We start from the raw sequence: 288,358 nt of genomic DNA on the forward strand, positions 1-288,358 counted from the left end.
TACTCTTATTATTCAGGCATGTAATTTTTATCCATAGAGATCCTATGGTACAATTTGATTAATTTAAGATTATTATATTTGACTCTATGCTTTCTTTCACATATAGTGCCACTCCCCCACCATCTATTCTGTCATCCCTATATATTTTGTACCTTGGTATTACAGTGTCCCATTAATTATCATTATTCCACCAAGCTTCTGTGATGCCTATTATATCAATATCCTTATTTAATATCAAGCACTCAAGTTCACCCATCTTTAGTCTTTAGACTTCTGGGATGTGTATACAAAGCACATATAAAATGTGTCTGTTTTTATTTAAAAACATAAGAATGGCCAACTGGGTCAGACCAAAGGTCCAAACAGCCCAGCATCCTGTCTGCCAACAGTGGCCAATGCCAGGTGCCCCAGAGGGAGTGAACTTAACAGGTAATGATCAAGTGGTCTCTTTCCTGCCATCCATCTCCATCCTCTGACAAACAGAGGCTAGGAACACAATGCCTTACCCATCCTGGCTAATAGCCATTAATGGACTTAACCTCCATGAATTTATCCAGTTCTCTTTTAAACCCTGTTACAATCCTAGCCTTCACAACCTCCTCAGGCAAGGAGTTCCACAGGTATACTGTGCACTGAGTGAAGAAGAACTTCCTTTTATTTGTTTTAAATCTGCTACCCATTAATTTCATTTTATGGCCCCTAGTTCTTATACTATGGGAACAAGTAAATAACTTTCTCCACACCACTCATGATTTTATATACCTCTATCATATTCCCCCTTAGTCTCCTCTTTTCCAAGCTGAAAAGTCCTAGCTTCTTTAATCTCTTCTCATATGGGACCCGTTCAAAACCCCTAATAATTTTAGTTGCCCTTTTCTGAACCTTTTCTAATGCCAGTATATCTTTTTTGAGATGAGGGGATCACATCTGTATGCGGTATTCAAGATGTGGGAGTACCATGCATTTATATAAGGGCAATAAGATATTCTCTGTCTTACTCTCTATCCCATTTTTAATTATTCCTAACATCCCGTTTGCTTTTTTGACTCCCCCTGCACACTGCGTGGATGTCTTCAGAGAACTATCCACGATGACTTCAAGATCTTTCTCCTGATTTGTTGTAGCTAAATTAGCCTCTATCATATTGTATGTATAGTTGGGGTTATTTTTTCCAATGTGCATTACTTTACATTTATCCACATTAAATTCATTTGCCATTTTGTTGCCCAATCACTTAGTTTTGTGAGATCTTTTTGAAGTTCTTCACAGTCTGCTTTGGTCTTAACTATCTTGAGCAGTTTAGTAACGTCTGCAGACTTTGCCACCTCACTGTTTACCCCTTTCTCCAGATCATTTATGAATAAGTTGAATAGAATTGGTCCTAGGACTGACCCTTGGGGAACACCACTAGTTACCCCTCTCCATTTTGAAACTTTACCATTTATTCCTACCCTTTGCTCCCTGTCTTTTAACCAGTTCTCAATCCATGAAAAGATCTTCCCTCTTATCCCATGACAACTTAATTTACATAAGAGCCTTTGGTGAGGGACCTTGTCAAAGGCTTTCTGGAAATCTAAGTACAATCTAAGTACAAAGATGGACTACAAGCTGTCAGGCACAGTATCCCCGATAATGTCATGGCAAACCTGGTGGCTGAACTTTGTGACTTTGTCCTCACCCATAACTATTTCATATTTGGGGACAATGTATACCTTCAAATTAGCGGCACTGCTATGGGTACCCGCATGGCCCCACAGTATGCCAACATTTTTATGGCTGAATGAGAACAACGCTTCCTCAGCTCTCGTCCCCTAATGCCCCTACTCTACTTGCGCTACATTGATGACATCCTCATCATCTGGACCCATGGAAAAGAAGCCCTGGAGGAATTCCACCATGAATTCAACAATTTCCATCCCACCATCAACCTCAGCCTGGACCAGTCCACACAAGAGATCCACTTCCTGGACACTACAGTGCTAATAAGCGATGGTCACATAAACACCACCCTATACCAGAAACCTACTGACCGCTATACTTACCTACATGCCTCCAGCTTTCATCCAGACCACAGCACATGATCCATTGTCTACAGCCAAGCTCTACGATACAATCACATTTGCTCCAACCCCTCAGACAGAGACAAACACCTACAAGATCTCTATCAAACGTTCTTACAACTACAATACCCACATGCTGAAGTGAAGAAACAGATAGAGCCAGAAGAGTACCCAGAAGTTACCTACTACAGGACAGGCCCAACAAAGAAAATAACAGAATGCCACTAGCCATCACCTTCAGCCCCCAACTAAAACCTCTCCAGCGCATCATCAAGAATCCACAACCTATCCTGAAGGACGACCCATCACTCTCACAGATCTTGGGAGACAGGCCAGTCCTTGCTTACAGACAGCCCCCCCAACCTGAAGCAAATACTCACCGGCAACCACACAGCACACAACAAAAAACACTAACCTAGGAACCTATCCTTGCAACAAAGCCTGTTGCCAACTCTGTTCACATATCTATTCAGGGGACATCATCATAGGGCCTAATCACATCAGCCACAATATCAGAGGCTCGTTCACCTGCACATCCACCAATGTGATGTATGCCATCATGTGGCAGCAGTGCCCCTCTGCCATGTACATTGGTCAAACTGGACGGTCTCTATGTAAAAGAATAAATGGACACAAATCAGACATCAAGAATTATAACATTCAAAAACCAGTCGGAGAACACTTCAATCTCTTTGGTCACTCGATTACAGACCTAAAAGTGGCAATTCTTCAACAAAAAACTTCAAAAACAGACTCCAACTAGAGACTGCTGAATTGGAATTAATTTGCAAACTGGATACAATTAGCTTGAATAAAGATTGGGAGTGGATGTGTCATTACACAAAGTAAAACTATTTCCCCATGTTTATTCCCCTCTCCCCACCACATACACACTGTTCCTCACACGTTCTTGTCAACTGCTGGAAATGGCCCACCTTGATTATCACTACAAAAGGTTTTTCCCTCCCCCCACTCCCACCCCCTGCTCTCCTGCTGGTAATAGCTCACCTTACCTGATCACTCTTGTTACAGTGTGTATGGTAACACCCATTGTTTCATGTTCTCTGTGTATATAAATCTCCCCACTGTATTTTCCACTGCATGCATCCGATGAAGTGAGCTGTAGCTCACAAAAGCTTATACTCAAATAAATTGGTTAGTCTCTAAGGTGCCACAAGTACTCCTTTTCTTTTTTTTGATCTTATGTTTGTAAATCTTGTTCTGTTGCCCCTTAGCTGCTTTCTTTGCCATCATCTTCTGGCATCATGTTATCTCTATTTAGACTGTGAACTCCTCGGGAAATGGATCTGTGTGCATGTTTTGCAATGCACCTGGCATGGTTTTGGGTGCTGTCAAACAAACAAATAATAATAGATATGAAACTGACAGCCTGGCAGAATATTGATATCAGGAAGAAATAGGGGCAAATTACATTATTTCTGCCATTCTGTGTACATATTGCCACTCACCAACTTTGATAAATAAACCAAAATTTCATTAAAAGTTCTCATTGATTCACTGGATAAATATTGATAGAAACCAAAGATCCCCAAATAATTGACTCTAACTGGTATATTGTAAGGATTTTCGTTGTGTATCTTGAGTTAGACTTTAATGACTAAAATGGCTGAAATCTCACATGACACTTTGAATATTTGAAGTGAAGGATATCTATGAGGTTAGGAATGTTTTTCAAACATGTATTTCATAAAAAAAATGGGGAAATGTCTGCCTATTTACTGTGTAGTAACTAGGCTAGATCACACTTTAAAACACACACACTATTGGCATTTAGCAGTGCATATTTATCAAAAGGGCAACATCTCAATTTTCTTGAAGATGTGATCAGAAACTCCCAGTATCACTGAAGAGTGCTATCAAAAACCTTAGCCGACTGACTTGTCTCATCACTACATTATATCAGACAGTCTACGATCTTTTTAAACTGCTTACGTTGCCAAAAGAAACAAAAACCAAGAAAAGAAGCTGATTTTATTCTGCTTCTAGTGACAGGCCAGCCAAACATCTTTGAAACAATATAGCTCAAGAAGTGATGGATTCAGGCCAGGACTTAATAAAAAAAAAACAAAAAAAACATACATATGGTTAGCAATCCCCTAACTAAATTATTTGCAAATTCCTGAGAGAAAAGCAATTTATTACAGACTTTGAGACGAGCCAATGTAACACTAATACTAAAGAAAAATAAACCGGCAAAGGAATGTCCTCCACTTCCCCCTTCATCAGCCCAACCAATATGCTTAGGATTGTTTCCAAAGTATTGGTTGTCATTCTGGCTCACAGATTAGAAGATTATTTAACGGTGTGAATCAAAGGGAAGATCTTCATTCAAAAAAAGAAAAGAACATTATTAATATTCTATAACATGCTATACATCTCAATCACCAGATTGGACAAAAGAAAGCAGATGTTTCATTAGAAGTTCAGAAGAGAATTAATAGCCAAACATGTTTGAGGTTCAGCAACAGCCGTAGGAAGTGATCTGATGAAGAGAGAACTTTTATGTACCCAGGTGCCATAATTTCAATTAATTGTACATTAGAAGGCTGTAGCTAAGATAAATACCTCTTCTATTGTTTTGCACCGGCCCTTGAAATACTGGTAATATAGAAAATGAATTGGAGAAACGTGTGGCAAAGAAATCACAAACACAACATTGCCCCTGACAGTGAGAGCTTTCTCTTTAGTTTGAAGGCAAACGAGTTACTCCTTGAATTAGTAAAGATGACTGATATATGCATTTATTCATATATAAGGATAAATGAGGCACTCAGATAGCATAGTGGTGGCCACAGGTATCAGAACAAAATAGAAAAAGTCATACTACTTTCTTTGAAACAAATGGAAACCACAGTTTGGAAAATATCAAAGGAAATGTAAAGATGTACAAAAGAGATGAACTAGGGGAACAGCTGTATAGGATATTACTTTTCTCGTATATAACTCTATTCTTCAGCTGTTGTGGGGATATTTGCATTTGAATAAATTTGCCCTCCCTGAGAGTCCCGTTTCTCCTTCTGTTTGTTACTTCATTACCCTCCTGAATTTGTAACACCAAGGTCTATTTACTTGGAAATAGCTGATAACACATGCAGAGAATGATGACTTCACTGCAAGAGCAGAAATTTGTCTAAGAAAATAATTCTGATTATAAGCAAAATTGAGGGGTGGAGGGGCAGGAATTAAAACAAGTGAGAAAGTAGATGTATTTGTTCAGTCTGATACATGGAAAAGTTTCTTTCAGTGAGAAAGACCCTCTTTAATGAACCCATACTTACACAATTAAAACTGTCTTTTGTCTGGGTGCAGACATATCACCATGGGAGAGCTGTTACATCACACATGATCCCGTTAAAGTTACACTAACAGAGGGAAGTTTGGAAACTACATTTCTTGAGTCCGTGCTGTACTAGCAGAGTAACCAAAGGGGAAATAAGCTGCAAGTCCAAGTGATTCTGAAGAATTCTTCTAATTTATACACTCTATACAAAAACAGTCTTTTGCCAGTTCTGAGCATATCCCTGATGAACTGGACAAAGAAGATCAACTTCCTTTTTATTGGCAGGGAAATTTAATTAAGAAACTCCCTAAAAATTCAGAGTATCTTATATGCTTCTAAGGCACAGTTAAAAACTAAGTCATCTGCAAAACATGTTTAGGTTTAGCTTTTTGATTATGGCTGTATAAAAAAGTGTATCAAGGGAAAAATTAACCAGTGTTGAGCTGCTCTGGAAGTGACTGCTGAAGCTAAGTCTCCTGATTCTATGCATTCTGGAACAGCTTGAGGGAATTCTGAAAGTCCTTTGTAGTTGGATTTTCAGTGCTGAAGGCATTTTGAAAATCCTATCCTTAATGTCTAACAGGCATAAATATTCTATATGCATTTTGATTTTTTGTAATGATATGGTGGTGCTGTGTTCCCAAAATGGATTAAATAGATGTCATTTTTTCCAGCCTGGCTCAGTCCACCTCTCTGCATAGACACAAATGCTGGATCCCAAGTGCTTATAACCCCTTGAGCTTGGGAAGTGTGTGGTCATTGTTCTTACCTCTGGATCTCTCAGGCACACGCTCGGTGTCTGACGCTTTTCTTGGGCAGCTGGATCCTGAAGTCTGGCTGCCTTAACCTCATACAATCAGAATTGTCAGGGACTCAAGAGGTCATCTAATACAGTCCTGTGCACTCATGGCAGGACTAAGTATTATTTAGACCATCCCTGACAGGTGTTTGTCTAACCTGCTCTTAAAAATCTCCAATGACAGAGATTCCACAACCTCCCTGGGCAATTTATTTCAGTGCTTAACTACTCTGACAGTTAGAAAGTTTTTCCTAATGTCCAACCTAAACCTCCTTTGCTACAATTTAAGCCAATTACATCTTTTCCTATCCTTGGCAGTTTATAAGAACAATTTTTCTCCCTCCTCCTTGTAACAACCTTTTATGTACTTGTAAACTGTTATTATGTCCCCTCTCAGTCTTCTCTTTTCCAGACTAAACAAACCCAATTTTTTTAATCTTTCCTCCTAAGTCATGTTTTCTAGGCCTTTAATCATTTTTGTTGTTTTGCTCTGGACTTTCTCCAATTTGTCCACATCCTTATCCAGAACTGGACACAATACTCCAGTTGAGGCCTAATCATAGCAGAGTAGAGAAAAAAAATTCTTCTTGTGTCTTGCTTACAACACTCCTTCTAATACATCCCAGAATGGTGTTTGCTTTTTTTGCAACAGTGTTACACTCTTGACTTATATTTAGCTTGTGATCCACTATGACCCCAGATCCCTTTCCACAGTACTCCTTCCTAGGCAGTCATTTCCCATTTTGTATGTATGCAACTGATTATTCCTTTCTAAGTGGAGTACTTTGCATTTGTCCTTATTGAATGTCATTCAATTTACTTCAGACCATTTTTCCAGTTTGTCCAGATCATTTTGAATTTTAATCCTAACGTCCAAAGCACTTGCAAACTTTCCCAGCTTGATATCATCCACACACTTTATAAGTGTACTCTCTATGCCATTATCTAAATCACTGATGAAGATATTGAACAGAAACTGTCCCAGAACTGATCCTTGCAGGACCTCACTTGATATGTCCTTTGAGCTTGCCTGTGAACCACTGATGATTACTTTCTGGGAATGGTTTTCCAACTAGTTATGCACCCACCTTATAGTAGCTCCATCTAGGTTGTATTTCCCTAGTTTGTTTATGAGGTCATGTGAGACAGCATCAAAATCCTTACTAAAGTCAAGATATACTACATCTACCACTTCCCCCCTATCCACAGGGCTTGTTAGCCTCTCAAAGAAAGCTATCATGTTGGTCTGCATATTTTCCTTTTTATAGATTGGCACAATATTTGCCCTTTTCCAGTCCTCTGGAATCTTTCTCATCTTCCATGACTTTTTGAAGATCCAGTAATCACCCTAAATACACCAAGAAATCCGTTATCTTCAGTCAGGCACTCAAATACCACAGAAATATGTTCCAAGGATATACACCTCAACACATTTTAAATCACCTTCACAAACAGGGACTTTCCATCAGAGAAGAAGATCACTTCATGGACAGGTCATCCATATATCAAGAGAGAATATTTCACTACAGAAATAAAACCACCTCTGACCACAGACCCCTAATTGCCACCTACCACCCCACACTGGAATCCATGTGGGGTATCACGCAGAGACCACAGTCTGAAAGTAACCTTTACTGACCCCCCCCCTTCTGGCCTTCACACAACCCCCAACCTCCCCAAGCTTATCAGAACCTCTCCGCAGATCAGGACACACCAACTAAAAATGGCACCAGACCCTGTCAGAACACATGCAAAACCTGCTGATATATCTCCATTGCTATGATGATCACCACACCCCACAACACACCTTTCAAGATACATGGGTTTTACACATGCCTGTCACAACATGTGGTTTACCTCATTCAGTGCACTAATTGCCCCAATAGCAACTATGTGGGTGAAATGACACAATAATTATGCTTTCAGATGAACTCACACAGAAATATGATACAAGACAAAAACACCATATCATCTTTGGTGAACAATATAAAGTCATCACTCTATATATGATCTCTCAGTCCTCATCCTCAAAGGAAACCTGCATAACGTCTTCAAAAGACAAGATTTGGAGCTCAACTTCATAACTTTGCTAGACACTAAAAATCATGGACTGAATAGAGACGCTGGATTCATGCCTTATTACAACAATATGTAACCCATGAACCAATGCCCCCGCCAGTTTTTATTTTCCTTCTTTCCCCACTATGACTGGCGAAGTATTAGCAGACCACTTCACCTTGAATGGTTCCTAGAAATATGTGTTAACTACTTATGTTAAGCAATGTGTTCTACTTTGTATTTAGCTGTGATACTATGAGTACATTTCCAAAACCTGAAGAACTCTTGTAAGCTCAAAAGCATCTCTCTCTCACCAACAGAACTTGTTCCAATGAAATATATTACCTCACCCTCCTCAGCTCTCCTTTATCTGAAAAGGTTATTTTCCCCCAGTTAAGACAAATTTTATTTATTCTCCATTTGTTAATACTACATACATAGACCTCAAGGCCAGAAGGGACCATCATGATCATCTTGTCTGACCTCCTGCATTTCTCAGGTCACACAACCTTACCCACTGACTCCTGTAATAGACCCATAACCTCTGGCTGAGTTACTGAAGTCCTCAAATAATTATTTAAAGACTTCAAGTTTCAGAGAATCTACCATTTAGTCAGCAAGTGGCCTGTGTCCCACTCTGCAAAGGAAGGTGAAAAACCCAAAGGGTCTCTGCCAATCTGACTGGGAAGAAAATTCCTTCCAAACCCCAAATATGGAGATCAGTTGAACCCTGAGCATTTCAGCAAGACCCAACAGCCAGACACCGGGAAAGAATTCTCTGTGCTAACTCAGTGCCCTCCCCATTTACTGCCTCATTTCTGATCATAGTAGATTTTTGCTACTATTGGTTGCAAATGGACAACATAACATTGTAGGCAGTCTCATCATACCACCCCCCCCACCCCGAAAACGTATCAAGCTCACTCTTGCAGTCAATTAGCAATTTTTCCCTCACTGCTCCTCTGATTGTTAGAAATCTTCACCTAATTTTCCCTTTACTCCTCTGATTGTTAGAAATCTTCACCTAATTTTAAGCCTAAACTTGCTGATGACCAATTTATATCTTTCTGTTCTTGTGTCAACATTGGCATTTACTCTCCCTCCCTGGTATTTATCCCTCAGCCTTTGTTTGATTAGTCTAAACAAGTCAAGCTCCTCTTTTGAGGTAGGTTTTCTATTCCTCTATTTCTTCTCTGCATCTATTCCAGTTTGACTTCATCTTTCTTAAACAGAGACCAGAATTGCACACAGGATGAGGGCTCACCATTACCTTGTATAATGGTAATATCACTTCCCTATATCTACTGGAAATACCTCATTTGGTGCATCCTAGGATTGCATTAGCCTTTTTCACGGCCAGGTACTGAGTGCAATGGCTTACAGACAAATACACAAACCCTGAATTATTAAGTGGATATGGCCAAGCTAAATTACCATGTCATCTTATTTGTGCAACCTTGAAACTTATACCCTGTTTTTGTAGTTCCCCAATTTATCCTGATCTAGGCAGCAAAGTCAGTGGGGCCTGGCATGGACACAAAGGTTTATGTAGTAGGACTGCAGAGCAGTACTGGGGCCAGAAATGCTGGACTTTGTGGGGCAGGGTGCAATCTTTCTTATGTATGATCTTGTTATATGTGGGGTGGGGCCAGAGGCTCTGTTGTTGTACTCTGGTTCTCACACCTAGAACCCCAGGATTCAGCGACTGGGCAGAAGTAACCTTCATGGAATGGCTCCACACTTAGAAGGAGAGGGTTCCACTGACCTCAGCCCCTGCACATCTGCTCAGCATGGAGACCAGTGACATGGATTGGATGTAGGGCTGAGGATTTTGATTCACAAAAGGACAATGAATATTATCTTAAATTATTAAAAATAATTTAAAAATAAAACAAGTAATAAATCAGGGCGGGGGGGGGGGGAATAACCAAAAACAGGAGAAGAAAGAGGATTAATACTACCTAATAATAACTTTTCCTCAGGAAGAACATGCTGAGATGGTTTCATGCCAGTCAAGGAATGTTACACAGGTATACATAATGACACAGGACTTCTGCTTTCCTCATATCTGAAGTTAAACACTGTGAGTTTAGAACTTGAAAAATCAGCCTTAAGCACCATACACACTTTTGAATGTGGAAGAGAAAATATAAAATATCCATCTGCCTAGGATTTTCCATTTAAATTATTTCACAATATCTTTAAAAAATTATCCAGGTTGACATGATCCTATTCCAAAATATTGGTATTAAGAGCAGCATTGGATTCTCTGCTGACTTATTTTATAATGATTTGCTCCTACGTTTTCCATAGTTATTAGGCGACTTTGATATCCATAGAGTATGGGCCTTTCTATAGATATCTTCATGCTAAAAATATAATTTTAGTGCAAACTGATTTTTCTTCAGAAAATAATTCAGAAAGAGATAGAGAGAGAGAGAGGTAGTTTCCATACAGTTTTCATTAATCTATCTACATATTCTGAAATGCATAAGCAATAAGTTTGTGATACTAGTGCAGGCCTAGAGAAAAAGAAGGAGAGAGATTTTCCCCTTATTAAATTCAGCTACAAATGTGCTGATCTGCAATGTATAAAAACTGAAGAAAGTTAAATAAATAATCACCCCCACAATGTCTTGCTTTCTTCATTTCAGCCCTAACTGTAGTGAGATTGTTTTGATTGTGTTAAATAGTAACATTTTCAGATGGGGTGGTGGATTTGGGTATTATTTCTAAAGATGTCATATTATCTCATCTTATCAGAGCTCTTGTTCCTCTAAGAGTTCATTTACATTCATTGTGGTTTTAACCACTCAGTATTCAACCTGTTCTTGTCATTGTCTTCTCATGTTGCCAATCTGCTAACTATTTCTGTTCCTAGTTAGGGCCATGCGATCCTTCCCTCCCCAGACACACACAAACATAGTGTTTGCATGGAATGGATGATGGACAAATATAGGGGTCCCAGGAGTAAGATTCCTCTTGTCCAGAGTCTATGGACATCCCACTGAAGGAAGCAGTCAGGTCTGGTGTTTTGCAGAGTGGCAGGGAATGGTTCAAAACACCAAACTCTCAAAAATTTTAACGCCATAGTGAGCAGCAGTATTAACTTCCATTGGGGAATTTCTATTTTCCATTACCATGGTTCCTATTCCTAGCCCTAGACCACAGGTTCTGTTGGGTAATTAATGCCAGCACTGTCACTCTGGGTAAAAGGAGGACGAGACAGTGGTGCAAAGAGTTTGTTGCCCTCATTATGGAGCCCAACAAAAATTATTTCAAGACCTAGAGGGATCCCAGATTATTGATTCAGCAGGAGAATCATAGAATCCATGGAAGGGATCTCAAAGCAGGACTAATCCCCAACTAAATCATCCCAGCCAGGGCTTTGTCAAGCCTGACCTTAAAAATATCTAAGGAAGGAGATTCCACCACCTCCTCAGGTAACGCATTCCAGTGTTTTACACCCTCATAGTGAAAAAGTTTTTTCTAATATCCAACCTAAACCTCCCCCACTGCAACTTGAGACCATTACTCCTTGTTCTGTCATCAGCTGCCACTGAGAACAGTCTAGATCCATCCTCTTTGGAACCCCCTTTCAGGTAGTTGAAAGAAGCTATCAACTCCCCCCTCCTTCTTCTCTTCCGCAGACTAAACAATCCCAGTTCCCTCAGCCTCTCCTCATAAGTCATGTGTTCCAGTCCCCTAATCATTTTTGTTGCCCTCCACTGGACTCTTTCCAATTTTTCCACATCCTTCTTGTAGTGTGGGGCCCTACTCAGTTGGATGGCCATGCTCTTTGTCTTTTCCCTTGGAGGGGAACTCAAATTTAAACTCATAGGGCTAACATTCACTCCTCAGCGTGCAGAGTGGTGCAATTTTCATCTCCCTGCATCACCTCTATATGAGGACAGACACTGCAGCTCTTTCACATGCAACCTCAATGGGAGAGCAACTTTCATTTGCAACCATGGCACCAGTCGAATGCCATTGATGAAATCTAGCTGACAAATGAACAGAATCTCTGTGTCTTGTGGGCAACATCTCTCTAAGATAGTTCTATGGGTGCCATCAGCCTAGCATCTGAGTACCGCACAATCTTTAATGTATTTATTTTTATACCACTTCTGTAAGGTAGGGAAGTGATGCAATCCCCATTTCACAGACTGGAAACTTAGGCACAGAGAAGTTAAGTGATTTGCCCAAAACCAGCCAGACAATCAGTAGTAGAGCAAGGAATTGAACCCAGCTCTCTCAAGTTGTAAGCTTTAATGATTTAACCCCTGAAGCTGGGTCCCTGGTTGGCAGTAGTTACTTTCTTGTCGAACCAGGGGTTTGGTACCTTGAGCCAGTGAATCTTGTCTTCACATAGACTTACCTCAAAAGACGGCCTGTAGATAGTCCTGCAGTAAGCCAGGGGAAACCAGCATAATCCTAGGTTGAATAAACACTAGTTTCCTAAGTAACATATCTCCTTGCACAAAATGCTGCTCATTACAATATTCATGTTTCTTTCTTCCCCTCTGTTTACAGATCTCCTCTCTCCAGGCAAAATCTTGAAGACAATAGCAAAACTCCTGTTGAGTTCTATAGGAGCCATATTTTGCCCTGTGACTTAGGTTGGGTCTCTGGGACTGGGACCCTGCCTTTTAATGTATTAGGTAAAGTCAAATGTATATTTATAACTCTGAATATATTTGATTCAGAGCATTAGTGATTTCTTTAATGTGCTCTTCCCCCCTGCCCCCCACTTTAAGTATTTAATTATTTTATTGTTGACTAACCTGTAGCTCATGAAAGCTTATGCTCAAATAAATGGGCTAATCTTTAAGGTGCCACAAGTCCTCCTTTTCTTTTTGGGTATCTCTCTGGCGCACAACTAGACTAAAGCATCTGAGAGCTCTGACATTCTACTTTAATATCAGTGGCACAGGCAGGCCTTTGGCTATAACAGAGCTAACCACTGGATGTGTTTTCCCTTGTTAACCACATTATTGTAGATGACCCCTAAATTATTGCTTCTTATTCCTTACAAACGCTTACCTTTCTACAATCAGGTGCTCAGTTCAATTTAACATGGGCAGTTTGGTCCATAGATGACTATATTTGCCATTCTTGATTTAGCTTCTCAGGTTTTAGAAATTATGTTCCTTTGTCTTCATCCAATATACATTTGGCTGACTGGATTAGTCTGGCATGGCTATATCTCGTCTTATTCTATGACTGTGATTGACTCTTCCTTGACTTGGGGTTCTTTCCTGGTCTAATCAAGTCTAATCAAGAGTTCACTTTGCCCAATTTGCATACCATCAGTGCTGAAATCTGCCATCATTATACCAGTCAAAGAAAGACATTCTAGATTCCTCTGAGAGGAAATATCATCATACTTCACATTTTACTTTCATGCCTTTAATGTAAAAATTTCCTTTCATGTGTTTTTCAAGTCTGCTTCAATGGGCTGTGTACTACCAGTTGCTTTCCCATCTGTCTCAATTTAGTTTCTTTGACAAATTCCAATCTGGCCTTCAGAAAAATCATAGTATTAAAAACACTCCACTCAAGGTTATTAGCCATATTTTATTAACTATGAGACTTTAAAAATAAATTTTGATGTTTCTTGGCCTCCCTGCAAGCTTTTGAAACTTGACATTATAGAACTCCACACCATTAATAGTCACACATTCTAAACATCTTCACATTTCCCCCTGTTGTTGCACTCACTTTCTGGTTCCAGTCAAGTGCAGGACAAGGGTTTTGCTTTTTAATTTTTAATGCTTTTCATGATCTTACTGCACATAACCTACCAGGTCTCTTAATCTCATAAATTTCTAATAGTACCCATCACTCTTAAACTGTACACCATTTATCCGTCCTAAATGCCCAAACGCAGTTTCATGGGTATCACACATTCACTGTTGTGGCACTTAGGTTATGGAAGCCTGTACCTTAACACAGTGGCTCTCAATCTTTCCAGACTACTGTACCCCTTTCAGGAGTCTGATTTGTCTTGCATACCCCCAAGTTTCACCTCACTTAAAAACTACTTGCTTACAAAAATCAGACATAAAAATACAAAAGTGTCACAGCACACTACTACTGAAAAATTGCTAACTTTCTCATTTTTACCATACAATTATAAAATAAATCAATTGGAATATAAATATTGTACGTACATTTCAGTGTATGGTATATAGAGCAGTATAAACAAGTCATTGTCTGTATGGAATTTTAGTTTGTACTGACTTCACTACTGCTTTTTATGGACCCTATTTTAAAACTGGGCAAATATGTACCCCCCTGGTTGAGAATCGCTGCCTTAACATGTGTAAGCCACCCAACTTAACACATTTTAAATATATTCTTTAAAACAAAAGCAAAAACTATCTAGCTTGCTTACTGCTTCCATTCAGCTCTAGGATACAACGCATTTTTATTTCCGTCTTTTAATCTGGTATGTAATATCCTTCAGTAATTATACATGTTCTGCAAAGGACTATATAGAATGCAATACCAATAAGGACAGAAGAACCAAGTAATATTTTGGGTTTCATGACATTTATGGTCTCTTTTTTTGGTCATGTTTTTTGTACGTTCACCAACCTCTTATTTTTTTCCCCTTCAAACCACTGTTTTTCAAGGGAAATTTAATTTAAGTCTGTATATTCCTAAGTAGATGGAAGGCTGCACTGTTCAAGCAATAAATATTCTTGCTTGAAAGTAATTGTTGGCCAGACTTCTGATTCTTAGGGGAATAATGGGGAAAATATGCTGCTGCCCAGAATTTGAGTTTTACGGGAACTAAAATGATTCTAAAAGAGCTTGGCTTATTTAACTTACTAAAATGATAGCTGAGAAGGAATATGACTGCTCTCTATAAATACATCACAGAGGTAAACAGCAAGGAGGGACGCGAGCTATTTAAGATAAAGTACAATGTTGGCACAAGAACAGGTAAAATCTGGCCACAAATACATTTAGGTTGAAAATTAAAAGAAGGTTTCTAACTATCAGAGGAGTTAGATTTTGGAACAGTCTTCCAATAGCTGTGGGGGCAAAAAATCCAACTAGTTTTTGCCTGAAAAATGTATATACAAGATTTATGACCAGGTTGCCTGTGTTAGCAAGGGACTGGACTTGATGACCTAGGAGGTCCCTTCTGGTCCTATGTGCTACCTCAAAGCTCAGACATTTTGAGTTGTCTCCTAAATCCGGAATCTACCATCTTCAGGTAGCTACCAAATTTGATAAAAACAATTACTCTGTCACATTGTATCGGTTTTGTTTAACTCATCTGAGTACACACAATAACTTTCCTGGGCCAATCCCCTGAAACTGGAGTTTGGTATTACTGCAGCCTCAGCTCAGGTGTCAGAGTTATTGTAGGCAAGCATTTGTCTCACACATTTCTTATACCGGGATTTCTAACCTGGACCAGGGACCTGGTCTCTTCCCCTGCCTTCCATATATGCTCTATTTAAATAAATAATTTTGAAATAGAAAAACAACAGACATTTGTGAAAAGAGTTATATCATTTTTAACTTCAGAAATGGTATGGTTGGCTTTTAAAAAAAGGTAGGTTTTAACTTCTAACTTTTTGAGTATTCTTTTTTTTAAAAGTGAAGTGACAAAAGGACATACTCTTATTTTGGTTCAGTAACATCATACTCCGTGTTTACTGCCCATTATCTGATCCATTCTGTTTCTAAGAGGTAGAATGCCTGCTGAAACTCACCCTGGGCCAATGTACTTCTGCATCACTTCTAATTATGGGCTATGCATAAATGACACAAATCTACCCTAAATTAGTAATATAATTTGTTATACTGTAGTTATATTGCTATATATAAATCCTTTTGGAAGTTAAGGACAAATTCTGCTTATTTCAACTCTTACCTGACAAATATAAAGTAAAACTCATTCCCTACATTAAAGTAATAGTTTTTGTAACATTCCAAACACTGGGAAATTATTTTCTGTGAATTAGTAGTGGAGAAAAGCAAAATATAATTTAAAATAATTTCTTTAAACTAACTCAGTGGATGCCAAATGAATCCAGTTTAAACATATCAAAAACTAATTTTTAAATGGTGAATACAAACGGAGCTGAATTATTGAGATATTAAAAACAACATTCAAGTTTTAGATACATAAAAGCATTTTTTTCCTTCCTGGAGTTTTTTAACATGACCATGCCAGAGTTTCAGTTAAACATGATTTTATCCAAACAATAACTATCATATATGATCACATAGCCTCTTGAGTGAAGTTATATGTAAATGAACATTCCAATTTATTTTAGATGTTATAGAAGTGCAATTTACCAGTGGGACAGTTGGGTCTTTCACTGGAACATCAACACAATTAGAGCAATAAAGAATTAATATCCTACTTAACAATTGCAGGTAGATGATTCATTGCACATTGTTGGAAGCGACAAGTGTGTTTTAAGAAAATCTGGAAGATATTGGTGATGGAAGAGCTTATTTAGTTATAAAACGAAAATTTGGTTCATTCGGAAAAAATAACTTTCTAGCAGTCAAGCACACACAAGGAGAAATTCTAATCTGATTTACACCCTGTACAGCGCCAGTGACTTCAATTTAGTTGGATGGGGTACAAGGCTAGAATTTGATCCGCGTGATTTGTTTCATTTTCTAAATAATTGGAAACTTTTTTTTTTAATTTCCACATTTTCTTCCACTGCTCGCCAAATGCTTGAGTCTCAATAGAAGATTCCAACCTTTTCCTGCCATTGTTTTCCTTACCCTGTTCCATCTCTCTTCAAACATAGAGAATTGAAAGCAACATTATAATGTTGATGCTTTGCCAGCTAAAAATTGGATATGCATACATATACTCCTAATTGCAATAATGTTCTAGCCAGAAAGATAGACTGGGTATTTGAATATTGATTGTGCTTTGAAGGTCTGTCCTGCCTTTTTCAAAGGCATACGAATATGTAGCAACTTTAAGGCAGTCAAGAGAGATAGATGATCAATGTTTTATCATCTATTCAAAGCATCTGACTTGGCTATGACCGTAAAGGGGAAAGATAAAGTGGACATAATCATTATTATGAGCCTCATTTTAAAATTTCTTTGCCTAAAGTTAAGATTTCAAACCTGCATTGATAAGTCCATGATGCCTAGCAACTCCTAAAGGTGCAGAGTGGCCCTCAACCCTTATTAAAAAGGAATAGCATTGCATCTTGCATGATCGAGCCCCTGAACCCAAACGTTTTCAAAAGTGGGTGCTTGAAGTTCAACTCCTAAATCCATAGTTAGGTACTTAAGTAAGTGGCTTGATATGGAAAATAATTGATCACCCTACAGCTTCTAAACTATGAGGCCCCAATATAGCAAGGCATTTAATCACATGTTAAGTTAACCCTTATTCAGCAAAGCACTTAAATATCTGCTCAAGGTTAAGCATGTGCCCAAGTCCCATGAAGGGTCTACAAAGTGAACCACATGATATCTTGCTGAGTCAAGGACTGAATGCTGGAGAAGGCTCAACACTTTTGAAAGTCAGACCACTTAGAACTTCTTCTTTCATACGGCTTGGCTAGGTAGCAATGATTACAAATTTGTATCTAGATTTGATAGCCAGCACATTGCTGCAGCAGTGAGCTGGTGAATGTATTTCAGGCCCTTGGTGAAAGAACAAAGGGGACACTCAGATATGATGTGTTTCATCGTTTGTGCCTCTTGAACACAGTCGCATACAGGTGTTTGCCTCATTTTCCATTTAAAGAGGGTTTGTCCACAACTCCCATGAGATGTGTATATTTAGAACTGGGGCTTTCAAAATGGCCTAGTGGAGTTAGGCACCCAAATTCCATTGCAATATGATGGGATGTGGGCAGCTGAGTACATTAGGCCCCTTTGAAAAGTCCAGCCTAGGTTTCTTATTGTAGATTTAGTGTCAAGATTTTCAAAACTGGCTGCCTACAACACAACACAATTGCTAACTTAAGTGCTGGAAGGTTTAGGTGCATTAGACTGAAAATTTGGGGTTGTGGTGCATTTTGTCTTCTAATATTAATAATTTTCTAAAAAAAAATTAACAGTAAAAAAAGCCTGCTGACTTATGTGTATGCAAATAACTTCATTTCTTCTGAGTTGATAATCTAATGGTAAAGAAGAATCTTCGCCGTTCTTTCTTATAGCCAAACCAGGCCATAAAGTATGCTTCTCAACATGACTGCAAAGGGTTGTGAATTGTATAAACGATCATATATGGACACTGAAAAATAATCCTTGTGAACATTGTGTTATAGTTCCAAAAATATATTTACAGTCTATTACAAAGATTACAAATGGAAGTGTCTATGTAACGGGATTATGCTAATTAAAAGCTTTTTACAGATTTTCTTCAACGAAGGCAGAAGGAGAAGAAAATTGGCATAATCAAAGTGATTTTTCTAATCAAACAAATAAATAAAATGGAAAATGTAACACTGTACAGCGATAAAAAAAGGGGTGGGGTGGAGGAAGGAATGATCCATTTGAGTTTTCTGTAGCTGTCTTTGGTCCTAAATGTGGGAAAACACATTATGTAGCACTGAAAATACATGTTCTTTTGTGACGCTCTGCAAGTAAAATAGAAAAATATAGTGCATTTTCAATGTATTCAGAGCTCACTACACAGAAATGTGTGTACAAAACAAGACAGTATAAATTAAATTTACAAGTTTTACAAAGGAACATTTACAGTTTTTTTGTGGATGCCCACATTATCAAACAAGACCAATTCATGACTGATCCCTGGGATCTTTCTCTATCAAAATCAACGGAAGCAGCCCAATTCTCTTTGGAAGTTCAGCATTTCACTGAAGGGGTAGTTCACAATTTTCATAATTTCTGAAAGCATCTCTCTGATGTGTATACATTCCTGCAATATCTGTAGCCACGCTTTCTTATTGCTTATGGTAGTTTAACATTTTAGTTAAATAAGGTACATATATAAATAAAAATGGTGTAAAAGTTTTTAATTGAGCAAGTACTTTTGCACTCAAGTTCCCAAATGAATGTGTGTGTGTGTGTATGGTGTTGGTGTTGAGAGCAATGAAAGCTAGTAAACAATGTGACAATTCTGAACTGCCCCTTGCCTCATGCTCTACAGTTCTAATATCAAAGGTAAATTCTTATTCTCACAGCTGGACTGCACTCAACTGAAATGCATATAAAATATATGCCAGCCATTTCTCTCAGATTTGCTAATGCAGAGCATTGAAAAAAATGTGATGTGCTCAGATTAAAATAGGTAACACTGGAGAACTGCACCTGACTTCTGAGGCACTCCTATTATCATCCACTCCATAAAATACCTCAGTTGGTTTACAGTTATGGATCTACTCCTTAAAAAATCTCATCTTAAATCTAGTCCATTAAAATCATCTTGCAAACAATTTGTTAAAAGTGCCTTGGACTACTTAGGGGTCATTATTGCTTTTTTTTCTTTTTTTCTTTAAAAGATAATATATGTTTAACCTTAAAAAATTCTTTAAAAAATATCAGAGCTCTTAGCAACTTGCATTTTCTTGACTCCCTGCCAGTTAGCAAACCATGTCAATACAGTGTTGATTTAACAGAATAAAATGGCACAAAAAAGGATATCAATGTTTGGACAGATATATGTTGCTCAGTCATGCTTGTTACATTTCTAAAACTTCTAGTAACCTTTCAGAGGTACCCAGTGTAGTAATGTGTCATAGAATTAGCCCTAGAAAGGTCCAGAGATATAAACATCATACTAAAAGAAGGTCTTTATGAAGAATAAACACAAATGATTAAAAAAAGATTCTTAAATCAAGATTTAAGGAAAATATTTTGCTGAATTTAACAATAGTATCATGATTTTATCTGACAAATATATTCTTTTTTAAATTCTTTATGTACATTTTAAAAAGTCTATTAGATAAAAAGGAGGTTAGAGAGCTCAAGGTGTTTGTATGTGTTTCAGGTAGTACTTTGTTTATTGTCACTGCTGTTTTCCTTGCCATCAGTGGTGGATCCCAATTCCCTTTTAGTAACCTCTGGTGGCACTTAGGAGTTCAAGTCTGTAGGTGCTTCTTGTAGATCTTCTCTTCACTGCAGGAAGGACCCAGGAGATCAAGTGTCTTCCAGCAGCACTTCATGTATACTGAAGGCCAGTGCTGTTCTCTCAGTCCGTTACCTCCCTCATAAGGGAGAAATGTCTATCACACTTGGATGCCAGTGCCATGTAAATGTAGCATTTGTGCTCTCATAGTCTGAATGCTGCTCATAATTTTCTTTTGATGACCAACCAACGTGATCCCTAAACTCATCACATCACTGGGAAAGATAAATGTGTACAGTATTAATTATTCGATGTACAGTGCACTTATATGGGATAAAGGAGTCACTTAAAACTGAGTAGTACCCTGGGCACCCATGTTTGAATATACCAAAGCTATACTGGAGCCTCATATCAATATTGTGAATTGTGCCTAAAACCCTACTCGATCTTCTCATCAGAAATATACACATTTCCCTAGTTTTGGGAGTGAGATAACATTGTTTTGCATCACTTATCATGTGTAACTGTACCTACGAAGAAAACTCAGTGTAGGAAAACACTCCTACTGGGATGCTTTCAGGATAAAGTCACTGTATAAAAGGAAGATTACTGTGACCACATTGTGCCCTTTAGAGACATGCATGTAGGAAACCTCCGCTACCATATAGGTGGAAGGTAGGGTGGAGCTGTCTCTATAACGCCATCCCCACTACGTTCTGACCTGCAAAGCCTCTCTGGGAAGAGGGTGGAATGGGCAGGGCCTGCGGCTCTGCTTCATGAAAGCCAAGAAGACCTCTAAGAGACCACAGAGCCAATATAGAGGCACACTCGACCTCCAGCAAACCTTTGTGCTCATGCTAACCACCTGGTTCCTTTGCAAGGATGCAAATCCCTTTCTCCACAACACAGACAGCATGCAAAAAGGGTACCCACATGGCCCCTTAGTATGCCAACATTTTTACGGCTGACTTAGAACAATGCTTCCTCAGCTCTTATCCTCTTACACACCTACTCTACTTGCGCTACATTGATGACATCTTCTTCATCTGGACCTATGGGAAGGAGGCCCTTGACGAATTCCACCAAGATTTCAACGATTTCCACCCTACCATCAACCTCAGCCTGGACCAGTCCACACAAGAGGTCCACTTCCTAGACACTACAGTTCTAATAAGTGATGGTCACATAAACACCACCCTATACCGGAAACCTACTGACCGCTATACTTACCTACATGCCTCCAGCTTTCATCCAGACCACATCACATGATCCATTGTCTATAGCCAAGCTCTAAGATACAACTGCATTTGCTCCGATCCCTCAGACAGAGACAAACACCTACAAGATCTCTATCAAGCATTCTTAAAACTGCAATACCCACCTGGTTACGTGAAGAAAAAGACTGACAGAGCCAGAAGGGTACCAAGAAGTCACCTACTACAAGACAGGCCCAACAAAGAAAGTAACAGAATGCCACTAGCCATCACCTACAGCCCCCAACTAAAACCTCTCCAGCGCATCATCAAGGATCTACAACCTATCCTGAAGGACAATCCCTCACTTTCACAGACCTTGGGAGACAGGCCAGTCCTCGTTTATAGACAGCCCCCAAACCTGAAGCAAATACTCACCAGCAACTATATACCACACAACAAAAACACCAAACCCTGCTACAAACCCCGGTGCCAACTCTGTGCATGTATCTATTCAAGGGACACCATCATAGGACCTAACCACATCAGCCACACCATCAAGGGCTCATTCACCTGCACATCTACCAATGTGATATATGCCATTGTGCCAGCAATGCCCCTCTGCCATGTACATTGGTCAAACTGGATAGTCTCTACGCAAAAGAACAAATGGACACAAATCTGACATCAGGATCATAACAGTCAAAAACCAGTAGGAGAACACTTCAGTCTCTCTGGTCACTCAATAACAGACCTAAAAGATGCAATTCTTCAAGAAAAAACTTCAAAAACAGATTCCAATGTGAAGCTGCAGAACTGGAATTAATTTGAAAACTGGATATCATCAGGCCTGAATAGAGACTGGGAGTGGTTGCGTCATTACAAAAAGAAACTTAATTTCCCCAATACTAATTTCTACCTACTGTTACTCACACCTTCTTGTCAAATGTCTGTAATGGACAGCTCTCTTATCACTTCAGAAGTTATTTTTCCTCCCTTGGTATCCTGCTGTTAATTGATTTATCTTGTTAGACTGACCTCACACTTGCTAAAGCAACCCCCATCCTTTCATGTATTTATACCTGCTCCTGTATTTTCACTCGATGTACCTGATGAAGTGGGTTCTAGCCCACAAAAGCTTATGCCCAAATAAATTTGTTAGTCTCTAAGGTGCCACAAGGACTCCTTGTTATTTTTTCAAAATCTTCCAGTCCTTGAGATATGCTCGTTAGCAGGGAGTGATCTGGGGGTGGTGGTGGGGTGATTTTCATATACATTAAAAAATGGGCTACAATCTTTCTGAGAGTCTGGTACATATGTACTACCCAGGTGGCCCAAAAATTCAAACACTGGCCATATCTGGGCAGCTGAGAATTCCCCCTTTTAGTGGGAGCTCTCAGCTGCCACGGCCAGCTTCTAAGCCTCCTGCCTCCTCAGCCCGAGCATAAGGACATGCCAGGGAGGAGAAGGGGGTTGTTCCTGTTCCACTGATGTCCTCTGCCAATTTTATGTTGGCAGACAGTCCTAAAATGACTGTTACTAACTGGAATAGGTTAGAGATGCTGCTGGGCTGCTCTAAACTACACTAATTGTGTAGGGCAGAGAATCAAGAAGACAGGATCTGCTCCCTGGACTCACTCTCCTGTGCTGAGTAAACCTCAGTGAGGACAGAATCTGGCCTTACGAACTGAGTTTGTACTATTTGGGTCTAGTATTTTGCAACTTAATATTATTTGGCTTTTACCTAGAAGGTTGCTAAATGTAGGTCAAACATGCCCAGTGCCAACTTACTCAATAGTCATCCTGGCTACTGATTCAAGAGAGTTGTAGCCTGCTGCTGTGAAGTTATCCTTATATCTTTCCATCTTAATAGCTTGTAACCATTCTCCTACAGAGCAGAACGTGGTGAAATCGGGAGTGTTCTGGTCCAGAAGAGGGCTAATTGGTCTAGGCAGAAGAAAACAGTAACATAAATTGTTTCCTAAAATACTAAACCATAACAGAGTATTTGGCAGAGTCAGAGAAGGTGGAGGATAGAAATAGGAATAGAAAAATATAGGGTCAAATATGCAATTTCACCTGTTCTGTTAATTGTTTGCTATGGCTAGCAATCACGTATGTAAGAGTATTTTGCAGCTTTTGGTAACGTTCCCCTTAGCATATTGTAATGCATGACAAAAGTTCATTAAGAGTGAAGTCAACCTGATGGGCTACTGTTATCCACTGGAAATCAACATTCTTTTTTATTATCTGTAGGGCTGTCAAGTGATTAACAAAAATAATCGCAATTAACTACACTGTTAAACAATAGAATACCATTTATTTAAATATTTGTGGATGTTTTCTACATTTTAAAATATATTGATTTCAATTACAACACAGCAAACACAGATTACAGTGCTCACTTTATATTTGTTTTTGATTACAAGTATTTGGACTGTAAAAAAGAAGAAAATAAATAGTATTTTTCAATTCACTTAATACAAGTACTGTACTGAAATATCTTTATCAGGAAAGTTGAACTTCCAAAGGTAGAATTATGTACAAAAAAACCTGCATTTAAAAATAAAACAGTGTAAAACTTCAGAGCCTGCAAGTCCACTCAGTCCTACTTGTTCAGCCAATTGCTCAGACAAACAAGTGAGAATAGGTGTTCTCATGGCACTGTTGCAGTCAGCATTGTAAGATATTTACGTGCCAGATGTGCTAAAGATTCATATGTCCCTTCATGCTTCAATGCCATTCTAGGGGACATGCGTCCATGCTGACGACAGGTTCTGCTCGATGACCATCCAAAGAAGTGCAGACTGATGCATGTTCATTTTCATTACCTGAGTCAGATGCCATCAGCAGAAGGTTGATTTTCTTTTTTGGTGGTTCAGGTTCAGTAGGTTCTGCATCAGAATGTTACTCTTTTAAGACTTCTGAAAGCATGCTCCACACCTCATCCCTCTCAGATTTTGGAAGGCACTTCAGATTCTTAAACCTTGGGTTGAGTGCTGTAGTTATCTTTAGAAATCTCACATTAGTACCTTCTTTGCGTTTTGTCAATCTGAAGCAAAAGTGTTCTTAAAATTTTTACTTCTGGAGGAATTCTGCGTCACTGCGTGTGCGCAGAATTCATGACCCCAGCAGATTTCTTTGCTTTCCCCCCAGAAAAATGACTTCTGACAGGGAAGCAAAAGGAAGCCGCAAGAGTGGTCACACACCCTTTTCCGGAAGCGCAGGCAGGTTGGTTCAGGCACCGGAGCAGCCAATAGAGATGTAAATCACCGCAGTTGTGTGTGTGAGAGAGAGAGACACTTTGTCCCTCTCGCTCGCTTTTGCGGCATGCTTGGCATGGAGGGGCAGGGTTTCGGGGTGTTTCTGAGGAGGTAGGCATGGGACAAACACTGTCCTTTCAGGCGGAGCAGAACATAGCAGCCTGCCTGCTTAATGAATTGTTCCCATTCTCTTTGCGAATTCCCCCAGGAGTAAAATAGGTGTAAAAGTTTTAAAGCTCCTTTACATTGCCAGAGTGGTATAAAGGACAGTATGGCCTTATAAATGCTTATGGTGCTTTAGTGATCAGAATTGGTCTAAATTTTTGGACTAAATTTTGAGTTTGGTTCCTCAGCCTTCACTTGGTCTTCAATTGGCTATGATGCAACACTGAGCGTGTGGCTGCATATATCTGTTGACTAATAACTAAAAATAAAGATCAAACCTATGTACATTACTATTAGGCAAGGGGGTTTGGGAATTTTCTCTAATGCTCCCCACCTCAATTCTCTATCCATTTTATAATAGTTTAAATAAATTTACCAAAATAATTGAAACCAGAGTGATTATATTGCATTATTTTGACAAATAAAGAAAGCAAAATTTTATAATATCATGCACCAACTTTTTAAGTTTCTGCTGCAGAATTATTAGTTTTTTGGCGCAGAATTCCCCCATGAGTAGCTATAATATGAAATATATGGCAGAATGCGGGTAAAACAGAGCAGAACACATACAATTCTCCCCCACAGAGTTCAGTCACAAATTTAATTAACGCATTATTTTTTTAATGAGTGTCATCAGCATGGACGCATTATATCCTGTAAATATAAACAAACTTGTTTGTCTTAGCGATTGGCTGAACAAGAAGTAGGACTGAGTGGACTTGTAGGCTCTGAAGTTTTACATTGTTTCATTTTTGAGTGCAGTTATGTAACAAAAAAACCCTATATTTGTAAGTTGCACTTTCACGATAAAGAGAGTGCACTACAGTACTTGTATGAGGTGAATTGAAAAATACAATTTCTTTTGTTTATCATTTTTACAGTGCAAAAATTTGTAATGAAAATAATATGAAATATATGACAGAAAATATACACTTTAATTTCAGTTAACACCAAATACAATATATAGGAAAATGTAGAAAAATATCCAACATATTTAATAAATTTCAATTTGTATTCTATTAACAGTGCGATTAAAACTGCGATTATTTTTTTTAAAATCACGATTAATTTTTTTGAGTTAATCGTGTGAGTTAACCAATTAATCAACAATCCTAATTATTTGTATTATAGTAGCACCAAACAAGATCAGGGCCCCATTGCCCTGGACCCTGTACAAGAACATCATCAAAAACAGAATCCCCGCCCCAAATTGCTTGCGATTCAAATAGATAAAACAGACAAAGGATGGAGGGAAACAGAAAGAGAGAAAGATGCAGTGACTTTCCTCAGGTCACACATGAGGTCAGTCTCAGAGCTGGGATCTGAACATGGGACTCCTGACACAAGATAACTGTGACTGAGTAACTCATGGGAGCAGGCAAGTTATAAGAAGAAAACATTGAAGTCATACCAAAAAATTAAGTAAGATCAAATGGCTGAATGGAATTAAAAATAGAGTCATGAGGGTAAACAGGAGAGGTCACTCTGCAGCACAGTATAAAAAGGGTGGCTATATAGACACTGTATTTAAGCTTGGCAGAATTTGATTCTTTTTTATATTTTTGACAGAAAACAATGTTTATTTTTAAGAAAATTGTATTGATTACATTTTCACAGTTCTGGGAAATCTGGGGCGGGGGGGGGGGGGGGCTGGCTCAGACAATGGTAGGATCGGACAATAATTATTTAATGACAGCCGACATTGAGATTCAAAAAGTTAAAGCTTTTTAACCACTGAAACAAAAATTTTCAACATCACATGTCAAAATAAATATCTTTAAATCAAACCCTAATTAAGTTCTCAAGCAGCCTTTTTCTCACTTTGCATTTGTAAACGTTGATTATTATTGATGGAAATATTTTGTCATCGGTTTGCGGGTAAGCACAGTGAAATTGAAGTTTCCCAATAAAAATCAAATTCTTTCGAGCTTAACTGTATTACTACTATTATTTTTATTGCAGCAGTGCATAGAGGCCAGGACCCCATCATGCAATCACAGAGACAATGATGGTCCCTGCCCTGAGGAATTTATAGTCTCAATAGACAAGGCATACAAAGGGAGGGGTGTGGAAATGGGATAGAACATACAAGCAGAGTGAACAGAGTTCATGGTTTGCCAACAGGAGGAACGTTAGTGGCAAGATTTTTTTCTTCTTTTACTTGGTATTTTTGATTTAGGTAAGTCATTTTTGGGTGGATTTTATTGTTACTGAATGGCATCTAGGGAAGAAATGGGGAGAGAAGGAACAAAAAGGGAAGGAAGAAAGGAGAGTAGCGGGAAGAGCAGCTGGAGGGAGCTGGATCCAGCAGCTAATCAGAACACATTCAGAGTCAATATATGTTCAGAGAATTATAAACCCTCACTGGCAGTTTTCTTACCTGCTGCAGGTTCCAAGAGGGGTTTTCAAACTATTAGGGTTCCGAATCATTTTGTCCAAAATACCAACTATCTGCTCAAACTTTGGCCTTTCACCACGTTCCTTTTGCCAACAGTCCAGCATGAGCTGGTGAAGACCTGCTGGGCAATCCATGGGTGCTGGCAAACGATAGCCTTCTTCAATTGCTTTTATAACCTAATGGCCAGAACAAGAGGATTTCATCAAGGGAGAAATATTTAGAGAATGAATTTTAATAACTGGGAAAGAAATCAAGCAACTAAATTAAACAGTCAAAGCATCATGAAAGCAGAGTCTGTTGTTTTGACACTAGAATTCTTGTTTTCATACAATACCCTTGATTTTTATCTTCTCTGATTATTGAACATATTACTCTATGATGTGCAGAACATAGTTGTATTACCTAGTCAAATCAGCAGCAGGGAGCAACAATTAAATTCACCTAGGGTGCAACAGATAAATGGATAGATAGAGATATTCTAGAAAGCAATATTATTTGCCCAAAGGCCTTTAAGAGAGAGGATGCAGTTGAAGCACTGATTTGTAAATGGATACGAGTCTGTGCATTTACCCACAAAATCCCCAAAGCCCCCAGACTTTAAAAAAAATCAGGAAATATTTAGTGGACAGAAATTATTAGGAAGAAAAAATTGCATATTATACCAATCCATGTTATTAGAGGCAAACAAGCAATCTGAATACAGTGTGATACGGGAAAGTGAGGCCTGGCTGAGTGATATCTTAATGTAACAGTCTAAAGCAAGGTCAGACTTAATATGAGAAGGTGGCACATGCTGATATGAGGGAGGACATAATGTCTGAAGCAAGAATTACACCCACTGTTTGACTTCCTCAGTCAAGTCCATTTGGATTTAAGAGAAAGATAGAAATGATAAAGGAAAAATCACAGGAAACTGCTATGCACCTTGCAGGCAGGATAAGAAAGCATGTCAGGAAGCAATGCAGATAAGAAAGGCTTGTAAAAAAGGACGAAAAAAACTGTTTGTGGGAGATTTCAAGTGCAGTGACATTGACTGACATAATTGTATTAGAATTGCTAAGGAAGGGTGTCGATTCTTGATGGGGAGTACACAGGACTGTTTCCTCTCAGTTTGTATCAAAACCAAGACCAGGTCTAGGCTTAGCCCTATGAAATAAATCTGCCATGATAAATAAAAGTTGGTGAATATCCAAGGTTTAGTCAATACTATAACTTCATCTATAAAATACTCCATAGGATGTGTGAGAAAGTGCAAGAGCACTGGACTGCAAACTAAAGGCAACTGCAAAGAATGCAGAATGAACTTCAGAAAGTTGGTTGGAATCAATGGTTGTATCAGAATCTTTTACAGAGGGGAAGTGAAGCCCCAGGAAACATGGTCTAGTGCAGTGGTTCTCAAAGCCGGTCCGCCGCTTGTTCAGGAAAAGCCCCTGGCGCGCCGGGCCTGTTTGTTTACCTGCCGCGTCCGCAGGTTCGGCCGATGGCGGCTCCCACTGGCCGCGGTTCTCTGCTCCAGACCAATGGCAGCTGTGGGAAGCAGCGCAGGCCAAGAGACGTGCTGGCCGCCCTTCCGCAGCCCCCATTGGCCCGGAGCGGCGAACCGTGGCAGTGGGAGCCGCAATCGACAGAACCTGTGGGTGCGGCAGGTAAACAAACCGTTCCGGCGCGCAAGGTGCTTTCCCTGAACACACGGCAGACTGGCTTTGAGAACCAGTGGTCTAGTTGAAATGGCTCTCATCAGAGACGGGTTCAATACCCTGCTCTGCCACAGATTTCCTTTCTGACATTGGGCAAGTCACCCAGCCCCAGTGTGCCTGCGTACTCTATCTGTAAAATAAAGAGTAGCACTTCCCTACCACACAAGGGTGTTGTGAGAATAAATACATTAAAAACTGTGAAGTTCTCAGCCCCTTCAGTAATGGGGGCTATATAAATACCTAAGATAGACAGTGACGAAGAATACTCAGAGATAGTACAAGTGCCACTCAGATAACAGGAGGGTGAGGGTACAAATAATGGATACTGTATACACACAGGAAAAATATTTTGAAGAGTGAGAGATAAGATCCGTTAGCAAGATTTATGGGGAAAACCCTCACATTTAAAAGAAACAATGATTCAAAATGAAAAAAACAAGTGCTATTCTGATATGCTAAAGAATGAATACAGGAATTACAGACAGAAGAAAAACACACATCAAAATCGTTTTTTGTATCTCTCATTATAAAAATATCAGTTTTAGGTCAAACTTGTAGAGACAATCAGTGAATAATAAAAATGCATCCAGACAACACCACCACAGTCATTAAAAGGTTAAAGGGATTTAAAAATGACAAGATTCCTAGGAATGACAACATACATTCAAAAGCTTTAGAGGAAGTGGCAAATGAAATGAGAGGCACATTAGCAAGTATTTTTACATGCTCACTGTGTTCTGGAGAGATCCCAGAAGATAGATAGGAAGGGACTATGATAATGACATTATTTTTAGAAAGGCCTTAGGGATGCAGCAGAACCAGTGTCTTTGACATCTGGTGTGAGCAAACAAGTCTGAAGGATCAAATTGGGAAACAAAAAAGAACGGATTTGGCTATAGCCAGAATGGTGGGAGTAGGAAGAAGGTGATTTCCAAAAGATTAAAAATATAGTCTATGCATGTTCAAGATTCAAAGAACCAAACTGACAGTTAATAGCTAAAATTTTTGGTGGCTTTAAAATATTACTATTATGTAAAGGGAAAAAAACAGTTCTAAACTAGATAACAAGCAGTAAATAAAAATGAAGGGATTTTTTCTATAAACTATAATCATATAGTTTATAGGAACAAATATAGCTAATCGAATACAGCAAGGATTCATGCTAATAGCACAGATTCATATCATTTACATTTGCCTCAATTCTCTGTTCCTCAATTTCTGTGCTTGGCCCATTGTTTCTTTTAGACACCTTTGTGCTTCCAAAATTTCCAGGCTGCCTGAGGACCTGCCTAGTCCAGGCTTAAGATAAGGAGCTACCAGCTCTGGGGATAGAGCTGTGTTAATTGGGTACTGTGATGCTTTGTTTGTTGTAACAGGTCACTGCCAGGGACGCTCCTTTTTTAAAATGCCACAACAGAAAACAGTTGAGTAACTGAAGGAAAATCATCATTTGCATGGCTACATCCTGCCCTATGAGGAACACAAATATGGAGAAAAGGGAGTGTAGTGAACTCCTCCTTCCACGTAAGTATGGGGACCAGTAGCCCTGTACAGGGCACACACCAAAGCTCTAATGGGTACCAGAGTAGAGTTATGCACAGTAGTTGAGCTAGTTAGTGACTACTGTTCACTAGTTTTGGCAGCGAGGGTTAGGAACGCATAGGCACTGTGCCTGCAGAAAGGCAGTGAGCAGGGTTCTGTGCCACTCACCCTGAGCCATCCTGCTGTGCAATTGCAGGATTGCTCTTGGGTTGAATGCTCAGCTAGTACTTCTCAACGCTGTATGGATATATCCACTGAGTACAGGAATGTGCTTAGACGGTCATGATTGCGTTGCTACGCGCAAATCTATCCAAAGGCACCAAAACTGTTAATATAGGATAAAACAGTATAGTAGAGAATAAAAAAAAACAACCTTCAAACTCAGAAAACTCAATGAGGCATATTTTTAAAGGAACAACAGCATGGCCTGTAATTCTGCATCCACACTCAATTGTAGGCACAAATGATGCTTTTAAGTGAACAAACTGCTGACAGCGTCTGCAAATCTGGTAAAGACACATTTTAAGTGTTGTCATTTCTGTCTGTGGTTCGTTGTAACTGTAATTCATTGTGGGTAATTAGAGGCAGTTTTTAAAATGTTGCCACATGGGTGAGTCTCCAGGGTTAGTTGGTGTGCGTGTGCGCAGTGTGTGCATATTTTAGGGCACATCTGCATATCACAATACACATCAGTGTTTGAAATTATTTTACTAGGAATTTATAAATCCTTAATGTACATGCTAATTGGGATATAACTTGTCATTTCATTTCTTTTGTCATTGTAAGGATTTGAGATTAGTGTTTTTATGAACAAGGATAATTTACATGATTCCCTCAACTGTTTACAATACAAGGAAATAAATTAAAAAAAAATCAAAAATTCAGCAAGAAGATACTGGATTTTTTTTTCAGTTTTAAAGTTTTTCTTTACTCTTCCCTGAAAGATAGGTAAGCTTTGCCTTTGAGGCATCTTATATTCCTGTCAGACCCCTTTTATGTTTGACTCGAGTACAGAAGGAAGGTGTCAAAAGAAATGAAACTCTACTGGGCATCTAGGGAATGTAAATATTTCTTTTTCTTTGCCCCAAGGACTTGTTTGCCCAATATTTTGACAGTCCATGAAATCTTTGACACTGAGACCTGTCAAATATTAACAACTTTGCACTCTGCCAAACTGACTCATCATTTACACTTTCATATGCTTTTTTTTTTATAACTCTGATGTCGAGCATTCAATAAAAAAAAAAAAAAGAACAACTCGGAATGAGAATCATTCTGGCATATGTTTATGTATACAGTCGGTGTGAACAGATATCCTTGTAAGAAAGTCAAGATTAATACTATTCTGTGCTATTACTGATAACCTACTGCTTTAGGTCACATCTTATACAAACAAGAATATTGTTAAAATATAGTGAAATTGCTAGAGTATGTCATTAACTGTTGACTTGGACTTTGGACAACTTTTTCCACTCGACTAACCATAATTATGAGTTCAAGAAACTAAGAATTCGTGTTTGAATGAAAACATGTCATTCTTGCTAAGCTTAATGTAATAAAATAAGAAATACTTGTCTGTCTTATCATTTCTGGAGCCCCAATCCTGTTTCAGTCTCATGATATAAACCTAAAATCCATACTTGTGTCAAAGAAGATGATAATGTTGTTGGCTAGATAATCATATATTTATTTTTTCACTATATAAAAATCCTAGAATATTTTTACAAAAATTATTATGAGTTAAAACAAGTTGTGTGTGTAGAAAGAAAAAAATTGATATGAACATTTATTTATATGTACTCATGTATGCAATCATACAAATATAGCAAATGTATAGCTTACATCTTGATTTGACATGTCCCAGTAAGGCCGCTCTCCATAAGACATTACTTCCCACATAACTATTCCATAACTCCATACGTCACTTGCTGATGTAAATTTACGATATTGGATGGCTTCTGGAGCTGTCCACCGTACTGGAATTTTCCCACCCTATTTGAAAAAAAAAGATTTGCTTATAAATAAAATGTCCATAGTGTTTTTCTTAGTGGCATTTTTACAATTATTTCCATTAACCCTGGCACCAAAATTATGCCATTCTCAAACGTTGATCGATGTTGGAATTTTCAGAGGAGTTTCAAATGAGTCTGACTCTCAGGGAATTAGGCATTCAAATCCCATTGAAATTTCTTAAGGCTCCTTCAAAATCCATGTCTGATCATGTAGGGCCAGATTGTCATTAGTATTAATGTGGCATAAGTGTCAGCTCTAGCATCCTGCATGTTCTCTCTGGATTGCTGTTCCAGTGAGGCATCAGGGATCAGCTCCATGAGGCAGCTATTATCTACACCATAAGTGAGCAGGGTTGAAGGTAGGGAGGAATGGGAAGTGGAGCTAGCTAGACAAAAGAACAGAGGAGTAAGATGTGTCCTATGAACAGCTATGGCAAAGTGATCCCAACTAGGAATAAGGGAAGATCCAGGGGGGAATTGTTACACCTTACATGGGAGTAGCAGCAATGTTTCAGTCATGCCTTACATTAGTTAGCTTTCAGGTGAGATTAATTCTCACTTCTGAAAAAGTAGTACCCCTGGATTTCCATGTAAATACTTTTACTGAGCTCAAAGAGGAGATAAACAGTTTTATAAATCAAACTTCCATATCCATTCATTCAGAAAATTATAAAGATATGAATGAGACACTAAAACCAGTAAAACCTTCCAAGAATTCTCCTCACTAGAGGATTATGTTATTAGACATTTACTGAAAGTTATTTAAAGCCAGGTTTCTGAAGACGACTTGTAATTCCCTTGGACTACTTAGCACCTCTCTGGCCATTAATGTATTTCCCTCAACCATATCTTCAAGAGGCTATTGCTTGGTTTGTAATAAGATCTCCTGACCCCTAAGAAATATTGTCAAATGGCTGTGTTTCTTACTGTAGTGGTGTAGACAGCTTCTGGATCATCTTCTATAACTCTGGACAGGCCAAAGTCTGACACTTTACAAACAAGGTTGCTGTTGACAAGAATATTGCGTGCTGCTAGGTCCCTGTGTACATATCCCATATCAGCCAAATATCTCATTCCGGCAGCAATTCCTCTCAACATTCCCACTAGCTGAATGACTGTAAATTGCCCATCATGTTTCTGAAGGGAAGACAGGAGCAGCACACTTGTTAATGCACTTGAGGGGGAAAAAGAAAATCAGGTTTGCAAACATTCTTCACTCTAGTCACTTCTTACCCCAAAGGCAATGCATCTCGGGGCAAAGAAAATCCATTTTAAACAAAACTGTATGGTTTTAGCCACAAAGCAGGACACATGGTTGAGAAAGGCCTGAATAGCTAAACTCTTAAAAGTAATGGAACCTGTTGAAAGTTATAAAAGCCTAATTAACCTGTGACATGATAGGTTTTTTTTTTTAAACTACTTTATATAGCATTGTTTGTAACTCACTTCCATGTTCTTCACCTTTTACAATGATCAATATATATAAAAAATAAACTGTATTACACTTTGGGGATCAAAGCCTCTGTTTATCCTAAATACTGATGATTTATTTACAGCACAGAATTTATCAAGGAAACATCATTATCTTTCTGCTTTCTCTACCATTTTGCAAGTCGTTCTACATTTTATAGCTTGTACATGTGGAATGCTAAAATGGTGAAGACATTGCTTGGCAGTTCTGAGCACTCACTCAGCAAATGCTAAATTGTCACAAAGTAGTTTTTCTTTTCCCTTCATTCTTCTCTGAAGCACTACTGTACTTCCTTTAGGGATTCCTGTGCAGGGACTTCGACCATGCTAAAAATAATAAATTATTCCTCTAAACAAATGCGTTAATATTATGACAGGGCTTCAGGTATCGTGGTATTAACCTCAATCTACGATGGTAATCAAAACCATGATTTCTGTACCACATTGGATCACTTAAATGCCAAGAAATGTATCAGTTTGATCCTGCCTGGTCTTCTGATTTCTAATCTGATTTTGCTGGGACAATTTAAAGATCTATTGGTGTTTGCCATGTTCACATTTCAGACTGAGAAAATGTTTTATTATGCTAAATTGGTAACATACATAATATATTTTGAATTACTGTAGATATTTCCCTTAGGTACTCACCCTAAGAAATGCATCTAGGGCCCCATTCTCCATGTATTCTATTACAATCATGACTGGTTTCCCTAAAGGAAAAGAAGGGACATTTTGTTTGAAAAACCATAATCTGAACTGAGTGCCTTTTTCTGATAAAACACATGTTGCTCCTATAAAAGGGCTGAATAGTTGAGACCAACATTCTTGAAGCCTCCAGCACTGTTACTGAGCTCTAAGTCTTTAAATGTCTGCATGGAGCATGGTCATGATTCGCAAAATTAAACTGTACAAATCAAAATGTCAGCGTGTTCTCCTGACTCCTGCTGTGTGACGAGGACTCTGAGAAAATGACACTTCAGATAATATGAAAAGACATAAGAAACCTTATCTTCCGGCATGGTCTTTGAGGCTAATTGAAAGTAGAAAAATAGTGTATTTCAAAGTACTCCATCTTTTAATCATGTGTGCATCTTAATTTTTTCCTCAGGTTGTAGCATAAAGTGAGTATTGTTTTAGTTAGTTATGCCTCAGGAGAAAATCCATTAAGAGTATGCAGTTCATTTCTAATTTGAATCTCTGACCGTAGACATATTATAGCAATTACTGCCAGTTAGCTTATTATCTGACTGAAACATCCAGCCACTACTTACCTCTGGTAACCACCCCTTCTAAATGAACAACATTGGGATGGTCAAATTGTCCCATGATGCTTGCTTCACACAGGAAATCTCTCCTTTGTTTCTCTGTATAGCCAACTTTCAGGGTTTTGATGGCTACTGAAACATCTCGCTTGCCTGGAAGTTTCAGACGCCCACTGCACACTTCACCAAACTCTCCTAAAATAAAGCAGATTGACTACAAATGACATTTCATTTATATAATGTCCTCTCTGGGGCCCTCATTCAACATGGCACTTAAGTACATGTCTAACTTTAATCCCATGAATAGTCACATTGATTTTAACTGAACTAGTCAAGAGCTTAAAGTTAGGTACGTGCTTTGAGTTCTTTGAGGAATTGGGCCTAAACAGCAAACATTTTATGTCAGCCCCTCCCCCTGCCCTGATATTTATGTCTTTATAAAATATCAGTAATATTTTCTATAAATATGTAAAATAAAATAAAATAGTTTTGTAAAGGATGATGGATTTCCTTGCTTTTTTTAGCCCTGATTCTTAACTCACACCTATTTTCGAGTTACTTCTAATTTATACTGGTATGAGGTCAGAATCAGACTGTAAAGGACTGTCAAAAATAGAATAATCACACTGAAGTTTATGAAATGGAAGATATTAATTTAATTAATCAATGAAATGGGTAAATTTTCGTTCCCATGCCCCAACATCAAAACCTTTCTAATGAAAGTTTCATAAAAACCAGAATGTTCTGTTTGATTACATGATGAAAGTGCATATTTGTACCAAACAGCTCTACCAGTCAGCACAACAGGAACACACGCACATATAATAAAACAGCATGGGCTGGCAAAGTCCAAACGACTTCACAAACACTGCTTGTCCAACCATAATGACTGCTAAAGTTGGTCATCTGGCATAGGCATTCAAGGCCATGCCCATAGATGGCCCCAGAAGATATGTCACAGAGTGTGTAATACTCACAGCCAAGCATCCACTGGCTCAGCATGTCACCAGGGAACTGGGTAGAAACAAAAGGCTATAGTGTAGAACAAAGACTCACCACAGTGGCACCAACTCCTGCATATAACAGGTGGCATCAGCAGGATGGCAATGACAAAGTTAGCAAGAAAAATCCCATAACCCTTGTGAAAATCAACAAACACATGCTCACAGAGCACTCATCCAAGACAGGCTCAGTATTCTATCCTACCAAAATGATTGAGGCACTCTCAGAATTCTATGCTGCTTTTCTGAATATCCCTAGCAGACGTTCTATAGTCGTTTTTGCTGTGGAGTATAGCAGTTCCTTTGTGTCTCTGTCAGCCTGCTGTAAGAGGTATACCTTCCCTTTCAATCTTGCTAGCTAATCGCATCCACTCATTTGGACCATAGCTAAAAACAGCAAAAATGACACTTGCACCACAACGCTGCTTCTAATTTACATGCTCCCGAAAGCCCATTTTACACACTGAAAACAAACTCCTCTTGCTTATGTGTGTGCAAATCCAGAGTAACTCCAGGGATGCCAACAGTTATTCTGGATTTAACCTGTTGTAAGTGACAGCAGAACTGGATTTCTGTGTTAAATTCCACCTCGTTTACATGCGAGGTTTTTCAAGATTTCGCTCAAAGTGACTTGACAAATAGCATTTCAGCCTAATCAAAGGAGGAGCACAAGAGCCTTTTACTCTAAACTGTTGATGTGGTAGTCTCTCATCTCAAACAATGGATTAGCACACCAGCAAAGACCACGTTTACTGATTGTACTGTACCAATCTTGAATTTTAAAAGGGCAGCATGAAGAGTAATGCTGTATTGGAAGAAATACTGCTGTTCTAGTATCATGCTAAATGCCACTTACTTAGGGCTAGTCCACACTAGAAGTGCCACATCGGCGCAGATGCACATAAATCCACAAGGGACAGTAGCTATGTTGGCAGGAGAAGCCCTCCTGCTGACATAGTGCTGTCCACACTCGTGCTTAGGTCGGTGTAACTTACGTCACTTGGGGGGTGGCAGGGGAGGGCAGCTTATTCACAGCCCTGAGTGACATAAGTTACACTGAAGAAAGTGGTAGTGTAGACCCAGTCTAAGAACCTGACTTGGATGCCTTTACTCATTTTGAGTAGCAGCTTTCTGTGTAAGAAGTTCTATTAGTTTCAGTGGGGCTACACCTGAAGTAAGGTAACATTCATCATGTGTAAGGGTATCTAAGGAACATGATTCTGAAAGTGGAATATCAGCTAATTCTAAGTGCTGTCATTCCTTTTTATAGCCTAAAACTTAATATTTGTAGATTTTTTTTTACATAGCAATGCTACACATAATATACAGTGCTTGACAAACCATAGTAGGGTGATTTATAAAGTATTTTAACAATACATGATAAAAAGAACAGGAAGGCAATGGAATGTTTCTTCCAGGAATCCAAAGTATTTGATATTTTTCCTACCCATGGAAACTTAATTTCACTACATCGACTAGTGCAATAAAAATGTCACATATCTCATTAAAGCAAACAATGAAATTGCTTTCTTAGAGTATGAACACCACACTACTTAAGTAGGTGGTAGACAGTTCAAGAGGAAGAAAAACAATGTAATGCCAGTACAATTACAATCCAGCATGAGAGGTAAAACAAGAACTTTTTTGTACTAATAAAATATATTTATTTATTTTTTAAAAAGGTAGAATGGTTGCAACAAAAAGTTTTAAAAGAGGATTCTGTTCTATTAAAAAGACCTCATTAGACCATACATTACAGGCTGTATCCTGCCTTCTGAATGCATGGAAGTCAAGGGAACTACTTATGTGAGTAAAGCGAGCAGGATTTACACTAACATCCAACCTCTTTACTCCGACAATGAACAGGTAAAAAAATTACTTAAAAAAATGTTGTTTGCAATTGTTTTAAATGGCTCTGGAATTAGAAGCATACAAGCTTTTAATCCCACACAAGCCTCTTTATTTTTCTATAATTATTTTTTACATTTTATAAGCAAATGCAGCTTCATTGCTCTGTCCGCTCTGGTAAATGCAAAAAGTTCTATACTTGAGATAATTATTTGCCTGTCATTATGATGTATGAGCTTTGATCCCAGCTAAATGGAACAGTTGAATACAGAAGCCACAGCAGCCTTACCTGCACCAATCACACGCTCAATTTTAATACAGGAGGCATCTAGCTCCTTGGCGAATTGATGGACAGCTCTATTTGGGTCCTCGTAGGTTTCAGGGTCAATGTAGGTTTTGGTGCCTGGAAATTTAACTGTAATGATGTAAGAAAGCATGACTGTGATGAAGCAAAGCACTTATTGTGCAGTCAGCCCAGGAATTTCATTATGCAGAATGCTCCTTGGAACAGTGAACCTGCTTCCATGCCACCGGAATCAGAGCAGCTTTAAGAGACAACTTTAGTCTGAGGCATCATCTGTAAGCTTCCTCACACAAGGGCATGATCCTTTGTCATTAGCAACTATATCTGTGGCTGGAAGTGTGAAGTCTTTCATAAAAGTAATGAATATTAAATAGTTTTCAATGGGTAAAATGTAATCAGGAATTAAAGTAAGAGGGAACTGGGAGGAAGGAAGGGAAAGTTCCCCCCCAAAAAAGTAGAGGGGACCACCACCTCCTGTCCTGGCCTGGGTAAGCAGCACTCTCCCACAACTACCCCTTGTTGCTGGATTGGAGATGAGAGCTCCCGCTCCTTTTTCAATATACTTTAACAGAATTTAACAGTGTTTATAGGCTATGGTTACAGAAGCTAACCATCATTTCATAGGCCACATTAGAAGGCTGGCTACGCTCCTGAGCTGGTGTGCAAGGGGACAGAAGGAACGTCCTTACTCTCTGTGGGCTACCCACATCCATGGACGAAACACAGGATAGGAGAGCAGATTCTATGGGAAAAATACTTCCCTTCCCAAGCAAGGGAGGAAGTGGGTGGAACCTTGGCTCCTCCCCTCACCCCCTTATGCACCAACTATCTCAGCTGAGGAAGTAGGGGGCACCAGTTATATGGTGATGCAGTCTGCTTCCTTCCTGGAGCAGAGAGGTAACCAAGGGACAATCAGTTTCTGCTTTGCTCCTGGGGCAACACAACTACACGCTGCCCTTTGTTCAGGACTTGTGGTAAAGCCAAAATAAGTTTGAGGGTCCATACTAAAAGTCTGTTAACTAAATTATTGTTATAGAAGAAGTTTGGATCCCAACTATTACAATCATGGGCTGCAATCAAATCAGCATATTTAAAAAGATATAATAATTGTTCTCTATATGAAAATAAGAAAGAATGTTCTTATTTTAACAATACTGAATTGCTGAATTATTGAGATGTAGGAATTGGATCAGAAGTCAATACAAAACAGATAACTTAAGAGTGCCATGCAACCTCTTAGTTAGATGTGAATCTATTGCATATTTTGAAATGTAATTAATAATAGCTCAGTTAGTGGTATGCGTTAATAGGTTTCAAATAAAATAATTGGAAAAGAAATCATATAATGGAAAACAGGCAAAACCAGAGATAGGAAGTTTGAAGAGCCAAATGAATATACCAAATTCCTGTAGAAATAATTTAAGATTTCATCTAGAAGTTAATTTTTGCTATAATCTGTATTTTGACAGATTTATTTCTAATCTTAATTACATTCCAAGTTTCTGAGCAGATAAACATTTATTTGTCATTTAAATGAAACAAGAAGATCAGAGAAAGAAAGAAGAAAACAATAGGTTAACCTCCTATATTGTGCTTTCAGGCAGGCAGATGGAGAATGAGCCATCCTCTTGAGTCTGTGATAAGGGCCTGGATTGGAGGTAACCTTGTGAATCTCAAATGGGGCTCTGATGGTTCTTTATTCAAGCTGTCATAAAACATTTTGACAGGCCAAAGCTATCTTGGCATACCAACCTGAAATAGTGCTGCTGTGGATTCGAACACATTGTTAAAAGAAATGGTAGGAGGAAACAAAATGTAAATTGGAATTGCTTGACAAAACTCCTCCATTGTGCTTATATCTTTAAATGTAGCACTTGGGGCCATGGAAAGTTGAGGAGGACTGAAATAAAAGATTGGACATTCCATTAAATGCAGTGGTCTAAAACTAGTTAAATGGTTGCTTTCAAGTTACTGTGAAAATTGAATCTGTGTCTTAGAACATAAGAAAATTGTCTGGATACTAAAGGAACAAAAGGACAACAAATTGTAAATAGCTGGTGACCACAGTGTTGTGTTTCATCTTACTGGGGATTTAGTCATCAAATCAAATTAAATACCAAACTTTCCATCAAAAACATTAAAAAGTAGCTTGGTAAAAAAATTATTTTTTAATATTTCATGCTACAGTATTAATAAAGGCAGTGTATGTTAACTGTTCTGACATATTTTCTAGTTATTGAATATTAGATAACTAGATTTCTAGAAAGAAAGAAAGAAAGAAAGAAAGAAAGAAAGAAAGAAAGAAAGAAAGAAAGAAAGAAAGAAAGAAAGAAAGAAAGAAAGAAAGAAAGAAAGAAAGAAAGAAAGAAAGAATTTCCTGACCAGCTGCTGAATATTAAGCACTAGCTTCCTCATCAACCTATTCACATTTTCACTGAAACTTAGAATCTGAAAATGATTCTAATTTATTCATTCATAATTTAGATTGGGGAAAGGAATTCTTTAGCTGGTATATTCTTTTGCCTTTACAGGCAAATAAAAGAAAATGCAATTGATTTCTCTCCTCCCTGATAAAAAAGAAGTGGATCTTTTGGAGATGTATAAAGCCTATATTGTAAACGAAAAGAGGCAATTTTCAAATCTGTAACCATCTAGCTACAGTTAAATAGCATCAGATTTCTGATGCAGTTTTTTAAAATAAGCTAGAGTGCAGGCTATGTGATAATTAATCCTTCTCCCATTTCTATTTTCCACTTTTTATCTACAATACAATAGGTTGTCTGACTAAGGCGGTAATGATGTCACCATTTGATTTAATACACCCTGCACATAAATGAAGTGACTTAAGGCAGTGACACATCCAGAACTCAGGGAGTCCAGGCTGACCAAATATTGTCAGGCTAGAAAGGTCAGACAGAAATCTTGACACAACTTTGACCTCAGTCTTTGGTTAGCCTTACTAGAAGGTAAGGTTTGTGGTTAGTAACTGCCTCATCCACTATGAGATACCAGACCCTGATAAACTACTGACACCGTAACTTTAACACAAAGCAATACAAGATTAAAAAATGTATTTTTGTTGGCAGTCATTTGTAAAAATTAACCTATGGCTGCAGTGACAGTAAGTGATAAAGATAATTGGTGGCATGGTAAGAATCAACAGTGTATTCTATTGATATTTAAATTATAAGGTATGAGAGGATACTGGCATAGTCAGAACATTATTTTGTATCACAACTTAAAATTAGAGCTGGATAGGAAATGGTTTTTGCGTCCTGTGAAAAAATTTGAGATTTTTTTTTTTAAAAAAATCCTGTCCTAAATTGTAACAAAAGGACAATCTTAAAAAAAGAAATTGTGAAATGAAAATAATAATCATAAAAAATTCTGTTTGCATCAGTTGTAACATTTTCTTCCAATTCTGATCATTTTAAAAGTTTTTGAATTTATTTCTACTACAATTAGCTTATGTTTTTAAAATAAAAAGTCAATTCCAAAACTGGAATTTTTTGTTTAGAAAATGCTGAAACAAAACATTTGGACAATTTCAAAACTTCTTCAGATTTTTTGAGTTGAGACATTTGTTAGAACCATCTATGAAAAGTTTTGGTTTTGATAAACTGGCATTTTCCGATGGAAAAAAAATTGTCAAAAGATTCCTGGAGGCGCTACTGAAAAGCAATTATGCTGTATTTCATGATTTTATGTTACCTGTTTGAACTGATACAGATGGTCAAACTATTTTTGCACAGTTCTAATAAGTCTTATAATAATCTGCCTAATGACAAGTATGAGAAATGGGCAAAGAAACAAAATGTACTGAGTATCTATTACCCTTCTTGTTGTCTTGACAGCATTCCTTAATACTGGGTGAACAGGTATTAGGCCAATCTTTCACCACTGATTTCAGTTGGAGCAGTTTTTAGTGCTATTTTTGCAACTCAATGCAGAGATGGGAATTACAGAGATGAGCCTTTTCTCACATCATTTTATTTTATATTAATATTATGATCTACAAATGTTGGTGATGCAAAGTTCACAGTAGCAGAAAACAATTCTTGACCAGAACAGTTTCACTATTGGGGTGACACAGTGACCCTTACTTTCTTAATCTGAAGCTTGCCTGAGGGAAAGCTCACACAGACACTTGGCCAAGGACCTATCAATTTACAGCATCTCCAGGGGGATCATTAGGATGGTGTGAAACAATTATTCAAAAGAAAAATTCAGAATGGGAACAACAGTATGTCGCACAAATGTACAGAAATAAAATGCATGGCATGAACAATGTTGATAATCTGTCTCCTTTTTTGTGTAGGTCATATATTTTTATGGTTTTTAACTTCACACTTGCTGTTTACACAGCATTTCAGATTTATTATAGCCCTTTCTTTATAGGTATGTGGTTTTGGTATTGTCTATATTCCAATACTGCCAGTCCAAATGTCTTATAATTGGTTTGGGAATTCCTGAGGGGTGGGAGGGGAAGCAAAACACTTACAATGAAAGTAAAGTTCTTCATCCCCTTCTTGATCAGCTTTGCTATACCCACAGTGCCTGAAAAAAATAAAATAAAAACAAGTCAGTTTTACAGGAAAATAATGATTTACTGCCTTATATTTAAAGTTCTACTAGATTGGAATTTTTGGAAGTTAGCAGCCTAACTCCAGCAGGCATTTAAAAATATCCCAGCTGTAATTCTTTCAATAACAGGTTTTAAAACAAAACACGAACAGTTCCAATCAAAAGGCTTTTGTATCTAATAATTGCTGGGAAGAGTCCTAAAGGCTTAAACAACAAAATTGGAGTCCTCATTATAAACTTTCTGTGATGCTATGAGCAAAATAGCCTAAAGATTAAAGAGTCTGAAGGAGTGACAAGGCTGGTATTTTTGACATGATGCTGCTCTTAAATTTACTTCTCTGGCTCTTGTCCCCAAATGCAAGTGTTATTTGAATGGCTGAATAGGTAAAATGTCAAGCTTCTCCATGTGTGAACAATTCAACAGAAATAGCACACTTCAAGGAAAAAGATCAGAGAAGCTACAAATATTTAGAAGACACCTAATATAAGACACAAAGCATTTCTTAAGCTAACAGAGTCCTTCCAAATGTAAAGTAAGTGGGCTAATTTGTCATCCTATAATGACATTTAGATCTAAATTGTCCATATTAGATTATACATTACTTTTGTTTCCATTTACAGATTCTAAGATACAGGCTGGTATAATTCCAAGGAATCTACAACAGTGGGGCCAGAAATGCCAACAGCTACACAATGTACAGTACCTTCGTCCAATGATGAATCCGAACACCATGAAGACCAGAATGATGGTGCCTGCCACAGCAACCACAGCTATGATAATGACAGGATTCTGCTCACTGGAAACGGCTGTGGCTACAAACAGAGCAAAGAGCTAAAGATTAACTCAAAATATACTGTAGAAAGGAACTGCAAAGGTTAAATAAACCCTCATAAATCACAGACAGATAGTTTACCTCTTCTGTAATCTGAAACTTTGTACAGACATTAAATGTTACGATAATGTTGGTCTAAAAGAAAGGCATCTATCCTAAGTTCATCAGAAATGTTGGGTGAGTTAATGAGTATCCAAGGGGAACAGGACTTTAGAAGTGAGGTGTTTTAGTTGAAAACATACAATAACTATTTTCTAGGACTGGATCCAACCTAAAGGAGCCCTATGTGCATCAATTTCTGAATCATCACGTTTTTCTCCCATCTTGATCATTTTCATCTCTATAATTATTGTTACTATTATTTATCATTTGTTTCCAGATGCACCCACCGTGCTAGGTGCTTTCCAAATGCAAGAGAAAACACAATCCTTGCTTCAAAGGACTTACATTCCAAGAAATCTGCACATTATTCCACTATTTTTTTACGCAGTGACTCTACTATTGTTAATATATATGTCACATTAATGTAAACTGAGGATATAAGCACCCTACTTGAGGAACCTCTCTTTGAAATGTATGTAGCTTGCTTGCCATATATTGAGGGGGCCACGTGCTCAGAAAGGGTAAATCAACAGAGGTCTACTGAAGTCAATGGAGTTGTGCTGATTTACACCACTGAGGATCTGGCCCATGAACTTTAGACTCAAGTAACAGATGTCAGGCAACATTGTCGAAAAAAACATTCTGGAAGTGAGTCATTTGGAGGCAGTGGAGGGATAAGAGCAAGAAAGTGTGGCACTGGCTCATTAAATACATCTGAGGTGGTATTGTTATATGATTAAGACTTTGTATTGTTAACTAAAAAAGAATGGCTGGAGTCAGGGCCCTGTGAGTTCCACAGATCTGGGGCCACTGAAATAACCTCAAAATCAGGTTCCTGTTCCAGAATTCCCATGGAAACAAAACTCACATATTCTTTGCTCTGTTTGGCAGCAGGCGAGCCGATCAGCATGATTCCTCTGCTTCTTACAGTGGCCAGTACTAGTTGCTTCAAAAGAAGGTGCAAGAAACCACTCAGTAGGCAGTTATGGAATAAACTGCCAATAAGGGAACTTTCTTCCTAACCCTCTTAAGTTTGGAGAATGTTTATTCCCCAAACAATGAGGATACAACTATATTTTTCAAACTTCCTATCTCATATAACTGTGGAAGATCTCATTATTTATATACGTGTCCACTCTTTAATGGAATACTCACATGAAATATCTGTTGCACAGTGCATAACTTTTAAAGAGAGGAAATGACTCCTCATGTTGGGAGCACTGCTCTGGAACTGAGGAAACCTGGTTTCATAGAATATCAGGGTTGGAAGGGACCTCAGGAGGTCATCTAGTCCAACCCCCTGCTCAAAGCAGGACCAATCCCCAACTAAATCATCCCAGCCAGGGCTTTGTCAAGCCTGACCTTAAAAATATCTAAGGAAGGAGATTCCACCACCTCCCTAGGTAATGCATTCCAGTGTTTCACCACCCTCCTAGTGAAAAAGTTTTTTCCTAATATCCAACCTAAACCTCCCCCACTGCAACTTGAGACCATTACTCCTTGTTCTGTCATCAGCTACCACTGAGAACAGTCTAGATCCATCCTCTTTGGAACCCCCTTTCAGGTAGTTGAAAGCAGCTATCAAATCCCCCCTCATTCTTCTCTTCCGCAGACTAAACAATCCCAGTTCCCTCAGCTTCTCCTCATAAGTCATGTGTTCCAGTTCCCTAATCATTTTTGTTGCCCTCCGCTGGACTCTTTCCAATTTTTCCACATCCTTCTTGTAGTGTGGGGCCCAAAACTGGACACAGTACTCCAGATGAGGCCTCACCAATGTTGAATAGAGGGGAACGATCACGTCCCTCGATCTGCTGGCAATGCCCCTACTTATACAGCCCAAAATGCCATTGGCCTTCTTGGCAACAAGGGCACACTGTTGACTCATATCCAGCTTCTCGTCCACTGTAACCCCTAGGTCCTTTTCCGCAGAACTGCTGTCTAGCCATTCGGTCCCTAGTCTGTAGCGGTGCATGGGATTCTTCCGTCCTAAGGGCAGGATTCTGCACTTGTCCTTGTTTAACCTCATCAGATTTCTTTTGGCCCAATCCTCTAATTTCTCTAGGGCCCTCTGTATCCTATTCCCTACCCTCCAGCGTATCTACCTCTTCTCCCAGTTTAGTGTTCTATTCCTGGCTCTACCCCTGCCCTGTTGGGAGACCTTGAGCAAGTCATTTCAACTCTCTGGGTTTCCCTTTCCCCACCTGTAAAATGGGGATAATGATACTAACCTGCTTTGTAAAGCACTTTCAGATCTACTGATAAAAAGTGCTAAATAAGGATGAGATGTTATTAAAGGTAGTCATGGGTAACTATGATTTGGGTAAGCTTTGACAAGTCAAAGGGTTGAAAAGTTATGGAGATGCCTAATGGACTACCCCTGTAGTGGATAACAGGAATATATGGAGATAGACTTAAACTTCTAACTGCCAATTATGGAGTAGTTATTTGCATTAACCACTCCTTGATTGCCACAGTTATGGCAGATGATAGAGTTTCCTATCAAAGCCCATAATTTTGAAATGCTAATTCTAGACCAAATATATTCCACTTTGCATGCTTGTGAGATAGGTAACTCATTCCAAACTACATTTAGATCCCTGGAATATTAAATAATTGATTCTGATCCCAGTTCATCCCCCCCTTTCTCTCCACACACAGTGGAATCGTGTGTAAGAAGGGTTAAAACAGGCTCCTCACAAAATCTTTCTTTGATACTGAAGTCTTCAAGTGTGTATATCCCCATCTAAGAACAGACATCCCTGTCTAATGCTCTATCTGTGGTGAAAGATCCCTCAAACAGTGTGTGGTCTGATAAAAGCAGGACGGTTGTAGCTCTACTTCACAGATGTCTGCATACTTTCACAAATATTTTGTTTCTTTTTTTCCTATCTAAATTTTGATAAAAATACCAATATATCCAGTTTTTCAACCAGCTCACTACATACTTCTGTTTGAACTCAAGAGTACAATTCAGGAGCACAATAACCCCTTATTATATACTTATTGGAATAAATAGTGCACATGAACCTCTTTAGATCCGCTGGCTGTAATTGATTTAAACCATCTTTCAAATAAATCCAACAAATCAAAAGACAAAATGATAATTTGAGGGACATCGTGTAGATTTATAATACTCCCCTGGGGACTTGTATCTCTACAAACCAATGTATAATGATTCATACACTTTGATCTGTGACATGCAGAATACACATATCTTGCTTTACAGATAATCTTAAACTTTTTTTATACAAATATGTACAGCATAAAAATTTGTGTGTGTTTACTATACAAAGAGCCTCCTTCTCCCAGCACTGAAATGCTGCCATTCAGAAGGGAAGATAATATCTGTTTTAGTGAGTACAGCACCACTGCTCACACAACAGTTTGGGATAATAAGTGAAAACACATTTGAAACTTGATAGAAAATTTAGGTGGGCAAAATATATTTATCTGAATGTGGATGCTGAACACCAGGGTTATCATCATCACTATTTCAAAAATGTCATTCACGGGATCTGATCTCTTCAGCCAGATCCAAGAACCAGCTCCAGAAATCATGTGGAAGACGGCACCTACAGCATCAGAGTGGCTAGGGTGACCAGATAGGAAGTGTGAAAAATCAGGGACACTTTTTTTTCGGGAAGAGGGTATAATTGCCTATACAGGAAAAAGCCCCTAATATTGGGAAGTCCAGGCACCCTGACAGTGGTCCACCACCACTACTACAGAACACTGTGTGCTTCTCGCTTTGATGGGAGTCACATACAAAATTATCTACTCAGCTCCCTGAAGCATTGTGAGTTTTCTTGGAGGTCTCTCTTCTAAATGCTGCCAAAGCCTCAATTAGATTAAAGTATGAAATAGAGTCAGAGTTTAAAGCCAGAAGGGACCACAAGAATACGTCTGCCCTTCTGTACATCACAGGCCACCAACTTCACCCAGCACCCGCACACTAAACCCAACAACAGAAGCAAAACTGAAGTGCTACAACCCACAGGAGACTAGACTTTTCTGTCCATAGGCAGAGAACAGGAGGGACTGAGGGGCACGTTGCCCGAGGCCCCAGCAATGGCAGGGAAATGATAAAGTAAGATATACTCAGATAATCCTTGAAAGTGACCCATACGCACATGCTGCAGAGGAAGGCAACCCCTACTCACCAAGGTCACTGTCAATCTAACCTGGGGAAAATTCCTTCCAGAACCCACATATGGCAAACGGTCAGACCCTGATCATGTGAACAAGAACCTGCCAGCTAAGCACCTGATAGAAAGAATGCTCAATGCCACTTCAGAGCCCTACCCCACCCAATGTCCCATGTTCACACATGGCTATCCCTGATGTTTCAGAGAAAGGACATAAATAAACCCTAAATGCATCGGGGGAGAAAAAATCCCTCTCAAAGTGAAAACCAATTTTTTTTAAATTGAGGAATGAGGCAGCTTATGTGGTATGTCACAACAGAAAGCTACCTTGTGACATGTTTTTGCCCAGCCTAATTTCAAAGTTTTTCAGTGCTACTGGATTGTTAGTCTGTCTGAAATTTCTCATTATAAGAGTCAAAAATGGGATACATTAAGAAGCCTATGGAATATTTGCACTATTGTTTTTCCTGGTCTGTCAAATGTTGGTATACATCAGCGGTTCTCAACATGTGGCCCACTGGCTGCATGTGGCCCCATTATCACACAGCTGCAGCCCAGCTCAGCTACATGCTAAAGGCAGGCCCTGCATGGAGGGAGAAGTCCAGGGCAGCCAGCCAGCCAGTTGGCTGGCATTGCACAGCGGAAGGAGTCTGGGCTGCTGCTGCCCTGTCACCCGGCTCCTGCAACAAATGTGGCCCACAATGATAAATAGAGAACCACTGGCATACTTACTGGTACTTGTAGATCCTGTCAAAAATGTTGAATCCTAAAATAATCTATGCTTACTCTCAGTGACTATTCCGGTCTACAACATGGACTATAAACATGGAGAACCTCTTCTTGATTGGTCAACCAAAATGAAACAGATTACAGACACTAAATTAGAGACATTGATAATTAGAACTTAAATACCAAAGTGATGGGTGCCTAAAACAGAGAGAATCATAAATAAGGACTAAACATTTAATTTATTTGCCAAAAATATATTCAAAGCAGAGTCTATCAACAGACTGCCTAAAATGGAAAGAATATGATGTGTTATAATTTGCACTGAACTTCATTTTCACAGTCTTCCATTTTTTCAAACAAATAAAGGTCAGCAGCAAGACCTAACTATAAACTTCCTCTGTCTCATGGTTGTAATACCTAAATACAATTAAAGTCAGGCACTGAATGTGTATCTTGGTACAGAAATTCTGCAAAGCATAAAGAAATACCACATTTAACATACTAAATCCATGGCCTTTTCACCTTGCAAGCAATGGCAGGCTACATATTCTGGCTCCATGAGGCTGACCTGTTTGGTAGAAAGATCCACCTGAAACAGATGACCCAAAACAGGGAAACCTTTGCTTTAGAGGCAGCAGAATTGTGGAGCTGTCAGGTAGGTAGTTTGTGTAAGGGATCTCACTGTTTCTAGAGCTCAGTGACTAACATTCTCAGGCTCCTGACTCTTCTGCTTCTTTTCCCATCTGGTCCCACAAAAAGTGCAAGAATTGCTGTAGTCCCACAGTCCTCATTATATGTAGCTATGTGGTGGTGAGGGTTTAGGAGGAAAAGAAGGCTATGTACTTCTTAGAAAAAATTAAATGATCTGGCAAAGTGTGAGTAGAGACACACTCCCTATTATTGGAAAGTCCTGTGGGGTCCTCCATCTTTCCACCAATCTCCTTTTATGTGGGGAGAGCAAAGGGTAGTATTTGGGCCAAACATCCCTTCTCTCTATAGAATGGGGCCATCAGACAGGGATAGCCCAATAACTTACAATTCTTCCCTGGCTATCTATAGCACTATAATTACTTGTATTATGATAAAACACAATAGGCAGCTCATCACCCATACCAAAATACAATGGTAGTAATTCATGTCTTCCCAAAGTATAAGATTTCATCCACAGAAAAATGCTACATTAGCACAAACTCCATCCTTTCTAGTTCAGATAACACTATAGTATATCATTTTTTCCTACTAAAAATGTTAATTGCCTTCAAACGTGAATACATTTTACCTGTGGCTTCCTCTAATGTGGCAACATCTAGTCTGGGACTATAATTTCCATAACCAGCAGCAGTAAAAGCACGAATCTGGAAAACGTACACTGTTCCTGGTTTCAAATTATTAATGGAAGCTGAAGTGGACTTGGTTTTTACTGTTGAATAAGTCCTCTCTCTTTGATCCTAGAAACAATAAGACAAAGGATGAAGTTATATTTCCAGGTCAGATTTCATTATTGTTGCACACAAACAACTGACAACTGGTCCTGGCAGTTTATTTCAACTTGCTGTGGTTTTTTTCCCCCTTATAAAAAATGTAGCACACTCTGTGGAGCATTACAACACAGTGTCATTTCATTCAGGGGTTCTTAAAATGACATAAAATTTAAATGGGAAGCACATGCTGTTAGTCATAAAAATCCAGAGATAAAATGATTGCCTTTGTGCCTCATTGAGGAACAGTTTGATCATCAGTGAACTCCAAAGAAGTTCTCTGTTGGTTGAGGAACAACATTAAAATGGTATCTTCACAACTCAGCTCCTACATTTAATGAAAACAATTTCTCGAATTGTTCCACAGTAAATAGTCTTTATCCTGAACCCCTTATTCAGACAACTCTGACTGTCCTCAAAAGAGATAGGGAGCGCTCCATTTTCATCAGAGCAGTGCTACTTGCTTTCTTTTCTACAGCTTTCTACATCTATTTTAGTGCCAATAGTGATCTACCAGATACTGGACCAAACATGGAGGTCCTTGACTATTAACACAGATTTCACTCAGGCAAATTGACATTGATTCCATTTCATAAGGTAAAACAGATTAAAAACCGAATAAGGAGTTCAGGATTTGGCCCAGAAAAAAATAAAAATAGCAATATCTATACATAATTATTCATTTTTTAAATGCTACACAAGCTGTATCAGAAACTATAAAATAATTCAGATAGCAACCCATACAAGGCATTTGCTGGGCCAAATTCTCTTTCCGTGTAGATATGGGCAACTCCGTTGATTTCAATGGCATTTTGCCCAACTATACCAGTGGAGAATTCTGTCCACTGTATTTCAGTATAACAACAAAGCCCTTGTGTTGAAATATAGCTTTTCATATGATGTGTCAGATTTCTTGTACAAGATGTGATAATGCCTTCTCCCATGGTTTGTCCACCCTATCTTTTGAGTGAACATGTCAGATAGTGTAGAAATATTTTTTCATATCTTCCCCAAGAGGAAATCAATCATTTATAAACATGGTTAGGGATGGTGAAATGTGTGTGTATGTGGGGGAAGGAGAGGAAAGGGGATGCGGAAGGAGAAGGAAGCAGAAATACCAGGAAATGGTGAATAGTACTGTAAATGTCAGCAGAACTTCAGAGTTTGGGTTCGAATACATAAACTAAGCTTATTTGAACTTTGAAAACCTCTTGAATTTGGGGGGAAAAACTGGGCTAGAAATCTCACAAGAACAGGCTTACCTGTGAGATTTCTGGCACTTCCAGTTCCAGCCCTAGCCAGAAATCAGACACGAAGAAACACTTATCAGAACATGTCAGAACCTTTGAAACTTTTGTTTGGTTCTAAAACAAGGTGAAAGTTCAGGAAGTTATATAACTGTGTGACTCTTCCTGTAAGCAAGAGTCAGACACACATTTCAAATTAAAATACATTTGCTTGTACATGCATGTGAGCAGTCCCACTGAATTCAAAAGACTACTCCCAGCTGCAAAGTTTAGTTTCTGAGTGAATATTTGCAAGATCAGATCCTTAGTCTTGAATTCTCATTAATTAATTTAATTTTAATTTATGACGGGCAGATATTTCTCTTATAGCAATGATTTAATACATTTATTACCAATCTCCTGTTTGCACAACTCACTAAAACAACACAAATATATTGAATAAATTATAAAAATCATATTCTCATGAGTCCTATTCACAAAAAGCTAAATGTTTTGTGATTTCATCGAGCATTTTCAGTGTTTTACAAAGACCAATGATGATTTTTACAGGCAAGAAACTATTTAGGATATGTAAAAAATAACATTGTTTAGTCATTGGTAAACATTTGAAGACTTGGAATTTATCCCAAGATAGAATTTCACTGTTGTGGGTCTGTGAAAAAATGAATTAACTTGTACAAACAGTAAAATTTATCTTGAAAGCTATAAAAATTGAGGTATGCAGCTCTCTGACAAGTGTTGTAATAAGAGAAATTAAACCAAGTAACTCAGAGTTACGATCATTATAAACTATCTACCTTTTTACTCTCCTTTCTAACCCATGTAAAAATAATCAGATAAGTATATTTGTGTTATTCAGCACAGAAAACTAGATGAGACATTTGATATTGGATACAATGTGGTTTCAATTTAATTGTATGTTACCTAGAAACTTGACATAGTCAGCTCTGAAATAAATATAATGATTAGCTTAGATATGGAGTTAAAATACATCCTCAACAGTGATCACAGAAGAGCTCCTTCCTTTATTATATCTTAATTCAGCCTTTTTTTAGAAGCTTTGAGCATTAATTAATATCTTGCATGTATCGAGCATTTTTTTAACAGAGATTAAAATCCTGGCCTCAGTGATGTCAATGGCAAAACAACCCTCATCTTCACTGGGCCCAGGAGTTCACGCTACATATACAAGGATAACTTCACCTACCATGGAAATGCAACCACTTTCTACCAACACATTATTGAGAGCTTTTAGGGGAGCAAGTGAAAAATAATTCATCCAGCTGATATTTCAGGGAAAATGGATGAAGATTTGAGACATCAGGTCTAACATGCCCAACTCTGCAAAAGTGCCATAGGTTATTTTATTACCAAAAATGATCTGGAGCTTTGTTTTATGTCTGATCTCAACAGCACATTTCCAACAGCCTAGAAGTATTAAAAAAAAGGGATAAGAGACAGAAAAGTCACAAGTCTCTTGCAAATACATTCACAGTCCTGTTTATTGTAATCATATAAAAACAAGCAAGATAAGCATGCTATCGAGTGGATGTTTTCATTTGTGTAATATACAAATACAATATACAGAACCTATCATGATAATAAATTAATGGGATAGGAAGACGGTTATTAAAAATCAACTACAACCTGAAATGACACCAACAGATAATAGCTGGTATAATTACTATGGCATTAAAATTTGCCCATGGAAGAGTGGGATGACATGATGCAAACAGCAAATTGTTGTGCATTTCACATACACTTACTTTCTCGTAATACTTGATTTCATATTCAGTGATGACTCCATTAGGATGTTCTGGTTCCTGCCAGGAAAGCTCCACGCTCCTTTGCAGCACTCGCTCTTTCATTACTTCGCTAACTTGCGAGGGAGCTGTTTGGACGAGATGTGTCAATAAACCATGAGCAAATTTGCTGGATGTCTCAAATCAAATGTCACTACTGATCAGTCCCATGCTGTGCCACTTTCATTAAGGTAAAGAAAAGCACCTTTTCATAGCTCACAATTCAAAAGTTAATGAATATTCAAGCAGAACCTTATTACTGTTCATAAACCATAATAGAAATCTAAATTAAAGTGCAAACAGCAACAAGATAGCATTGTTCAAGCTAGTGCAAAACTGGAATTGATAGGATCAGAAGGACAATTAAGCAAATGAATTCTAATTAAGCCAGGAAAGTAGGTTTTCAGATTAATCTCTTGTGGTAAATTAAGAGTCCAAATATCTATTACATGTGTTTTGACAACACTTATAAAAAAAAAGAAAAGAAAAATTAAGAGAAAGAAACAAAAAGACTATCATATTCAGGCTGATTTCAAAAGGCTGCTTCCAGATCCAGTTCAAACAATTACCAGCAAAGTTCTTTCATGACTGAATTTGCTTGGTAGTGAAAACTACATAGTAAACATCACAAACCTGTTTCAGTTATAATCCTTTGTTTTCACTCATTCAAAACATTCTGAAACATTCTTCCTTTTGGGGTGAAATTTTCAAGACTTGATCTCAGTGCTTTAGGAACGTTTGACAAATTAATTAATACAGTATGTTCTTGTGGAGTGAAGAGGTAAAACAAAACAAAAATGAACCAAACCCCCCCAAACAAGCAAACCAAAAAACCCCCAAACCCCCATACTCTATGTTTTTTCTACTGCACCATTCTTTCGATAAACATATTACAAAAACCAGGTGAATTTTGGAACTTGAAGCATGGTGTGCAAATAGTGTGACACCACAGTCTCATTTGAAAATATACTGGTCAGGTAATAAAGTGATAATTAAGTTATAAGTGATTGAAAAGGTTTTTGCACAAGTCATTTTGATTTCTCTTACAACAGATCCAAGTTCTGGGTAAAAATAATTTATGGGTAATCCTGTCTAATGATACTGAAAGGTGGCAGATTTTCTTATTTATTATTAAGTGGATCTAGTGACAGAAGTGAGCTGTAGCTCACGAAAGCTTATGCTCAAATAAATCTGTTAGTCTCTAAAGTGCCACAAGTCCTCCTTTTCTTCATCTCACTAATGGGTACTTCCAAACGTGTGGAGAAAAATAATTACAATGTGGAATAGAAAACTACCCAAATATGACCATTTTGCAAATGTCAGTTGTATGACATTTTAGCCCTGTTTGATGTTACGTCTTGTCCTTACAACATTCCCATGGTATACCAAGCACAATCAGAGTTGGATCCTACTACCGTTAAAGTCAATGGAAAGGCTCCCATTAACTCTAATGGTGCAGGATCAAGTTCATGTAGAGTAGGTTTATTAAGAGGGTCTAATACTCCTCCCACTGAAATCAACGGTGAGATTCCCACTGTTGTTCATGAGAGTTGGATCAGATCCAGAAAATCTATTCAGAGTAATGGATCCATACATTATAGAAGAAATCAAAATTAGAAATAAAATTGATTTTACCTTTGTCAGACATAGGATCCACTGCTCTGGTCAGATGTCATAATTCATGAGAAGCGACCAACTATATATGGAAAATAATAAAATAGCAAACACCCACAAAAATAATCACTACCAACAAAGGTAACAGGTGGCTCTGGGGCACAGAAAAAGAATCATTTAGTAATGCTTTCAGAAGATGGAAATAGTCTGAAATTTAAAAGATGCAGTAAAGACTATTTAAGTAGTTCTGAAACTAAAAAAAATATTGTTTCCCAGAAGAATCCCTGCCCCCGCTTTTTTATGCATAAAATTACATAATATGTAAATTTCATTCCTTCTTTAAATATCACAAATTTTCAACCTGCAATCAAGGCACTTAGAAAAGACTGAAGGATCTAACATCTAGTATTTGCATCCAAAGAAACTAGCAACTCAGTTTTGCCATTGTTAGAAAAAGCATATATTGACAACCAGGCTTAAAATGTTACCCACCCAAGATGTTGCATATGCCTGTCAGAATAAGCCTCAAATGGGAGTTTAAAATAACTTTGTGAAAGAAGATAAGAATGAGGAAGATGTAGTTAGTATGCTAACAGGCAGGAGGAATTCCTAATTCCTAAAAAAAGGAATTCTGCTTCCATTCATTTGAGCTGGACAGTAATACCCATGAATTATGACACTCTTCCAAAGGAGTGAGAACAAAGGAGAAAATCCCTTCTGAGCATGCTCCTTGGCATCTTAGTTTTTTTTTTTTAAGAAGATCCCAATGAAACCCACACCTTTTATGATATCATAAAGTTTCTCTTCTCTTATAGGAGAAGGGGCTGCTGCACAGGGGAAATGGTAAAATTCTCACAGAAATGCACAAAACTCAAGCCTTAAAAAATGACTGCTTAATATCAGCAACAGGAGAAAATCATCAGTGAAAAAAAATATTGTGGATCCCATGATTTTTAGGAGTTTTCCACAAGTTCTCCTGAATTCTCTAAGATTCTGAAAGTCATAACCCGTTAGTCAGGGAAAAAAAGTTAGCTTAGTTTTCAGGTATGCAGATAGTGCATCATTTCACACTGTGATGGCTGTATCTCTAGACAACTAATAGGCCTGATCCTACTGATGTCACTGGATTCAGTCTCTATCCATAAGGAACCCAGAGAAGATCTGGGGCCTTTTGCTGCAGCAAATGGGCGAACTCTGCTTTCTTTACCCAAAGCCTAATTTGAACCGCTTCCATTCCAATATTAAACATGGGCATTTTTCTTCTCTTAATTTAAAGAATACGCAAGTGAAACTCTAACATTTATGTTAATTCAAAATTAAATGTTGTATAAATATAACGAAAAAGCCAAAATATCCACAGCATGACCAAGTTAATGTTGCTCTAGGAAACTCAATTCCTGCGTTTCCTAATCTCTTTTTTTTTATTGTGCATTAGTATACCTTTTAAAATGTAACCTATTTATGTTTCATTAAAGGGCTCAGAGAATCCAGGGAAACAAAGGATTCAAGGCATGCCTGATAATTTTCATTATAACCTATTATGTCATTAGTCAATATAATCAAAGTTGAAGTCCCTTAACATAGGCTGCTGAACTGATAAAATCTTATAACTGTATCACAAACTTCATGGTTTAGTAGAAGCATTCCAAACCTCTCTCTCTCTCTCTCTTTCTCTCTCTCGATAACTGCATGCTTGGAGTATTTTCACTCTAATTAGTGGTATATATTCCTTTGGTAGCTAAGTCTCTGGAATGCAGCAAACCAATTTACTCTTGTCTAATTTTCTTTGTGATGATTAACTAGTTGTCTTCTTTGTCTAAATGAGTAGCAACAGCATACTGGCTGAATTTCAGAGGAATCCTTGTGTTCCATGTATCATATTCTATTTCATCCAGTAAAATGTTTTCAGGCTGTTAATTTAACATTTTAGATGTCCAAAATTGTTAATGTTCATACTTATTCTAATACAATTATACAGTACTGAGGTCATCTGAAATTGTTCCCAATGTTCACTCCCTTTGGTTTTATCTGATTTAATTTTTTCATTCCATTGGTCATCCTATTTATTCTTCTTTTAACCAAGGAAGCAATATGAACTACCCCCTTTGGGATTAGTTAACCTTGCTTATCTGGGGATATTGGGAAAGTAGTGTGTGCCATGCACGGCTCCCACTTAACCTCTGGACAAAGTGTACAACAAAAAAGGGATTATTTCATCTTTTCCTTTAGAGAAAACAAATTAAGAGGAGGAAAATTAGATTATTTTGCAAACCTTCCAAGTTATATTGTAGGTGTGCAAAAGTAGTTTGAGTTGGGAACCTTATTTCCTGTTAACTGGCAGCCCTACTTTCTCCTAAGACAGATTTGATTTAAAAGCAAAATAAAATATGTTTTTTTTCTAGTTAAAGGGAAGACTGTGCTGTGTACTAGTGCTAAAAGAAAGCCACAATCAGTAATTCCCTTGGTGCAAAGTGGTTCCCAGATTGGTGTAGGCGGCCCCAAGACACATTGTAGCTCTGCCTGAAGCCCCTGACATAGAGTAGGGGGAGGTGGGAGGGACGTTGGTAAGGGACTGACTAACCAGAGTGTTCTACCCTGGCTATTCTGGGCTGGCTGGTTCACTGGTGCCTCTAGGAAAACCACTATAAGTTAGAGCAACAACGTGGGCTGCTCCAACTTTGTCTGGGTGCTGGTCCCAAAATTCAACAGGCACAGAGGTGACTTTAAGCCACCTTTACCTGGCCTCTTGGGCTGCATTTTCTGAGCTCCTTGTGAGAGGTGCAGCTCAGAATCAGGGCCTCTGTATTTTTTATTCCCATTACAATTTTTCTCTCTTGTTCTCTATGGTCATTTTCCCCATAGTCTCTCTCTTTTAATACTATCTGTTTTGTATTCAAGTTTTCATTGATTCCCCCCCACCTCTTTCTGGCTTCTTTCTGATCCTTAAACCCATACCCAGACACCTCCCCACAGTCTCTCCTGAAGGATGTGAACATTCATTAACAAACCAATAGAATTTTTTAATCCACATTTCTGTGAGTTGAAAATTTGTCAAAGCATGTTAATCCATCCCTGACAGCACTCCCAGTCAGTTAGGAACCTGATGGTAGGGCTTTGTGCTGTGCACTCTTCAACTCCCCATGCACCATTGCTCCCAAGAGTCACCATTTCTCAGAATCCAGCTAATTATTTCGATGATGTGCTCCACACGGTCTGCTACCAACTTTCTTTCTGACGTTCCTCAACTCCCGTTTCCTTCCTTTGTGCTGACACAACAACCAGTTCATCAAACTCTCATAGCCTACCAGGGCTGACAGGTGGATGTCCCTACACACGCTGCAGAAGAAAACATTGCTAGCATGACAGGCACTCAGCACACCCCTTCACCATTTTTTAAGTGCTTCAAATACACCATTCAGAACAAGAAAAAATTGATTTTTCACTGGTTTTCAACATCTTAGCCATAGAGAAATATAACTTTGCTGGGCTTTGCTGATAAAGCCTTCAAGTTATATGGATTTCAAGCTGGTCATCATTTTCAGATCAGGTTGTAGTAAAAATTAAAACTGAAGTGTCAAAAGGAGCAGGGTATTCCAAGGAAATACTCTGCTATGGAGAGAACATTGCATTCGGTAGGGCAACATGTTACAACCATCTCCCTAAACCAATCACGTGACACGTTATTAATAATATATATGAATACTTATAGATAGAAAACTGCAACAACAGTGTTAGAAACTAATCCTTTACACTCAACTTTTTTTTAACACATGCTACTTGCCCAGGCCTTTAACCTACATCCTGAGCTAAATAAATGTACTTAGTCTCTACAGTTCTCAGTCCTAGAATTTTCCTCAATACAATGTGATAACATTTCCAAAGCACAGTGACTGATGTGAAATGAAATGCTTTCCTCTTTATATTAACCTGAAACCAGAATAAAAAACAAAACAAAACAACCAAAACGATGTCAGCTGAAAAACTGAAAGTATGGGAAGTTGGAGCTTGCTGTGTATCAGCAAGTAAGGTATTGCATGAGCACTTTTAGCACAAAGTCAACTGAAATGCAGCTTTCATAAAAATACTTTGCAAAAGACAGCTACTCAGCCATTTCTCCAAGATTTGTTAGACTTCAAGTTCTGTACATCAATGCACTGCAATTACACCCAGCAACATCAGTCATGGAAACTTTTCATTTGATGTGCTTTGTGAGAAATTTGTCTTGAAATAACATTTCCAGGCAACAAATATACATGTAGAAGTGGAGTTTGCATTAAACAAAATTGCTCAAATCCTTAAGGAAAGAGGGGTTCAATTCTGCAGCTATGGATTATGTGAAGAAATCCTGTTGAATTGATGACAATACATACTGCAAAACTGGGGGATCCCTATTACAAAACAATAGTGGAACTATGGATGCAACTGGGCTTTCCTTATCAGTGTTGCCATAATAAGTAAGTGAACAGAGTTGACTATTTGTTATATATCCCTTTATTTTATGACAAAAATAAGACACTTAGGACAATTAGGACTTGATGCTAGACTCATTGAGGTCAGTCAGAAAACTCCCATTCGCTTTAATGGTACAGCATCCTAACACAATTTCTTGTGTGGCTTTTGGCCTTGTACTTTTTTCCATCCCCAATGTATGCTGCAATTATTCAGAAATGGTAGATTTTTCGTAATGCAGTGTTCAGATCTGCTTTTATATCACTGCAAAGATTTATTTTAGGCTACAATAAAATTACATGAAATATTTACACCACTTTTCTATAAGGACATGTTGTACCAATTGATGAAGCATTCAGTATTCAGGTATCAGTCCTAAAAATGCAAATCATAAATGGAAGTACCAATCATACCATTACCGATATTTATTTAAATAATGTCTCTTTCAAAAATATATTACCTATCTGTTTTCTGTGCAGATTATTGTAGACTGGAATTGCTCTGAATTTATACCCGTTTTATCTGAGCTCGGTATGTGGCCCATTCTAAACAGTGCATGCAAAGGTCTACGTAGAAAGAAACTGAAATAGAAAAATATTAGGACAGGACTAGATTAGTGGCTCTCAGCCTTTTCAGACTACTGGACCCCTTTCAGGAATCTGATTTGTCTTGCATACCGCCAAGTTTCACCTCACTGAAAAATTACTTGCTTACAACATCAGACATAAAAATACAAAAGTGCCACAGCACACTGCTACTGAAAAATTGCTTTCTTTTGCATTTTTACCATAGAATTGTAAAATCAATCAATTGGAATATAAATATTGTACTTACATTTCATTATATAGAGAAGTACAAACAAGTCATTGTCTGTATGAAATTTTAGTTTGTATTGACTTCACTGGTGCTTTTAATGTAGCCTGTTGTACAACTAGGCATGTATCTAGATGAGTTGATGTACCCCCTGGAAGACCTCTGTGTGCCCCCAGCTGAGAACCACTGGACTAGATTATCGTTAGTCCTTTTGTGGCTGTTCAAGGAGAGAATAAACATCTCCCCATTTCTCCATTATCAGTCCTGTGTAAGGACTGTAGCAAATTACTGTCCCCCCCAATGCAACTAGGTAATTTTGGAAGATGGTGCAGCTCCACACCATATCTTATGCTAGACTGTAGCTAAATGCCACAATTTAACCCAAAAAGAAAAGGAGTACTTGTGGCACCTTAGAGACTAACCAATTTATTTGAGCATGAGCTTTCATGAGCTACAGCTCACTTCATCCGATGCATTTAACCCAGGGAGGATATGCCAACACTCACTTTACAGTCTCTCTGGGTTTACACAGGCATAGCTAAAATCAAATCTTGCCCCATGTGTGCGTCAATTGTATAATTTTATTGGTGTAAGTATTTCCCTTATTTGTTTATTAAATTTCCCACAAACATGCAAAGCATTTTCAGGAACAAAGCAAAATAGCCCATGCTCCAGTATGGCACTGATGCTCAGCTTCTGACAGTGATTTGGTCTACCTCTCTTCCTAAGAATGTTTGGCTGTTTTGAAACATTTGTGTATATTCGTCTTCATGTTTGTGCTAACGTGCCAAAATCACACAGTAATACATACAAAAGTGGCAGCAGAAACCATGGCAGCTCTTAAACTGAATATTTTTAAATAGACAAAAATTTACAGCACTCTCACTTTTGTTACAGAGTATATCTCTGGCCCTCGGTTAAGTCTCCACATGACAAAGCAGCCTGTGATAAAAGGTTATTGAGTACCACTGTATTATGCCATTAGTACCTATTGCTCTGGATCAATGACAGAGAAATTCCCCACTGTGTTTACAAGCTGCACCATACAGAAACATATCCAAATAAATCAGTTATTTTACACTAACAACATCCTACAGAGAAGCCACTTTAACTTCTCCTCAGACACACTTTGCTTTCTGGCTCATAAATATAACACTGTGTGCTTACAATGCTCTGTAAGCTGTGGGCAGAGAGGCAACCAGCTCATTGAACCACTTGGGGATTTTTAAGTAGTAGATGCTAAAAGGCAACAAACTCAAGTAATAGCTGACTGCACTACTCCATTACAGCTTTTTCTCATTGTTTTTGTGGTTGAAAAGCTCCTAAATTACCTGCTGATCTATGGGGAGCAACAGTAAGAATGGCTGTTTGAATATATCTGCAAATCAATTAAGGAAAAGCTAGGAGTCAGAAATAGATTAAAAGGAATCTACATTCCGACTGAATGGCTTCAATTCCCCTTCCACCTCACATATTAGCTAAATATGATCATATTCACACCGTTCTTACTAAAATTATGCAGTTTAAAATTTGCAAGAAATGCCCTTATTTAGTATTGGATGTGCAATAATTTAGTAAATTCCCATCTGTTTGTTATTGCTGATGTATTCAGAATAATTAAAGAGGTTAAATGCTAATTCCTATTATCAAATTCTGTAAGTCAGCCCTGGGATCAGTTATGTGTGCTGTCTACAGTGACATAATTGTGGGACAGAAACCAATAAGGACCAAAGAACAAACAAAACAAAAACTCCAACTTGCAAAAAGACATAAAACAAACAAACAAAAAACAGTTTATGACGATAAGAGCTGAATGTTTGTCAAGTATTTCTGGCCAGAATCTGCTCCAAGACCTGTTGTATGAACTTCCCTGTTTCTTTTGCCTAACATCTGGTACAAATACCATTGGCATCTGTGTGTCCCGTTTTTTTCAAAACTGCTGACATGGGTATCAATCAGCACCAAACTGATGCTGACTTGTGTAACAAGTGACAATATCAACTCCCAAGACATCCACAACTTTTGCTTCCCGAATGAGTTTTGACGTGTCGGGAACAAAGTGGATTCTTACAAATGCGTTAGAATAATAAACTAGCCTTACAACTAACACAAAGAGGCTTTTGTTCTTTAGCAGTGTTTGTTTTCTTCCACAGAAGAAATATTTTTCTATTAATTAGGTTTTTTATTTTTGTTCTGCCTTTTTTTGAGATTCAGCTATTATACTGACTCTTCAAAAGCAAAACATCTGCCTCTGGATTAAAACCCTGACCCAAAGGTCCTGCAATTTATAAAAGTCTCCCAAACACAGAGACATTGTTTTCCCAGTGGGCTACTCATCTACTTTATGTTTTCTTTCTCTTGCTATTCATCTCTAGTGACAAGTGTCAATTATGGACAAAAGATTGATGGGATGAAAAAATAAAGCACAATTTACAAATCACTTCCTGTGGAAGTGGATAGGTGTAATGACAGAGACTGTTTGCTGTAATTGAATTCCTTGCTGCTCTCTACTCAGTCACTAGAAGATGTCAACTTCAAGGATGTTAGTCCTGGAAAAATATCTTAATATATGTTGACTTTTACTGTATAGTTGGTAATACCATTCAAGCGTAACTTGTCCACAAACAAGAATAATATTTCTGTAGGGAAATATGATGCCTGACGAATAAAACAATGGTTTCAGAGGCCTGCACACTGGTATGATTATGTTTATTAGAGTAGGATGTCCAAGCGATATTTGAATACATTCCAATTTCAGAAAAACCATTTTGTTTCAGACACAGCCAACAAAACCCTGGAGATGAGTGCCATTAAAAAAAAAATCACTGATCAAATATTAACTGCAAAATGTTTAAATATTCCATAAAGATGTCAATGGAAAACAATAATTAGTACCGTGGCACATTCAAGGACATAATTGTATGTTTGGAGAAAAAAAAAGTTTTCTTTGCTAGCACTCCTAAAATGTGTACAATTTCTGTTTCATCTTTCCAAATTCATTTGAAATGCATTATAATAGCACTGCTAACAGTGAGTACATTTATGCAAGCAAAGCAGGTGGCAGTCCCAGAGATTGCAGTGAGAGTTCCTGGAACAGAGGGCTTGCAAGTACACACTATGGACCTGATTCTCTTCTCCTTTATAAATCAGAAGTAACTCTGCTGAACTTAATGAAGCTACACAGCCATAAAACTGGTGTAAATGAAGCCAGACTGTGAACTCCTTACTGACAAAGATGCAAAGTTAATCACAACAGTAGTCCCATTAATGGAAGTGAGATTACCGTTCTGAGTAATTGCTCTCTAGTGTGAATAAGGTGATCAGCATCTGGCCTTATGTCTATGAATGTAGAAACATCCTGACCATTGATAGAAATTCCATTTGATACAATGTTACTTTGATGTATCCTTAAAACAAAATGTTAAATGAAAGTCATTTCGAGCATGAGAATCTTTTTTCCATAAACTATTCCATAAATTAGATCTGGCAAACCGAGACAGAGAAAATGCATTCAATCTTAAAAAGGAATCTCTATTTATAAAGAGAATAATAGATATTTCAAAGAGAGAATATATGTATTCCTTTAATAAAGTCATGCCCAAAAGATATGCAAATACTTGAAGTTTATTATACTGTCTCGGTTTCCTACAGATCATGTTCAACCAATTATACTGATAAAAATAACACATTTCCCAAGTTTATGTAACTTTACAAAGGGCTAGTTTATACATTTATACATATATACAGTGGTGTAATGCACACTACGGTGGGGAAGGAGGGGACTTATAAAATATACTAATGTGTTGTGCATTAATTGATCTGTGTAGACATTGCTAGTGAGCACAAAGACTACATCTATACTACGAGATAGGGGTGTTATCCCAGTCTGCATACACATACTCTCACCAGTCCTCATTGCCTGAGGACCAACAGCAGTGTAGGCAAGGTTGTACTGGCAAGGGCAGCATAGCTTAGCTGTGCTGAGTATGTACCCAGCTTGGCTACAGTACTATTTATATTTGAGCTGGCTGTATGAGAGTTAGTGTGAGTATGTGCACATAAGCTGGGAATCACAACCCTACCTCACCCCTAGTTTCAAACAGCCCTACATGGAAGTGCACTAGGGAACCTTCAGTGCACACGAGAAGGGTCTACATGGGTCAGTTAATGCATTTTAGAAATCATACTACAGTAATGTGCATTGCTGCACTGTGCAGACAAGCCCTAAGAATTTATCTAGCATAATTTTAAAAGATACTCTTACTGTCAGTGTATCCGACCTTCCTCTTGCATAGACAATACACTACTACTATCTTCAAAAATTCTTAGGTCTCATTGACTTTCAATGGCTCCTGAGTCACTTAGGTGCTTTTGAAAATGTTACCTTATATCATTTCAGTGTACACAGAAGTCTGTTCCCTTTCCCATTTCCGCTTATAACAGAAGTTTACACATGCACTTGCATGATGTAAAAGCATGTACGATTGGGCAGAAATCAGTCATGCCATGAAAGACTTAACTAAATGATTTTAGGGTACTAGAAAATTTTAAAATTGTTACACACCTCTTATTGGTTACATTTTCCTATGCACTACTGTAGTCTATCATGGATCTGAGAGGAAGATAAGCTTACTGCCCAAAGGGTAAGTATTTTCTGCAGTTACTCCCCATCAAAGTTGCTGCTGATATACATTACAAAATGTCAGTTGTGCAAATTATAAATCATTTTTCTTTTTTGATTAGTTCCACTCTTAGCAGAGACAGATTCTGATCTCACCTCGATTATAGACTAGTTCAGTTGTATTGATTTCAATTAAGTTACTCTTCATTTACACCACTGTAAACAAGATCAGATTCAGGCCCCAGAAGTGAAATGACGCTTTATTGCATGAGTTGCATTTTTTACAATGAATGAAATATGAAGCATTTCCATGCCATTAAAAATTTAATTATTGCCACTGATCATGAACCTAGATGCATCACTAATCAGCTAGTCTCTCATTTTTCACAACCAGATTAAAATGTCCTTGTGAATTCTGTCAAGGTATGATTATGTTATTATTCTAGTAAGTAGTTTTCTCTACAACCTTCACCTATTATCTAGGATTCCCTGCCCTCCTTCCGTACAGAAGATGTTTTTCTGTGTAGACTGTATAGGGACAACAGCTTTCCAGTTACCAACTTTTCACAGAGAGGCCCCAAGTTTACAAAACAGTAATATGTCTAAAGATACAAAAAAATATGTCACAAAAAGTTTGTGTTTACCAGTCATATCAACCAAACAATATTTAATGCTTCCATAATTCTCATCCACAGATTTCAATACGCTTTATGTGGGTGGGCATAACAAACATTATTGTCCACATTTAACAGAACTAGAAGCCAGAAAGGTTAAGTATCTTTTTCAAGGTCACACTGTAACTCACAGAAGAGTCAGAAATAGAACCCATGCTGTCTGACTGCTAATCCTGTGTTCTGTCTATGTGACCACACTTCAATGGAATTCCTTTTTTTCACACCAATGTAAGTGAGATCAGGCCCTATATCATAACGAATGCACACACGTGGGTAGACTTAAAGTTGCATGGTCAACTATAACTTATTTCCTGAATTTGAAATTAAAGTATCAAACTTAATGTTTTCACTGCTTCTCTTTGTATAAAATGGAAAGATAAATTATGATTCCCCATGCAACACAGACTGGCAATAAATATAGTGCATGTTAATTCTTTTCACTTGGATACATATGTAAAAACCCTGCTTAGAATGTTGCTATGCCAAAACACTTCTCTGGCTACTCAGTGATTAAAATGTTCATTGACTCATTACCTCAGGGTGCAGTTTTCTACTGAGGCCATCTCTAGCTTTTGCATGAGTCCTGCTGGATTCAGAATTAGAGAGACAGTTATTCAACCACTCATTGAAAGCTTCACTGCATTCAAGGATCGGAAATAATAAAAGAAGCAAAAGAATTCACCTTCTGTTCCAATTAACCATCAGTGGCTCAATTAATCATAAAATATAACCGGTGAGGATAAGGACAAATCTTATTTTAAATCACTTCAAGGGTTTTTTTTTACCCTGTATCCATCCTTTCCTAGGTGAATTAAGGGTTTTGTGAAAAGGTGCATCTGGAGTCTGATAATATTGGAGCATGAAGTACTTTGTTCAAAAATAAAACAGGTACCTCCTGGGTAACAACAAAGAGAGCTTCTTACAAATAGGATGTGGGCACACTACCTGGGGTTGAAATATCTGCAGAACTTCCTTTCAGCTTTGGGAAGTTGAGGCACAGCCCAATGTGGCCAGAATATCCGGGAACCCAGTGGGGAATGGGAGGGAGGCAGCAAACTGAAGTGCTGGTACCTCCTCGTGGCAGATGTCCAGGGCAGGTAATTGTTATGGAAGGGATACGATTATTGGAGAAAATGGATTGGAAAAGAATTTAAAAGAAAACATTCCTTAAGGGAGCTTACGAAGTGTGGTTCTGGGCTCCCACCTCTGGTACAGCACGGAGCCATCCCCCGTCCTTTTCTAGCCCTCTTAACCTCCTATGAGGGGAGGGCGGCTGGTGCCAAGCCAAGGGATGGCTGGGACCAGGTTGGGGATTGTGTGGAAATGATTAAGGACACGATAACCATCAGCACTGTACAATTTATTGCAAGATACGCCCAGCTATTTTAAGTGAATAATGTTGTGGCCCAATTAAACCAAATCTATTGCCTCCTGCCTGTCTTCTGGCATAGATGGACAATGTCACTTTATTCATTCTGCCTTCACTCAAGCCTCTACTTTGATTTTTTCTCTCTGAGGTCTCTGGAAACAATTCTCATCCCTTATACACTAAAACACCCAAAGCCCTGAAAACCATAGGATTTTTAAAAATATATGTGCCATAGTATTGTGATTACTGCAGCTTTGTGAGATGTAATGCAAAAAAGCCAAATAATCAGCATAACTAGAACACATTATCAATTAATATAGGTTAGACTGCAGAAACTCTCCTTACCCCTATAGTGCTGATATTTATCAGAGGAACCTTGCCTATGACTCAAGTGCTAACAAGTCAAATCGCGCACAAACATGATCAATAAAGGACTTCTTTAAAGCTCTAATATTATATAATGGAAATGTCTTTTGAAGAGCTGGCTGTATATGTCCATGGAGGGTTAGGAAACTATCCCTGCAGGCACTGGTAACATTCAGCAGCATGTAATACAGTATTTCACTCAAAGTAGATCTGACTCATTCTATTGGCACAAACATCACATGTTGAGCATTAACAATTTTTACAATCTATTTTATAAATACTATGTTTTGTTTTCCTTTCCAGAGCTGTCTTCTCCTTCCCTTTGTTGTGAACATTTTGCTTGTCATCTTAGTCTGTGACAGTTTGATGGTTATTACAGTAAGACTCTGCAGGTGTTTTTTAGTGCTTTTCAGGGACCAATCTAATTACCTAAAGCATTTAACACATTAACAGAAGTTAATTTCCAAGGTTAACCACAAAGGAATAAAGTCCCCAGGGTGAAAACGTCAATAAAAACAAATGGCATACTAGTGTATTTAAAATTCTTTTTAAATTGCAGTAATATAATTTTAGAAAGATGAAATAAAGAATAATTTAATCAATAGAACTTTAAAACTATGGTATTGTAACAAATAAATAAATGGAACAAACTGAGAGTCTATTTATTACTGAAATGACAGGTGGATCAACTGTGTTACCATTTCTTGCAGTCCAGATTGCCCGGCTGTCACTAATTATCCATGCAGTGGCATAATTTCAGGAATGCTGTTTATGACTAGAGCGGCACCCTTTGCTCCACTCATTCTTGTTAAAAGAGTAAATCTCTTTTTCTCTTTTCCCTCTCTGATTAATTTCAAATACGAACCAACTTCATAGCTTCAAGATTAAAATGTCACTAAGGGCCTGATGCTGGACACTGAGAGTTAGTCCACTGACTTCCACTGGTGTTGTATGAGGATGTTCATCTTTCCCCCTCCCCAGAAAAATGAGAACAAGATGGAAGAAGATATTGACATAGCTCCTACTCTCTCTCTCTCCTCCCTTTCCTCTCTGATAGGACGCTTCTGGATTCCTTGCAACTCTATAAGTCCATCCTTGATCCCACCCCTGTTTACTTTTCCTTTACTGAATTGCATGTATTATTTCTAGCCACCTCTGTGTGGTTCTTGACCCAGTGACCACCTGAGCATGTGAAATTTAAGTTGTCTGCATGTTGCACTCTGAGATTTAACAGCAGAGCATGGAATTTCAATTAGGTGACAGTAGGGCCCAGCTGAGAGTCTGAATCCCACCGATGCCATTACATGAAGTGAGAAGAAAGATCTTAGGCTTCACCCCTGTTGAGGAATTGTCAAGGGGGGGCGGTGTAGCAGGGTGGACACCTGCTCAGGCCCAGAGGGCCCAGAAAGGCAGCGGGGCTGACTGGGGAAGCAAACTCAACTGGGGGCCAACTCCCCAATCAGGGCCCAGCAGGCTCTATAAAAGCTGTGAGCCAGAAGCCCAGAGAAAGTCTCTCTCTGCCTTGAGAGAGAGAAGGGCCTGGCTGCAGGGGCTTAACCAAGGATCTGGAGGGAAGCAGGGCTGGGGATAGGCCAATGGAGCTGGGGAGCTCCGGCCTAGGAAAGCCCCAGGCTGCGGGCCTGGTAAGGCCTATTAGATATGGGCGTTGCAGGGGCAGCCATGGGTAGGCAGAGGCAGCAGGTCTAAACCTTGACTGTGATGAGTGGCTCATACTGCAGCCTGCCCCAGAGCACAGGGGCTAGCTGGTGACTGGCAGGAGCCTACAACTGAGGCGAGGTAGGGATAGTGGGTGGGGGGTTCCCCTGGGAGGGGGAGACCCAGAACTGTGGGGTACTGCCAGGGGCAGCACCCAGTGAAAGGGGCACCGGGGTCCTGGGAAGGACATGGGAGCCAGCAGCAAGGCGAGACACAGGCCTGAAGAGGGCGCTCTGGAGGCTGGAACGCTAATTCCCTGAGACAACCAGCAGGAGGCACCACCGGTGCGTCTGCACCCGGTTACAGTGGCGAAAGAGAGTCATGAGTCCCTGCTCTATCAAGGTAACTCTAGAGAGAAAGGAGGCCTTTGCCCTAAGCCACACTGACTGCAAGAAGGGGAAGAGGAGGCCCAAGTTACAGTATCAAACAGAGAAGTGGAAAAGTATAGTCCTGGTTCTCCTCCAGTCCCACTGCAGAAGAGAAAGGCAATGAGCCTATCCCCTGGAAGTGAGAGAAGAGTGCAGAAGTCAAGCCAAATGAGAACAGGCAGCCAGCGCTGCTGGGCAGGTCATTGCAGAGAGGGTTTCCAAAAGAGACTAATTCACACAGCCTCCATCCAAACTGAACTCTATCATTGTTTTTTACCTGCTCTCACTTGAGCTCATCATTTCCATTTAAAGTCTCACTGCACTCCTCAAAGCCTGGGAACCATCCATTCAGTAACTGCAATATCATTCTGAGCCTAGCCACTCGGAGGTGGTCTAGGGCAGTGTTTCTCAATCTTTTTGATACCAGGGACCAGCTTGCTGCCTTCCCAAACTGTGTCAGGAAGATCTCAGGGACCGGTGCCTGTCCACAGACCAGTCATTGAGAGACACAGGAGGTATATGCCAGCATTCCAGAAGGAAAATGAAGATAGTGTGTATTGGTGAAAAGGAGGCAAGCTCTGAGGCAGGAGTCTCTGCCAAGGGCTGAAAAACAAATTCTGGTCTTTTAATCATTGGAATCAGCCAACCCAGCCTTAAACCATCGATTGAAAAGGCTGAATTTTGCATATGGTATGAAATGATAATCCTAAAAAAATTGAATTCTGTATCCCTTCTTGTTTGCCCGTCTGTCCCATCTCTCAGTTTGTTCTATGCTGAAACTCTGTCTTTTCTTCATTTTTTTTTTTTCAGTCTCAAAGGCTTTTGTTTTTTCTGGCAAAAGAATCACAGCTACTAATGACTTTGTGCTTTGGTAACAAAGAAAATGGTGTAAAACTAATAATCTTTTTAGTCCTTACATCCTTGTTGAAATAATGACAAAATAGTTTATTTGTAAGGGTTGCCTGACATCTCTATTGCCAAGGCTTTGATTTCACCAATTAACAAGAGAAGATCTGTGGTTCCGACATCCTGGGAAACATCACTAGCTTTCTGAGGTGGAAGATTGTGTGTCTGTTGCACAGTAGGGACATTTCTTAGGAGAATCCATGATAGGATCTGCCCCCATCCCACTCAGGTAGTGCCAATTGGGTGAACCTGCAGAACATACTCTACCTGGAGAAGTGGTGCTTAAAAAGGTGAAGCTAGCCACAGAGTGGGGGAGATAGTCCTTAAGAAAGGGCACTCTGGCAAGTGGACCTGAAGAAAACAAACTGTCAGGACTATAATCTGTCATTGACTTCTACAACCTTGTCCCTACAAGTCCATTCAAAATGCAGATGAATCTTTGTGGCTCTTCATCCTGACAGTGACATCCTTCTCTTTGCGTCCCTTCATTGGCTCCCCCTTTTTCAACATATCAAACACAATACTCATCTTTGCCTTGGTGATTAAAGACTCTACTTTACCTTCCTTGACAGTGTCTAAAGAATCTCGTTACTACAAGAAGAAGATAAAGTTACCCTAGGACCCATTTCGTTATGAATAGAACAATGGTCAATATTAACCATTCAATTATTATCCTCAGTTGTCACACAAGGTTATTCTTGTTATTTCCTATTAAAGACACAATCCTGCTCCCAATGAAGTCACTGGCAGTTTTGACAAGTGTAGGAAAACAGTGATGAGATATCTCTGATATCTGTGTGGTAACTGTGTAAATAGCATCTGTTGATGGCAACCATTATAATTCCCTGTATTAGTCAAAAAAAGAAGGCACTGTCTTTTGATTCCATATGAATTGGATGCCCTAGGGAGTAAGGGAAGGTGATCTGGGATGTGGTCTCTGCTACTTATCTGCTTATATTAGGATGGTTGGGTTGACTGTGGCCCTTCTTGTACTCTTGCCTTTTCCATTATGCAGACTTAAAGAGAACCTCAGTTGGTGTAAATAGCTCCAGTAAGTACTATACATTAATTTACATATATGTATTCATAATGTGTGTGAAAGACTGATCTATTTTAAGTACAGGAGCCAAATTCTGTTCTGTTATACTAGTGCAACTTTACTGACAGACTAACTGAGACCAGAATGTTGCTCCACCCCAGACAGATACTGTGATTAAGAGAGTTTTTTTCTTCATTATAATTTCAATTAGAATACAAAAAAATATCCATTTAGGTGTCCTTCATCTCTTTGAATTTAATCCAGTTTCTCATCATTAACAATATATGTGATAAATACATATGCTGAAATGTTAAAGTGGTCTTTGAAAGGAGCAGAGCTACATTAATGGATCTGTATTCTTCCATAACCACTAAGAAAAAAGTCAATTGCTAAATAAATTTTTTAAAAGTTACCCATAAGCTATAAGGGCATTATTCTATTTTAGAAGAAAACCATATATTGATAATTAAAGCAAGATAAAATATAAAACAAGAGTATTGTCATAATAAACTTGCATAACACTGACACTGACAAATGGGTTAACAAGTGTCAAATCTTTATAAATACTATTTAAATATTTCCTGTTTTAGCCAAAAATAGAGATACAAGCAATGATACCACTGCATTTCTTGTAATAAACTTGTTTGTGGAAAAATTATGAATCATTGTTATGAATATTTATCTGGCAATTATTACTGCTCACTGTATCCAGAAATCTCAAAATAGGTCACCAATCAGAACAGTTAACAGCAGTAACTCTACTAGAAAAGACAAGTATATTTCTGTGGTCTTGTCTATGATGATGTTATCCTCCAGGCTGGTAAATGCATCAGTTTAAATCCTCCAGATAAATGACATTTTCACTTTCCTAGTTCTAGGTGGATATGTTAAATTAAACATTTCTGACCCACAATGCTTCACATCACAGATATGTGACAAAGTTCCTCCTCTGCCTTGGTGGGTCCTGCGCTTTTTGGCAGATTTGCTCACCTCAGAGGTCCACGGCAGCCCTCAGTTTGGACGCTTCTGGTAGAGGCTCAAACCTGCTGTTCATTCATTTAACCTAATAACTGGCCAGCATGGGGGAAATGGAGAACAATCTCCATAATCTCTGTTGTCCCACTTAGTGGGTCGGGGACAGGCCAGATCCCTTTCCAAATTAGATGTTCCCTTCTGGTGTTGCTCAAAGACCAGGTCAACTCCTCCTGTGTCCGATCAGGAGCTGGAGGGATGGTGGGAACCCTGGCCCACCCTTTACACCAGGTTCCAGCTCAGGGCCCTGTGGATTGCAGCTGTCTACATCTCCTGTATCAGCTGCATTACAGCTACAACTCCCTGGGCTACTTCCCCATGGCCTCCCCCACAACATCTTCTTTATCCTCACCGCAGGATCTTCCTCCTGAAGCCTGATCACGCTTGTACTCCTCAGTCCTCCAGCAGCATGCCTTCTCACTCCCTGCTCCGTGCACGCCCTCCACTAACTGATGGGAGGTCCTTTTTTAAATGAGGTGTCCTGATTAGTCTGCCTGCCATAACTGATTCTAGTATGTTCTTAATTGGCTTCAGGTGTCTTAATTAGTTTCCCTGTCTTAATTGGTTCTAGCAGATTCCTGATTGCTCTAGTGCAGCCCCTACTCTGGTCACTCAGGGAACAGAAAACTATTCATCCAGTGGCCAGCATATTTGCTTTCTACCAGACTCCTGTACCCCACTAGTCTGGATCTGTCACAGATGATATAGGTGATCAAGGCTAGTTCAAGTAAATCAGTGACTACGTGGAAAGCCATTTGATTTGGGCTCCCCGCAGTAAGGTCTAAAATTTGTTGTGACACCTTCTCAATCTCACCGACTCCAATTTCTCTGCTGTATATGCTGAAGGGAATCAGTACCATGGAAAAGAATAAGAAAGAAGGCAATATGTACTTAACTATGGGATGGAGATTTCCTTTTAAAATGGTGGAAGGAAAAATGGGGAACTTATGATGTGCCCCAGACAGTGCCATAACAGAGGGACATATCCTAATTACTCAGGGAACTCAAGAAATAAGAAGCATAAAGCTCATCTTCCCCATGCATCATGAGCAGTAAATAAGACACTCGCACTTCAACATGTCCCTGGTGAGGGATGGCACTGTTACTTAGTCTTACTATCTTTGGGTCAGATATCTTTTTATTATTACTATGTTGCTTATATGTCTACACAATGCCTGGCATAATGAGGTCTGGAACCCGACAGAAGACTCAACAACACAAGCAACATATATCCAATAACTAATAATGAAGGATGCCTAATCATGAACTTGGATTCTCCCTCTATGCAAGACTGGCAGAGTGGTCTGATTTGGCCTTGCAGACGTGTGATATTTTCATTGGCACTTCCAAATGCAAGGTGAAGAAGTTACTTTGCAAACCACATTTCCATGGATTTAAAGAGGCACATTCAAAGCAGAGTAAGTAACAGACTTAAACAAATCTATTTATTTTTACCAGTTTTACCAGACTACTCTTCTTCCCACTTAGTCAATTTATCAAGGATATCTGTGCTGAAACAAGACAGTCTACATCTCTTCCCATCTTTTTAAGCAGGACCTGAGCCTGCAGTGCAATCTCTATCCTGATTTGTGATATTACATTAATTTTCATAGCAAGAGACCACCACGAAAACTTGATTCTCACTATCTTGAAGGATCAGTCAGTAGGAGATGGGTTGTGGGAGGAAAAGCACTTATTCAAACAAAAATACCTGAAATAAGGAGTGGAGAAAAGGACAATTATTAGTCAGTTGAAATGGGTTCCAATACAAGTGTGCTTTTCTAAATTTTACACCCCTACGAAAGATTCTTTAAACTGTTATGCCTTTGGGATAAATCTGCCATATGTTTGCTTTTGGTATAAATAGGCAAAACAATTATGTAACAGACTCTACTAGTATACTTTCCTATCTTACTCCACCATCAGCAAAAACAGGTGTCCAACAACATAGGTGGTAACCTAGAGCCAAATATTGGTCTGATTATTATTAATAATGGTTATTTGTTTCTAGCAGATCTTACGTGCTATGCATTGTACAAACAAAAAAGAAGGTAAGGTCCTACCACATGTGTACTATTTATTACTATTTACAAGTCTATGTATGCCAGACAGAGTCCATGAATGTCAACATAAGCGGTGAATAAAGTAGGGCTCCACAAAAGGTATTCCACATGAATTACATGGAGTTTACAAAGGCTCATGACTCTGCCAAATCAAAGAAAAATTTCACCAAAATAATCATGGATATGTCACCTTAGTCGTGGTTATTTTCCAGACCAATTTCAACTTTCTATCACCAAGTAATTGTGGTGCCAGAGCTACTCAAATAATATTGTAAGATTATTTTTTTAAAGCGGAAAAGTATATTTTTCCTCACCCACTCTTTTTATATCTCCAAATAGCTGAAACATTTTCCCTTAAACAGTCAAGTCCCTTCTTTCTTAAAGAAACAAACACATAAAAACTTACCTTTGGTCAGAGACCTGGTCTGGAAATTACAGCCGTAAAAGTTTATTGAGGAAAATTATTAATTTTAATTATTACATACATATAAACAATAACACTGTAAATAAACAATGTATGTTTCCTTTTCATTTTAGTGTAAACAAACTGTAGTGACAGAAATCCCTAGCAATATGCACTCAAAGAAATGCTTCAAGATCTTTGAAACCAAACTGTTTGACTGGAGAATGCAGTTGCACCCAGGACTGTGTCGCGGCCCACCTTTGGGCCAAACCCCACAACTTGCCCTAGCATAGCCATGGAACCAAACACGTTTCAGACAGGTGTGGCTTTATACAGTTGTTGTTTATGATCAGCTTAGTTATAAGTCTACATTTTGGGGTCTGATCCTGCAACACTTACTCAAAGCTTGTCCCATTGACTTCATCTGAGTCATGGCTGGATTAGGCCTCTGTTTTTTATTATATTCCTTTATTACTTTATTTTATTCCTTCTGTACTAAATAACTAGATTTCTTATTGGCTATTAATCAAATGACAAAACTGTCTAAAAATTATGGGTTTCTTAGTTGACGAGCTTTATTTGTTAATATGAAAGGTCACTGAAAGGAAGGGGTTAAAGTAAAACAGGAGCCATCCACACACTGCAAGGCAAAATAACCAATCTTAAAAACACAGAGCATTTCTTGTTAAAAATGGATGATTCTCTTCATGATAGTATGGGGAGATTTCAATTTTAGGCACAGCCCTGAGCAGGGGGTAGTGTGTAAACTGCAGCCCTCAAGAAGTAGACCTACAAGGCAGTGTTACTCAGACAAATCCCTCTGAGTCACAACTTCTCTCTGCTTTCTCCTAGCTCAGAGGTGGAGGTTGTAAGATTTACTTCTGGCCCACACAAACAATAAATTACTAACCACACTGGTGTGATTTTAGGCACACTATATTCATACCCTACACCCTGCTGCAATAATATTTGTGCAAAATATTCCTTGTGGTGTATATGAACAATAACACCACACTGCTTATTAATATCCTTGTAAAATGTATGTGTTAACATTATATGTGAAGTTTTGAATTCTGTCTCTATGACGTTTATGTTTAAGAACAGCCTAGCCTAGGTAAAGGTGATGAACAGGTCTGTCCTAGTCAAAGGAATAGTAGTTTACCCCAATTTACATATTAGCCATAAATAAAGCCATCAAGCTAACCTGGCAAGTGTTATTCTGATCCTCAACTGGAGAAACAGAGAATTACCATGGCTCCTGCACCCCAGAGAGACACAGGAGACTGAGTCCCCAGGAGGCCTTCCTGACCTGTAAGACAAAGAATATAAGGAACACAGAGAATCTCCAGCTTGCTCCTTTACCTTGTGAGACAAAGGAACCAAGTGACTTGATCTCCGTGATGTGTCAAGGCCAGGCTGGTTAGCAAATGCTGGGAAAGACTGTGGATGAGAGAAACCCTCTTGAACGAACTGTATCTTGCTAGATTAAGGCTTAGTCTTTTAGATGCGTTTTCGCTTTGATTTGCTTGTAACCATTTCTATCTTTGTCCCCTTTACTTGGTGTAATTAATTCATGTTCTTTTGTTAATGAATTTGTTTTGCTTTCATTATAAATCATCATCACTGTGTAAGTTCAGTAAAGTGTGAGCTTCAGAAAGCTGACAGCATGGCGAGTTATACTGTCTTTGTAAAGGCAGCGAACCTAATATTTTCTTTGTGAGGGTCCAGTGAGAGAGACAGGTCCTTGCAGTAGGATGATTTTGGGATGAATTTGGGGCAGGAAGTGTACTAAAGTCAGCTGCAAGGAGTAACCAGATTGGGCAAAGCCAAGGTGAGGCTTATGAGGCGCTGGGGTCAGAGATCTGGCCTGAAGGTGCACAGCCACAAGACACCCAAGGTTACAAGGCAGATGGTGACCAAACCCCTTACTGGCCTGCGTGAACCCCAAACATCACAGTTGTTCCCACCTGCAACTACCCTGCTTTGGCCCAGCAGCATGGGGCAGTGAGTGGAGTGGGGTGGAGTACAGAGTAGAGGCTCCTCCCATTCCCTGCCCTACTGCACCCACCTGTCCCAGGAAGGGCATAAGTAAGTGTGTGGCCTAAATGCACAAGACACAGATAGCCTGTATAGGGGGCCTAAAATGAATGGTTCTTCCCTCTTACTTTCTGGCCTGGGCATGTCATGTAAGTCACAATATACCCTTAAAAATACAGCGGGCTATAACTCAGCAAAAGCATTCTCCTGTTTTCACTTCATTCACACACATGAATTGTTTTACATTTTCATTATTTCTCCTAGCCCTCCATAATACAAACAGTACTGTAAGGGAGGGGAGTCTGATGCAATGTACATTTTCAGCATGGAATAATAACTAAAAAATACTGAAAGACATTATGTCCATCTTCTGTTTATTCTGTGCTCCTCCCATGGGATCACACTAACCAACTTGAGCAAATAGTGCACAATTATGATTTAGGCTGACTCCTGTAAAAATATATCCACAGTGTTGACTAGTTTTATGGTGCCTGTCTTCAATGAGATCATAATTTCTATCTTGATGATTTATATACTTTGAGATGAAGGGAATGGAAGAGGATTTGAAAAGAGGGAGAGGACACTATTCTCAGGAAAATACTGAAACCCTCTCCTTAGCTCTAGAATTTCAATATTACTTTCTTATGAATATGGACTTTTTGGTAGGCTCTCATACCATGGAATATAAAAGGATAGAGTGAGACAGAAGCCTTCTAATTGCATTGTTTTAAAAGACAGATGAGAAAACAAGATCGGTGGCACAGTAAAAACTGAAGGGGTCCTAGTAAGACAATGTATTCTTTCTGTCTTGTGAACTGATTACTGTTTGGAAACCTTTGAGGCTTAATCACTATTGAGTGATGTGCTACTTGATAACTCAAAGCTCCATCTCAGGCTCTAACCAAACCGAACCTTTATTGCTTCTGAAAACTACAACATATTTCTCAATGGCTCGCTGAACTGAGCTCACATAGTTCCTTCATCACCTGCTCTGGCAAGTGCAATAGGTTTCAATAAACCCAACGAAAGACCTGTCAAAGGATTGCCCTTTATTAGCAGCATGCTTTCGAAAGAAAAATGTGGCTTCCAATCCCCCTCCAAACTAAATCAAAACTAATCTACCTTTAAAAAATAAAAAAGCTGCAGCAAAACTCACAGCTGGTGGAATGTTGGGCTATGGATTAATCGAGCCTAATCTGCAATTAATTCAGGATGTGATCCATTCCGACCTCATCAATGAAATCAGTTTGAATACTACTTTATAAATCAGTCATTCTTTAACAGGATGAACGTTTGGCAAGATCCTTTCCCTCCCTTCCTCCTGGAAGAGATTACATTTAGAAAAAACTATAATTTCTGAAATTCCTCAATATGCTAAAACGCCGGCTGCTCAGAAAAGCAGCTTTAGCTCTGCATTTCAACAAATGAAGTGAGAGTAGGAGAACATACAGAGAGGATGACATTTACACTCACTGTCTCTCCCAGAAAACACTATTTTATGCACAAACATTCTCTTATTTTTATTGAAATGCTAATTCTGAAACAAAAATAATTAAAAAATCATAAAAGTAATACTAAAGTATTACTACTTAAAGCAATGATACTTTCTATCTGCAGCACACTTGGCCAAATTCATCTCTGGTAGAACTCTGAGTTGCACTAGGAATGACTTTGGACCTGGTGTCTACACAAACAATTTACCTGTACAAAATAACTAGTCAAGAGCAAGTGCTATTATTATTTTGGTTCACTTCTGTAAAATATTTGGATGACAATTCAACAGTTAGTTTTCCAACACTAAATCTTATCTCATTCTCCTTGCTAATTCTGAAATCACTGTATTTGTACAAAGTACTTGATGATCACTTTAGATAAGCTATTACCAGCAGGACAGTGGGGTGGGAGGAGGTATTGTTTCATGGTCTCTGTGTGTATATAATGTCTTCTGCAGTTTCCACGGTATGCATCCGATGAAGTGAGCTGTAGCTCATGAAAGCTCATGCTCAAATAAATTGGTTAGTCTCTAAGGTGCCACAAGTACTCCTTTTCTTTTTGCGAATACAGACTAACACGGCTGTTACTCTGAAACCTGTATTTGTACAGGAATGAGAGACAAATGAGGTTCAAAGCAAACTTGTTTGATTATGACTGCAGCCCTCTGGTATTTCTGAATGACATTCAAGATATTATTAGATGTCAAATTAGTTTGCAGTGATACTTAATGGTAAAAAAATACATATTAACTAAATGTGCTTTAAAAGCAGAAAAGCAGTAGGATGCACAGAAAAAGTCTGTTAAATACCTTACACTGATGCTAAAATCAAATCTTTATTTAAGACTTCCATTCAATTTTTAATTGTTTTTATTAATTATAGTTTGGTTTGGTACACAGAAAATAGATTTTAACATATCTATTCCTTTCATATATCAATTTTCTGTTTTGAGTCACATTTGATGCCCAGCGTTCATACCTCTGGTGGCTTTATTACTTCTGTCACAAATGTATATAAAATATGTATTTTCATGTTTTTGAATAGTTTTGTTTTGATGTTTGATATATCTGTTTTTTTACAAGAACTAAAATAGCATTAATCTAATTGGAAGCAGGGATCACTTTGCGAAATTCTATGGCCTGTGCACAAGTCAAATGAAATCATCATATTGTTTCCTTCTATGAATGTTACTGTTACCAGTGAACAGGTTAAATTTAGGAACCTACTATGGCCTTTGATGTTAAGAAACTTCTTCTACATTTAGGATATGAGATGATCAGAGAAACAGTGACTCTTCTTTGATCAATTTTAATGCATTAAAACAAAAACTTAGAAAGTGCTTTAAACAGGACCCTAAATATCATATTCTTCTTCTAGCGGGGAAGATGCTACAGAACTGGTTTCCAGAATTTAAGATTTCATTTTCAAAACAATTGTTATTTAGTCCTGATGGCAAAGGAAAATGTTCAAATATGAAAAACATGCAAATCAATGCAGTGGTGTCTTCTTGCATCTGCAGAAACTCTGAAACTGTAGTTCTAAGATGTGTGAACTTCTTCTATTCATTTCAGTGTACTATTAATTCTGAAACTTTATAACATTTCTTCAAAGTCCACATTATTAATTATTCACAACTACATATTAAGAAGAAACATCCAACAATGTGCTTGTAAGGACAGTAGAACTTTTGCCATTGACTTCACTAGGTGCCCATTCAAAGCCCATTATTACATATATTCCACTCTGAAATTACTGTACTTTTGCATGAAACTAATTATTTCCTGAATCTTCCTTGTTATGAGGAATAGTTCTTCTTCTGGCATTTTGACCTTCTGTGGGACCTAAAGAAACACTCTGCCTTTTGTATTCTACTCCATCATGGTATTGCCAACTTCAAATCTGACCTCCAAAAAAATGCATGAGTCAGGCCACAAAAAATCATGAGATTTAAAAAAATAAAATAAATTTAGGATTGTTTTTCTTCTGATTGCTGAGCCAGCAGGGTGCACCTGCTTTAGGTTTTCAAGCTTTTCTCCATGGCCATGAGGGCTAGAAAATAACGGTTACCTACCTCTCATAACTGTTGTTCTTCAAGATGTGTGCTCATGTCCATGCCATGATAGCTATGAGTGTGCCTATGTAACATGGAATCGACATGAGCAAGCACTCGAAGAAGAATTACTATTTCTTTTTAATGAAAAATTAGATTCTCATACAATCTCTTGATTCCAGCAGCTGGGGCTTTAAGGGAAAAAAACCACTAAATATTGTAAGACTCACAGTCATATTGCAAAAGTTGTCAACACTACCATTTTTGAAAGCAAACCCGGTTGTTTTATCTGGCAACTTTATCCAGAGTTTTTCACACTAATCTAGGCCTTGGACGGATTTTTTGCATTTTCACAGCTAGAAATGGGAGGACCTGGTTCCACAATCCATGGATGGAAAGGGAATTTACTGCAAAAAGGTTTTAAAGTAAATCATGCTATGCTTAACACATTTACTCAAGATGTCCATCCTCTGCCCTCAGCCTTGTCCTTACCTGCTTGAACAACTATTAGCCTTTCACTTTGAAGAGTCATATATATTGTGTATTACAGCTCAGTGTGCTAACACTACACCACCATAAAAGAAAGTTGTAATTGAAGGCTCAGACTATTATGAAATCACCCCAATATATCACTGTGTGGGGAGGGCAAAATCAGCATTCACTAGCCCAAAGGATATTTCATCACTTGCCAGCAATAAGGTGATTAGGCATCAATATATGGCACAGGGGAACACATTTAAAATCTCTTAAAGGGCTTATTCATTTCATGCAATGTAAAAAACACACACTCCACTTTGTCACTTGTCAGTAGCAACTTTCTTGCTTTCTTCATGATATTTAAAAGGAGAGAAACAAGACTTTTAAAATGGCAGTGGTTTCATTTGGAGAACATAGAGAAGTCAAAGACTAGACCAAAAACTTAAATAAATGCAAACTGCTCAGAAGAAGGGCCAAACTTATTAAAATAACTTAGATTCTGACAGTCTCCCAAACCACACAGCAAAGCATATTATAAACCAGCCACTGGTTTACCTTTATAAGCCAGTGAAAACTGTTAAGGCAGCAGTGTACATTAATCCCAGCCTCCACTTGCCCATCTCCTTTATGTTCAATAGGGGTAGGATCAGTCTCTAATAGCTTTGAAAAAAAATGGAGGATATAGAAACAACAAGAGTGGTGCCAAGGCTTGATCAATAAGAGAAAAAGTGGTGGTTTTTACATCTAAAAATTGACTTAGGGTTTTTAGTTTGTAGATCTGTTTCTCTTTTTCCACTCATACATACATTGGGCTGATCCAGGTATGCTGGATTACTCCCTGGAATTTTGACAATACTCCATAATGGTGGCTGGTCATACATACATAAAAGGAAAATAAATCAAGTCAAGAATTTTAGTTAAATTCATAGCATCCTTTGAAATGATGAATTTTATGTAAAGCCCTTCTTTTTTTCTTAGAACATATTTATATTAATTTATTTTAGGGCTGTTGATTAATCGCAGTTAACTGACATGATTAACTAAAAAAAATTAATCGTGATTAAAAAAATAAATTTGCTATTAATCGCAGTTTTAATCACACTGTTAAACAACAGAATACCAATTGAAATGTATTAAATATTTTTGATTCTCTATATTTTCAAATATATTGATTTAAATTACAACACAGAATACAAAGTGTATAGTGTTCACTTTATATTATTATTTTACTAAAAATATTTGCACCATAAAAATGATAAACAAAAGAAATAGTATTTTTCAATTCACCTCATACAAGTCCCATAATGCAATCTCTTTATTGTGAAAGTGCAACTTAAAAATGTAGATTTTTTTTGTTACATAACTGCACTCAAAAACAAAACTTTAGAACCTACAAGTCCACTCACTTCTTATTCAGCCAATTGCTAAGAGAAACAAGTTTGTTTACATTTACAGGAGATAATGCTGCCCTCTTCTTATTTACAACGTCACCTGAAAGTGAAAACAGGCATTCACATGGCACTTTTGTAACTGGCATTGCAAGGTATTTGCACGCCATATATGCTAAACATTTGTATGCCCCTTCATGCTTCGGTCACCATTCCAGAAGACATGCTTCCATGCTGATGACGCTCATTAAAAAAATAACGTGTTAATTTAATTTTGACTGAACTCCTTGGGGGAGAATAGTATGTCTCCTCCTCTGTTTTACCCACGTTCTGCCATATATTTCATGTTATAGGAGTGTCGGATGATGACTCAGCACATGTTGTTCGTGCAGATTTCACTGCTGATATGACAAAATGCAAAGATGGTACCAATGTGAGATTTCTAAAGATAGCTACAGAACTCAACCCAAGGTTTAAGAATCTGAAGTGCCTTCCAAAATCTGAGAGGGATGAGGTGTGGAGCATGCTTGCAGAAGTCTTAAGAGATCAACACTCTGATGTGGAAATTACAGAACCCGAACCACTAAAAAAGAAAACCAGCCTTCTGCTGGTGGCATCTGACTCAGATGATGAAAGTAACATGCATCGGTCTGTACTGGTTTGGATCGTTATCAAGCAGAATCTGTCATCAGTATGGATGCATGTCCTCTGAAATGGTGGTTGAAGCACGAAGGGACACATGAATCTTTAGCGCATCTGGCACGTAAATATCTTGCGATGCCATCTACAACAGTGCCATGTGAATGTCTGTTCTCACTTTCAGGTGACATTGTAAACAAGCAGAGGGCAGCATTGTCTCCTGCAAATGTAAGCAAACTTGTTTGTCTGAGTGACTGGCTGAACAAGTAGGACTGAATGGACTTGTAGGGGCTAAAGTCTGAGATTGTTTTATTTTTGAATGCAGTTATTTTTTGTACCTAATTCTACATTTGTAAATTCAACTTTCATGATAAAGAGATTGTATTACGGTACCTGAATGAAGTGAATTGAAAAATACTATTTCTTTTGTTTTTTAGAGCACAAATATTTATAATCAAAAATAAATATAAAGTGAGCACTGTACACTTTGTGTTCTGTGTTGTAATTGAAATCAATATATTTTAAAATGTAGAAAACATCCAAAAATATTTAAATAAATGTTATTCTATTATTGTCTAACAGTGCGATTAATCGCGATTAATTTTTTTAATCGCGATTAATTTTTTTAATCGCTTGACAACCCTAATTTATTTATGTATTGCCGATTAAGTTTTAATCTTCAATTCCTAATAACAACAAATGGATTATGAAGGGCCTTTTATTGTCTCTTTGTTTATAAGGGCCAAACTTTCCACCATGCCAGTCCATTTTTCTCACCTACAATCATGGATTACAAACTATTAAGTGAAATACAGGCTTTGTCCTAATTGGAATAATTCTTCTTATCCTTACTACACACTACACTTTAGCATACTCTTTTTCTTCTGATCTCTTATAGTAACAGCCAAATCCTGCTGACCGTCACCATGCAAAACTCCCATTAAGAAAGCCAGGCTAGCAAGATCTGGCCCTAAATCTCAACATTTTGTTATATATTTTGACTTCAGTACTCATCACCAGCTGTTAGTGTAAAGCAGCATCTGGATTTAACCCAAGTTCCGTCTGCTGAGTTCAACTTGATGTACGCTGCAAGCTGCCATCAAAATAAAATAAGAGATGCATCCTGAGAGTGGGAAATAAATATTTTTTTCACACCTGCACGTGTTTTTTTTCTCAACACTGGCTTATTAAATGCTTATTTTCATTGGAAAAGAGAAATGAGGGTGTTTTTAACATACCACAGTTTTTAGTGGAAGCGCTTATTGAGCAGACCCATTTGCGCATTTTTTCCTCCTTGAAAAGAGCCTTCTGGAAGCTGAACATTATGTTACTATGATATACAATGTGGCTGGAGACCAGTTATATTGGTTTGCTTTAAAATAACATGACCATTAGGACACACAGCATTTTAGTGCAAGTTTGTTACACAGGGGAGAAACATAACTCTCTTTACTTTATTATAAAACTTACATTGTGGAACATCTAACGGTGCCATATCTGCAATATATTCTTTCTTCTATTTTCTCAACAAAAAAAAATATAATCTGGATACAATTAAGAGTATATTACCAAAACTGAAAAATAAAAATGCGGGATATTCCTTTTCATTTATCCATAATATACTAAATTACATAAGTATTAGTCTGAAATATAATTTGGCCAAGTTCATATTTAAAGCTTGCATATTTGTGCTAATGTTTAGTTGCTCTGGAGCCAGCATGGCCCAACACAATTAGTGAAGCTCAGAGACAACATTAAAAAGCTAAAAGGCAAGATAAGAATAAGCTTACTGGAACTCATGTTACTAAAGAATCTGGATTTCCATTCAGCACAGTCTCATTTTTAAAGGGTCCCACATGTTCCTGAATACAAGTAACTGTGTTCATGTTCTATGGAAAGAGTAGAAGTTTGAATATATTAAACGTAGCCATTGCCTTATAAAATATCATGGCTATTTACATCATAAAGTATTATCTCACCATCATTTGACTTGCATAATTATAACTTAACTGTATGGAATTGCCCAGTACTGTTGGAGGAGTGTGTCTGATGCATAGTCCTTAAAAGGGACATTGTCAGTTTGAATTATTTGAATCTGACTAATTTTTAAAAATTTCTAGTACAGAAATAGAATGACTTAACCTTTTCAGTTTTTAAATGTTCATAAGGGCTTTTCTACTGCCCTGTAGATATTTTTTATAAAGGACTTTTCAACAACAGAGAATCAAAGGCATGTTAAGCTTCACATGCTTAACTTTTTAAGAAATGGGAAATGGGGCTGTCAAGGTGGCTTTAAGCTACCACTGCACCCTCCCATTCCTAGACTATTCCAGGGACTAGAGAGGTCCCGAGTGTAACTTTGACAGCTCTGGGGGTCTAAGTTATAGCAGCCTCCCAGGTCTGGCCTATGAACTGCAGTGCTGTCTGGAATCTCCCCAGAGCTGTGTGCTGCAACCTGCCCTTCTCCACCAGCATGCCCCCCACACTTCCAAGCAGTCCTCAGAGGGCAGAACAGTGCCTGCACTGGGGCTTTTAGGACTCCTTTTTTATGCTGCTCTGGCCCTTTCCCAGTATAAAGGGCCCAGAGGATCTCACCATGCTTTTTATGTTAACTTATCTCAATGACAATAATGAAAGGCCAAGTCTCGGCAGCCCCAGCTCTGCTACCTTTGTACCAAATATATAAAATAATCAGCTCCTGGTTTTCAGATTTTTTGTTGTTTTGTTATTGAGGGCACCGTCACATTTTAATGTCACATCCATGAGACAGAAAGTTTACTCATCACCAAAGAGGGAACAAGCATCGGTGTGCAGTGAGTAGGAGTAATTTAGTGCTATGGTTCAGGTTGAGAGAGCAGAACTGTCTCAACTCAGTCATCTATAATGTTGCCACTTCAGATGGCCAGAGAGACACTTGTCTCTGCTACTTGTGCTACTGGCAACAAGTAAAGTAGTATATTCTGGAACTTCTCGTGTAAAAAAAAAAAAAAAAAAAAAAAGGAAATTAGCACTGCAGTCTATAGGATGGAAGGATAAGAGGAACAGATCTCAATTGCAATACAGAACTCCTTAGACATAGAAATTATAAGGAATTGTCTTGTACAAAATAGCACTATGTAACACAATCCTGTACCATTTTAACATTCTGGAATATTGTATCTAATAGAGACCAGGAAAACTAATGCACCTGTCAGAACTTTCTTATGTTTGCAGAGGACCCAAAGGAAAAGAAACAGCACAGAAAGAATAATTATGTCTGGAAGAAAGAAAGTATGCTTGATCTGGTCATTCTGAGTACAGTATTATTCCTGTAATACTGCCAAAGTCAGTGGTCCAAATTTGGACTAATAGATGGGTGTAACTTTGGCTTGACCAGTTCTAGCCATATTTGCACCTGGTTTGGATTTAGCATGGGGTACATACACTTAATTTTTCTGTCACTTGTATATCTTACATTTGACTTAGGAGCTTTCAGTTGTATACACAATTTGTAAGTAAGTTTTCAATTCACGTATCTGTCTTCTTTATTTAGATTATAAACTCTTTGGGACAATGGAGCACCAATTGTGGTTGAGGCCTTTAAGCACTATTGTCTTACTACTAATAGTGATAGTAATTTATTTGCAATTGTTCAGTTCCTATTCCTCTCTGGTCATGCATCCCTTCTTCAGCTCCATCTAAATACTCTGCTGTATAATAAGATATCATACATATTCTGTATTCTGCATGCAGAACATACATGATAATTAAACATTTGCAGATGCATGTTATTCGTCACTTAAGCCTTCAATTTCAGTGTACCTAAGGTTATGATCTGAATGTCCCCAGCTACTTATTAAAACATAGTTAGAGTATCTAAATATTTTATTTGATATATTTTTCTATTTTATTTTTAAATTTAAAACTTCTCCAGATTGAAACTATTCCTCTGAGGCCGGAGTGCTGAAAATTAAAGAATTTTACTCCTAACTGATCAAATAAAGTATCATCTAAGCTTCCAATCACTGCTGCATTTTAGCTTCTTTTAGCTTGATATCAGTTTTGGATACAGCTAAATGCCAGCTACCCTGATAAACATGTACACTACCAGCTGTAGCTCCATCTGCTACGCTAAACATTTTCACACCAAATCTGCTGAGGGAAAAAAAAAACACACTGGTTTTGGAGTTAGTTTGTAACAACGAAATATTAAAATCTTCACTCCAGGTGGCTCTTCAGTTTTCTGTTCTTCTGATGAATATATTTAGCAAAAGCAACAAGCTATTTATGTAGCAATAACAGCCAGCCTTAAACTATCAAAATTCAAGGAACTATATGGGGAGAAGCTTGATGCAAGTATGAGCGGATGTGCAAATCTAGAACTCTAGAGCTGATGAAATCTTTTTCAGGCTGTCTCTTCTTAGGCCTCAAGCCTGTATATACATATTTGCTTAACTTTATTATCATGAAAATCCCACTGACTTTAATAGGGCAAATCTCAGTAGTCATATTAACCATGTGCGTAAGTGTTTGAAGGATTAGGGTCTAAATCACTAGTCCTAGTATTCATTCTTTTGGCATTTTTACTTTATATTTTACTGTGCAAAGAAATTCACCGATAAAAATGTCCATTTTTCCTTTTCCCTTGACAAACTAATTTCTTGTTTTCAAGTTCCTGAAAGCTCAGAACCATGAACTTGGCTTCAGTTTGTTTGAATACTGAAAGTTATGTAATCAAGCAAAGCCCCACCACAATAATGAGGGCTCCCTTAGAGCCATAGTTGTGAATATTTTGGAGTGACAAAGTCGGTTAACCACGTGTTAGCAAGAGCTAACACCTAACTTGTACCAGCTAGTACCCATGACTTTCTATTCAGCTGTGCACGCACTAACCCACCATTAAGGTATGTAACAGGCCAAATGACCACATCACACCTGAAGCCGGGGGCTGTTGTCCGGGCTTCCGGAGGAAGGGTAGCAGTTATGGGTAGTGTGTGTGTCAAGCGGGGGAGAGAGGGGGAAGGGAGGAAAGGAGGTCAGAAGCTGCTGCAAAAAGGTGGGTGGGGGTCAGTGTGGTGCTGCTGACTCATCCCCTGGGAATGTAAGTGCAGAAGGCTTTAAAAGGGGCACGCCTGGGCATTAGAATCCCCTTCTCCATGCAGCAGGCAAAGCAGCATCCACCCTCCCTCCCCCTGAGATGGCAAATATCAGGTTTGGCTAGGACCTGCTATGGGCATTGAGCTGGGTTGCTGGGAAGGAATTTTCCCCTCTCCACCAGATTGGCCGAGGTGGAGTGGGTTCTCTTTATTTATTTATTTATTTATTTATGTATGTTTGTTTGCCTTCCCCACAGTGGGTTTCAGGGAGGACCTATTCTGTTGAGGAGGAAAGAGGGTTAGGCTATGTGTCACAACTCATTATGTAAGTGTGGCGAGGATGTCCAGTGCAGATTCTCCATAGAGAAGGCATCCAGTGATTGGATAAATGGCCTGGTAAAGGACTTAAGAAGGAGGTGTTGTTTCAAGGAACGGAATGGGGTGGGGGCTGCTATGATTGGTACAGCAGAGAGCCAACCCCCCTTTCTTATAGCTTACCTTAACCCTCTTAACGAGGCGGGCGAGATGATGGTAAAGTCTCAGCCATGGGTTGGCTGAAGCACCTGGATGGAAAATGAAAGGGGGGACTGGTGGCAGCCTCTGGGCCATTATTGAATGAAGGTGATGTTGTCTGCACTGTATACTTTTATCCGCTGGGTAGTCCCAGACATCTAATAATAAATTAGTGGCCTGATTATTAAGTGGCTCCTGTCCTTCTTTCAGTATTGTTGAACAACTCCTCCATAGGTTGGAGTGTACTAACTGAATGTGAGACAGGTAGCAACATTGCAATGGACCAGGCAAGGAAAGCAGAGTATAGTCACAATAAGATGATGAAATATTTCTCTTGGTAAACACACCAGTGCTTGGGAACCAGTACATTAAATCCTTAAATTTACTTTGCCTGAAAACTGACATGATCTCTGATTTTAATGGAGAGTAAACTGAGAACAATGGTTGACTGAGTGATCCACACTGAAATTCATTTGTAACTGAGGAAAAAAAAAAAAACAGGGCCAGGGATGTATGGGGTGATTTTCTAATACATACAGTAGTATAAAGTAGTGATTCTCAACCAGAGGTCTGGGGCCCCTTAGGGGGCCTCGAGGAGGTTCCAGGGGGGATCTCCAACAGGGCCAGCATTAGACTCACTGGGGACCAGGGCACAAAGCCAAAGTCCCACTGCTTGGAACTGAATACCATGTCCCTGAGCCCCACCACCTGGGGCTGAAGCCTGAGCCATGTAGCTTCATGGGGGCCCCTGTGGCATGGGGCCCCAGACAACTGCCCTGCTTCTTACCCTCTAACGCTGACTCTGGCTTTTATACGCAGAAAACCAGTTATTGTGGCACATGTGGGCTGTGGAGTTTTTATAGCCTGTTGGCAGGGGAGGGGAGCTCAGAAAGAAAAAGGTTGAGAGCCTCTGACAAAGTAGTATAACGGCAGGGCAGAGATGCAGGTGTATTCTGGATCAAAACACAATTACATCCTGATGGAACCCTAGAAAAATAAAGGGTTGGCTGCTTCTCTGACTTACACTACTGCAAATTAAGAGTCATTCTACTGAAAGAGTAATTCTATACTTGAAAATCAGTGCAAGAGAGATCAGGCCCACAGATACTAGAAGTACTGATGGCATGAAAATAACTGTTAAAAATGCTATTAAGTTGCATTAAGTATTTTGGAAATTTTGATTTTCCCCTCACCAAACAAACATTTCTCTTATAAAATTGGGTTGTTTTTTTTTGCATGGGCTCCGAGGTAGTCGTATTTCCCAATATCTCCATATTGCCAAAAGATATAAGGAAATTATCTACAAATAGGCTTTATGCAATAATGGATAAGATGCTTGGATAAGCAATTAAAAGGGTGGCTGCTTATTCAGATGTACCTGAACCTCGTTAGTGTGTCTCTTAGGAGATAGATTTTTTTAAATGTTTCCTTCACTTCTTGGTTCCTACCAAGTATAAAATCCAGAAGAAAAGTCTTTCAGAATGCAGAGATTAAAAAAAAAAAAAACAACCCAAAAACCAAAAACAAAACAAAACACCTCAGGGCTTGTCACATGCAGCAATGTGCACCACAAGGGGTAAACTGCAGTGCGTTCTAAAATGTTGCACTCTCCCTGCCCCATGAAAACCTTGGTGACATGCTCTACACAAGGTACCAGGACGACATCAGAGTGTACTAGGTACTTTATAGAATGTGTCAGCAGGGTCTACACAGGGCAATTAAAGTGCTCTACAATTTACACACCTCTGGTGAGTGCCAGATACAGAAGTCCTCGGAGCTTTTTAGATCACCAAAACGGGAGCAGAGTTCTGCTCGAAGGTTTGTGTATATTTTATCCTATCTGACTCAGCCAACTCTAATTTGTATGCCCAGACTAGAACAAATTTAATAACGTGATAGACAGAAAATGGACCTTGGGCTAGAATATTATCCTACGAGATCAACTTGATTAATTCTAGCATCTTCTAAAAAAGTAGTTAATGTCAGACACACTAGGATTAAATTCTTATTGCTGTAATGTTTACTAGTTTAAAGATGTTAATTTCAGATTTTGAGTTTTAATCCAAGTAGAGAAGATCCAACAGACTCCCGCAGCAGAAGTGCACAAATTGAACCATGTATCTTCAGTAACAGATAAACCGAAGAAAAATATCAGGAATAGTATCTATAGGAAGAATTGACTGTACAGAGATTGGTTTTCAAACTCTTCCCTGAGAACCCAATATCTTTGCAACAGCAATAAGACTAATATTAGGTAAAAATTATTGAATGTCACAATGTTTATTATTTTGGTATTTAATTTCAATGTAAATATTGTGTTATTTATGTTCATGAATACTGGCACAACTAAAGATAGTTTAGCAACTTCTTTAGAAAAGAAGCTTATGAGCCATCTAATCCAACCAGGTTTTATAATATAGGTTTATAGACTTGATCTTCATCTGTTATAATTCAGTATAGTTTCAATGAAGGCCTTTGAGAGCTGCGCCAGTTCACACTAGCTGAGGATCTTAACTCCTACAGGATTCTCACCCAGGAATATCCAAATTCAATTCTATTCTGTATAGGTTCTTATACCACACTCATCACCAGAATGTCTGAGTGCCTGTCCACAGTTTTAGGCAGTTTAGGCCCAGGTCACAGAGCACCCTGAAATTAGGGCCAAGACCTTGAACTTAATTCAATAGTGTATGGAAAGCCAGCATAGAAACAGGAGGACAGGTCTGATGTGCTTGTGGTTGTTTATGCTGCTGAGGAGACATGCTGCAGTGTTCTGTACTAGCTGGAATTTCCTAAGCACTACAGTCTTTATGGGAAGGTACACTGCATTGCGTAGTCCATCTGAGAATAGACAAAGCTGTGAATAACAGAGGCCAGGTCAACATCTGCCAGGGTGGGATACAGTCTTCAGCTGGAGAAGACAGAAAGCATTATTCATGGACTGAATCAACCAACTGTGGATGTGAACCTTCAATCAAAAGAGACTTCACCATGACTGCAAATTCTTTCCTCTGTCCACCAGCATCACCTTTAACTTGCTTGGCTTCAGCTGCAGCCAGCTGTACCTCATCCATGAGTTGATCATGTCTAAGCACTGTGCGGGCTTGGTGGAGTAGGGTGGTCATGTGTGGTGAGGAATACGTAGAGCTGGATGTCATCTGCATGTTTCTGCCACTTAAGTCCATGACATCCGACCAGTTCATCTACCCGGTGATTGTAGATGTTGAAAAGGACCAGAGAGAAAATTGTGGGATTCAACAAGTGAGGGGTCTGGTAGTGGAGGTGCAGTTTCTCAGTATTACTTGCTGGATGCATCCTTCCAAGTAGGACTCAAACCATTTTAGCACATTTCCCTGGACCCCGCCACCTCTCTCAGGTGAGACAGCAGAATCTCATGGTTGACAGTACTGAATGCTGCAGAGAGGTCCCGGAAGATGAGAATGGATGTCTTTGTCTTTCCTCTAACCACTGACAGGAGGAGATCATCCATCAGTACCAATAAAGAAGTTTCAGTTCCACATCCTGGCCTAGATACAGATTGTGCAAAGACTAGAATATTAACTTCAATTTCTCGAGCTTGTAGTTGGCTTCTGGAAAGCTTCTCCATGAACTTGCAAGGGTCTTCACAATTACTTTGTGTGTACGGGGAAAGATTGAGAGACAGAGAAAGATCACTTCAGTCAGGTCTCAGGTGAAATGTGCAAACAGCTAAAGAGCACATGGAAGATGGAAATACTTCACAAGCATTTGGGACAGGAATTAATAGCTTATCCAATTGAATTTACAGGTATGCTAGACATAACTATTCAAACTAGAATTTGTTTATGACACTGGGCTTAACACCTGTAACCCTGAAAAGAATGCCAAGGCTACATTTGACAGGACTTTGGTTTTGTCTCTCATCTTAAAGGCAGCAACTCCAATGGCACAATTCCTTTTCTCATGAAGGGCTATGGGTTCAGTCAGTATGATACACAGATAAAGTAGTATCTGCTGAATCACCAACTTCTTTCAATAATCCGATTCTCACTGCAACTATTCTATTCAGTATGAGATATGGGGAGATAATAACTAGGGTGCTGTATTTACAGACCATGCAACATTCAAACTTTTCCATAATTTAGTCAGAAAAGCATCTCTCTTGACTATACCAAAAGCAATATTTTGCAGCCTACCACAGATATTGGTCTGAACACTGAAATATGTATTGGATAGATGCTGGTTAGTTAAGTAAGATCTTGTCTACACTGAGAAGTTAATTTGGATTTAGGTAGGATATGAATTTAAAGCAGAATAACTCCCTATACAATTGCTTTTATTCCAGAATAAGAGTGTCTTATTCCAAATTAGTTTAATCCATTTCTGAAGTAGATTAAGCTAATGTGGAAGCAGAGGGTCCACACAAGGAGTTGATCAGGAATAGCTATTCCAGAACAAAACCCCATATACATTAGCCTTTAGTCTAAATAAGGGTAGAAAACAGAAGAATGAAAATTAAACTGGCAGGTTACAAAAATTCATAGAAACACAACAAATAAAACAATTTAAAAAGGTTTAAAAGCTGTACAATGTTATAGCCACCTCTTGGCAGATAACCTAAGATTTTGCTGATCTTGACAACATAACAAGGCAGTTAAAGGATACATTATTCTTGAAAACTGCAACAAGCTGTTACTAATCACCAAAGATTTCATAATCATGGGGAAAAAAACCCAAGAGAAATCCATTCTCCTTTTCTGTTTAAGTTGCCGAATGATAATATACAATAATGATAAAGATAATAAAGTGTAAGGGATAGGCACTGAAGCTCAAGTTCTCAAATGTGGCCTCTAAGTTTGGATGCCTCAATTTCTGTGCCTCAAAGCCTGATTTTCAGAGATGCTGATCACCTACAACTTCAGTTCTAATCACTGATGAAAATCAGGCCCTAGGTATCAATAACGCGGCACTCAAAAATGGATGCACCCAAATTTACAGGCCAAATTTTAAACCCTTAGCCTAGATACTTTATTCTGTATCATATGGCAATTCTGCTAGGCAGGATCTTCAAGATCCACAGCTTTTTGGATCTTCCCCCAGGAGTTCAGTGCCATAGAACAACAATGATCTGCTGCTCTAGTAACTTTCTTACAATGGGATTAAAAACTTCCTCATTTTAACACCTGACTGTCCCAGTATACTTTAAGGCCCCACCCAGTGCTGAGCCATTAGCAGTACAGCATCTGAATAAAGCAGCTTTTCAGTTATCAGATATGGAAGTATTAGCAGCACCCAGTATACACACGCTCCCTTTAAAAGGCATTAGACCTGGACACCACTATTGGTATTTATACCAAAAAGTTCTAACACCAAGTAGTTTCTGTGCACTACACAGTTAGGCCAACCCTAAAAACACATTAATAAGACACACTCAGCATTCAGGTTCGTAAAGTTCTCTTATATGATTTATACGATTAAAGGGATAAACTCATAAATGGTTTAATGCAACCCTTAAAGAGAGTTCAAAAATAAAGTCATCTAACTCTTCCCTGGATGTGAAGTAATGTTTTCTGGATATTTCTTTTTACTGACTCTAATATAATCCAAGCACTTTTCTTCCCACATACGGTAAAAAAAATCTGCTCAGGAAAACGAATGAAGTCAGAATAGAGCCTGATGTATATTTGGTATCAATAATGCAGAATTTACAAATCTTTAAAGGTTAACAAATGTAACATTCATTAATAAAAAACAAACTGGTAAAAAATCTTTGTTCTGGTTCTGAATTTGTATTGGAATTTGTAAACCCTATACAAACAACAAATATTTTAGGCTATTATAGGTTTTCACATCCATATTAAAACAGCAACATAAACTGTCAACATTGTTTATACATAAGTTTTCAACATTCTTAATGTGCACAATATCGTTCTTGTCTCTATTTCATAATACCCTGTTCACATGTAGCTCTAGGAAACCTACACAGTCTCAACTAGAGAGTTCTCTTCTCTATGTTCATCCTTTTAAAATAGATGGTCTCTAACAGCACATGCCCCATCTTTCTAAGTTACTGGAAAATAGCACCATCGTATTATAGGGAGTATATATCTGTGAAATTGGAGAATGGTAACAAGAGAGCTTTTCACAAATTTGCAGTGGTTAAAAGCTGTTGCCATCTGCTGGATATCCAGTGAGCTTTGAAATATGAGAGGAATATGGAATGAGGACAATGCAATGAGGGGACAACTGGTCTAGTAGTTAAAGCACTAGCTTGGGACCTGGGTTCAAGTTTCTGCTCTGCCCCAGACTTCCTGTGTGACTTTGGACAAGTCACCTAGTCACTGTGCCTCAGTTCTCCATCTGTTAAATGAGGATAATAGCACTTCCCTACCTCACAAGGGTTTTATGAGAAGAAATACACTAGAAATTGTGAGGAGCTCAGATACTGCTGTAATAGGAGCCATATAAGCATGACAGACAGACGGTCAGCTGGGCTGGTGTACACAAAACCACTATTACAACTAGTACCCTGACTTGTCTCAGCAGACAGGCCCAGCATAGAGTGTGCTTCAGGGATTAAGTATTTTAGGTTTCCACCAAACCGTGATGGAATCACACGGGTGAAAACAGCAAAGAGAAGCTTGTGTTGGTGTCCCTATTGTCTTAATTCTGCATATAAACACACAGTTTAATTCTTCAGGGTTGTCAATCTTGTACTTGTCAGAAGAAATATTTTTACCTTTATAAATACCCCAAAACATAAGCGTTAGTAGGTCTCATTTATCAAACTGAGGTGCAGTATTATTGACATTAATGATAAAACCATTATTATGTCCGTAGTCTCAAAGTGTCCTTCAATACTTTTTAAAAAGACTAGCCCCAAACAACAAAACAACAACAACATCTAATGTCACAAAATTGTGGAACATTTAATCAAATTCATATAAGAGTCAGCCTCTTCTATGTTCTTTTTATCACTGCTAATCTCGACAAATATTAAACTATATTAAATTTACACCAACACTTTATTTTTGAGCTCTACTAGAATATATATGTTCACAACAGACAGTAAACAGATGTTTTGTGTGCTGAGAATGTTTGAGTGGCTGTGGTTTAAGGCACAATCTGTTACCACAGACCAGTTACTTCCAAAATGTGCTGCAAGAGATTTGTCTGTCTATGCTTCACATTTCTAATCACCTACATAAAAACTAAATATTTCATCCACTGTAACACTTACCGTTAAATTACTTTGGCTTAGTAAAATGGACTTGTAATTACTAATGCATTTGCTATAAATGGTTAATACTGTAATATGGCAAGAGTTTAAATAAATTAAAAATTGTATGTTTAAGTACTTCTACTGTGCAATTACTTTTGCTGATCCTCAATGTACTAATCTATAATTTTGCATACAAAACTTACGACTAGATTTTCAAACTCTAGCCTGCATTTCAATGCAATTTGTGGGTCCAAGCAACTGTAGGCAGTTTTATGTCCACAATTTAGTGAGTAAATCAAATAATTAATAATCTAACTGGCAGAGTATGCACCTGCAAAATCATGAGCACAAAAATGAAGACCTGCTAAGGCTGACCTGAAAATGTGTCCCTTAATGGATTCCCTTGAAAAACTAAGATAAACATTCTCTGGAATTTTTAGTATCTTCAATTGCTTATATATGCACTAACAAATCATATTGATAACACTATCAAATAGAACAGACTAAGGAACCTTTTGTGTAGTTGAATATATTTTGGTGGAAGGTTTTTTTTTTAATTAAAAAAACCCTATCACCTGATCACAACCTACCAGTTTCAAGGTTGAAAGAGTAATGCAAATTAACATAGCTCCCCAATGACTGAGGCAGAATTTACATATTTTCACCTTCACTAACAACACTGCTTTGGTACCACATACATTGTTCTGCACTGTCATGATACATGACTTGTATTTAGAAATCTGACAGTTTAAGAATGGATCATACCATTACATTAAGTTGAACATATTTCTGTGCTGCAGAGGAGAAGATAAAGAGGTCTCTCTTAAAAAATAATGTTTTTGCTCCATCTTCTCACTTGACTTGTAAAACTGGTATAAAACTGTTGTACTTACCACACTGATAAAATTCTGTTTCCTTTGTTTCAAATACCAGGAGGAAAATTTCACTTTTTATTTAATATATACTTTAACTGCTTCCATATGCTATACTGAATACAATAGTTGGGTATAGCTCTACTGTATAAGCTTTAAGGCCTGCCCATAAGTGGGGTCATACAAGTACTGGAATTCTTTCAAATTTGATTTATAATCAGACTGATGTATTGGTCAGCCTTTGGAAGCTATTAATAAAGTTGAGGAACTTTAAAAATAATCTGTAGTGTGGGAGAAACACTATGCAGAAGATCACCATCAGAAAGGCCTGGGAGAACTAGCAGTTTGGTGAAGGGGGGAAAAAAGCAAAGACTAGAAATACACCAGTGAACTGGTCACAACCACTCCTGGGTCCCAAGGTGGTGTGATAGTAAAAGGTTTGTTGTGAGCAAAAGGCTACACAGCAGATGCTCGTATTAAAGGGTTTAACATATTTTGGAATAAACATTTGGGAGAATAAGGCACAGTGTAATCCATTGTACATTGTGCACATTTGATAGCAAATTAGCCAAAATGCTTGCAATTAATTCTTGCCCATTTTCCTTTGCAGTGGCAAAGAAATAATGGGGACTTTGGGAACAGGTTTTTTATTATTCCCTCCCCTCCCATCCAACCCAGTGCTACATATTTTCCTTTCCTTGCAATCTTAGAGAAGCAGAGTCTACAATTTTGAGAAAGTTTGGAGTGAAAAATCTAATCAATGAGAAGCTAGCTTATGGTCAGGTCATTAACTTGACGTTCATTATGCCTTAATTACTGTCTTTTTAGTCTTCATACTGAGAAAGCCAGATTTCTCTTCGTCCACTCAGTGCTTATTGTAGGGTCTCTGAATAAAGAGGTTTGAAAAGCTATACTCTTATTGAAACTGCAAAGCAATTTAGCATTTGTTCCCTCACACTCTCTTTCACTCTCATCCCTCCCCTCCTCATTTTTGGATTTACTGTCTAAAATCAAGGGACAAGATGTATGCAATAAAAAATTAGGATTTTTTTCTTTATACTGCACACCTTTTTAATATAGTGTTCCATGATTTCTTAAGCAAAACTCAATGATTTCGTAAACATAATGGTCAGCTATATATTTACAGCCTGATTTTGCCACATCTGTTTTATGAAGCTGTAATTCACTTTAATGAGACTTACAGCAAAAATGAAAGTTATAAAATTGAGCTCAAAATCTGCAATCATTTTAGCTGCTATTTTACAACCTGCCTCATCTTATAACAGCAGTAGATGTAACGTTGCCTCACCTCATACCAGCTCAGATACAGGCTATCGATCATATATACTCATATGCTTGAAAAACCTCTTGAGCTTTTTAATTACTTGGCAAATCAGCAGGAAGGTGACAGACGTGATATCTGAGTTTTAGGGACATCTATGGTATACAACATCCTAAGGCCTTTTCATACAAAAGATAAACAGCAGTGATTCTACATCAAGCCAAATTATTTGCCTACTGGGGGGGAGAGGATGCAGGGGAGTGAAACGTGCAAGATCACTTGAATGTGACTGATGTTATTTTAGTACATTAGGTGAACTATTAACCACAACAAAAGAGGGCCCTAAATAAAGTGCCTACAAGGACTAGTGGAGTACATCAATGCCTCAATTCCAAGACTCACTTTTCTCCCATGGGAGACTGACCTAGAACAGTACAGAAAGAATCACAAGGACCAGGTTGCCAAAAAAAAAGGTGTCAAAATGATTAATGATTAAAAACCAAGTTCCAGAAACCGTACACTATTTTAAAAAAGTCACAATCACAAGATTTTTTGATAAGTGAATATATTTAAAAACAAAAACAAAGCACCACCTTAGGGCTAAATCGCATTATCTGTGCAGAGCATGAAAGAATGGACTGCGTGCAGAGGAGTTATTTCAGGGTCGGACGGGGAGAGGCATGTGTAGGGGGAAGTAGGCTAGTCCTCTTTCCAGGCTTCAGTCAGTAGCTAAGCTACTCTGTGCATTCTACCACAGTCCTCAGGCTTCAGTAGACACTGATAATCACTAAGACTTCCCCACATAATTGTGGCGATATTCACCCAACCCTGCTCTACAACCCTGCACACTAGAACTCAGGGTACCTCTATGGAGCTCTACTCTGCAGCAGGTAGGGGCTGCATTCAGGACCTTCTGGGGCTTTAGGGAAAGAGCAAGGGCGGGGGGTGGGGGTGGGGGTAGAGAAGTGGTATATGCAAGGCAGGATTTGCCTGTTATTGAATAGGGGAGGCCAAAAGCTGCAACTTAGGGAAAAAACTACAAATGCTCAATTTTAGTTTACGTTTTATAAACAACAAATTTGCAGGAAGACTGAGAATTTCAGTCTCTCAAAGTACTTATATGGCCCCCCACACCGGAGTATTGAGCTCCACACAATCAATACTGGAGTTTTCTTTACAACTCCCCTTTGATGTAGGAAGGTTCTATTACCCCCATTCTTCACATGGAGAATGGCGGTGCAGAGAGATTAAATGACTTACCCAAAGTAACACAGAAAGTCTGTGGGACTGACTAATTTTTCACAGATCTCGTTGAATCTCAGTCCAATGCTTTAATCAGAAAACCATTTAGCTTCAGAGGCAGCAATAAAGGGACCAGATTGACTCCAAAGAGGTGCAGAGACAGTAGACAGCGAGAAAATCCTCATGCTACACACAGGTTCAAAATCTTTCACAGCCCAACCTGTCAGTGGGCCCTTCTCAGACTTTATTCTAAGTCTGCCTACTTCATACACGGTGCTTTTGAAAACAAGTAATATGCTGGAGATACAGAAAAATGAGAGTGCATGTACAAAAATTTGTTCACTCAAGATTAAATGTAACATTAAAATGATCAGTTTGTCACTAACCATAGTTGCTAAGAGAGATGGTAATTAAAGGGGGGGAAATTAAGAGCACCGAGAAAGCTATAACTATTTTTAGTTTTTCCTTGTTATGTTCAGTTAAGTGGACTGGTTTGGTTTTAGTGATTCACTAAGCAATGACTAAAGCTGTAGGAAATGTGTTTAAATGTTAGCTAACTGGACAGTAGTACATTTTAATTCTCTGTATCAACTATGTAATTCTCTCTATCAGTGAGAATTAGAGACACTAGGGTGTGATGTGGGTTAAACTATCAAAAGACCAGTTTTATCCTCTCACCCCCCCAAAATTGGATCCAGTTAAATTTTTTCAGACTTTAGATACTGAAGTTACATTTTCTATATGTAAACAATGTATTTTCAATAAGATTTCTGTGTACGGGGAACTCCTGATAAAATGAAAAAAAAGATTTTTTCAAATAAAATAAGACTATTCTGATTGAAGAGACAATCCGATTTCTATTAAAAAAAGTCTTGAAACCAAAATTTAGAATATTTATTCTAAAAGTTTAATGGGGCGGGGGGGGGGAGCATTACAAGTTCCATTGCATCTCTGTTAAACTCCCTATATGTTTTTAGGGGATTATGCTAAAGTTATTAAAACCGCCTGCTACAACTAATTTAAAAACTGCCACTAAGAACTGATCTTTGACTTCAGAAATGTTGATACTTCCCAAATGCAGTTCTAAAACACAGTCCAAAACCTTGAGCCTTCTGGCCTTAAACTCTATGACTATGACCCCCTGGAAACCTTGAACTCTGGGGAAGATAGGAACTGGATATGAGCTAAGGAGCTTGGGTCACTCTAGTTAAAATATGAGCAACTAGAATTGGATTCCTTTTAATTAAAACTCAGATCAAATAATTTTCTTTTTCAAGATGGAAAAATAAACAGTTTTAGAAGCACTAAGAAGTTTTTCACAAGACAGATATAGAATTTCCCCCATTAAAGTAGAAACCTAACTACAAGGTTTTAATTGTGCTCTTTTATTTATTCATTTTTACTCTGAAAGACTGTATTTTCTCCACAGCTTCCCACATTCTGTAGGTCTCTAGCACCTGAGTCCTTAGCTACTATTTCTAGGTAGCAATTAATAAGATATTAGAATAACCATCCTGACAAAAAATGTACATTAATCTGCTGGTTCAGGGCACAGTGTTTCTTAAAACTCTATTTTTCACCCCACAGAGCAGTGAAACTCAAAATTAAACACAACTGCAATTCCTAATCTCATAGTGGTAGGAGGAATACTAATATGACCTCTGAATGCACCAATTACAAAGTAGACCTTTGGCTATGCTATGAACTCAATAATTATTCAAGGACCAAAAAATATTTTTTTATACCTAGTTTCACTGCCTGCTGACTACTACTTCAAAGAGTGCATGGCTCTTGGGATTCTGCTATTTTAATCATTTGTGCTTCAGTCAGTATCTGCTACAGAGTTTAACTTCTGTAAACTCTAAAAGGCTTGATAGCATCAACCACAGCAATGAGCTACAGCAGTCCACAGAAAAGGAAAAATCTTACTGGATAAATTGTAAAGAAAATTTGGAGCACCCAAAATAGTGTTTCATGGCCTGTTTGGTTTAACAACAGACCCAATGCCCATTCAAGCACACATAATTTAGAAGGTCTGCCTGCCTGCAATAAAGGCCGAAATTGGATACTTGGCGAGATTAATTACCTAGATAGGGCATGATAATGCAAGTCAAATGGGAATGTAATTAAAGTGCAACTTCCATGAAAATTATTCATTGCTAATGGATCAGGTGACAGATAAATCAAAAGGCATTTTTAAAAAAGAGCTACAGGTTAACTTGAGGCAGCCTTTCCTCTTTAGAAGCTACAATAACTGCAGACATTGAATTCAATTCACACTGTCTTGCTCTCATCATAGTACTGTAAGACAAAAGAATAGATTATAATGTAACCTCAAAGAAAGAGAAACCAATAGAAAAGTTATCAGGATTGTACCTGCAAACAAAAGGTCAACTAGAGTGGAACCAGTTGGCTGGCAGCTTTCAGATTAGTATATCTCTCTACTTTTGTGCCATAATAGGAGACTGCAACCATAAAAGAAGGCAAGTGATGAATTAATAAGTTGACTAGTCCCTTGGGTACAATCTTTACAGATGAAAGACATGCTGTCGTAATCAAACAGGGTTATAAATTAGGTAAATCAAGTGGCACAAGTAGTATCTCACATTATTGCTATTTAATAAAGTCTTCTGAAATTTGTCATTAACTCTTTAACATCAATACATGTATTTACAGTCCAGAAACAACAACAGTAAAAGAAATAATGTTTTACAATAACAGGGCAGGTGATATTTCCCAATGGGATATTAATTCTAAAGAAGATCACTGCCTTTTACTTTTTACAGCCATAAGAATCCACTGTGGAATCCTGGCATGTCAAAAGCTCCTCTTGAGACACACTGAGGAAGGAGGATACATTGAAGTAAATGTATTTTTGAATGCAGAAGGAATACAAGATTTGGCCCTCATTTGGCCAGATTCTGCAAATCCATATATATTCATAAAGTCCTTGACTCAAACAGGACTACTGACATGAATAAACGTTTCCAAGATCTGTCTCTTTGTATAGACATTTAGAAAGAAAAACAGCAGGCTGATTTTAGATTTAATATCTGATGGTCAAAGAGTACTGGAACATGTAGCCCAGTTGTTAACAGCAATTCCTCAGACTTATAAAAATGTATTTTCCTATTGATTGGTGTTGCACATTTACTTTATTTTACATTGTCTGTAAGATTAATATAATCCCACCATTAAATGCTGTCACCACAATGAGATTACTCACATGAGTAAAGTGAATAGGACTGTGGCTCATTCTATGTAACTTTTATAATAAAATAAATAATAGCAACCACCACCACCTCCACCATCATTTTACGGGGCTTGATCCAAAGCCCATGGAAAGCAATGGAAAGATTCCCATTGCCTTTAATGGGTTTTATAGCAAGACAATGTTCCTGAAACAGCAAGCTATTACATTACTTCTACAAAAAGTATATTCAAGATTTTCACAGACTTCCAGAAAGCATTATTGTATATTTAACAAATAGGTATTCTCTGTTCTAAAGGAGAACTCTGGGCCTTTTTAAAAAACAAAAAATTCACACGTTATCCTTTATTTCCCCTTCTCATATAAAATTGAGAGATTAAAAAAAGAATGCAACTTTTGGCAATAGATGAATATTTTGTTCATGTTAAATGGTGCAACAGAAAGTTCAAATTCACCTGAAATTTAGTTTACTCGATCCCAAATTCAGCTTTTTAACTATAACACACTATCTGAGCTTGTCAAAAAGTTTTGAAATTGCAGGAGAGAAAGCAATACAAATAAGTCCAATCATTTGGGTGCTTTTTTTAAAAAAAAACTTTGAAATCATTTTTAGTTCAATAAAGCAATGTACCAAAATATATCTGTTATTGGGTTATTGATTAGGTATGCAATATCGTATGTAGTTCTATTTTCTTAATGGTTATTGATTACATTAAAAACACAAACAATTGACCCATTCTAATGAGAGATTGTTTTTTACCTCTGCCGACATGTTTTCACTTATAACTAGATCCCAACCAAGCTCTGAAGCAAAAACGTTTCTGTATGTCAGATTACCAAGCACCCATCTAGAGAACTGTCTGATATTTAGCCACCAGGACACTGCAATTAAGATTCATTCATCCATTTCATCCCTGGCTCTGAGAAAATAATGAAACATCAGTGAAACAAGACAGAAGTTCACAGAAGGTGATTTAGCACCTTTCCAGTTGGAACACCTGTATCTGCTTTGTATTTTCCTTTCTGTGTTGCAGATTAACTAACCATCAGTTTCCTACTCTGTTTAAATGACACTATTTCTGACATTAGAGCTATCAAGAGTGAAAAACTGAACCAAGGACAACGGCCTGATACCATTCCCATTGAAGGCAACGGGCATTTTGCCAATGTCTTCAGTGGAAGCAGGATTAGGCCTAAAAGAGTCATGCAGCAAACATACTAATATGAAATGATTCTGTTAACCATTAAATGGAAAAACTCAATTGTCAAGCTGTGTTGCAGTGGCTCAAGAGCATGAGTACCAACCTCAGGTTAGACTGTTAAGAACCAGGGGCATACACCCCAAATTGGCTGTGAGTTCTATACTCAATTTCACCAACCAATTATCAAGTATAAACTCCACAGGCATTACACCAGCCTTAACACAGAGTCACAGACAGTCCCCTTGGGAATTCTGTCTTGACACCCAGGTAAGCCTACCTTTGTGATACATGGCCCCTTACCTGAATAGTGTTGTTACTCCCAATCCCAAAGGACCAGTCACTTATCCCAGGTCAATTGCACCTTATATCTCACACCAAAGACAAAGCTTGTATCCAAACCTATAATAAACCTATCTAAAGATTTATTACATAGGAAAAAGAAATAAGAGTTATTTACATGGTTAAAGCATGCACACATATATGCCCACAAGTTCCAATCTTAAATTTCAAAAAGTAACAGAAGATTCTGTAATAAGCAAGCTCTATATGTCTTTTGGGGCTAACCAAGGCTAAGCACCATGGACCTTTTGCTTATGTCTAGTCATCCTTGCCTGCTCCCCCTCCCCCAAGTCCCAGCTGCATGAAGATACAGTTCCTCCTTGTTAGGAGTTATTTCCTTCTTCCATTCAGCTTTGAGCTGCAAACTCAGCCGATGAGAAGGATTCACTTCATGTGGGGAGAGCAGGACAGAGTAAAACAAAGTCTTTTTTCCTCTTTAATGTTGCACTATAGCCTGTCTGGTGTCAATAGGCCTTTCTTTTCAAGCAGGACATAACACCTTCTGAAGACCAGCATTTCACTCCAATGAATGTCTCTCTCCTGTCTGGTGATCTACACAGTAACACAGATTTACAATGTATACTCTGGGGAAATTCTGCACCATTGCACATGTACAGAATTTATGTCTCCCACCGATTTCTTTGTTTCACCACAGAAAAATGACTTTCTGATGGGGAAGCAAAGGAAAGCAACAAGACCAGGTATTTGACAAATAAAATTTGCAGAATTTTGCAGAATTTTAAAATACCGTGCACAGAATTTTTTGGCACAAAATGCCTCAGGAGTAAATGCTCAAATATTACCTTACAATATGAGATACAGATGTTACAAGCCAGGCTAATGCATGAAGCAACTCACAAGCATTCAATGAAGTCTAAACATTAAATGCATTCTTATAACTCTAATACTTACCTTTACAATACTAACACACAGGTGAGCCAGACTGGCTCCAGTTATGTATATGTCAGTGGAGACATGGCAGCTTATCATGAGCTAGCACCTGGTCTGCCAATGTCACACTAATATTTAACAGGACTTTATTTGTTTCTGGAGGAAGGATAAGAAGGCATCCCAGTCTTGCCTGTGTTACTCTTCATAGGACATCAGATGCAAAAGAGTTGCTGAAAGTATTCAGTTTTCAGTTAAGATATGGTATGTGGAATATCAAGAGTTAAAAGAATGCACACAAAACATGTTTCATATTGAAAAATAAATGCTATTGTTCTAAGATGTCCCTCTGTCAAAGCTGTTTGCTTTCTTTGAGGGAGCTTTTCCCCATCATGGACACAACAAGCACTGGGGGAAGGAGGGTGAGGAATAACGGATCCGCAAAAAGAAGTTAGAAAAAATATTCCTAGGCTTAAAATAATTTGAAAAATCATAATTTTCACTATAAATGATTATCTAGTTAAGACAAAACAGCCAGATAGGCCATTAATAGTTGAAAATCAATTTCCTTTGCTGTCTCCTGACTTATTGCTGAGTGACTTGACATATTCCTAACTTGAAAATTTGCAAAGTACCTTAGGACAGCTCAACAGAAAGGCCACCTTATAATACAGAATTTTACTAAGGGACTAAGCCTATAAAATAATCAGGGATACAAAATTATCACCTTCTATATAGGTCTTTAAAAGACTTCAAAATGTCCTAGAATTTCAACTTCACTTGGGGTTTGTCCACACTGCCCCTCAGTTCATACTACAGTGATGTCAACAACATTGTGCACCAAAGTGCTGCACTATAACCTCCATGTAGATGTTGCATGTGCAAACTAAAGGTTCCTAGAATGCATTAACACAGTCCTCTTCAAACCAGACTACATTAATGCAAACTAGGAACATTGCATTACAGTGTAGCATTTTGGTGCACCCTTCTATTCACATGCCTGTAGTCCTAACTGCAGAGCAGTGTAGATACAGTCTTAAAGATTATACAAAACAATTCCATATTAAAATTAAGATTAATTGTTTGCATCAAGATGGTAAATGTATGCTAGGATCTGTAGTTGTGATGGTTGCCTCTCTATATTAAAGAAAGCTGGACTCTGAGCACCCCTGTTTATCGCTATTGTTAGAATTTTATTTTGTTGTTAATTCACGTAGTGAAATTTGCTCTCTCTTTTAGGCGCTGATCCTGCTGCTGCTTGTGTTTAAAACTGAGGCCCCAGGTCCAATCCTGCAAGATCTGAGTCTCCTAATCCTCTTCCATTCAAGTAATCCCACTGACTTCATTAAGGATTAGTCTGCCTCATGTGAGTAAGAGTTTGCAAGATCAAGCTCTTAATTGTCATGGCAGCTTCACAAGAGGCAGAAATCTTTTTAGTGGCACCTAACATGGCTACAGTGTTTCTTAGCTGAAAGGCAGAATACAGACTTTCTCCAACTAAGGATACAAAATTCCAACTGCACACAAATGAGGTGCTTCTTTTTAAAAAGCTAGATGCAGCCCACTCACAACTTTAAAATATCTAATGCTTATGGTCAGTATTTTTGCTCATACATGTCTATGCTGATATTATTAGACCAATCAGCTGCCTTCAATACCATTTATCACAAAGTGGTGTTGTCTCATCTGCAGACCTCAGAGGGAGATGATTGGGCTGCTTCCAGAGGCTTCATTCTTTTCTCTTGGAGAGATCTCAGTGGGCAGTTGTGGACAAAAACTCCTCTTCCTGAAGAGCAATCAAGTGCCACAGGGTGTCATTCTGTCACCCTCATTCAAAGCATATATGGGGTCACTAGGAGTCTTTGCAAGGAGTCATGGGGTGCAGTCTTATCAGTATGCCGAGGACACCCACTGTATGTCTCTATCATACAATTTGGGCAATGTGGTTCAGGGCCTCAGTCAATATCTAGCTGAGGCTGGGGACTAGATCAGAGGCACCTGGTTGAAGCTCAGATCACACAAGATCAAAGTGATAACAGTGGGTTGGGGAAGCAAACAATTGCTGGCAGAGGTACTATCAGACCCTTTAATTTAGGGAATGTGTCAGGCATTGGTCACCACAGTTCCCAGCCAAGGGATGATTCTAGACCTCCCGCTGCTGTTAGATAAGCACATTACAACAGGAGCCAGATCAGCTTTGTACCATCTGTTCCTTGCCTGGAGGTTGCCATATTTTATTTTTATATGGGGAACTTTCCAGCATTATCCATTCTTTTCTCCCTCAACATTAGACTATTACAATGTACTCTAGAGACCAAAGTTAAAGCAGAATGTAGCAGCACTCCTACCAAGCAGGGCCTCTCTCTGGGAATACTTGACACTAGTGCTCTGGATCCCTGCCTATTGGTGCCCTCAAGTGTTGGTTTTGACTTATAAAGCCCTAAACTGGCTGAGACCTGGCTTCCTGAGAGACCACCTGAGAGGTGCTCAAAATGGATTGCCCCCATTTAAAACATAGAAGGCCACCAAAAAAACATTCTTGGTGAGGGCCCCAGGCCTTCAGAACTTGCTCCCCATCTTGGTTCAAGGTAGCCTGAACTTGACAACTTCTGGGCAAGCAGGAAGAAAGCTGAGCCTATGTTCCTGAAGAAGGGAGAACGGGGAAGGGGAGAGGGAGGGTTCTGTTGCTCTGATTGAACGGCTAGCTACAATTATCTGTATATATTTATTTAATACTACTGGCTGTCTTTATGAATATGTATTGCAGATGGATAATCATTAGTATTGGTCTCATTAATCATTGGGGCACCTCGAGTTTTATCTATTGCATCTTTTTATTGTTGCTTATATCTAAAGAAAAAAATGAATAAAACAAATATTTTATACTCTTATTCACATTTTAGCCATTCATATATCATATCTATTTATATAAAACTAAATATTTAAATACTCAAGTTAATTATCCTTATTTTAAAGACATCCCTACATATGCATATACTGAATAAAATGTCCCTTTGTTCAGTTAGTAGTAAATATCTTAAAAACCATGTACTATTATGATTAAATAAATAGCCTTTTATGGCATTTTAAAACACTGATTATGTGTCATTAACTTTCTTGTCTACTTATCTCTTTTTTTGGTACTTTCTCAAAAATTAATGAAACCTTAGCAAAGGCTCAAAAGATATTAAATATGTAACCTACAATTAATTAATTAATATGTTATGGTTCTGACGGGAACTGAGATAAAGGTCCACAAACCAACTTGGAATGCCACACATAGAAAGGCAGAATGTAGCCCTAAAACTCTTTACTTGATTTATCCCACGGGCCTTTATGGATATGTCTAAATTACAATTAAAACACCTGCAGCTCACCCATGTCGGCTGACACAGGTTTGCGGGGCTCGGGCTGCAGAGCTGTAAAATTGCAGTCTACATATTTGGGCTTCAGCTAAAGCCTGAGCTCCAGGACCCCGCAAGGAGGGAAAAGTGAGACAGCTCAGACTCCAGCCCAAGTCCGAAATCTACATCCCAGTTTTACAGTCCAAGCCCTGTGATTTTTTAATTGCACTGTACACATACCCTGTATGATACAAAAGAGTACAATATTCCTTCTTTCTTGCTAATCAGATCACAACTAAAGAAACTTAGTTACACCAGTGACTGTCCGGAGCAATTCGACTGAAGGCTTCTGGAGAAAGAAGTAATTTCAATACATTGGTTCTGAAATGCTATCACTCAGTTCTTTATTTCATATACATGATTCTGTCTAAGTCTACAAATATTTACACACCAGTGGGTATATGGAACTCGCTGGGACAACAGTGTGCAACAAAAGTCCTCATATATGTCTAAGTGTTTGGAGGATATAGCGCTAAGGAAGAGAAATGGAAAACAGAAAATTATAGTTATAGGGCTATATCCTGGGAGGTCTGCCACAGACTTCAACAGAACTGAAAAAAATTGTCCTACAGAGACCAGGAAATATAGTCTGAGCCCAGGAGAAAACGAGAGCAGAAAATACTTTAAAATGTTGGTTGTGTATGTGTATCAGAGAGAGAGAGAGATGGGATGAAGAAGGGGGGCATCCCCAAACTGTGGTTCTATAAGGACTTTTCATCATTTTTTTAATAAATAAATTATTTGGATTTGCATGTAATTAGCTCATAACCACGCCTTTAAAAATCTGTTAATACTGAAGTGACTTGAGATAAGTGGCCAACGTTGTTTGTGGTATGCTTTGACAAGAATCCTTAACAGTTTAAGGACAAACAGGCAGTGCATTATAGAGAGAGCTTTAAGTTACAAATTTCATTTAAGCCTGTTTTGTTTTGTGGGTTGATATCTCAGTTTTAACAGCTTACCATAAAGGGACATAAAATGTAGTTTATTGTACATTACAACTTAGTGCATTTGAATAAGTCACACAATAGCAGGATTTCTATGCTGTTATCATCAGCATGATTTAGTTGACTTGTGTTCACATGCGGGTGCTGTTATGTAACACTTAGCTCAGACAAATGTCTCTGCTCTTGCTCTTCTCTAGTCTGCTGTAGTTAATGACCAAATATTGTTAAAAATTGGGACACTAATTATCTGCTGTCGACATGCTATGGATAATTAAGAATTGCTCACACTGAAGCCATGCTAATTGTTTTTCACAGGTCTCCTTCTTCTGTCCTTGTGTCCTCAAAAAGGCAAGCAGCTACAGGTTTGTACAAACATCTCTGTCACGTACATTGTCACAGAACATACATCATTCTTTCTGGCTCATCCCCAATTAATTTTGCTGGCTTGCAGCAATTATCTCTCCCTTTGTGACTGACCTCCTGGTAAATGGAGTGCAGGATGGCTGAATAATTTTTTCCTGTGGATTTTACTATTCCGTTGAACCTTGTTGGCCGCCCACAATAGAATACAATGAACTTAAGTCATGAAGTATTTGAAATTGAAACAATGTAGAAACTGTATTTTAGCAATTGTAATTGACAGCTCTAAAAAGTCAAGTCTTGATTATGTTCTCTCATTTACCCTATTACTTGGATCAGTTATTTAAAGCTGTTAATGATCCTCCTGGATCAATGTCTTGCTTGTAGCTATAATTTACTGCATTGGTGGATTAGTACAGATGTTTTCATAGATGGCTCTGCATCATTCCACCAGATTGCTTGTCTGCATCAAATTTGCTTCCATTCATCACTAATGAAGCAAAGAAGATAATCAGCATCTAGTATCTTAAAATTAAATAATGAATACAGGATAACAGTTTTATTGTTCTCAATTTGCAGCTTCCCACCGTGGCTTTCTCAGATTGCCCACAGATTTTGCCCTAAAACTAGATCCAATTATATATTTTGACTTTACCAGTGAGAATTTATAATAGAAATGCATATTTATACAAAAATAGTTCAACCAATAAAAGAAACACCAATATCACTGCACTATCCAATAAAGAATGTGTATTGAGTCTGATAGCTTGGAGAAAAGCACTGGGAGAAAACTGTCCATGTGAGGTCTTGAACACCTGCTTTTTGGATCCAAAAGCAGCAGATTTATCTAATCTTAATATATCTTTTTTTTTCTATAATACTCATCACTCAGTGCTCATGAAAGCAGAGGATGAAGAAATGATATAGCCCCTCTGCCTTCCAGAAAACATTTACTCTCTTTCTCAACATGGACTCATGCATTTTCACTTCTGGATCCCTTGCCAAAACATTTTTTTCTATGAAGTTGCACCTCTGCTGCCACTTAAGCAAGAAGAGTTTAACTTTAAGCAGTGACAGCGCTATTATTATTACTATTATGAATCATTTATAATATGCTATGGCTAATCAGGACTAGACCTCATTGAGCTAAGTGTTAGATAAACACACTTGGATCTGCTTTTTAAGAACTAGATGATGGGATGGAACATCCTCACGAGAGTTGTCTGAACATCACCTTAACAAAGCACTCTACCCAAAGCACTCTCAAACCATTGCCTCATTGCACATTTGGCCTACAAACCATGCCCGCTGTGACAAATTCATCACAGCGGGCATCCATTAAATAGGCATCAATGTGAGGAATCTGTCCCTCCTAGAACTTGTAGACTTAGTGTTCTCCCAGAACTCGACAAGGTGTTCTGCATAAGCTGAGCAGAAAAGGTCTCAGAAGGTATCCCAGCACACAGATACTCTCTCATTTAAGCTTAATGTAAAAACTCCTTATCCCTCTGTGAACCATCTTCTTTTCTTTACTGACAGACTTCCATAGAGACCATTACAGTACACTGCCTCTATCATCACATTGTTTATTATGTAGAGATGTTACATTTAAAGAAATTTAATTCACTACATAGAAGCTCAATTATGCTTTCAGACATGAGAGCGCTTATGCATTCGCAATAGTATATTTCAGCAGTAGTGTTCATTTGCTTATATAAGAGTGACTGTGAGCTTTTACTATTAAAAAAAAAAAACTACAACCCCTCCCCCCCCCAATACCAAGGATGTGATATAAACCTACAAAACTCAGGAAATTCTGGGTCAAAAAACATTTCACATCATCTTTAACCACAATTATAATCAAGCACTGCTCTTAAAATTGTTTTTACTAGGCAAAAAACATGAGTGAAACATTTTAATTCTAAATTTTCCAGTACTTCAGTTAGCTCTTTGAAATCATGTTAACATAGTATCTTGAGTTTAGTATAATTCAAACACAATAAACCAAAATATTTATATATTATATTATATTGATAATACTTTAAGTTCCCATTGTTTTTTTTCCACTGGTAAATTGCAAAATACCTTGCAAATCCTGAGACGTAAATCCTTAAAACGAAGGATAGGCTAAGTATTATTATTTCTATTTTACAGATGAGGCTACTGAGGCAAAGGAACTAAATGTAAATACTCAGGCCACACAGGAAGTCTGCTGTAGAACCCAGAATACAACCCAAATCTCTAGTTTCCCAGACCTCTATTTTCTCCACTATACTATTTTTCCTCAATAATTAGGTATAAATATAACCACTACAATGCTTTAGCTAATATGACACAGGTCCTATAGAACTTCAACATTTCAGAATAAGTACTTCTATACAGCTCATGATCATTGATATATAATTTATTTACATAATGATGCAGGTGCACACATGTGTAAAACATTCCAAGCAAGTAAGAGTCATCACTTGAGCCCCTGACTTATTCTATGGCCTTAGGCACCTACTTGGACTGCTCCATCCCTGCACTCCCAGTGGCTCATTATAGCCTAAGTGAGACAGGCAGAAAAGGAGGTGGGGTCATGACTTTACTGCCAGAAACATTAGCCTATGGAACTGCTACCTTCTTACAAAGGAGATAGTAAGCTGCACTTCATAAAAATAAGCTGCACTGGGATGTGGTCACTGATTCTGTATTTGATCAGCCTGCCTTGGTTTTGCACATTTCACTGTGGTGAGATAGACTTCTACAGAACTCAGAGTTAATGTGAGATGCTGGTGAATTTACCAACCACCTGATTGAAAGGGATAATCTGATTTGCTCCAGCAACAGTTAGGAGACCACATACACACACACAAATCCATCAGATCCATAAGTCTCTGAGGCTGAGAGAAAAAAGAAAAAAGAATGACTGTGGTGCTGAAGTAGACATGGAATAGTGTCTCTGTATTGAAATGGAGGAACTCATGTAAGGCACAACAACAGCAGTAGCTGAGTATCTGTAATTTAATAAGTATCTGCAACGATCAATAATGCACAGACTCCAAACAGCAGCACTAATATCAACTCAGGCGTGTTCTCGCTTATATAACCAAATAGTCTATATGTCAACAAAGCTAGACACATTTTGGTCCTGCCCAAGGAACACAAAAAATGGCCAAATACTTAAATAAGCTCATTTCCACAGCTGGCCACTTTGTGCATTAAAAGAAGGCTGAAAATAACATAGCTACTTCCTAAATCAGTAGGTAGATCATGGATTAACTAGATGGAACCACCCAAAATTATGCTAAAATTGGGTCTACAGCATCATCCAAGCAGAATTTAGTGGTACATGCCAGCTGCCTCCAATACTCACTTGTTAATTTTTCAAACAAGCACCTTCATGCTTTCTCCTAGGCTCACATTTGGGAAGAATATGCACAAAACTAATCCATTATCCTCCTTCAAAATCCTCCTGAAAACACTCCTTTTTCCACAGGACGTACAAAAAATTTGACAACAGGCTTCTGGCTTGGAGAGACCACTGTCTATCAGGCTGACCAACATTGTCTCATTGTTTCCTTGTACTTCCCCATCTTCAGCTATTTGTCTCATCTTATACTTAGATTGTCAGCTCTTTGGGGCAGGGACTATCTTTTTGTTCTGTGTTTGTACAGCACCTGGCACAATGGAGTCCTTGTGTATGATTAATATAAACAGTAAATAATTATTGATATGTGTGTGACACTCCATGGCAGAGTGATGATTAATGCTCTCTTTGTCCACAACAGAGCTGGTGTTATTTAGCCAAGAAGTTTGATTTCATGTTCCACTTTTGTTCCCACTTTGGAAATTTCTCAAAGGGAGCTAAGGGGATTCACTGAAGATGTGCCAAGTCTTACCTCCCTTATGGAGAGTCATCGGCCTCGTCTACACTACAGGGGGAGATGGAACAAAGTTACACAACTTCAGCTATGTGAATAACGTAGCTGAAGTCGACTTATTTAGATCTACGTACCGCGGGATCCACACTACATTATGTCGACGGAAGATGCTCTTCCATCGACTACCCTTGCGCTTCTCGTTCATGTGGAGTACAGGAGTCAACGGGAGCCCAATCTGTGATCAATTCAGTGGGTCTTCACTAGACCTGCTAAATCAACTGCCAATGCAGCAATCGCCACTCCTCGATCCCCTGCTAAGTGTAGATAAGCGCACCATAACATATCTTCAGATATCCTACTTACACTCCCTTCGCAAGCCAATTCACCCATCTCATAATCTCTCCATACAGAGTCATCTTCTACCCACACTAACGGGAGATAACATGTAGTAAAAAGACAAAGCAAAAAACGCTTGAGGCATGGGAAATCTGACTGCCCAACAGTTAAATTCACGTAAGTCAAGGTTGAGGACAAAGCCATTTTTCAGCATGAAATCACTGCTCAGTATTAGCACTGCATAGTCCATCAGCAAACCAATGTTCTTTGACACATGCTGCTTCTGTGTGTCCTATACACCATTTTATGACATTAGTTAAGAAATTTGGGGAGGGAGGAGGAATGAAGGCACAAAGTAAGTGAAAAGTAGCTTCAGTGCACAAGACTGAACATTTAACAGTCACACTGCCAGGTCTGATTATCTCTATTTCACATTGCTTTTTGATTGTGTAACTGGCAACACAGAATTCAGCTGCAAATTTATAAGCCAATCTCCTACTTCCTTAGAGTAGCCCATTATTATTAATGTTAATATAAATTTCATATATGCTGTGCCACAGATACTTACTGTATTCCTTTAAATGACTGTGGCACCCTACTCTAGAAAACTGTCAGGTGTACAGCTGGTCAAAATATGGGAAACATTTTTGAACAAAAAAAAATGCAAAAAAAAGCCAATATTTCATCAAAATATCTAATTTTGACAAAAAATACTTAAGTTTAGAAAACTTTAAACAGCTGTAGTCAGCAATAAGTAGTAAGATTTGACATAAAGTGAGTTTTCTATTCTATTCTATTCCTTATCTCTTACCCAACATTATAGTATCAGTGCCTTCTAGCCAGTGCATTAAGGCTCAGACCTGTCTCTCACTGAAGCGAATTACAGAACTTCCTTCAATGGTGCAGGATCAGACCCTACGTGACATGATTAACATCTGCCCCTGTGTTTCTTTTCTACCTCTTAGTTGGGAATATCTACCTAAAACAAATTTAAATCCCATGCTCTGCAGCAAGTTTTCAAGAACATAATCTTTGCCCTTTCAGGCTTTTTTGATTTCTAACTTATCAAAACAGCCTGGAAATCACATATTTTGACCACTCTAGTTTACTGCGACTGAAATCTCAGTGGATTGATTACTATGCTTCAGATGGTTTAAAACTCTTAGTATAATATTTAGGGTTGATTCTATAATAATGCCCTAGCTAGCATTTTTAAGTATCTCTTTAATCTTGTGGATCTTCCATGAAAATGCTACACTGACTGACATAATCAGTCAATGAACAAACTCCTTCCCCAGATCTGGTGGTCTTTGTTTCAGACAGAGGAATTTTTTTATTGTCTTTATCCATAAGCTTCATTCAGGCATAAAACTAGCTACAACCTCCTGTAAAATACATGTAATATTAATCTGACAAAGTGATTTAGATCAATTGTATTTATTTCAGTGGAAATAACCTGATCTATTTCTTACAATTTTAAAAATGTGCAGAAAAGGCATAATAGCAAGTGAGAGAAAAAATGACTAAAATGAGCCAATATTTTTTTTTACAGTGTTACTTGTACACAAGTGAAGACACAGACTGTACAAAGTTCCTAAAGAACTATCCTGTCCATCCTTTGGCTTACAGGGGTGTATGCAAGGTTGAAGAAAATGCAAAATAAACAAAAGACATTAGGATACACCTTGGACATTATTTTAATAAACAGAAGTAGCAGTGGTTTTCTAACTCTTATTACAAAAACCAAACACAATGGTAGCCCAAAATATAATCATCATTACGTGTACCCTTCTGATCCCTACAGCTTCAACAGAACTGTTTTATTAATGTTACCCTGCACACAATCTGGGGCTTTATTAAAAAAATGTCATATTTTTAGTGATAATGGGCCCAATCCTGAAAACACTTATGTACATCTTAACTTTAAACATGTGAAGCATTTGGGAACACAGCTGCACACTAAGGTATGTATGAATTGGTTCCACTCCAAAACTTAATAGTTCGGAAACGAGGAATGGGAAGGGGTGGAGAAAGGACATGCTGGGTTTTGTCAATTTTTTCCTTAAAATAGTTAGTAGAATGGGTTGCTGATCCAGTTAAAAACAAACAAAAAACCCCACAAAATTTGTGGGTTTTTAAAAAAATTTTGAAACAAGTCAAAAAACTTTGATTATTGAAAAATTTCCACCAGGTCTGTAGCTGGACATTTTTTTGAAAAAAATATTTAGCTGTTCTTTAGATGAAATTTTTTTGACAAAACAGTTTGCCCCAAAACTTAACATTTGGAAAAATTTGAGCACCTCTAGTAGTTAGCAAAATCTGGGCTTACAGTGCTACGGAGGATACAAACTTGAGGAAGATGTTGAAAGACATTAGATGTGGTGGGGATTGAAAGTTCTGAACACAATGAGAGAGGAGAAACAGTGTTAAAAATAGGGAAAAAAATAAATGTATAGGGGAGAAAGTCTGAATACTTCCTGGATTTCCTCCAGAGGTGTTCAGAGGCACATAAGCAGAGCTGAAGAAGAGGATGTGAAGTGCGGGCTAGGGCAGGAGTTTGTGGTAAGAGAGAGAGACAAAGGAATCAACAGTGGGAGAAAGAACAGAGCTGACCAAGCAATCCACAGTGCAGAGGGAGGGAAAGAGTGGATAAAAGGCAGCAGAGAATTTAGGGATGTTGATGGATTAAAGCATGGAAGGCTAAGGGGTTGGGGATTACTGCACAATACTGAGAGATCAGAGAGTGGTCAGAGAAAAGGAACTGGGAACAGATGTAGAAAAAGTTCAGGGAGTGGCCATTTTAATTGTGGGAGATCTAATCAGGCTGAAAAGATACATGAAGAAGTAAGGTCCAACAAGTTGGAAGTTGAGGTGTCAGACAGGACATCCGGGTGAGAGCTGAAGTCACAGAAGGTGTGGATGGGAAATTGAGGGATGAATGTAAGTGTTAAGGACTGAATATATGAAGCCATTTGCAGTACATAACCAAGCGAACATTATTAGGGAGGAAGGCAGAAAGGGAGTCACAGGGAAGGAGGCAACAAACAGGAGTGGGAGAGCAAGAGACCAATAGCTCTTCTAGTGCACCTTTTCTTGCTTACTGCCTCTTCTATGAGACAGCTCATTTTGAAGAAGGAGAGTCAGATTTTAGAGAGAATGAGGAGGAGGAGGACAAAAACAGGATGTGGATAGTGGTGAGATAGTTATACCTGGAGCAGACATTCCAAAGTAAGCAGAAGAAAGGTTGAAGGGGATGAGACAGGATGGATGGTGGAAAGGGAGGGGAAAAGGTATGGGCAACAATTCTGGGAAGTGTCAGGAGAAGCAAGGAAAGAAAAGGATGGGAAGCAGCAACAGGCAGTGAAGGACAATGCAGAGGCTCAGATACCCATAATGAGAGAGACTGCAGAAGTACCTAAGAATGCTAGAAACAGTTCATGTCACACAACCTTACAAGAGGGATATTTTAGAACCAGTTTAATTGTTTTATCCGTTTGTTCATTTCTTGTTATCTTATGTCAAATAGCCAACTCTCATGATTGTATTGTGAGTCATGATATTTTTTGTTTTTCTTAAAGCCCCAGCTCTTAGAATCATATAATTACATCAGAAACTCAGCTTTCATTTAAAATGGGGGGGGGGGAGGGAGTTCTAGCCCTAATGATTGCAGAGAAAAGCTTGAAAACATCATCCTGAAAGCACAAACATTGAAAGGCAAATAAAAAGAGCCTGAGTTTGTTATTTTTAAAAATTTCATGAGTTTTAAGTTAATCTTTTTTAGGGGAGGGGGGCTTAACTTGTGGATTTTTAAATGCTTTGGGCTGGCCACATGGAATCGGCTTGGAACAAAACTACTGGGTGACTTTCACTTGTTGAGACAGAGCAAGCACTCGTCTGGTAATTCCTGACATGGGCAAGGAACCTGTGCAAGGAGGGGGAAGGCCACTAAAATTCCAACATCTTATTTATTGCTTCTGCTTGTCATTTAAAATGTAGAGTGATCCATCAGTGTTTATTGGGTAAGCAAGAATGCAGAATAAGGCAATTTTAAAACACACTGGTAATGATACACATTGGTAAAAAATGTGATGACTGCTTAAATATATAATTCCCTTAAATGACAACTCCAATTATATGGGATAGAATTATCAGTGATGTAAATATTGGGGCCTAAGTGCCAAAGTAGCCTAAGTTGCACACCTGATAAATATCAAGTTTGCACAAAAGGAGTCTAACTCCTTGTAGTCTTGTGGGTGCTAGGTGGGGAGAGTAGGAAATCGGGGGTGGGGAGAGGGATCTGACTGATCGGAGTTGTGATCAGTCAGAAAGAAGATATTCCAGGTGTGCAAAAAGGTGAATTTCTCACTAACCCAAGACCAACTGTGGTCCAGGAAGTCATAAAGGGACTAAGAGGATGGTGTAAGACAAAGAAGCTCACCAACCCTACTGAAACTTACATCTGAACAAATGCATTCCCAAGTGCACTCACAAAGACCTCAGTGGCACCACGCTGTTGAATGCAAGTCTCCTCCTGGATCCAAACAGCATTTCAACAGTGAAAAGAGGGTTGTATGGATTTCAGTGGGATTGTCTGCAGGAATCAGGCAACTAAATTTTGGTCCAATATTCTGTATCAGTATCAATTCTAGTTAATTGGCATACATTTACATATAAAAAAATTAATTATTGATGTATTTTGCAAAAGAAATTGAGGGCTATACGCAAATTAGCAATACACAGTTACCAAATTACCAATAGGTCATATATTTGACCTATTATAAACGCTTTTGATTTTGTAACATTTTCAATCTTATATACAACTATACTGTATATTACTGTAATTACTAATAGGCCATTCATTTAGGACCTATAGTGGTTCTCCATAAGGGTACTTTTGAGGGATGACCCCAAAAAGCTACAATAGTTGCTTCTTCTCTCAACTCCTCTGGTCTCCCTGTGTTCCGTGCTGAATCAAGTTGAAATGTGCCTGCGTGCAGACAGATGACATGAGGTCCAGGCACCATTTCAGCCCCATTTTGAGGATTTAATGGAGTCTTAAATGGTGCATAAGCCTTGTGTGGCCCCTATGAAAAACATAGGTGAATTTCACCCTCCATGAACAACTTTCTTACAGGCCCCACAAGGTGGGTAGTGCACCACTCCTTTGCCTCCCTCGCCAATGCACTCATCCACTGTGTCTGGGACTTATACAGGAGTATAATCTACAAGATCCTACAAGACTGGTGGCTGCTGGGGTGTGCATAGATCAACTTGCAGGATCAGAGTTTATTTTGCACATTTCATACCAGTAAACCTCAATTTAGATTCATGTTCTTTGGAAATTGCTAGCTCATACCTGTGGGCTCACATAATTGTTGCATTTCCACTTCTGACTATGTTCTTTTTTTGTTTTTGTAAAGTAGGCTGCATGGCTGTGGATACAGCCTATAACGACGTCACATAGCATCTGCTGTTATCCACCACACAGCTTTTAAACACAAGATCCAACAGCTGTGCGTCACACATACACATTGCGAGCACTGTGACGCTGCCATTTATCCACTTACATACCTCCTCCACTAATATTTATTTCACAAAAACAAATAATTTGATCTTAAACATCTAGCCAACTTGGCATCCCCCTCCCTGACATGATCTCTTTGTCCGATTAGGATCCTGTTATACGTGGGAGAATAAAAGCCGATTAATGAGCAGAAAGTATTCTGTAAGCCCATTCTTGTATAAATAATGTCACATTATCATTACACAATTATCTGAATTTTGGGAAGATAGCCCCAGGGATCCAGTCACAAAAAAGGCAAATCTTACTGCAAGTTTCCATGCATGTGGTATGCCCAGTTATTACATATAGCCACCTAACGTGACAACACAATAGGAAGTTCAAAGGGTTTAGTCATACACACATTCACACAAACAAAAACCAATACAGGCATACAAAAAGAATATTTTTTGCAAGTAGTATAGAAGAGTCACAGTCACAAATGAGAGCTGCATGAATTCTAGTTTACTTGGCTACAAATAAATCTAATATTTGTCTTCTCTCCATGGTAAAAATAAAACAGGAGCACAGATGCATTACACTCTCCTTTGTGTAACCAGTCTCTCCATTTTCAATTATAATAATCAATCTGTTCCATATAAAATATTCCCCCCTCATTTAACCAAAGAAATCAGCATTATGCAGCAAAACATTTTGCTATAAAATAACGTAAATGAGAATATTCCTTTTTTGTGAATATAATTGTCCTTGAAAAATGTACGAAGGAAGCTAGTCTTTTCTTTAAAAGGTTTTCTGTAGTTGAAACAGAAAAAATACTTTACATTTATTTAGCACTTTTAATCAGAAGATCTCAAAGTGATTTTTAAAAGATGGGCATGTATTGTTTCCATTTTACAGACGGGGCAACTGCAGTGCAGAGGTTGAACACGAAATTTTCAAAACCAGACCCATGATGTGTCACTATTTGATTGCCCAACCAGAGATATCTAGCTCCTGATTTTCAGAAGTGATTAGCATCCAAAACTTCATTGAAATCAGGGTCTTTGTGCCATAATTTGAGCTTTCAAAATTAGTGGGCACTTGAAAATGTTGGCCTAAGTGACTTGCTCAAGATCACACAACAAGCCATAGAGAGCAAGCATGCTAAAAACAGAATCCAGGACTCTCAACTCCTGAGCTCTTAAAAAAATTACCTAGAGACATGGTGGATTTTCTGCTACTTACATGCTTTAAAATTAAAACCGGATGTCTTTCTGGATGAGCTACAGAATTTATCGTAGATGTTATGGGCTCGATGCAGGAATCACTTGGAGTAATTCTATAGCCTGTGTTACGTAGGATATCAGACTAGATCATCATAATGATCCCCTCTGGCCTTAAAATCTATAAATCCATGACTATGAAAATACTAGAAAATGTACTAGGAACGATCCTATGTTGGCAGACAGATAGAACAGATGACCTAATAGGTCTTTTCCATCTCAGCTATGAATTCAGCCACTGGACCACACTTCCTCTTATATATATGGTGTGCGACTGGATCACCAAGGTACATATAATGGAAGTCCATTTGGCCAGCTAAATACCAGAGGATTCTAATTCTCTTCACCATAGGATAGCTCAGAATAGATGTATATCCAGTCCTGAACACCGTCCATCTGTTTGCTTGAAATGAGACAGCCATTTAATTAAATTGGTGGCAACTTAAAAAAAACATAAGCAAGTGATTTAAAGGCAGCAAAGTGGGGTAACTTTTGGACAGTAATTAGTCTACATTCGTAATCCCAACTGAAAGGCCAAAGGCTGAAGAAACATGGAAACAGAGATTTCCTATAGGCAAGAACTTAGGTATATTGGCAGATCAGTGTGGAAATACTTGAACCTGACAAAGCCTAAATTTGAGGACTGTGATCCACAGAACCTAGAAATGTCACAGACAATCTTAGCATTAGAAAAAATTATAGCCCCTTTTTATTGAAAAGATAGTAATCATTTTACATTTTCAAGGCTGTTTTTCTTACTTATCGCCACAGACCCCCCCCCCCCCCACACACACACACAGCCTTTGAATTCAATTCACTATGGAGACCAAAGTGGGTAGACTATGATTAAATGCACTGGTATAGTGAATGCTTGCTTCCACAGAAAAGAATAAATATCTGCATTAAAAAAATCCGGATTATGATGATCAATAAAAAGTGCTAAAAAGACATATAAATTACGAGAAATACTTTAAAACATTACTTAACAATATTTCTTAAACCAGTCTATACACATTCATTTCCTATTTGCCACTTAGAATTCCCTCAGAAACCTAGCAAATGTAATTACTGCATGGGTTAAGACTTCTGCTTAAACCTCAGGTGGTTAGTTTCCTAGCAGGGTTACTACTCTCCCAAGATCATGCCACAAAGCAAAATACAGTAGAGTCATAAGACCATTTTTTTTATCAACAAGCAATTTACCATTTCACTATCCCGATATGAGATTTCCAAGTTTTTTTCACTCCACATGCGGAAAACTGAATCGTTTTCCCACTATGGGCGATATGTTAGTTTGATTTTATTTTCCCTGACATTTCACCTGTCAGATTATGTTAAATATAAGAAACAAAGAATAATTGTCACATTCTCGCTGAATTTAATCATCAAATATCTGGACACATTAAATAAATTGGAAGTGTAATCCTGAGGGAAGAAGACATGAATGCTGAAAACAGTGTCAGATACCCAAGTCATCTTCCAGGCACACAACATTCTAATACAGGTTTAAAATACTCAGAAAGGGAGCCTGTACAGAAGAACCTTCACACTGTATTTTTTCTTCAGCTCCTTGTAGCACCAATGCCGTAGTAAGTAGGAGACAGAATTTTTGTACAGACGCAAGAGAACCTATATAAAAGGATGAAGATAAATACATTCTGTGAAACTCTATTTGCCAAAAACAATTATCATGCCAAGAAAAGGTAGCAGGTTATCATGATATAGCATAAACATATGCTAATTAAGTGGCAAAACGAAAAGATTCATGAGATAGAATCCATCAAACATAAACCTGAAAAACTGCATCCGCATTTTGCAGGTTCACAGTCTGTCTTGCTCTCACAGTGAGTCATAAAAACTTACCTGCTTGACCAGTGGTAATACTGACAGCTGCAAAGAGCCTCTGGGAACGGCTCAAGTCAGATACGCCATTTACCGCTTCCACTTCAAAAGTGTAATTAGCATGAGCCAGGAGGTCCAGGACAGTAACGTAGTTTTCTACTAATCCAGTTTGCTGGGGCATATATCCAATGTTACTCCCACAGGGAACACATTCACCCTGCTCCCAGCTGCACCTCTTGCACAAAATTCGGTAGGTCACATCATTTCTTCCCCCATTGTCGGCAGGAGGGCTCCATTCCAAACTCACAGTAGTCTGGTTGATATTGAAGATGAGGTTCTGTGGTGCAGATGGAGGTCCTTTGTAAAACACATAAAAAAGACAATGTAAATACATGAAATCAGTGAGGAACATTTACCTAGTGTTTTAATTACTGACGCTCAAACTAGATGAAGCATTTTTCTTCACATAAACATTTCATTATATTTACTACAAGCTACATAAAAGCCTCCTTGACCTCACTTGGCAAAAAGCTTTATTTATTTCCCATTAAGGAATCAGGATAACAATTGTCTGTGTATTTACTGCAACTGACTTTAGCAGTTTTTCTTCTGTGCAACTAAAAGGATCAGTTAACACACCTCAGAAGTTTACTCTTACAACATTTTTAGTATGGGGATTTTTTTTCCCTTTTAAACAAACAGCACAGAATGCATTTAGACAGTCCTTAATCAGATCTGATATGATTTACAACAGTATTTGGGTACAGCTTTGGATTTTGGAGACTTTCATTACTTGAACCACCAACCTGTGTAGGTTAGTCTATTTGCAGATGGAATGTTAAGCTAGATCCCATTACATTTTAATCAAAGTCCAAATCCACACAGGTTACTTTTCATTTTGCATTCAATTCATTTTTGTGTAGTATCATATTAGGCATACAGCCTGTGACAATTTTAAGACTATAGGAAAACCATGCTTGCATTCTTTCTGTTATGTCTAGTTATGTATTTACCCAGTAACTTCTCTTTCCCAAGGTTACATCGGGCAAACATGAAATTATATTTATGTTGATTCTATATTCAGTGTACATTTTCCCATTGCAGTTCAATTTAATTTATCAGTTTTATTTATTACTTTGCAAACATGCTGAAGACCAATAGTAAGGACTAGTGAGAACAAACTACAAATGGCTGTACCCAGTTGGTTAAGCAACGTCCTTCACTATTAAATTCATGACTGACTCACTTGTGCACGCAACATATGGTGGATCAGAAGGCGCTCTATAATAGCTATCATCACAATCACATCGGGAAGATCCTTCCTTGTCAGAGAAACTGTGAGTAGGACAGCGAGAGCACTGTAGATCTTGGGAAGATGATTTGTAGAATCCTCGGCCACATGCTAAGGGAGAAGAAGAAAAACTAAGATATACATTTGCATGTGCATCTGGCCTGCTTTCTTTTCCATTTCAGTTATATGTAGAGTGTACACTTCCACAGCAAATTACTTCAGCAAAAGCAAGGCATTGTGCTCAACTCCATCATGATAAATATATATTATTCTTCATCGTGTGCTATTAACTTGATTTTGTGGCATAAGCTGCAATGCAAACATACACTACAATTGGACCAGCAGCTGGCGGCAAAGTATTTTGACGGTGAAGACGAAAGAAATATGACAGCTAGGACTCAATTCTCCACTCAGACACACAGAAATCAATGAGAACTGGACCAGAACCTCAGCTGGTATAATCAGCACAGCTCCAGCTAAGCATCTGGCCTCAGAAGTGTGTATCTAAAGGCATGATGACTGAAGGGTTAATGTCTAGCTATTCCACCTGGAAGCAGGCGGGGCACACCCTGACTGTTTCCTAGGAGCAATGCACACATTGCTCTATCCAAGGACAAGGGCTAGATATGAACCCTGAGAACTTGATTGTTTGGACAGCAACTGTGGGAGGTTTCTTTAGCCTGGGCTCAAGGCCTGAGAACCAGGATTGTAGTAGATAGAGGATGGTAACTAAGCATATGAATCAACGTCATACATTCCTTTGTGTAGCAGTGTGTAATGCTTAGGGGGAGAAATATAATAAAAGGAGAAGGTGGAAGGCAGGGGGGGGGCAGAACAGCCCATCTCCGCTGACCAGCCTGTTTGCTTGCATAAAGCTGTGTTCTGTCTCATCACTGAACCGCAACAGATGACCCCCTGGGTAAGTTAACTCAGCAAAAGTCAAAATACATTGAAAGTTTTAATAGAATAGAATGAAAATCACAGCTGCAATCAGTACCAGGACTTGTGTTATAGGTACACTGTGGTCCATTTGGTGGTATTTAGCTACACCCCTCAAGGAGAGGCACAATCCCTCCAAGGGTTTCCTAGTACACAGAGAAAATGTGCATTCTACCCCATTCTTTTGGATTAAGCAGCCTGCTTTCACCAGGGTGCCCAAAAAGCACCTTACGCCAGTAAGAAACGGATCCTGGTCCTTCTAGCTTTCCCTTCCCACCCCTTCCACTCTATCTGGGCAAGCAGCTCAGGGAGCACTCGAAAGGAACATTCCCCCTCATGTGCAGTCTGTGACTGTCCTGGACAATTGTTCCAGGGATACAAAGAGTGGGGAATGGCTCATTGGATCCCCACTCCCACCTGTGTGCACCCACTAAAGGGCTATGGACAAACTAGCCCATTGTGAAGTTACGTTTGTTTGCTTGCTTGCTTATTGTACTAGCTATTAAACTGTGATTTTTAAACACATTTTCAATCACCACCATTTATTTGCCATTAAACAAACCACACTGTGTTTTCTGGCTTACAGAGCAAAACATTTATAAACCTACCTGAATGTGATTAATGGCTATATTTTTAATCTTTACTTCAGTTAACTACTAGGGGGGAATCAACCTGCACAAGTTATTAAACAGATTATTTTCTAAGTAATCCTTCTTGCTCCCAAACCTGATGGAATGTTCCAAATGGAGGATGGCTGCATCATACTAAACAAAGGGAAATGCCACCAATGGTAAACAGATTATGACCCCATTCCACCTTAAGTGAAGAAGGTTACAGGGGCACACTTGCTAATATAGCAACCATGGTCAACAGAAAACATGCAAGAGTACAGAATTCCCCTGGAAACTTCTAATGAAACTCAGGCTCTTTCAATTGCACAGCTTCATTCAAGTTCTGTTCTCCAATAAATCAGGCAACTGCAGCACAGACAATTTAACCTCTAAGGCCCTGCTTATGTGTGTAAAAAATCTATTGTGGGTGAAGCTGAATATCAGGTGTTAAAATCTTCACAGGGAAAAACTAGTTAAATAGTCCTTATAAATCCACAGAGAAAGCATTTGCTCTGGTAACATCCACATTGATTGGGGAGGTTGTCTCACAGCAGATATTGAGTTACTGATACTTAAAATATTTACATGTAGTTTTGGAGATCAGATACCACAGTGATGGGCACAGTCTAAAAACACTGGGCCTCATTCAAAACCCACTAGAATCAATGAAAAAAAGAGTCAGATGAACTTCAGTGGGCTTTATATCGGGTGCATTGTAGTGTAGTAGCCATACTATTCCACTTAATATATATGAGCACTATGCAACCCTGCTATAAATTATACAGGTCAAATTTTCCTCACTCGGACTGATAAAATCCACTCTTGATTTAGTTCATTACAGAGGAAACAAATGAAAAATTCTCTGAAGATTTACTTCTGATTTTTTTTTAATTTTCTAAAGAAAAAGCAGGTCCAAAAGACAATAATCATAATGATATTTTGGAGTTTGTCCTGTTTAAATGTAGGGGTTCTAAGCCAAATGATTGGCTTGCCTTCAATAAAATTGCATTAATTTACCTCAGAAGAGAATTTAGCCCTATGTTTTGAAAATATATGTTCTCTTTCATTGATTGTATCACTGCAAGGTAACATATGATTATGCCAAATATAGCACCACTAAAAAACAAACATCTAACGAGAACACCTTAGTACGCATTCATCAGAGCATTCTGGAACAAACATTTGGATAAACTTGACTTCTTGAGTTTTCAGATGATGCTAGGAGTTCAAATTTAATGCGGAATTAGTCTTTTTCATCCTCTTTCAAGATTATTCTAAAGATTTCCAGGTCAAGGGTGAAGAGCACTGACGCTAAACTATTTTGTAAACATGAACTATAAATAAATATTAATGCATTAAACTTAGGTCTATTATTCCAGCACACTCAATTAAGATCCAGCCACCTGACCAAATAATAAGTTTCCTGTCTTGTCTTAGCTAGTCAAGTTCCACAGAAGATGAGAAAAGCACTGGACAAACACACTGCATCTTCCAGCATGCCGCCCTCTGCAGAGCAAAGAGCAACTTGAAAGGCACAGATGCCTACTGTGAATCCAGTCTGTCCCTCTCGGCAGGGAACATTTCAAAGCAAAGATGCCAAAAGAAAATAGAGATTTCAGACAGAAACAACAAAACAAACAGAAAACCCCTTTACATTTTTTTTCTTGATGGCTTGATCTAGACATTTATATGCTCAGTCACTTGTTATTTAAAGTAAGTGTGCATTTCTTATTATAGTTCAAAGGATTTGAATGTCTGCTACTAGTCTAAGTGAAATCTCTATTCTTCTGCAGTGCATACCAGAGGCAGCAGGATCAGACACTCATTGTATCATACTACTATCTCCATCATCTTTAGTTCTAATAAAAGAGGCCCATGTGATGGCATTTAATTACTATTCCTTTGACTTAAGCACCCCATAAATATAGAGCAACATTATTCCTGCAATGCACTCCTTAACAACCTTAAAAAGGTGCTTTCAACTGATTCTACCACAGTCTTAATAGCAAATTGTCACCAATATCACACACAAAAAGGTTTTAAGAAATTTAAAAAGGGATACATTCAAGGTATCATACATTATATTAAAAAGGGCAATGCTCCTCTTTTTCTGATGGAATTAAAGAAACAAATTAGCTTATTGTTATTTTTTCCTTTCTAAATTTTATTTTATTTTTAAGTCGGAGATAGTTTCTGTTCTTTTAAGCTAAGACAGGAAATTTTCTATTGATTGTTTTTCCCCTTGGCCCAATCTCTCAGAATTGTCAACATTTACTTTTTTTTAAATTATAAATAATTAAAAATATATTTTTGATCTAATGGAGAAAAAATGACTAACATCTTTAGATGGTACTTTCAAGGTCTGTGGAGCTGGAAATCTTACCTTTTTCAGCACCAAAAGTTGGTCCACTGAGAGATATTGCCTCACCCAACTTGTCTCTCATTAATTGTAAATAACCATTTGCCAAAGAAATGCTAATGCTATTCGTAGACCTGTATATATAGTATTATCCTTTTATAACAGCTACTCTGTAGCTAAGGTTGAGGTGGTGATTTCAGTTTAACCCCCAGTTTACTTTTGATCCTATAGCTCTCAATATTTTGATACTTTGCCTCGGTAACAAGTAGCTTTGTTTTAAAATTTCAGATTTCGCATGTGTGGTGGTCCTAAATGGGAAAAAGACAATTTGCCATGTTTGAAAAAATAATATGAGTCACATTTCAATGATGGTGGTGGTGAATGATAAGCAAAACAACAAAATTATTGTTCATGCCACATTAGCACTTAGAGGCCCCACATAAGCTCAGGGCCCCATTGTGATAGGCACTGTACAAATATGTAGGAAAAGACAGCGTGTCTCCTGAAGAGAAATAATAGAAAAAAGCCTGAAAGGGGGAAACAAAGGCACACAGAATGAATGCAAATTGCCCAAGGTCAAACAGTTCATCAGCGCTGAGAACAGAACTAATGTCTCCAGAAGCCCTGTCCAATGTACCATACTGCAGTAACTCTGGGTATTTCCTAGTACACATATGGTTGTACAGGTTGAATTCTCTAGTCCAGCACTCTTGAGACCTGACCGATGCCGAACCAGAGAATTTACCAAACCACGGGAGGTCAATGCAGAGTCCAGCAGGTCTCTATTGGTGCGGGAAGTAGGGATGCGGGGGGTGTTGCAGCACCCCCAGGCTTTGAGCCCGGCCGCCGGCCCCAGGTCCCAGTCGCTGGCACCTCTGCTGTCACCTGGAGTCCTAGACACTGACCGCAGGGCTCCGCAGATGCCCTCACCTGTTGTCTGAGTCTTATCCCTCTCTGAGCACCTCACTGCCCCCGGCTGAGACCACTGCTGGGGGCAGCTGCAGAGCCCAGGGCTGGGGCCGGGAGCGAAGCTCAGCGGCCCGGACCCTGGGCAGCAGCAGAGGCCTTGCGGCCGGGAGCTGGGACCCCGGGCGATAGCAGAGGGGCGTGGCTGGGACGTGGGGCCAGCAGCTGGGACCCTGGGCTGCAGCAGAGCGGCCAGCGGTTGGGACCCCGGGTGAGGGGCCAGCATTGGAGCCCCCGGTCGGGGGGCCGGTGGCCGGGACCCTAGGCAGCAGCAGGGACCACAGGCAGGGTGCCAAGCTGGGCCCCCTACTTCCTGTGCCTATGGATCAATTGTTATTTTTATGTCACCGCTGAGGTGAATAAACTGAACTATGCTTGCAATGCTGCCTAGCCAAGGCTTACCAGCTCGCGTCAGAACAAAGCATTAGTGTTGTTACCCAATTTTACTGTATTGGCACAAGGAAATAAGTAGATAAAGCAAAAAGAATAAAATAATATGAAAAATAAATAGATAATAATACAGGCAAATCTATCATTTGCTCATCTAAAATAATCTCTGAATTCCACTTCCAAAATGAAGTGACAATAACTGCTAACTAAAGTTACATCTGGGGTCTCAGCTGTAGGTATATCCGGGTTAGATGAGTGGAGGCAACAGGACTTCCGACTGTAGAGTGCTGCTCCCCGCTCCTCTTCGCCACTTTAACCAATCTTCCAGCTGGGCTTGTCTCATGTATTTTGGTTTTTCTTTAATGAGGTTTTCTTGTATCATGTAGAGAGACATGATCTCTTGCTCAGAAATGAAACGTCTTTGCTCCAGTCCTTCTATTAAATTTGTTGCTAACTGTATGCATTTATCGATAGAAATTTTTTCTGTGATGTACTCCTCATCATCTTCATCACCATCAATGGCTTCCTTGTTATCTTTGTTTTTCCCCTGCTGTACCATTTGCACAATTTCTCCATCTGTCATTTGATTAGCAATTAGTGCATCTTTGTCAACTTCCATCCAGTCTAATAAATTTTCCTCTCCCAAATCCTTGGCCAGCTCAAGCACTACAGGATAGGACATACCGCTGGCATACTCCATTAACTCTATAACAATTTGTTGGTTTTCAGACACTTCAAATCCAGTGAACTCGGACTCGTCATTGACGGCAGGACTGTCCTCGAACATTAGTGCTGGTAACAATTTGTGCCATCCATTCTTCAGAGTAGATGGAGTTACTCTTTCCCAGGCTCTAGCTAGTGTCCAAATCATACCCTTGAGGTTAAATTCTTTCCTAAATATTGTCAAACTGCTCCCATCATTAAGAAATACTAGCAATTGGTGCATAAACTTGGACCTGTACATACACTTCAGGGATCATAAGATACCCTGATCACAAGGCTGAATCTGTGAGGTACAGTTTGGGGGTAAATACAGTCCCACCACATTATCTTTGACAAGCAGCTCTGCTTTAGGGTGGACAGAGCAATTGTCGAGAATCAGCGCAATTTTGCACTTCGGATCCAGACCTACCATGGTGCAATGGGCTCTTGCCTCTGGTATAAACTATTTCTCAAACCACTCGAGACATAGATTAGTCATTTTCCATCCCTTTTTGTTGCCATGGTATATCACCGGGAATATTTTCACCCCTTTGAATGTCCTTGGATTCACACTTTTCCCAATAACCATGAGCTTGCATTTTTGCATGCCTGAAGCGTCGCTACAACCAAGGACAGTAACCCTGTCCTTCGACTCCTTCATACCAGATGGTGGCTCCTTTGCATCACGAGCCAACGTTTGTGTAGGCATACAATCCCAATAGAGAGCAGTTTCATCGGCATTGTATACCTGCTCTGGGGATGACTTCTCATTTGCAACTAACTGTGCAAATTTATCAACGTACTTAGCGGCAGCTTCCGTAGCTGCACTTCTTTTTTCACTGCACATGCGATGTAGACTAATGCCATGTCTGTTTTTAAATTTCTGAAGCCATCCTTGCAAATAGTCACACTCATGCTGCAGGTTAAGTTCTCTGTGGAATATCTTTGCTTGTGCCATCACCATCTCGCCTGAAATTCGAATACCTTTGTTCCTACACAGCTTGAACCAATGTATAAGCGGACTATCTAAATCGCTGCTTTCCCCCTCCTTCAGTGTCTTACAAACACTCATACTTTTTTTACTGTCACTTTTGGCAAAAACTTAAGGATATGCTTCTTTTGATTCTTCAAATAGGTGACCTTACATGGTTAAACTCACACAAGGCATGTACTGATGTGCCCTTTTCCTATTTCTGCAACACTTCCACCTTTTGCTGTATTGATATTGACACGTGCTTACCATTAGCAGCATTACCACCACTGCCACTGCTTGCTGGTCTCTTAGAAGACGTATTTAGGGGTAAATTGGAGGTGGATACAGCACAGTACACTGAGAGCCAGGACTGGCAGGACTTTGCCTGACCACAGGAAACTTGGGCCCACCCCTGATAAGCGGACATCTGGCTAACTAAAAATCATGCTTAGGCACTGACCCCTCATCTTGCAGGGGGGTTGACCCCCTCCCTTCGCTCCAGGCCCAGTCCCCACTCCACCCCTTCCCCCAAGCCTCCGCTCTGCCTCTTCCCACCCCTGCTCCACCCCCGCCCTGCCTCCTCCCCCAAGCGCGCCCTGTCCCTGCTTCTCTCCCTCAGTCCCAGAGCTTGAACGCCATGAATCAGCTGATTCATGGCACTCTGGAAGCGTTGGAGGGAGGAGTTGGTAAGTACAGGGCCGCCGGTGCATGAGAGGCATGGGGAGGCAGGAGGAGCTTGGTACCAGTGGATCACCACACCCACTAATTTTTCCCCGTAGGTGCTCCAGCCCTGGAGCACTCACAAAGTCAGCGCCTATGCTGGACCACGGATGTTGCCAGACCATGGAGTGCCGGATTAGAGAGGTTCAACCCACAGCCATCAGTAATTCTCACTGAATTTATAACTGGGAAGATTGGGACAGTCAAAGGGTGAGGTAAAGACTTGGAGACTTTCCTAAGCAAGCTCACCCTCTAAAGAACACTGCGGGAGAGCACTGCTCAGCAACACTGTTCACCTGAGATAAAACCCCTAGTGCACGTTTCAGCCCGTAGCCATTAAATCAAATGGTAACACAAATGCAAATAGTGATGTTAAAGATGCATAACAGTGCATCTTGGGATGAATAATATATGAAAGCCACAGTACATTTTAACTGAAGGGGTAGCACTGTGATGTTTGAAGCCACTGCACTCCTCGTCTGAGCTCGTTTAACTTTAAAAGCAAAGCGAAGTACGGTCCAGTGGGGGTTCTGTTACGAGGTCATCCAGGGCACTGCCCATTCAGAAAGGTGTGAAAAACAAGAAAACAGTGAAACAAATTGACCTTCACTCAATTCTGTGTGTTATGCACAGCTGTTAATTGAATAGAATAGCTCTTCCCCAGATGAAGGGTCTGTTTTGTTCAAGCAGCTGCTCCAGAGCCCAGTCTGTAATAGCTAGTAAGTGCACATTACACGAAGGGGGCTCCAACCCAACAGCAGTAAGACCACTTCGCTGAACAGCACAGAGGCTACAGCAAGCCTCCAAATGGTACTTTCAAAAGTACCCTAAAAATGATGAATACATGAAGATTATTGTGCTTATTATTGAAATAGTTATATTACCAAATCAGGGCTTCATTGTGTAACACGCAACAAATACAGAGAGGAAGTCAGAGTCCAGCCAAGTCACAGCTCCTCATTTAAAATCTGTCTCACCCTCACCAGTATTTGGGCCTAGCATCCTAGGCTTGTGTCTAGGATAGCCTTGCCTGCTCTTAAGAGCAAATCCTCCCTCATCCTCCATAAGTGAAAAAAATCGTCCTACAAAGGACCTGGTGTCGTTCTGCTATGCAGGGAAGAATCCACCCAGGAGACAGCTACTCCTTGTCCTGCATAGCTGAGGTCTGTAATTGAAAAGGGTTCTGATTATATATATTTAAACTGCTCCTATTCTGATAACCTTACATGTGCTAAAAGAAAAGGAGTACTTGTGGCACCTTAGAGACTAACCAATTTATTTGAGCATGAGCTTTCGTGAACTACAGCTCACTTCATCGATGAAGTGAGCTGTAGCTCACGAAAGCTCATGCTCAAATAAATTGGTTAGTCTCTAAGGTGCCACAAGTACTCCTTTTCTTTTTGCAAATACAGACTAACACGGCTGTTACTCTGAAACCTTACATGTGCTGTAACATTCGGTAGTCCATCCATATGTGGAGTCCTCATATAATGACAGACCCTGATGTACACATGCTAAAGCCAGTGAAGGTTGCTTAAGTAACTGTTCTTGGCCTAGCATTAGTAACTTTATTTCTTTCTTGCATACCTGGCGTACACAGCCTGAAAGCTTATGTTTTGCGTTCATATGATAGGGCGCATGGAATGGAAAGGCAACCTTGACAAAATATGGTGTTCTCTCTCACATATGCATAGTGTGTGACAGTATGGCCAGGCATGTTTCAAAGACGATGTCTTTGGGGACCTTTCAGAGCTTGCTGTATGGAAATATTAATGCTGGAAACCCCTCCAATAATTTGAAGGGTGTTAACCCAAGGCATTGTGAATTCCACTCCCACATCTGGAGTTCAATTCTGCATTGGCAGTGATAACCTGGGATGCTGGTTATGGTTGTATATGTACAAAAATGGCAGTTCCTCTGCAGTGAGCTCTGCACAAGCTTCAGCCACCCGAGGGCCAATGGTGATCAAATAATTTCTTCTCTTTTTATTTCTTTGTATATATGAGGAACAGTTTTCCAAGAAATTCCACGAGAGGGAAAGGAGCGGATGTGGAAAGCAGTATATGGCATTTTGGAGTCCCTCTTGTGGGAGACAAAGAGGACAAAGAAAGGTGTTAACATAAGTAATATAAATTTTTTGATGCACCTTTAAAAACTTTTCAGCGTAAAAGCTGTGGAAAGCGAGATGTGTTTTTTTGTGCTAGAACAGCTTGGTTTGGATTTAAATTTGGAGAATATGGGAAAGAAAGATAGATTAGTAATAAATCTTGTTCAGATAATAGGAGGAAAGATGGCAAATAGGACTGACGTTAATGATACATTCATTCAGGAGAATTATTGTTATGAAGAAATGTGGAGAGATTAGGGAGAGCAGTTAGATTAGAGAATCAAAGGGCATACAACCACGCTTTCTACCATTTTTGGCATGGTGGACGCTTGACTGAACATGATTTTTTGATCATAACTTCTCAGTCTGCATGAAAAATAACAAAAACTTAATATGTTGCATGTGATGATTGCAACTTTAATTACTGTTTGTCACCAATATATAATATTAGAATAATCAGTGTAAGGAAATGAATAAATATACACTGTGTTATCAGAATAATAGAGCTCATTCATTAATGCTTGATATGTCATGTTTAATTTACCCTGCCATCATATGCATATCATACTGGCACAAATACCATAATTTTATACATAGTGAAGATTAAAGTAATGTTAAAAAAACAGTAGCCTAAAGTTAATAATCCAATGGTGTCAAAAAAGCGGACCTTGGTGAAGATGAGGGTTAAACTGCTAATAATTTACTTATGAATGTGTGGAGAAATCCTGGCCCCATTGAAGTCAATGGCAAGACTCCTATTGACTTAAATGAGGCCAGGTTTTTCACCCTTACTCCTCTCCTCCTGTAAATTTTGAATAAAAATTGATTTGATCAATAGGGATTCCCATTTACCTTTTAGTTTTGCTCTGTTGTGTGATGATTATTTTTTCATAGGCAATGGCTAGAATTTTTGTTTTGTTTTGATGTGGACATACTGAACATATACATCCGTTCTTCAGATAATGCAGACCAAATCACAAGACCACTTTCTAAGCTGGTAGACATTAAGGGTAATTCAGCTAAACCCTTCTTGTAGAAATTATTTATATGCTAGGAGTTTGTGCAGATGTTTCCTGGCTGAAGTTATGCAGCTGCAAGGAGCTTATTAATTATAAAACATAAAATGGATTGTTCTGTAATTGTAACTCTCTGGGGTTCTGATACATTTTAAAATTAACATACATATCTACTCAGGACTGGGATTGATATTGCTAGATTATTTATTACAGATGGACACTTCAGCTAATGCAGAAAAAGGCTGGCGTTTCTGCATTGGAGCTTTTGAATATTTGTATCATATTAATATCGATGGTTCTATCATTCAGAACTGAAAGCACAGCTTGCAGAAAGAGTACTCCCACTGCTAGTGTTGCTGACCTATCTAGGATGGACAGGTCCAGAATCTTTATTTTAATCCTACTGACAGTGCCTCAGTGGGAGTAATTACAACAGTCAGCCTCAAATGCAGACCTCCTGTCACTGATCTATAATGATTTTTCACAATGAAAATGAACAGCAGACTGGGAGGATGAAAACAACATGGTGTAATGATTATATTAAGATTTGTGAGACCCCTTCTGCATTATCCTGCTGCAAACACATGACAATTTGGCACAGGACATATAAGATTTGTAATCACCTGGGCAGTCAATATGGTTATAAACAGAAGTTTTTAAAAGAAAAAGTTTCACACTTTTACAACACAGACTTGACTAATAGATAATAACATTAAGCACTGGTAGTTTTAGAGTCAGTCTATTTGCAACGTTTAGGTAAGTGAAAGCAGATCAGCCTATAATAACTCTCAAATGCACAGTTCAGTGCAAAGGGGGACTGGGAAGACATCCAGCAGCAAAGGGAGACTTTATAATCCCAGATCCCCTTTTCCAATAATTCATGTGCGTGTTCCAGTCATGACTAAGTTAGACAGTGTAAATTACTTTTATAGCCAGAGACGGCATCTGTTATGCCTTCTATGGCACCTAATATATAGTGTTTTATAAGGATCTAAGACTGTAGTATTTCATTTATCTAACTACTATACAGTGATAAATGTCTAGCTGAAAAAGATGTTTATTTTATCTTGCAAATTTTTTTAACTGCAATAGTGTCTAAAGATTATGTATGTTTCAATCAAAGAATTATGTTGTATGGTTTAGCCAGAGTAAACACAAGCCTTTTAATGGTGCATCAGCAATAGTGTGAATGACATATCTAAACAGGACTGTCCTGTGACTGCATACCATCACTAGCAGAATGTTTGCTGTTGCCTGTCAAGAATCTCTCTGACTTCATATTCACCTCCCAAACCTAATAAACCCGTGTTGTCCAAAGCCTTCCTGTCTTCCCTGAGATGTTCACATATTGCTGTTTGCACAAATAAACTTTGTTCAGTTTTTGAACATTTAAATAATACTATAAAGCTTTTTTCAAGATTAAATGAAAATTCCTCCTTCCTACAAATCCTCTTAAATATCAGAAGTTCCTTCTAATACATTTAAGTTTCAAACAGTGTAGCAAGATGCCAGATCATTTATTTAACTTCTCTAGGTGCAAAGAAATCCAATAGTTATAGAGCAATACTCTCAAATGTTTTGCTGGCTTATACTTAAAACAATTACGGAATATAAAGCTTTTTTTCTTGAGTGAGCAAGTCAGAGAATACAGTTTCACTGCAGTCCAACAACAGAACTACTCAGAGCCTAAATACCTATGAATGAAAAGGCTAGAATAAAGAATGCATTTAAATGGCAATTACAGTGACACTAGTGCAGTCTTGAACAAAATTAAGTGCTTGGACATACTTTACTGTTGCATAGTATGTAGTGCTTACCCCCTACATTTTCAAAGTATGTAAAGATTTAGACATGTGACCTCACATTAACCTTCATGTGAATGGCACCGCTAAATCACCACAAACAGCTTTGAAAATTAACGTGTGAAACTCACAAAAAAAGGAAAATGAAGAAAGGCTGAAACTCTGTTAATGATGACCTGCGAAGTGTGGATGGGAAAAGAGGAAAATAGATTAGTTCTTTCCATTTTTGTTTTTTTATGAAAATATAAGGATCAAACCTTCAAGATGCTCACTCCAATGTTTGAAGTTCATCACACACACTAAGTGCTTTGCTTGATCGGGGCCACAGAACTCAAGCACCTTGCAGAATCATACCCATAAAAAATGTCTAAAAGTTCAGGGTTTTTCCAATTCCTCAGAAATTTATTTTTCCCTGCTGGAGTCCACTGAAGATTCTATGTTAAACTGGAGAATTAATGGTATTATGGCATTATGACAAGTATGGAAGAAAAATATGATTAATTGAGATGGAAAATGTGGGTTTTTTTTTACTTAGTTAAGTAAAAACCCTGGTATAAAAATGACTCTTGTTGATTATTTAACATGCCTATTCTTTCAAAAGGTTGAGCTGGTAAAAATGTTCTGAATTTAGATTCTTTTCAAAACTATTTTTGGACTCAATTAGAAATTCTAATCACAAAAAGTACATTTTTGAATGTTAACATTTCAACAAGAAACTTTGGTCAAAATTTCTTAAAAAGAGGACACACTTTTCATCATCAAGACTTTTGTAAATAATTTTACTTGTTCTTGGTCAGCTCTAATAACAGCTGAGAAAACTCCCACTATATGTTTCTGAGTCATGAATGAAGTACACCAACAAATATAGGGAAAACAAGACTTGACATTTCTGATATTCCGGGCGGGGGCGGGGGGGGGGGGGAAGAGAGAGAGTGGGGGAAGGTAAAAAAACCAACCAAAACAAAAAAATAATCTTTCCAGATAGCCTGTGTACACAACACTCACTTTGGGTTTGTGTGGACTAGGATAAACAGTTTTTTTAACAGAAAATGTTAGCTAGCACATTGTAACTAACAGCTTCTAAAACTCTCATACAGATGAGCCACATTTTACCTTAGTATGTGCTGCTAAATACAACTTCTTGTATGCTAGAATTTTAGAATCCATTAGTTAAACATGCTCGCTAACATGTTCTAATAACAACCCTTTATCCTGTGGGTGAAATTCACCACACCTGGGATATGAGCTCTAGGCAGGTAGTGTGTGGAGGGGTTGGGGAAGTGAAATGCGTCCCCCAACCCAACATCAGGGTAGAGAAATACATCCCCGGCGCCGCCAAAGAAGAAAGTGGATTCCCCCTACCAGAACCTGAGCCATTCATTTGGAGACTGTGTGCCTCCTCACTTGCTCAGAGGACTTATCCATGGAGAAGTCTGAATGACTAGAGGGAATGAGGTACTAAGACTCTCCCCTCCCAACTTTGTCTGGGCCCTCCCATTTCAGCTACTGGCCCATCCTTCTCCTTGCTGAAGGCTCTTCAAAGGGATTCAGAGCAGCATGTATGGTTTCTCCATGGGCAAAGGGCAACAGCCACCATCAGAGGACCTCAGGGGAACAATCAGCCCCTAGATCATTATGCTCTCACAGTGAAGTTTTATGACTGTATAACACAAACACTGACAGATCATTTAGCCATGCTGGTTTTAGTCACTAGACATTGTTATAATGAAATAAAACTAGCTATACAAACTCAAACTTTCAATACAAATAAAGCAACATTTTCTAAATAGACTCATGGAAGGTTTATGCTGAAAAAAGGTCACAGACTTGTTTTAGTGTATTATTCTGAGATTGTAGAAGAAATAGCTCCAAAAGCAAACAAAAAGGCAACAAAATTACCAGTGAGGAAATCAATAAAATAGATTATTTTCATCAGCTATTCCTTTGATTGTAGCTTGGATGAACAAAGTTACTTGAAGCATCCCAATGAGAATGATCCACAAGCCAGCTACATTTTGTGCTCTCCTTTTTTCAAACTCCACTGCAATTAAACTCCAACTCCACCAAAATCAGTGTGGGTCTTCGCAGACACAAGTGTCTGTCCACGCACGGGGGTCTGTCCATGAGCAAAGCACAATCAGGGCCTTAGATATCAAACAGCTTAGGCAAAGAACGGTCTTCTTTTATGTCCTACATAGCACCAAGATTACTGCCAAAGCTCAATAAATAGTATATAGTAAGTAATAATACAATTCAATTTTCTGAAAAAATGAAAAAAGCAGTCAAAGCTGACAATTGTTGTATTTGTCTGAAGGCTATATAATGAACTACAGAAGATCCATGATTTCAAGGCCCGAAAGGACCACTATGATCCTCTTGTCTGACCTGCGTAAGATATGACACAGAATTTCACCCAGGATGGCTTTAAAATATTTCTATTTAAGGAAGAAAGTTCAGCTAGAAATACATAGCAAGAGCTAAAACTATAGGTTACCAGGTGGTAAATTCTGGTCAGCAGTTGTTGCCCTGTATAATTTGGGGTCTGCCAGCACTAGAGGTCTATGTGTTCAGATGCCCTGTGCTTCCTTCCTACCTGTCCACTGCAGCTCTCCTCTGATTAGTACAGCTCTGTCAGAGCCAGACTGACTCTGGGCTTCTCCAAAGGGCAGCAACCCCTTGAACAACTTGCAAAGGGAGGCTCCACTACTCAGACGAGTGCTTTCAAGAATTAATGCACCCTCAGGTATAAACTTCTGAGCACATTTCCCCATAGTTGTGGGGTAAGGACATTATGAACACTCCCATTCCTCCCCAAATTTGGCTCCATTCTTTTCAGTCCTGGATTCCCATCCCCACAAAGAGTTTTCTGCAGGATCTGAGCATTGTGTCTCAAGGCTGTTGACCTCCTTATTCCACATGCAAAGGAGAACATGCATTATAGGTGCTGGAACTAGAGGTGCCACACCCCCTGGCTTGAAGTGGTTTTCATTATATACAGAGTTTACAGCTTGATTTAATGGCTCTCAGCACCCCCACTATACAAATTGTTCCAGCATCCCTGACATACATGTACAGATCTCCAGAGGACAATCTCAAAATTCTGCTTCACTGCATGAAATCTGTCACAGATTGAATTACAGGGATTTTCTTGAGAAAACTAAGGTAGCCTGTTTCAGGATAAACTATTTTGTTTAATTTAAAAAAAAAAAGCAGTAAGCGTAGATTTTAAAAAAATGCTTTTACACAATCTATTTGAATTAGATTTTTAATTTAATGGTAATAATGCTTAATGACAAACCAGCAAGAAATAGATCCGGAGGGCTTGTTCATAATGTAAAACAGCAGCAGGTATCTCTATAGGCTTTCCAATTGAAATGTAATTAAAATAATTTAATATCATGTTTTTGTTTCCTTTCGATAGTCTGTGACCTACTGTTAAAGTTCTAGACCTTGATCCAGCAGAACATATCTGGGGGATTCCAGGCTGTCCCCCATAACTATACAGCAGGCCAGCCTAGCCAAGAGAAAGGTCAGTCTGTTGTGACAAGGAAAAGCAAAACAGATCATTCTCTGCCTCTCGGGGCTGGGGAATGGAGGACCTGATTTAGGCCCCAATCCTGCAAATATTTATTGATGTGCTTAACTTTAAGCAGTAGGTAATCTTACTGACTTCAGTGGGAACAGTCACATGGCTATAGTTAAGGAAGCGCATAAGCATTTGTAGGACTGGTGTTTTATGGTGGAAAACTTATGTAAACGAGCTCCCTGTACTCCACAACTAGGTCTGGTTGGGCAGGGGGACTAGAAGGTATGGGAAAGGAAATAAAAACATTTAACTTTTTCAAAATATGGACCCACTCCAAATCCCATTGAAGCCAATGGAACTTTTGCCACTGAATACAGGAGGAGCTTCATCGGGCCCTACGTTTCTAATATTATAATCAAAAAATTAAGTTAGATTAGGATTTATTAATAATCTAAAGAAATAGGCAGCAGTTTATGAAGAGATAAAAACAAATCTAACACCCCCATTTTAAAGAAATTCAGGAAGAAAGACATCATGGCAATGTACTAGTACGAAATGGAGTTAGAATAAAATGTGAACAGATTTCTTTTTCTGGGTTTGCTTCAGTAAGGCTGTGGCAATAGAAAGGGTGATAACCCTATGTTAGATTTATTTGCTGAAAGTTTTCATGAGGGAAACGTCCCAGAATCTCGTAACTCTGCAGATCCAAATAGTAAAGCAGAGGCACAATACTGTGAAATGAAGCTGTCTCTACTAATTGCACACCCTGATCACAACTGTATCTTATAGCTGATAATGTATCAAATCTGCCTGGCTGATCCTGAGGATATGGAAATGTCACTTCACACTAAGCAGCTCAGAGAAAATAGGGAGGTGTAGTAAGGCAGTTCAAAGACAGCACCCATCTGAAACGATAAAAAGCATGCATAGGAAAAGCAGACGACAGATTGTGAAAACAGAACAATTACAGATGGAGGCCAGGTGGGTGGGTCAAACAAGGTTTTTTTAAAAAAAAAATGGTTTATTTTCATACTTAAACAGCTCCCTGTGTGTAAATGTTCAACAAAGAACTGATAAGAAAATGTATTTGTAAATGCGTTTGAACAAACAAAATGTCTTCTAGTCAAGAGGGGCTTAGTTGTATATAATTAAGGGATAATGTAATGTGCATGGTGGAAGAGTATGAAGCAACACATGGCTTCTGCAAGTGATTAAACACCAATACAAAGTGGAGGAGTTGGATGCCTGAAAACGCATTTTAGTGCCAGCATGGCATCCTCTGAAGCAACAGACTTTATCCCTGTTATACAAGACAAAAGAATACTCACTGAACCCACACAAAAGAATATTTTTCTTGGATTGGAAAGTGCTATACTGCTACTTAATCAAGCTTTTTAACTATGTCACTCTCCGGGAAAGACTACAGGAAGTAATCTTTCAAGGGCAACCGTAAAAAAAGAAAAAAGAGGGTAGAAAAGTAAAGTAAGAAAAAATTGCAAACCAATTTAGGGATTTCAGGGGAATTCATTTTTGAGGGTAACTTAACCTTCTTCTCTGAAATTAACTGCAAGCTTTCTTCTGACATCATTAGCCATTTACTATGACTGTAGCTTTGACTGTACTCTTCTGAAAGATTAAAAAATGCTTCATTGCACACTCATTCACTACACTGTACACTGTACTGTACACTGTACTCATACACTACACTGTATTTCATAGTCCTACTACACAGTCCAGTGTCCTGGCCCCAGTGGGAAGTCTGACTCTCTAGGTTCATCCTCCCTCTCCCCCAATGGCCTTCATGCCTATTAGTTCTCCTGCCAACATCTATGTTCACTCCCTTCCACCTGAGACTCCCTGATGTCTATTACATCTGGCAACAGGAATACAGTCCAATAGACCTGTTCATTTCTGTTTGAATGGGTTTGCCCACTGGAGAACTACAGGGTGCTCAAAGGGAGAGGGTCTCTCCATAACAGATCTGCAACCTCTGAGAAACTTGCATCTCAAAATGCTTCTTTTTCTCCTTACCCCTTTATTAACAAGCCTAGGAGATGGAGTGGAATGCCTGCTGGCCACTCCTAGGAAAGCTGGGGGAGAGGGGATTGTTGATGGTGAAGCATGGATGGGATGAATAAACACATGCAAGGGAGCTCAGGACCAGAGATGCTAACAAACTCCATGGTCTGCACTTCAAAACTGCCTAGAGGTTCTAGACTAGTTTCTCAGCTTCTCATGTCAGTTCTAATGTATACAGCCAACCACAATACACCCATCCAGTTCCTCAAATCACATTCAAATGCACAACCTCACCCTCAATATTACACTTTTTCATGCACAAATAACACCTTTTTTAAAGTCTACCTGAGCCGCTAGATGAAGAATGGAGAGTAAGGACAAATGGACACAGTGGACCAATCTCCTAACAGTGTAAAGCTATCCTGTGAAAATCATATCTTCCCCTGACAAATACCAGAGGGGTCTGTTTTTTTTCCTCCACACACAGGCTTTGGTAACACTTGTATTGCTCTGTCATGCCAGTAAAATCTCAGTGACTAAAATGTGGCCAACAATCAGTCTACTGTGGAGAACAGATCTTAATCCATTGAGGTTGGTATGTTTGAGTGTGCATGAGGAGAACTGGTCGCATACGTTGTGGCTGGCTATCTGTTGGAACTGAAAGTGAGTTAGTTACGGAGCTGAATCTTCTGAGAGGGTTTTTTCTTGTTGGGGGGGGGTATTAAATTTTTATGGTAAGGCACCAAAACAGAGTTTGGTGTGAATGTGAACATTGGCTTAGCTGGTAATTTTTGATTTTCAGTGACTGTATTGAGTGAACATGCACTTGAGCAACCTTAATGCTAAATTAAGGATTTTCTGTGTGCGGTTCTATTAAGGAAGAATTGAACCTATAGGGAATAACTTATGTGCCACAGCATAAAATGTGTAGGGTTTTTTGCTTTGCTTTTTTCCTTTAATGAGCTTTTGCAATAATTGAAAGTATACATTCTTTGAGAAAGTAAAATGCAGGAACTGAGTAATAAATCACATAGAAGGGGGAAATTAGAGCATATCAAATCCTACTACAGAAAACAGCCAATAGAAAATAACACCATACAGACAACCAAGTATTAAAAGAACTGAGCATCTTTTAGCTAGTGATTATCACAAAGAGTGCAATACAGTGATTTTTGGCATAAAATCAAATTAAACCCTAGAAAGATATTGTCGGAAAGAGAACATCACAAGGTATTGATATTCAGGGAGCAAGGATTTATCAGGGATTTCAACACCTGAATCCTGTTCTTCACTTACAAGAAGTGAGTTCTGTTATTAAACTGTAAAATGAAAAAAGTCTTTGCATTAGTGTTATGTAATGACTTACTATTTTAATTAAATAAAGTTAGTGGAAAGTGATACCAAGGACTGGAAAGACACAGAAGAGAATCTGATGATAAAACTGATAATTTTCTATATGGAGTATAAGTAATTTTAGAGAAAGCAAGAAAAACTGAAAATTTATTTCAGATTTTCTTTGTTTCCAGACCTCACTCATTATCTGACATTTGTTGTGTGATGTTGAGAAAACGATATTAGTTTTACTTATAATAGACATGTTCTGCAAAATAAAAATTGTTTGTTTTTTTTATGTTTGTTCGTTTGTGGAATCCACATAGTCAATATTAGATCTCCTGAAATTCCCAGAACCAACATTGCTGTGCCATACAATAACTTTCTTAAAAAAGTTTTAGCCACTGGTTTATATTCAAGGTAACAAGCGAAAATAAACGTTGTTCCTATTACGACTTGAACATATGAATAACTTTGAGTACACAAGTTCCATTGACATCAGTGGGACTATTTACATTCCCTTGCATGTGTTCCTAAAGTTAAGCCCGTGCGTGTTTGTAGGATCGGGGCCTTAGTCTTGGCTGACTAGTATTTTCTTTAGAAGTGCTATCATTAGACCCCTTTCTTTTATTTACTATACAATGGTAAAACACATCAGCAATGACAGAGTCTCAAAATGCATTACTGTTTTACTTGGTGCTATGCCGCTCTATTCTGGTCTTATTTTTAACCTGGTAAATGACAGGAATAGGTAAGTAACTGAGATGAAGCCAAGAGCAGTTAAAAACATTAAAAACTATTACTGGCCTTGCAAAAGTTCAGGTTTCCAAGGCTTTGTCATTATTCTACTATTACACTTTTAGAAAAGTAAAGCACTCTAATTGGTTTTCCCCATTTTATTTTCCTTTAAATTTTGAGACACATCAGGCATACGACATCTGTAAAATCTCAGATGCAACAGCAACATATTGGACTCTGCAATCATGCCCACGCGGCACAATAAGCAGGAAACATGGACTAAGGTTCTGAGAATCCCTAATTAACAGCTCACCATCACATTCTGCATGGAAGAGTCTACCAGCTCCTCTGTCCAACCATTAACTCTACTGTTCAAATCACAAAGCATTTTTGTGTTTATTTTTGCTGCCCTTATCCAATAAGGTACCCAAATGGACCAAGCTGAACACTGTGTTTGACCTGCAGCATTTTTTTTTATATAATAGTGAATAACTTTGCCAAGCAACACTTGGCTAGTTGTAACATGGATTACGATTAAAAAGGAACATAAACTCACCTAAAATCCTCAAGCACACAGAAGAAGGCCTCATCCTGCAAACTCTTACTTGCTTGACAACAATGAGACTTTCCACATGAATAACTCTGCGTAAGTGTATTTTCAGGATCATGCCCAAATATGTACACATATGAGAGAGTTGTTTTCCAGCCAGTTTTAATTCTTAAATAGACTTTAGTCTTGTTCCTGCTCCACAAACTGCCTCCTACCTTTCCACAAGTGCCCAAAGCTCCAAAGGTATGCCTACTAAAGCCTCCAGCTCTCCCTCCTCGCACTAGTACCCCAGCACACACCACACAATGTGTGTGCATCATCAACAGAAAAATCTGTCACAGAAATATGAAAATGGGAGGCAGCATAAAAGAAATGGAATTTAATGTGAAAATAAGTAACACAGGGGATCCTGTACTGATTGAATCTGTTTTTATATTCAATCCATTGACACAACCATCTTAGAGTTTGACTGAAGCTGCTACAAAATGTCTACAGTCTAGTCTACCATACAGGGGTATAGTCTAGATTTTTGACCTTCTCCAAGATGAAGTTTCTACAACATCTGTTGGCAGCTTATCCCAATGTCTAATTGATCGTATAATCCCACCCCCCCCAAAAAAAAAAACTAATGTGAATTGTTCCTGCTGGAGTTTAAGCACACAGCATCTTTATTTATACCCACTGGCAGGTGAAAATAAATTATCCCTCTTCTCTTTGTAACACTCCATAACAAGTCAGCAGATTGTAAGACCCTGCAAAAGAATGCAGGGTCCTTGTGTTCTGTCACTCTAGGCTCAGGTACTACAACCCCCATTAAGATTCAGGGGAATTACTGCTGACCCTTGCTGCCAGGTGAGTCCACTTAACTCCCACCACAACTTAAAGGGGGTAGGATATCTCTGTAAGCAGGGAGGAGTAGAGTAGAAGGGCAGGTGGAGGGAAAGCCCAGGGTCAGTCAAGCTCAGGAAGGAAGATGAGGCTGAGGTTTATGTTGCCTTTTAGGTTTTGATTTACGGATAAAGCCAAACTTCAGAAATGGGTCTGTGTGCTCTGCTAAGTACTGGGAAGGAACCTAGCCCATGTACCCACACACCCCTTCCCCTATACATAGATGTTTTTATACTACTGGTACTACTGGTTTTATACTACCCCTGTTAAATCCAGGAGATAAGAGTACCCTTCTGTTCTACTGAAGATCACACAGCCCATGGTTAGTCTCTAAGGTGCCACAAGTACTCCTTTTCTTTTTGCGAATACAGACTAACACGGCTGTTACTCTGAAAACAGCCCATACAGTCTTTTCTGAGCAGACCCATTTACTGTTTGCATCTGTTAAGCTTTCCGAGAGCAGTCTTAATTTCATAAGTTTTAAATTACTCTAAATTATGATATACAGACACTCCAAATATTGTGGTGCAGTGAGGGGTAAGCAACATTATAAATAAAGATAATATACCTCCTTGATTAACCTAAACATTTCCATTTTCTCCTTAACCACAATTTAACAGCCAGGATTGCAAAGTACATTACAGTTATTGTAGTTATTTTCTTTACTTCTCAGTCTTTGAAGATGTCTAACAAGTCTCTCCAATGAGCTACTGCTGTTGTGTTGAGTGGGTTCTCTCTTGAATACCCTATTTCTTATAAGATGATGACCACAATAATTTGATTTGTCCCCTCCTTGCTTCCCTTTCTATAAGTGGAGCTTCTAGCAAAATCTTTTAAGACTACTTTTGTCTACCTACTCTTCCTCAGACTGTCCAGCTGGCATTTAGATTCACAGAACTTCTGTTTCAGTTTGCACTGCAAATTCCTTCATGCTGAAACATACCTATTATTCCTCCACTGCTCATCATTGCCTTCATTCTGGTCTCTATACTGCAAGGTGATGAGTAGCCTCAACTTCTATGGAAGGCAATATAGCTAATCCGAAGCTACATATAGAAGCTGTATCACACCTATCTTAAAAAAATAGGTTTGGGCTTTCTTACTCTGCCTTGCTCCAGTTGGCCTTGATGTGAAGAACAGACGTTTAAATGTCACGCAAACAAACAAAAAAGCACAGCAAGTTGTGATACTGATTTTTTCTTTTAAAGATACATATATATCTACTTCTTTAAGCATGCAGGAGCATATTCTCCACCCAGTTTCACCCCCTTTGTGATTCTCAGATAAAGAAGAGAAATCAAAAAGCAAAACGAACAAGCAAAAACAAACACCCAGCCTGGAAGCAGCAGATAATCTGTCCCATGAACAGATGGAAATGTGACTCACTGTTTCGGTCTGACTAATTTTTAATCATTACTAAGGTACCATCTTACCTGGACAAATTGTATATACAAGCAACATTTGTTTCTGTGCAGCACAGTGGGCTATGCGGGGCAGCTTTCCAACCTTAAACCTTCTTTTCTTTATTCACTTTCAAGACGCCATTGCTAGCTAAATATTACAGGTGTTTGGTAAGTTTTACATGATCTGCTTTTGCACAATAAACTGACTTGCTTAGAGACCTGTCCATTTATGCTGATGGCACTAATGCTGACACACCAGATGCTGTGAAAGCTGCTGCCTCTTCTTCACTGTTGTTGATACCACTGTGAGGCAGTAAGATCCAGTGGCCAGGGGACTAGACTGGGAGCTAACAGCTCTGGTTTCTATTCCTAGCTGTGCCACTGAGTTTGCCACTTGCCATCTCATTTTCCTCTTTGTCTTGTCAGTTTACACTGTCAGCTCTTCAGGGCGGAGACGGTCTCTTATTGGCGTATAGTGAGGAGAGTGAGGAGTAGTGAGGAGAGTGAGCCAAGATATTTCTGTAATAACTAAAAACAAAATTGTATTCAATAAATATATACAGCTCCAGAAAGCACTTTTATAGCTTGAAGGAAAATGTCAGTGGAACAGAGAAACCGTCTTAAGCAGTTGATCCACTGAAAAACTGAGCTACAAAAATAATTACTTACATTTCCTACCTACAAAGAGCGTGAAAAATTCCTGCTGGTCCCTGTGGCTTTAAGTATCGTTTTCGGTATCTCTGGCAGCAGCTCTGGTATTCCTGTCTCAATTCATTTCATCAAAAGGCACTGCCTTTTAGAAGTGCCATTAAAATGGCAGCTTCCAGGGACTACACAGATTCCTTGTTCATATAAAAGAGGTGAAATAGTTCCAGAAATTTTAAAATACTTATTTGCATTCTGAGGAAACTGAGGCAGAGGGGGTGAAGTGACTTTCCCAAGGTTCTCCAGCAGGCCAACTGCAGAATAGGGAATAGAGTCCAGTCTGCGAGTCCCAGTCAGTGCTCGATCCACTAGGCACTCAACACCTCACAGGATCAGGCTGTAGTGGAATTTTTTCTTCTGTATTCACGTACAGCTATAGTAAAAGTCATTGTAGCTTTCCTTTAAAAATTCATAATGGTACCAACAATGGTGACAGAGGTAGCAGGTTTCATAGCATCAGTTGTACCAAAATTAGTGCCATCAGCATAAACGGATCATGTTTGATCCACTTCTCCCACGTGAGACAATAAGACTCAGCTACTCTGTCCACTGATTGCTGATGGAGGATTCCTTTGAGTTGATGAGTAATGTCTGAAGTTATCTAGCCATATTTTAAATCAGAGCTCATGAATTATTTTCTTCAAATTGCTGTCTGATAAACATACACTGCACTTATTTGGGAAATTTTTGCTAAGGAATACAGTGTACTCAAAATTCTGTACCTATATGGCAATGTAGAAAACTCAACTTAAATATGATTTTGTTCATACAGGCTAAATAATGATGAATAAAATGTGAATTCTGAATTAGGATCTTCCCACATCCCCCTTTCTAATTTCCAGTATTCAGACTCACAATGTCAACCAAAGTCAGGAGAAATGGAATTCCAGAAAGCTCTACAGCCATTATTTGGATGCTCTGTTCCAACTACTTATTAGACTCAAATAAATAAATCTTGATGTCTATGTGACTCATTCCAGTGAAATTAAATGAGAACAAATAGACAAAATGTATATCTAGAGCTTTTATCTCTAGCTCAGTGAAAGAGTCACTGAAACATTCTGAGGTACAGTAACCAGAAATGAGTTCTGTAACCTTTAGGAATATAATTTTTGTTACTGTTTGCAATTTGCATACTTCATTAATCTTTATAACAGATAAAACCAACCAATGATTGAATTTTTCAGTATTTCCATAGAACAGCCCCACTCTTACACTTTTCAGAGTAACAGCCGTGTTAGTCTGTATTCGCAAAAAGAAAAGGAGTACTTGTGGCACCTTAGAGACTAACCAATTTATGCTCAAATAAATTGGTGAGTCTCTAAGGTGCCACAAATACTCCTTTTCTTTTTACTCTTACACTTACGATTGCCAGCCCTCCAGGACTGTCCTGGAGTCGCAAGGAACTAAAGACTAATTTCTTAAATTAAAGATTATGTCATAATGAAACCTCCAGAAATATGTCCAACCAAAACTGGCAACTCTTCTTACACTTTACCTAAAAGCTTTCCGCCCCCTAAAATACAACATGCAGTTTAATTCTAAATTGTTCAAGGCAGAATTAAAAGCAGCATGGGTAAGCAAGCAAGGAAGACTGATCTTACACAGCTAGCAAGAGTGTTAAAACATGTGGCTCCCCTTTTATAACTGCATGCATTGTAAAAGCACAGAAGCTCTATGTTCACACCAAATCAATCCTCCATTTACCCCAGACATTTTAATCTGTTTCCTTAAAAGGACAGGTGCTGATAAAGATTTGAAACAGAGCCTGAATTAAGAAAATGACAGGAAGAAAGGATCCCTGCTGCTGGTAAATAGCACTCTTACTGGGATTGCATTTCTTGAATATTCCCCTTCAAGGAGAAGGGCATATCAGTTTTTACACTTCAGCCAGGGAAAGCGATAGACTGAAATTAGAGCTGCTAAAACCAAACAGGTACTGTGAAATCTAAGGAAACACTGCACAGAGACCTTAGAAGGGGGAAAGGGGATAAAATTCTCTTTATCCTTAGAAAATCGGCACATTATTCCTACTGAGCTAACAGGCTTAAGCGTAATGCAGATTACAAGGAAGCTGAAGACAAATGTTTCATTCAGAAGTCCACCTTTTACAACCAATAACTTTCTACACAGAAGCATAGTAAAAATCACATCTCTTATAAAGTTCACTTCTCCTGTTACTATAGAAAACACTTTTTAAAAAAAAAATAGTTCATGAATGTATTGGCAAGTGCTCTATGCATTGTTCATAGTTACAAAATTCAACATGGCAAAGTAACCTATATCCTAACTCTATTAAACATCTTTCAAAAAGTTGACCATTTTCCTTTTCACTTCTCATCATAATCCCCTGAGGAGCTGCTGACTCATCAAAAACCTTGAAAAAAAACTTTGTGTGTCATGGACTTCCCTTTTTTTTATTGTATGGTTTTACAAAACACATTTACCTAAATCTTACGTTATTCAGAAGTTCAGCTCTTGCTGATATTTCTTATCTGAAGTCACAAGTCTTCTGTGACATCAATTAGTTGTCATAGAAATGATTATGCAGTAACAAACAGAATATTCAAAGTCAAATTCTGGCCCCATTGCACTCAATAGGCGCCAGGATTCTACCCATTGACTTTAGCTGAGAAACCATCAGCTGGAACTGAGCAACAAAGATCTAGTTTTCATGCAAGTATTTGGACCAATCCTTTACCAACTGAATCCAATAGTTTTGCCATTTATTTCTATGGGAGCACAAGGCGACCCATCACCTGTAAATAGAATAGTGATAGAAATAAATACACACGCACACATACATGGCAGCACACATGAAGAAATATTTGTGTACTATGGAATGTTTTTCAGACTTTTCATAAGGAACCAGTATATCTTTAAAGTGACCTGAACATCTTTTTTGTACAATCCCGCTAACTTTAGCAATGTGCTAATTCTCCAAAGAGGCAAATTAAGTGAGGGCATTCAGTATAAATGTGAAGGTTACTTTTTTTGTTCTTGAATCCCAAATTATCCTGCTTTGCTCTGAACATCTCCTCCTATTTGAATAATGTTGGGCACTTTGCTGGTGAGGTTGTATCAACCTTGAACCAAGGAACTGGATTAAGGAATGCGTGGTGGAAGGAGAAGGGAGAGGCAAGCACTGTTTTTTTGTTGTTGTTTTTTAAAGCATTTCACATCATTTTGTAGATTTGCAGGGAAATGTTTTATCATTCTTTCAGATTCAAAATATTAAGAGTTAAAGTTACAACACCTACATGATATGCTACCTAATTAGAGAGGCACGGTGGGAGAGGTAATATCTTTCAATGGACCAACTTCTGTAGTTGAGAAAGACAAGCTTTCATGCCACACAGAGCTCTTTTTCAGGTCTGGGAAAGATACTAAGTGTGTCAAAGCTAAATACAAGATCAAACAGATAGAATATGTGGTGTTTATGCTAAATTAAGGGACCACTCAAGGTGAAGTGGCCCTTAAACACCCATATATTCATAGGACAAAAAGGGGTGGTAAGTGAGTTACAGATTGTTATAATAAGCCATAAATCCAGGGTCTTAATAAAGACCAAGATTTTTAGTATTTAGCAAAGTTATGAATTTAAACTCCCAGGCTCAACTTTTGAGAGTGTTGTGCAGGTTTCCTATGAGAATGAGGATTGACAGGTCAGATATAGAGTGATCGCTTTGTGAAAAGTGTTCGCCCACAGGTGATGCGTGTGTTTTTGTCTTTTACTGTTTTCCTGTGTGAGTTCATTCGACAGCATAGTGATTGTCTGGTTTCACCCACATAGTTACTATTGGGGCATTTAGTGCACTGGATGAGGTACACCATATGTTGTGATAGGCATGTGAAGGACCCATGGATCTTGAAAGGTGTGTTGTGTGGGGTGTTGATCATTGTAGCAGTGGAGATATGTCTGCAGGTTTTGCATCTGTTGCTCTTGCAAGGTCTGGTGCCGCTTTGAGTTGGTGTGTCCTGATCTGCGGGGAGCTTGCATCTGATGGTGAGCTTGGAGAGATTGGGGGTTGTTTGAAGGTCAGAAGAGCGGATTCAAGAAAGATTACTTTCTAGATTAGGACCTTATCAAGTATGGGTTGTAGTTTGATATTAACCCGAATAGGTTCCAGTGTGGGGTGGTAGTTGACAGCTAAGGGTGTGTGATCAGAGGGGATTTTATTTCTGAATTGTAGCAGGTTCTCTCAGGGTATTTGGGTGGCCCATTCTATGATGCAGTCTACTTCTCTGGTGACGTGTCCTTGTTTGTTTGGTGAAGGTGGTTTTGAGTGTGTTAAGGTGTATATCACGGACTTTCTCTTTCGAGCACATTCTGTGTTATCTGAGTCCCTGGCTCAGATAACAGATTTCTTGGTGTGCTTGGGGTGGTTACTGGATCTGTGAAGGTAGGTGTGGTGATCCGGGGGTTTCTTGTATATAGTTATTTGTGGGGCTCCATTGCTGAAGCTGATCTTGATGTCCTGGAAGTTGATGCTAAGTGTGGGAACGTTCCAGAGAGTTTAAAGGACGGGTGGTAGTGGTTGAATTTGTGGTGGAAATCTATGAGGGACTAAGTTGTCTGTCCAGAGGATAAAAATATCATTCATGTATCTCACATATATCATTGGTTTGTGGTGCATTTTGTCCAGAACAACATTACGTACTATCTAATTAGCACTTACCTTAGAATTTTAGCAACAGAAAGAAAAATAGCCGAAACGTAAAATAAAAAGCTGACATCTAAACATTTTTAATCTGTACTTGCCCTGATAGTTAATATTGCTCATTTATCACAGAAAAGCAGTGTATGTGCTGACCTAATAATGCAACTTATTGCATATGCACAATAGAAAGATACTAATAGCTCTGAGTGCTATTAATACATGATGGTAAGAATAAATATATCTATGTGGTTTTAATGAGTTTAATAGGGATGCTTCTGGGCAGCATCAAGGATACTCTTGCTGACAGGCACTATCCACAAATATAATCCATTATTTGTTATTAATAAATAAATCAACTTTCTTCCCCTTCCACCTCTGAAGTATACAACAGGCAATTAGAAAGAAAAGGGGGGAAAATGAGTCCACACAAAACAAGAACTACCTTCTTTCTCCATCCAAAAATATAATACCACAAAACATTAGTTACTTTCCCCCTCCGGGGCATAAATATTCCTCTTGGAAGCTCAAAAGGTAGGCAGAGTTAGTCCAACCTAAACCTCACAAAAACTACTGGCCCCTGCCTAGTGATGTGGAAGTTATCCAGAAAGTCCTGCCATGGGCTGTGTAACTTCACCTGTTTGTGCTCCTGTGCTCTAGGAGTCAGGCTGCTAGGGTTCTTTTTTTCTGGACAGAAGGACTTCTGTGCAGCTTCTCCCACAGCATGGTATAGCATCTCACATCACAGGGATGTAATCGCTGTCCCATGACAGACTTCTCCTACACTCTGTGTATGGGGTACAATAATCCTGGAAACACATTTTTGGACCAGCTGTCACAGAGTAGTCCCCGCAAATACACATCTGTCACATGAACACACGAACTTGAGAACTTTGGGACAATCTGTTTATGTCAACAGCCTCATTCTGATTCCACTTACACCCATAAAAGTTAGGAGTAACCTGCTGAAGTTAGTGTTGTAAAAGTGATATGAGATGAGAATCAAACCCCGAGTGTTCATGTTCCACTGCCACCAAGGGGAAAAACAAATGACAGGTACTAACATACAGAGAGAGCGGAGAACGCTGTACAAGGGAATGAAAAGGAGATATGTTCACTAATGCCCACATCAAGCATTAAAAAAAAACAAAAAACATCAGCCAAGACCCCCAAAATCATAAAACTGGCTTAAAAGTCATGAGATTTTTAAATAATACGTATAAGGTTCTTTTTCTTTTCCCTCAGATTTATAAGCCTCTGAGGTACATTCAGGTTACATTTTCCAGCTTTGCTCCTTATCCAAAAATGAAAGCTAAGATTCATGGCTCCAGGAACAGGGTCTTTAATGGGGGCAGGGGGAACACACACAATATCACAAAATGTGTGATAAAATTGTTCAGTTTGGAAACACTGTTCATTGCACAGTGAATAAAATTCAGCCCTGGAATACATGGCTACGGCATCACATTATCAAAGTGGTAAGTGGAGAACTGGAAGTTATATTACCTGACATACCTGCCCACCTCCCTACAGGTCACCCACTGCTCCATGGAGATTCAGGGAGTGATGTGATGTTACCAGATAAGTTATGCCAAATATTAGAATGAAGCAGGAATTGAAAATCCAAGCAGGGCTGGATGTTGTGAAACACAAGAACAATAAAAAAGAAGTTTTAAACATATAGGGCTAGATCTGCACAGTGTAAGTGCAATGTTGTACATGTAAAAGCGTATGTGCAGGATAGGGAGAGCAGTGGAAACCAACCCTGAAATAATTAGATTGCTTCTGCATAGCCACCAGCTTACTCCAGTTTTGCAGCAGTAGTAAGGCCAAATGGAGAAATACATAGCTGAGCATTTGATCTGCAATTTTCAACCCACGTTTCCTCAGATATGCTTGTTTTTCACCAGCTCTTCCCCCATTCCTTTCTTATCCTGCACTTTTGAGTACAAAGGAGTAGGTGTCCATGGGCCTAAAACCTATTCTGCTCAGTGCAGAGGGAATATTCCTAATTCTGAACCCAACCTGAGACCACACGTAGCCTCTGTTTACATGAGGAAAGGAATGCAATTATCATGTGCTCCCTGATGTTTACCATAGAAGGATTTGCATGATCATGCCATTATGTGTTCAATGTCCCATTTAGCTTGTCCATTGGGGGTATTCAGCACACACTGCTTAAAGCGTGTTTCTACTCTAAAAAGGGACTCTAAAAATGGCATTATGTGGATTCATGTTTATGGTTCTTCAATTATTTCTGTATCAAATTTGCTCGGTTTGCAAGTAAAGAGGTATTTTTGCTAGCAGCCAACCATGCCAACTCAGTCCGGACTTCTGGACTGTGAAAGCCAAACTGGCTTCTTTCCATCTCAGGCACAATGAAGTTTCTGCAAGCTAAATTACACCCTCAATTATATCTGTGCAACCCCATTGTATTCAGAGAGACCTCTGCAACCCATTTGTCTTCTATTGCAACTCAGTAAACAATGTTGTTGGTGATGATCAGATATAATAGCATCCTCAGCTCACTCGGTCTGAAGTGTGTTGGCTAAGCGCGTTAAAAAAACAGCAAGAGAGTGAGCAGGTCTGACTAGGAATACACAAATGGAACACATCTATTCAGTAAGAAGGTCTGATTTTTACACAGGAATTTCAGAGAAGAACTACTTATTTAACAGTGTTGCCAACTCACATGATTTTATGGGGATTCTCGCGATATTTGGTGATATTTCTTACAGCGTGCCTATACTGGGGGGAGGGGGGGTAGAGTATAGACACTGCACTCCCAGCTAGCACGGGTACAAATAACGGTGTAGACAGTGAGGCACAGCTCGGGGAAGTAGAGTAGAGTGCCCCACATGCCTGAACCCCCAGGGTATATATCCTACACAGCTCTCTGTGTATATATATACCCACGCAGTGCAAGCCCCATCTTTACTATTTTTAGCAGTGAAAGACTCTGGCAGCGGGAAAAAGTTCTGGCAACAGGCAGGATGTGGGGAAAGCCTCCAGCTTCATCCACTTCTGCCTGTCCATTCCCACCCATTTGAGCAGGAAGGCCAGTAGCAGCACCCTGGTGCCTACTACACCCTCCAGTGCAGGGTATGGTGATGCACACAGCCCACAGGGTACAGTAAAGTGGCTCCTCATGCTTCGTTACTTCACTGTCTGGGTGCGCAGAAAGGCTCATAATTGAGCCCTTTGTTGTCAAGTTTAGTTCTCCAAGTTAAGGCCTTTGTATCAATCAGAAAATGTGTCTCCAAAACAAAACAAAAAAAAAACAGGGAATCGCTGATACCTTAAGGTACAAAGTGTACTTTGGAAATAGTATTGGGGGCGGGGGGAACACTCAAACAGGAACTGGGCCTTCCCCTATTCCCACTGATGTCAATGACAAGACTCCCACTGACTTCAGGAGAAGCAGGATCAGGTCCCAAACTTATTTTCTTGTGTTCATTTTACCAACTTGTCACTAATCAAAACCAAAAGGTACTTCTAAGAATGTCTCAAATAAACCTATTGCCTAAATTGTATCTTTCTGTGGCTAACCCCAGGCCCAGATCTTCAGCACAATGGACATTACCACGGTTGAACTATAGGTATGTTACAGTATGAAAACAAAAAAATGCCCTTTAACCAATTGGAGGCATTATGCTGCAGTTGCCCTACTGGTGGAAACAAGTGGACTGTTTCATTAATGTGAGGATTAAAGAATAATATCTAAGATTTAACCAAGATCCTTTCTGCGTGTCTCAAATTTTGTTTGTTGTAAAATTATATGCTTTGGTTAAATTAGTGATGGGGTATCTGGTCGACTCAGCCTTCAAGGCAATTCTTTATAATCTGTTGTTTTTTTTTTATTGAATAGGGTAGGCTACTCACCATAGAATATTCAGTCTCCTCTTCAAATTGATTTTTTTTCTTTTTTCCTGCACTATTAAGTTTTTCAAATAATTTTTGATGTTTATTCTTTATAAATGTAATCATCTGCAGATGTGCTGAAGACTGCATGGCACACATTCAAAATCTTGTCTAGAACTCAAGAGAACAAAGCAATTTTTCATGCCTAATTCCTTTCTTCTCATCCCCACTGATGTAACTGTCAAAGAAAATCACAGCTATGCTGACAATGCAATTCAGAATGAACACCGATCCATACAGATCTTTTCTACACAGACCCAGAGGTAGGAGGTGAAAGTTACCCATTATTCTGAATAACAGAAGCAGACCAAAACCTGTCACTGAAGTCCTTACCCCCTACAAGTTAAATTAATCATAGTAAAATCATCCTAGCTCCCAATGAGAATGTTATATCCCCAGTCCCTGCATGCTCTTTTGCATGGCTTCCTCCACAGGAACAGCTGGACAGAGTGACAATGTTAAACCAGCTATTGGTACTATCAGGCTTATTTCTCCCTTCAAACAGCAACAAAGAGAAAAAGCCACCTCCTCAGACACCCACAGTTCACTATTGGCCTAATGAATCTTCCCCTGACATTTAGTACAAAGAACCTGCCTTCTGTCTTTTTACAGAGAAAAACAAACAAACAGAAAGGTACATTAAACCAAACATTTTCAATTTACATTATTTTTGGATCACTTACTCAGTTCTTTGCCTATAGAAAGCTAAGATTTTGTAAACTTTCAACAAAAACAGGACTCATATTCAATACCAAAAGGAGAAATGAATCAACTTTCCCATAGTTTAATTCAGAGAAACAAGTTTTTTTTTCTCTCAGAGCAAAACACAGAATTGAGCCAGAAATATTAAACAAAACACTGTATTCCACTATCTGTTTATTTTATAAGCAATGGCAAAACCAAAAAAGTTTTGATATGTTTTTGGCATTCCACACCTTCCCCAGGATAAACCTGACAAAGGGACAGAATTTCAGAACCGTGCCAGAAGTCAGTGGATTTAGGAAATCAAGACCTGGCTCAGAATCTAGCTATTATTGGATATTGTCTGCACAATAAATAGATCCTTTTAAAAGTCTCGTAGGTAGAAATCTGCCTGTTTAGTAATTTTATGGCTTGATCCAAAGCCCAATCAAATTAATGAAAAGACTCCCATTGTCTTCAATGGGCTTTGGATGAGGCCCCCTATTGCACAGTTCAGTAGCTGACTATATTTCAAAAGTTCTCTTGCTTCCCCAGGTAACTCGAGAATAATAATAATATTGTCCATCCCAAAACCACTGTAAAAATGTCTTATTTTAATTAATCTGTCTGTATATATTTGTCTTGTTGACCACTTCAGTATGATCAGTCCAAAATTGAAAGTGGACCTTTTAATTATTTGCTCTGTGAGATAGACTGCATGGTCCTCTCAGTCAGTAGGTGACCATCCAAAAGCTAATGCAACACAGTGCTGTATTTTAAACAAAACTGGTTGGCAATTTCATAAATGCAGGAACATGGTCAGACTGACTCTTTTAAAATCCCATCTGAAGATCTGAGTTTATATCAAGCAAAACCCATAAGTAAAACATCTAGCTGATCAGATGCTGCCTAAGTAAATCTGTCATTACAGGAAACATGTTCACAGCTATAATAGATACAAATAAACAAAACTGATGAGGTGAACAGAATCAATACACAGCTTCCAAAAAAATGTTAGGACTGTTTACTTTGAGATCAAATATGAGTGATGCCAATTAGATGCAGATCTGTTCTGGTGATTGTCATGATAGCCAGCATGTCAGATAATCACCTACCAGCAATCCCTGTGATTACAGTACTCACTTCAACCATTAACCCAATCTTTGCCAAAAATGTCACAGCTTTGGATTAAAAAGAACGAGGAGTACTCGTGGCACCTTAGAGACTAACTAATTTATAAATTAATGTATAATTATAAAGAAATTGGTTACTCTCTAAGGTGCCACGAGTACTCCTCGTTCTTTTGCTGATATAGACTAACAGGGCTACCACACTGAAACCTGACAGCTTTGGATTGTTTCCTTACAGATACTGGTATGGGTTCTAGCCAACATTGATAATCATCTTTCCACAGAATTTTCAAAAAGACTGATACCTATAGTATACTTACAGATAATTCTGTTATCTATTGCTGTTTTCTGCTCATGGTGGGGATGGCAGGGGGAAAGCAGCTGTGCAAAGTTTGCTGGATACACCTGGACATACTTGATTAATTATAACTGTTCATCCTGAAGCCATACTTTGCTACCATAAACTGTGATCTCCTAATCTCTTATAAGGTAAGCATGCCTGACATGAGACAGCAGATAGCTGGCATACCTCCAGGGAAGACTAGAGCGGGCGATAAGCATTTCTGTTAGATAAGGTAATTTTCACCTCCAGTGCTAGGTGCTATTCGGAAAAGCACTTAAGCACAAGTGCTTCCTTGAATCAGGGCCATACACTGCTGTGCAGCATTGCTGTGCTTTAAAAATAGATGCAGCGTTTCATTTTTGAACTATGGTAGCTGTTTTCCAATTGATTTTATACAGAGATGGTGCACATGCATTCAGTTAGTAAGTCTGTGAGGTGTCTGGGGATCCATTTGGATGAAAACTACTAAATAAATACAGCTATCCGCATAATAATCAACACTCAAGAGTACATATTCAAGAAGACAGTTTATACACACTCCTTCCTGTGGCTCTTTATTAGCTAATATTTTACTGAAATATAAATCCTTCTCTGAAAGCTTATGATGATATTTTTCTCTTAAATACATTTTCTGGCAAAGCAGGATTGTGAGAATTGCTGGACTTTCTGTAATTAAAATACTTGTTAGATCAACAAGATTTGGTCATGACAAACAGCGGAGACAAAGGAAGATCTTAGCAATTAATTTTAACAAGGTCTCTCAAAAAGACTTTCATAGTCTTGTTTTAAAATACTGTACTTTCTCTGAATACATCTATCAATCAAATAAACTCTAGTCTGAACTTTTAACTCACTGGGTTCTGAAAAAGGCATTCTCTTGGCTCACATGTTCTCTTGAAAACTATATTAATTTCCTATTCAGTTATCAACATACATACAGTTTTGCTCACTGGCCTCTACATTTCTTATGCAAGTAAGCCGAGGTACCTCCCACAGACTCAGAGTAAGATATAATGAGAAACAAACTGAAAATATAACAAAGTTGATTTAAGGCCAAAAAGACATTTGTGATTATGATGGAAATCAGTTAAAATGTGAGGTGGCTAAACAATGTATATTTGTTTTCTTGCTCAGCCAAAAAACAACAAAAAAAAACCAAAAAACCAAAACTCGCCAACATTTGCTTTTTAAAGTGTCAGATAACATTATTTCCAGGATGTCATCAGAGGGCCTTCATTGGCTATGCATAAGGTCAGTGAATATTAACTTCATTTACACTTGGCTGAGAATTGGCTGTTGTCAACAATAGAGGTGTTTAGATCCTCTGCTGAGCAGGGTTAGAAGCTGACAAAAAGCTGCCACAGCGGAAGATGGATGATCATACCAGCTGACCCTATTCCTCCCTAAGTGTCACAGTTTCAGCCTCCTTTCTCTCTCCATAACAAAAGACCCTCTCTGAGCTTCCCAGTGGCCTTCAGCTTTATTGGTGCTAACAGGTCCAGACGTTTTCGTCGATTGGATTCTATACCTTTTAAACACGAGAGCTTGCCCTCTTTGGCTAGCCAAACCTTGGCACAGATGTCTTTTTCTGTAATTGCTTCTCCGCTGTCTGTTGGGAAGGATGCAATCGGACAGGCGAACATCATGTCAACACAGAAAATGTTTCGCCATTTATCTCAGTTTTCCAATGGCATTTTAAGGAAAGAGATAGGTGGTTTGCCTGGAGAGTTTAACCCTTTCATATCTCATAAAGTGCTGATAAGCCAAAAAACAACCATTGTAATTTTGCGACCATCAGGGAACAATATGTTTGTCTTGATACCAGACATAATGGCTAGACAAATTAATTTCACTGACAGAAAATACCAAAAAAATAAAGGACTTGCTATTAATTCTCATAACTGTATGTATAGAAATCTGTCCACACAGTAGAATTCTATTTTTATACTGTTTGCAATCAAACTGAAAGGCTACAAATGTGTAAGTAAAAACAGGTTTAACTCCCCCACACAAACACTTAATTACCTTGTGGAACTTGTTGACACAAATAGCATTGAGGCCAAGAGCTTAGTAGGAGTCACAAAAAAGGGTTAAGCATTTAGATGAATGGGACTATCCACAGTTATGTTAGATAGGATAAAAAAAATTATTAGAGATTTAAACCCTCCGGCATTCCGATACCATAGTTATGGCCATTGTACAAGAACATGAAAAGAACAGAGTTAAAGAGAATGCTTCAGGGAGGAGGAAAGATTTACAGGGTTTTCGCACCTTCTTCTGAATCATCCACAGACGGCCACTACCAGAGAAAAGATAATGGACCGGATGCCCCACTGGTCTGCCCCAACACAGCAATACTTAAGTTCCTACACCCGCTGTGGAAACAGCCTCTCACAAACACTTACATATATTGCCCCAGATTTTGGGCTGTGCTACATCTGTTTTGTACTTCACTGGTGGTTCAAAGTGATCCTACAAACAGTGTAGCCACACATAGAAAGATTGGTCCTCCAGTGCTGTACAGCCAATGTAACAACCCCTATGCCATTTCCATCATGGCCAATGTAGGTCCCTAGCCAGGCGCAAAGAGGCCTGGCCACAAACATCTTGCTAGATCCTATCTGTCATGTAATCACGTTGATGTGATTTGCAATTGGCACAAATGAGAACAGCCCATTTTCTATTTAACCTTGGTCACATAATGCAAGTCAAATATGATCACTTTGCCAGTGTTAAGATGCATGAAAATGCTAATAAGAAAATGCAGTGCCTATATAGCACTCCACAGCTTCAAGTCACTTATATTGTACACCTGCACAAGGGAGTAAGAAGACAGAACGTGCCCCCTCTACCAATATCTACGTGCCAATATCACAGGTTGCAGCACAGGGCCTCTATCAGGCCACTGTCCCTACTTGTGCACAAGTGTGGGTGGGCAGCAGTGAGAAGTGGGCAGAGCTTACACTGTCCTCTCCTGCACCAGCCAGCACAGCTGAACCAGCATGGAAGGGAAATAACATCGTGCCAGAAATAAGTCTATGGCAAAATTCTTCCTATTCCAAGGCGGAAGTAACCAGGGACCAAACTGCAGTCACAATATGATCAACGGTCTACTCCCGGGGAAGCACAACACCTCAATGCCCTTTACCTTGGGTTTGCGGCAACACCACAATCAATCCTTTATAGTACTTAGCTACTGCACTAGATAAGCAAAATCACAAGTTCATTTCTGCATTACTTGGGAGACTGAAAGCTTCAGTGAAGTACTGGGTGGTGCTATATCAACATGTAAACTCTTCCAGCTCTGCATTTTTAGTGTTCTATTTGTCCGTCCCCGCCTCCACACACATCCCCTGGAGAGAACCAATCATCTTTAGGTATGCATGTAAAATGCACATTATAAAACAACATCCAAAAAAAAGTGTCAAGCTGAATGATTAAGCACCCGCTCAGACACTCAGCTCAGAGCTAGAAGCAGCATGAATACAATCCACCCGTATTTACCAGATCAAACTAGAAACTTTCCTTAATTGATGACAATGTTGTTCGAAAACTAAGGTTTACCTTATCAATCATGTGAATCTCAGATACTCTGGGATGCTTTAGAAAGAAAGGAAAGCGCAAGCAAAGAGTCTTTTTGTGTCTGTGGAGCCTAGCTACCGTGGTTTTTATGTGTTCAAATGACCTAAACAGCCTGTTTGTGCATATTCTCAGAGCATGTCCATCAATCAATGTCAATACTCACCCAGACGCTATTTTGACTGGCAACTGGCAGTCAGCTATCTACTGAATGTTAATGAATGATGAATACCTTTGTCATTGCTTAAATATACATACATCTCGTTAAAATGGTGGACTTTAAATGTGTGGCTTGATCAGGGAAAATTTAGATTGTGTTTTCATCTACCTGCTGTATTAGGAGAGAGAAAAAAAGAAAAGTCTGTGTTAAAAGATTCATTTAATTTGAACTATTGTGAACATGAATGTTTTTATTTTCTAACAAGGCAACCTTGTCTCAGCTTGTGTTATACAAGCTTAAATCTCAGACTTCTGAATATGCATTTTTAAACCATTCTAACACACAATACTGTGTCTCTGCAACTCTGTACTTATGACAGGAAATCTTTAAACTAAAGATCAAAAGGAATTATGTCACTCCCCCCCCACTCCAAAAAAAACATGTTAGAAAGACATTCTTCCACTTTTCTTCATTTCTTGTCACAATTCACTAGCAATCTCACTGACAAGACTTTTTTTTTTTTTTTTTACATTAGACCAGTCACAAAGATAAACAGATTCACTTTAATTGACACATTGAAACAACTGACAGACCATGATCCCTGGAAGGCCGAAGAGTATCCCTCTGTATTCAGCCAATGACACCCTTATATAACTAATGAGAGGCAAAAGTGAGTGGAATGAAAAGGCATATTCATGGTTCATCGATAGAGTACTGTGTTCATAGCCAAGACAATATTTTCTATCTTCCTTAAGATTTGAAATATATATGATACTTTTTGGTCTCCCAAGAAGCTGCAGGTTGGATCTGGCTGAAAATTCTACAGGTGAGTTAATTAGTAGCTGACAGTACAGAATGTTGGAATTTGCTGCCAGTTAAAATAGCAATGCCACTTTCTAAGTCTTGCAAAATAAATAAATAATAATAATAATAATTCCTCCTAGTTCCAAGAGCAACCTGGCATTTTTATTTTCCATTTGTATATATTGTTCATATACAGCAAACATGAAAATAAGTATATTAAGACTCAGAATATTTTCTAGTGACAGTATGCTCAGTGTGAAAAAAAATCAGTGTTTAATTCTACTGCACAGGGGTCAGATGAATAATAACACACAATCAATATAACTTGTCAAAACAAAACAAATAAAAATTATGAAAACTGTCCAATCCCATTCTTTGGCAAAATCCAGCAACAAATCCGATGAAGTGAGCTGTAGCTCACGAAAGCTTATGCTCAAATAAATTTGTTAGTCTCTAAGGTGCCACAAGTCCTCCTTTTCTTTTTGTGAATACAGACTAACACGGCTGCTACCATGAAACCTGTTGAAATTTTGAAACTTGAAAGACTATGACCAGCTCTAACATCCAACTTTAGTTAAATGGTTGATGGATCATGTTCTAAAATATCTCATCAGCAATTAAGAAATAAACATTAAAACAAGTCAGAGAGCATGTGAGTGCTTTACAAAGAAGAAAGGGGAGCTTTTAAGAAATAAAGGAGAAAATCCAGTCAGGAATAAGTACTGTTAATATTACATAGGTGTACAAATAGGACGGTATATGGCCAAATTGAAAACATCAGCTTTAGGTGCACTTAGGGCCAGATTTTTAAATGCATTTAAGCAACTAAAGATAAAAACAGACACCTAGTGGGATTTTCAAAAGTGGCTAGGTGCCTAACTCCCAGTGACTTCTGTATCTTTAGGCATCTAAATACCTCTAAATATCTGGCCAAGGCCTTTGCTAGCTTTGACTTCCATGGCAAAGGTCATACATTAGAGAGACAATTACTGGAACTCTATGCCAGTTCTGGTGCCTCAGTTAACATACTGGAAAGGATTCAGAAAAAAGCTACCAGAATGATTCAAGGTCTGGAAAACCTGCCTTACAGTGAAAGCTCAATTATGGCCCTCCTGATTATCACTACAAAAGGGTTTTTTTTCCTCTCCTGCTGATAATAGCTCACCTTAACTGATCACTTTCGTTATAGTGTGTATGGTAACACCCAATGTTGCATGTTCTCTGTGTATATAAAATCTTCCTACTGTATTTTCCACTGCATGCATCCAATTAAGTGGGCTGTAGCCCACAAAAGCTTATGATCAAATAAACTTGTTAGTCTCTAAGGTGCACAAGTACTCCTGTTCTTTTTGCGGATACAGACTAACACGGCTGCTACTCTGAAACCTGTCAATTATATAATTTATCAAAGAGAAAGTTAAGAGGTGACTTGATCACAATCTATAAATACCTACATTTGGATAACATTTCTAATAGTACAAAGCTCTTTACTTTAGCAGAGAGAGGGAAAACAAGGTTGAATGGTGGGAAGCCAAAGCCAGACAAACTCAAACTAGAAATAAAGTTCAAACTTTTAACAGTAAAGGTAATTAACCACTGGAACAATTTACCTAAGGACATGGGATATTACATTACTTGAAGTCTTTAAAACATGGGATGTCTTTCCAAGATATATACCAGGGATCGGCAACCTTTGACATGCAACCCGTCAGGGAAATCTTCTGGTGGGCCGGGATGGTTTGTTTACCTGCAGCGTCCACAGGTTCGGCCGATCACAGCTCCCACTATCCGTGGTTCGCCGTTCCAGGCCAATGGGGGCTGTGGGAAGCAGTGTGGGCTAAGGGATGTACTGGCTGCCGCTTCCCGCAGCCCTCATTGGCCTGGAACAGCAAACCGCGGTCAGTGGAAGCTGCAATCGGCTGAACCTGCATATGCTGCCGGTAAACAAACCATCCCGGCCCGCCAGCGGATTTCCCTGACAGGCCGCATGCCAAAGGTTGCCGATCCCTGATATATACTTTAACTCAACCCAAAGTTATAGGCTTGATGCAGGACATTGGACTGGACATTGTCCTGTGTTATGCAGAAGGTCAGACTAGAACTTAATAGTCCAGGGATCGGCAATCTTTAGCATGTGGCCTGCCAGGGTAAGTCCCCGGGCGGGCCGGGCCAGGCCGGTTTGTTTACCTGCTGCATCCGCAGGTTCGGCCGATTCCAGCTCCCACCACATGCCTCAGCCCACGCCGCTTCCCGCAGCCCCCAATTGACCTGGAGCGGCGACCACACCGCAGTAAGTCGACATAGGTTACATCGACTTCAGTTACATAGTTTATGACCCATCATTACATTTCTTTAAATACAGAGTTTGTAGGATTGGGCCTTATACACCCAAAACTCCAATGTCCTCAAAAAGAAAAAAAAAAATCATCATTATGGCCCACTGTAGCTGCACCATATATGGCAAAAAAAAATTCCATTTACTTTTTAAAATTTCTCTCTAAAATTGTACAAGTAAAAATTACATAGTGTTAATTGAGTGCACAATTTCAAAAATCAACTTTTGAAAATCTGACCGTAACATTTACTCCCCACTTGTCACACCATCTGTGGTACTCTTATGCACCAGGAGATATGCACAGTAATATTCTGCGTAAAAACAAAAAAATTAACAATAACCTAGCTCTCATATAACACATTTTGAAGTAAATATGAAGCACCAGAAACTATAACAATTGGTAGTAATGTTAATTAACATTTATCCGTTCATTCAAGATGGCTGATGCTATTATTCCAGTAGATCTGCTATTATCTAAAAAGATCACGTGAAGCTATAATCTAAAACAGAATCAGCAGCAGAGGATTACTACAGCTGCAGTACATGTAAGACAAAAAACCACAATATTAAGCTCCAGTCCTGCAAACATTTATGCATGTGCCTAACTTTACCCTCATAAATTGTTCCAATGAAGTCAATGGGGTTACCCACACAAATACATAGGGGCTGTAAAAAAAAACTGAGTCAGAGTCTGATTTGACTTACACCACTTTTACACTTCTTTGCCTTTAGTAGGGCTGTTCCTGATTTAGTCCACTAGACGTGAGATTAGATTTAGGCCCAAAGACAGAAGCTTTTACTGTATGAGGAAAATTATTGCTCAAAGGATATAATAAATTACCTCCATGAGGGAATCATAATGTCATCAAGAAGCCATGAGTGTATTTTCCCAACTGTTGGTCATTTGTTCAATGCGTTGGGCAACATTTTTGTACTACAGAGGTTCAAGCAGAGTCACAAGCAGTTGCTGGTGAAAAGGTTTAAAAAAATGCTCTTCTGCCCTGCCAAAAGAGCCCCCTTAAGCTCTGGGCAGATTTTGCCATGTTTGGCACATGTCTGAAGAGGGTCCTGAGAGGAAAAGTTCTGAGAACACTTTTCTGTTATAAACTACAACAGAAAGAAAGAGACAGAGAGAAAGAGGGTCACACACACTCTATAAGAAAATCATTTTACTGCCTTAAGGGACTAAATGCTTTCAATGACAGTCATGGAAAATTAAAGGAGTTTGAAATGTGAGGGAATGAAAGCTCCTGAATGAGATTTAAACTTTAATAATTAGTGAACTGTTAAATTATCAATGAAATTTTAAGTGTATGTTAAACTTAGAACAACACAGCTCTCAAAATAGCTCTATGCAATAAGGTATAAATTTGTAACAGTGAGAGTAATTAACCATTGGAAAAATTTACCAAGGGTCATAGTGGATTCTCCATCACTGACTGTTTTTAAATCAAGATAGGATGCTTTTTTTCTAAAAGATATTCTGTAGGAATTATTTTGGGGAAGTTCTATGGCGTGAGTTATACAGGTGGTCAGACTAGGTGGTACACAGTAGTCCCTTCTGGCCATAGAATCTATGAATCATGTTGTTTCCACCTGCACTGCACCAGCTCAAGGCCAAAGGAGAAGTTGGGTAGTTCACTCATTGTCTGGTAAGGAAACTCTTGCAAACAGCAGGTCACTTCAGGGAATTAAATGACAGGTAACACTGAATTAAATAGGAGCTGACCATTGTTTCTCTGGCTTCATGAAAAAGTTAATCACAACACCACATTTTAGTGAAGACTTACAATGGCAAAGATGAAGTTTCTCCAATTACATGAGTGATCTCTCACATTTATTATGAGCCCTTGAACTGACACTAGATTTTTTTTTAAAATCCAGGTTTTGTTCTTAGTTCTCTTCTGATCTCAACAAAAATTTAGTTCTGATTAATAAGGTATATTTAAAAAGTGTGAGTTCTAATATGTACAGAAGAATAAAATGTAAAACAAAATTATTCAATTTATAAAAGCTACTGAAATATTTCAGTAAGGGAATCAACTTAGAAAATTCCAGTTTGCCTTTTGCAGACACGGTAGTTTAAAATAATTTAATTTATAGTATTTCACGTTAAGTTAATATACATTCACACTCTCTGAACATCTTAGTGTTTTAAATCAACCAGACTACCACTGCGGTACAGGGCTTGCAGAATGAAGGGAAAACATTTAAATCATATACTATTAATGCCTGAAGTGAGGGAGCAATAACTTATTTTTTACTCTAAAAATCTTCAGTGGTAATAAAACAATAGCAACTGCAGGCCCAGATAAAGATCAAAGAAAGAACAACGTCCATAATTTCTCAGGTAATAAGAGCCAGGTATTCTTAGAATTCCTGAGCTAATCAATACTAATGAACTGACAGCTGGAACAAAGTGAAAACATGATTTCATGTCATACACTGTTGAAGCTCTGAAATACAACAAAACTCTTAAAACACTAGCCCAATTACGAAAAAACTTTGCACATGGAACTTCTGTTGCCTTCAACTCCTGTGCCACACATAGCAGGTATGGACTCACTTTTTTAACAAATACCACCTCCTGCATCTTTTCTTTTTTTGTTTCCATATATCCCTATTATTCCCCCACTGCCCCATCTTTATTTCAAAAATGATTTACCCAAACACATTTACACATTTATCTGCACTTGGACTCCAAAGTGACAGAGGTCTTATATATACACACACATGCTCCCCGATCCTTCCTGAGAAAAAACAAAAACAACTACTCTCTGCTCTCCACTCTTCTGCAGCCTCTCTATTGCTTCCTTCCTCCTGGCTTGCAGCTCCTTCTAGCCCCATTACCACCACACACACACCCTGTCTCCCGCACCCTAGCTCACTCATTGATCGCTCTAAACAAATGTAAAAAGTGAAAACAGAAATCATTTTATCCACTGAATCAGAATTCTACATTTTATGATTCACACCAGGTGAGCATCAAGTTTGTAATTGCTCACTCTTAAGCTAAAATTCTTTAGCCTGGGAAATCCTCACATTTAACTCCCATTTTTCTGGGCATCTGTGATGTGGTATTCACTCCACACTAGCCTGGAAATGGTTAATGAGACTGACAAGGGCCAACTAAGCAGACAGGCCACACTTGAAGAGAATCAGGTGGCCTAAGTAACCCCTGATTTATGAAGGAACTCAGCTGAGAAGGAACAGACAGTGCTAGTAAAAAGCCAGGAAGTTGTCACCAGAAAGGGCTGCAATGAGGGAGCCTGTGGCTACTTTCTGGATTAGAGAGGGAAGGAGGAAAGCCTCGGGGAAACAGTGCAGGAAAAGGCTCAGAAAAACATCACAAGTATGTATCCCCAATGTGCAGATCTCACAGCTGGACAGCAATGGGAGTACTTTGGAGATCCTCATAATTTAAAAACATAGAATATCAGGGTTGGAAGGGACCTCAGGGGGTCAAAGCAGTACCAATCCCCAATTAAATCATCCCAGCCAGGGCTTTGTCAAGCCTCACCTTAAAAACTTCTAAGGAAGGAGATTCTACCACCTCCCTAGGTAACGCATTCCAGTGTTTCACCACCCTCCTAGTGAAAGTTTTTCCTAATATCCAACCTAAACCTCCCCCACTGCAACTTGAGACCATTACTCCTTGTCCTGTCATCTTCTACCACTGAGAATAGTCTAGAACCATCCTCTTTGGAACCACCTCTCAGGTAGTTGAAAGCAGCTATCAAATCCCCCCTCATTCTTCTCTTCTGCAGACTAAACAATCCCAGTTCCCTCAGCCTCTCCTCATAAGTCATGTGTTCCAGTCCCCTAATCATTTTTGTTGCCCTTCACTGGACTCTCCAATTTTTCCACATCCTTCTTGTAGTGTGGGGCCCAAAACTGGACACAGTACTCCAGATGAGGCCCTCACCAATGTCAAATAGAGGGGAACGATCACATCCCTCGATCTGCTGGCTATGCCCCTACTTATACAGCCCAAAATGCCATTGGCCTTCTTGGCAACAAGGGCACACTGTTGACTCATATCCAGCTTCTCGTCCACAGTCACCCCTAGGTCCTTTTCCGCAGAACTGCTGCCTTGTCATTCGGTCCCTAGTCTGTAGCTGTGCATTGGGTTCTTCCGTCCTAAGTGCAGGAGGACCCTGCACTTACCCTTGTTGAACCTCATCAGATTTCTTTTGGCCCAATCCTCCAATTTGTCTAGGTCCCTCTGTATCCTATCCCTACCTGCCACTGTATCTACCACTCCTCCTAGTTTAGTATCATCCGCAAATTTGCTGAGAGTGCAATCCACACCATCCTCCAGATCATTTATGAAATATTGAACAAAACTGGCCCCAGGACCGATCCTTGGGGCTCTCCACTTGATACCGGCTGTCATCTAGACATGGAGCCATTGATCACTACCCGTTGAGCCTGACAATCTAGCCAACTTTCTACCCACCTTATAGTGCATTCATCCAGCCCATATGTCTTTAACTTGCTGACAAGAATACTGTGGGAGACCGTGTCAAAAGCTTTGCTAAAGTCAAGAAACAATACATCCACTGCTTTCCCTTCATCCACAAAACCAGTAATCTCATCATAGAAGGCGATTAGATTAGTCAGGCATGACCTTCCCTTGGTGAATCCATGCTGACTGTTCCTGATCACTTTCCTCTCGTGTAAATGCTTCAGGATTGATTCCTTGAGGACCTGCTCCATGATTTTTCCGGGGACTGAGGTGAGGCTGACTGGCCTGTAGTTCCCAGGATCCTCCTTCTCTTTTTTAAAGATGGGCACTACATTAGCCTTTTTCCAGTCGTCCGGGACTTCCCCCGATTGCCATGAGTTTTCAAAGATAATGGCCAATGGCTCTGCAATCACAGCCGCCAACTCCTTTAGCACTCTCGGATGCAACACATCCGGCCCCACGGACTTGTGTACGTCCAGCTTTTCTAAATAGTCCCTAACCACTTCTTTCTCCACAGAGGGCAGGCCACCTACTCCCCATGCTGTGTTGCCCAGTGCAGCAGTCTGGGAGCTGACCTTGTTCGTGAAAACAGAGGCAAAAAAAGCATTGAGTACATTAGCTTTTTCCACATCCTCTGTCACTAGGTTGCCTCCCTCATTCAGTAAGGGGCCCACACTTTCCTTGGCTTTCTTCTTGTTGCCAACATACCTGAAGAAACCCTTCTTGTTACTCTTAAAATCTCTTGCTAGCTGCAGCTCCAGGTGCGATGTGGCCCTCCTGATTTCATTCCTACATGCCTGAGCAATATTTTTATACTCTTCCCTGGTCATTTGTCCAATCTTCCACTTCTTGTAAGCTTCTTTTCTATGTTTAAGATCCGCAAGGATGTCACTGTTAAGCCAAGCTGGTCGCCTGCCATATTTACTATTCTTTCGACTCATCGGGATGGTTTGTTCCTGTAACCTCAATAGGGATTCTTTGAAATACAGCCAGCTCTCCTGAACTCCTTTCCCCCTCATGTTATTCCCCCAGGGGATCCTACCCATCAGTTCCCTGAGGGAGTCAAAGTCTGCTTTCCTGAAGTCCAGGGTCCATATTCTGCTGCTTACCTTTCTTCCCCATGTCAGGATCCTGAACTCGACCAACTCATGGTCACTGCTTCCTTCTGCGAGTTGCCAGAAGAAAGCCTCATCCACCTCATTCCCTTGGTCCGGTGGTCTATAACAGACTCCCACCACTACATCACTCTTATTGCTCACACTTCTAAACTTAATCCAGAAACACTCAGGTTTTTCTGCAGTTTCGTACCGGAGCTCTGAGCAGTCATACTGCTCCCTTACATACATTGCTACTCCCCCACCTTTTCTGCCCTGCCTGTCCTTCCTGAACAGTTTATAACCGTCCATGACAGTACTCCAGTCTTGTGAGTTATCCCACCAAGTCTCTGTTATTCCAATCACGTCATAATTCCTTGCCTTCACCAGAACCTCCAGTTCTCCCTGCTTGTTTCCAAGGCTTTGTGCATTTGTATATAGGCACTTGAAATAACGTGCTGATCGCCCCTCATTCTCAGTATGAGGTAGGAGCCCTCCCCTCACAGATGTTCCTGCCTGTGCTTCCTCCCGGTATCCTGCTTGCCCACTTACCTCAGGGCTTTGGTCTCCTTCCCCCGGTGAACCTAGTTTAAAGCCCTACTCACTAGGTTAGCCAGCCTGCTCCCAAAGATGCTCTTCCCTCTCTTCGTAAGGTGGAGCCCGTCTCTGCCTAGCACTCCTCCTTCATAGAACACCATCCCGTGATCAAAGAATCCAAAGCCTTCTCTCCGACACCACCTGCGTAGCCATTTGTTGACTTCCACGATTCGACGGTCCCTACCCTGGCCCTTTCCTTCCACGGGGAGGATGGACGAGAACACCACTTGCGCCTCAAACTCCTTTATCCTTCTTCCCAGAGCCATGTAGTCCGCAGTGATCCGCTCAAGGTCATTCTTGGCAGTATCATTGGTGCCCACGTGGAGAAGCAGGAAGGGGTAGCGATCCGAGGGCTTGATGAGTCTCGGCAGTCTCTCTGACACATCGCAAATCTTAGCCCCTGGCAAGCAGCAGACTTCTCTGTTTTCCCGATCAGGGCGGCAGATAGATGACTCAGTCCCCGAGGGGAGAGTCCCCGACCACCACCATGCGTCTCCTTCTCTTGGGAGTGGATATACCCAGCATTTGATCAACAACTAAACACAAATCTGGATTTATACCTGATTTTGATTATTCAGGGAAGGCTTCTCTGGCACAGGTTTCTTGACAAAGGATCCCCCGTTCTTTGCAAACAGCTCTCATCTCAGACATGACAAACTCATTACATCAAATACATTGCTCACAGGATAATTATCCACAAAGGGTAACATGTAAGGTCTCTGCTGAAAGCTTGTTCAAAATCATGGCATAATGTATGTAGGGGTAATACCGAAGGAAGAATGTAACTATATTGTAGTTTATGGCCCTAAGGTCTCAAAGTTAAAGGCAGTCACCATGGAGTGATTTTTTTGGTGATGGCCTATTCAAGCAGGAGGGAGTTGCCTCCCTCCCTGGTTAGCAAGTAACATAATGCAAGGTTCAATTGTCTACCACTGCCCCATCACAGAACAGTCAATGGAAAACCACCAGAATCCTCCTGCCAACAATCAAAACCACTTGGAAACAAAAAAGAAGCATTATAACAGACAGGGGATCGCCCTGCCTATGAATAAAGACAAAAGACTTTCAGTATAACACAGTGAGGAGAAGTACTCTGAATCCATTCACTGATCAGACATTTTGTTGTGCAGAGGTATTTTTTGTGAAAGGCTGGACCCCGGTTCCTGTGAAGCCAATGAGCTCTGCAACAGACTGAACTTGGGGGGCAACCTACTATTTTCTCCTGTTCCTACTAGAAAGGAAAGAACTATTCATAGGTGTAGGTCTTAGTTTGCGTTTTATGATTTTGCTTTGTACTGTAACCATTTGTTCCTCGTCACTCTCTCGTTTCTAATGGAATCTCTATTCTTTCTTAAATAAGCTTACTTTTGTTTCATTGCAAGTGCTGTGTGTTATGCAGGAGCGGTAGTTTAAGGTAAAATTGGTAAAATGGGCTACATTGATTCTGAGGGTCTTCGATTTTGTGAGTAGCCAGTTTCAGGGGCATATATCATAAGGAAATGCTTCAAAGGAACCTCCTATCTATGCCTTGCAGCTTAACAGGCCTGGTATAGCCTGTAGGTAAGTAGTTGAGTGACTGAAAGGGTGGTGGTGTTGGGGACCTATCACCCGCTGACCACAAGCAAGACTCCCTCTCCCTCCTTTAACTTAGGAAAGCATGGAATTCTGAGGGGGGAGGGTTGAAGAAGAGGGGGAGAAGGCTGGAGAAGTAGTAAAATAGAATAAACTTCTTCCCCCTTCCCTCCTCTACTCAAAGCACCCAAAAGGCTAAAGGAGCAGGACAGTACTGAAGACCCATTCCACCTTCAGTTAGACCAGAAGGATGTAGTAGAGTAGTAAAAAACCCTTGTCTCCATAACAGCTAGGATGCTGTGGAAGAGATAACTCTCCTACCTAGCCACTCCATGAAAGGCAGCCACAACTCTCTGGAAAAGAAAAACAAACCAGTATCCTTTTACCTTCTAGCAACTGAGTCATTTTTTAGCCAAAGACTAATATAAAAACATGGTGTCCCTAAGCAGCATCTTCAGGAAAGCCCATGGAAATTCCAGCTCTCCTCTGAACAGCTGGGGATGGCAGGAGGTCAGAGCCCTGTACTTACCTTTCTCATCCTCCAGCAAGTAGGTTTCAGCCACATTTTTTAAACCCTACATAAATTCTTCACAAACTGATATACACAGAAGCATCCACCACTGAAACAGAGTCACATCTGGGGACCAAACCAGTAACTGTTTAATAGTGCACAGAAACATTACAGAACACTTTAGAAAAGGGAAAAGAACGTGGGGCAGAGTCTGCCGCATCCAGCTTTTGCTGGGTGCAGACAGGAGAGAGGCCATCAGAGACCCAGCTACAAATTGCCTGTGCTCTGCCTTAGCTACAACTTGCTTGAAGTCACACCATAGACAGGTGAGGACAGCTAGTGCATTGTGTTCCAAGCACACCACCTCCCCACACTGAAATGCCCCACCTAATACAATACAGCTCTGTGCCTGGGAGTACTGGGAGGGAGACGGATCCAACCTTACTTACTCTACTCCAGCAAAGGACTTGAAGGTTTTGACTCCGTATAAGCCTTTGCAGCAGTGCAAAGGAAGAGGAACAGGGAAAACTGAAACAGCATGGAATTTAGGTAGACAGGAGATAATTACCCCAAACTGCAGGTTAGCCACAACTCTTCAGAAAGACACCCTGGGCCAAATTCTACATTGATTTACAGTTCATACAATCTACTCTTATTAGAAGTGCTATGAGATTTTTAATGGCCAATCTTTAAGTCTCTGAAGCAGGCTCCTCCAGCAGTGCAGTCCCTCCTAACAGTATGCTATGACATTAGCTCAGTGTTAACACAGACTGATCAGAAAAATTATTCTGAAGTGGAATATGCCTGAAAATGTAACTAAAAATGACATATCACAAATGTGTCACATATAATGCATCTCATAGACTGGACCTCTCTGTCAAGTCACATTTACTAGCTCCAAAAGTTTATATCCCAAAAGAAATCAGTAGTTCCTGTAGCAGTTTGTGGCAGGTTGCAAGTTGCTGCATACAATATACAGTGCAGCCCAAAAATCAAGCATGTACCCTTCACTTCAGTGACATGCATTCCATAACAAGTTGTAGCCCTCTCCCATTTTTTGGATAAGCAAATTGTATTCTGTTGTGTTCTTCTAATGCACATAGTATTACAAAGCAGATAAGAGTAAACTGTACCTGTTTGGCTTACTCCAGAAATCTGAATTTTCAGACGTGGTGCCAAATTAATTTTCACCTATATTTTTTCAGTTCATTCATGTTGAAAGGTGCTTCCTACCTTCTGAAATATCATACTGCTGCTCAGGAGCAAATGGGCATAGTTTCTCTTTAAATAATGTGAAACATATGGCAAGTGGATTATAGTAGAACTTTACAAAGAATTTCCCTCCTTTCCCCCAAACCACAGTTATTCAAATATTATCCCAAATGCGGTCCTTGCATAGGCAAAATAGGTGAAATTCCCACTGCACAGGTCATAGGCTACGTGAGAATTGCAGGAATGGGTCCTATGTAGTGCTCCCAAGTGCTAACATTTCCATTTGTTTTTACAGTAGCAGAAACAGTATGTCTGTGGATGTTTTAGGGGCTCACCATTTCCTAAGCACTGTCAGGATCAAGCCTTAAAATGTAAGCTCTCTAAAGCTAAGACTATGGCCTGGTCTACACTGGGGTGGGGGGTGGGGGTCGATCTCAGATACGCAACTTCAGTTACGAGAATAGCGTAGCTGAAGTCGACGTACCTTCGATCGAATTAGAATTACTTACTTCGCGTCCTCACAGCGCTGGATCGACTGCTGCCGCTCCCCCGTCGACTCCGCTTCAGCTTGTCACCCTGGTGGAGCTCCAGAGTCGACAGCAGAGCGATTGGGGATTGATTTATCGCGTCCAGTGATCCCCAATCAATCAATCACTACCCACCGATCCAGCAGATAGCGCAGACGTGGCCTATGTTATTACCGCTACCGCCCTCCTCCTCCCCACCCCCACACACACTTCATTTCACCTAGCTGTTGTGGCTTGCCTTAAACTAGGACTGTAAATTCTTTGGGGGCAGAGACAGTTTCTATTATACGTCTGTGCAGTACCTAGCACAATGTAGTCCTAACTTGGTTTATGCATCAAGATGCTAATGGAATGCAAATTTATTATGTGAATAATTCAATGTACATCCAAAATAAGGACATTTATATATAGATACACATTAAAAGATTTGGTACTGGAGATAGAACACAAGGGGAAAACTAGTGCCCAAGTTTAATATTTAATCTTTGATAAGCACTATCAGTTACTACTATTTGCAGAGTATTTGTTTACATGACACAAATATCCTCTGCCAACGTACTGGGAGTGAAATTTGTCTAAATTAAAATTAAAAGATAAAATGTTGTTTCTTAAGGTCCTGCAAATACTTACTCACTGGTAATGTCATGAGAGACAAAAAAGATGACTTTTTCAACCAGTGTAGCTCAAATAAGTTAGCGTAACACAATCAAAAAGCCCTGTTAGGATGCTGGCTAACACATCTGAAGATGTATTAGATGACTATGTTGTAGCCTATGCTCTCACCAACCATCCTCCCTTGGCTACAACCCAGCCAACTAATACATCTTCAAACATGTTAGCCTGCATCTTAGCAGGGTTTCAATGGTGTTAACTTAAATTTAGTCCATTGAGCCACCATGATTGAAGAAAGAAAAGGTATCTTTTTCAACCATCAAGACAGGGTCTTATGTCCAGTGCTTACTAGCATGAAGTCAATGCAGAATGCCTGGGTTTGCAGCTTTGAGTCCTTAAGAAGGACCACAAAAGGTTTGGATTAAGGAAGCATGCACCGACCTGCTTCTGCTTGATCTGTTTCAAAGTTTGACAGTAACAGATAGCCACTTGCATTAGTGTCAACATCCTGATAAGTTTCTTTCAATATCTGTCACAAAAACAGTGACAGTATCAGTATGTCAGCTGCATTATCAGTCACTATATAGTTGATCATACTTAATAACATCTTCAAGTGCAGAGAATCCTAACGAGTATCACAGAATGCAACTACTACAGAGCCACAGAGTCACCCAGATCATTTGGACTTCAAGCTGGTAACAGCATTCATTCTGTGAGTGGCTGCCTCCCACCCTCTCTCTCGCCTCAATATATTAACTTGCCTCAATATGGAGCCAGAGTTTGTTTTCAAACTCTTAACAAGATCACTGAAAGAAAAGTGGAGAAATCCTATCAATGTGCCTCTGGACTGCTTCCAGAGTTGCGTATTCTCTTAGCAATTGCTCTGGAAGCAGGCCAAAAATGGGCAATGTTCTTGCAAATGAACTCAAGTACAAGTTATCATTTAATTCCTTTGTCAACATCGCTGTGGTTAGAAATTAAGAAGCCTATTTAATAAACAATTTACTTGAATTCCAATTACCAAACACTGATTCCCTTCCCCCTCCCCCTTTACCCCTACTTCCCTTTGGCTGGGCACTTTCTCTCCTTTACTGAAAGTCAAAGAAAATTAGTATTATAATTATAGACCTATCCATGGTTCACATCATCAACTGTGAGTTAACTAAGATGCTTAAAAAAAAAAAGTCAGTGTCTCCAGAGAAAGCCTTTGAAGGTTTCAGAATGTGCTCTGATGGGGGCCAAATGATTTTAATACTTTTAACAGAGCCTAGACACACCGTATTGAACTGATTTTTGTGGGCAGTTTTCACATTATAACTCTTAATGAGATCACCCTCCACACGGTAGAAACTCAGCCCTTCCCCCACAATGCTGAAAGAAAGCTGGAAAGATCCCAGACCAACTCCACACACTCCAACTATGTACCAAATCTTCCATTGTAAACCCCTGCTGAAGGCAATCATGTGAATTTCCTGAAGACTAAGGATTCAGGATCAGACGCTGCTTGCTTTCTTCCTTTCAGTATGAGCCAAATTCTGCAGTCCTTTTCCAATCCTTACACAGACAAAACTCTCATTAAACTCATTGACTGCAGGGTTTAGTCTTAACCCCAAAATAAGTCAGATATACGTCACTCCCTTGATTTTTCAATGCCTGTAATTGTTTTACTTTTTGGTATTTTCTCACTTTCACATTTATTTTATATCATTTTTTCTGCAGCACTACAAACAGACAAGTATGTTTCTATCATACGCTACAAGAAAAATCTGATGGCATATCAGTTTCTGTGTTAAATATATTTGAAACCATTACTCACTATACAAAGTACCTAGTATCCTAGAACCTTCACTGTAAACAAAACAGCCCGATTGTGTCACACTTATGCTCAGAATTGCCTTTGTACCCAAGTAGCTCCATTTACTTGCAGAGTAAGTATATGAATACAGGTGACAGCATCAAGACCTAAAGAGATTGTTTTCAAAAAGCAAACTACGTTGAGATTTTTATTCACTAGCCAGAGTGAAAATGTTAATCCTGTGTGTTACTCTGAAATGTAACTGCTTTCCAATAACCTAACACTACCAGATGAACTACATGCTGAAAATACAAAATAAAAAGCTCTCCATAGTAGTCCCAATGTAATCCATAAATAACCCAAAAGTTTTATTTTTAAGATTCTAGCTGAATTAATTTTATGTAAAAAATATTGACTGAAATTCTGCCACTCGATATTTTGATATATTCTGTTTGAAAGAAACAGATTTAAAATAAATAAATCTACTGCATTTGCACAGGAGTGAGAATGAAATGCAGATTCAAAACTTTGTAGCTCAGGTTTCATTTGGAGTATGTGCTATACATTAATAAACATGCTTTAGCACAAATTCCATATATCCTGAGTTTTATTTTCCTTATAATTTTCTGTCACAAAACATATGGAACAGCAGCAAGTAGTTTATATAATGCTCATACACAAGAACGTTAATAAGGTCTTCTTAGCAAGATACAATCTGTTCAGTAGCATTACAAAGAACTACACTGAATGTCATCCTGAGCTTATTTCTGTGTGAATTGTAATTTCTGCAACTGTATTTACATTAAACTGTGCTCTGAATTGCCTATTTTATATTTGAAAATGCAATATGCAAATGTTGACTTCCATTCCTGAAAGAGCTGACTGATTTAAGTTCGCCAGTATGAAGTGTATAGATTCAAATGCTCAAAGTATTAGTATGGGCCTAATACCATATTTTGATGCAAAGACAATAGAAATGTGACTGTAGAACCCACCTGCTATTGTAGGATATTATTAAAAGTGTAGGTTTACTCACGTTCACAAGTGTCTCCTTTTTGCTGGTATCCAGCTTTGCAGATACACTTTCCAATAGGCACTAACCATTCTCCTTCTGCACTACAGTGCATCCTAGGAGAGTTATCAGCCTCCTCTTCTGCGCTGCTGACACAAGTTCCTCGTACCTCAACTAGAGAGGAAAACTCTGAGCCAGTCACTGTATCTGGAAAAATAGCTAAGTTCTCAATAATAGACCAGCATTTCTTGTAGTAGACTTTGACAGAAACCAAAGCAATGCAGGCACCTACATCTTGAAATGCAAGATAAAATCCTTTCTTGGACAAAGCTCCAATCTCTCTCACCTCTGTGTTAAGTTTCATTTTTCTCTCCCCAAGGTCACCTTGGGTAAAACTTTCATCTGCTGCAATGGTGTCTATTTTTACATACTGATTTTCTCGGATATTCCTGCCATTGTCGTAGTCTGTTTCATAATAATATAAGTTAAAAGTTTCTTTACATGTCCCCAGTACTCCAGGAAGACTGTTACAATCCCTCAGAGTGAATTTCAGTTCTACAAAAATCCTTTGTGCATTGCCTTTTGCAATCCAGTTAGTCCGAAGCCAGTTATTTTGGTTAGGTTCCATGACCTGGCATACCTGGTATGTTCGTATAGGAGTGTAATTTTCATCCAGTCCACTAATTTCTTCCCACTAAAACAACAACAAACAGTTATTAATACAAGACAGCATTTTACTGCTGTACTAAATCCGTACATATATAAAAATACTCTGACACAGATCTGGTCTTCCTTCTTTGTAAACAGTGAAGCCTCATAAAAAATAGTGGAGTACTATTAAAATGCTAATGTTTTGTATAAGAAAAGTACAAATTTTAAGCGCGTTCTAGTTTGTGTTCCATGTATTTTAGCAAGTAAATAACCTTCAAAATATATTATTCATATTACAACAGTTTACAGTTACATTAATTACAAGTTTTAGAAAGTACTGTACAATATACTCAAATACTGCTTATAGTTGGGGTTCAGTCCTACATTCTCTTACATCAATCAGAATTTTAGGTAAGCAAGGAATGAAGAAGGTGGTCAATGATTTGCTGCTAGAAACAAATCTATAATCAACAAAGAAGTCTCAGAAACTGAGAGCCCTTAAACTTGCAGACCTTGCACACCTAAACCTCAGTGACACTTTTTGGTTCACAAGCAATGAGCCCTGACTCAATAAGCCCTGATTCTTTATTAGTTACTACTCTGCATTTCAAAGTAGCAGCCATGTTACTCTGTATTCACAAAAAGAAAAGGAGTACTAGTGGCACCTTAGAGACTAACTCACAAAAGCTTATGCTCAAATAAATTGGTTAGTCTCTAAGGTGCCACTAGTACTCCTTTTCTTTTTACTCTGCATTTGAAATTATTATTTTTACACTTTAATTTATTACCATTATTGTGATCATCATCACATTTTGCAGGGAAAACAAACTGAAAATGGAGAAAAAAGAAATCATGAAGTTTTGTCACTTTATGCATTTAGGGCCATTTTCAGCTCCCATTTACAAACTACAAACCTGATCCTGCAAACCCCTACTCATATGAATAGGTTTCACTGACCAATAGTAAAACAATCTTATCTCACTATAATGGGATTTCATTTGAAGTCAATGGGGTTACATACTTGAGTAAGGGCTAATCATCTGAATAAGGATCTGCAAGTTTCAGGGCCTGCTTTCCTTCTTTTTTCATTTCTCAGTCACTATGGTATCTAGGCGCTAAAATGGTAAATGCACAATAATTCCATTGTCTTTACGAAGTTGGAAACAAATCCCAGACCTACTGAAGTCAACATCAAAACTCCCACTGAAATCAGTTGGGCTAAGGTTAGACCCTTATTCCAGATTTACCCAGGTATAACTAAAAGCAGAATCTGGCCCTTACACCTTTTATAAATGTATTGCAGTGCTCAATTCATAGCAGAAATTACAACTTGAATAAAATGGGAATATTTTAAAGAGTTCAATTAGTTAAATGGTGTCTAATAACACAGCCAACTAGATCTCAATCCCTCCAAGTGCTCAGACCATTTCAACAAAGCACTTTACAATATGCTTAACATCAGTGAAACTACTCATGTGCTTAACATTAAGCATGTGCTTTATTGGATTGGCTAGAGCACACAGCACCTGCCAGGACTGAACACCTAAAGAATGTGCTGTTACTGGTGGGAAGGCAAACACGAACAGACATTGGTTTCTCAGACCAAAAGTCATGCAGCATGCAATATTTCACAAGCCTACTTGACAGCAAATGAGATCATTTAATGTTGCTCCACTACGCCAAGAAAAGTAAATGTTGATGAACTGATGCTGGAAGTTATTACCACAAAATATATTATGGCTGTAAGTGTTGAAATGGACAGAAGTTGTAAATATCAAAATGCATTTCAAAGTATTTCAGCTACTATAGATATGGTATATATGGTACCACACATCTGGTATTAGCTTATAGTAAAATATTATGAAATGTTTCTATAGTTAACAAATTATTACATTTTAAAACCTAACACTCTTTAGAAAGGAAGAAAGCTTATCTTCATTATACATTTAGTAGATTTTAACCACCAAGATTTTTTTCTCCTGTATGGACTAGTATTGATAAGGTTAGCAAACAAACAACAACAACAACAAAAGAGAAACACGGCCATGAAGCAGGGCTTTTGGCATTACTGCAGTACAAAAAACAGTTCACAAAAAGGGCTCAGCGCCTAAGTTCACTCTGAGAGTTTCATTCTGCTGCTCTCGTTCTCAGTTTCATTTTGAGTATTTTATGTTTTATCTCATGTAAGCAGTCTTCCCATCATGATCGAGATCCTGCTCTCAGATTTCCAAAGTTACAATAGTGCAACACCTTTGAAGTCAAATGAGTTACCCAAGCGTATCCAAAGAGCAGAATACAGACAACTGATCATCTGCATTCCTTTCTTCTCTCCCCAAAATCCTCCAAAATAACCATAAAAATACAAAACTCTGCATTGGGTAGGGTAACACAAACCAGAAGAAGAGCCAGAGATTCCATGCGTGTTAAAATCCTACCACACCAATATAATTAATCTTGGAGGTGCTCAGATTATTCCTTTGGATGGAAAAAAAACGATCCAGTAGAGATCATCTCTTATGCTAACACCCATCGTCTCACCTTACCCATCTTTCTAAAACCACGGGGAAGATCATAAGGATAGTTTGTGTGCATTTCTTTTTTGGTTTCTCTGAAAAATTTCAGTAGTAATAGCTGTACTACTCAAACATTCCCCTGAAAGAGTTCAAACTTCCTCCCCTTGACAGGCACACATTATACATACTTCGGAATATAATTGTATTTGTCGACGATATTTGAAAACTACTGCTTAAAAAATCATCTTGGAGTGATCTGAACACTATATTTGACTTTTCAGACACTTAACTTTTTTTATTTGTCTTTATCCCATTGTTTTTATATACATATATGTGAAATACATGATGTTCTCTCCCACTAATACATATCGTATACCTACACCATATTACATGTTAATTCCTTTAGTTATTTAAAACATGTTTCATGCCACTCAGAGCCAGAGAGTACATTTGCCACTGAAATTTAACTAGCATACGATGATGTATTGGTTTCTCTCATCTATTTGTGAATGTTTTCATGATATTTGTACTACATAGGGGAGAATTAAATGCAGCTGAATTTAACAAAAAATTGTACTATATTTTTAATTTTTTAATAACACCATTAATAAATTGTAATTTTTTGTTAGTTTATAAGAAACTACTTTTTAGCCATTCTCTCTGACGATCGTTTAGCTGTTATTTTAGATTCTCAGTGTTCCTTTGAATCCGTATTTCTAACCTTACAAAGTCATCTTTTTACCATTTGTACAATATTAGTCAACTATGTTTCTACCTTTCATCCTCAAATACATTGGCAAAGCTCATACTTTTATTACCTCCAGGCTAGACTACTGCAATTCTCTTCTAACTAATCTTTTAGACACCTCTATTAAAAGGCTTCAATCAATGCAAAATGCTAATGCCAAAGTTATTATCAATCTTAAGCATTCGGCTCACATTATGTAGTTTCTCACGTCTTCAGACTCCTTTCCAGTTTGTGCTTGTATTGATTTTACGATCTTGCTTTTAAACTAAGACACTTTCAGATTTTCATTCTTCTTATTTAAAGGATTTATTTCACTTTTATATCCTCACTTACACGTCATGCTCTTCTGGCTCCAGATTTCATAAGGCGCTGAAGATTAAGGGCCTGATCCCGCAAGCACTTATTCATGCGAGGAGCCCCAACAAAGTCAATGAGATGGCTTCCAGGAGTAAGAACCACTCACATGACTTCAGGTTTGTAGGATTGAGTTCTAAGGTAAATACAACTGGCCATACTCTCCTCTCTTGAAATGTTCTTCCTCAAGAGATGAGGGATATGTTTTTTCACAATTTCTAATTAAGAGCTGAAGACACAGCTATTTGATAACTTATTAATAGACAATAAACATGACAATTAGCATAGGATGTCCTAAGTTTATCATTTGTGTAATGATGGATTTGCATGTTGATAAGTTTTCATAGAACATCTTGGGATGCATGTGTTCTAAAAGGCATTGCAGTATATAAATGAGAACTAGGCCCAAGCCACAAAATTTGGACTTAGAGCCAGATTTCAAACTCCTTAAAATTTGGGGATGCTCAGGTGTGGGTTTTGGTTTAGACCTATCTCTAATTCAGACATTTATATTTTAGAGCACTTCATACTACGCTATTCAATTACAACAAATATATTGTATATAAAGTTCTTATCACTGTTTATTTGGAAAATATCCAATAACATGCTCTGAGGCAGTTTCCATATACAAATATATTTGTTGCCTACAATGCTTCTAAAAAGAAAAAGAGAAAAGAAAAATATATTTAAAATACAGTGTCACAAGTACACAAAGCCTTCTAGTACACCACAAAGGATTACACTACAAAGCATAAAGCTAATAAAGGGGTTTAGGTGAGTTACTGAAGAGACTCTTCCTTGTAATTAGCTTGCTTTTGTACACTGTAACCTGAGGTATGCTTCTTTTCACAACAGAAACTTAAGAGCTGTAAACACTCACTATGATTACTGAGGGAAATTTGGGGAATACCAGCTTGTTTAAAGCACGTTTAAAAATTTCTCTCGATGAAACACCCAGCAATGTTTGGACGATGGGTTTTTTTTGTTTTGTTTGTTTGTTTGTTCTGAGTACTTACCCCATTAGGAGGGAAGGAAATCCACTCCAACTCTGTCTGTTGTGCTTTAGAGTCCAGCAATATTACTGCAAGAGAAAAAGTATCCGCTATGTATTAAAGAAAGAACTTCATAATTTAAAAAACTAAATCAAAAACTTTGTGATGAAATTCAACAAGAATGTATATAAAGTCTTCTTTTTATCAGTCAAAATTATTTAATAAAGGAATAAATATATTATGTATATTCACCATTATATGCATGTTTGTAATTAGAAAAGTTTTTATATTATTTAAGGTATGATATTCACATTTTTATTAAGCAGAAATATTTAAATCTTATTTTTTTACTGCATCTTTGTCTATGCCTGTCTACATATTTATACTTACCATCTTATTATCTAAGTGTCAAAGATTCTAAGGTTTAATCGTAAATATCTGTTCCTCTTGCTCCTTCTTACAAAGGATATTTCCCATGTACTTTTCATTAAAATTAGGATTTTTTTAAAAATGAAATTCAGCAATATTTCAACATTGTCCAGACTGATTTGGACACTGTTGGACACTACATCCTTCTTGGACCCCCACTCTGAAGTCAAGGGTAATGCACAAGGAAAGATGGTTCCTTAATATTTATGAGACTTAATTTAAATAAGTCAATATATGACAAATAAGCTTCCACAAAATAAGGATTTGTACTTATGTAGCATCATGCATTTTCAAAATACTGAACGCGCATATTAGTTAGAATTAATTCTTGTGCAACATTTTATTAAGTAAATATTTTCATATGTGTATACACATCCAATGAGACTTCTAAAAAGTTCTGATACACAGAGCTGTTAATTAGATGTGACTTTCTGGTAAAAGTGTTTAATGCAGACTTCTCAATCTTAGTCCAATAAACAAATTGTTAAATATAAATATAAAATGTCCACTTTATTACATATTGGGGGAAATCATATTGATATTTTGTTAACTATCAGCTTGAGATTATATTTAATGATAGTCTTAAATCTCAGAATATATTATTGCATATGTTTTCACAAATTTCTAAAAAGCACTTGCATTAGTTAACCTTGAAATTTCTAAGCAACTCTATGAAATAAGTTGTTAGATTGCATTTTAAAAAATAATCTTGTAAACTGGAAAGAAAGAAATCCTAATGTTATATCTGTATATATGTTATATCTGCCTATATATGCTACATTTTTGGAACAAAAACAGTCATATTTACTGCTTAACAAATAACTGTTCCATTTTTAACAAAAGAGAAACACATTTCAATTTCAAATAACCACAAATATATTTTAATTATAAAAAATTATTACATCTCTACCAATACCAATGTAAAAGGCTGTATACGAATAAGTAGTTACATATATTTTGATCTTCTGCTTTAATTCTTAAACTTGAATTCAGTATAATTAACTTTTTGTTAAGTTGAGCAATACCTTTGGTTTAGACTCCATGTCAAATATAATTTCAAATAATAGTTTTTTTAAAACATTATTAGAAGGATCAAACTTTTTTTCACAAAGGTTCATGCTGACAGGAATAGCTAAAACATGTTAAAGACAAAACTGTAACTTCCATTTCTGTAAGCCAACATACACTTAAACTAACCAATTAAATTTGCTCTTCTCTCTTTACATAGATTATCTTCTTAATTAATTAATTAATCTCACTATCTAAGGGTCTTTAACTAGTAAAACTACCTAAAGAAGAATTGATGGTGTGTGTGTTGGCTTGCTAATCAAGGACAATGCTGATAAGCTAAAAATTTAGGTATGGCGCAAGTTTAAGGTAATTCATTCATCACCATGCCCATGCAGTAGTGGATGGACACACCATGTTGTCATCTGGCAGTAATTCTTCATAAAAAAGCAGTATGAAAAGCCAGTGCCACACAGATGACCTTTCCATGATCATATGTTGTACTCCTCACTGCACTAGAACTTACTGGGAAATATCTTTCCTAATCAGACGTTTGTACAATGCCTTGAATAGGTAAAATGTTATATGAATTGCTAATTTCCTAGTGCGGGCTTAGTTTTTAAAAGTTATGTGGGTGACAGCCTTTTTTACTACACAGTTACAGTCTAGATCCAGCATGTCCCGTTTCTGAGATAAAGACACTTTCCCCAAGAGGTGGGAAACATTCTCCATTTACTTCCCAAGGCAGCCCTGAAGTTCTTGTATGCAGCGCTCAAAGTGAGCAGGAGCTGAGCTTCGGAACTTCTTCTTGTTGCAGAAACTGACTAGCAACGCTACCCAGTTTTGAAGAAAGGCAAGACTGCCTGGTTCACTGCGTTACAGCGGACACAAGACAAAGCTGGGAGAGAGAGAGTGAAAAGTGGCTGGGGAAGTCAATGGGAGGCTTTAATCCGCCCTTTTCGGCCTGAATCATTCACTCCCCCGGTGCCCCTTGCGCTGAGCTCCCGTGCGCTCCCCGAGCTGGGGACTCCCCCCGCGGGCTCTGCACCCAGCCGGAGGGGCCCGCTGTTTGCGGACAGCCAAGGGCAGCCTCTCGCCTCCTCCATACCCCCGACCCACGCGTGTTCTCCGGGGAGCTGAGGTCTCCCCCTAACCCGCCGCCGGGTCCCTCACTTCGGCGCTGGGGTTCAAATGCCGCCAGTCCGCGCTGGCAGGGCATCTCCGTGCCCAGCTCACGGGCGCAATCGTGTCCGTCCGTCCCGTCCCCCCCCGCCGCGCTTCAAGTCAATGGCAAAGGCTCCCCTTGGCGTCAACAGGGCCAGGATCTTCCCCCACGCGCTTTAGGGCTGAAGCAGCCTTTCCCAGCCCAGCAGCCGCAGCCTACGGGAGGCAGGAGGGAGCTGAGTCAAAGGTGGTGTTTAACCTGTGTGCAACCTCCGAGCCCTGCCGCTGCGACTCCGCGACGGGCTGGAAGGCAGCGAACTCACCGCCCAGTGTAAACCAGCGTGCACCGTGACCCCGGGCGGGACCCAGGCTCAATTCTCCCCACACTCAGGATCCCTTTATTCCAAACTTTCCAGACCCGGCCTGGCTGGGTCACCTCTGCCCCTGCAAACTCCCGTCGCCCTAGTGATACCCCCATCACCTTCTCTCCCTCTTGAGACGCCTATTCATCCAGCTCCTGCTGGGAAAACTTTAGGGACTTCTGGGCTCTCTCCTCCCTTATCCCCAGCCCCTTTGCCTGGCTACTTTCCGACGGAGAAGGAGGTGTCTGCAGAGGGCTGGATTCTCTCACCACCAGAGACGGTGAGGGCCAGCGGCAACGAAAGTTACTTTTGCGCAGGAGATTTCCGAGCCTGCAGCAGGTTAACAGCCATAGGGATCCGAAATCCCTGCCTGCTCCCCCCCACCCCCGCCTCCTGCCAGCTCAGCCTACACGAACTGCTGGGCGCTAGAAGCGGAAACACAAACTCGAGGTGTACGTGGGACTCTGGCCCGTCGAGCAGCATGTCACAGCTCCAAGCGCTCTCCCCACGCAGCCTGCACAAAGCAGCTGCCAAGCCCAGCTCCCCGCTCCCGTCTGCGCTTCGCTTCCGCTCACCTCCCCCATGCAGCCTCTCTCGCCCTTCCAGGAGTTAGTTCATTATTCCAGTTTGCAAATCTCTTCAAATAAACTTTGGAAATGCCGTCCAGGAAGGGCCTTTGGGTTGGTTTTTTTTTTTTTTCTCTTCTATTAGGGACAAAGAACATCTTAATTGAGAGAGAGCTTAGTTGTAAAGCTCCAGCTACAGGCTCAGAAAGGTCCTTTACCTTTATGCCAATGGTTCAGAGACGAATACTGACCTATCTGGGAGAGGGGAAAACCCCCAAGCCCTCTCTTCCCAAAGATGGAAACTGATACCACACTATCAGAGTGAAAAGGTCTCATTTTTAGATCCCCCCACCCCATACGAAAAGAAATGCCTGGACTGACTTTCTGAATTGGTGTGTATGTTAGTCTCCGATAGAAAATTTCCCGTGCTCTCTTTTAGTAGGAAATATTATGCGTTTGTTTTATGCAAAACATTGATGCTGGAGTGATGGGATTTATGAAGCCCTGTTTGTGATACGCAGATGGAACAAAAATCTCTATCTATATACATCTAGTCAGAGATGCCTACAGATTACTAGATAACATACACAAATATAATGCATGTATATAGCATCCTATAGACCCATCCCTCGGAGACATTTAATCGTCCCCCAACATGATCTATGCCACATCTTTCCCCGTAGTGTCTCATTTCCAGAGGTTTCTGAGACCTGCAGGCCCGCATCAGTAGGAAACGGAGAAGCGGACTTTATTAGCTAGTTTATGATTGCCTGGGGGACTAACAGAAATCCCCCCCAACCCCTTTGGGGGTGCGCCCAGAGTAGTGAAACTCCGGTGCAGTCCTGGTTGTGGCACTCGGGTTGCGTGCCCCTGACAAACTACAGTAGCTTCCACCCGAGGGGAGGGGGGGAGAGATTCTTACCCTCACCTTACTAGTAGTAATACTATTAGTACTATTAACAATTCAATAGACAGCACCCCCTGCAGTGACCCCCTCCCCAATATATCAGCTCCTCAAGTGCACTGCCGTGCAAACCCAATTCCTTAAAGGAAAAGCAGTTTGTCCCGACCTCCCTCTTTCTCACACACGCACGCATTCACACACACACTGCCCGTGGTGGATGCCTCTCCCCCACCTCAGTAAGACGCTGTTTAACGAGGGGAGAGGGCAGCATGCAGTTTGCAGTAGACCCTACACTAAAACATTGCAATGTGTGCGCACGGAAATAAATAAGCCCAAACTTTGTTTTCTGCATCACCTTACCTTCTTTTGCAGCCTGTGCCTCCCCCGTGTGTGCAAAGCGAAACAGCCAGAGGAAGCATAAAATAATCCAAGAAGGGAGCCTAGTTTGAAAAACCATGGTGGAGGAGCAGGATATTTTGAAATTTACTGGACGATCGCTGCTGCTATTGCCGCCGCTTGTTGGGGATTAAAGGGTTTGTTGTGCTATGTGTTTTATTTTGCCTTTGCATGGAGCTCTCTCTCCCCCGGCTGCCTGCTCCTCTTGCCTATGCGTTTCCTGCACACCGTAGTTGCTGCCTGCGAGTCTCTGACTGCAGCCTGGCTGCGAGCTCCACACTCCAATAATATCAATTAGGGGGGAAGGGGCGGGGCCGGGGCCGGGAGAGCGGGCCGTCCCTCAAAGTGACTGGCAGCCGCAGCCGGCCTAAGAGGAGCTGCAAGCTAGACCGGGGAGGCTGAGCTGGGGAACGACTAGCCCCGGCAATGGAGGCGGGGCCGGCGGCGCTGTCCAATGAGCGGGGGGAGGTGTCAGGTTGCCGCTGGCACAGGGTTCCCCGCAGGTTGAGTGCGTAGCCGGGGCCGGGCTGTGAGTGTGGGGAGGGCATGGCAGGACTGGGAGCCGCGCTCTAGGCAGGCTCGTTACTGCTGGGGATTGCAATAAAGCAAAAACAGTAGTGGTTAAAAAAGACGAGACGCTCTCTCAGGATAGCGTAAAGGAGTCTGGCTGCACAAGCCCCAGCCTTTAAGGAGACGGGGATTTTCTGATCGTTCCTCTAAGTCAAGTGATTCAGGGCACTGACTCTTTAGACCCTCCCTCGCCTGCTAACTTCCTTAATTATCTTTCCTGCAGCATCCCCGCGGCCGCCACCAAATTAGTTCCCCGGAGTGGGCACCGCTCGGAGTGGGTGATGAACGCAGTGTGTTTTACTGATCACCGTGAAATAGCGCGTTTGCAAGAGTTTTAAACAAGCCCCGACCAAGGAAGCGGGGGGGGGGGGGTGGAGAACACCCCCCACCCAATAACGTGATCATTTAAAAACCCCTTCGATCGCGGCATCCGTGCCACAATGAGCATCGCCCAAGAGGAAGGGAAGGTTTGTTGAGAAAAAGCTGGACAAGTCGAAACCGCTCATCAGAACATTCCGCCTTGATGGTTTCTCTTATTTCTCTGACCTCTGCGGGAATCTTTTACAATATTTTCCGATCTGTGTGGTGCTACCCATAACACAGAGCAAGTAAACACTTTGCTACTGAAACTCAGAACGTTTGTACGTTTTGTGTTTCATTTCTTAAAACAAGTCTCTGTAAAAAAAAAATCAAAATTCTTCGAGACATAACACTAACATTTCATTTCCCTGCTTTCACAAAACTGTGAAGAGACGAGTTAAAGACAACATAAATCTGGTTGATACTAGACGCTTTTTCCCAATCGGGTGTAATCCAAAAGAAGGGTAATCCAATAACAATGAGATAATAAGAAAAAGAAAGAAACTTGCCAAATCTCCCTTTGTCAAAGTTCACCCCCACTGACTTGAAGAGTGCTTTTCCAGCAGAAGATCCACCCTCCTCGCCCTTATATGTCTGTTACCTATATCTTGCTTTTTTAAAGGGTGAATCAAACAAAGTTTCTGTTCCTGAAATGAAGCTTTAAAAAATTTAAAAAGGAAGGATGGATCTGGAGATGGAGTGAGGGGAAAATAGAAGTGCTACTGATGACTGTAATGGGGATGTTACCACGGATGGCCTTTGTCTGAATGGAATACACAACCTAATTTTGTCAACAACTGCCATATGCACAGTTGTGCTGTGAAGGAATGTGAAGTTTCTACTCTTCAGATGAGATTACAGCAGGATGCCATAACATAATAGTTAAATGATCTTCTCCTTTCCTTTCTCCTTCTCTTAAATTCTTGGGTTGGTATTTTTGATTTTATAATGTATATGTCCCACAGATTTATTTTATATTAAATGTTAAATGTTTTATATAATTAAATAAAAATAGTTTGGCTGTGTCCTTTTAAAGGACATAAACTGAATAACTGATTATATCTTAGAAGCAGATAATTATAAAGAAACACAGGGAATGTAACTACAATTCATTGCCAAGATTATATGAGAATCTGAAACAATCCATATGTAAATGGAGACACTGATACCGCAAAACGGTATGTTATAAATAAAATTTTAAAATGTGGGAGGTTGTTTATAGAATCCTTGAGTAGATAAAACAAAATTAGAATTTAAAAAATCATCTATGCAGCATCATCTGATAAGCAACCTCTGAAATGGAATAGATCCTCCAGGCTTTCAACACTTTCCAGCGCCTCATCATTACTTCTGAGAATGATACTGAGGTAGCATGTGAAGTTTACTGTATTCCTTTCATCTACTGAATAACTAATACTCACTGGTGAGAGTAGGAATATTTTTCCATTAAATTCAAGAAATTCTTGAACATAGCATTTTTAGCTATTGTAGATACAGTTATTTATATGGTGACATGCTTTCTGGTGCTATTATTCTCTTGCTGTCTCTCTCACACACATAAATAGAGAGAAAGAGAAAAACAATGAGTTTGCTGGTACATTTCTTTAAAAGACTATTTTACTTTAAACCCATATGTACAGGTATTTTGTAATTTCCCTGCAGGTTTTCACAGGTAAATTTGGTTTTCATATAGCATCAAAATGTCAAACACTGTAACTGTAATAAAGCCAGATAGGAAAAAGTCCTTAATCCAGCTAGTCTTCCAGTTTCCTAGCATAACTGTGATCAGTGGTAACATTTCAATTCAGGATCGCTAAGTCATAAAGATGATTTTCACTATATAGCATTTGTAAAAAAGAAAAGAACAATATATACATTTCAGTTTGGACAAAGGGTGCTGGAACATTTTTTTTTGGGGGGGTGAGGGGTGCTGAGAGCCATTGAAACAAACTGTAAACCCTGGAAACCACTTCAAGCCAGGGGGTGCTGCAGCCCTCCCAGGCTCTGTAGTTCTAGTACCTATGGTTGGGACTAGGGTTGGCTAAGAATAGGAAAGGTAAAAGCTTTTTTAGAGGAAAGCTAGGGAAGAGGGTGATAAAGAGATATATACATGTCCTGGGTATAATAAAAAAATAAGTGTTTTTGTTGTCTCACCTGCAGTATACAAACGTTCTTATAATTTTCTATACTATATTTTATGCATATGTTATATTATGTTAATTATCTGAACACATAAAACCCTTCAAAATTTGGCAACAAAAAGAATGTGTATGTGTGTGTTTATGTGTGTGTATGTGTGTGTATGTGTATACTTTCTCTGTCACAAACACAAATTAAATTGCTGTATTTCTAAAAATACTTATTTTTTTCCTCAATAGCACCATTTTCAAACTGACCTGCCTGCCTGACCATCAGTCACTGGGCTAAATCTGGCAGTTTTACAGAATCCTTTACACATTTTAAGTACCTACTGCATCCTAAAGACAGTAATGGATTTATTCACAGTTAAGATGAAGCAACTTTAAAATACAATAGTAAAACATCTTAAAGCTCCCCTGTTGTTCTTCCTCTCTTTTATGGTCACATGGATAGGAAAGAAAATAATGTTGCTGATTGAATTCAGGTTCTACCACAAGGAATCTTTATGAGATGTACACAGAAGTTGAAATCCTTTTCAATTAATATGATTTTTCCTTCTCCCCTGCCTCTTGGTAATGTTTCTTAATACTTCCTTTTATTCTGTAAGATGGTACAGAGTTACTTTGTCTCATCGCACTGAGTGGTTGCTATTTACCTTGTGTAAACAAGAACAGATTATAAAAGAAGAAATATTACTTACAAATAAACTGAAATACCTGAGAGGAATGGACTATAAGCATCAATTTTCATATACAAATCCCTGAGAAAAAAGCAACTGGAAATTCCATTCAATTCAGTATGTTACAATTAAAACACCATCAAATTAAATGGTTAACTGCAACAAAGAAATCAAAAGTCTAGGTTTTTTTAAGCTAATCCTTTTTGTTGATTGAAAATTTACACTTACTAGGCCAAATTCTGTTCTCAATTAAAGTAGTGTGAATCTAGATGCCAATTTTTAAAAAGGGCTCCAGAGGTGATTCTGGCAATTACAAACCAGTAAGCCTGACTTCAGTACAGGGCAAAGTGGTTGAAACTATAATAAAGAACAAAACTGTCGGACACATAGATGAACATAATTTGTTGGGGAAGAGTCAACATGGTTTTTGTAAACGGAAATCATGCCTCACCAATCCATTAGCATTCTTTGAGGTGGTCAAAAAGCATGTGAACAAGGGTGATCCAGGGAGTATAGTATACTTAGATTTTCAGAAAGCCTTTGACAAGGTTCCACACCAAAGGCTCTTAAGCAAAGTCAGCTGTCATGGGATAAGAGGGAAGGTCCTCTCATGGATCAGTAACTGGTTAAAAGATAGGTTTCAGAGTAACAGCCGTGTTAGTCTGTATTCGCAAAAAGAAAAGGAGTACTTATGGCACCTTAGAGACTAACCAATTTATTTGAGCATAAGCTTTCGTGAGCTACTCAAATAAATTGGTTAGTCTCTAAGGTGCCACAAGTACTCCTTTTCTTTTTGGTTAAAAGATAGGAAACAAAGGATAGGAATAAATGGGCAGTTTTCAGATTGGAGAGTGGTAAATAGTGGTGTCCCCCAGGGGTCTGTACTTGGACCAGTCCAATTTAACATATTCATAAATGATCTGGAAAAAGGGGTAAACAGCAAGGTGGCAAAATTTGGGGATGACACAAAGCTACTCGAGATAGTTAAGTCCCAAGCAGACTGCAAAGAGTTACAAAAAGATCTTACAAAACTGGGTGACAGGGCAACAAAATGGCAAATGAAATTCAATGTTGATAAATACAAGGTAATGCACATTGGAAAACATAATCCCAACTATACATATAAAATGATGGGGTCTAAATTAGCTCTTACCATTCAAGAAAGAGATCTTGGAATCACTGTGGATAGTTCTCTGAAAACATCCACTCAGTGTGCAGCGGCAGTCAAAAAAGTGAACAGAATGTTGGGAATCATTAAGAAAGGGATAAATAATAAGACAGAAAATATCATATTGCATCTATATAAACCCATGGTACACCCACACCTTGAATACTGCATGCAGATCTGGTCACCCCTTCTCAAAAGAGGTATATTGGAATTGGAAAAGGTTCAGAAAAGGGCAACAAAAATGGTTAGGCATATGAAACGTCTTCCATATCAGGAGCAATTATTAGACTGGAACTTTTCAGCTTGGAAAAGAGATGACTAAGGCGGAATGTGATAGAAGTCTATAAAATCATGACTGGTGTTGAGAAAGTAAAAAAGGAAGTGTTATTTACTCCTTCTCATACCACAAGAACTAGCGGTCCAAATGAAATTAATAGGCAACAGGTTTAAAACAAACAAAAGGAAGTATTTTTCACACAAACACACAATCAACTTGTGGAATTCCTTGCCAGAGGATGTTGTGAAGGCCAAGACTATAGTTCAAAAAAGAACTAGATAGATTCATGAAGGATAGGTCTATTAATGGCTATTAGCCAGGATAGGAATGGATGGTGTCCCTAGCCTGTTTGCCAGAAGCTGGGAATGGGCAACAGGGGATGGATCACTTGATGGTTACCTGTTCTGTTCATTCCCTCTGGTGCACCTGGCATTGGCCACTGTCACAATACAGGTTACTGGGCTAGATGGACCTTTGGTCTGATCCAGTATAGCTATTCTTACGTAGCCTCATTTTGTTGACACTGACTGAGTTACACAGACTGACCCCATTGCACCAACAGCAGAATTTGGTCCACTGTTCAATAAATCAGCCCCTTTACTAATGTGAAAATGCACATTTGGCCACATAATTTATTATGAATTAGTAAAGCAGCCATGTCGAAAAAATGGCCAAATTACGAGGTTGTACAGTTTACAGTGGAGAAAGAACTGTATTTGCAAGTAGTTTCAAAATTCAGTTCACAAAAGCTCCCCTCTCAGCCGATTTTGAACATGCTTTGTTTGCTATTGTTTACAGGGCTAAATCAAGTTCAAAATTGTGGTTACAAAGATGTTCAAAAAACGATTCTGAATACAGGTCCATCTACACAAGCTACTGCCCACAAAACCAGTTGCAAGGGCAGTCACATTTGATGTGTTTTAAAACAATGAGTGATAGTAGAAATCAGTCTCTATTAATAGAAATGATAGAAAAGAGTCTGGTTATTTGTCATTTTAGTCCAAATCCAAATAATCTTTTCTCTGTGCAGAAAACTATTTACATACTGTGTTTATTATATACTGGAAGAATTTTTGTACCTTGTGACAGGGCGCACTCACCTCACACAGGACAGGAAGGGGTTAACGCCACATTGTGGGCTGAGGAAGCCATGCACCCTTCTCCTTACTGGGCATGCTCCAGGTGTACCAGTATAAAAGAGAGCAGCCCAGCTCAGCCAGGGAGAGATGCTGATGGGTGACCTCCAACCTGTGCCAGAGGGGAGTGGACCACAGCAGCTCACAGAGCCCCAGGGAGTGACCGGTGCTGGGGAACTAAGAGATCCCAAAGCCTCCTGGACTACAATGCCCAAGACTGTGGTAGGAAGAGACCCAGGGGCGGTGTCAGAGTGGTATCTCCCACTGAGGTAAGTAGGGTGACCAGATGTCCTGATTTTATAGGGACTGTCCTGATATTCAGAGCTTTTTCTTATATAGGCAACTATTACTCCCTACCCCAGTCCCAATTTTTCACATGTGCTATCTGGTCACCATAGAGGTAAGCTTGGTGTGTTTTTGTGGGACTCCCTGCTGAGCTGGTAGCTGGTCTTTCCACTTCTACTAGAGCCCTGGGTCGGGGCCTGGTGGAGTTGGGTGGGTCTGGGCCCCCCTGCCTGACAGTAGGGGTGTGTTTCATGGACTCTGGCTGTTAGGCTGTACTACCCTGAATGAGCAGGGTGTTTGCATAGACTGGCCATTGGGGCCACACTGCCCTGACAGTAGGAGCAGTGAACTCCAGCTTTGTGAACTCCAGCTCTTGGGCTGTACTACCCTGAATGAGCAGGGCATTTGCATAAATTCTGGCCTTATGTTAATTTGTATAGCTAAGTATCGATGATGGACTTCCTTCAAAGTCATCCTAATTCTCTTGGTCCCTGAGGAAATCCCAACTTGTCAAAAGACATGAAAAAGATATAAAAGATCCTTGGGTCCTGATTCTGTCATCTCAGATCTGCTTAGACTTCATCTGGGGAAGCTTGAGTTGCAAGACTGAGGTCCCAGTTATACTGGTACGCCCTGAAAATGAGATTTAAACATTGGACCCTTTGCAATTACAAAGCTCACTGTCTCTGCTGTGAATCTGAACCTCAATGAATTGAACTCATGTCTGTATGTATATTGATCTTTTAACCATGCTCTTTTGTGTATTTGGGTAAGATCTGAAATATTCTTTAAGCTGGGAGGTAATAGGTCCGATCTTTTCGGATTGGTAGAACCTTTGCAGTATTTTGCAGTAATTAATGTTGTGCATGCAGAATTTCCTTTCCTCCACAGAAATGGGATGCAGTACTGCTGGCCGCCACTAGAGCCACTGGACCTAACAGCCACTCCCCCCCAGCTTGCACATAGTAGACACTGCTCGGGGGGGGAGAGAGCGAGAGTAGGGATCAGCAACCTTTGGCACGCAGCCCACCGGGTAGGCCCCCTGGCAGGCCGGGCTGGTTTGTTTACTTGCTGCATCTGCAGGTTTGGCCGATCGCAGCTCTCACTGGCCGTGGTTCGCTGCTCCAGGCCAATGGGGGCTGCAGGAAGCAGCGCAGGCCAAGGGATGTGCTGGCCGCCGCTTCCCACAGCCCCCATTGGCCTGGAGTGGTGAACCGCGGCCAGTGGGAGCTGCCATTGTCCGAACCTGCAGACACGGCAGATAAACAAACCGGCCCGGCCCGCCGGGGGCTTACCCTAGCAAGCCATGTGCCACAGGTTGCCGATCCCTGTACTAGTCAATCTGAATAAGAGTGACAGAATCAGGCCCTAACAGAACACTCCAAATCTTTTTTTTTAATGCCCACTCAAATGAAAGTCATTCTATGCCACTAATCATTTTCATTGCTCTTTTCTAGATCTTTTTTTATTTCAGATATATCTTCTCTGAGGAACGGGTGGCAGGAATTGAACACAGTACTCAATGTGAGGGCACACCATGAATTTATGTATTATATTTTCAGTATGACTTTTTTAAATACAACCTAATGTCTTTGTTTTGTTTATCAGTGATGGCACAATGAGCAGTTGTCCCTGAGCTGTAGTGTTTACAGTGATGTCTAGATCTTTCTCCTAAGTGGTTGCAAAAAATGTAAAGCCCATCAATGTGTTTGAGTAGTTCACATTTTTCTTTCCAAATGCATAACTTTGCAGTTGTCTACAGTGAATTTCTCTATCATTGTGTCGCCTGGTTGCCTAGCTTTGTTAGGGCTTTTCGAGTTCCTCAGTCTTTTCTAAAATTGACTACCGTAAATGCATCCGATGAAGTGAGCTATAGCTCACGAAAGCTTATGCTCAAATAAATTGGTTAGTCTCTAAGGTGCCACTAGTCCTCCTTTTCTTTGTACCGAAAATCTTGTGTCACTGGCAATTTTTTTCACTTTGTTGTTCACTCTTTTTGAGATCATTACTAAATATATTAAACAATGTTCGTTATAGTATATTACTTTGGCACACCCCATAATTTATCTGCTTCTGTGATGAAATTTAACATTTATTAATACTCTTTATTTCCTATCTCTTACCTAATTTGCAAACTGTCAGAACTTTAGCTGTCACTCTGCAATAACTCAGTTTCTGGAATAGTCTCCTGTGAGGGACTCTCCTGTTTCATTTTGAGTTTCATTTTGTTTTTTCTTTTTAAATATGATCATAAACAGTCAGATTAAATGAAACCAAAAATATGAATTCAAATAATCTGAATTGGCAGATTTAAATCGATAGAACCAGGACATCTGGAATTAAGATACTCTGTAGTAAACTGCAGTATTTTGTCCATATATTCTATTCTATTGGGGTCCAAACCATTGAGCAAAATTAACCAATCTGTTGCAATAATTATCCTACCAATAGGGGATATATTTAAAACCTAACTGAGGCTCCATGATTTTTCATACCTTTCAATTTTATTTTAATGTAGTTTTACAGCTCAATGGATCTGTCAGGAACACGTCACTAGACATTAGTTTTCTGAACACTTGGTGTAAAAGTCTAGACTAGACTGTCCCCTATACAATTTTAACATGCGTTTCCTCCTAATCACCCCATTAGGAAGGGGGGAATTTGCTTCCCATGAAACAAGAACAAGGTTCACATTGAATGTTTTCACCTAGAAGGTGAGATATGTGGAGGCACAGCACAGAGCTTGCAGCCCAGGGAATGGGGGGCTAAGACAGCGTTCAGCCACTTCTGGGCTCACCTATCCTGCAGTGTTGTGGGGGCTAGAAAGGCCCTGGAAGCTTGTCTAAATTAAGGCAGCCTTCAGGGGATGCTCTGAGGACAGCAGCACTGGCAGCAACCTTCATGCAGAAGCTCTGCCCCTGACATACCCTTCCTATCCCCACCATGCCCTTTTTGACAAAACTTGTGATAAGAAGGCTGTTTTCCATAGTACCTGCACCAGGGATTCAGGGCCATTTATGTGGCTCCAGCCCTTGTATCCTGCCATATAATGTGCATTGCATATAGGAAGTTGAAGCGTGAGTATGCTAGATTTGGGGAGTTTAATCAGGCTGAGCAAATTAACATATTTGGTCACATTCCTTCCTGTTGAAATCAGTACATATCTTTTAAATCTGTACTGCCTCTACTGCACCTGTGCATTACTGCTATCAAAGACTGAAAGGGAAGGATGCTTCATCAGAAATTGGAGGAGAACCCAATTTCTTATCCTTACAGAAAAAATGCTGAAGCATATCTGTTTAGGGCCTGATCTTTCAGTATGTGCATAACATGCAAAGTACATGCACAATTCCCACACTACATTCATAGTAGTTTTACATAAAGGAAGAAGGATTGAGGCTTTTTATTCAACTGCAGATCCTGAGCTGGACTAACTGCCATCCACACGTATGTCTGTCGGCTGAGCATTTGGGAAATCTATATTGCAGTTGTGAAAAACTGCAAATTAAAAATATCTTTAGTTATATATGGTGTACATGTTCATATTAGCAACGTAAACACAGTGAAGCTACATACATGACCATATACAAATAAAGAGCCAGATCCTTAGCGGCTGTAAATAGGCTTGATCCATGAATCTCATGATTATGCTAGATTTTGAGTATTGAGGCCCATTAGGGTAACAGTGATTTCACCCCATTCTAACCGAGTGAAATCTCATACATATTTTTAAGTTATACTGCGTCTGCAGCCCTTGTGAGTAAGTGCTGTCAGAACCCCCAAAGGCAAGAACCCAATACCTGTATCTCCTTTTGATAAGTCCCTCCAAATAAGTGCTGCATCTGCCACCGCACCTTTGGGATCTGATCTTTTAATATTTACTTGTTGTAAGTCTAACAGAAGTCAACAGAAGATTTCCTTGCATCCATGCTGTAGGCCTGGGAGCTGGTCATAGAACTGCAGAGCCTGAGGTAAGGTAACGGGGCCAGATCCTCAGCTGGTGTAACTCAACATAGCTCCACTGGAGTCAATGGAATTGAGCCCTGGTCTTCTGAGTTCCAGCCTAGTATCCTATACAGTAGGGTTTCTCAGCTGTTATTTTTATCTGGTGATTTGCTGGTCCTGTATACTTACCCAAACCTGATAAAAGTAAGTAGAAATTAGTTGATTTTGAGCATTACTTTTCACATGCAACTTTAAATACAATAGGTGTCTGTCCATATCTGAATACCTCTGGAGTTCATAAAAAGGCTATAATAAGAATTAAAAAAAAAAACAAGATTTGCTTAGGGTTTAACAGTTATGTCTCTACGAAATGCAGATATGTATGATAACCCACTTACCTGACAGAGGCAGGTAACGTTAATCAGACTACTTCTAGAGTTGCTTCTTTCTACCTGCAATTGGGTATCCTTTTCAAATGGAATCAAATGTAGTTTAGAAAGACAGGGCTAATTCAGCAGCACTTTGCTGAGCTGCATTAAGCTGTTCATCTAAATGGAAAGAATTTAATTAGTTCACATCAAAGTTACACCACCTTCAGTGGTAGGTAAAATTGATGTGTAGCAATATGAGCTGGATCAACGTGAACCTACATAAAGTGTAGAAATAGAGCTTTAGATGGGCTGCTTAATGCAGCTCAGAAAAGCAAATCCCAAACCATTATAACACATGAAGAGAAGTAAACGAAGGAAAACTGAATGATTAAATGCTTTCATCTGGAAATTTTTGTTGCAATATCCAGAAACTCTACAAATTCTCCTAATTAATCATACTCTTTGTTTATTACTAATAAATTAATGTGCTGATGGAAAGAATTCATTACCCTTTCTACACACTTCACTAGTTTCAGGTCATTTATTAATCTGTGTTATTTGGTAAGACTAAAACCAGCTGTAATTACATTGTTAAATATTGATTAATTAGCAACCCACATCACTAGTATATAAAACAAGCAAAATACAAATTAATTTTTAAAGATTTAGTGTAAAAATTCAGTTCCCTTGGGAATAAAGAAATCTGGAACTTCATCAATATTCACATTTTGTGTACAATCCCATTTGCTTGTACAGCTGCATCTCCAAACACCTTTTGGAAACAGATTAACCACCAAATTTGATTACCCTAGGGTAAACTAACTGCACTCCCAAAGTGGTAGTAATACACTAAGAGTAGCATTTAGAATGGAAACCTTTTTAAATAGTCTTCAGCTAAACAATCAGTTTTTTGCATTCTTATTTTAATCATGCAATTAAGCATGTATCCATTATGAGTCTAGTTATATTTTACAGATTAGCAATACTGTAGCTGTTGGAAACACACTGTTAAAAAGACTCTGAAGTTTCCAGCCACGGTTTTTGTAGATTTTCAGGAAAATCAGTTTAATTGAAGTGGAACATAACAAATTATAACATGTCAAACTTGGATTATCATTAGGGATAAACAATCAGAATGCCTCTGACACTTGACAAAATTGGGCAACTTATTTTTATGATACAGTACTATGAGAATTTAAAGTAGGATGGAAGGAGATGTTTTAGAAAAGATGTTTTAAGCCTGTCCCCAATTAATAATAGGTGACATACGGCTTCTTATTACAGCAACACTATAGCTACGGGTATGTCAGTATTTCCATTTCAAACCTATATTTTAGATGTTTATAAATGGGCCATAAAAATTAAGGCTGAGTTGAAATTTGGTATTCAGAGTTCAGGCTGGAATCTTTTTTCCAAAATAAACTTTTTAAAAAAATCCTTTTTGCCCTTTTTTGAACTAGAACACTGCAAAAAGATCAGAATTGAGAAGTTTAAGATGAGTTTTTATGCTTGTATAACCCTGAAAGAATTTTGAGATTAAAAAGAACAAAATTCAAGGGATTAGTTAAAGTATAATCTAATAACATTTGCAACAAGAAGAAGCTAGGTATAAGAATAGTTTAATAATCAGGGGTCAGATTCAGGCTCTTTTCTTTGCTTCCCCAAATAGCTGCATTTTTTTTTTGCACCATTAATTTTCACTTGTATCATTGCTGCTCACAGTCCTATAATGCAGTCCCACTAGCCCCCATGGATTATTTCTGACTGTTTCACATCTGATCAAGGGTCTGAAACCTTCCACCCAAACCCCCTGAAATTAAGCCCCACCCTAGAATATATCCCTACATCTAGGACCACACAGGACCTTGGAACAGAATCTCTACCATCTCTGCAGGCGTGAAGGTAGGAGGTGAATTGGTCCAGTTTTCTGTGGTTCAGTGAGCTGATACTTTGCATTTGTGGCTGCCATCTTGTGCTCAAGAATCTAAGCTTTCCTATTTAAAAAATCATGTCTACAGATGCACCCAACAAACATAAAGACTCAGATTCTGATAATTTGTCACTGGCCCAGGCCCAGCTGATGTATTCTCAGACTTTTGACGCCTCCCATGAGGATGAGCATAGAAGGAACCTCTAAAGGAGTATGAGAGAGACTAGAACCTATAGTCCAGATCCAAGATCAGAACCCTATAATTCAGAAGATCATCTGACATGACACAACTCTCTGCCACTGACCAGAACAGGCTGCCCTAGGAAGCTATACAACTGGGTGGTCGGAAGCAGGGTAACATAATAGCATGGATCTTGGAACGAATGAAGAAATTACCCAGATTGTATTGCTTCAAATGGGGGGTGGCATGATTCTTGAAGCCTTCCACAATGCTTCTGACCACTTTGGGGAGAAAAAGACTTAAGTGGATGTTCGCAGGCAGTTTTTTACTTGCTCCGATGGAACTGAGATGTACAGGAAGGATGGAAGGCCTATCAGGCCTTTACCAAGAGGAGGAAACCAGCATCAGAGGACAGGAGACCAGCTTAGATTTCAAGTTGGTAGTCTTAAGCCACTTGAATGTAAACAGAGTAGGATATCCAGCTTCCTTATAATTGTGGATCACTTTATCAAATTCCTGACATTATTGCCGGGTAAACTGCAGAAACCTTTTCTGCTCTACTTTGTCCAGTCCCATGGCTGCTGCATCAAAGTGATCCCAGTCCAAGGCACATGCTTTGAATCACAGATGTTCGAGGAATTGTGCTCTTTGGCAGACACAAGCTAAAGACCATGGCCTATCTACAAAGCAATGGGCTTTGTGAATGAGCCAAGCAAACACTAATAATGGGGCAGAGGTCCCTATCAGAAAACAGCCTTTCTGCCTGCCTCGTCTGACTTATGAGCATAACAATATACCTTATGCATGCACCATATTTCTTGATGTTCAGCAGGCATGGATGGCTCATAAACATGATCCTGGATCTTAAAACTGGTGCTGAAGAGGCTGGAAATGAACAGGCAACAAGAAGAAAGTGAAAGTTCTCAGTGAGCTTATAGAATGAAGATGTTACAAATATAACCTTCTAAAGGAGTGAAAAGTAAAGAGAAGATGGAGGCTCAACAAACTCTGCAATCTAAAATAAAATAAACAGTCAGAGTGCTCAGAAAACGATTTACTGGTTATTGAAGAGAATATGGTTGTACAATCTGATGAACATCACAAGACTGAAAGCTTGTTTTTTTGATTAACAACTTTTGTTGCCTGAAAGTTTAAAATGGAATGTTTTAGATGACTTTATTATTGATGGCATTACTATTGTTATGCTGAAAGTTATGAATTTCTAGGTTTTTCTTAAAAGATACTGGATGTGAATGGCAAAATACATGATCTCTCATTCCCACTTCTGTTTAGGAGACTTTGTATCAGAGAGTGCTTCAAACTATAACTCAGTCTGATGACATGATAAACTTGGATTATAGGTGCAGAATATGGTGTGGAGAATAAAGATTTAAAACTTTCTATTTTGTTCTGAAATAAGACTTTGAAACTATCATGCTCTCCCTGCTCTCTCCTGCAAATGGAGGGCAAACTATATCATTGAACTGAAATTTCTTCTTACTTGTTGTTTAATTCCTTGCAATATTTTCTTTATACAGCATATATCGTCCTGGGGGCACTAGAAAATTTGCATAAAGGATACTGGAACCAAACTGAAAATATAAAAATCTGGGGTAGGGAAAAAGCAGTGTACTTGTAGGTAATGTGAGAATACAAATTGCTAAATTATTGATGTCAGAAGAAGGGGTCTAGCAAACATAGAGAAAATTATTTAATACAACTTTCATTAACCAATGTCATCTTCTCTTAAAGCCATTTCAGCACTATGATTGTTTTAACTGAAATAAAATTTGTGGAAAGAGGCTCCAGTTGTTAGTTATAACTTTCAAAATTGGAGTGGTTACTTGGTTTCAATGACCAATAAATCCATTTTGTGTTTTTGCAGAAAGCTAAAAGCAGAGCTGATCAAATAGTAATCTCCTCAAAATCAGTTCCATTAATATTTTCATGGAAATATTTTCTAATCCCAGTTCACTATGATTTTGGGATTATATTATTGTGTTGACAGCCAGTTGCTGTTTCTGGAAATGCTTGTCAATCCTAAAAGTTACACACACAATTATTCATAATAAGCGTTTTTATTCCCTGTACTTCATTCTCTTGTTGTTTCAATCAAACAGTCAGGCGTGGAATCAATAACATGTGGTTTAGATGACTAACCACTTAGCCTTCTTCAGCTGATGGACACTGGATTCTTAGGCTGGCACCTCCCTGATCATTCAGTTATTATCCACACCAAGCATCCATCCACATACATCCTCTATCTCTATTTTAATCACAATTGTTAACAAAGTGAGATGAATACAACAAAAGGGCGGGGAGTCTCTGTGTGCTGTTTCTGTTGTTACAGAGTATTGCTTTGAGTCTCTCTCTGTGTGAGTAGTTGTTGTTACAAAGAATTGCTTTGAGAACAAACTCTGTCTTAGAATGTACTGACACAATTAGCAACTTGCAAGTTTCACGCATAGACAGAGAGAAACACTACGAAAAACCAAGAGACCTCTTCATTAGTAATACCCTGGAATTTAAACTATGGGGACTCAAACTCATTTATGATTTTAATACAGAACTTCTTTAATATGATCCAACAAGCCAGAAGCTCCTTCCTCACTCTCACAGTCCCTTCCAGTAACTACCTGCTTTGGCCCTTACAGCCCCCCACCTCCAGCCAGCTGCACCTCTTACTCCTTGAAGTTTCTGCTAACAAACTGAACTGATGGGGGACCAGCACTTTCTTTTATATGGGCCTGCTGGGCCCTGATTGGCTGTTCTCTGCAGCCACTCTAGCCCACTTGGAGGACCTCTCTACTGCTCCTTTCCTAGAACAGATGTGCCAGGACTCTGAGGCTTCCGGCAGGGGGCCTCTGGGCTTAGTCCACCCAATTACATGTCCCTAACTCAAGCCCTATCAACATACTAAAACCTTTCACTCAAGTTCAGTGGTGCTTTTAACTCAAGCCAGCTGCCCCAAGAACGAATATAGGCTAAAACTCCAGTGAGCACAACTCAGTTGCTAACAGGAGCGTACTGTAAAGTGGATGCAGGCTAGCCCCACTCATGTACCTCTAGTTCTCCAATGCCTTTCCATAATACCACCCAATTGCCCAGAAAGGACAGACAAGTTCTCCCACAATACCCTGTGAAAGAATCAATAGAGTGGCTCAGCTTAGTGCAGCACTAAGATGTGCCCCCAGAAGTCCTAGCACCTCACATGAAGTGAGTGAAGCATCTGTGTGGATGGCACAGTGCATGTATTATTTCACAGTGTGACTGCTCTCACTCAAGCTAGACTAACTCAAGAGGAATAATTCAAGTGCAGCTAATTAGAGTTACCTCCACAGTGAAGAGTTATCCTACTTTGCCTATCCTTCGATACTGAAGCAGAGGAGTTACTCCAGCTGCACTGTTTAGTTGGAGCACAGTACAGCAATTACTCTTTGCTAAAGCTGCTCAAACTATTGGTTAACAATATTCCATACAAATCGAGACCTCCATTTGGTTACTGGATCATTGATTGTTTTTGTATTTGTTACTACTCACTAAATAGTTTGAATAAATAATTTTCGAGCTATGGGGTGCTCATGAACTGCTCACCTCAGCTAGTCAATATTGATGCTAAGTGGTTAGTCATCTAAACCACATGTTATTGATTCCACGCCTGACTGTTTGATTGAAACAACAAGAGAATGAAGTACAGGGAATAAAAACGCTTATTATGAATAATTGTGTGTGTAACTTTTAGGATTGACAAGCATTTCCAGAAACAGCAACTGGCTGTCAACACAATAATATAATCCCAAAATCATAGTGAACTGGGATTAGAAAATATGGTGCAGAATATGGTGTGGAGAATAAAGATTTAAAACTTTCTATTTTGTTTTGAAATAAGACTTTGAAACTATCATGCTCTCCCTGCTCTCTCCTGCAAATGGAGGGCAAACTATATCATTGAACTGAAATTTCTTCTTACTTGTTGTTTAATTCCTTGCAATATTTTCTTTATACAGCATATATCGTCCTGGGGGCACTAGAAAATTTGCATAAAGGATACTGGAACCAAGTGGAAATAACCAGAGGCCCCCCGGAGGGCAGACTGGAATCCACCCAACAGCCTCAAGAATGGGAGAACCAAAGAACAAGATAACATCTAGCAGCACGGAGCTGTCAGGAATGTGCTATCTGCTGATTGATTCAGCAACAGCATGATGAAGCAATTCCCATAGACTGGCATAGGAAGAAATTCCTATAAAAATGGACTCTAGAAAGTGAGAACTTTGGGGTCTGATTCTGCAAACCAACTTCCAGGAGCATCAGATGAGCATCTGACAAAGCCCTGCTCCCTCCTCATGTCCAGGTCACCTGGCCAGTGGCTTGGCATAAGCAACTCTAAGGCTGGCAACTATGATAACAACCTTGCAAAACCTGTGTGTGTGTGTGTGTGTGTGAATAAATATGAAATTGAATGGAATGTTATAGCTATAACTAACTGCTTACTGTGATTCTTTCTGTAGTCACAATAAATGTGGCATTTTGCCTTTTCCCCTTTAATAAGATCCTGCTGGTTTTTATTTTATTGGTATAACAGGCTGCCCCCTGGGACTCAACTAAGATGGACTATGGAAAGTGGCCCAGAGGAACAATTAGTAAAGTGATGCAGCATGAGGCCACTATACTTAAAGAGTCCTTGGGTTGGGACCCAGAGCAGTGGGTGGGACCGGGTTCCCCCCCATAATCCACTGGTGGGAAGTGGCTATGCCCTAATGAAGGGAATTATAACTGTGGTATCCCAGAGAAGGGGGCTGCACTGGACTGACTCAGTGGGGAGTTGTGGTCAGTGAACTGAGTCCAAGATGGGTGGCTCAGCAGGAAGGCTGGCCTCACTGAGGACTCAAGTAGAGGCAAAAAGTCCCCAGGAAAGAAATCCTGGGGCTGTTGCTCAATTCCAAAGTAGTAGCCTTGTAACCTAGCCAGGCCAAGCAAGGGTATCATGATGGGCCCTGATGAACTGGTTAAAGTCTGAGCCCAGGGATGGCTGCAGAGGAGGACACACCAACTGAGGATACTGCAATAGGCTGTGTTGAACAGTTTTAGAAGACTGAGCCCAAGGGGGTCTGTGGGATATTGGGGGACACCTTGGATTGTGTAGCCCTGAAGGGGTTTGTTTTGCACATGGACTGTGTCTTGGCTGGTGGGCTCAGTCACCGAAGACCTGCCTGACAAGCATAGCAACCCTATCATATGATCCCACTCATACGTTTGTCCAACTTTCTCTTGAAACTAATTATGTTGTTTGCTCCCAAAAATCCTGTTGGGAGGCTGTTCCAGAACCTCAGATCTCTAAGTAGATTTAAGTCATGTTGGCGTCAATGGGATTATCCCTGTGCTTAATATTAGGCACATGCTTAAGTACCTTGCTGAATTAGGGCTTCAGTGATTGGATGAGTTGCTGAAAAATACAGCCATGTTCACTATGGGTGTGGGTCGGGGTGAAAGTAAGCTGGTACAGGCTGGTATGATGTTCTTGTAAAAAGTGGCCACTAGTACTGGCCCGTATTCAGCTGACATTAAAGTACTGCCACAGTAGTCCTTTAAGCAAGGTCCTTAAAGCACTCATCATGGCCTCTTCTCCCCACCACCCTGGCGGGGCAAAAGGACCAGCTGCCCCAGGGTCGCAATTTAAAAGGGCCCAGGGCTCCAGCCACTGCTACTGTGGCAGTGGCCAGAGGGCCAGAGCCCTGGGCCATTTAAATCCCCGCTGGAGTCCTGGGCGGCATGGGCCAGGCAGTGCAGATGGGCTGGCTGGAGGAAGCTGACCCCAGCCCGCCCCTTCTGCCCGAGGCCCCACCCCTTCCAGGGGCCAGAGCCAGCCCCTGTACTGGTAAGTGTTAAATGTTACTTTTGCCCCTGGTGTGGGCCTATATGCAGGTGGGGACAGTGGTGGAGGAATGGGCTCTTTGGGGGTCTGTACTGCACTGAGTACATGCTCATTTTAAATAGTGTGTAAACTGCTATACCATCAAGAAAATAACATACAGAGATGAGAAAACTGGCAATATAATTATGTCTCCATGGGCTATTACATAACATATTATGAATTGAACCTGTTGTAGTAAGTTACAAATGTGATTTATTACGAGTTAACATCAGGACCTAGGTAAAACATTAAGGACTGGATCCACAAAGGGATTTAGGTGCTTAACTGCCACTTTAGGTGCCTACATCCAATATAAGAACAGGAGTTCTTTTTGTGGATACAGACTAACACGGCTGCTACTCTGAAACCTGTCATTATACATCCAATATGTACATCCCCAAAATCCCTGTGCAGTTTCCCCCTAAACCTATAGGCACCTAAATTCCCTAAGCACCTAGATTTCCCCCCCCCCTGTGGGCTTGAACAAAGCTCCCTCAGTCCTCATGCCCAGCCTCTTACTCATGCCTAAACCCTGGTGGGTCCCTCAAACTAGACTTTCCCCCAGCTATCTCACCTGCTGGGCCTCATTCAATAGGTGTTCTCAGAGCACACGTAGCCTGCACAAAATACAGCCATGGTGGTAGTATCACCCCACTCTGACATCCAATAGCCCATTGGTTAGAATGCTCACCTGTAAGGTGGGAGACCTGAGTTCAAATCCCTGGGTTCTTGCGTATAATAGGGAGGCAGAGAGCCCTGCACCACCACCTCCTTTGTTTTCCATGAGAAAAAGTTCTTAGGCACCTAACTATGGGAGAGAGTTCATGTCCGTGAATCCAGAGCAGAGATAGATGCTTCCCTCCCTCCCACAATTAGTTGACTAACTATATTTGAGGGATGGGACTTAGGCCCCTGTCATAAATATAAAGGGAAGGGTAAACACCTTTAAATCCCTCCTGGCCAGAGGAAAAACCCTTTCACCTGTAAAGGATTAAGAAGCTAAGATATCCTCGCTAGCACCTGACTAAAATGACCAATGAGAGACAAAATACTTTCAAAGCTGGAGGGGGGGGGAGGAGGAAAGGGTCCTCTTTGTCTGTGAGATGCTTTTGCTGGGACCAGAGCAGGAATGCAGGTCAGAACTCCTGTAAAGCATTAGTAAGCATTCTAGTTAGATATGCATTAGATTCTGTTTTGTTTAAATGGCTGATAAAATAAGTTGTGCTGAATGGAATGTATATTCCTGTTTTTGTGTCTTTTTGTAACTTAAGGTTTTGCCTAGAGGGATTCTCTATGTTTTGAATCTGATTACCCTGTAAGGTATTTACCGTCCTGATTTTACAGAGGTGATTCTTTTACTTTTTCTTTAGTTAAAATTCTCTTTTAAGAACCTGATTGCTTTTTCATTGTTCTTAAGATCCAAGGGTTTGGGTCTGTGTTCACCTATGCAAATTGGTGAGGATTTTTATCAAGCCTTCCCCAGGAAAGGGGGTGTAGTGCTTGGGGGGATATTTTTTGGGGGGGGAGACATTTCCAAGTGGACACTTCCCATGTTATTTTTGTTAGACACTTTGATGGTGGCAGCATAAAGGTTCAAGGACAAAAGGTAAAACAGTTTGAACCTTGGGGAAGTTTTAACCTAAGCTGGTAAGAAAAATCTTAGGGGGTCTTTCATGCAGGTTCCCACATCTGTACCCTAGAGTTCAGAATGGGGAAGGAACCTTGACAGCCCCACTCTCTCCTTGGCATATCCTGTTGGCTAGTTTAGGAGAGCTCCTTGCTCATCATGCTGGATTTTCTGGATCCCATTCTTAGGTGGCTAGCTCTCCCCATGCATTGTATAGGGAGCCCAGGTGCCTAACTCAAGGCTGTGGATTCCACTGGGTGGCAGGGTGTCTAAAACTAGGTGCTGCAATGTTGAATCTAAATTCCATTTATGGATCTATTCCTAAGATTTTATATATATTACACATTTTGTTACCATGATAAATATGTTTGAATAGTCTGAACTTGCCTCACCTCATTAATATGTGTCAGTGCCTAGATATACTTTGAGTCATAACTCTGTACTTAAATGCTGGGTGTCATAAATACATTATAATTTTATTAACAATCTTAGAGGTTTAGCATAGTGCTTAATAAAAGATCAATACAGCAATATGATTAACCACCCTTCTTTATGTTTGAGAAAAGACAGTCCCAGAGCTACATGGCAGTGAATAGCAAAATGACTAATTGGCAGGCACAATGATGATGATACTCAGTATTTATTTTTATGATGTTTTATTAGGGCTTTCATTGTTGGTAGAATGCTGTTAACTCTTTTTTTGTTTGGGACTCTTACCTTTACACAGGCTTGTGGGAGTTGCCTTTCATATTTTTTAGCAGTAGATTTACTTGCCCAGTACATATAGCTGATGAAAGAGAAACTGGTGATCCATAAAAGACCAGGCTGTGGGGATCCTCATTAATCTTCCAATAGTTTTTGCTGTCAACCCTCTTTAAAGTTCCTTGCCTTGTAAAGTTCCTTTACAATGCAAGGAGCACTCTCGCCTTCCACTAAGCTATGACTTCCAGCCAAATCCCAACAAAAGCTTGCACTCCCTTTGAAATAGTTTTAGCTTCAGCTGTGTCATTGGCCAGGGTTCTTAACTATGAAAGGGAAAGTGCTGTTTGATTAACTGGATATTACAAAGAAAAGAAAAGCCAGAAGAAAATACAACTTTCCAAGTTTTCTTGTTGTTTGCTGACAGCAATGTGATTATCTCTTTGGTTGCTACGGTAAGTAGGATATAATGAAATATGTTGTGTAAGTTTGCCTTTAATAAGGAAGACTGTTTCCCATGAAACTGTGAAAGCTAATATAATTGGCAGTGGCAGATTAAGATCGGATCCTTCAGACTTTCAGCCATGGGCCTGGAGTTAAGGCATTCCAGATTTGGGAATGCTGAGTGTGACAGATTTAAGTTACCAATTTGTCTGGGGCATCAGGTGATTAGGCTGATGCCACAAGATCATTAAGGGAGGAGATGACGTAACACACCAAGTGTCTAAGTTTTAAAGCTTTATTGATAAAATAATAAAAAAACAGCAGAGAGTGCTGGGAATGCTCCCACGTCAATCAGGGGAAGAAAGAAAGTGTTAATGCCCCAAGCCCTAACCCACTTTCATACTTACACATGCACTACCCGAGACTGGCCAGGCCTGGGCGTAACATCAGAAGAAGAGGTGGGGAAGGGTGGACGGGAGTGGTGTCTTGGGCCCAGGTAGTCTGAGGATCTGCTGTTGATCTCCAAGTTGCTCCAGCTCTCAGGAGGGTTTTAAGTCCTGGGCTCTTTGGGGTGGGTATTCTACTCAGGGACCTCTGCTTCTGGTGCTTTTTGTGCCAGTCCAAACCAGCTTGCTGTGGCCTCCTCAATTTCACAAAACATCCCGGCTCCAGAGACTTTGTTTTCCCTTCTATTGGCCTTCACTGTCGCCATCTTATGTGCTCTCACTGTTCTTGCTGCTATCTCTGCAGCTCTGCTCAACTTATTTTCTCCTCTTGTTATGGCTGGGCAGCTGCTGATTTCTTCTCGAGCCCATGACCTTGGGCCGGGGCCAGCATCTTATCTTCACCCGGAGCTAGCTGAAGTGTTGAGTTAACCCGTTCTTTGCTCCTCTTCTTTCCCCGCCCCCCAGTCCCCCGTCCTCTCATATTCTGCAAAGGAAACTTTCACTCTTTACTTACACACCTTTGACCCTCCCCAAAATGCTTTCTGATGCTTGCACCAGTGTTAGCCACATACAATGCTGATATGTCTTCCCCGGAGACTCCCTGTGGGAGGGGGGCATTGGGGTGTGACATTCCCCCCCTTGACCCCGAATCAACATTTTGTTGTGAGGGGTCACCACTTAGGTTTTTATCCTCCCTCTGACACAGTGGGTAGGGTTACTGTTGGCCTTTTATATAAATAATATAACATACATAAAATTGTTAAGGCAGCAATAATTGCAGACACTAGCTAATAATGACTTTTGGCTTTATTAGTAACATAGGATAGCGTATATATTTTGTTGGCATAGATGCCCCACTTGAATGGCTGTGGCAAAGGCAGCTTTTTTCAGATTAAACGTGTGCTGCAACACTGTAAAGGAGGAGGCATTCATCTGGAATACAGTTAGTTGTTTTTGGGTGTGCATTAAGGGCAGGAAAACATTGGGTGTAATTTATGAAAAATTAAACGCAACATAGTTAGAGATATTAACCATACTTTGCATAACTGCGGGCCAATGCACCGAAAAATTTTGCGCCTGAGAGTGTAACAGCAAATCAAGGGACATCCTGGGGTAGGCGGTCCTTCAAACACACACAGAGGTATTGGTAAACACCTGGGCCTTAGTGGGGGCATATTCCAAAGCTTCCCCTTCCCAGCAGATGTGTTGATTTATTTTATAAAAGCGGCCTGGTATTGCTTTTTTTTATATATTACTTGAGGGGGATTTATAGGCCACAGCTGTTAAGTGTTGCCCTCTGCAATCTGCATCTGATAGAAGATGTAGTCAGCACATACTGCTTAGCCATGTCATTGGTGGGAGCCATTTTTTACATGTTGCAATGGATCACACAATTTTAGATAATACGTGGTGCCACATTTCCAGGATGCTAAGCTACAATCACCCCTCTGCCCATGGATAATTTACTTTTTTTTTTATTATGGTTAATTTTGAACAGTGGTACAATTAACAAAGGAGGACAAAAATGTTAGACACCTGAGGATTTCCATAGATATGTGCCACCATACATACACTGTATTATACTAACAGATTCTGCAGGCCTGAAGCAGCAAGAGTGGTTCCAACACTCCTGTACTCATGGTTACTCAGCAGAAGTTCATGCTGAGGAGCTGTTTCTCCTTATACTGAACATGCTGACCATTGCTCACCTCTCTCTGCCTGATAGCACTGTCCAGAAGATTCCAAAAGAAGACCTAACAGTGTCTTGGAGCCACCAGGAATACTTCTGCTCATGTGAGAAGCTGCAGGAAAGCACCAACATCCCCCTCCTCCACAATCAACTGGGATGGAGGAAAATGAGATTTTAAGAACCCCTCACGTGGCATGAGAGAGAAATAGCCACCAAGACCACCCCACCACCCCACATGGGCAGAGGAGGAAGCATTTTTTGAAGAGTGGAGAATGGATGGAGTCCTCCCAGGGCTGAAAGGCTGGGTGAAGGAAAGTTAGTATCCTACCTGTTGTCGGAGGAGTGGAAACTTTGCCAGACAGAATACCTTATTGGTTATCTTTCTGCTTTCTACTTAACCATTTGGCACTTATTATCAAGGAGATGTGCATTATAGAAATACCAAAGTGAATTAGATAAGTAGCAGCCTGGACAATGGGAGGATGGGGTTGAAGTAATTTTCTGTTCCCTCTGCTTTCAAATATTGAGGAGGGAATATCCCCCCACCCCCACCCCTTTCCACCTCCATAACCAGGAAAATGGTAGTCCTAGGAAGGTGACAGTTGAGTGATAATGTGGGAGTAATTCTCACTCAGTGTGTTGCACATATTGCATTAAGGAGATGACAACTAAAGCAAATACACCACACTGCCAAACTATCATGAGACAGCACCCATGTTCAGGACTTCAAAAGGGAGTGGAGTAAATGATTAGAGGAAACATTCTGGGATGGCGGAGGAGCTGAGAGGGAAAAGGCCGTCAGGTGCGATCCTTGAAATGTTTGTGGGTCTGGCCAAATTTAGCTTTAATTCACCCCCAATAACTGGTATTAGTAAATAGGATTAACTATAAAAACGCTGTAGTAATATTCCAGACATTTTAAAAATAAGATTATGTAATAAAACAAAAATATCAGTCAAACATTCAAACTCACAGTTGGTTAACACAGTACATATCTTAAAATAAAGAATACAGTGCTTGGAGATACTTAAGAGGTTTATGTAATTTAATTTTCCTGAAGAATACTTTGACAAAATTCCTTTGTATAAAACTTTGATGTCTACTTTAGTTATTTGCACAAAACTTGATTTATGAAAGTTAGGGAGGATTTCAGGATTTCACGCAAGAAGGAATAAAAGCCCAATGTATCAATAATGTTGTGGGCTATGCAGGCCCTCAAAGGCCACAGATGATGGCTCTGTGGCAGGCTGGCCTATTCACAGTATAGGTCAACTTAAGACAGATGGCTAGTCCCCCAAGAAAATCAAACCTGCAACAGTGAGTCTCAGAACTACCTGAGGGTAAAGAGAATGAATGGAAATGAGCTCATCTCTCCCTGCACTTAAAAATCCCTACTTCTTAGAAACACCTGCCCTCTAACCTGGAGTGCCCAGCCCAAGAGAGCTATTTCAGCTCTCTCCTGTGTGGCTATGTTTTTGTGAGTCTGAGGGGAAGGGGAACGGAAGCTCCTTGTCTTAAAGAAAGAAAAACACCTAATCTGGGAAAGAGGTTTATGGAAATTTATAAAGAACCTAGCACAACAGGACCCCAATTTTTAACTGGAAGGCCCTCTAACAGTAAATAGCAATAACAGAATAAACAAGACCAGAGATTAATATTATTTATATAACTGTAGTGCCTAGGAGCCCTAGGACCATGACTCAAATGTTGTAAGAGCAGCACAAATAAAAATAATAGATTATCCCTGCCCCACAGAGCTTGCAATCTTGTGTAAAACAAGAGATAACAGATGGAGACAGATGGACAGTACTAGGGAATAATGAGACAATATTAGTCAGCATGATAGACAGTTGTATCAGCACACCAGAAGCCTAGCCATTGTCAAATATTTTGAAGGCATCATGGCAAAGAAGAGTTTAAAAGAAAGATGTGAAGGAGGATAATGTGTTAGCTTGGCAGATATTTATGGATATCTCAAGCATGGGGGGAAGCTTGGAAGAAAGCATGAAGGTGCTTGTTTGAAAATTTAGCAAGTGAGCAAGGGAGGCTGCCATCATGGGCCGATTGGAGGCCAGAATTGACATATTTATAGTAAATCAGAGATAATCTGTAGGGTGAGACTAGGCCATGAAGGGCCTTGAAAGTGAAGACAAACAACTTATATTTGATTCAGTAGAGAAGTGGGAGCCATTGGAGGGATAAAAAGAGAGGGTGTGATGGGCTGGAAGAATGATCTTTGCAGCAGCATTCAGAATAGGTATGAGTAGGGCAATACTGCATTTGTTGAGGCCTGAGAAAAGGGTGTTACAGTAATTGAGAAGGTAGATGAGATCCTGGAGGAGAATGTCAGCTGTGTAGATGGATAGGAAAGGCCATGTCTTAGAGATATTATACAGAAAGAATCAGCAAGATTTAGACATAGCGCAGGATGTGAACACCTAGAGAAATATCTGATTTGAAGATAATACCCAGATTATGCACCTGACTGACAGGCAGGGTGGTGGTACACTGATCGAGAAAGGAGGTAGTGGGGAGGACTTGGGCAGGGGAGTGGGGTGGGGGAGATTAAGACTTCTATTTTAGCCATATTGAGCATGAGATGATGACATTCTAGACAACGGCTAAACATCCTCGATGAGATGTCAAAGAGACAGGCTAAGATTTAAGTTTGGAGAGGAGGCGACAGGTCTGGAGCAGAGAGAGGTAAACCTGTGAGGTGTCGTCAAAGAGACAGTAGTTGAATTTGTGTTTGTGAATGAGAGAACCCAGAGATAAGGTGTAGAGGGATAAGAGAAGGGAACAAAGGCCAGAGCTCTGTGGAACTCCCCAGAAAGTTGGAAGGTGGATGAGGAGCACCCCCTGAACATGCTGAAGGATTAGAGAGGTAGGAGAACCAGGAGAAGAGACTCTCAGAAGCCAAGGTAAGACAAGATTTCAAGAAAAAAAGCATGGTTAGCCATTTTGAAGGCACCTGACAGATCAAGGAGGATGAGGATGGGGTACTAGTTCTGAGTCTTGGGTAGGAAGAGGTCATTAAAGACTTTGGCAAGAGCAGTTTCAGTGGAGTTCAAGGCATGGAAGTCAGATTGGAGAGGTTCTAGTATAGAATTGGAGGAAAGGAATTCCAGACGGCAATTGCAAACAGTACGTTCAGTAAGCATCAAAATGGAAGAGAGATGGGGCTGTAGCTGAAGAGGCAAATGGGGTTATGGATGGGTTTTTTTTAAGATTGGAGAGATTAAAATATGATTGTATTGTGAGAGGAACTGGTTAATCCACCTCTCCAAGAAGCAGTAGCTAAAATGGAAGAATTCAGTCAACCTCACACTGTCTAAACCAGGAGTTAGGCTGGCTTAACTATCTCTCTGGAGTATGGATTTTTCAGACCCCTGAGAGACATAGCTGTGCTGATGTAAAGTTTTTGTGTAGACCAGTCATTAATCATCAGTCCTCAGCTGTGCCCAATATTTTTTGGTGATTGGGGGCGACATATGTGGCTGCTTGTCAGTGTGGCTGATTTGTCCCCTACTATATTTTAGAGCCATCCTCACGCTGCTCTAAAATATACCTCACTGGTGTTGTAGTAATTGGGCCTACAGATTCACCTTTGAGCTAAACTGTAAAAAGGGAATGAAGATTAATAAAATATCACAATAACCTATAACAAATGTTGATGGGAAAAGTTGCAAAAAAGAGAGAGAAAGATTGAATTAGTACAAACAAAAGGGCCTACTGATACAATTCAAAGGTTGTGTTGAGATAATCCCTGGTAAACAAGAACAGGATGAGATCAGAAATCAGTGAATCAAAATTTGGAAACTAGGCCTAACTAGCAGACAAAAGAATAAAGGGATGAGCTATTCTACCCAGCAGTCCTTTTGAGGTCCTTTAAAGAAAGATACTTTAGGAGAAAAATTGGCTATTGGAGTGAGCTTCATCCTCGTGACTGCCATCCCCACTACCTCCTGGGACCACAGGCTTTCAAGATCCTAGTCCTGAGAGGTCCTGACCATGCAGAAGGCAGGTACCAGATGACCTCACCACCACTACTGCCTCTGGCTAAATCCCAGTCACCACCAGGAATGTGAGAATGTCTTCTCCACCTAACACATAGCCTTTTCATTCCTTACCTTATTTCTTCTCTTCCCTATCTCTCTCCTTCTTTCCTTCTATCTGATGAGAGTGTGTCTTAGATGGCCAAGGCTGTATATTTTGCAGCTTGTGTGCCTGTGACCAGAAATACAATGCAGGACAGGGATGATGTCCCTATTCTCTGTTTGACAGAAGCTGGGGGGATAACAAGGGGATGGATAACTTGATGATTACCTGTTCTGTTCATTCCCTCTGGGGCACTGAGCATTGGCCACTGTTGGAAGACAGGAAACTGGGCTAGATGGACCTTTGGTGTGGCCAGTCTTATGTTTGCCTTATATTCTTAATGCTGTAAGCAGCCTGATGCTGGTACAAGTTTGCCAGGTCTTGGAGTGGCTGCTAAGACCATGTGCTGTGCCTGTATTTTTCTAGCAGCAAGGTTGCAAGTGAGAGTCAACAGCAGACATAGAAGCTGCATTTTCTGTCTTTATTATTCTTTTCACCCCTCTTTTGTGTGTGTTCATCTTGTTTTGTCTTTTAGGAAATGGGATTGGACTTTAACAGCAGCAACAAAGACAGCTCCAGCCCATCTCAACCAACTTCTTTTCCCCCCAGAAAAAAGTTATTACCATCTTTAATACCATCCGAGAGCCTGCCAAACAAGGGGATTATTCCCTTTAAAAACTCTCCCCTGCTAAAGGGAACAATGTTAAAATGTAAGGCTTATTTAATAATTTACATTTCAAATACTTCAACTGTTTTTTCCTTCTCGTCTGTATTTTTAATGAAAGGTTAAAGATGTTAAACGGTGTTTTTACTAGATACTAAGCAGGCTGAAGTCTCTGTATACCAAACCTTGTTGGAAACTGTTTAATGTTGGACAGTGACTGAGTTATGTTAACACCTTGATGCTTTGGGCTCATATATTCCATCTAAATGAATACAACACTGGCTATGCTTTCATAGAGCCATCCATTGTTGTATACTGGTCAGATCTTTTCTTCACAGCCAACCTTACTTCTCTGTACAACCCCTGTATCAAGGCTGCAGAGGGGGTGGTGTAGGAGCTAACTGTGGCTGCTTTACTTGACTGGGGACTCATAGCATGCTTTACAGCCCCTTTGTACCACTCGGTCCTGAGCTCTGCTCTGAGCCCTTAATTCTGAATGCCTCTGCTCTGAGTTTAAATTGGGCCTTTGGTGTAAATTTTTAGCACGAGTGCAATGAATTTGATCTGCAACAACATTGTTTAACAATTTTTTAACAAGCCATTTGTTTGGTGCATTTGTGCACAGCACCAGGTGTTGAAAATGTACTTGTAACTTTACACTTAATTCTTTGTCATTCCTTTCTTTTATCTCAGAATTTTAAAGTCAGTGTAGGGAAGCCCTGTTGAAATGCACTGGGTTTTAAGGCTTCTTCACATGCACCATTTTGTCTAATATAAAGAAGATTTTTTTTCCTAAACTTCATCTCAGGAGTGGTTATTGCACATACCATGACTGTGTATGCACAATAAAATTGAATGGTTATGGTGGATTTGCATCACCTAATGCAGAGTGAAACTCCTTTATGTAAGGCAGTTATTGAGCAAGCTCACTAGACACTTTTCCAACATCACCATCTTTTATGTTTTATAAATACAAAGAGCAATCTCTGCTATTATTCCTTTGCATCAGAATGGTAATTGCCCTCCAAACATGGACTTGCTGTGTTGTAATAACAGTATACCCACAGTATTTAATGCACAGTAAACACACCAGTAGAAAACCGAGTGTGCAGTAGCCGCTTTTAAACCTCAACATCTTGTCCAATTTAAATTACCTAAACCGATTATTCTGCATTACAAGCTAATTGCCTGCAAAATTTCATTATAAAAATCACAGCTGTTTTGGGGTGTGGTGGCTTTTTCATTTGCTTGGAAGAGGAAAGAAAGAAAGAATCTGAAACATACATATTTGGGGTTACTTTAACTTGAGTCTGCAGAATCAATTTTATTAGAAAATACTGAAAGTGAAAAACAGGGGTGGCCTCTATCTGAAGGCCTTACATGCCAGATTTCAGTACAGGTCTTACCCTTGAGGGGTAGATATGCAGTGTTATTGTAGCCATGTTAGTCCCAGGATATTAGGCCTGGTCTACACTGGGGGTGGGATCGATCTAAGATACGCAACTTCAGCTACGAGAATAGCGTAGCCGAAGATGATGCATCTTAGATCGACTTAGAATCACTTACTTCGTGTCCTCGCGGTGCGGGATCGACGGCCACTGCTCCCCCGTCGACTCCGCTTCCGCCTCTTGCAGTGGTAGAGTTCTGGAGTCGATGGCAGAGCGATCAGGGATCGATTTATTGCATCTACACTAGACGGGATAAATTGATCCCCAATAGATCGATCACTACCTGCCGATCTGGCGGGTGTAGACGTGGCCTAAGAGAGACGTGGGTGACATAATATATCTTATAAATACAAAGAGCAATCTCTACTCTTTAAAAGTTGGTCCAAGAAAATATATTACCTCACTCACTGAAGAATAGATGCTATTAGAATGATTATTGAAGAATATACACGGGTTTTAAGACCATAAAATCAGAGAGAGAGAGCTTCGGACAGGATTTATACTGGAAATTAATTAGAGACAACCATTGGTTTCACACTCAAAGATCCATAGATTGGCCCTGATATGCAGTGGAACACCTACTGACATCAGTTGGAGTTATTCACATAGACAGAACAGCATATGGTTTAATGTTTGTGAGAGACTGAAAATAAATTCTGGATTATTTCTACTGTTTTGAAGATTTACACATAGGGCCATAAACTGTCCTTGAGTTACATGAACAACGCCTATTAACTGCCAACCACAGTCAGTATTTAACTCACACATGATTTTATATGCTTTCTGATGTTCTCCTCTATCCTGCCTCAAAAGAACTTCCTAGTCCTTTATTTAGCATGCATATCATGGACAAGCATAAAATGGTGACTAGCATTTTTAAACGAATTGCTACAGATTAATATCTCATCTATTTCAGTATCCTGTCTCCAGCAGTCAGCATGCTTCAAATAAGATGAAGAATGTCAATCATGCACCGAGTCATGTAATGCTATCCCTTGGGCAGAAGGTGGTCTTTTGCCTGACAACATTTGGTGATCATCTTGGCTAAAATTTTCAAAAGTGCCTAAGTGATTCACACTCCTAAGTCCCATTTTCAAAAGCGATTTAGGCCCACATTTTAAAGGTATTTAGGAGTTGTTGCACTCAATGTTGTAATGCCTAACTGATTTAGGAGCCTACATCTCCTTTTCAAAAGGATTCAGGCACTTAGGAGCCAAACTCCCATTGACAGATCCTAAGAACCTAAATGCCTTTTGAAAATAAGATTTAGGCACCTAAATCAGTTAGGCATTGTAACACTGCGCACACCACTGTCTAACTACCTTATAAAAAATTGAAGCCCAAGGCATTTAGGAAAGTCGATAGGAATTAGGCCTAAACCATGTTTGAAAATGAGACGTAACCTCTGAAGTCATGTAGGTACTTTTGAAAATTTTACCCTTAATATTTTAGGATTGAGAACCTTTATAATTGTATTCCTGCTGGTGTAACTGAAAATTATGGCCTTAGTTGTGTCCCATAGGCAAAACTAGTTGCACCACCCCACAGGAAGGCGTATGCTCCTATAGTTCTTTAAGTGATTTAGCATACTGATTCATACATTCTGCCACAGAAGGGGAAATGGGACCGTGGCCTACCCTTTGAGCCCTTATGCCCTTCACCTCCTCCCTAGTCAGTTAGAACTAGATTCACAAAAAGACTTGGGCACCTAACTGCCACCTTACGCACCTAAATTCCAAAATTAGGCCCCACTGACATTCACAGAACCCCTGCTCAGCTACTGCCAAACCCTGTAGGTACCTAAACTTGCTCAATTCCTAATTTTTTTGCAGTAAAATTTCCCTAGGCACCTATGTTTCTGCCTGTCTACAAGCAGCGGGCACCCCACACGAAGCCTCGGAGCAATGTCCAAATTGGGAAAAGATGGGCATTCCTCTGTCTTACTCACTTGTGGGGCCTGATCCAGTAAGTATGCTCAGAACTTGCCTACCAGATCCACAGCGTCAACAGGAGAGACTGAGGGAGCCCCACATCAGAATATCCAATAGTCTACTGATTACTGCACTCAGCTGAGAGGTGACAGATCCCTGTTCAACTCTCTTTCCTCCCTCCTTCCTGCTTCCCAGGTGGAGGAGTCGGGGACTTGAACAGTGTGTTTTCCACATTCCAGTTAAGTACCCTAACCACTGGACTCAAAGTCACAAGCCTCTCCTGGCCTCTTACAAAAACCAAAACAAAAAACAAACGGAAAAAAAAAATCAGTGTAGGAACCCAACTCCAAGAGAGGGTTAGCAGCTGAGAATCCTAAATGCAGTGAGGTGCCTCCCAAAAGCCTCGATTTAGATGCTGACCTCCCTGAGAGGAGCAAGACTTAGAACATATCCCTCTTCTTGGCATCTCCCATTGGCTATCTTAGGCAGGGAGCTGCCTAGCCATGCTGGCTATTGTGAATCCATTCTGAGGCACCTTCCTCTCCCTTTTCATCGTAAAAGGAGTCTAGGTGCTTAATTCAGGCTTTGTGATTCCCAGTGATTTTCTAGGCACCTAAAAGTTAGGCATGGTGATGCTCAGTGTTGGCAGGTCTACATTTCTTTGTGACTGTAGCCCCTACAGCATGGGGGGCAGGATGATGTTGAACTTCATACTTAGTCTTATAATTCTCTAACCTATTTTTAAAATTTTATAATATGTATTTTATTTTATTCAGTGTTGTAAATTCATATAGTACTTTACAAATATAGAGTAAGTTAAACATCCCTGCCCTCAAGCATCTACAAAGTAAGGACCAGATTCTGTCACCCCCAGGATGAGAAGTGCCTTACTCAGAAAGTAGTACCATTGAAATCAATAGGACTACTTAAGAAGTAACATTCTACTCACCTTGAATAAAGGTGGCAGAATCTGTCCCTAAGTTAATCAAGACCAACAGTGATAAGACACGAGACAACAGTTGTGGCAGGGAAAGTGCGATGAGATTGGGAAGAAAAGATTCCTGGAGGAAATGGGTTTGGAGAAGGAAAGAGGATGTTTGGTGGGCAGGAAGTGGGAGTTACTTTTATTCTGTTTATAGAAGGTGCAGTCACCTTACTATATATGTGAGTCATCCATCAGTGGGACTGTGAGTAGGTGCAAAGACATGCCATGTCTCTGGCAAACAGGGAGTTGATAGGAACGGAGGTGCTGCAAAGAGGTGTTATAAAAGCAGTGTCTCTAGTTATAAGGGGGAGGAGACTGCCTGGAAGAAGGATGTTCTCTAAGCCCAGGGCTTTGTGTTTGAGCAGGAAACCCTGAGATGGAAAATATAACAGGTATGTCTATTTTTTTGTGACCAAGGAAATTGGGATCTGACTAGCTGACTCTTTGGTTTTTGTACCAGCTTATGTGGAAGGCTAGCAGGATTTGGCCCGCAAGTTGTAGTCACCAAATTATGCTTTGGAAGAAAAAATTTAGTGTCCTTGCAGGCTCTGCTTCTGCAGTTGATGAAATAATAGAGAGCTTAAACTCCATCTGAATTGCTTTATTAGCACAACAAAGCCTCCCTCTGAGAATTTCCATCACTGTCACCTCCACAATGTATACTTCATTTTTTCCATAAAGTAAATCAAAAGTCATGTAAAGTACAGTAGAGTTCTGTCAATGCCAGTTGAGGATATCACAGAATTTATTATATGTCCATTTTATAATTCTGCAATACAGTATGACTTGAACAACCTCCAGCATTGATTTAGATGCTGGGGCATCTAAATCAACCTCCAGCATTGATTTAGATGCCCCAACGTTTGTGATTCAAGTGTTGTGAGAACTTGCTGCTAATTATTAGAGTAGCTGCTGTCAACAATTTTGGCATATAAATTTGAATCTTAGAGGGCCTATGTCCTATCCACATACAGTACATTTATACAGACACTTCTCTTACTAATCTCTTCATTTGCAAAATGGTAGCTGTGATGTAGGCATGTGACTTAGCCATCAACTATATATTTGAGTACCTGAATTCCCTTACACCTCTTTAGAAATGTAAACATTTACCTTCCAAGTAAATATATATTTTTTCCACTAGTACTGGACTTTCCTTGTCAGTAAGAGAAAATACTACATGCAGTTTCCATAGGCTACTATACACAGAAGACTGAGTGTTTGAAAATCATATTCCTTCAATCCTTTGTATTATTTTAAGTACCTTATTGGGGCCAGATCTTCCAAACATTTATATGAATACTTTAAATGGGACTACTACTTCTAATTAAAGTTACTCATATACTCATGAGTTTGCAGGACTGGACCTTTATGTGATATAGCCAACCTTTCCTTCTGTGGTGTATGTGTCACACATGAAAGGGTTACTTCGTACTCAAAACTTTTACTTCCAACACACAACTTCTGTATTTTGGTGACTGGAAAAATATGCAGTTTTCATAAATGATATTAGAACTTTTCTCCTGAAAGTGTTAGCATGCTCCTACAATGTAAATGTTAACAGAATGACTTTACATTGTTAATTATATACAGTGTTTAAAATGCATTTTTCTTGTATTCTAAGTTTATCGAGAGTTGGCAAGTCACTTAGCAAGGTTATCAAATGGTGATGTCTAGGCAGTCAATTCCACCTGTCGGTCTATGGCACTGAATAGTGCCATTGGCTTGTGGAAATGTCAATGCTTCTGTCATCTACTCCCAAACAGGCAGAGCTGGGAACTGAGATAAAAATAAATCAAGGGGGAAAAATAGATTTTTCTCTCATATAGCTCACCAAATGCTATGTGCAATAAATATTATAATATTAAAATTGGTAAAATGAGATTTTTTCAATCATAAAAATTTTGAGACAAAGATCAAATAATTTTCAGAGAGCATGTTTTATTCACTTAAAAAATCCCAGACTTTTCTATGACTTGTATTAAGGATGTAAACACCAAACAAAACATTAAATATGCAAAGATACAGCTTGACCCTACGATTCTGAGCCCTCAGAGTTCCCATTGAGTAGTCCTTTGCTATTATAGTTTATTGGGATACATCTAATAACTGTGTGGTAAACATTGTTAACAACATTAAAAGCACACTTCCTTTCCCTTTTGTCCTTAAACTAGTTACTTTTATTTTATTAAGAGAAATGTCCAGTCAGCCCTCCATCTCTCCATTACACTGAGTTCTAAATGTATGTGGGAATTATATATGGATGTCCCTTTAGCATTAATTAAAAATATAGTTACATGTGTGGGAATATCCCCATATTGCCAATTAGAGAATCATCCACTGTAGCAAAGTTTAAGGCAGTGGAGGTTATTCCATGTATAAGACAGCATGGAAGAAATCATTAAGGTGTCTGTAGGTGAGGCAAACAAATAGCAGTGGAGGTTGTCATTGTTGAACTGTTCGAATTATGCTGGGGTAGGATGGAGTATGGCTGGATCACTGTTTTACACTGGCTAGTCTCAGCTGCCAGGTGGCCCTTGGAACCTGGTACCAGATGGCATTGTTTTGAGCAGTTCCATGTCAAGGGATAGCTCAGTGGTTTGAGCATTGGCCTGCTAAACCCAGGGTTGTGAGTTCAATCCTTGAGGGGGCCATTTAGGGATCTGGGGCAAAAAAAAATTGGGGATTATGCCTGCTTTGAGCAGGGGGTTGTACTAGATGATCTCCTGAGGTCCCTTCCAACTCTGATAGTCTATGAGTCTATTCTACACTATGCCAGGACTAGTGTAGAGTCACTCTGAGAATTAGGAATCCATAACTGGCTCCTTTCTGACCCTCAACCCACCCCTACTCTGCTGCACCCAGTAAAGACTGGATGCAGCAACAAATCTGGACCAATAACTTCTCTACAGAAATTGGTGTTCTCAGGTGGTAAGAACTGGCCAGTTCAGCAGTGTAAAAGACACAGAATCTGGCCTATTATCGTCTTCAATACGTATGAATATTTATTAGACTTTTATGTTATTCAGCCAAGATGCAAAAACGGAGTTCAGGTCCATCAGTCTGCATTATAATGGACTATGTAATCATTTGATTTGGAAAAAGACCTCTAGTAACTTACATAATCCTTTTTTCTATATGGTAGCTGGACTGATTCTACTACTCACAACCCCCCCCTACTAAACGTATGTTTAATTCATCCTTCCATCGCTGAAAGATATTCCATTGGCAACTGTTTCCATTGCCACTTCTCATAGGTAGCTCCTCCCCTGAAGTGTTGGCATAAGCTTCCTCCCTTTTATCTCCCAGCTGTTTGCTTTCTCCCTTCTCCTTGTGTAAGTTTGGTCCTGGGTATCAGGTGCCTCCACTCAAAGTGGTTCCTCTCTGTGCCAGATACACAGAGGTGCTGTCCCTTGAGAAAAAAATGATACTACAAGCTGGCAAGGAGTATAAAGCCCAGCTTACAGGAGACAATAAGGTAAATAACACAAACCCCAGCAAAGGAATGACACATCAAAAATAACTAAAACAAACTGGGAGGAACTTTATTGGGAACAGAATCTGGGGAAGGAAGGGATTCAGAATAAATAATCATTAATAAACATTTATAAATAAAATAACACTCTGCCTCATAACACTCAGAAACTTCTCCAAAGCCCAGCTCTCTCCAAGACATGTTGCCAAGGCAGAAGGTAAGCTGAGGTTTCATGTCCTGAGATGAAGTGTTGTAGCACTGTGGCATTGGCTGGTTTAAAGAAAAGTCACCTTATTTGTTCTTCACCCATATGTGGGGCAGGGGCCTCTCCTATCTCCAACCAAGTTCACTGGTTCCCTGGTCTGGAATTCTCCTGGCTGGCTCTTGGAGGCAGTGCCAGGTCAGATTTCTCTTTCTGAATGCTGGTCATTACAGTGCTGGAGCGGCCTCATGCAGCTAAAATAAAAGAGCAGTACAAAAATTCCTTTTGGAGGAAGGGGTCAATCAGCAGGGAATCTCTGAGAAGCACAGTCTCTCCAAATTCAAAACTCTCTTTTTTTGTCTGAAGACAGGCTTTCTCAACACTGGCTTGTTTTTTGACTAGTGGACTGCATGTCCAGATCGCTGTGCAGATCAGCTGGAGTTTCTTGTTCTTTCTCTCTCCACTTCTGATTCCAAGCATGCTGGGTATATCAAAGGGCTCTGGTAGTCATCTTAGTTGTAGTCTTTTTAGTAGGGCTCCTTAGAAGTTCAGACCCCATTAGCTGGCAAACTCCAAGAGGTGGTGTGTGGTTAAACACTGTTAAAGTTTTCCACAAAACTTAGGTTAAACTTCTCTCTTAATCCAACAACTTCTTGTTTAATAATGGTTAACATGAGGATTGTGAGCCATGTCCTGTTAACAGCACCTATTTATTGTTACTTTTATTGTGTCTCATCTTTTCTCTACGCTGAACATGCCCAACTTCTTAAATCTTTTCACTTAGGTCTTCCTTTCCAAGCTTGATAAAACCAGTGCTTCCCCCTAATATCTCAGTTTTTTCTATGTGCTTTTCTGAGTTGTATCCAGAACTGAAAACAGTACTGCAACCAGAGGTACCATGTAATATAGCATAATTGCCCTGCTTGTTTTACGATATTCCTTTTATTACAACCCACGATAGCGTTTACCATTTTTGAAAGTGTCATATTATTGACCCATTTAATTTATCACCCTAAAATGCTTAGATCTTCTGCTGTAGTTCTAAATTAGGGAGTTCTCTCATTTTGAATTTGGGCATTTGATTATTTCTTCTTATCTGAAGTACTTATTGAATCGAGTATTATTTATTTCAGTCACTTACTCCAATTTATCATTTTTGTTAATGTTAATATATTAAGGTCCTGCCCAGAGTTCGTGGTCAGGCTTGACATCCCATTGTGCTAGGTACTGTACAGACACAAAGGTAAACTCAGTCCTTGTCGAAAAAAGAGTTTGTAATTTAAGAACATCAACATGCAGTTTAATCCTGCCCTTGCCCCACAAGCCCAACTTTTTAATTCCTTTCAGCATTGGATTTATCCACAAATGCAATTAGCATATTTCCCACTCCAGCCTCCAAGTCATTTATGAAAATATTGAATAATACTGGAGCCAGAATAGGTCCCAACTTACTATCTCCTGCCAACTTGACAATGAGTCATTAATTACGAGAATAGTGAGTACTGAATAATTTACTGGATGAGTTTCACCTTCTTATGTTTACATATTGTTAATGAGCAGATCACATTTTAAAAAATGTATTGTTCAATTATTCACTTAATAACTTCAATGAATATTTCCTGTAGCTTGTTTGCAAGCAGCTCCTTGCAAGTACTGAGTATTCAGAATTTGATATCTGAGCAGTGAGATTGGTCACATTTCCACAGGGGTGGGGCGTAGATGGATAGACTGGCAGCTAATTTTGAGCAGCCAGATACCAGGGCAATAAGAGTCCAGTGAGGAGCTCTATGTTTCAAGGAGGCTTGGAAAACCTGTTTCAGCAATGAGCCACAGCAACGTGCACTGCTTATCTGGGTTGTGCCTTCCCATACCATCCCCTTGGTTACATCCGTTTCCCTGTACCTCCCCTGCCCTCCCCGACCCTCCCATGCTTGGGATAAATAAAGAGTATTTCATTTTCAAACATTGACTTTATTGCACAAACAAAGAAACTGAAAGACCAGGAAAATAATTTAATCTTGGGCAAACGGTGTGATAAAATTGGGAGAAGAGAAACCAAGTCAGCTTGTCTGTGAAAGCACAGAAATGCAAGTCAGACCATAATCATTATCCCTAACTATTCAATGAACCGGTATCCTGTTCCAGCCATGGTGAACATGGCTCAGTGGCATGCTCAACAGGCCTTGTGTTGCAACTTGTGGGCAATCTGTGTTGGGAGCACAGGTGGGCAGGTGAAAAATGCTCCCTCCCCCTAACCTCTGGCATGTTAGGGAAACTGTAGTTGAGGAACCTGGACATCACCATGTGTGGGGGATCACATCGTCTATTGTTTGTGGTATGAGTGCTTGTAATGAAAACTTCCATCATCTCATGTAGGTGACCCTATTTGATATCAATCTCTGGAGGGTAACAAGGGCAGCAAGGCAGCAGATGCTGTAAGTGTCTGGTTGCAGACTGGTCCTTATGCTGCTATGCTGCATACTGCAATGATGCCAGCAGAATTAATACTGGAGTTGCGTGGGAAAGTTTCCTACCAAGGTGGAAGAAATAACGCAGCCCTTCCCAGAAACCTTCTTCAAAGGATTGCAGAGTACCTTCATACAAGTTTCCTAGAGATCTCCATGGAGGACTCCCGGGCTATCCCAATGCACATAAACAGTCTTTTCTAGGGGGCACCCTCTGCATAGCTGGAGTGGCCATTGGGAAGCAGATATCCACTGCACCTCACTTTTTCTTCATATTAAACATAAAACATAAGGGCATGTAACCCCTACAGTTTAATTGGAGTTGCATGCTTACCAGAGGTTTCTTTCTGGCATCATGCTCAGCCACGATACTGTCCTGCCACCAGCTGGACTGCTCCTGGGTTAAAAATAGCTCCTGGCTCTCAGGGAGAAAGGATGCCCTACTTGCCTGTCTCCCATTTTCCTCCTACTCCTCTTCCTCATCCAAAATGTCCTCCTCATTGTTGCCTGAGGTAGCTCGGGACTCAGACTCTGGGGAGGTGTCCACGCTATATTTGGGGGTAGTGGTGGGATAACCACCCAGAACTGCATGCAGCTCGTTGTAGAAGCAGCATGTCTGTGGTAGAGAACCAGAATGAGTGTTCACCTCCCTTGTCTTCTGGTACGCCTGCTGAAGTTCTCTGATTTTCATGTGTCCCTGCTGTGTGTCCCTGTTGTACCCCTTCTCCCCTATGCCCCACTCGATCTTTGTGTAGATGTCTACGTTTCTACGGCTAGATCAGAACTGTGCCTGCACAGACTCTTTTCTCCACAGATCACTAAGATCCACCACCTCCTGTGTATTCCAGGCTGGAGCATGTTTTGGGCATTGAGTCATCATGACCAGCTGGGCTGGCGAGCTCTCCATGTTGATCGAACAGGAAATGGTAATTCAAGAGTGCCTGGGGCTTTAACAGGGGAGGGGCTATTTCTATGTACCTGGCTGCTCTGCAACAGAGTTTAAAACAATCACCAGAGCGGTAATAGCGGAGCATTATGGGACACCTTCTGGAGGCCAATTCAGTCAATTTACACAACACTGCATTAAACTGCCCCTCTGTTGACCCATCAACATCGAAAGTGCTATGCCTCTCGCAGAGGTGGAGTAATTAAGTCAAACGTAACAGGTGAATTGGGTTAGCAGAAGGGACCTGGTAGTGTAGACACATACATTATTAGGTTGACATAAGGCAGATTCCGTTGACCTAAGTTTGTAGTGTAGATCAGGCCTCAATGTTTTGCTACTTCAGATCTACAGGCCTCCGACAGCTCATACCAAGGGCACAATGACAACAAGAGGACATCCTGAATTATACTGATAACTTAATAGTTACAAGGTTGTCAGTGTGTGAATATATCTCCTTTCCCCTTCCAGAATATAATAGAGGGAAAGTGACTGGGTTTACCAGAAGGAAATTATGAACATTGAAAAGAAAACCATACATCTGGAATAGATAACTAACTTCTGCATGTGTGTATTTATGGTTTATTTTCTATATATTTGAGCAAGATCCAGTTCATACACTACAATAATTTTCAAACTAAGCTACCTTAAATTTCTCACTTTAATATAATCTGACATACAAATCTTGTTATATAGTTCTTTTAATGTTATTCAGGATGTTCTACGTTATTGGATCTTGACCGAGAAATACTTATGTAAAATGGCTCTGTGCCAGTAAAATGCCATTTCTTTAATAAAAATGCACAGTGAACAGTTTAAAAGGTGTCTGTGTTTAATGGTGAATAAAACACTGTCTGTTCCTTTCTACAGCCAAGTTGCTGTCTAGCTTGAAGTGCTAAATAATACAGAGTGAGTTTAGTGGTCTCAGCTAGGATTGAAATTAAAGTCCCAAGAGAACTTCCATGTGGAAGCAGTTTTATAACAGAAGGCAGGTAGTTTAGCACATGAATGAAACACTGAGAACAGTGGGCCTACTACTGAATATATAAAATGACCATGACACCATAATTTTGGGTGAGATGGTGAACACACTTAACTCTCATTTAAATACCAATGGGAGTTGAAAGTGCCAAGCACTTCTTAGACACCCCCCTTCCCCCAGGATTGGGCCCATAGGAAGGACATTTCTGAATCCCCAATGACTACCTCACTGTCCTCATCCAAATTAAACACAAACAAAATTCTAAATCCTGCAAACCATCTGGCTCAACTATTATATAAGTCATCTTTGAAGTCAATATGGGACTCCTCAGGTAAGTAACAATTACTCACTGGCATAAAGCTTTGCAGGATAAAGTTCTCAAGTTCCATATTTTTCAGCCTAGCAGCACTGTACCATTCAAAAAGTGATCTTCCACAATGGCCAGAAGAGACAAAGGCAGAGAGAGAATATCTGCCCTTATAGCCTGATCCAGATAATAACAGTCTTTCCAGTGACTTCAATAGGCTTTGGATCAGATCCTTCCAAAACAATTCTCTAAAATAAGTGTGGATTGAATCCCACAAGAATCCTAAATATTGTCTTAATGTTAGATTGTGTGGTATTTTTGAAGGTGTGAGATCTGAAGAAATATTGGAAGATGATGCTTATATAATTTGTATACATTTTCTGTAAATATATAGGATTATGAATCCTTTAAACATAACTAATATTTCCAGTTTGTCATGGTGTTAATACAGTGCCACTTTGCCATTTCATCTTATATTATAATTATCTGGATAATTCATTTTTAACCTGTTTAAGTGGGTGAGCAAAGTGAGGTCTGACACTCAACTTAATTACACTTCTCTGTATGTCTATCTGAATTTGAGGATGCTTGTATGTCTGGCAATTGTTTAACTGCTGTGGGATGGTTGCTGACCTAGCAGGGGATTGTAGAGGTAGAAGAGAAGGCTGCATTTCCTACTGTGCTGCCTCCCCGAAGCATATTGGATGGTGGGGTGGAGGGAAGAGAAGACAGAGGACATCAACTGTCTGCCTATCCCTTCCAATTCCAGGAGAAGAAAGGTAGTTTTGAGGTCCTGGCATGGGAGGGAAAAGGGAAGAGGGTGGGGATGGGGGATGTGGCATCTATGGCACAGGGGAAAGAATGGGGAACCCTGGCATGGGGATGGAGGGGGAGATGTGTGGATACACAGAGCCCTTGACATGAGAGATAGGAGGAATGGGGGACCTGGTATGGGGAGGGAAAGGGAGTATTGGGGGACACACACCTCAGCTTTAAGTAGGTTTGCTATTAATGCCAGCAATTAACACAAACTTAACTACTTACATATTTATATATAGTGTTTTCTCCACACAGGACTTTTCCACATCATCACCCCAATCAATTTTACTCCCATTCAAATTTCTTTGGCCCTTTCCCCTCCTTGCTCAATTTCTCTTCAGCCATCTGAGAGGCGATGCTATCAAAGGGCACCTGAAGGGTTTCTGTTGTTTCTGTGGAGTCTGTTAGCTAGGAATGACATTGCCCATTCTCTTCTAATGGAGAATTCATTCCTGTCACAACTCTTCCAGCCTCAGCTTCAACAAACCCATTCTCAGTTTCTGAGGGCAGCCAGGCTAAGATTCTGAACCCCTGGACATTAAACCTGAAAAGCCATTTGCAGTTAAAAAGTTGGATAACACACAGCATTTGGCCTTCATGAGTGTGTGATCCATTATTGTTATATTTTATCTTTTTAAACACTTATTTGTATATCTGTTATAATATGGGGCTCTTCCTCAATGCAAAATTTTCCCCATAGCACTTGACAGGAGACTTAGTCAGTGACTTAGCTGTAAGTGTATTGTTTTACACTTCCAAGATATTTTAAAAACAAATCTGGGGCCTGATCCTGAAAACCTGATGCCTTGTGTACTAGGAAGTAACTGATAGATTTGATGGGAATCAACGGAGGCGTACACATGTGTGTTCTGGGGGTAGTACATTGTGTAGTGTGATACCCATTTTATGTTGCATGCATGTATATTTTAAATATAACATACGGACTTTTTTCAGGCTTTTAGTTGAGCTATGTAGACAGGTCTGTCCCAGCCTGACACCAGCATCGGTAAAATTAGGTACCAAGTAGAATCATACAATAGAATTATTGAGTCATAGAACCATAGGGTTAGAAGGGACAGCAAGGGTCATCTAGTCTAACCCCCAGCCAAGATGTAGGATTTGTTGTGTCTAAACCATCCAAGACAGATGGCTATCCAGCCTCTTTTTGAAAACCTCCAAAGAAGGAACTTCCATGACTTCCCTAGTCAATTTGTTTGTACAGTTAGGAAGTTTTTCCTGAGATTTAATCTAAATCTGCTATGCTATAGCTTGAAACTATTGCCTCTTTTCCTTCCCTCTGTGGCAAGAAAGAACAATTTTTTTCCATCTTTTTTTATGGCAGCCTTTCAAGGATTTGAAGACTGCTACTATATCCTCCTCTTAATCTCCTCTTTTCCAAACTAAACATAACCAGTTCCATCAGTCTTTGCTCATATGGCTTGCATTCCATCCCTTTCTTCATCTTTGTCACTTGCCTCTGGATCCTTTCCAGTTTCTCTACATCCAGAACTGGACACAATAGCCCAGCTGAGGCCTAAACAGCACTGCGTAGAATGGTACTATTACCTCCCCTGATTTGCATACTATGCCTTTGTTAATGGAACCCAAAACTGCATTTGCTTTTTTTTTTTTTTGCAACAACATTGTATTGTTGACTCATGTTGAGGTTGTGATTCAATACAACTCCCAGATCCTTCTCAACAGTGCTGCTGCCAAGCTAGTTATCCTCCATTCTCTATTTGTGCATTTGGTTCCCCCTCCCCACCATGTGTAATACCTTACATTTGTCTTTTTTTTAATTTAATTTTTGTTGTCTATAGCCCAGTTCTCCAGTTTATCAAAATCCCTTTGCATAGTAGTTCTATCTTCCAGTGTGTTTGTGTGATGGGTCAGCTGCCCATCACTGGTAGAACAGGGGTTAAAAGCAGCCATAGGGAGGCTGTGCAGGAGGCAGCCAATTAGAAAGGGGCTGAGAGGAGTAGCCAATCATGGCCTGGCAGGCTCATGTAAAAAGGCCTGCAGGGCAGAGCAGAGTTGAGTGATTCCCTGGAGCTTGAGATGGGAGGAGGACTTGCTGCCTTACAGGCAGAGGGCAGCAAGCACCCAGGACCAAGCAGTGCTACAGGCAGAGACTCAGAGAGCTAAAGGCAGCTCCTGGCAGGCTGCAGGGATCTGCAGACTGAGGCCCTGATGGAAGGGCTAAGAGGCTGCTGGAGCCACTGAAGGAAGTGGCTAGACAGTGGACTGCAGTTTGCCACTGTAGGGAGTGGCTGGACAATAGACTGCTGGCCCCCTTGGAAGGGAGGGGGATATGGAGTGTGGCACAGCTGGAGGGCAGTGTTGCTGAAGAGGACACCATGGTCTGAGGAGTGATGTGGGTCCAGGAACAAAGGTGACAGCAGGCGAGACACCACCAGAAGAGGAGTCAGTGCTAATTCCCCGGACACCCAGCAGGAGATGCCGCAGTGGTGAGGTACGCCCTGTCACAGTTTGCAAACCCCCTAGCTTTGTGCCATCTGCAAATTTGATCAGTATGGTCTCTATTCCTACATCCAGGTAATTAATAAAGATGTTAAAAAACACCGGACCCAAAACAGATCTCTATGGAGCCCCAGTTGAGACCTCCTTCCAATCTGACATAATTCCATTACTCTTTATTTGAGGTTGTTTACCCAATAATGTATCCACATAAGGTAGTTCTACCAAGCCAACATTTCTCTAGCTTACTTAAGAGAATGTTATGTGGGACTGTGTCAAAAGCCTTGCTAAAGTCCAGGTATATTATGTCCATCACATTCCCACTCTCCACCAAACCAGTTACCTTGTCAAATAAAGAAATCAAGATGGTTTGGCATAACTGATTCTTAATCAATCCATGCTGACTGCTAGTGATCACCCCTTCATTCTCCAAATATTTGCAAACTGAGTGTTTAATACATGCTTTAATAGCTTCCCAGATATCAAGATCAGGCTGATAGGCTTATAGTTCCCCGGCTACTCCTTTCCCCCGTTTTTAAAGATGGGCACTACATTAACCCTTCTCCAGTCTTCTGGGACATCTCCTTTCATCCATGAATTTGCAAATATTATTGCTAGTTGTTCTTAGATTTTTTCAGCTAATTCCTTCAGCAAGCTGGGGTGAATAGCATCAAGCCCTGCTGAACTGAATTCATTTAAATTGGTCAGAAGATCTCTGACATGTTCTTTACTTATCCTGATCTGCATCCCTTCCCTTTTATTGTCTCTGGTAACTTCACTAGTCACCTGGTCACATGTTATTTTTTGTGTGAAGACTGAAACAAAATAGGCATTGAGCAACTCTGTCTTCTTATCATCTTCTGTTACCAGCTCACCTTCTCCACTGAGCAGCAGACCCATACCATCCTTGATCTTTCTTTTTTTGTCTGACATAGAATCATAGAATATCAGGGTTGGAAGGGACCCCAGAAGGTCATCTAGTCCAACCCCCTGCTTAAAGCAGGACCAATTCCCAGTTAAATCATCCCAGCCAGGGCTTTGTCAAGCCTGACCTTAAAAACCTCTAAGGAAGGAGATTCTACCACCTCCCTAGGTAACGCATTCCAGTGTTTCACCACCCTCTTAGTGAAAAAGTTTTTCCTAATATCCAATCTAAACCTCCCCCACTGCAACTTGAGACCATTACTCCTCGTTCTGTCATCTGCTACCATTGAGAACAGTCTAGAGCCATCCTCTTTGGAACCCCCTTTCAGGTAGTTGAAAGCAGCTATCAAATCCCCCCTCATTCTTCTCTTCTGCAGGCTAAACAATCCCAGCTCCCTCAGCCTCTCCTCATAAGTCATGTGTTCCAGTCCCCTAATCATTTTTGTTGCCCTTCGCTGGACTCTCTCCAATTTATCCACATCCTTCTTGAAGTGTGGGGCCCAAAACTGGACACAGTACTCCAGATGAGGCCTCACCAATGTCGAATAGAGGGGAACGATCACGTCCCTCGATCTGCTCGCTATGCCCCTACTTATACATCCCAAAATGCCATTGGCCTTCTTGGCAACAAGGGCACACTGCTGACTCATATCCAGCTTCTCGTCCACTGTCACCCCTAGGTCCTTTTCCGCAGAACTGCTGCCTAGCCATTCGGTCCCTAGTCTGTAGCTGTGCATTGGGTTCTTCCATTCTAAGTGCAGGACCCTGCACTTATCCTTATTGAACCTCATCAGATTCCTTTTGGCCCAATCTTCCAATTGGTCTAGGTCCTTCTGTATCCTATCCCTTCCCTCCAGCGTATCTACCACTCCTCCCAGTTTAGTATCATCCGCAAATTTGCTGAGAGTGCAATCCACACCATCCTCCAGATCATTTATGAAGATATTGAATAAAACCGGCCCCAGGACCAACCCTTGGGGCACTCCACTTGATACCGGCTGCCAACTAGACATGGAGCCATTGATCACTACCCGTTGAGCCCGACATTCTAGCCAGATTTCTACCCACCTTATAGTGCATTCATCCAGCCCATACTTCCTTAACTTGGTGACAAGATACCTACAGAGGTAGTAAGTGGTGTATTATGCTACTGGAAAAGGTGAGATTCCTAATTTCCCACTGGGATCCTAAACTTGTTTCTAAACCTTAGATTGGCCTGTAATACCAGATTTCAGAGTCACTACAAGGAGTGACTCCACCTGCATTGGAACATCCGCTATCCACCATAACTATAGACACTCCCACATTATAAGCATGCATGAATAGGGTGTGTGACAGTCATGTTATTGTGTACTCTCCAGGTTACTCCCATAGTATATTTATATTTCACATATCAGACCTAAAGAACAGACTTCTCAAATTGCTTGACAACAGTGAATGACTGCCAAGGCAACTCACAGCTTGTAATTCACATATGAGTGCTTATGTGATGACAGCAAATCTTTACATGTCCTCTCGATGAGTGTTGTTCACATGACATCATCAAGATTTGTGGTGGACTGTGTGCAGTGATTGACAAGGCACCTGTGCACTTGGTGAATGTATCTCCACAATGGTTGCAACCATGCTGTCAAAAATGGATTCCTGCTGTGACATATTAGCATTCAGTCTCAGAACTGTGATTATGTGTGACAACTATAGGATAGTAACTGAGTTGTTTCCTCGCTAAGCAGTACAGCTAAGAGATGTTTCTCCTATGAACCACTCAGCCATGTACCCATGGCACATAATGTGATGTCTTGTGCAATGTTGGTGGTTTCTTATATAGTGCATAGATATGACTGTGTGAAAAGTGACTCATCTATTCAATTTAGACATGGAGACTTTTGATAGAGCACTGAGATGCATTGCTTACTATACATGTGTATATTGAGCAATGATTCTCCAGGCCACTCTGAACTGTGAATGCTGTAAACATAGATGTGGCTTTCTGTAATGGGCCTTTCCATTGCATTTTAGGTCAGCCTGTGTCATAGCAGATTTTTTTGTGTTCATAGATATGGCAGAGGATCTAGGGTATGTCTATTTGTTCTATGGTAAGAGAAATTAATAAAATAAACTTTTAAAAGGGTTATACCCAAGCTGCCTCTGTGATCATCAGTGGTGGAGACTGTATATATTCATCTGGAGGCATGAGCTAGCTCCTCTAGAATGGAACAATGGCAGACTAAAAGTAGATTACTATATTTAAATAAATGAAACTCATGGGGTTTATGATAGCCTTGAAGATAGGATGGCTGGGGGGAACTTCAAGAGGTGATTGTGAGGCAATAGTCACATGACTTTCTTCCCAGGTAAGACTTCTGATTCAAAGACTCATTTGTATAAACGTTAGCAAAAATCTCACTCTGGTGTGTGAATGGACTCTTAACATGTGAGAGATGGATGAACATACAGGAGAGGCATATCAGTACATGCAAGGTGATCCAGGGATGGGGACTCTAAAAGGGAATTCTGGGGACAACAATTGATACTGACAAGTGGATGAGATGGTAGTGAAAGGTGGATGAGAAGAATGGTCAGATATATAAGCTATTCACTTTCCTATTCTCTGTGAATAAATTGAAAATGCCTTATATAGTTTACTGTTGGGATTCCCTCTGAGACCTCTTTCCACTCAGCTTCCCAAGAACTCAGTTTGACTCCAGCCTTCATCACTCAGGTATCGTTATTTAGCATACAGCAGTGCTATGCTGGGTTGATCAGATTCAAACGCAGAGGGGAGGATGCAGGGTACATCACAGCCCCAAGTTACACAGAAACCTTCTCCCTTTTATATACATTACATATCTCATTACATTTACTATACATTGCATCACACATTTTTGGCTTGGCTTGGTTACTTTGCAGGAAACAACCCCAGTGCAACACGCTCTGTCCATGCACTGATCATAACTAGATAACTTCCTTTGTTATCTAGTTCATAGTAAATAGTTCCATGCATGTTCTCCCTCTTATCTTAGTTGGCTCAGACATTCTATCTTAGCCTACTGACCTATTTACTCATCTTATTTAACATAAAGATTCTGTTTTCAACCTGATGATTTGTTAACTTCCCTAATTCTATATTCCCTCCATATCTCCCTCCATTCCCTCCATATCTCCCTCCATATGTTAATTACTCATGTTGGACCAGGCCTAAGTTACACTTACCTTATTGGGAAAATTTTAGTTTTAATTCCATTATTTCTCTGATTGTAATATCTTCTTTTTGTTAAGATTACTGCTGCATGGGTAATCTATTGGAAACATCTCAAAAGACCCCTGTATCTCCGCAGGAGAGATACTGAAGCATAAAGAGTTTCTGTAACCCGTCTTGGTCTTGGTCCAAGGGCATAGACAAATGTGTCATCTACCAGAGAATTGCATTGTCACCAAGCTGCGGCAGCTGAACACAAGGTGAAAAGCTAAAAGACAAACAAGAAAATGAGTTGGTGGTTGGATGTTGGTCACAATTGTTTATAATTATGATTATTAACATTTTGGGCATGTTCTAGTACAGTAGAGGGTGTACTAGATACCTTGTAGGTATCTAGATCAATTAACTGTGTTTTTAAAATGTGTTTGGGTTGTGAATGGATGACAGTGTCTGATATCTGAGTCCTTTTCTCTAAAATATAAAACAGTCCTTATAAAAGTCATTATATAAATGTTATATTGACTTATGGTCTCAGGGTGTAATCCTGAAATCATTTAGCACTCTAAATATCAGTTGATTTTTTATATCTTAAAAATGTTTTATTGTGCCTATTAGCAGCCATTTTAACATGTAGATGATTTAAACTAGTTGTTGGTAAGCTGAAATAGTAGTACTTTGCTCTTTACCTGTGAAACTTTGGTTTTGAGCTCAGTATCTCCAAGTGCTTTACAAACATTCACTGAGACTCATAAAACCTATCCAAGGTAGATAAGATTCTTTTACAGATGGGAAAACCTCAGTGACACTCAGTTAAGTGACTTGCCCAGATTCTAAGAGCCATGAATGGAACTAAGGAGTTCGTACTTCCATTCCCCTGTACTAACCACTAAACCACACAGGTAAACTTGGAGGAAATCTGAGGCACTCTCATATCATTATATGAAGACATCTTTTCCCTTTCCCAATCCTCATCTCCTTTTTAAGATAGTATTGATGTTCCCATGTATCTGGACTGAATTGGATATCCATGTAAAATACATCAGAACTTTTAAGCGATGAAACGGCAAGTGTTGCTGCTAACGTTAGAAAGGGCTTCCTCTTTCTCCCTCTCACCTCTGTTGCTGGCCCTACTTGCCCACAGGCCAATTTGGGACTTGAATAAAGAGTCCTGCCACCATTGTGTGTATTGTTGAGTTGTTCAGTGTTAGAGACCTGTTCTGCAAAATATTTTTAAAGCTGCTTTCTTATTAGTTTTATCATCTAACATGGATAACATTGAAAATATAATTAGTTCTGTTTATAGCCTACATACAGTTCTTGCTAAAACAAATCTTTCCAAGGGCATTATTAGCCAGCAGTTCAATCTAAAATTACAACCTGAAGTATATGTTAGTGAAACCATAGCTCAGATAAGGCACATTAGCAACAATTAGATCCTCCTATCTGTAGTCTCATGGTATTATACACTAACAAATTGTTGTACAGTTAGGACACAGTGGAGGAATGTATCATTTTGCAGATATTTTAAAAATATGTAGTGTAAACATTATGGGAAACTCTAGCATTTACTAGATGGAAATAGTGAACTAGCACTTTAGTGGATGTACATGCAGGCCCATCACCTTTGTGCTATTGTTCAATTAGTTTGCAAAAGAAAAGTAGGGTTAAACTGGAACAGTTCTCTCACAGAAGACTCCTGGAGGTCATCTAGGCACTACAAGAATTCATGTTGGTGACTTGGTACATGGTACTCATCGTTCTACTTTAACAGAAAACCTAAGCCCTTCCATCATGCTAGAGGTGCCATCTTGGAGAAGAGACATAAAGCCAGAGTCTTGACTACTCATGATCGTTAATGATCAGAGGGCATATTTTGAATAGTAGGAGTGCTAAAGCTTTTATGATGGCCAAATTCAAGATCCAGTCTTCATTAGGACTGGACAAAATGTAAATGAAAAAATTGGGGCAGGGATGGAGGGGAATGGTGAAAATGTTTGCAACTCTATTTTTATCATTTTTCATCCAGCTTTAATAATCATATTCTCTCTGTTCTCATTTCTGAATTATATATATTATCTTTCTTGTCTTAAAGTGCTAGATAGTGTTGTGTTGTTAAACAGATACAGTATTCCCATCTCATAGGTGACCACCATCATGCTAGTTCTAGGCTAAGTGGTCCCTTGTATTCTTATTTCACAGAGTTTGGGAGAGCTTTAATTAAATAATATTTTGTAAAGCTGTTTGAGATTATTGGATAAAACGTACAAAGTAGAGATGGTCCAGAATTAAATCATTCATTCTGAATCACCTCAAACTTGGGAAAGTTCAGCTCCATAAATTGGATTGTGTCAAGCTTGAATGTGAGGGAGAAGACTCCTAAATGGTGTAAATCTGTGTTGTTCTGTTGAATTTAATGGTGTGACACTGATTTAAGGCAGATGAGGATTTGGCCTAGAGACAGGGAGGAGTCAAAGATAACTCCAAGACCAGGCTTGAGTTATTGAGTTGTCAGAAGGTGTAATGGCTGGAAATTCCAAGCAGCAGAACCTTTGTTTCTGAGGTTTCATATAAAATGATTCCAGTACAATAAACTGCACAAAACTAAGTAGGAATATATCAGGATGGTCCTCAAAAATACATTCAAAAAAGTGTAGATATCTTCCTCAATAAATTGTAATGGTTCTGAAGGACTTGCAAAATCAACTGCTTTTGGGATGTCCCAAGAATTATATAAATGGATACAATCAAGGACAGAACGAAGACAGAATTTTCTAGCTTCAGAATTAACTAGCAGAATTATCCACCAGAACGTCTAACACTTATTGGTAAATTTGAGAGTATCATGTGGTTTTTTTAGTCCCAAATCTCCCTTTAAAGGCTGTGGGAGCCATGTAGCTAAAACAATATTCAGTGGTTGGAAGAGGTAACCTTTAATGTTACTTCAATTTGTGAGTATGTAAATTTCATAATACCTTAGATTCCAAGTTAAATACAGGTTGGTATTCATTTGTACAGAATAAAATTACCTTTGTCTTATGGCTGTGTAAGTTATGAAGCTATAAAGATTCCTAGAATGTGCATTATTTCCCCCTCAGTATTAAGAAATGGAGGTTTTCTTATTAAAGTTCAATCTAAAATTACAGCCTGAGTCAAAAGATGAAAATAGAATTAGACACTTGGTAATAACATTTTAAAAGAAAGACCCAAGCTAAACAAGGCTATACTTATGATTCTGATGGAAATATGAACCTTGCCCCCACAAATGGGGTTTACCCTCACAATCCAAGAAGAAACCATCAGGTTTTATTTGCTCTTCTATAAATATTGACTCAACTATTAAAATCATGTTGGCTGTACTTGTGTCTAATCAAAAAGCTCTATAATATATTTAAGCACTTTGAATTACTCTTTATAATTATAGGTAGAGTTTAGAAAATCTTTTATATTACCTGGAAGTTTTTCTTGATTGTAACTTGTGCTGTGTTGCTATTTCTGCAAGAATAGACCAACATGGTGTAATGAGTATTGGCTTTACAAATTTTCACAGCAACAGTGTTGTTGATCTGAATAAAAACAAAGCAAACCTAATTAGTATTTTGAATTCGGAATATATTCCTACCCCACCCCAATTGTAACAGTTTTAAAGTTCGTCAAATGTTGGGCCTAAAAACCTACTTGATGGTGTTCTCCTCTTTGTAAATAGAAAAAAGATTGAGTGTCTTTTTTGTTGCATGTTTTCTGCTAGCTGCTGTTTTAACATACAACATTTTAGATATCCCTCTCTTCCTATTACAGCAGAATGGCTTATAAATAAACATGTTCACATCTTAGACTGGGAGTGACAGTTTATTCCTACCATCTTGATGGATTGTACTGGATATCTACAGCCCTTCACTAACTAAACATCCGTGCATAGACTATAAAATTAATCATAATATGGCAAGATATCTTAAAATGCAGAACCATTTCCACTCATGGTCTCTCTCTCTCTCTCTCTTTCTGAACTATAAACCTTCTCTAATAACAACATAAGAATGGTCACACTGAATCAGAACAATGGTCCATCTATCCCAGAATCCTGACTTCTGACGGTGGCTCGTGCCAGATGCTTCGGAGGGAATAATCAGAATAGGGAAATTTATCAAGTCAACCATCCCCTGTCATTGAGGTTGAGCTTCTGTCAGTCAGAGGTTCAGGGATACCCAATGCATGGTGTTGCATCCCTGACCATCTTGGCTAATAGCTGGTGATGTCCTATCCTCTATGAACTTACATAATTCTTTTTTGGGTTCAGTTATACTCTTGGCCTTTACCATATTCCAGGGCACCAAGTTCCACAGGCTGACTGTGTTGTGTGAAGAAGTACCGGTACTTAATTTTGTTAGTTTTAAACCTGCTGCCTGTTTCATTGGAAGACCCCTTGTGTTATGTGAAGAGGTAAATAACACTTTGCTATTCACTTTCTCCACACCATTCATGATTTTATAGACTTCTCATATCCCATCTAATAATCTCTTTTCTAATCTGAATAGTCACAGGCTTTTTAATCTCTCCTCATATGGAAGGTGTTCCACATACCTAGTCATTTTTGTTGCCTTTCCAGTACTTTTCCCAATTCTAGTATATATTTTTGAAATGGGGTGACCAGAACTGCATGCAGTATTCAAGGGTTGGGTGTTCCATGGATTTATATAGTGGCATTCTGATATTTTCTGTCCTATTATCTATCCCTTTCCTAATGATTCCCAACATTCTGTTAGCTTTTTTGGCTACCTCTACACACCGAGCAGATGTTTTCAGAGAACTATTGACAATGACTCCAAAATCCTTCTTGAGAGATAACAGCTGATTTATACCCCATCATCGCATATATGGTTTGGATTTATTTTCCAATGTGCATTATTTTGCATTTATCAACATTGAATTTCATCTGCCATTTTGTTGCCCAGTTTTGAGATCCTTTTGCAACTCTTCAGTCAGCTTTGGACTTGACTACCTTGAATAATTTTGTATTAGATGCAAAATTTGCCACCTCATTGTTTACCCCCTTTTCCCGATCATTTAAATATGTTGAACAGCACTGGTCCCAGTAAAGATCCTTGGGGGACCCTGCTATTTACCTCTCTCCACTATGAAAACTGACCATTTATTCCTATTCTTTGTTTCCTGTCTTTTAACCAGCTACTGGTCCATCAGAGGACCTTCCTTCTTATCCCTTGATAGGTTACTTTGCTTAAAGGTCTTTGGTGAGGGATCTTGTCAAAGGCTTTCTGAAAGGCCAAGTACACTATATGTATTGAATCACCCTTGGCCACATGCTTATTGGCCCTTTCAAAGAATTCTAATATATTGGTGAAGCATGACTCTTCCCCAACATATTATGTTCATCTGTGTGTCTAATAATACTCTTTGCTATAGTTTCAACCAATTTGTCTGGTACTGTTAGACTTACTGGTCTGTAATTGCCAGGATCGCCTCTGAAGCCTTTTTTTTAAAAAAATTGCATTATATTAGCTATTCTCCAGTCATCTGGTACAGAGTCTGAGTTAAGTGATAGGTCACATACCACTTAGTAGTTCTGCAACTTCACATTTGAGTTTCTTCAGAACTCTTGGGTAATACCATCTGGTCCTGGTGACTTATTACTGTTTAATTTATCAATCTGTTCCAAAACTTCCTCCGTTGATACCTCAATCTTGGACAGTTCCTCAGAAAAAGAATGGCTCAAGTGTGAGAATCACTCACATCATCTGCAATGAAGATGATGCAACAAATTCATTAAACTCCTCTGCAGTGGTCTTGTCTTCCTTGAATGCTCCTTTAGCACCTCAGTCGTGTTGTGGCTCCACTGACTCTTGGGTAAGCTTCCTGCTTCGAATGTACTTAAAAAATAAAAAACAATGCTGATAGTTTGTTTTTCTCTTGCAAAGTTGCTCTTCAAATTCTCTTTTGCCCTATCTAACTATACTTTTAAACTTGACTTACCAGAGTTTATGCTTCTTTCTGTTTTCCTGCCAATTTTTAAAGGATGTATTTTTGTCTGTAACCACCTCTTTTATCCTGGTTAGCCATGGTGGCATGGTGGCATTTTTTTGGCCTCTTACAGTTTTTTCATTTTTTTTATTTGGGATATACATAGCTTGAGCCTCTATTGTGTTTTTAAAAAGTTTCTGTGAAGCTTGCTCGCATTTCACCCTTCTGACTGTTCCTTTTATTTTTCACATAACTGGTCTCCACATTTTTGTGTAGTTCCTCTGTTTGAAATTAAAAACTACTCTGGTGGGGTTATTTGGTATTTTCTCCTCGACAAAGATATAAAATGTAATTATATTATTTTTCTATTACTGAGTGATTCAGCTATATTCATCTCTTGGACCAGATCCTGTGTTCCACTTACGAATAAATTGAGAATTGCCTCTTCCTTTGTGTATACTAGGACAAGCGGCCCTTTAATGGTGTCTAGAAGCAGTCATTAATGGTGTCTAGAAATTTTATCTCTGCATCCCATCCTGAGGTTACACATTCCAAGTCAATATGGGGATAGTTGAAATCCCCCATTATTACTGGTGTTTTCTGGTTTCGTAGCCAGTCTAATCGCTGAGCATTTCACAATCATTCTGGTCAGGTGGTTAGCTGTATATTCCTACTGCTATATTCTTACTATTCAAGCATGGACTTTCTATGTACAGAGATTCTATGGTAAAGTTTGATTCATTTAAGCTTTTTACTATATTTGACTATGCTTTCTTTCACACACTTCTCCACCAGTGTGGCTTACTCTGTCATTCCTATATATTTTGTGCCCTGGTATTACCATGTCCCATTGATTATCATCATCCCACCAAGTTGCTGTGATGCCTATTGTATCAATATCCTAATTTAATACCTGGCACTCAAGTTCACCCATCTTCGTGTTTTAAACTTCTAGCATTTGTATACAAGCACTAATAAAATTAATCAATATTTAGTTGTCTGTCTTCATGTGATACAACTGAATGGAACACTTTCCTTTGACTGTTTTCTCTTCAGTTTCTACCTGCACTTTATCATAGTAAAGAGGAGAGGCTACAAGTTGATATAGAGTATCCCCTTTAGTAAATTCTCCCCTAAGGATGTGTTTGTCTGCAACTGTATGCTCCTCCATTTCCCCCCAGCCCTCAGTTTAAAAACACCTCTGTGACCTTTTATTTTTCATGTCAGAAATCTGGTTCTGGGGGGTTTTTTTGGGTGGAGCCCATTCTTCCTATATTGGTTCTTCCTTTCCCCCAAAGGTTCCCTAGTTCCTAATAAACCGAAATCCCTCCTTCCAGCACCATTGTGTCATCCACACATTGAGACTCCAAAGTTCTGCCTGTCTAACTGGCCTTGCACATGGAACTTGAAACATTTCAGAGAATGCTACCAAGGAGGTCATGGACTTTAATCTCTTACCTAGCAGCCTAAATTTGCCCTCAGGATCTCTCTCTTATCCTTCCCAATGCCATTGGAACCTACATGTACCATGACCACCAGCTCCTCCCCAGCACTACACATAAGTATATCTAGATGTCTTGAAACATCCACAACCTTTGTACCCAGCAGGCAATTCACCACACTGTTCTTTTGGACATCAAAAACCAACTATTTATATTTCTAATAATCAAATCCCCCATTACTATTACCTCTCCTCTCTGGGAGAGATATCCTCAGTGTGAGAAGATACCATAATATCATCTGAAGGGAGGGTCCAAACTATGGGATCATTTCCCTCCACTCCAGCTTGATGTTCTCCTTCCCTGAGCCTTTCATCCTCCTCAATGGCACAGAGGCTGTCAGGCTGGGGGTGGGACTGCTCCGTGTTCTGGAAGGTCTCATCTGTGTACCTCTATCTCCCTTAGCTCCTCCAGTTCAGCACTCTGGTCTCAAGAACCCATACTTGGTCTCTGAAGGCCATGGATTGCTTGCACCAAATACACATATATGCCACCTGCCCACAAGGCAAATAATCATATATGTTGCCTTCAGTTTGCTTTTGACTGTTTGTGTCCCACTGGTAATGCATTGGACTATGAAGACAATGTAGGTGTACCAGTTGATCTCTCCTGAATGTAATGTCATACCTACTCAAGTGTGAGTTATTTCTGTTGGTGGCGTTGTATCTTTAGCCTATTGTATATAAGGATCTGTGTTTTGGAATAAAAAGATAGAAGTTCTGTTCCCTCTGCCACATATTTACTCCTGGGGGAATTCTCCGCCACTGTGCAATGAAGAATTTTGCAGAAATTAATGTGCATGCAGAATTTCCTTTCCCCCACAGAAATGTGCTGCAGTGCTGCTAGCCACCACTAGGGGCCACTGGACCTGGAAGAGATCCGCTTGCACATAGAAGACACTGACGGTGGGGGGCAGCTAGAGGATTCCCAGCAACTGCAGTTCCCAGCATGCCCTGAGGGAAGGAGAGGGCGGCGTGCAGGAAACTCCATGCAAGCCTGGGACTGAGCATTAGGCTGTTTCTCTCTCCGGATCCCTGGACTCTGGGGGGAGGAGTGGTGGGTATCTGGGCAAGGAAAGGGCCCATGGCTGGGCTCTGGGAGGGAAGGGGGTTTGGGTGTATTGACTGGGTGTGTGTGGCTGAACTCTGCGGGGAGGGGTTGTGGGTGTCTGACCCCCTCCCCCGGCCGGGCTCTGGGTGAGGAAGGGGGCAGAGAAACAGGAACTGGATTGTCATAGCGGTTTCTTTAACTCTCTACTCTTGGGGGGATTTTTTGTGTGTCTGTATTGTTACAGACATAGTAGCTGACAGGTATTTTGAAAGAAATAACCAAAATAATTGAAACTGGTGTGATTATGTACTGTTATTTTGAAAAATAAACATTTCAGAATTTTGTGGAATTTTAAAATATTGTGTGCAGAACTTTTAATTTTTTGGTGCAGAATGCCCCCAGGAATAACATACTTGCTGTTGACAGTGGTGCAAGTACGGCGGTACAGTATTGTACACCGTACCATTATGATATTTATTGCTAGTACACTGTACCGGAAAAAGACAGGAACAGAATGTGCTGCCACCAGGCAGCCCCACGCTGGCAGCTCCTCTGGAATGGCTGTATTGCCCCCAGCCCTTCCACTCAGCTGTGTCTCCTGTCTGGGGTCTGTATAGCCCTTCCAGAGGGCAGGGCTGGGGGCACTACTGGTACAGCTGTGAAGGAGGAGCTGCCAGTGCAGGGCGCTGGCTCTTGGGAGTGGCAGACCCATGTTCTGCTCCTTTCAGCGCTGCGGTTCCCAGGAGAGTCCTGCGGTTCTGTTGTTGAACCGCAGGGCTGTCCTGGGAATTGCAGCAGCGAAAGGAGCAGAACATGGGCTCGCTGATCCCAGGAACCAGCCGTTGAACTGAATTGCAGGGCTCTCCAAGGATTGGGAACTGCAGTGGTGAAAGGAGCAGAATCTGGGGCAACTGGGCATGCTTTATGGTTATTGCAAAACTGGTGCCCTTTTTATTCTCCCTCTACATTTTATCCCTGGGTCATCTCATCTGCAAACACAAATTTAACTACCATCTCTTTGCTGATGACTCACAGATATGCCTCTCTATCCCAGACCTGTCTCATGTCTTACTAAAATTTCAGCCTGTCTCTCTGAAGTCTATTAGTGGATGTCTAGCCATTAGCTCAAGCTCAACATAACTAAAAGAGAGCTCTTAATCTCCTCCCACTCCCAATCCTTTCTGCCACCTCCTTTCTTGATCACTATGGATAACATTATCCTGGAAGATAATGTTGCTTGGGCAAGATGCTGTAACCTGGGCATCACCAAAGGCCCATAAGCTGAGCATCATCTTCAGATCTGACCTCTTTCTAGGCCTTCACATCCACGCTATATCTAAATCTTGCTGATTATTCCTGTGCAACATCTCTAAGATACAGTCTTTCATATCTATCCAAACAGCTAAAACTCTCGTCCAGGCTCTCATCTCTTATCTTGAATACTGCACCTTCCCTTTTTATGGCCTTTACAAAGCAATCTTTCTCTGTTCATATCCATTCTGAATGCGATGCATTTTCCTAGCGCATTGCTTTGATCATGTCACCCCTCTCTATCCCTCCACTGGCTCCCCCTTCTCTATCACATCAAACATAAATTACTTGTCTTCTCTTTCAAGGCCCTTCATGGCCTATCCTTACCCTATCTATTATCTCATTAACTAGCAAGATATTGCCTCCTGCCTCTGATCAGCCCATGATGCCAGCTTTCATCACCCATTTGTTAAATATTCAAATAGGCACCTTCACACTTTCTCTACGGCTGCCTCATGCCCTTCGGACGAGCTCCCCATAAGCATCCACAGAAGTGTCTTATCTTCCTTCAAATGCCTCCATAAAACTCTCCTTTGCTATGATGCCTACAAAAATGTGAAGACCATTATGCTGTCGGTGCGTTGATACCACTACCTATCATGCTGAACAATAATGTCTCATGGCTTCCTTGTGCTCCTCCATCTTTCTGTGTCAGTCTATTGTTGCCTGTGTTATACTTCGACTGTAAGCTTTTTGGATGAGGGACAATCTTTTTGTTCTGTGTTTAGACAGCTCCTAGCACAATGGGGTCCTGGTTCATCATGACTGGGGCTTCTATGTGCTATGGTAATACACATTAAGTTGTTCTGTGCTATCAGGGATGTCAGACTTGTTCAAGTATTTCAGTTACTCCTAGTATCTGGGCTCTTTGTCTCAGACACACAAAGCCCTGTGTAGTTTGGGCACTGAAAGTCTGGTTGTTGTATCTATGTGGCTTAGTGTGACATTTGAGGTACATATACAGTAAAACAGATGGGACCAGGGACATTGCAGCATCTGTCACATAGGTAATGATGAAATGTAAATTTTTTGGTGCAAGTGGAATTTGGCAGCATAGTCTTGTGGCTGGAGTGCAGAGCCATGAGAACTGGGTGATAAAACCAGCTCTGATATTGATTTATGGTGTTACTGGGTTTTAGGGCCACGTAAAACAGCAGCTATGTGAGACATATCTCACAGATAAGAGTAATAGATTTTTCCCACATAACCTATCCTAGGCAGTGGGGTGGGTAGAATATGCCAAAACTTGGTAGCTGTGGCTGGAGTAGATGAGTGAGGTAGGTGGCTCGTGGAGATGGAGTTTCTGGGCATATCTGAGTGGTTGTCAGGTGTGGGTGGTGCTGTGGTGTCCAAAGTGGAGCCAGGTGGCATTGATGGGTGGTAGAAGGATGGAGGAGGCTGGGTGGGGATGTCTGTGTGCTGTACCTGGCTTGAGGTGTAGCTGGCTGCGGGGAGTATGGGGCCAGTATTGAGATGCTTTGTCCCTGCTGCTGCAGCCACCACCTCCTTCTGACTGCTAATTCCTGATGCTTCAGCAGAGGGATATGCAAGAGTGGAACAGAAAAGCCACCTGGCTTCTTGCAGAATAGGTGCTGTATTGGCCCTGCTTACTGGGAAGAGCTGATCCTAGTTTGGATACATGAATCCCTAAATACAGCTGGATTGAGGGAATGTGTGAAAGGGATGCCAAGTACACGAGTGTGTCACAAGATGGCTGACAGCCCTGATTAAGTCAACAGAGAAGACGAGCTTCCCTGTCTGTAAAATGGTATTTGCTGTACCTCCTGCAGGAGTATTTTGAGGTTTAATTAGTTGTTTTTTTAAAATATTTTGATGCTTTGATATGTCCACAATACTATTACTCTGTGATTGTAAGTTGTTATTAATAGTTGTAATATTAAATATAGACAACCAACAGCGGAAGAAAACCACAAGGGAAGAAAACCATTCAAAATGTTTGAAGCAGCTACAACAGTTGCCTGCCCAAACTTCTTGAGATGGGCCTGGAACCAAAACTCCAGATCAGAGGTGCAACATATTTGTGGGCTGTTTGAAATCAGAACCAGGACCGAATCTTGGCAATGTGGGCCCATATCTACAAACTACTAAAGCAAGGTGAGGAAAGAGTTTCTCAGTTCAGCAAATGTGAATGAATTAACAACCAAAAAGGCAACTCTAAACCAAATGCAAAGTTTGGAGTCTGATTATGTATCCACTGATGAAATAGTCATTTTTCACAGGTAGAGGGTAAGCTACTTACTGTAGAAAGTCACATCAAATTGGGAACTGGATGATTAACAAAATGTTAATTGCCAAATGTGGTATGTAATTGAAAATGTGATAATTGCCTTATAATTTCAGACATTAACACATCATTCACTGCAACTGACATATGATGTCCTTCTTATGGAAAGTTGTATGCCTGCAGCCAATTTATCATGCTGCATTGGCAAAGTGTACAGTGCAGTTTTCTATAGCTGATGGTCACCTTATGTTGTCACTTGTGAGCAGCTCCCTTCACTTAAGTGTGTTGTTGTATTAAACACAATTATTTCATTGCCTTTCATTTCTCCATATTGCTGTTCCAAAAATGGCATTAAGCTGTATGCACAGAAAGATAAACAGGAGGCTCAGTCATTCCTACTGGCTGTTCGGTGCTCTGCAGTGACATATGAAAATAAGGTGCTTTACAATGAAAAGTGTGGGGAAGCTATATAGAAGGTGGGCTCTCCCAGTCCTTTCCCCTAAGCACAGACAGCTTAGGTTCAGGAATGATCAGGGCCATAATGTTTAATTAAAGGCTTAATAGATGTTTAATAAAAATGTTAAGTGAACTAAATACTTAGCATTTTACAACATTAATCCTCAAAACTCTGATGAAGGTAAGTATTATTCCCATTTCCCAGATGGAGAAATAGAGGTCTACCTTATGATTTTACGTAAGACCAATTGGTGGTAGGATATAGCATTGTAGCTTGGGGATTGCTGGAAACCAGTCTCTTCCTCTGTACATTAAGCTATCCTATCTGCTTCCTTAGCATACATTCCGTACTTCCAAAGTATACTTCTGTCTTCCCAAAGATGGTCTCTTACAAGCAGAACCAAAATTACAGATTCAGTAAAACTGGTAATGTTTTGTACATAAAAGCCAGTTCCCAGTCTTTAACATTTGTTAAATCCTATTCCTTAAATATTTTCCTCTGCATTATTTAGTCACTAAAATACTATCTTTTCATACATACTTTATCAAATTAACCTCCTATATAGTCGATGCAGCTTATTCTTCAGACTCAAGTCTAGAAGGGCACAAGCGTGCAACTACAGTACATGAAATCACAAGCTACGTGATATTTTTGCTGTTTTTAAATAATGGATTAAGTTTCAACTGTCCTTGTTGTCCTTTACAATAACGTGCTTTGACAATTAATAGTTGCAGAAGAACCAGTGTAATATCCACACCTTTTAAAAATATTAACTTTTGAAAAGTATTCTTGGACCACATTTCTGTTATCAGTAAACTTGCCAGAACCTGAAATAATGAATAACAATTGTGCTGAAATATGTGCTGTAATTGAATAAAGATTAATTAGTAAGTAGAGACTTGAAATATTCAGTGGGATAGCTCTTCCATTACACTTCTCTCTTCCATTACACTTACCCTTCCCTGGTGCTTACTAATTGCAGAAACAGGTAAACAACCCTTACTGGTACCAGATAAAATAAAGCAATTAAGAATGGTTTGAGTGGAAGAAGAAAGGAGGTGGATATAAACATTTTTAAAAGGAAAAATAGGGGCCATATCATACCCTCCTCTGAAAACAACCGTGTGAAGGTACAGAAAGGCTAAAATTCTTCCCTAGTGCAGTTTTTTTCTCTTAGTGTGAGGATTCTGGATCACTGGAATCCATAGAAAACCATGCCACTGCACCGAGGACCCTGGAGCCTCCACAGTCTTTCTATATTGCTTGGTTTGATAGGTCTTTGCCCCCCTTATAGGAGCATGGCTCACTGAGGAATATGGAGTGAAGGAAATTCTGGACCTCGGTGACTTACCTGGATAACTAAGGCCTGGTCTACACTAAGGGGTTAGGTTGAATTTAGCTGCCTTAGGTTGATTTAAAAATGACTATGTCCACACAACCAACCCCGTTCTGCCAACCCAAAGGGCTCTTAAAATCAACTTCTGTACTCCTCCCCAAGAAGGGGAGTAGCACTAAAATCGACCTTGCTGGGTTGAATTTGGGGTAATAAAGATGCAAATCAACAGTATTGGCCTCTGGAAGCTATCCCAGAGTGCTGCATTATGACCACTCTGGACAGCACTTTGAACTCCGGTGCTCTGGCCAGGTACACAGGAAAAGCTCAGGGACTTTTGAATTTCATTTCCTGTTTGGTCAGCGTGGCGAACTCAGCAGCACAGGTGACCATGCAGTCCCCCCAGAATCATACATTTCTATGCTCCCCCATCATCTCCGTCCCTGAGGTTATCGCAGATTAGAAGGTGAAAAAAAAGCACTCGCGATGACATGTTTTCCGAGCTCATGCAGTCCTCCCGCACTGATAGGGCACAGCTTAATGCATGGAGGCATTCAGTGGCAGAGGCCAGGAAAGAATTCAGTGAGCGCGAAGAGCGGAGGCAGGATGCGATGCTGAGGCTAATGGGGGAGCAAACGGACATGATGAAGTGTCTGTTGGAGCTGCAGGAAAGCCAACAAGAGCACAGACCCCCGCTGTATCATCCACTGTATAACCACCTACCCTCCTCCCCATGTTCCATAGCCTCCTCACCCAGACACCCAAGAACGTGTGGGGGGGAGGTTCTGGGCACCCAGCCACTCCACTCCAGAAGGCTGTCATTCAGACAGTTTGATTTTTAGTGTGGCTACAATAAGCAATGTGGCCTTGTCCTTCCCTCCTCCCCCACCCCACCTGGGCTACCTTGTCCATTATCTCATTTTTTTTTAATTAATAAAGAATGCATGGTTTCAAAACAATAATTACTTTATTTCAAAGCGGAGAGGGAATTAAAATCAAGAAAAGAGGCAGGTTTGCATCAAGGAGAAACACACGAACTGTCACACCGAAGCCTGTCCAGTCATGAAACTGGTTTTCAAAGCCTCTCTCATGTGTAGCGTGCGTTGCTGTGCTCTTCTAATCGGCTCTTCTAATCGCCCTGGTGTCTGGCTGCTCAAAATCAGATGACAGGCGATTTGCCTCAACCGCCGACCCCGCCAAAAATGTCTCCCCCTTACTCTCACAGATATTATGGAGCACACAGCAAGCAGCAATAACAATGGAATGTTGGTTGCGCTGAGGTCTGACCTAGTCAGCAAACAGCGCCAGCAAGCTTTTAAACATCCAAAGGCACATTCTACCACCATTCTGCACTTGCTCAGCCTATAGTTGATTTTGGAATTGAGGAGCTCATTGGCGGAAGATCAAGGGCTTCTCCTGCTGGCCTGCAATCATCATCTCCTACAGAGTCACGTCCAAATGTCGGGCAATCTCTGGAATGCGCTGGGTGCAATGGTTTGGGGCGGGGTTTCAGCAGACCCTGACCCTGGTGGGTCTGATGGATTTTAGGCAGTATTTCAACCACTCCAACTTTAATAAGCTGGTCTCCTATCGACGAGCCGTACACCATGCCCTGGAGGTTGCTAGGAGCCAGGCAGGGAAGACATTCCCAGAACCCTGCCAAGCGGCTAAAGACTAACTTCTGCAACAACAGCAAGGAGCGGGTGGAGGAGGACCAGAGCAGAGAGCAAATGGTTTCTAAAGTCACAAACAACAACAGAAGCCTTGAAGACAGTTGTTTATCGTGTGGGAGAAAAAAAAAACAGCCACATTCCATCCGTTGTTTGAGGGGGGCCTTTGCCAGACTTGCAGGGATCAATTCCTGGAGGTCTTCTACATGTACAACAAGGACGGGTACCAGTCCTACTGCACCATCTGCTGTGAAGTCAAGGAGCTGCTGCTGTGTAGCAATGCCAGCTGCTGCAGGTGCTTCTGTGTTGAATGCTTGGAGGTCCTGGTAGGGCAAGGTACCTCGGCCAAGGCAAAAGAGCAAGAGCCCTGGAGCTGTTACATGTGTCAACCGCAGAAGTGCTATGGGGTATTACAGCGCTGACCGGACTGGAATGTACGGTGGCAAGACTTCTTCACCAGCATCAAAAGACAGGAATATGATGCACCTAAAATCTAAAAAGGCCCACACATTTCCCAGAGTCACTACCCTTGATAACAGAATGTCAATGATTGCTTTGGCTACTTGGATCACAGCAGCCCCCACAGTAGACTTGCCCACAACAGCAGCGGTGACAGTGAGCTGAGCGGGCTCCATGCTTGCTGTGGTATGGCATCTGCACGGATAACCCAGGAAAAAAGGCACAAAATGATTGTCTGCTGTTGCTTTCATGGAGGGAGGGGCGACTGACGACATGTACCCCAAACCACCTGCAACAGTGTTTCTGCCCCATCAGGCACTGGAACTTAACCTAGAATTTCAATGGGCAGCGGAGACTGTGGGAACTGTGGGATAGCTACCCGCAGTGCACTGCTCCGTAAGTCGATGCTAGCCACGGTAGTGAGTACGCACTCCACCGTCTTAATGTGCTTAGTGGGGACATATGCAATCGACTGTATAAAATTGCTTTCTAAAAATCGACTTCTATAAAATCAACCTAATTTTGTAGTGTAGACATACCCTAAATGACTTACCCAAGACTTACGTGGACAACTTTCAACAACTGACATCTCAACTGATTTCTATAAAACAAGTAGAATGCACCATTATGAGTAAAGTCTTTGGGATTTATTTCTCTTTTATGTTTTCAAGGGAAACTTCATAGCGTTGGATAAGAAGGACTGATTGGACCATTTTAGAGAGGCACTAGTGTACTGATGCCATCTCTTATGTTTAGTCATTGGTGACACTGGGGAAGCAGATCTCCAAAGATGGATCCATTTTCCATCTACTCTAAACTTAACATAGGGTGATTAGAAATGGCTCTCAATTTCTATGAAACTTCCCTAGTATTTTCATCTCCATGGTGGGCTGAGACTTACTTTCTCATAGTGATGTCATCAGAGTCTCACTGAGGCTTATACAAGCTTTAGAATATATTGTAGTGCTGTTGGGCCAGACCCACCAGTCAGTGTAGGTGGAGAACAATACTAACTCAAACACAACCAATGGGTTTCTATGATAGGTGTGCAAAGAAGGACCTCCTTTTGCCTCTTTTCCCACATTGGGCACCTATGTCTAGAATCCAGAAAAGGTCAAACTCCACCCGTAGGTAAATATAAGCAACTCCTGTTGAAGTCAATGGGAGGTGTGAATACATATTCTGAGACTATGCCAAAGCATTTTGTGCCATTGTGTTTCTTATTACTGTTTATGATAACATTTTATAGCTACCAAAATATAAATACAGGGAAAAGAGAGTTTTCTGAGTGATAACCAGATTAAACCAATTATTTTTATATTCCACATCCCACACAATTTTAAAGTTGAGGCCTAATGAGATTAGCATTAATGAAGTGAAAAGTAACCTCTATGAGTTGCAATTAGTGGCATAGTCAAAAAAATCTTGCTGCTAAGAAAACTCAGGCAAAAATCAATCTGCTTATTCACCCAGTTCTGTTTGTTTCATCAAGAACTAACTGCCTTCCATATAAGCAATAAATAGCACCTCCCCCCCCCTTTTAAACTGAAATGAAGTTTGTTACAGGGTTGTAATAATACTTCTCTTATGCGATGCTCTTCATCTGTAGATTTCAAACTTATTTATAAAGGACGGTCTCATCATGCCCAGTTCATAGCCATACTGCCTTGCAACTTTTTTTCCTAAAGAATTGTTCTTAAATGAAAATAGTCTTATACTGTACCTGTGCATATTTAACTATAGAGGAATAAAATACATGCTATGTATTATCTGTAGGTCATGGGCTTGTTTTGCATGCCATTCAACCTGGCAAAGCCCAAACGTAGGACACTATTTGTGTGACATGGACTTAAAATGACAGATAAAATTATTCATGCATTAAACCTAAAATGCTGTGAGATTCATCCTTTCATGGAAATGATGTCCTCTAGTTTCATGATTCTTTATTTCTGAGGTAAATAATTTTCCATAGTAAAAAGACTCCAGATTTCTGTGGAATGTAATTAACTTTTGGACTACAATAATGAAATACCTTGAAATTAAGGGATATTTGAGATATCTGCTCATTTGAGCTTCTCTAAACCACAATTGGTGCAGAATGGTAAAAAAAAAATTAAAATAACTGAGGGGAAATACAGAATTGCACAGTAGCTTAATTGTCTGTTTATCAAAGTTTCAATTGTGCCCACAATCCTTCTGTCCTTTCCCTCCTTCCATCCCAATATGAAATTTTCTTCTGAACTCAAAAGCTTTGAGGCTTACAAAGCCTGCCATACCCAGGCCTTATATGGAGTTTCCAGAGCAGAGGATTATGGGTGACATTTAATTTTCAGTCGCTGTTTGGGTGAAGTTCATTGAAATTTCAAACTTCAAAATTTGAAAAATAAATGGAAAAACAAATAAAAATTTCCACCTCCTTTTTGTATCAATGATAGAGCTGGTCACACTGTTTCAAACTTCTAAATTTTGCAGTTAGAAAGGAAAGTGAAAGGATTTAAAATATTTTTTTATTAGATCTAGTTTGGGGATGAAAAATAAACTGACAAATTTGTGTTGGATAGGTTAAATTCTCACCCCCCCTCCAATATCCCTTTAGTGTGTGAATGCTCACAAAAACAATAGCCTTATGAGGCAGAGAGTGTGGCTTACCTACAATAAGATTGCTTGCACAGGAAGATGTTAGTGAAAGTACAGATATTGTAATCTGACTCTAAAAGCATGATTGAATACGAAATTACAATACTTAATCACAGATCAAGAGTTTATAAAATTACTCTGGCAGGACCAGACTATGAATCCCTTACTCATATTAGTGAGCAGTTAGTCACTTGCATGATCTCATTGATTTTAATGAGTCAGTACTCACAATTACAAGTGAGAGGTTTTCAGTGTTCCCCAGTACAAATAGTGCTCTGTGATGGGGCAACTGCAACACACTGGCAGAGAAGGGGTTAATGGAACTCTGGAGAGACTGCATGGGGAGCAGCCAATCAGGGCCTAGCAGCTCCATATAAAAGGGAGATGCAGGGCAGAATAGGTCAGTTGTTGCTGGGAGACCAGGGACTAAGGACTATATCCCTGGAGGTCTGAGAGAACTGTGAGCACCTTGGACAGAGCAGTAGCTGGCTCCTGGGACTGAGCAGCTGAGGCCCTGAGGTTAGGGTGAAGAAGGTGCTGGGGCTATGGGAAAGTGACCCATGGAAATAGAGGAGCATTGATCAAGGTTACAAAGGAGTAGCAGGAGGCTACTACTTACAGGGTCCCTAGATTGGGGCCTGGAATAGTGGGTGGGCTTGGGTCTTCCCAAAACTTGCTATTGGGGAACTGGCAGGACTGTTGGACAGAGAGATTTCTCCCATGCCCTGGAAATGGGAAGCACAGATGATGACCCAGATGGAGGGCTGAGTTGAGAAGAGGTTGCTGTGGTTCTGGGAGCTGAGAGAGGAGCTATAGGCGGGAGTAGAGACAGAGTGCTGGTGCGCAGACCATGGACATGGGGGTTGGCCTTGAGCTAATCTCCAGCATGACCAGGAGGATGTGCCACTCTGGCAATGAGGGCTGCATACTGTGACAACGTGGTGGAAAATGTGGGTGTTTGGTTGCCCCTGAGGTAAGGGGATGGTGTGGAGGACTGGGCAGCGGGTAAAGGATTGTATGGGACAGTTGACCCTGAGGAAAGGGACCTGAAAGAGACTACATAGAACAGTCACCCCGATACACTGTGCCACATTCTTCCTTTGTATGACAGACCTATTTGAGAGGAGTGGGGAAGAGAAGAGACTATGGAGTTGCCTTGGGCTGAAGCACTTTTTGCAGAGGGCAGCAAAACCCTCCCAGGTTGGGCCCCAGACTTGCCACCCCGAATGAAGGGGATAGACAAGCAGCCAGGGCAGATCCAGGCCCTTCTGGTGAAGGTTCTTGAAAATCAGCAAAGACAGTGGGAGATGAACCGGTACTTGCAGGAGTACTTGCTAGAGATTGTGATGCAACAGTAGCACTTATTTAGGTGTCAAAGGGAGAAAAAAGGGAAAGGCCGTAATGGCAAGGACCAGAAACCTGGACAAAATTATGTCTATGGCTAGAGGGGACACCTAAAAAGTCAGTGCTCCTATTTGAGTTGTAATGAGGAGGCTGGGTGGGGAACAGCCAATAGGAGAGGGGCTGTGAGGAGCAGTCTATCAGGGCCTAGCAGCTCCATATAAAAGGGATCTGCAAGGCTGAGTAGGTCAGTTGCTGCTGGGACCCCAGGGGGTATGGATTGCATCCCTGGAGGGCTGAGAGAACTGTGAGCACCTTGGACAGAGCAGCTGAGGCCCTGAGATAAGGGTGAAGAAGGTTCTGGGACCATGGGGAAGTGGCCCAGGGAAATAGAGCACCATTGACTCAGGTTACAGAGAAGTAGCAGGAGGCTGCTATTTACAGGGTCTCTTGGTTGGGATCCAGACTAGTGGGCAGGCCTGAGTCCTCACCACTGGGGAAGTGGCAGGACTGCTGGACAGAGAGATTCCCTTCCCCTGTCCTGGAAGGGGGAAACACAGATGGTGACCCAGCCAGGGGGCTGAGTTGAGAAGAGGGAGCTTAGGTTCTGGGAGATGAGAGAAGAGTCATAGGTGGGAGCAGAGGTAGTGCCAGTGTGCAGACATGGATGTGGGTGTCAACCTCAAGCTAATCCCCAGCATGACCAGGAGGAGGGGCTAGTCTGGCGATGGGGGCTGCACACCAGGACATGGTCACAAAGAGTGACACTTTTGTACAGCTGTAAGAGGTACTAGAAACTGCAGTTTTTTAAGGTTGTCACTTTTGTAGTTAAAAAGATAACATACTGAGATTTTCACACAAGCCAATATACTATGTATATATTCTTACCTCACGTCAGCTTATTTATTTTCATAAGGCCTTTAGTCACCATGAAGATAGCTTGCTTTATGTACTTAAAGTAATAATGGCGAAATTCTAATCTCAGTTGGGCATCACTGTGAATTTCTAAATATGGGTATGTGGTTGTGTTGGGATTTTCAAGAAATGTGGAGGTGTGCATTTGTAATTGGAAAATGACCCATAGTATATTCTCTGGTTTCATAAAATTGTTTTTGCATTTACTATTGTCTGCTAGCATTATCTAAGCCTGAAAATGTTACAGCTTACATGGGATGACTTCCTCCACAACATTCTAGTCTAGAATTCTACCAACGCCACCTTCCCTACCCCAAAATCTGTTTGGTTTCCACTTAATAACTATCAGGAGGACGCTTCTGCTTGGTAAATTACCCTAAGGTTCTGTTTTAAACTAACAAACTTTTGGGAGAAACTTGTCTATTTCCCCTCTCCCTCCCCTGGCAATGATCCTAAAACCTTGTGAGTTTCAGCTCCAGCATCTGCATTGAAGGAGTCTTTCTGTGGACAAGGCGAAGAGATTTGTGGCCACGTGGAGGGGCCAGTCCTCAAACTCTGAGCCTCAGAGATGCTTGGGAAATCAAATTCTGATCCCATGGCATCTGTGCAAAGATTATTTCACATCCTGCCCTTTCTTCTCAGCACTCAGCAGCACAATTCACTCAGGAGTTTTGCTGCCAGTAGTGGTTCCTGTGACTGATGTAACTGGCTAAGCTGTGGCTAGATCCCTCTTCAAGCTGATGAACCTTCAAACCCACTGAGCGCCAAACATGCTGTGCTCATGCAGAGAGGCTCCTATGGGCTTGTGACCTGGTAGGTGAGTGCTGTTCCCCTTTATACTGTTTCCAAAGCCTCTGTATCTCTTTCTGGGCTACTCTGCACCCCTCCATAAAATGGGGGGGGGTTGGCTGTTTCTGCTCCAAATATCAAAATAACTTAAAGAAATACACAGTAAAATACACAATATTTCACTTCAATTTAATTGTAAAAGTGTCTTCAATAGATTGTGGCACATACTAATGGTACAATTAGACATACTTTCACAGTTAGAGATCCCTGAAGCTTTTATGAAACAGTACAGTATCTTCCTACTTTCAGATACAGAAAGGAACAAGTATTTAATGTTTAGCATAACACTTTACCACTGATTGGATACTTTAGATCAACCCTGGGGGGTGTATAATATTTCTAATAGTTCACATAATTGTACAGTTACTGTGTTTTTATTACTCGGAAAATAATGCAATACCACTAATACAATATGAAGGCACTGTTTACATTCTTTCTCTCCTCATCTAAGCAGGGATTTTTCAGTTCATAAATCATTCACACCATGCGGTAATGATTCACCTAAATCAATTCTTAGTCTTCCATGATGAAATCAAAGAAAAAAGGCATATTCAATGTTTCTTGAGACGTCTTCAATTCTGAATTTACCCAGTTCAATGCTCATTCAGCACAAAGCTGTTCCAACAATCTTTCCTCCTGTTTCTTGGCCTTTAAGACACTCAGTTTTCCCATAAGCTGTATTGCTATGCCCCTCCCTTCCCTCTTTTCAACTCCAAACTCACTTAATGTGCTGTTTACAATGGTTTCCTCAAGTTCCTTTCCACCAACTTTATTTTGGATACCTTCCAGTCTGCCTTCTTTGCTCACCAATGTCCACTCATTCACCTAAAGTACTTTCACCAAAGTCTCCAACCTCTTCCAGTCTATAGTCCTTCCTTTCTCCTTGAGTTCTCTGCTGCTTTTTGAGAGATCACCTTTCTCCGTGAGGTTTTACTCTCCTCAGGCATTTTTGACTTTCTTGGTTTGCCTCTGCCTCTGATCATTCCTTTATTGTCTTTCTATAGATTACCCTCTTCTCTCTGACTTTCTATAGGTAGGTATGCCAGTGGGCTCTATCCTTGCTTTCCTCCTCTCTTACACTCTGAGTGATCTCCTGCTGACACTGTTTCAACTACTACCATCTTCATGCCAATGACTTATTGATCAACCTTTCAGCTCTTAATTTGTCTCCCTATGTCCATCCTGCATCTCATCCAATCTCTTACATCTCCCCTTGGATGTCTTGGCATCAGTTTAAATTTAACATGGCCAAAACGGAGTTTTTAATCTTTCCTCTTAAACACTCTCTGCAACTCTACTCAACCCTTTTCCTGACATAGTGAAAGGCTCCTGTAGGAGGTAGGTAGGTAGTGGGGAAAGGCTCTGGCCGCAGAGAACTGCTGGGTATACAACGTGTGTATTCTACATACCATCATAAGTATAGACAGAACCTGAGAGCATAATACCATCACTGACATGTTCCTATCACATTTCATGTTCGTAATCCTGGTCGACTATAATTTATTAATCCTATTTATTATGTTAATGCCTAAGGGCTAACCAAGAATAGTTTTGCTAGGCACTGTACAAACAGTGAATAGCAGATGGCCCCTGGCCTGAAGAACTCTCAGTCTTAACAGATGAGACACCCACAGTGTGGGGGAGGTGTTGTAATGCACCAGAGTGAACAATGCAATGGCAGCAAATGTCATGTTAGTGCCCCTATTACTATTTATTATTTATTAACATTTTAGTGGGTTTAGTTAGGAAGGGGATCTGCTAAATGGAAAGAAAAGGGAAGGAAAGTGGGGCAGAGGAGGAGAGGTTAAGAGAAGCAGGTGTGGAGAGAAGCTGAGGTGAAGAGACTGAGGGAGGGGAAGGGCTGCAGCAAACAGCCAATCATCCCAGGACAGATTAAGTCAAGTCAAAATATACAGAGAGGAAAAAAAGTTTGACATTTATCCAAGACCAAATGAAAAGCAAAAAAGGGAATCCTAAAAGAACGCTAATGGCTACAACCACAATACAGGGTGTACCTCTGATGTCTTTGCAGGTTCATCGATGAACCTTGAGTTCATCGGGCAAGTTATGGTCTCTGTTGCTTCTGTGACCATTGTGACTGCATTCCTTTGATGGAACTCTACCAGAAGATCAGCATAGTATAATGCTGGCTGCCAACCTGAGGGAAAAACAGTCACACTAATCAATAAGATACATCAAAGCTAGCTCTTTCCTCTTCTTTCAGTGAAATAATTATTTAAGAGTTGTAGAAATTGAAAGATACTGGAGTATTTGCTCTCTTGGATTTCCCCCCCCCCCCTTACTACTATAGCTGCATAAAGAGTACTAAACTGAAATAAACAGTAATTTTTACCTTTCACCAGATTTACTGCATGATCAAAAGAGCAAGCAACTACTGTTCCTTTCTGTGGTTTTTAGTTAGCTGCTTTTACCATGAATAAAAGGCCCCCTCTTTTTCCACTGGTGAAACTGCTCTTTTTACTTTGCAAGAACAAGACATTTGTGTCACACAGTACTGCAAGAAACTGAACATGAAAATGTAAATTCTGTTTGCTTCAATATGTAGTCACAAGCTAAAGGCCAGATTCCAACAGCCTTTCTCAAGATGGGGAGCATGTCATTCTGTAATGGGACTATTTGTTAATAGAGTAAAGGTTTTTTCATCTGACCCTAAGAGTATGACAAAATTTGAACCTGCCACTGTTAATCACAGATCAAGTGTTAATAGAATTACTCTGGAAGGACCAGTCTATAAATCAGTTACTCACATTAGCTAATTTATATTCACAATGACTTTAATGGGACTACTCATGTGAATAACTGCTCACTATTACAAGTGAGGGGTTCTCAAACTGGCCTCATAAGGATTACTCAATGATCCTAATCCTGAAAGAAGGAACAAGATCCATTTCTAATCTTCACTCACATGAGCAGGAAAACAATAAAAATTCACAATATAGGTGAAAATGTCTGTCCTATTGTGTGTTCTCCAATTGCTTTATTTCTGGACTAGAATGGAATGGGATCTCCCCTCCTATGTTACCTTTTATTTGTATGACCATAGTGACTCTCCTATGTTTGTTGATGGATTTTAGTTTGTTTCTTACATTGAAAGAAACCTTTTGGGGGGATTTGATGATAGAGAGGAAAAAATGTCTCCTTATTCTATTCTTTCCTTTTTGGTCATGTTGTGGTCATACTCCCCTGCTTTGGGGAGCAGGGGAGGGGATTCTGATTTAAGAAACAAATTTTATTATCGTAAAAATTAAGTTTTAGTTGTTAGCAGTTATGCTGCTGCTACTCCTACTCCTACTTTGAATTTGCAGATCTGAAAGGGTTGATACACTCATTTGTGAAGGGAACCTTCCTGCCTCCAAATGAATGGCAATATACTCGGGAATGAGATCATGCTCTTAGAATTTCCCCAGCAACTGAGAATTCAAAGGAGTCACAGATTAACTAGTGTACCACTTGTGATGAAACAGGTCTTAATTAAAGAAACAAAGTTAGGTGCATGCACATAGCAACATTCCCTTAGTTTCCTTATGGAAAAGACAAATACAATGGAGAATACCTAATTTATACCATGTGACTCCATCCATGGCAAAAATGCTCATCCATGCCACTAAGCATGATTTGGTACACCAGTGGTCTGCATACCAGACTGTAGGGATGGGTGGGAGTTAATATCTTAATCCATGTAAGGAACTGCCTTGGAAGACCATTGAAGTATGTACAAATACTCATGTTTGAAAAGGCCCATTTAAATCTGATACGTACAAGATAATGATGTATTCTGAACCTATCCTTGAAACAAATATGGTAATTTTGATCTAATTATCTGTTTGTTTAAATGTTTTATCAGTACCATGAATGGGAAGCTGCAACTCCTGAACCTTGCCACTTAAGAGCTAGTATATTACTTACTCTTTCAAGTTTTTCTTTCTCATGTTGACTATTGCATGCAGGAGCAGGCTCTCAAGACTATGTATATAATTTACACTATGCCCTCTACACCTAAAGATATCGAGCAAGAATTCTATTTCTTTATTGTGCCATCCCGTTGGGATACTGGATAATGTATGAGAGAGGTAACCTTCACATATGCCTTTAAAGTACACAAGTGTAGCAATACAGTATATGCTGGATATGTCCCTTTTGGCCTGGCATTTGGACACATTCAAACATTCACTGCCTAAACTGATAACTTTGCATAACTATCCAGGGACACTTGAAAGAAACAAAGTCCAGACTTATTGATTTATTCCAAATCTCATCCTCCTTAGTTGTCAGTTAATTTCTAATTTAACTGCAAGTGTTTTAGTTATAAAATGTAGTTGAGCATTTTCAAAGATTGATGGGCAGCTCATTCCTCTTAATACTGTGAAAAGAATATAATTGTTTCTTTAAACTATAAAGGATACTTATGATATCAGACTCATTGTGACCTAGTACAAGTCTTCTAAATTTGTGATAGATTGTACATACCCAGGAAGTATTTATTTAAACTCCAGAACTGATGCAATTTTTGATTTAGTGCACTGCTTTAAAATTATGCTTTAATTTGCAAAACCTATAAAAATGGGATTGCTTGAAAGAGTTGTAAATTGGCAATAAGTCAAACGGTAGCATGTTCCAACATATTGCATCAAGTTATGGCAGATCAGTTCAGGAGTAAAGAGCTGGAAAATTAATCTTAGTAAAATATAATTAAACAAAACACTTAACTGAAGAAACTCAGACTCTTATAAAAACTACATGTGCCACAATCTTTTCCTAAAAGAAAAGGAGTACTTGTGGCAAGTACTCCTTTTCTTTGCTAATACAGACTAACACGACTGCTACTCTGAAATCTTTTCCTATGGGACAACAAAACCTAGTCTAAGAGAAACATTAAAATGGGTCCAGTCTATTTTTAGAACTTCTAGCATCACTATTTTTATTCGCAAAAAGAAAAGGAGGACTTGTGGCACCTTAGAGACTAACCAATTTATTTGAGCATGAGCTGTCGTCACGAAAGCTTATGCTCAAATAAATTGGTTAGTCTCTAAGCTTTCGTGACGACAGCTCATGCTCAAATAAATTGGTTAGTCTCTAAGCTTTCGTGACGACAGCTCATGCTCAAATAAATTGGTTAGTCTCTAAGGTGCCACAAGTACTCCTTTTCTTTTTGCGAATACAGACTAACACGGCTGTTACTCTGAAACCTATTTTTATTCAGTATGGGACTAACCCAAAAGCCAGGGAAGTCAATGGAGATCTTTCTGTTTGACTTCAATGGGCTTTTGAGTAGGCTCTGTGTATATATCCTAACACACTCAACTCATAGCTCCTTATTTATGTTTCTGCTCTTTCATACATAGATTTTAAGGTTAGAAAAGACCATTAGATTATATAATCTGACCTCCTGAATAGCACAGGCTCTTAAATTTTATCTGGTTACCCATGTATTGAGCCCAATAACTTGTGTTTGAGTAAAACATATATTCCAGGAAGGCATCAATCTTCATTTGAAGACATCAAGAGATGGAGAAACCATCACTTCCCATGGTAACTTGTTCCAATAGTTATGTACCCGCACTCATAAAATGTGTCGTATTTATGATGCAAAGCATAGAAATTACTCTGATGCTATTAGAAAAGGTAACCTTCACATATTTAAAAGATTCCTCAACTTAAGCAATGTGGGAGCAGGACTGGGCCCTAAACACTGAATAGCCAAAAGACCACGCTAAGCAGGAAACATATCACAGTTGCAGGGCTTTCCTATCTCTGGGCATTCTGGGTATCAACTCCACTGATAAATATTGTTCCCTTACCTCTTCTAGGATGGAACCACATGATTCTCCCACTCTTAAACCCTTGGCTACATCACCCTGCGTTTACCTAGCAGGTACGGCTGGGTTCAGCATCTGCAGTTCTTGGGTCCCATTTAAAAACTGTGTCCAGTGGTGAATATAGTGACTACTTAAACCAGGGTATTGGTTACATCTAGGAACAAAATGCAACATAAGAGGAAAAAAGATTTTAAAATAATAGCCAGTCTATATGTCTGTCTCTTTTACCTAAAGTCTTGGCACGCTGTGATGGGAGCTTAGGAAGGGCTAATTTTTCCATATTCCCAGCAGTGTCTGTCTGTTTTCCTGAGCAGCTCACAGTTGCCCCACCTTTGATCTGTTCGTTGCTAGCACTGGCAAAGCAAGCTGCATTGTTTGATTGGAGCCCAGAAGGTAGAATCTTCACATTGAATAGCTCAATTGGAGCCCAGAAGGTAGAATCTTCACATTGAATAGCTCAATTGTTGCCTCTTGACCAGTCTGACGGGTTTACAAGGAGACAGCTGAGCTTGAGTAATTGTTTTGCTTTCCAGTTTCCCAACATCCCTGTTGCCCTAACCTAGTATAATCCTACAGTAAACATCCCAACATTTAGTTCATTATAGCATACAGTAACTATCCTGATAACCAGGTCACATACAGTATTAATTACAGAGCAGCCCCACTTCTACCACCACATGATGGTACCAACTTTTAAAATCAAGACCTGAATTGCATGTGTATTTTTTCTAAGTCACCCACAGATGAATAGATTCTAAGGATGTAATCCTGGCTCCACTGAAGTCAATGCGGGTTTTGCCACTGACTTCAATGGGACGCAAATCACCCTAAGACACCCATCCTGTAAACATGTACTCATGAGAGTAACTTTACTACTGGGAGTAGCCGTAATGAATGTAATGCAAAGCTAACCTTTTTTTAATCTTGGCAGAATTGGAGCCTAACTGAGTAGCTTGAAAAATTGGCTCTATAGATCCTGTGAAGTCTAACCCTGCTCAGATAACAGGCTGTCCCAATTCCTGACTGTGGTATCCCATCATGAACATGTGATAAAATAGTATTTATTTTTCTTAAAGGGCCACTGAAAACTCCAAAAAAAAATGTACAAAACAATGAATATTCCTCCAAATTTGTAAACATGAAAAGTCAAATGCTGCCTTCCTTAATACTCATGTCTCCATTTATCTTAGTGAGATTGCTTTTTGATAAATGTTGACTAAAAAATGTTTTGAAGAATTTTGGAGTAATTTTAAGATTGGGTCTGTTTTGAACACTGAGAAACAAAACAACTTTGAAAAGTCAAAATTCTGGCTGAAGCTTATGTTTTGATCTGCTTTACTGCTGGCATAGCTACTGATGCCAGTAAAAGATATTGCCTAATCCACCTTTTGTCTCTCTCATATCTGGGGACCAACTCTGCAGCTTCAACACTCCAAAAAATGGATGTCAAGAACAGATATCTGAAAGGAATACATGGAAACAGTCACCATATTTTTCTGTTCTCTGTGGTGGGTTGTGGGGGGGGGGGGGAGAATGCCAGCAGCAGATAAGTAATTTAGAGCTTTGACTGCTGGAGACGGAGGGGTATCAGTAAAGACACAACTGGCTGGGTAACCAGTGAAAGAGCTTTGTGAATTCCCCCACTCCCTATGAAAATCTTGTTACAACTATATAGCTATCAGGTTTCCATTCAGAAGGTAAAGGATAGGGAAGAATAGACACTTGTCATTCAGAGCCTTTTAAATGTGTGTAAGATCCCAACATTTTTAATTTGGCAGTGAATAACTTCTCAAATATAAATTCTTATAATTGGTCGTTTGCATTAAATCTACTCAAGATCTTTCAGATAAACCTCACTTGAGGTTACTAGGACGAGGATTTAGAGAGGATGTGGCAAAAAAAAAAAATTGTCTTGTGGAATCCCATACCTGAAAACCTTGTCTTGATACCTCAAATTGGAGAAAATTTCTGCTACCCACAGACTGCACATGCAAACTTAGAAGTGGATATTTTATTTGGGAAAGGGCACAAAATTAGGGCAATAACTAACAGAAAGCAAGTTTTAGCCTTAACTGTGGAGAAGTTGAACATACCGGCTATGGAAAGAAAAACCCATGGCACAGACTCAATCGGCTTGGTCTCACGAGGCTCAGGCTGCAGAGCTAATAAAAGCAGTGTAGGGTTCAGAAACCTGATAATGGGGAATGGTCTCAGAGCCTGAGCCCCAGCCCGAACCTGAATGTCTACACTGCTCTTTTTAGTCCAGGAGCCTGAGCTTCAAGTCAGTTGACCCAGGCTTTGAGACTCAATGCTATGAGTCTTTTGCAATGTAGACATATCCTTAGTGTCTAATATACTATTGGTTGGTACCGTGCAAGGTCATTTTCACCCTTGCAAAGGGTGCAAACTGGGTGTAAAAGCCTACCACATGAGAATGGTAGTGTCTTAGTCTCTTTGCACTCACTCTGAACTGGTGCAAATGACTGCACATGGCACAAAGCAACAGTGAATCAAACCTGTATTTCTCACTCATATGTAAAATAAAGACTATCATTGCAACATCGATCCTGATTCACCAGCACATTACTCCCATTTTATGCCATTTAGCTTAGTTCACTTGTCCTGTTTTTTATGTCAATGGAGTACCGGAATAATGCAGTGGTGAATCAGACCAACTGTTTCCCAAATTATATTAATAACTAGAGCTGGCTAGAAACTTTCTGGCAGAATATTTTCCCCCCTCATTGGACAATGCTAGTTTGTTGAAAAGCAAAACATTTCATAGAAATGTGTTGATTTTGACAAAAATTTGTTTAGAAAAATCCAAAGCATAATCGAGCATTGCAAGAAGGAAAAAATGTTCAATTTCAGCCTTTTTGGAACAGAATATTTGATTTTTTCCATTTTGAAAATTTTCATTTATTAAAAAAATGTACATCATAATATAAAGAAGTCAAAGTTGGGATGAAAGGTTTTAATGTTATTGAAGTGAAATGTTTCAGTCTACCAGAAATAGATCTATATTTTAACTTCACTTCACAGGAATTTCAAAATATTTTGCTTTCATTCTGTTTTGGAACAGAAAAACTTTAATATTGCAGAATTTCCTCCCAAATAGAAAATCCATTTCCCACCCAGCTCTACATACTTTATTTTATTACTTTTGAATAGTAATGTTAAATATAGTAATTTAGAATGACATTTAAACGTAACATTGTTTAGTTCATCACAGATTTGTGTATTATACTATAAAATAAGGCTAGCACAACAATGATGGACATTATTATATATAATTACTTATTATATATTTTCAACTCCCACCTGGTAGTCTCATTATATTCCAGACATAATCATTAAGTGTTCAATACTGTACATAGTGTATGGATTGTGTGCATGTATCTGTACCTTAACTAGGTTATACTGTTGGTGAATGAAGTGAGAGATGTTTAACCTTTGGGTTAGGGTTAAAAAAGTGTCTCAAAGTGCTAGTGAATTATCGGAAGTTCCCTTGAACTGCCATTGTTTTGTTATTTCTGAGCCCCCATTGAAGTCTAGTGGTACAACAGTTAGAATGTTACTCAATCCCACAACAGCCAAATGGATCATCTTACTGTTTCCACAGCTGCAGGGTATTAAATGCTGACTGCACCCAATTCTGTGATCATTGTTCTGTGTCTAACTGCACACCCAGTCAAGTGTTAGATCTCCTGCTGGCAAAGGCTTCTCCTTCCTCTAGGCTGTTGGGCTCCGATAAGCACATGTCCTCTTATTCTCCAATTATCTGCCCATCAACCATGAGTGCTTCTTATTGACTATCACTAACCTCCTTTTGGCTTCTCTCTCTTACAGGCACATTCACACACACATGAAAGAGAATTTCCTATTTGGGAGCCTAGTGATGCTTTAGTTTTTACTTTAAAGGTTGTTAACCCCAACATCTTCCAAACCTTATCTATAGTAAGAAGAAAGGTGTCATGTTCAGACACAAACACAAAACTGCCAGTGGGCATTAACCAATAATGGATGGGGGTGGAAATAAAACAAATGAGCTGCTTCCAGTCTGATTTAGCACTTGCTTTAGAGTTATTCTCAGTTTGAAATACCTTTCATTTTCTTCTTCTTGCGAACTCCCAGAAGGGCTGAAAATCATCCTGGTAATTACAGGAACAAATTCAGGTCTTTAGATACCCAATTAATTTGTCACTCAGCAAAGTCTATTCATTCCAGCCATGTCAATATGAAAAAATGACAAGGAATTTTGATTAGGCTGTATCAAAATTTGACAAATTTGTTCTTTTTCCAGCTGCATGTCAGGACTCACAACCACAAAGAGGGGTCACCAGTATTTGTGTGGGGTGAGGGTTGGGATGGCACTAGCCTGCTCTCAGTCCCTATTCCTGATCCCACTGGAGTGAATTAGTCTGTCAATTGTAACCAGCCTTTTTCTAATGCTAGGTGCACGTCCAATTCCATTGCAATGATTCCCAGAATTCCTCCTTTGGCTTACCATAGGGACTAGCACAGGGGAGTCTGAGATGCATCTCAGACATGACTGGTTGAAAGTGGCAACTCTTGTTAAGTTATAAGCTGAACATCTAACCCTATGGAAATCAACAGCAAAACTCTGGGATTTCACTCATGTCAAAAAAAAGTTGAGAATGTCTGTCATATTCTATTTGGTTTGCCTCTTAATTTATCATTTAAATGTCAACTGTATTTTGTGTTGTGCCAGATAACAGGCCAGCCTCTCTTCCAAAGACAGAAGGAATTACCCGAGGAAGGAATTATCAGGACTTATTTTTTTGTTTTCTAAATGTTTGATTTAATTTACTACTTATTGTTATCATGGGAGAAAGCCTTTGGGGGAAGAGAGGGGAATTGGTCAGGAGAAGAATTACATGTGTAGTGGCTGGCATGGAAAGTAGACAAATGGAGCTTTGAGGCTAGCATTTTCAGTGGTGTGGAGGGGGCTGATATAGTGACAAGGTGTGGGGTGGGACAGTGGCATAGAACTTTAAAGGTAAAGGCAAAGAGCTTAAATTTGATGTAGGTGATGCAAAATAAAAGAAAAAAGCACTATTAATGTACAATAGAGACAGCAAATGAGATCAGCAACAAGGAGGAAAATAATTTTGTTCGGAAAGGTCTGATGACTTGCTTTGGATAATTATAGTAGTGTTGTGAAGTGATATGTATATATTAATGGCATTGCTGTAATGGGCAATAACGTAACAGCTTAGATTCCACGACACATACTACTGCAGCCCATCTTGAGACCTTCTAAGACTACACACGTTATTTCAACCCCTACTAAGCTGTCTTCATCACCCACTCTATATAAATTAAATGGAAACCAATCCTGCATGTGAACAGTCATAACTAACTAGAAAAATTCTGGCCTCACTGAGGTCAAAGGCAAAACTCCCATTTATTTCAACGGGGCCAGTATTTCACTCATGGTGACTACTTAACCTGAGTAAGGCCTGCAAGAGCAGACACCTGGTAGAGAGAGATTAGCCTTTTCAGAAATGTCATATCTATGTTTTCTGTAGGGATTGTAATATTCAATTGAATTATTTGTGGGATGACACAGTTGTGGAATTTTTAACTTTGGATTTCTAAGATTTGGAGGCATAATTAGTTATGGGGGAAACTAAAAGACTTTCAGAGTCTAATTTTATAAATTACATTATACAAGGCTCTTTTAATTTGAATAGTGGCTGAGCTACTATGATGATGAGAGCCATGTAAATACATATCAGCATAGTTAAATGTTGTAAGCCTGATCCTGCAGTCCTAGTGAAGAAACACAGATCACATCGACTTCAGTTGCATGTTTGCCTGCATAAAGAGTACAGGACTTGTAGCTGGATTTGAAAAAGGTCTGGATAATCTTAGGTTCAATAATACACTTGAAGAATGCATATGTTTGTGAGACTGAGGTAACCATCCCACAAGTTCCAGGGCATAAACTGAGTACCACAGGAGTCAGGAAGGAATTCCCTGACTCCATTGCTCAACTGGTGAGATTCATTGTCTCTTTTTCTGCCTCTCAACATCAGTTACTGGCCAGTGCTCGAGCCAGCATAACAGAGTGAATGGACCAATAATCTGATCAGTTGTGATGAATTTTATCCTCATCCTCAAATTCATCAGTATGTCCTGAATGACTGAGGACTTCATTAGTCACTTGACAATTCAGGGCCATCAGACTTTCCTAAGATGTTTAAAATATCATGTATAATCCTGAATACATAATAAGAATTGATGACCCCATATCCTGCAATGTTCCACATGAGCAGACCCCCTGCATCAATATGGAGCCCCAGTGAAGTGAATAGAGTGATCTGTGGGTGCAAGATGAGTGCCAGTGTTTGCAGGGACTTGGAACCAGATTATCGAAGATATTTAGGCTCCTAAAGATGCAGGCAGGCATTGTTATCAGGCAACTGGTCCCTTTAAGGGAATCAGGGTCCAGCTTGCCCAGGACTGTCTTCTGAAGGCCCACCCAGGGTTAATTAACTGCCCAGGTGTCCATTTAATAATTAATTGTCAAAGAAGCCCCTGGATCTAATAAAAAGGTTACTTTAGCTTTCAGAAAGGCACTCCCAAGAATACAAGAGGGTCTTCAGGAGAGGTGTTCCCAAGGGAGCTAATCAGGCGAGCTTACTGGAGTAAAGAGCTTTGAAGGTGAATTTCTAGAGCAGAGTGCCTACAGGATGGTGCTCCTGGAGACCAGGAACTCTCCTGAGAGTCTGCCAAAGCATGCAGCCTAGGGAGTGCTCGCAGGGATAGGAGATTTTTAAAGGGGGAGCGCCAGAAGGCAGGCAGCCAGTAAGGCTTGATCTCAGAGAAAATGAATCTCCCTAATTGGCAGGAAGCCCAATTTGCCCAGGAAGCCACTCCCAGGGATGATTTCAGAGTAGCAGCCGCGTTAGTCTGAATCCGCAAAAAGAACAGGAGTACTTGTGGCACCTTAGAGACTAACAAATTTATTAGAGCAGAAGCTTTTGTGAGCTACAGCTCACTTCATCGGATGCATAGAATGGAACATATAGTAAGAAGAAATATATATACATAAGGATAAGTTGGAAGTTGCCATACAAACTGTGAGAGGCTAATTAGTTAAGATGAGCTATTATCAGCTGGAGAAAAACTTTTGTAGTGATAATCAAGATGGCCCATTTAGACAGTTGACAAGAATGTGTGAGGATACTTAACATGGGGAAATAGATTCAATATGTGTAATGGCCCAGCCACTCCCAGTCTCTATTCAAACCCAAGTTATTGGTATCTAGTTTGCATATTAATTCAAGCTTAGCAATTTCTCGTTGGAGTCTGTTTTTGAAGCTTTTCTGTTGCAAAGTTGCCACCCTTAAATCTTTTACTGAGTGGCCAGAGAGGTTGAAGTGTTCTCCTACCGGTTTTTGAATGTTATGATTCCTGATACCAGATTTGTGTCCATTTATTCTTTTACATAGAGACTGTCCGGTTTGGCCAATGTACATGGCAAAGGGGCATTGCTGGCACATGATGGTATATATCACATTGGTAGATGTGCGGGTAGTCCCTGATGGCGTGGCTAATGTGATTAGGTCCTATGATAGTGTCACTTGAATAAATATGTGGACGGAGTTGGCATCGGGCTTTGTTGCAAGGATAGGTTCCTGGGTTAGTGTTTTTGTTGTGTGGTTGCTGGAAAGTATTTGAAGAATGTGCTATTGGAGGGAAGGGGCTCACAGACCAAGGAGCAGTCCCAGAGGGGAAGTGGGAGTAGGTGCTTAAATACTTTGGAAGATATAGGCCTTAGTAACTTCAGTCAGTTCTTCCTGAAAGGGAAAATATTCTAATATCTTGGGAAATTAGATTATAAAAATATTTTCCCTTTCAGGAAGATCTGCCAATTCCCCTGCATATTTTGGTCACTCTCAGACTGTTGTTCTGCATCTTTTTTTTTTTTTCAGCTAGAAGCTCTATTTTTAAACTTTTCAAAACTTCTGAGAAGGAGTGAAACTCCCATTGCTTTGCTGTTATATGCTGAACTCACTACAAGGTTTAAAACAGAATAAAAATCCTGAACATGACTTCCTTTTTAATGTCCATTTTATTATACATTCGGGCATCTCATGAAAACTAATAACAAAAAGAGTAGTCTTCACTAAAAAAAATCCTCTTTAACCTTTAATCAACTGAAACTGTTTCCCAACAAATCACTGCTTCATCATTTCCTTGATGAGACATGGAAAGTGCAATGCTTCGAAAATGATGTCTCAGGTTAAGCAATGCTCTTTAGTTCTTATTTGTATGTATAAGAGTACTTTGAGTTCATTGGTGCTTTATCAGTGTGGTGACATTCAATGGGCCATATTCCATTCCCAGTTACAGTGGTATCTGAAGAAACTGAAGAAAATCTATTAACATCACTGGCAAAAAGGCAATACTAAGCTTAAATAAATAGACTCAAATTGGTTCTATAGACATTTTATAAAATTCAGTATAAATTTTTAAAACCTATAGAATTTAGTTGTGATAACCCATAGGATGTATATTTGAACTTGTATCCTTGATACTGAATTCTGTAAGACAGTTTAGTAAAATATATATTGATATTATAAAAAGCTCAAAACCCTAAAAGAAGGATATCATTCTCTAATTAAATTCTATAGAACTTTTCCATAAGGGTTAATCATGGAAGTAGTCCCTCTGTAGGTAGTTCATGACAATAACTAGTTATGTGAGTCAGGGCTATAGGATCAAATGCTTATTCAGGATTTATAACTGAGAAGAACTTAGCCCATTAATATCTTGAAATTGGGAAAAGTCTGACACCATTTCATCTGAAAATTAGGTCAGTGTACTTTTCTACCATATAATTATGAGCAGAGATTAGGAATTATTCCATACCCTTTGCAGAAGCAACATTTGCATACTGCATTGTTCATAATCTTAACCCTAATACAAACCCTGTTCTAAATTCCCATGTATAGAGATTAGATTTTAAAAAAAAACCTGACTGAATTTGTTGTGGGATTTTTCAAATTTGCATTCTCTAACAACTTTTGTTTCACCTGTCTTTTCACAGCTCTCCGGGGCGGGGGGGGGGGGGGGGGGGGGGGGAGAAAATGAGTGTGGCCTTTACCATGCTTATGAAGTCATTATCCTGTTAGGAATGACACTCAGAACAGAGATGATCAAATCCCAAAATATAGCTATAGGGAAGCTTGGCTGGAAATGTACACCTCAGCCACTGTCATTTTTGCTAGAGTTAGAACTTGAATATAATTTGTCTTATAGAGCAGCAGGAGGAGATATTTTCTGGCACTGCAGCCTGGCCCTGCTGGTTTGGGAACTGATCCTGCAAATTCTTATTCATGTGAATTAGGACAATCTGAAAACAATGAACTACCTATAGAAGTAAGGAAAAGGTATGTGCACTACAGTTTGCAGAATTAGGACCCAGGGGAAGCAAGCGGAAACTAGGGACTCAGAATCAGATTCTGTGTAGAAGTTTCTCAAGGCTGATTCCCCACTCTGGTACTTTGAGTGCAGAAGGTGCATGCTTGCAAGGACTCTACAAATTAATACTGGCCACTCCAAACTTGTATTAAACTTTCAAGGTTACAGTTTTTCTCCTTTGAATTGGTAGATGCTGCCACCACCCAAGTTCAAAACCGCTTTGAGAGCCCAGGAAGGCACACTTGGGAATTCCTTTCTGTGGAGTAACCTCAAGCCCTCTGGGGAAGAGCTGAGAAGAAAAACAAAGGAAATCAGCTGTTGCCACTAGCTAATTAAAGAATATGCACAAACCTCTTAGGACACAAATTCAATTTTTTTCTTAAAAAAAAAAGTAAATTTTATTTAAAAAAATGGTTTCAGAGTAGCAGCTGTGTTAATCTGTATCCACAAAAAGAACAGGAGTACGTGTGGCACCTTAGAGACTAACAAATTTATTTGAGCATAAGCTTTCATGGGCTACAGCCAATGAAGTGGGCTGTAGCCCATGAAAGCTTATGCTCAGATAAATTTGTTAGTCTCTAAGGCGTCAAAAGGAAGAAAATACATCTGGGAATTTAGGCTACTGCTAGATTTCAAAAGATCAAATAGAAGGATTAATCATGAAGAATAGTTTATTGAGGTCCATCTTAAAGGTTACAAGCAAAACAAAAGCACCTGGGGTTAGCACAGAGGAGTCCACAAACCATAAACAAAAAGAGATAAACCTGCTTGCGTCTTCCTAGACATTTCCTGATCTACTTGCATATCTGGGGTTTCAAATGAGTAGTTTCTAGATATGATACAGATTTTTTTCATACCTGGCCCAAGCTTCTGACAGCATAGTTGCAGCCCTGTCTGCCTCTCTCTGAGAACAACAACAAACAGATAACAGGGGAGTCTTGTTTCAATTTTAAAAAGTTCTAGCCTTCCCATTGGCTCTTTTGGCCAGGTGCCCACTCAATTCCTTTTACCTATGCATGGCAGTGACTTTTAACCCTTTACAGGTAAAGCAAGTAGAGAACAGCTACTAAGAGATTTTATAGCTAGCTGGCTGGGTTCAAAAAAGGGAGCTCCCCACCCCTTCATTTATCACATGCCTCCCCCCCAATCACAAAGGGTGCAGGCCAGCCTGGTTGAGGTCAGGTTCACACCAGCTGGGATTTCTTCCTGGAGGTTTAGGAAGACAGAGTTAATAAGATACATGCACCTCTAATTTTACTAATAATTACATGAACTAAACAGTATTTTTCACATTTTAAGGACTACAGTAACTTAGAATACAGGGACATTTTTACCTAGTTGATTCTGGGAAACCTTCCTGGGAGAGTGCATCAGCCACTTTGTTAGAGGCTCCTGAAAAGTGTTGTATCTCAAAATCAGTCTTGAAGAGCTAAACTCCATCAAAGGAGGTTTTTTTGTTAGTCTCTTTGACTATGTGAAGCAAGTAGAAAACAGCTACTAAGAGGGATTTTATAGCTACTGGCTGGCTGGGTTCAGAAAAGGGAGCTAACCGTCCCCCCCGTCCCCCCATTCATTTATTACAAAGTTCATTAAGCTTCCAGGGAAACTCAAGTCCTAAACTCCAGAACAATCTACTTTCATTTGCATGGGTTGATCCTAGGGCCTTACTCAAATCATGGACTTCACTTTACTCCCATTCTCTCACACAAGCAAAGGCTGAAATATTAGGCCCCTAACAGTAGGTCTTCACAGCTATGTAAACCCAGGGTTCAAGCTCAGGCCTGACCCCCATTCTATCTACACACAAATTACGCTAATCAAGAGTCACAGGACCCCATGGGGTTGAAGGTCTGAACCTAAGTCAAGTTGGGACCCAGGGTTCAAGTCCTATTGCTTTGCAGTATAAACGCAGCCCCACTGGACTCAGGCTCTGGGAGTCTGCCAAAAATATCCAACAATCCCATGGGCCACCTTTTTTGTCCTCTGGATAGTCAAGTTTGGGGAACAGTCAAGTTTTCCCACACTTCATCATGAACAAAGGACTAGAGTGGCCGCATTTTGGTAGGGTGCTAGGAAGTCTGGGATATGCATGGTTGGACTTCGGCCTGCATAATACAGTATACACCCTGGCTGGGGTTTCAAGTGAGTGTAGATGCTAAAGCCTTAGATTAACAAACCTAGGGTCTGCTAACTCAAGTTCTACTAACCCTGGGCTTACATCGCAGTGTTGATATACCCTATGACATTAATGATCTGCAAAGAGAAAGTTCGCTCTTCATAATGCCATGCCAATTATACAACACATAAAATGTCCTCTTAGAATGGCTAAATGACTTTCTTTTTCTTTTTTCCCTCATTGAATTTCAGAGTCTGTGGATGTGCACATAAAGTTTACTTGTTTTAAATGTGAAGGGCTGGGAAACAACTACAAAATGAAACTAGTAGTTTAGAAAAGAACATTTCTGGTTATTACAGTAATGGACAGAGGGTTCAGTCAGAATCAGGCCCCTGTTGTCATGTGTGCTGTACAAGCATAAACTAAAAAGGAGTCCCTGCATCAGAAAACTTACATTCTGCATAGGGACAACAAGTGACAGGGAAGCTTAGAGAACAATGGAGTGGGTGGGGAGTGGAAGACAAAATTGCATATTTTGAAATCAGTTCTTATATACACTAAGGTCCCTTTACATCAGTCTAGCTATCTAGAAGGCTTTAACGTGGGTGTAAATGTAATCTGCTCCCACTTTTTGCTGTTAAAATGGTGTCTTAGTTTAACTGCGAATCTGGTCCAGGATCTTATGGCTTGTCTACATAGCACTGGCAAAGCGCATCAGAGGGGTGAGAGCGTAAAGTGCTCTAATGTGCTGTGCTCTAACTGCCTTGCGTAGACCCTGCTGGCACGCTCCAAAAGATACTTGGTTCAAATTAATGTAGTCGACTATGTCAACACGAGCCAGGTACCTTTTAGAGTGTGCCAGTAGAATCTAAACAAGGTGGTTACAGCCCAGCACTTTACAAGTCACACCTCTCTGGTGCATTTCACCAGTGCCATATAGACTAGCCCGAAGCATATCATCTAGAGGCTTCATGGTTTTTGTTTTAACACAAGATCAATGAACAAGAGCCATTAATTATGCAAATAGTCCCACTGAAATCAATGGGTTTGCTTATGTGATTAACGACTACTTGTGTTAGGTTTGGTCTGAGTGCTTATAGTAAAGTACTAATACACCTAGGTTCTGATGTATCTAAAATATTCAAGCATGTCACTTTTAAATGAAAATAAATTAAAAATGGGACTGGTACACAGTGTTTTGCATTTTCCTAGTATTGCATAACACAATTAATTGTACTATGTGCAATATTCTCCCTAATACAGGCTTTTTAATGAAACGACTTGCTGTCATTTACTCTGCTGATGAAAAGTACCTACCCATACATGCAGTGGCTGTGCAAACAAAACATGTCTTACATTTAAATGTACATATAAACCTCAAATGTGAAAAAACTTGTTCTTTTTTGGCACTTCAAAAAGCATTGTGAATATCATTTACGGGATATCTGTATAGGAAAAACACAGCATTACTGCACAGTTAGTACCTACTGTATGCATGTTACTAGATTTGTGTGGTAAGGGACGAGCCTGAATTTCAAACAGAATTTTGCATATATCTCTACTAGGAATGGCCAAGCTATTTACAGTCATTCAGGAGCATCCCTGGCAGATAATCCAGTCCCATCACTCCAGAGTGGTGTGTTATATTTCAGATCACAAGAAGACACAGGAGGGGAAAAAATACCATTCCTTCTCCAGTCAGCTACAAAGTTCCCCGTTTCTGCACAGTCTGATATATTTACATTTTGTGGGTTAACATCTTTTAGACTTTTTTTAAAAAAAAGTCTAGCAATGTGTCTTTGTGCTTGGGCTTTGTACTGTTTCAGCTTGCTGCATGGATATAGGTAAAAGACAGTTAAAGAACATGTCTTAGTCATATTAGTACTGCCTAACATAATACCTGATAAGATGAAGAAAACATTACAATGCTGATGGCAATTCTGATAGATGTATGTTTTTAAGGATGTATCTCGTTCTTCTCTTTAAACTGCATCATGTATCAAGAAGAAGAATTCAGTTCCCTGCGGTAGTGTTGAGTAAAGGAGTATATATGTTGTGTTATTGATCTCACCTCCAGCGAGCAGTGAATTTAAGCCAAGTACTTGCCATCTTATTTATGTAATCTGCAGACATATACATAAACAAAGCAACTTTCCTGTCAAGTTTACCTAACCCAGGATGCAAAAACCTGTCACATCAGTTCATTAAGTTCAGATCCGTCTGGTGGTACTGAGATGTGAATTTGCAATCAGTGAATACAGAGGGAGGAACATGACATACTAGCGCTTTGAGTCAATGAACCACTTTTTTTATTTCCTTAAATGTAAAGACTGAATAACTTATTTCATTAAATATTGCAGAAGGCTTTGAATCTCTATTTGCATATTCTATCTGCACATACGTATTAACTTTTGATGTACCATTTTAGCCAATTTTTACAGAGCTACAGATACAGATTTCCATTAGAGCTGCAGCAAGTTGTTTCCTGAGATTTGAACTCTGGAGGAGAACTCTAGAGTTACTTTAAAAAATGTTAAATTATTGTTGGGATAGTGGATGCCTTGATTCAGAAAGGGAAGGAGAGGGGAAGAATATATCTTTGCGGTCATGATCTCCTCTGGTTAGCTTACTGAGCCAATAAAAAAAAAAAGGGAAAGTTCCCAGCAGCCCCATAGTCAGGCAAAAGTAAAGGGGTGTGTGTGTGTGTGTGGGGGGGGTAACAAACATTTTTTATGTTTTGCTTTGATCTGGTTGCACTTCAATATGAAAAGTTACTTTTTTAAAATCGGACAAAATGGCACAGAACGTTAATGGAATTTTACAATTTTCCCTTTCATATTGAAAACCCTACGTTCTTCACTGGCTGTGATAGTGACATTTTACTCTTGGCCACGTTCATATATCCTCATTACAATCTCTTAATCCAGGTCTAGTCTCAGGGAAAACTTCCACTTGTGTCAATGGGTGTTTTGATGAAGTAAGGACTGTGGCCTCAGTTTTCACATGTGAATATTCCCATATTGATAATTGTGCTCAGCTTCAGTGGAAAACCCTGAGCACAGAGCACAGTGGAAAATGTCTGTGTGGTAAATAAAGGCAATGTGGGATAAGGATAGGGTGACCAGATGTCCTGATTTTATAGGGACAGTCCTGATATTGGGGACTTTTTCTTGTATAGGCACCTATTACCCCCTACCCCTGGTCCCAATTTTTTTACACTTGCTATCTGGTCACCCTAGACAAGAACATGAGGGAACTGAGGCTGTAGATCAAATCAAGTGTAGCACTGTATACCAAAAATAGAAGGACAGAAAGTGAAGCATAAATCGAGAATACCAAAAGAAAGTTCCTACAGAGATCTAATGCCACAGCTTCTACTCCTGCTGTTGAAGAGTAAGCGCTAGACATCTAACAGTGTAGCCCATAGGGCTAGACTGTTTGCTTATATATCTTTTCTTATCAGTTTCATTGTTTTTTATTATAATAGATTTGTACGAGAGTATTTTGGCCATAATGCAAGGAACCTACAGGCCACATCCTCTATGTTAAGCCAGAACAAGTTAGCATACATATGTTCAGGACCTTTAACCTAAATACGTGATGATGCGCTAAAGCATTCAGTTAGCATATATATGTTTGTGACCTTTAGCATAGATAAGTGAGGATGAGTTAAAGCAAGTTAGACCTTTGACATAGATAGATAGATAGCTACCTAAGTTCATGCCCTCTTTAAACTCAACAAGTATACCACAAAGACCATAGAAATAACCAGTTAGGTCAGAAATAACAGATGTGAGAATGAGCTAATAATGCATATGAACATGCCAGCTTATAGAGTAAGCCTGCCCTGATATTTTGTGGGCGAGGAAATTAAGTTTGGACCGGGAAAGTGGGCACATAGTGTTCAGGCTCTATAAGAGGACCAACCCGCCATGTTAGTGGTGGGTTAATTTTAGTCAGGCTTTAAATTAATTTCTATAGTCTTTCAGCTCTCTGGCTTCTCCTAAGGTCTTCACCTCCCACTCAAGAATTGAGGATCCTGGACCGTCGGACTTTCGGCATGTCAGAGGCGAGGCTGGTCCTTTGTCTCTTACCACCAGATTATCAAGGAAGGGTCTGAATGTTAATCTAGGTGGTTTTATAATATATAATACCTTGTAGTGGTCCCTCATTCTCCAGTCCGGAGGGGAGGCTACTCTGCCTTGTTGTCAGGGGCAGTAGTCTTCGGGCTCGGGCCACACCGGCGGGCCCAAGCTGTATGCAATCTGTGATTCTGGGCCCGTCTAACAGAGGCCAACACACCACAATAGTTTGGGGCTCCTGTCCTTCCCCATGTACCCAATGTAGTCTTTAGCCCGCAGCCTTGCACCTGGGGCTGACACCAATTAACAGTTTGGGCTCTAGCCCTCGGAGCGGGGCCGGGCAGACAGCAGGCTGTAGCCTAAGCCTCTGGACCTAAGGCAGCCAGCAAACACAGTCAATAGCTCTAGTCATTTGGGGGCAGGCCAGAGCAGGAAGCAGGCTTTAGCCTAAGCTTGGGGCTCAGGCAGCCAGCAATCACACACAGTCTCAGGGTTCAGGTAGGGGTGAGTGCCCATAAAATTTAGGGGGCTCCAAAGAGGGTTGAACACCCAGCAGGCAGTCTAGGGTGCTCACAGGGGTATTCATACAGCATAGGGCTCCTGGCCTAAGGTGGGGGGTCAGCCGTCCCAGGGTTGGGGTGGCAGGGGGACCTGGGCCTACCCTACTCCACCGCATCCCAGCCCAGGGCCCTAACAGTGGCAGAGTGGTCTTCCACTGGGTTGGCGGGGATCCAGCCACAACATGCCAACCTAGAAGCGGTCGGCCCTCTAGCCAGCCAGTTTTCGGCTGCCCTTGGGCTACTTCCTACATCCCTGGGGTTTGGTACCTCAGACCTCCACAGGTCCTTGGGCTCCTCGGGGTATACAGCCAATGGTAGTCCCAGCAACTCCTTGTCTGGGTACGTCTTCTCTGGGGGCAGGGCACGGCAGAGCACAGGTTCCACTCCTGGGTGCTGCAGCAGGGCAGAAGCATCAGTCTCCTCCACTGACTCCCACCCAACTGAGCTGCAGAGCCCTCCCTTTATCCGGCTCCACCCACCAAGGGGAGTGTAGTGGTCCCTTGTTCTCCAGTCCGAAAGGAGGCCACTCTGCCTTGCCACACACCACCTATACTTCTAGGACAATGTTATTTCATTTGCAATTTTCATTGATTACTTTTCCATTTTATTATTATTATATTTATTTCAATAAAAGTCTTTAAGGCTGTATTTTGTTTTAAGTGTGAATATCCTTGTCATACATCCTGAGGATCCTTACAAAACTCTGTGTAGCCTGATTCTGGGACAAGAACCTCATTACCTTCTGATCAGATCAATTGGCGAGCCTATAACCCATATTATATGAACAATAATATTTAATCCCCTAAAATCAGGCGACAGCCGCAGCAGTCTACTCTGATTCTGAAGGGAGAATTAAAGGCTCAGTGGATTGCTCATCTGTACTAAAGCTTATGTCCAGAAAGCTGATTACCTTTAGAACTCTGAAAGCCCTTCCTTTCACTAAATGAGTAAACTTGTTTTCATTGTAAAAGCCCCAATCCAACTTCACTGAAGTCAATGAGAGTCTTTCCATTGACTTTAATAGGAAGTGGATCAGACTGAGAGAGCTCGCCTGATAGGTGTTACATATGCAATTTTTGTATATACAAACTACAAGAGTGAGGTTATAATGTCCTGAAACTAGAAGCAAATTAGAATCACAAACTTTTCCAGGAGGAAAAATAAATCTAATAATTTTAAAAGGTTTGGACTATTAAACCGGATTTGTACCCAGTGTAATTAAACATTACAGTCATTCAGTCATTGTGCCTTGGATGTGGGATTAATTTTTTTTTAAAGTGGGAAACAAAAAAAGATTATACAGACTTTAGAGGGAATCACTTGAAAACATAACAGATCTAAGGTTCTTTCATCTTCATCCCAGCAAATCTCTGGCCTGGACAGGACTGAGATGTGTCAAAGGTCCTCCTGCTTGTAAAACAGTCCTAATCTTCTGAGCATGACACGAAAAGACAGTCAAAGCCCAGTTCTCACTTTAACTCTAGTGCTGTTGAATTCTGTTGAAATAAATTAAGCTGATTAGATTTCAGGATGATTCTTTACGTCTGTGTGGACTGGCTCCTGGGGACGCAGATTATAAACTGGGCACAACTAATCCGCAATATACTTTTATTCTTTGCTGTAGTATTTAGTTGAGCAATACACACTTTATTTTGCTAAATTGGGCAGGTGCATAGATACTAAAGCTGCACAAAAAATTAAAAACCCCAATTCATCCCATAATTCATTTTAAAAATATTGTGAAATGTACTGACTATTTACTATGGCACTATGATGCATGGGAAGAATCCCAGTTTCTGCGTGAAGCCCCATTGCTTTGTATGGGAATAGGGATCTATCCCCACTGACAACCTGTGGGATCACTATACAAACAGCACTGAGGATGCGGACACAACATTTTGCTCTTCAGTGCCTTCTCTTTTGCGTGCATGTGGTCTTGTTCTTAAAGCATTACAGAAAATTGTTTGTGAAAGGTTGAAGAAAGCTAATTGTTTGAGTTGTCATTATTTCCCCAGCCAGGTTGCTGACAGATCTTGTGGCCTTTCAGGCTTCTGTAAAGCAGATCTTCCTATGTAAGAGTGAGGGGGAGAGGAAATTTCATTCTCCAAAATGTCTTTTCAGACCATTTCCCTTCCCCACTGCCACCCCCACACATCTCTCCATAACCAGAGGGCTGCTTACCCCAGCAGTGGATACACATGGAATGTCATCCCTAGATCCACAGAGGCAGGAGCTGTCTTGCATGGCTGGCTGGTTACCTCTCTGTGTAGTTCTGCTGGACTCCCCTCCCCGTGACAACTTTTCTCCAGGAAAAGTTGTGTTATTGACAAAGTCCTACTGTGTCTCTTCAGCAGCTGCTATGGAGGGAAATCTGCAGGAGGTAGTGTGGTTTCTGCAGAAATCTCTGGCCTGGATAGGGCACAGGAATATGGAGAGTTAGGCCCTGTTACACTGGCAAGTTTCTGCACAATAAAGCAGCTTTCTGCCCCATAACTCCCGAGGTGTACACACTCTCAAGCCAGTTAGTGCGCAGAAACGGTGCAGTTGCAGAGCTGTAAAAAACCATCCCAGCGAGAGGTGTACAGCTTCCTGCGCTGGGGCTACAATGCTGTGATGCCAGTGTAAATACCCTGGTTGATTACAGCACTGCAACTGGCCTCCGGGAGGTGTCCCACAATGCCTGTTCTCACCTCTCTGGTCATCAGTTTGAACTCTACTGCTCTGCCTTCAGGTGACCAACCGTCATCCCCACCCCTACATTCCTTTGGAAATTTGAAAGTCCCCTTCCTGTTTGCTCAGTAATGCATGCAGTGGTCTCAGCACATCTTTCCAGGTGGCCATGCCTGCTCCACTTACCAGGCGATTCCCCGCTTGGAGCAATGCCGAGCTGCTGGACCTCATCAGCATTTGGGGAGAGGAGGCTGTGCAGTCCCAGCTGCGCTCCAGATGTAGGAATTATGATACCTATGGACAGATTTCACTATGCATGACAGACAGGGTCCATGACTGGGACACATTGCAGTGCAGGGTCAAAGTGAAGGAGCTGCGGAACGCCTACCACAAGGCTTGGGAGGGAAACCACTGCTCTGGTGTTGCGCCCACGAGCTGCCAGTCCTACAAAGAGCTGGATGTGATAATTGGTGGCGACCCCACCTCCATTGCAAAGGCCCCTGTGGATACTTCGGTGGCTTGTGTGCCAGTCGAGAGTGGACCGAGTCAGGAGGAGGAAATCTTGGACGAGGATGCGGAGGGGGAGCGAGAGGGAGAGGATGACTCGGAGGTCAGAGATGCATGCAGCCAGGAGCTCTTCTCTACCCCAGAGGAGGCTAGCCAGTCACAGCTATTGGAGGTTGGCAAAGCACAAACAGGAGAGGAGGCCCCTGGTAAGTGGCTTTGATTTTGGGAATCACTGAAGTGAGTTGTTAAGGGCAGGCAGGTTGCAGAAAGTAGGCTTGTGTCTGTATGATGCGCGTACCACCACATGCCTAGTCTGAGCAGCGGAACAGGTTGTTGATTGATTCCCCCACTTCACAGGAATCTGCCTCAGAGATCTCCACGGAACTCTCATGGAGATACTGGGCAATCTGCTGCCTCAGGTTCCTCAGCCGAGCTACTTTGTTTCCTGCCCCATTAAGGGTAACTTTCCCTTGCTACTCTGCTGTCACTGCGGAGGGGAGGGGACCTTTGCTGCACACAGGCAAGCCGCATAAGGGCAGAAGCCACAGTCTTGGAGAAGACCCTCCCTTGATTCCCTGCTCAGCCTCAGCAGCGAGATATCTTCCATAATGAACACAGCCTGTGGAAAATATGGGGACAGTAATGGTTATAAGCCCTCCCTACAGTGCTGGCTCTCCCCAAGAGCCACATGCCCAGTGTACAGAACAGTCCTGGAACACTGATTTCCACTGCCCCTGCAGTTATTCACTATTTGGGGGGGGTCTTGTGGCTCATGTGTTCTTGCCTGGGGTCAGCCAGTTAGTGACAGGTATGTGAATACTGGCTGTTTTTAAAATCACTGGTTTCAGAGTAACAGCCGTGTTAGTCTGTATTCGCAAAAAGAAAAGGAGGACTTGTGGCATCTTAGAGACTAGCCAATTTATTTGAGCATAAGCTTTCGTGAGCTACAGCATTCGATGAAGTGAGCTTTAGCTCACGAAAGCTTATGCTCAAATAAATTGGTTAGTCTCTAAGGTGCCACAAGTACTCCTTTTCTTTTTAAAATCACTGAATCAGTGGTTTGTGTGTTTCAAACAATACTGCATCTGTAAAATGTTGCATTTTGGCTTCACAGATATGACCTTGGGAGCCCAGCCACCCTCTTTGTTATTGCCAGCTGACTGGCTGCGCAGAATTAGAAAGCAGCCACAAAGAACTAAAGAGGACTTTCTGCATGATGTCATGATGCACTCCGCGGTCAAAAAAAAAAAAAAGAATTGAAGGAGTGGTGGGACAGTGAGAAGAGGGACTGAAAGGAGAACCTGGCATGCCAGAACGATGCCACAGAGTGGCTCTTAAACGTTATGGAGAGTCAAGCGGACACACTCCAGGCGGTATTAGCACTGCAAACCAAGTAGCTCTGCACCTGCCCTCCCCTGCAGCTGCTGTCGCAAAACTCTTTCCCATGTGCCCACCAGACACTGCCAACACACTCTTATCAACCTCCTGGCTCCAATCTGTACCCACTGCATTCCACTCCTGCCTATCACAGTCCAGCACTGCAGACTTCCATTACCCACTGCACTCAACACCCGTCCCCCTACAGTTTAGCCCTGCTAGAGTACAGTACCTGCTGCACTGTACTCCAAAGGACAAGGTTGCATATGATACCCGGACATACACAAATCTTTAACCATCCTGGGACCCCACCTCCTCCTGGGACCCTCCCTTCTCCCACCCCTCACAGTGCTGATGTGTTTTTTGTTTCTCTCTCTCCTCTGGTTGTTGTTTTTTAATAAACCTTCACAGTGCATCGTCTGCACCAATCACAATCACCTCCTAGCATTACAAGCACTGCACTCCGAAGCATAGCAACAAATATTAGTGGCTTTCAGCTTCAGATTGCTGCCTCAAGGCATCCCTGATCCTTATGGTCCCTCGCTGCGCCCCTTTAATAGCCCTGGTCTCTGGCTGATCAAATTCAGCCTCCAGGTGCTGAGCCCAGCCCTGAGTGAAGCTTTCACCCTTCCCTTCACAAATATTATGGAGCGTACAGCACGCAGCTATAAGCATAGAAATATTGTCATTGGCCAGTCCAGCCTCCCATATAGGCAGCACCAGCAGGCTTTTAAATGGCCAAAAGCACACTCAACAGTCATTTTGCACTTGCTCAGCCTGTTGTTGAACTGCTCCGTGCTGCTGTCAAGTTGTCCCATGTATGGCTTCATAAGCCATGGCATTAAGGGGTAGGCAGGGTCTCCCAGGATCACAATGGGCATTTCAACTTCCCCTACGGTGATCTTCTAGTCCGGGAAGAAAGTCCCTGCTTGCAGCTTCCTGAACAGGCCAGTGTTCTGAAAGATGTGTGTCATACACCTTTCTGGACCAGCCCACAGTGATCCACAAGTGCCTGGAGAACTATAGAGAAATATGCCTTCCGATTAATGTACTCGGTGGCGAGGTGGTCTGGTGCCAGAATTGGAATATGCGTGCCATCTATTACCCCTCTGCAGTTAGGGAAGCTATAGAGAGGCTAGCCAGGGCTTGTCCCTCTCCGGGGTGGCAGGGAATCCCACACCGCCTCATTCCCTTTGGGAATAGCTCTTGTGGGGAATTAGTCTGGCCACGGGAGTCTTCCTTTATGGCCTTAGGGAAGGTACAAATAAACACAGTGAGCCCAGGCCCTGGGTCCGGAGGGTCACTGGTGAGTCAGGAGCTCAGGCCCTCGGGCAGGGGCTGAGCAATAACAGTACGATAACAAGCCGAGACCCTAGGTCAGGACGGGGCAATGGTGAGTCAGGCACTCAGGCCTTCAGGCAGGGGCTGAGCAACAACAGTATAGAAACAGTAGGCCCAAGTTGCCTGGGAGAGGGGGAGATTGCCAACCGTGAGTTGGGTGACAGGGTGGGTGCAGGCCCTCCCACTTCACTGCATCCCAGCCTGGGGCCCTAGCAGCGGCAGACGACCCACTGCTGAGTCAGTGGGGATCCTGGCCACAACACACTGACATGGGTTCTGGCAGTGCTGCAGCCAGAATAGGGTCGGCTGCCCCCAGGCTACTTCCAGACTCCCCCTCTTGTGGTACCTGGGTCAGGGTGGTGTTCTCAGCATGATCCAGCACCAGAGGTTCCTCAGGATAGCTGGCCAGGGGTAGACTTGGAAACTCCTTCTGGTAGCTGGCGTGGGGCAGGCTCAGCAACTCCTCAGGGTAGCTGGCGCGGGCAGGCTCGGCAACTCCTCTGGGTAGTTGGCGGAGTCCTCAGGTCTTCCACAGACCAGTGGGCTTTCCCACTTGCGAGCTAGGCTGGAGGCATCTGGCCTCCCCGGCGGCTGCTTCCTCAGTGAGCCCTGAGGTTGGGACTTTATACTTCTGGGGCAACACCTGACCTGGAGCTCCCTGGCTCCGCCCACTCTGGTGTCCGGAAGGACTCGTCTCTCTCCGGGGTGGCAGGGAACCACAGCACCTCACTACAGAAGTCCATTTGTACAAAGCCATCCACAACGTCACGTACGTTGCCCAGAGTCACGATCTTTTGGAGTAGGATGCGATTAATGGCCCTGCACACTTCCATCAACAGGAGTCCAATGGTCAACTTTCCCACTCCAAACTGGTTAGCATTAATTGGTAGCAGTCTGGAGTAGCCAGCTTCCACAGTGCAATCACCACGCTCTTCTCCAGTGACAGGAAAGCTCTCATTCTCGTGTCCTTGCGCCACAGGGCTGGGATGAGCTCATCACACAGTGCCATGAATGTGGCTTTCCTCATGCGAAAGTTCTGCAGCCGCTGCTCATCATCCCAGATGTGCATCACAATGTGATCCCACCACTCAGTGCTTGTTTCCTGAGCCCAAAAGTGGCATTTCACTGTCTTCAGCACCTCCGTGAATGCCACAGGCAATCTCATGTCATTGCTACTATACATGGCAAGATCAATGTCAAACTCCTCTTGCCTTCATAGTTTAACGAATAACTCCACTGCCACTCGTGACTTGTTAGTGAAAGCGAGCAGCATATTGATCAACAGTGCGGGATCCATTCTGCAGACCAAAGAGGCAAACCACACAGTACACAACCCATTGAAAGATGGTGCCAAATGCGGACAGAAGCACAAGGATTGCTGGGATGTGAAGCAATGCATCATGGAGCATTGGGCAGGACCCAGGATGCCCCACGACCCTCTCTGCCTTCCCACAACTCTTAGCGGCAGAAGAGGAATAGATGCTCTGTGGGATAGCTGCCCAGAGTGCACCGCTCCAAATACTGATGCAAGTGCCACAGTG

At 39.9% G+C, this 288,358-nt stretch overlaps 1 protein-coding gene across 6 annotated transcripts; it reads right to left on the reverse strand.

The window, feature by feature from the left end:
• Nucleotides 1–18,520: 18,520 nt before the first annotated feature.
• EPHA7 (EPH receptor A7) lies at nt 18,521–188,621 on the reverse strand. Of its 6 annotated transcripts, none has more exons than XM_073336778.2 (17): nt 188,316–188,621; nt 183,547–183,611; nt 178,289–178,958; nt 123,463–123,618; nt 122,238–122,573; nt 53,301–53,425; nt 50,089–50,257; nt 43,705–43,813; nt 42,918–42,973; nt 38,402–38,515; nt 35,273–35,458; nt 34,650–34,711; nt 33,459–33,668; nt 32,362–32,511; nt 27,263–27,456; nt 23,246–23,401; nt 18,521–20,536 (listed from the first exon to the last, which is right to left on the reverse strand). In XM_073336778.2, exons 1-17 carry the CDS (start codon nt 188,410–188,412, stop codon nt 20,422–20,424), a joined length of 2,970 nt encoding a protein of 989 aa, XP_073192879.1. In that variant the 5' UTR covers nt 188,413–188,621; the 3' UTR covers nt 18,521–20,421. The 6 variants fall into 6 exon arrangements, with proteins under 6 accessions (XP_073192879.1, XP_073192878.1, XP_073192880.1 ...); XM_073336777.2 differs by having other exon boundaries at nt 38,402–38,527; XM_073336779.1 differs by lacking the exons at nt 18,521–20,536; nt 23,246–23,401; nt 27,263–27,456 and adding an exon at nt 30,692–30,844 and having other exon boundaries at nt 38,402–38,527.
• Nucleotides 188,622–288,358: the final 99,737 nt, after the last annotated feature.

This window comes from Lepidochelys kempii, chromosome 3 (genome assembly GCF_965140285.1).
Source record: "Lepidochelys kempii isolate rLepKem1 chromosome 3, rLepKem1.hap1, whole genome shotgun sequence".
Lineage (NCBI taxonomy): Eukaryota > Metazoa > Chordata > Testudines > Cheloniidae > Lepidochelys > Lepidochelys kempii.

What these genes read in the sequence shown, in the direction of transcription:
- EPHA7 (XM_073336777.2), bottom strand. Translation starts at nt 188,412, where the DNA reads ATGGTTTTTCAAACTAGGCTCCCTTCTTGGATTATTTTATGCTTCCTC. An exon ending in TGAAGAACTTTACTTTCATT is followed by an intron (nt 38,528 to 42,917) that starts GTAAGTGTTTTG and finishes ACATCATTACAG; the next exon opens with TTAAATTTCCAGGCACCAAA. An exon ending in AAGCTGTCTACACCACTACA is followed by an intron (nt 32,512 to 33,458) that starts GTAAGAAACACA and finishes TTTTTCAAATAG; the next exon opens with GGTGGGAAAATTCCAGTACG.